The sequence below is a fragment of the Pinus tabuliformis genome, chromosome 1_1, assembly GCF_031772625.1.
Source record: "Pinus tabuliformis cultivar Carrire ecotype Pingquan chromosome 1_1, CPIR1, whole genome shotgun sequence".
Taxonomy (NCBI): domain Eukaryota; kingdom Viridiplantae; phylum Streptophyta; class Pinopsida; order Pinales; family Pinaceae; genus Pinus; species Pinus tabuliformis.
Window position 1 is genome coordinate 900,194,119 of NC_142297.1, and position 247,852 is coordinate 900,441,970.

The following is a 247,852-nucleotide window of genomic DNA, read 5'->3' on the forward strand; positions in this document are numbered from 1 at the left end:
TTGTTGCCCCCATTTCTATGTTCGCTTTTGCATCCCTTTTCCAACACTCATCATATTTTCTGCATTGATGATATTCCTTATGGCATTGACAATTATGAACAATTGATGACAATGTCAATAATATTGACAATGATGAAAATGAAGATGATGGCGATGACATGAATTGTGATTATGATGATAAAGACGATAGTGGTTACAATGACAATGATGATGATGGCAATGATTATGATGATGACGATGCTAATGACGTTGGCGAATCTTCCCAATTTTAGATGTTGTCATTGTCATAATCATAAGCATTATCTTTGGTGTCATGATCATCATTTTCATCTAGGTCATCATCAAAAACAATAATGGCATGAATGATGATGATGCATGATTACAACAATGTCGATAGAAATTACATTAATGATGATGATGGGGATGATAAAAATGACAATGACGATAATAATGGTGGTGATGATGATCATCATCAATCATCTGTCAAAAATAGAGTTGTTATTTCTCTTACGTATATCAATGTGTCCTAAACAACCCTTTTCTAGCACTGATCACATTTTTTGGGTTGATGATATTTCTTACAACATCTACAATTATGAACAATTGCAAACAATGTCCATAATGATGATGATGATGGCATGAATGGTGATTATGATGATAATGTAATGATGGCAATAACAATGACAAGGATGATGGTGATGATGATGACAATGATTATGATAATGAGAATGACCTTACAATCTTATGGATTCGTGAACAATTACTAGTTTCAATACCATCTTCTGGATACGTATTACTATCATACTTTTTAAATTTTCTGTCTCTCTTGAGGTATCTTACTATAATGGTGTTGTCAACACTAGAAAGATATCTTGTTGTAATGGTGGTTCTAATGTTAGCACTAGCAAAGTTTAGTAGGGAGGATGCTACTACAAGAGGAATTCCTTCTAAGTGACTATGGCATTCAAAATGAGGCTTTATGGGCTGCTTGTTAACACATGTTCTCATGCTCATATAAAATTAATGTGAAAAGTTGCTTTAATTGGTTCCCATGCATAATTGATATTGATAATGGGGTGGTATAAAATTGTAATGGGCATATCCGTTAGTTAGTTATGATGGGTCAACAACATTGAAACCATCCAAGTGACATTTCACCTTGGAACAATCGTCGCTCGTGCGAAAACACGAAGTTTATGTAAATGAAAGTTGTGATTGTAGTGGAATTAAAACCATCGAGAAATATCAAAGAAGACGTTGCCTACCAGTTTTGAAAGACAACCAAGGCATTGAACAACTATTTGCGTTAGGATGTAGTGAGGGAATCGAAGGAAATTTGGCAGCCCTAAGTTGCCATTACTATTGCCAATCACACATTCAATAGTAACCATAAAAGGTAGCCACATATAAACAGAACCTCGAGGTGTTGACAGTCAGAATCTATTGTAATAGCTTTGACGTATATATAGTTTTGTGTTTAGATGAGAATGAAGTGGGCTTCATCCAGGGTTCGGCTCAATCCTCGTCCATTCCATGCAGTGGTGTTTAATTCGCCAAGCAAGAGAATATTACGTGAGTGTTCAGAGTTAAATCAACAGAAATCAAGGACGTGTGATTGTCAAATTATTGCTCCTCCCTTATGATTGAGCGCTTGATGCGATGGTCATTATCCTTGGGTGATACTTTTATTCCCCATTTTCTATTGAAAAAGTAGCGTTTTTCTGTTCGATTATGATAGGATTGGATGAACGCCGGTTTGGGTGGATGTAGACCCATGTTTTTTTGTGGTGATCTTCAAATGTCTTGAGGATAAGAAAAAAATCCTTGACCAAGGTCCATGCTTTTGGGGATGAGTTGGTCTTCTAGTGAAGCCATGGTTTCCCAACTTCAATCCTCTCACTATGTTGCCGATGACTACTCTAGTATGGGTAAGATTCCCAATTTTCCCATTCACTTTACCCATCTAGATCTCTTAGAAAAAGTGGGCAATTTTATTGGAAGATTCGTCAAAGTAGACAGGGAAAGACTTTTGAAAGGCATTTTCACCTATGTTTGCATATGTGTTTAGGTAGATCCCAATGAAGTTTTGCGAGATAAAATTGAGCTCAAGTGGATGGGAATTGTGTATTCCCAACCCCTGGACTATGAAAATACAACTTTTCGATATAGGAATTACCAACAAGATAGACACCTTCAAACTGTCTGTCCCTTTCCAATAGGGGCTTCCTCCTTACAGTCATCTAAGAACTCTAGCTGCAGTTGGAGGGATCTTAAGGAAAGAGAGGGATCCAAAATGTAACACCCCTCCCTTGTGTGTCAAACTTTGCAAACCTAAGCTGAGAAAAGCTAGGTATGATGTGTAATATAAAAAGTAAATACATTATTAATAAATTAATCACTTGGAAAAGCGAGACACCAAGAGATGAGATTCTTGCCAAATCACATTGGTGAATGGGAAAGGATAATTCTTTCATGGTAAAGCTTCTCGATTTAATTCTAGATAAGTTGGATGGATTGGAGATAAATATCCATTGAGAAAAACATAAAAGTTGTGCGGGAGAGAAAGGCAATCTTCTATGAGGAAAATCCTCATGGGAGAGAAAGGTGAGCTTTTATGAGATAAGCCTACGCAAATGGATAAAAAGATCCATAAAAGCGAGACACCGCTAATGGAAACCATATCATGAAAGAAGGTATTAAATACCCATTGCATAGATCAATTGGAGGCGGTTGATCCATGGCAAGAACCTTGACTCGGTGGTGAACTGAAGAGTCATTTCTAGGTTGGGTAGCGGTGCTCTGTTTTCCAAGTGTCGTTCTCTCTTTTGATCTAGTTTGACTCACTTGCGTGGATTGTTCTGTATGTTGGTTTCTTACCCTCTATGTTATAAATTCCTTAGCATATGAGAGAATTTGCTTGAGTTTTAAATGCACTGCATGTGGCATTAATGAGATGATTTTATGGATGCACATAAATGAAATTCTAATTACAGTCACAGTATGTGGATCTTATGTAGAATTGGTGTTAACCTGTCTTTTGTTAAGATAGTGAATAATCGTGCTTGAGCCGCTATGCAAATTTGTTAACTATAGAAATGAGGTGGATTCAATCCACTTATGTGTGGTCATAAATAGTATTTCAATTGCCTTACATGTTCAACAACTGCCTCCAAATGCTGTACGACTACCTCGAAGTACCAAATAAAACAATCATGAGATGTTGGAAATATTTATCATGGATATACTACCATAGGAGTACTATCACATGGAGTCTTATGCCCAAACATTCCCTAGTCTCAACCTGTCCTTATATATGCATGTTTAGGAGCTCTTGTCCCAGCTCGTCGGCAGGGTCTGTATTCGCCAATAAAGAGTAGAACGAGGTAAGGGCGAACTAGCTATCCCCTGAACCATTCCCCCGACCAACCAATTGTTAGGCTCACAACCCGGCTAGGCAAGGTCAAGTTTAGGAACAACCTAGCTAGGCGAAGTGAGAGAGTACCGTAGTTAAGCGCTGCAGGGTCAAAGAGAGAAGGTGAAGGGTTGGATGCCTCACCGATCAATGCGCTAAAGTAGGGGTTGGGTGCTTTGTCAAGCCCCCCCCGCTTCTTATTCACCAGTGTCGTGTCGAGAGCAAGGAACATTCTGGCAAATTCAATATTAAGCATCAATCTGTGATGAAACAGGGGATTCCTCTATAATCGGCTATGGGCTTATCTAGAAGGGCACCTCCTAGCCTTATGACTGGCATCTACACCTCCTTCCTTCCATATGCTAAGGTCAATGGTGAAGTGGGTCTAATCTCTTGCTATGGAACTTCATGCATGGACAAGGAATCAATATCTACCTACTATGCCAAGGGGACTATTAGAAGGGTACTAAATAGGACTAAAGACTATTGGCTATTGGAATGGCTAAGTTATACTAGATCTAGATCTTTATCTCGGTAGAGAAGAGAGTAAAGAAGTGAAACGTAGAGATGCGAGTATCATATGTCTAGACGAGTATAATATGTATAGAGCTCGAAGAGAATGAAATTCTCTGAGAGCTAGCCATGGCTCAAAGAGCCTCTTTTTAGTTGTTGAATTTAATGTCGACTGCTTTCTCCTTTCCCTTATTTCCTCTCTCTTATTCTTTTTTCTTTTCTCCTTTCTCTTATTCCCCTGTCCTTTCCCCCCTCTCCCTACCCGTACCCCACCCTCGCCCGGACGACCCTCAAGCGTGCCTTCCCCTATCCTCGCCCTATGATCGCTTACCGCTTATCTTTTTTCTTGAACTCGTACCTTTGATGGCTCCTCCGGAGAGCGTTCCGTTCTCCTGCGGTGCCGCCCCTTACCTCTTTCAGAGTAAGATAGACTTCTTTCTTCAAACAAGTAACAGTTGTTCGAAAAAAAAGAACAACCAACAACACCCAAAGTACTCATACCGACTTTCTCTCCTACCGAACCGAAGCAAAGCGTAGGTAACCGACTTTCTTTCTCTCGATACGGCAACCGAAGCGAAGCGTAGGTAACCGACTTTCTTTCTCTCCTACCGAAGGTAACTACCAAAGGTAGGCATTCATCTACCGAAGGGGGGACGACAAGTAACTGACTTTCTTTCTCTCGATACGACAACACAACTACCAAAGGTAGGCATTCTTTCGGGCATCTTTCCAACTCTTGCTCTTACCTCTCTTTCCAAAGGAAGGAAGGGGGGTGTGGGGGGAAGGAAGGATCAGCTTCCTTCCCACCGCCAATGAAGGAAGGGGGTTGTAAGGAAAATATTATTAGTGCCAAATGAAAATTTATGTTAGGGACGCTTTCACATAGTTAGTTTTGTAATTATTATAAACATCACATACATAACAACCACACATAAAAAAAGTATGTAATATATAAGAACAAAACTAATGAAGTTGTTAGTACTAAAATGAGGCATATACTATCACATGTAATCTTAGATATACTTAGTGTGAAACACCATGACATCAATGTCTGAGCAATTTGTAAATGTGCAACAAGGGCTCAATAGGGGGCTAATATTTATTTGATAGTCACGTTCTTGGCTTTGTTGCTTCATTTGAAGGAAGGAGGACACTATTGAATTATTTCAATTACATGGTTCACACCTTCCAAGTATTAGTTAACTTGCCTAAAAAGGTTCCTAACACAAGTGATCAATGCAAATATCACCCATAGGCTACTTTTGTTCACAAAACTTAACTCTCCCACTTTATTTTTGTAAAGACCCACTAATTCAAGTGTAGCCATGGTAGTTGATGCACAACCTCATGTGCACCAAAAAACATCCCATAACCAACCTCCTCGAACCAAGCTTACCCTTCCACTCCTAACACCAAAATGTGCAACACTTATCATAGGGTCCAAGGGGTATTGTCCTTGGTGGCCTCTCATCACTATTGATAACTAGGGTTGAAATGTCACACCCCATGCTTGTGAAACATCTACATCATTTGGCACATTGAATTCCATCCATGCGCACCAAGTTCTAATATGCATGCATGCTTATCCTATATCTGCTTATATTTAGGAATGCCAACCATGACATAACCATTACAATATCTTTCTTCTTATTCTTCTTCTTCTTATTACTATAGAAAAAAAGGACCCTTTTGTTATTCACGAGGAAGAAAAAAAGCACAAACATTGACAAAAACATTGTAACTTCTGTCATTACAATGGGTTGCCAGAAGACAAGGCATCACGACCCAGAAGAAGAGAAAAAGAAGTTGTTGTAAAACCAGGGTTTTACAATTTTTTTTTCTTCTGCAAATTATAAGACTGACTAGAAATGACAATAGCATGCAACCAAAAATTGTAGAAAGTGTATTATACAACCACGAAGAGGGCCCTACTATGAGAAAAACGAAGACAGTGACTAGAAATGACATTAGCCTGTAACCAAAAATTCCCGAAAGTGTATTATACAACCATGAAGAGGCCCCTGTCAAGAGAAAAAGAAAGACATTGTATTTGAGGCTAATTGAAAGCTGAATGTAGACTCACTTGAAATTTATAGTAAGCTAGTTGATAACTAATTGAAAATTTGACTTAAAGCTGATCCATATTAGTATATGGGCATCGAATGAGAACTTTGAACTGGGTTGCCAACTAATTCATCATAATATATGTAACCTGTCTCCAGACAAATAATTCTTCTTTAGAGAGAATCTACAGTTGTATTTAGCTCCCTATGGATGTGATGGAAATTGATTTCCTAGAAGTGGTTCTTTAACTCCACAATTTTGCTTTTCCAGGAGGATAAACTTATAACTTCCAACTATGCTTTACTGTCATTTTTTTTTGGCTCCATTACAATATTTGTATGTCAACAACATGGCACACTACAACCAAGAAGATGAACAATTACATCATTAAGAGTTACAAAACCATCTTGCCATCGAATAACCAACATTAATTAAACAACCATTTAACAACATAATAGCAATTACACTATATATATATATCACATTACACGTATAAATACCGCATTTCAATAGAAGTTAGATGAATTGCGCTAGTCCCAAAGTTTTGCTTTGACTTGAAATTAAACTCTTCTTCACTTTGTGATTTTTGTGTTATCCACTAGCATAGACCCATCTTAAATATAGATATAATATGAGCGGAGAGGGATCCAATTTCTTCATTGGCAATTATTTTTTATGAGCAAACATTATTTAAATGTTTTGTATTTTTTTTTTTAATTTTTTTTTTTTTTAATTTATTTTGGCCGACACTAGCAAAATTTCAACTTTGATGATGGACAAACATCGCTGTAACCATACTAGGCTGTAGAGTGAGCTTGGCATATTCATATTATTTTCATCCTCAACATTGAGGATTGTGTAAAGCTCAGTGGAAGATGCCCCTTGGAATGATGGACAAACATGGCTGTAACCATACTAGGCTGTAGAGTGAGCTTGGCATATTCATATTATTTTCATCCTCAACATCGAGGATTGTGTAAAGCTCAGTGGAAGATGCCCCTTAGAATAGTTTTGATGCCCCCAAAATGACTTCCATTCTCAACCCCTCCCCATGACATTTGAACTTAAGACCTCGTAACAACTAAACCCCATACAAACCAACTACCCTACAACTTATCATGGATCAACCACAACAATACTTATTATAATAATTTAAAACCAATATTTCTAATTACTTTTCCATATTTATCTCATTTACAAACCCCTCAACCCCATCCCATTATTATTACAATAAACACAATAATATATCACCGAGGAAAGAGTTCAAAATTGCGAAAACAAAAAACGCACAACAACCTCTGGTCCCAACATGACAACATGAATGAAGTAGGCCTCTCATGTTGGAGATGATTTAGGGGTTATTCCATGGCCTTCTCTCCCTTTGAAACCCCCCAACCATCCCTGTAATAATTTATTATATTATCTTTAACGATGCTACTTTTACTCTCAATCTTTAACAGCTATCGGCCTTCCCTCTTCAAAACCCTTATATAGAGTGTTTTCTCTCCATCGACCTCAAAAACCCTTATATAGAGTGTTTTCTCTCCGTCGACCTCAAAAACCCTTATATAGAGTGTTTTCTCTCCGTCGAAGCATTTTTGCACAGTTAAATCCTTTGTCCAAAATCCTCGGGGTTTCGCATTCGTGTCTGATATTGGGCGAGTTTCTGGCATATTTTGGATCCATCGATTTCATTCGAGCCCTCCCTCTGTGCACTATCTGGTATTGGGATGGCTGGAACTCAGGAGGATCCTGTTCTTACACGGGCAGTAGATGACGATTCGAGAGAGAACGAGGATGATGCTGGAAAGGAAGAGGACACTGGAGCTCAGGTTGCACCCATTGTTAAGCTTGAGGAGGTTACTGTCACCACGGGCGAAGAAGAGGAGGATGTCCTTCTTGACATGTAAATTTCTTAATCCATGGCTATTTCATGATTTTGTTTTCTCAGTTGAAAGTTGTTTTCATGGCCTCTTCGGTGGCCCTTTTCCTGTGCACATAAATGGGACCTTGACAATAAGGAAGATGCATTTGGGCAGTTATTTACTTCTAATTTTTCTCCTTTTTAGTAAGATCTGTTTTTATCGGGTTCTCGATGTTTTGTTCGCCTGTTGATGATGATCGGATTTGTCATTTCAATGGGGTGCTGAAGAAACTCTATGGTAGATGCATTTAGCGGGCTATGGTTTGTTTTATCGGGTAATTAGGGTTTTGCTTTTCTGTGTATTTTGTGAGTTTCTTGTTGTTTTGATGTCCCATTGATATTTTGATCAGCATTTTTTGATCTCATTATGGTCTGTAATAATTGTTTTCCTATGTTGATAGGCTGCCGATGAAGATTTTTTCGGGGATGCATTTGATGGTTTATTTGTTATCATTGGGGGTTTTGTATTTTGACGAGTCTTTTTATATTTTGTTGAACTATAGGCCATCCTTTTTTCAATGTCTTTGAAGAATCTATGATGGTTTCTCTGTTATTCTGGTTTAGTGGGGGGTGTGATGGTCATTTGTTATTGTTAAGCATACGGGGTTTCGTATTTTTTGGTTTTTGGATTAGCCATTGAATACTGAATTGGGCCTATTTGATAATCTGTCTTTTGGTTATTGGCATTAGGGTGATTTGTCTTTTTATGTTGTGAGGTGGTATGATTCAGGCATATGTCTATTTAATTTACATCCTGTCAGGCTTTTATTTTCTTGGTTGATGAATCCTTTGTATTATGCTTTGTACTACGTCGGGATCTTTTGTGCAAGTATTATTTAGTCATTCACAAGGACATGGTAGACTGTGGAAGTGTTTTGAGATTTAAAGCTTTATTTAAATTTGGTGAGAATGGTCATCGCAACAATTACACATGGAAGGGGAAATGTTCACATTCCTGCAGTTCACCGCATGCAGTTATCTAAATCAGACAAGGGAGAGTCATTGCTATAAACGAACCAGTTGTTTGGTTAATCTAAAAGATGGCAATTGCAAAAGTATAGAGCATAGCAGAGAGACTAAATCTTGATGGTTTTGATCCCATTTCCTTTGCATTTTTTATGCAATTTGTGGTAGATGAGCTTGGTGAGGAAGGTGTGTTATGAAGTTGTTCTAATAGGAAGTCAGTTTCGGTATTTAATGTGTTTGAGAGTACAATGTATGTGTCATAAGTTCAGTTGTTTCCTGCATAACCAGCAGTTCCAGGTTGGTCTGCATTGTGTTTTGTTGAAGTGATTGACAGTGTCAAGTTGTGGAGCATGTTATTAGATCCATGGATTGGAACTTACTAGCTAAGCTACTCTGATCAAAATCATTGTTAGGTAACATTTGATCTCAAAGGCAACCATCATCCATTCGATTACGCTATTATTCAGATATCAAAAGCTAATTAAATACATCTTATAAATGGAGAGCTTAAGATAACAATAACATAGTTAATGTCCTGACATTTGATTGAGTGTAACTAAAACAATATCTTTGAGTTTATATCAACATGACTGTTTTTGAGAGTACAACTAAAAGTGACACAACTTGAACATAAAAAACTCTCATTTATGACACATACAGGTACCATTTAGCCAGGAATTGTTTCACTTTAGTCCAAGCAATGTAACTAGGATGCAATGCTTATTGGGGAACCAATTTCTAGTTTGATTTCTTTGTTTGCAAACATGCAGAAGGCTAGCACATTTAGTTACCTGGATGCAAAGGCATATAAACAGTATCTCTTGTCTGTTCTCATAGTTCCTGTTCTACTCCTCCATTACAGCGGTATTTTGTACAATCATATAGGTTTTACATGCCCACCACTTTCATTTAAATGAAGATATTTGTTATTACTTATTAGTAATTCCCATAGCATCATTTAATTTTTATTATCTCATCACCGACTATTGGAAATAGGTTTAAACTTTACTATATTTTATCCATATCAAAATGACGTATTCTCAAAATTCTGTCAGTGATGGAAAAGGGATACAAGCCACCCGTGATGTTCTTCTGATCCTCTTTTTAAACATGTTTTATATTCTATTTTTTATTGTATGTTACTGGAAATAGGCTCCAAATTCTACCATTACAAAAATTTAATTAGGAAAGTGGAGGTCAACAAGAAGAACAAGCGGTCTCTATAATGTCTTCATGGTTTGCATATGTGCCAATAAGGTCTGGTCGAAGCCATCCAAAGATCTCAGAACTTTGTTTATATTTCTTTTGGAGTTTTGGTTGCCTATTCACAGATTGGTATTTTGTGCAAGAAGTTGTTTTACCTGCGTGCATGTTGGAGGGTCGATCCTTTATCTAAGAGAGGGTGGGTAAGCCATTTGAAGTTTTGTATCTCAATTTTCTTGCTAGTCGATATGCAAGTTCTTTAACTTTCCTTTTAAGCTATTTACAAATTGAGGCATTTGGTTTTCTGGGAAAGGATGAGGTTGTTTTGATTATGCCCAAGCACAAAGACTGAAATTGTGGGGATAGGGGATCCCTAATTTTACTGTAAATTTGTCCTTTTGTTATTCATGTTGCCAGGAGACAGGGGAGTTCCTAACATTGCTGCAGAACTGCGGAGTATAGTTGGAAACTTGCAAATACGAGCACATTTTTTCCATGCTGTAGAATTTAAAGTTTATAGAAGCAATGAAGGTCCAGACAAATGAGTCTATACTTGATGGAATTATTTATTTTTCACTTTACAAATGCTGGAACGGAGTTGCAAGACAATGAGTCACATCTTTTTGCCAACATGGCTAAGGTGTTAAACAAAACAAATGCCATGTAGATGGTTTGAGACAGAGAAGCAAAGACAGGGTTTCTTACAAAATGTCTATTACCTTTATCTGTGGTTGAGCAATAAATTTCTGTTGCTGAGACAAGCAATCATGACAGCAGACAACTTAGAAACAATGGAATGACAAGACTTCAAAGATGGTGTACAGTTACCCAGTAATGTAGACAAACCAATTCACAGTTGCTCGATAGTTTAAATTATACTCTAGTTCATGTCCATGCAATTCTATAATGCCTGCATTCTCATCAAGGCACACAGAGATTAGACTAATGGTTCTTATAGATGCAACCAACTGTAACTCAGAAAAGTGGTTGTATTTCATTTGAAGAGTTCCCTAGGACACTAGGCCAGCCAATACTGAATAGAGTGGTCTAAGTGGGTGGTGCACATCCTCCAAGCTACACTGGAATGTGGCTACTTAAAATGACAAGCCAACTTTTTGGACCCTGGGGTCTGGATCTCATTATTTCAAAATAATAATGATGTTTGACCACAACTCAATTGGGTACAGATATGTAAAGTGTGAGGGATGTTGGAGTCAAAGCCAGATTTGGAATGAACTTCAGAAGGATCTCTAAGAAGAGTTATTTTCATGTGTAAATGTTAAAATAATCACATGGTGGGAAAGGCAAGGTAATATTACAGAGATAATTTTGCATGAATCCTTCTTTGGGTGATTCATGTTTGTGGAAACCATCCAGTCAAAATACAGGTTAGCTTGAAATACATTCCAAAGAGGACAAGCCCTAAACTGTTTTGGACTGATTTCCCTTCTCCTGATCCCCGCAAGTACAAGTTCATATAGACAGAGAAGGCAAAGCATTAGCATGCGGTGTAGATCATACTTGGACTTTATAGGTAATTGGTGAATCATACTTTGAACCTCAAGTAAGGCAATAGAGTATGGCCATCAACAAAATTCCCATGGAGAGGAAATTCAAATGGTCAAACACTTAATGTCCATCGCTATTGTTCATGTGGCCAGAACTCACTTGGTCCTGGCTCAGTAATATGTTGTTCCATCCTCTCATCACATCTATCATCATTCATAGAATGTGATAAACAGTGAAATAGCAAAGGCTGTAGATGTCCTCCAGGGCCTGATATGCTTGAGAGTCGAGAGCTCCTACGTTGTGTCACTTGGAATATAAGAAACAATGATTAGTAGAGGCAGAGACAACACAGCATATGATCACCAATTCTAAAGTCAAGACTAAGGCCCAATCCTTCTTCTTGTAGAGTAGATAATAAGTGCAACTATGCAAATGATTCTGTTCTGTGAGTAAAGGTATAATATGAAAATACCTTATTTTAGCAGTGTGGACCTGTTACTCATGATTTCCTTGGGACAAAATGGTGTCTTAAAGATACATTTGGGTAAGAGTTGCTAGGCATTTGTTTTCACTGAATGGTTATGCATCACTTGATGTCATTACAACTTCATTGTAGTATTTCCTCATTAATACTGTAATCATCACCATGCTTGACATATAAAAGGCTACTAGCTGCCTACCTACTACAAGGTTATCGATCTGAACACTAGGATGGGGTCTCAACATGGAGATGGGAGACAAGATGATGCTAATTAACTCCTTAGGATTTCTTATGATAGTATGAAATCAGTATGCCTTGATGGAGCTAGCAGACTTGGCTAACAGACTTGGTATGAGTCATGGAGACGATTTAGATTGCAAACATTTAGATATACTGAGACAGTCTTTACAAGAAATGTTATCAGCAATGTCCAATACATGGAAGGATTCTTTACCTCATGGATATTGTGGGCTACTTTGAGACAGCAAATGCATCCTCAGATTTGGCTGCTGTAGATACATGCAGGTCTGCACTCTTGGAAGAATTTTCGGGCATGGTACAATGTATTAAAGCCAATGATTTCAGGGTCATTGAGGTAGAAAATTATAACAGTGAGGTTGCTTGGTCTGATCCACTGTGGGTGATTGAAGTGACAGATGCAAAGGAGGAGTCCTAATTCTGCCTTTGTTAGCATCCTTCATGGTAATGAACAGAACAGAGGTTACATTGTAAAGTTTGAGTCACAGGTGACTATGTATATATATTGGGGTCTTGTTTGTCAAAAGGAGGGTGGGCAGCTGACAGAGTCTTTCTGTAGGTGACTATATTCAGGGGTATTATTGATGAGATTGAGAAAGCCCATAGTGATGTGTTTAATATCCTTCTCCTGTTGTTAGATGATGAAAGGCTAAGACATCAAATATCAGGTACCAATACATTTTGTTGACACTTCTAAACACACAAGATTCTAATTAGGTAGTTTATGAATTACTGAAAAGGCAAGTGATGAAGGTTGCATGACAGACTTTTCGTATCAAGACGAGGAGTATATAATACGTCAGTATCGCATCGGATTAATCATATAGTTCAGCTACAGCTGAAGCGTGTACAAGATAGCCTAAAACAAAACAAAAAAATCAATTTTAAACTCACTCAGGATGCCTTTACCTTGCTTGGAAACTTGGCTTTGATCCCAACTTTGGTGCAAGGCCAGTGGGGAGGGTGATACAGCAGATGGTTGAGAATGAACTTGTGTTAGGTTTCCTTAGAGGAGAAACATGCATAGCCCATGCATCTGAATATGCCAACTCTGGCACCAAGTACACAGAGGGTCTCGCCATATGTGGAGGTATTTCCTGTAATATGTCACTTGTGAATGATTGCAGCTTGATCTGGGTGCTCCCTTATATGGTTGAGTACAAAATTTCAGATGAAGGTGCAGTTATGAAAAAACAGCTCAAAGGGATAAGGAAATTGATGATAAACACTTAAACATATATGTGCGCGTGTGTGTGACATGCTAGAGTGAAATGTTAATTGGACAGGTTGACCTTACATGGTATGGGGTTAATGCTGTCATAAGGAGGGCTGACCTGTGAAGTTTATTGGAGCTGGCAGTGGGCTGATTTTGCAGGGCTACATACCCACACATGTAGGATATGGGGTATTTTGTGTAGGATACATGCTGCCCTTACATTTAGGGGGGTTACTTGCACATTGAAACAGACCCTTCAGGATGATGCTTTGCAGTGTTGAAAATATCGGTATCTGCAAAATATTGGCGAGGGTCCCGAAAACATCTTTTTGGCAATATTGGCGAAAATGTTGGCAGACATAAAAAATGCATAAAATATTAATTTTTTTTTTCAGGTTTTTAAACATATAAAGCAATAACAACATGAAATAAACACATTGGCACATAAATATGAAGAAAGTAATATTTTGGTCTTCTGTCAACTGTTTTCGTTGACTTTCTATGATGTTTTGAACAGGCTGTTGATCATTTCTGGACTTTATGGGGATGTATGGGATGAGCATTCTTTTGTTATTAAATAGTTGATGATTTGTATTCTTACATGTTTGATGTTATTATTGAGCTTTTTTGTGGGATCCTTTTCGGTAATGTTAAGGAATATCTCCTGTGTTTTTAATAGGTCGTTGGTAATTTATCTTTGAATGCATTTGATATGGTGGGATATTGCGGACGTTACTTGTAATGGATGTCATGGGCTCTTAAAATGATCCTAATGCAGTTTCATTGTTTATTAATATTCCCATTCTTTTTTATATGTTTGACCCTGCAGGAAGGCGAAGCTGTACAGGTTTGACAAGGATGGGAATCAATGGAAGGAGCGTGGTGTAGGAACAGTAAAGTTTCTTAAGCACAAGGATACTACAAAGGTTCGGATGGTCATGAGGCAATCCAAGACATTGAAAATATGTGCAAACCATTTAAGTATGTAAATTTGTTTGTTTGTTTTTTTTTTTTGTAATTTCCCCCCTGAGATTGTAATAGCTTATCTTACGTCCAAGTTTTAAGAGGCTTTCTGTGCCGAGAATTTGTGTTGATCCTTATTATCTGGATTATGTTTTTTTTTTTTTTTTTTGCCTTGCAGTTCATTCCCCAATGTCACTTCAGGAGCACGCAGGTAGTGATAAAACTTGGGTCTGGCATGCAACTGATTTCTCAGATGGGGAACTGAAGGAAGAACTCTTCTGCATTCGTCTTGGCTCTGTAGACAGTGAGCACTGTTCTTAGACTCTTCTAATCCTTGTTATGATCTTTTCTTTCTGTCTTGTATTTTTCTTTGATAAAATCAATGTTTGAGTACCTATATTCTTGGATCATTTCATTGAAGGGTTGATTTTGCATATGTTCTTAGGATGCTTTTGTGCAGATTATAGTGGGTTGGTAAGGGATCCCCCTCCCCAAACACCCTATCAGCATAGTTAAGACTTGAGTTTAGGGTGGCTTTAATTATCTCTGGTAATAGCAAATGATACAGAGGATTGTGCATAACCCACCCCCTTTTTGATTCCAATAAGCAGAGGTGGTCACTATGGTAATCCGATTTCAATTTGTAGTTAGAAAATGGGGTCACAACTTTCCATATTTTTTGTTTTGTTTTGTCTTTTTACATCAAACAATAGTATATTTATTAGAACCATAGTCAACTAAACAAACAGGAAACAATTTATTTGACAGGTGGAAGAAGTGATAGGCTTAGAGCAATTGAATTGTAGGCCATGCTTCTTGACAAATTGATGAACAGATGTCTCCTTACTTGAGATTTAGGTTGGCACCATGGCACCATATTGTCCATCATTATACACTAATCTTGTCATTATCTTCGTCACTGTGAATGACTGGCCTGTTCCCTGCAAATAGATCTGGGCATAGAGGAGCCAATCCAAGAACAGTAATCTCTAGCACAAGACAATATTAATGATCTAAATACCTAATCCTGAAGCTTGAGTTTGATTTTTCTCTACTGGTTCTGAATCTCTGATTGAGAATCTCCCACTCGTCATTATCAAACCTTCTCCTTCATCATTGGCATCAGCTGCACTGCTGAGGTACTTTGGTTGGTTGTCATTGGACTTGAGAGCTTGAAGTTTCAAATGATTATAGTAACAGACAGCCAGAAAAGCCAGTCCACACCCACTCAAGTTTATGACTGTAACCTTTTCATTTATTACAGACAAAGATTATGTTATGAGCAGCCAGTCCTTGACAAGACCAGCAACATTCATAGTCAAGGCTGAAGTCTTTCCTATCAGAAGAAACACTGCAAGATTAAGAGCCAAGGCACAAGCAGAAATGTCATGTAATCCAAATCAAAGGAAGAGACCCTGATTATCAGAAATGGGTATTCTACTAAGGCCCAGGGGGTGCTGAGAAAAACAAGGCAACAAGGAGCAACAAAGATGTGATGGGATTCAACTTAATCCCTTTTGATGTTCGTGGAATTTGTATGAGAACCAATTGGGTAGTCTCACATGCAACTGCACTTAACTGGAGAATCACCTCCCATGCATTCATCTTGGCCTCCCCATATCCTGAAATAGTAACTCCAATGGATATGGCCAACATATTGGTCTCGGGCTCACCTTTATAAGATTCTTTCTTTAGGGAAACCACAATCAAATACACAGCAATGGGAATTAGAGCTTTCAGCATTTGAAATAATGATACTGAGAGGAAAACATAGGCAGAATTTGAAAACCAGAGACCCAAAGAATACACTTATCAATACTATGGGTTCAACGAGCTTGAAGACTCTTACAATAGCAACAGCCAATGTTGAGTAGAAGCCCATGTGAATCATGGTGGGACTGATCACACTAAAGTTGTCAAGCAATGGCAACTCCAATGGATATGGCTAACATATTGGCCATGGCCTCGCCTTTAGAAGATTCTTTCTTTAGGGGGACTGCAATCGAATGCATATCAAATGGGCACAAGAGCTTTCAACATTTGAAATATCGATACTTTGAGAGACATGCACCAAGGGCTGCATCATTTAGGATTTGTACTCAGTTTAGGTGTCATATTCAAGGGGAAGTTGTTATGCTTTCCACCACTTCATAGATTGTTAGAGTGATGAAACAAAAGAGGCTCCCTCTTGAGGCTAGATTATGTCATTCATATCAGTTGTGTTGTTGATGTCCTAGCTCAGCCAGGTCTTGCCAAAACTCTATTGAGGTTCAAAATTTATTATAAACTGAAATGTCTTCACAAGAATTGACCTCATAAAATGCCATAATCACAAGATATGCCATACATGGCTGTGATTATGGCTCGCAAGACCCTTATGAGGCTCGCAACATCACTTATGATTATGCACTCTACAATTCTGTGACCAGCTGAATGTCAAGCAATTGAATCGCGATTTAAATCCTATTTTGTCAGCAATAAGTACTATACTTTGTCTTTATTTAGTGTAGAGAACCAAGCACTTATTCTGCTCATCTATAGAAGGGACAATGGTTGTTTGCCTATGAGGTATAAGGAAATCCTATCAGGAATACCCTAGGTGCCCTTCCTTCGGTACATCTGGTAGTTAGCTAAAAGTGGTTTTTCATGACTCCAGTTCTATTTTCAGTGGGCGGCTTGGCACCATTTTTAGAAAGGAGGTGCAAAGGAGCTGCCTAACTTAATTTGGGTGATTTTAAAATTCCTCTTTGTTAAATTTGGAAAACTTGAAGTTTGGGAAATGTTTATTTTGTATTTTTGACAAAGTTGACCCCGTTGATTAGTTTGCAACTTTACATGTGAGATGGAACTTTATTATTGAACAAGAAAGCTGATTTGGAATTCTTATTTGTTGAGACAAATTAGTTAGTAATGGAATTCTAGCTGATTGCATGAGTTTTTGTTTACTTATGAAGAGATCAAGCCACTTATTGCAATGGTTTAGTGGAAGCCATATTTATGGTTGTTATCGGGCAATTTTGCAGCATTTTCCTCACTTCAGCCACTCAACAACAGTTAGATTTTGCATGAATAGGCCACCCACCTTTGGGAATTTGGGGAGCTATAAGAGAACACTGAATGGCATTATTTTCTAGAGTTTTCTCAGTGAGCAGTCAACGTTCTCTTCCATCCTTCCTTTCTCTCATTGCTGCCTACATCTCTGTGCAGTGCATACTATTGCAATCATTCTCATATTTTATCTCCATGATGCAAACAATCTTTTGACTAATACACTGATGGAGTTTGACCATGCAGTTTCTTTACAGCTCTCCAAATTCGATGGTTGAACAGTGTTGTATGTTGCAGTAGTGTGAATGACCTAAGTGCCTGTACTTTGAAGATTTTTTATCACTTAAAAGTGCACAACCATCTTTTCTTCTTTCATATTTGGTGGTCGTGGACTGGGATTTTGCATATTATTTGATCTTATAAGTTTCTTGTGTCCTTGGATGCTTACACATATATCAATGAAAACTACTTTCTGTGCTGATCACTCATATTGACCAAGCATATGCTTCCAAGTGCTGAAAGTGCATGAACACGAGGGACACCCTCCTGACTGGAGAAATGACAGTCCAAACAGAGGAGTAATTAGCTGTGACCTTAGGCTAATTAGTAATTTCTCATAGCTGTTTCTTAGTTTTGCACAAATCAGATCAGAGAGAGAACACTTCCCAATACATAGTATTAAAAATTATAAGATGAAGTTTGAATTTAACAAAGTCAAAGGATGAACCGAAGTCTTGGATAGCTAACGCAGATCTGACACCTTCATGAGACAGAAATCAGAATGCATGGACAGAGACTACTAGGAGCTTTCCAGAATATTTCCAATCTAGCTCATGCATGGACGAGCACAAATTCTCTTCAACAAGAGAATGTGCAAGTTAATTAATCTTCAGTAAGTTGACTACATGTGGATGAGATATAGTGAATTATCTACAAGTTGAAAGGTTCTTTAGCAAATGTATGCTAAAAACATGTGGATCTGGATTAGCTTAATCTCCAAGCTAGGTTACAACTGAATGTACATCATGGGGGGTAAACATGCAAGGGTCACTTGATTGTCAACAGCCATATACAAGGAATTCATATCACCCACCTGAGAATCGGGCAAACTGAAAATCACTGATATGTCGATGTTGCATAAGGAGAACACATATTGCCCTATTTCAAGCTAGAGGCCCCATTATAGTCAAGGTTTGCATTTTCAAGACTACAGGGATTGCAATTTTCATTCACAATAAAATTTGTCCCATTTTCTTACCAGAATATGCATCGAGAAGAGAGGCTGAACCGGTGCCCCTTATTCCATGCCTAATCATCAAGCCCAAAATAACACATGCTTTTCTTGGTGGGAAACATCACTTGTGGATGACAATTTAGCAGAAGCATGAAAAACCATGTGAATGGGATTATCGTGCACCCAGATAACTAAAAAACAAATAAGTCTATCAAGGATTGTGCAGACGGAACTTGGAAGTAGTCGGAAAAATCCTTGTTAGGACTCGAAAGGCCCCAAACATCTAAAAAGGTTGTGAAGGCTTTAGGGAACAAAGCATGATGCTACAATTCCAACACCAGAAGTCAATAAAACGTTTTTTTCTCTTTTACAATGTCATGAAGATCGTAACCTCGAATACTAGAAGAGGTAAGCCAGAAAATAAGGGTAGAGCTCTATAAAAAGAAGCTAATATTTGACAAGCCTGACATTGTGTTTGTCTAATAAACAAAGTTGTCAAGTGAAACAATTGAAATGGTATATTTGAAAAAACACAAAAGATAGAAGAAAACAATGGGCAGAGTATATGGCCTTCTGATATGGTGGGATCAATACAAATTTTGTACAAGTATATGTAGGGAGATTATGGGTAAGCTAAGACTTCTCCGAGCATTGGAACTTGTAATTTTATGTAACCAATGTCTATGGAACTAATTTAGCTGTTTCAAAACCTATCTATTGGAAACTCTTGTAATAAGAAATGAAGAACTATTGCAATCACCCTGTAGAGGCTTTAATAACACCTGGTATTCTGGTTAGTGATTTTATTGGACCTCATGTGCATATTCTACATGCACAGGATGGACTATTCATATGTTACAGGGTATTATTCTTATTATTTAGGGTGCACATCTTCAAGTGCTCAAGAACGATTACTAGAACAGTCAGTTAATTCTGCAATTTAAAGGATGAAAAAGGAGGTTATAGGAGTCTAGTTTTGGTTCTCATCCACAATGTCACACTAGTCTGCCTGGGCATGGTTCTCATGGTGTAATAGTGACTTGAGGAGTCATAATACCACAGATCACTAAACACGAACAGCTAAGGTAGCCCAAGGACAATAGCCATCTTTACACATTAATTAACAGGTTTACATTAATTATCCTAGGGGGTTTTAATACTTCCAAATGCTTAAAAAACAGTTAGCAGAGCATTCACATTACACATTCCAGCAATCTTTTCTATAAACCAACCAAATGCAGTCAGGAGAGCCCTCCTTTTAAACTATACAACCTTATTGTTAGTATGATCAACATAATTTTAATATATAGTGTGACAAACCGTATGTGAGAGGCAGGTGGAAAACTTTTCTCGCAATTGACTAAGCGACGTCCTGCGAGCCAGACTTGAGACGAAAACCCTCGTCAGAAGTATATGCTTGGCTCTTTTCCAAACAAATAAAGAGTCAATGAGGTTTTGTGTAATCACTTCTGGTATCGTATTGGGTTATTGTTAGAAGCGATAATTGGATTCGGATTCTCATCGAGTGAGTTGTTCTGCTTTCTCAATTTGAGAGGGTTTGTTTGGAGGGAAAAACGAAAGAGGACATACAAGAATAGTGAGGGGAAAGATGCAGAGGAAGAGGATTGAGAACATCGCCAGCAGGCAGGTTACATTTTCCAAACGTAGGTGGATTGCTGAAGAAAGCTTACGAGCTCTCGGTGCTCTGCACTGCAGAAGTTGAACTTGTGATTTTCTCCCCAGCAGGAAAGCTCTATGAACTGTTTTTTAGTGCAAATCCTACTATTTTGATTCTAATAATCATGGCAATGCAAACCTCATGAGATTCTTACTAATAACCCCGGTGTTGCAAGCCCTAGTAAGCTCGATGTTGAAAAACTTAGTGTAAAACCTCCAAATCGCTGGTTTTGTTGTAGTGCTTATTGGAGAGTATATAAAAAATTTCACACCTTTTTATGAGATATGGGAGGAAAACATGTTAAAGATTTTTAATAAATATAAAATTTCCAAAATGATGCTAGTGACGTGTGATTCTTTTTTCATTGTTTGTGATTATGAAAAATGAAACTCAATGTTTTTTCATTAGTGCACACATATTTCATTATATAATTGCATATAGAAAAATCATTCCAGAGCCGATAACAATAAAAGTGAAGAATTTATGGTCCAACGTTATATTTAAGGGAGATGTTTAAGGATGACGTTTGAATTTTGTTTTTCATTTTAAGACATTTGGAGCAAATATTAGGAAGGACTTTGAGAAAGGATTGTCCTTGATTTTCGAAAATGGAGTTGTTCCTTTCCAGCCATATGCCCCAAGTGACCATCAAAGGGAGAGCTCATATGTTTTTTGGATGTTTTCTTTATAGCCATTTTTTTACACATATCCATAGAGTCCCCATGCCATTGATGTGAATTACTTGTTTGGTTTTTTTTAACCAAAATTTTTAACCAAACAAGAAAAATTAAAAAAATACCTCAAGATCAAAGACTGAAACAAAGACCTATTGACATACCTTTTAAAGTATGGAAAGAACTTGTAAAATCATATGAGAAGTTGGATGCACAAAGAAAAGCCGGCAATGAGAGCATTCAGGTATTGAATTTTTCATTAAACATTATTTAGAATGTATTAATACTTATAAGTATCTTAGACATGTATTTGTGTGAAAATAAATTGAATTGGTTTATGTTTAAGGACAAGGCATCCAAGGCGAGGTTAACCAAGACAAAAGTCACTCATCGTAGTGGCCAGAAAGGTTTAAAAGCACTGATAACAACCTTTGTAAGTATATTAAACATGTGATATTTTTTTAATAAATTTTGTACTAGAAGAAAGTCATTGTTATCTAATTTCTCCCTATTTACTGATTGATAGGAACTAAAATATGGAATACCTTCAAATCATTTGGAAAAGGAGGTGCTGCAGCAAAAGAGATGGGTTGAATTTGTTGTTTGGATGGACTCTATGGTATGTAATCTTAGTTGGATTTCCAATATACTTTTAAACCATATTTTCATTTTATTTTTTAGTACTATTAGATATTATATCTTACCTCATTTTATGGTTAACATTGTATAACAAAAACATGCGTTGTGTTATGTAATTAATACTAACATGTAATATTGATTTTTTTTGTCAGGATTGCCAAGACGATGATCCAAATTATGTTCAACATATATGAGGAGATGATGAGGATGAGGATGAGGATGATGGTGGTGAAGGAGGAGATGATGATGATAGTTGCGGTGTTGGTGATGATGTGGATCAGAGTAATGAGGATGGTCAAGATGATCATGAGGATGATCTTGGTGGTGGTAGCTAGGCATGCACATGCATTGTTTTTTATGAAGAAATTATTGTGTAGAATGACATTGTTATGTTTAGATGGGTGTTGTGAATTTACCCTATATCAATGAGACATTTTGATTTTGTAATCATACGATGAGTTTGATTTATGTATGTTGTTAATTTATCGTAGAATAACGATATTCATGAAATATTTTGATTTGTTAATCATATTTGAATTTTACTTGTTTTGATTAAAAATAATACTGATTTTATTAGTATTATGTTGCTATTTTATACATGTTTTGAAAATTGTTAATGACACATTGTTATTTTTTTGGATGGATGTTGTCAATTTCTCTTAAATTTCTTTACAAATGATTTTGAATTGTGATATCTGCTTTAATGATATTTAGAAACTATCATATATTTCACTATGAATCTATAAAGGGGGTCATATATGTAAAGAAAAATATACTCTATATAAGAAGTCAAATGCGGATGTAACCATGGATGCAAAATTGAAAGTAAAATTGGATGTTAAACTAGGAATTAATACAAAATGCAAACAATTGACATACAAAGTGTTTTAAATTAGAAGTGAAAAATTGTGCAATAGTTGACACAAGGAAGGGAACAAAACATGGCATACAAAAGGATATCAAATTGGGCAAAAACAAGGACACATAAATGGGCACCAAATTAGATGCAAAAAAAGACAACAACTAGATGTAAAATAAGATGCAAAGTTGAGCGTTAAAAAGAAGCAAAAAACGTTACAAATTAATATGCCAAATGATGATGCAAATAATGGTGTAAATTTGGGATGCAAACTTGGGTGCAAAAAAGGAAAAAAAAAAAGATGTAAGAAAAGACATAAAACAAGATGCAAAATGGGGCTGAAAAATGGTGAAACCAAGGATGCCATATTGGATGTAAAAAATGATTCCTAATCACATGCAAATTTAGGCTCGAACTCAGACACAAAATTATATGCAAATGTGGACACAAAATGAGGCAAAAAAAGATGCAAATTTGGATGGTGAAAACGATGTAAAACTAGACACCAAAAAAATGCAAAATTGGATGAAAAAGTCGGTGTAAATAATGGTGCAACATTGGACACAAGTAGACACAAAAAAATGGTGCAAAAAGGGGCATAAAATAGCTTAAAATTGGGTGCAAAACTTGGTGCAAAAACAAATACAAAAGTAGACGTAAAAAATGACTCTAAATTGAATGTACCATTAGACACAAAATAAGATGCAAAGGTGGACACAACACATGACTCAACATAAGATGCAAATATAAATGCAAATTTGGATGCTCAAAATGATGTAACATTAGATGCAAGAGATGGTGTTAAAAATGATGCAAAATTGGATGAAACAAATGACGCAAAATATGGTGCAAAATGAGATGGGAAAAATGGAGACAAATCAAACGTAAATGTGGATGTAAAAAATGGTCCAAAAAAAGATGCAAAAATGGGCACAAAAATGGATGCAAATTTTGGTGCTAAATCAAATTCAACACATGGTGCAAAGATAGGCACCAAAGCTGGTGCAAAAATAGAAGCAAAAACTAGTGTAAGACTAGATACAAAACCTGGCGTAAGACTAGATGCAAAAACTGACACAAAATGGATGCATAAAAAGACGTTAAATTGGATTCAAAATACAGTGTAAACTTGATGCAAATGATGGTGCAAAAATGGAAGCAAAGAATGACACAAAATAGGAAGCAAAAGAGAATGAAAAATAGATGCAAAAAATGACACAAAACTAGAAGCAAAACCTGTCATAAAATAAGATGCAAATCTTGGTTCAAAATTTGACGCAAAAAATGATGCATAGTTTGGTGTAAAAAATGATGCAAAATCTAGCGTGAAAAAGGATGCAAAATCAGGTGCAAAAAAGGACGCTTTAAAAATTGTACAATAGAGCCAGATTTAGCGCCAGGTTGCTCATCACAATTACAAAAAAAATGCACTAAAATCTGGCGCTAAATCTGGCACAAATCACTGGTTTTGTTGTAGTGGAAGTACTCAAGTCAGTGAAGCAACGATTATGTCAGAGAAAGAAGAAGAAGGTACTCGCCTATGGCATCAGTGATTGGGTCACATGAGTGAGAAAGGTCTTAAGGTACTGATGAAACATAAATCACTTCCTGATTTGAAATCCTTGAAGTTGGATTTCTGTAAACATTGTGTGTATGGAAAATAATGTAAACAAAGATTTAAAATTGGAAATCATAATAGTAAAAAAAATTTAGATTATATTCATTCTGATCTGTGGGGTCCATCTCCTGTTGTATCATATGGAAGTGCTCTATATTTTTTAACATTTATTGATGATTTCTCCCATAAAGTTTGGGTCTTTGTGCCGAAAAAGAAAGTTGATGTATTCAATGTCTTTAAACAATTTAAAGCAATGGTAGAAAAAAGAACAAGCAAATCAATTAAATGTTTAAGAACTGACAATGGTGGTGAATTTACTTCAATAGAATTTGAACAATACTGTAAGGATGAAGGAATTGTTAGACATAAAATTGTTATTTATACTCCTCAGCAAAATGGTGTTGTTGAACGTATGAATCAGACTCTTATGGAAATAGCCAGAAGCATGATCAACAATGCTAACCTACAAAAGGAGTTGTGGGCAAAAGCAATGTCCACTCCTTGTTACTTAGTTAACAAATCACCTTTAGTAGCAATTAATTGTAAAATTCCTGAAGAAGTTTGGTCAGGTCAGTCTTGTGATTATTCACATTTAAGGATATTTGGTTGTGACGCTTATGCTCTTATTCATAAAAATCAGCGTTCAAAATTAGATCCAAAACCGAAATGTTATGTCTTTGTTGGGTATGACTATGCAGTGAAAGGATACAGGTTGTGGGATCCTACATCACGGAAGATAGTCATTAGCAGAGATGTAACATTTGATAAATCTTTTCTTTTAAATCAAATGTTGAAAGAATTGAACAAGAACAGGTATTGCCAAATCAACAAATTCAGTTGAAGGCTAGACCTTTCTGTGAAAGTCAAAAGGAAGAAGAGACTTCTGGAGGAAAAGGTGTTGAAGATACAAAGGACGTTGTTGAAGTTTCTGAACCAGTTCAGCAACCAATCACTCTAAGAAGGTCTACAAGGGAAAGAAAAACTCCCAAAAGGTATGAAGATTCTGCTTCATCTTTTGTTTTGATTATTGAATGTGGGAAACCTTCTTGTTATCAGGAAGCAGTAGATGATACAGATAGCGAAAAATGGAAAACAGTTATGGAAGAAAAAATGGATTCCTTAGCCAAGAACAATACCTGGGATCTTGTAGAAATTCCTGAAGGGAGAAGTGTTGTTGGATGCAAATGGGTCTTCAATCTGAAACGAAAAGTTGATGGAAGTATCGAAAGGTATAAGGCGGGACTGGTAACAAAAGAGTATTCTCAAGTTGAAGGTATCGAATTTCATGAGATTTTTTCACCAGTTGTAAAACTTGTTTCTATTCGTATTGTGTTGGCACTAACTACATTACTTAACCTTGAGTTAGAATAATTAGATGTTAAAACAACTTTTCTACATGGTGATTTGGATGAAGAGTTATATATGGAACAACCAGAAGGTTTTGTACAAGGTCGCGGCAGAAGATTAGTTTGCAAGCTCAGGAAATCATTGTATGGTCCAAGGCAGTCTCCCAGGCAATGGTACAAGAAGTTTGATTCCTTCATGGTGAGCCAGAACTTTATTAGAAGTGAGTATGATCATTGTGTATACTTCAAGAGTTTCAGTGGCATATTCATTATCTTAGTTTTGTATGTTGACGATATGATTATTGCAGCAAAAGCATGGAAGAGATCAACAGGTTAAAGGCTCAGCGCTCTAGGATGTTTTATATGAAGGATCTTGGAGCAACAAAACATATCTTGGGCATGGAGATACACAGAGACAGGAAAAATGGTAAGCTTTGGTTATCATAGCAGAAGTATGTGGAAAGAGTACTTGAAAAGTTCTATATGAACAATGTGAAACCTGTTAATGTTCCATTAGCTTCCCATTTTAAGCTTTCTTCGGTTTTGAATCCTAGAACTGATGAAGAAAAGTAGTATATGTCTCATGTACCATATGCAAATGATGTAGGCAACTTATTGTATGCGATGGTATCTACAAGACTTGACATTTCACATGCAGTTGGAGTTGTTAGTAGGTTCATGGCAAATCCAGGTGAAGAACATTGGCAAGTAGTGAAATGGGTGCTTCGATATCTAAGATGCACAAGTGACCATTGCATCATCTTTAATGGTAGTGAAGGATCAGTCTGCGGATATGTAGATGCTGATTATGTAGGTGATTTGGACAAAAGGAGATCTACTACAGGTTATGTCTTTACTCTTGCAGGTGGAACAATTAGTTGGATGTCAAAGCTTCAAGAAATAGTTGCGTTGTCCACTACCGAAGCAGAATATATAGCTACTTTAGATGCCAATAAAGAAGCAATCTGGTTAAAGGGTCTACTTGATGAGATTGGAAGGACGCAGGAGAAAGTGAATGTACTCTGTGACAGTGAGAGTGTTATTCACTTGGCTACAAATCCAACTTATCACAGCAAGACCAAGCACATTGATGTAAGGTATCATTTTCTGAGACATGTGATTGATGGCGGAAAAGTAGCTCTCAAGAAGGTCCATACACGGGAGAATTGTGTAGACATATTCACGAAGCCAGTTATAGTAGAGACGTTGCAATGGTGTTTAGTTTCTCTTGGCTTGTAGAAGAGATGGTGAATGGGCATGGGCAAGGGATTAGGAAAATTTGTTGTCAAGGTGGAGTTTGTTGGAATTTAACAACTAATTGTAAATATGAGTAAAATAGTATTTACTGCCAAGTTGGTTTTATAACGAAAAACTATTATGTAATGGAAGAGCCTCCTATAAAATGATGAATGGCCGAAATGTTGTAATGAGGAGAATTATTATTAGTTTAATAAAAAATCCAATCCCTTGCCACATGGATGTTTCCTTCACACCTTATCAAGGTTTTACCACGTAAAAATTTTGTGTTCACTTGTTTGTATTCAGTTTCATTTCTTTCTTGTTTTATTAATTGCTCAAATCTACAGAAATGTGAAAACCATTAAATTTGAGGAATAAGTCTATTTTGAAATTCCAACCTAGAAAGGAAGAAAACCAACAATGAAAAATCCATGTTTTTAATCCTGAAGCCCACTAATCCTGAGGGGACCGCTTGAGTGCTAAGATCGTTTTCTTTACCTCGCTATCAAACGAATTCCAGATGGAGTATGAAAGAATTCCCTTGCCTTTGAAAACCTATCGTTTATTTCTAATTTTTATTGGAAAAGAAAATCATGTTATATATTCCTTTAGGATTTTTTTCCTATTATATTTATATATATGATTTTGTTTCCAGCAATGTTATATATAATTTTGTTTCTAGCAATGCAATGTTAAGCTTTCTGGTCATGATTTATAAAATGTTACATTTATAAACTTGGAAAAAGAAGTGGGTGCCACTAATAATGTTTTTTTCAAATTTCTTTCTTGTCATAGTTTTTAAAATTTTACATTATAAAGTGGAAAAAAAAGTGGGTTTCATACTTTTTTCAAATTTTAGTAGTTGGTTTTAAGGTTTTTGTTTAAGGGATGTCAGTTTAAAGGGCACAATTTCTAAAAGTTTCAATTTCTTTTTTAGAAAAAGGGGTGCTACTTAGAGTATCACTTTCTTTTTTATTTAAGGCTTGAGTTTAAGGTGTAGGTTGCAATGAGACTCTAGTTGTGGTTGGGAATTCTGTAAAGATTTATATTCTCACAAGAAGAATGAGCACTTATATATAAATCTATAATTTATGGAGAAGATAAAATATAATTCAATCAATGAACACTCACGGGTGGTTGGGAGTGTTTATTATTAACTTTTTCCCCTAGGTGCTAATCGCGGTTGATACACGGAAAAATTTGTTGTCTCGTGACGCAACTATGATGCAACATATTGTAATTGATGTTGATATATATGAGCTTCTTCCAAAAAAGTCCCACCCCTCTCAAGAAAAAAAAAAAAAAAAAATCAATCACTGTGCAACTAATTTTCGCAAGGGGCCCAGGAAGTGAATTTCGGCTACGAGAAAACAGAGCAAATTTTTAAAAATCCATGATCTGGGTTTTTTTGGAAAGGGAGCCAAATTGACTCCAAAGTAGGAAGTGTCAAAAAAATTCAAAGCAGTTTTAGGTATTTCGCAAGTTCTTTCAATGCTAATTTTTGCAAAAATGTACTGCAAACTAGGATGACTCCTTATGTTGTAATTCAGTTTATATTTCATTCTCGGATGAGACTTGAAGGTATTTATTATGGCAAGGTAAACAAACATGTTATTGAGGTTGTATACAAAATGTATTGGATTCAGTATCATATCCATACATCCCAGAAAACTGTGGTAGCATTGGTTAATGGACTTGCAATTAGAGGAGGTGCAAGTCTAATGATAACATTCACTTTTTATGTTAATTTCAGAACAACGACAAGGGAATAATCTTCAATGCCACCCCCTTTACAATCTGATTGGTTGTGCGTTTTTATGGGTGGGACACTATGGTCTAGACAAATGTTATGCTATCCCCACAATTAATTATGGATATATTGAAGCATATCTCGGACCATTCAGACCCATTACTAAGATTTTTATTTTTCACATGGGCAAAATAACTACAAAAAAGAAGTTGCCAGCTGCCATTGGATGTGAGAAAATTATTGTGGAATTTTTTCTAAGAAGGAAAGAGACATCAATCAGTTTCGATGCAGATCAAGCGTTGCAGTGAACATCACCGATTAATTAATTGTTATTACATGTTCCAAGGGTTGATATTATGGAAGAAAGGTTATTCGAAGAGCATTCTACCTTGTTGAATTTTCAAAGCAATACATATAGAGGAAACTATTTTCAATGTGTTCGCCAATACGTTGAAAATTAACCTTTCGCGCCATTTAACAAACGCTGAGAGACACTATTGTTAGTGGTTTCAAAACCCTTATTTTATTCGACGTGAGCGTGTGTCGACAAGAAACTAGACAAAGAATTCATGCTTATTTGATAATTAAGTTTTTTCAGCTGCCAATCAAGGTTTTGAGCATGAGTAGGCTTTAGGGTGCCGGTGCAGTTGCGTCGTTGATTATTGATGTTTTGTTTCAGAAACCATATGGCATCATAATTACAACCTTGTGCCAAGTTAGGGCGCCCTTGACTTTGACATTGGATGGTCCTGCTTTGAGAAAGAAATTCCAAATCTCATGGAGTCGAGTAGCGCTCAACCGAAAACAAAGATGTAACAGATGCCAATCTTGAGATCATAAGTCTGAAATTTAGAAGAGAGCTTCAACGCAGAGTCAAAGATGGAATTTATAACTTGTTATCAATGATATCTACAAAGGTATACAACTTGGGAGAGCTTGCAAGTGTAAAACAGATTGACGACCCAGAAAATTCATGCTTGAGATCAATGAAACCCCCACATCAAAATATGCACGAGGTTTATGCCAAAGCGTGTCCCCTGAAGCGGTGTAGTCAAAACTGCTCATCTATCGATCAACGAGTGACATCTAATCACGGGGCACCCTCCTCATCTCAAGAAACCACTAAGGGTGGTCCGGGGTGGAAAATGGTTTTCCAAAACCGTTATTGGGGCTCACATTCATCTTTGATTTGACAGTGCATTATTTATGAAGTGGTATTGTGAAATCTCAAAGGGATTGGGGTTTTGTTTTCGAAAATTATATATATTAAAATTACATTTTTGTAATTAAATCATTTCATAACTTTTTTAAAATGCTTTGTTTAAAGAAGTAGAGGATTTGGCCGGAAAGTTATGGGAATTCCAGTCATATATAGAGAAACTCTGGCAAGGATTTTTGTAAATCCAAGTTATAGTTGTTAAACTTCAAAATTTTAAGTGTCCTAGACATTTTCGATGGTGCTGAATCCATTTCCACCATCAAAAACATGATTCAAACACTGCCTATACAAGATTTTTTGAATTTGTATTGCCTGGATTCCGGCCACTTTTGGCTGTCCGGGCAATTCCGACTCCTTTTAGAAAGGAAGACAAAGTTTATAACGTTGCAAACCTTGTTTTGTAACTAATTCAAGAATTAGTTTGAAATTAATTTTGGGACAATTAACCCATTAGGTTTAGGGGAATAAAAATCTGAAAAATAAAAATAAAAAATTCATTCAAGGTAAAGGGTTGGAGGTTTGGAGCAGGAGGGTCATGATCATTTTTGTAATGAAGAAAACTCTTTGAAATTGAATGATAAAAGACCATTTTGATTCCAGTTTTTGGGTAATTGTAGAAATGTTTCTTTGTTGTATTTTCATTTTTACATTAATGTTTTTCCTCTGTCAGCATGAGTGTAATGAAGTTGTTGGCTTCTTTTAATTAGAATATTTATTAATGCTTTGTCAATAGCAAAGAGTACCTACAAATCTTAATTAAAGAAACCTTAAAGGGTGCTCCACCATGCTGGAAATTCACCCATGATTCTTTCCTTTTTCATTGTTCATTCTACAGAGCTTAAGCCTAGATTCTTAATTTCCTGAGCCATAAAGTTTTGTCCCCTTTTCTTTCTTCCAACACGCTTTCTAATATAAAACCCTGACATTTTCATCTATCTTGGCCAATTTGGTTTTAAAGATAGATTTCAGAACTAGAAGGTTTGTTGCAAATCATCATGGTCTGTCCCTCCAGACACAAATTTTAACAACTCCCATCAATCTTGAGATGTCCTGGGCATTGGCTCCCTTGCAGCCAGGAACTGTCTTCGAGGTAACAACACAAGCTACCACTGGAAGGAAGCTTTCACTCCCTCTCTGAAGGCTCCAACCCTCACCTCTTTTGTGGACCATATTTCATAATATTTCATAAGAGATCCACCTGATCCAAAACATCAAACCTTTAAGCCATTTTTCATCAAATTTCCAGACTAGACTCATTACCATCATTTATGCCCAATAACAAATAACAATACTGAAACCAAACACTATCAAATCAGTTAATCACTGAACAAACTGAATCACCAAATCAATCAATGAACTAACTTATTTTCAAATAACCAAACCAGCTTATATAATTATATACCCATTCATCATAGTACTAGACCACACGCTATTCATTACTGAAACCAAATCATGTCACTGCAAACAATGATCAATCATATGTCAGAATGTATACACTATTGTTGTGAGTCATACTCGCGTATTTACGCACTTTCCCTGAAGAATACCTACATACATATCTCAATACACTAAAAACTAAATCTACACCATTGAATCAATCACTCAATCACCTGAAACCATCACATATTACTCAACCAAATACATAACCAGATGTTGAATCAATTCACTTAATTATTGAACTAACTAAATCAATCATTGAATTTCAATCAACCAATTTAACTAGTGCAACTAGATCAAACTAAACCAGAACAGATCAGAAACTTCAATGCACAACCACTTATCAATATACTAAGCCATACACTATTACCCATCACTGAAACTAATTATTGCCACTGCAAGCTTTGATCAACAACATGTTAAAATATATACGCTACTGTTCTGAAGAATATCCACGTATATACACACTTTCCCTTAAGCAATCCTGTGTACAGATCTCAAAAGATTGAACCTTGAATCTGAATCATTGCACTATTGAAAAAATCATTGAAACACATACTAAACTCATCACAAGTTTCTGAATTACATATAGAGCAACATCATCTTTAGTCAATGTATCATTCCATAAACCACTCAACTCAACCATAACTGTCACGCATAGATTATCATGAAAGAGACATCATTGACAGATAGTAGCAAACATAACAAAACAAATCATCCATAATCATCAGCTCATACTGCAAAACCCTAGCTGATATGGTACTAAAAAATATGCTCAAAAATGAAAGTTTTCGGAATGGCTCAAAAATTTGACGAATGGATAGAGCTCATCATTCTAAATTTGTTACAACTTGTTTCGCAGAAAATGGGCGTTGTATGCTCCCATAAATGAGTTCTGATCGATTTCCTAAAAAGGGAAATTTTGGCAAAAAATGTGCAGGCTACCCAGTCAGCAGTCTGTAAAGCTCACTGGGCATGTTGACTGTGCAAGTGTGACTAGACTTCAACGAGCCAATGGCAGCTTTCCACGTGACATGTTCTAGGCACTGACTGGATTGTATATGATTGGTTGAATGTGTGTGATGTGGACCAACCAGAGGCCGCCACGTGGCCCAGCCAGAGGTTACCACGTGGCACCTCGGTGGCCACTAAAAATTGTGTGGGCGGATCGCACTGTAATCCATGGGAATCGAACCCACAACCTCTTCCAAGCAAATCACATGCCTTACAAACCAACCATCATTTTTCTTGTTTATCAGTGGCAGAGACATTGTATTTAAGTTATAATGGTGCCGCGTTTGGGCATGGGGGTTGAGCTAGGGCCTAGCCCTTGGCCACCCCCGCGCCACGAGACCGTGAGCAGGGGGCGGGGGCTAGACCCTAGCCCGCATCGTGGCACTAACTGTAACCACCGGCGTTGCAACCGTGCCATGCAACCACCTGAAATGGTGGCATCTAATATAACTAGCGACATCACGCAACTGCCGACAGTTAGCATATGAATGCAGCTCCGCCTTGACCTCCATCGCCAATCTTAACCACCGAGCCTAACCATACCAACAACTCTAACGCGCATGTAAACGCGCCCGGAAACCACCCACTTGACCACCAACGGAAAGGGGCTAGCCCCAAGGGCCAGCCATAGGGCTTATGGGTGCCCATGTGACGAGGAGCGCGCTGAAATTCGAGGGCCGCAATGGCCAACTTATTGGTCCTACAATTTCGCCTACCGAGCGGGAATCGTGCTAGTTTTGGAGGGCAGTTTCTGCATTCGGGGCGCCCATGTTGGGTTTGGGTTGAATTGTGGAGAGTTTAGTAGCAGAATTGGGGAAAAGGAGGAAAGTGGCATAACTTTTTGAGTTTTTGGTCTTTTTGGGAGTAGAAAGAGGCTAGACATGGGTTTTTGATAGCTCTGAAGCTGTTGAAGTAGGTTTTGAGGCCATTTGAGCACTGTAACTCATTGTAATCACCATTTTATGAGCATAATGAAAGAAGGCCAAGCATTGAATGCTGGACTAGGAGACATAGCCCAGGAGGGGTGAAATCCTTCATGACTTGTTGTTTTGTGGTTATTGTTATGGTTTTATTATTTGCTATTTTCTACAATTTATGAGTTAAATTCATGTTTAAATGTGTTAAATAATTTAACTTAAGCACCATAAAAACTCATTTCATTAACTTGTGATTTACATAATCCTCAAATAGTTTCATATACAGATAAAGTTAGGTATCAAAGCTTAGGTTTTATTTATTGTTGTGAGGATTTAATTGTTTGCAAGTGTTCTGATGCTTACAAGGTTGAAGCTCAAGAGAGGAGAAGGAAAGCTTGTGGGTGCAGGTTCTCAAGTTGGGACAAGGACAAGGAGAGCACATTTGCCACAATCTCCACCACAAAGTTCACCTCAAGTTGTATCTGAAGCTTCAATAAGCATGTATCATAAAAGAGGAGCTGATAATATGTCAGAGGATGAGAAACCTTTTATAAAATCATTCTTTGACATGACCCACATGGTGAAAGTTCTCTATGAAGAGAGAAATTCAACATTGCTGGGTGAGAGCTCCAAGCCTTCAAAAGGGGAGGGTTCTTCTGGAGGAAAAGGAGGAGATGATGAAAAGCCTTCAAAAGGGAATGGTGACAAACCACCATCTTCTCCACCATCATCTTCACCTTCGTCCTCACCTTCATCATCATCCTTTTCCACAACAACCCTTACACAAGAGGCTAGTAGCGAAAGCCCCTCAAAGAAGGAAGATGGCCAAGTCTACACCTTTTGTCCACATGATGATGAGGATAAGGTTCTATTAGCGGCAATGTCCAAGGAGATGAAAGAAGAAAGACCAAGAGTCTAAGAAGACACCTCAAGAATTAGGAAAGAGTTTAAGAGCATCTTTGTCCCTCAGACGAAAGATGAGGAAAATGGTAAGCAATTGCATGTTGTTTCTTTACATGCAAATGTTGATTTAAGCTCTTTTGTAGCCTTCAAGAAGCATAGCAAAGGCATAGGAACAAAGCTCTTATCCAAGATGGTTTACAAGGTAGGAAGCCTTGGAGTGAACAATCAGGGCATTATCCATCCAATTGAGGCAAAGGAGAGACCTTGATATGAAGGTTTGGGCTATGTTGAAAAGGGAGAATGGTCTTCCAGTGATAGCTCTTGGGTATCATGTTCTTTTGTCATAAGAGAGGACATGACGAGGCAAATTGTTGGGATTTTCATCTGGAATTGGTACCATCTTGGTTTCTAAAGCAAAAGGAGGACATGAAATGCAAGACCTCTCCAAAGAGAGATGAGCAAGCTGAAGAAGAGACTAAGATAAGTTCTTCTCACCATTCAAGTTCCTCGCGTAAGAAGCATGGTTCAAAGGATAACAAGGGAACGTTGAAGCCTCACTCAAATAGTTTCTTTGATTTTGAGCGACATGATCAATTGAATAAAGTTTTATGGAATATCGTTTCATGCACTTTATGTCATTCACTTAACTATAGTGTGAAGAAGTGTCAGCAAAGGAAAGAGTTGATTGAATGTGGGAATAAAACAGGGAAGAAAAACTCTCTTCTAAGTTTGAAGACAATGTCATCAAGAAATAAGCACAAAAATTTCTACACCCATTGTAATATCAGTGGGCATTGGGTTGATAAGTGTTGGAAATTGCATCTGCAACTTCATCCTAAGAAGGGCAAACAAGACAAGGCAAGACAAGCTAAGCATCATCATGTTGACAGTGTTCAAGGTGAGAAGAAATTCAAGTTGATTAAGTTTCCTTTGATTGGAGACTAAGGAGGGAATATGTTTGTTCCTTCAAGAACAGTTTGATGTTTTGCAAATTTTGGGAAATTGCAACAAGATGGTATCTACAATTGCAAGACAGGGTCTCCAGAATCAAGGAAAAATATCAATTTTCATGAAAAGCTCAAATTGCTAAATTTAGACAAATTCCAATGGATTGAGACTAGAAGGGTGAGGGGGTTTTACCCTCATCTAATTTTTCAGTAATGAAATATATTTTGGGGTCCAAAAGCTTCCAGTGGGTAGGAATGACCTGTTGCTAAAAAATATGCTAAAAAATGAATGTTGTCAAAATGGATCGAAAATGGAACGCCTAGATAGAGCTCGTCATCCTAAATCTGATGCAAATCATTTCACAGAAAACGGGCATCGTATGCTCCATAAATGAGTTCTGATCGATTTCCCAAACAAGAAAATTTTGGCAAAAAAATGTGCAGGTTGCCCAATCAACAGTTTGTACAGCTGACTAGGCCTGCTGATTGTGTAACTACGACTGGACTTCAATAAGCCAATGGAAACTTGCCACATGGCATGTTCTAAGCACTGACTAGGTTGTATATGATTGGTTGAATGTGTGTGACGTGGACCAACCAGAGGCTACCATGTGGTCTAGTCAAAGGTTGCCATGTGGCACCTTGGTGGCCACTAAAAATTGTGTGGCAAGACCGGATTGTAATCTTTGGGAATCGAACACATGACCTCCTCCAAACAAATTGTATGCCTTACCAACCAACCACCATGTTGCTTGTTTATCGATGGCAGAGACATTGTATTTAAGTTATAATGGTGGTGTGTTTAGGCATGGGGGTTAAGCTAGGGCCTAGCCCTGGCCATCACCGCAGGCATGGGTGTCGGGGGCTAGACCCTAGCCTGCACCGTGGCACTAATCCTAACCACTAGCGTCGCAACTGTGCCATGTAACCACCCAAAAGGATGGCATCTAATATAACCGCCGGCGTCACCACAATCACTGGCAGTTAGCATATGAACATAGCTACGCCTTGACAGCCATCACCAAACTTAACTGCTGATCCTAACCAGACTTCCATCTCTAACCACACATGTAAACACGCTCAGAAACCGCCCACTTGACTGCCAGCGAAAAGGGGCTAGCCCTAGGGGCCAGTGCCAGGGCTTATGGGTGCCCATGTGACTAGGAGCGCACTGAAATTCGGGGGCCGTAATGGCCAACTTATCGGTCCTACAATTTCACCCTCCGAGCGGGAATCATGCCAGGTTTGAAGGGCAGTTTCCACGCTCGAGGCGCCCGTGCTGGGTTTGGGCCGAATTGTGGGGATTTTAGCAGCAGAATTGGGGAAAAGGTGGAAAGAGGCATAACTTTCTCAGTTTTTGGTATTTTTGGGAGCAAAAAGAGGCATAACTTTCTTAGTTTTTGGTCTTTTTGGGAGCAGAAGAGGCTAGACAGGGGTTTTTGATAGCTCTAAAGTTGTTGGAGCAGGTTTTGAAGCCATTTGAGCATTGTAACTCATTGTAATCACCATTTTATGAGCATAGTGAAAGAGGACCAAACATTGGAAGCTGGACTAGGAGACGTAGCCCAAGGGGGGTGAACTCGTTCATCACTTGTTGTTTTCTGGTTACTGTTATGGCTTTATTCTCTGCTATTTTCTACAATTTATGAGTTAAATTCATGTTTAAATGTGTTAAAGAATTTAACTTAAGCACCATAAAAATTCATTTCATTAACTTGTAATTTACATAATCCTCAAGCAGTTTCATATACAGATCACTAGCAGATGTACGCGACCTTTATAAGACACTTCCACATATGTACGCGCTTTTCAAGAAGCATACCTGCGTATATATATGTTCATACTGCAAAATCGATACGCGACTACCCAGAAGCATATCCATGTATGTACGCGATCTTTCTGAAGAAAACTTGTGTACATATATGTAACTGCTAAATCATGCCTTCGCTGCACAACAAAGCATGAATCAAACCCAAATCTTGACATACAGTATAAAAGACACACATCATAACATTATCATCACATATATATCAACCAATAAGCAGATTATTCAATGTGTAGTCATCATCACACTCCCAGGTGCACACTTATTTCAGATCAAACAGCTCAGCAAAAACCCATATCATACCCCCTTAGCACTTTTATCTCCATCTAATTATATAGCTTAGGCCTTAGCCAACACCTTAGACAAATTTCGTAGTTATGCCGATGGTATTCTCTTACGGGATCAAATTTCTGTTGCCGAGCTCATTACTATTGAAAATACCATAGTGCAAAAAATGTACACGTCTTTTCTTCACCATACCTACGTATGTACGTAACTTTTCTCCACAGAACCTGTGTATACTTCCTCAAACTTCATCTTTATCATTTCTCTATCTCTGAACTTATATTCCTTTGCCCAATCTTTCTATCAATATGCATCCTGCTACCATCACGTTGACATCCTTATCAAGTAGGTTGCTATCTAGGGCAACACATTAGTCATAATCCCAACATAAAAAAGATGTTTTATTCACATATTTAATAAGAATGAATGATTAACTATTAAAACTATGAAAAAGTTCTCATAATTTCAATAATTATTAAATCAATATTAAATGGTAGATTTCTGATTAAATAGTTACTCATAAATCTGATTTAAACACTTGAGCAAATGAGACAATTAACAATAGATCTATGAAGATAATGAATTAGATAGCTAATTCAATAGACATTCGGCCTCACATCAAACAAGAATGCACAATATGAGAAATCTTTACACAGACATGTCATTACACAAATGAAATTTACTTTTAAATAAAAATTCAAATTACAAAGTTATCAAACTTAGTCTCTTTCTCTATTCCATGAACTGATCTCTAGCAATCTTCCATAGATCATAAGCTCTACCACTAAAAAAAAGAGCTACAATACAGCAAAATTTTCCCCAATACAAAGTCCAGATTTGAAAAAGAAAATCTCCATTAACCTAGATCTGAGCTTTTCTCTCAATCTACAGCTCAAAATCCCCTTGCAAAAGTGTTGATATATCCTAAGTTGTAGAGGAGAGGAACCCCTTCCTCATTCTCAAGACTATTATTTAATAATTTATAAAAATCCCAAAAAAAGAGATTTGTTGGGAGTGGTTCTTCAAATCCTAAATTTGAGCCATAAATTTTTCATTCTTCTCTTTGTTGGTCTCTTTCCATTGCCTCAAAATGCTTCAGTTTCAACTTCTCTCACTGATCTCCTGGTACAAACCAGTGAAAACCAAAATAAAATAAATTAAATTGCATACTAGAAATGAAAATAATAAACTCTAAAAAAATTGCTAAATTAAAATAAATAAAATTCAAAGAAATCTCCATGCTACGATTGCTTCAAATGGATTTGATTAGCATTTGAGTATTGTTGGGAAATGAATTAATGTTAGAAATTTTCCCAAGTCATATTAGAAAAAACCAATTTTTGTTGTAAATTCTTTACTTAAAATTTTGCTAAAATTTTGGGTTATTAAAATGATTAAATTTGCTCAACTTAATATTCTCATATTGTTCTTCTTGGTCTTAGCTTTCTAACGAGATACCTTGGATCTCATTTGATTAAGTAAAACTCAACTTTTGAACCTCCAAAATTGAAATGTAAATATTACCAAAGTTATAGAAAATATATTCCTTGACTAAAAAATTATATTTATTTAAAATTTAAAATTTAAATTAAATTAATAAATCTTAATTACCCACGGAGCTTTGGATTGATGGTGAATGGGTGCACTGTTAAGGCACTCCTTGCAAGAGGTCACTAGGTCAAATCCTCCGTGGGTGCTTACCTACAAAAATAAATAAATAAATAAATCTTAATTAACTATATAATTAAAATTAAATATTAACTAATTAATTATTAATATACAAATTAAATTAAATTAACCTTTACAAATTAAAATGATTAAAATATAATTAATTAAATTATTTAATTAAAATGATTAAAAAATCATTTTAATAAAATATTAACTGAAGTGGCTTTTTAGCTCCATTAAATGGGCTATGGCATGATTACTTAGTGGGAGACATAAGGTGAATGTAAGGGAGAGATATCGGAAAGTAAAGTTGGGGAGGGGATGAGGAAATGAAAGTGAGGGTATAAGGTTTTGAGATGCCGAGGAGTGGGGAACCGGAGGTATAAGGAGCTTGAAACAAATTAAAATGGGGAGCCGAGATCTCAACGTGGAGTGGGGAGCGGACACCACATTATATATTATTTTATTAAAAAAACAATTGTATATAATTCAAAACAAAACGCTATGTTGGAGTAATTTATTGGGGTAAACAGGTTTGGAGTATGCTTTATAACTGTTTTTGTTTGGCTAAGAGTTCGTCTTCTTTGGACATAAGGAAATAAGTTAATGGCCTAAGGCTCAAAGGCATCTGGCAAGAGTGAAATCTTGCCCCCTTACAGACCACCAATGAATTATTCCAGATGGCATGGTTTTCCTTGAATAACGGTGATGAGTCAGCCTACATTCACAGATAGTAGCCAGAGATGGTTGTCTTCACTGCTGGTTTGACAACTGAGTTATGATAGGATTTCCCACCCTTTGAAAAAACTTATCAGTAAAATAAAATCCTGTAATTAAAAAAAAAAAAGTTCCAAGAAATAAAGAAATCCAAGATATATATATATATATATATATATAAATTTCATTATGTATGGTTTTTTATATATTTCTATTATAAAATTTTAAACCATACATTATGTGTTTGTACTTGATGGTTTTATAGGATAATTGGTGAATTAAAAATTAATAAAAAAAAACTATGATTAATTACAATTTTAAAAGTAACATTTTAAATTATATTTACACAAGCCAAAAAATAATAATACATTTTGTACATTTTTAGCCTTGGCGGTAAAATAATCGAACTTTGGATAAGCACCATTTGTAAATCGTGAGTCCAAATAAGATGAAACAAGAATCGATGGAAATCTAGCGAGAAACCGAATGCAATGAAGCAATCAAAATGCAAATCTAAAGAATACGAAAATCTCACAATTACAATTACATTTTACCTAGAAGGGTCTTATAAACATGATGCTGACTCCTTTGATTCATGACAAATAAATCCTAAGACCTAACAAACCCTATAAGCATGAAGAACATGCTTTTACCTAGAAGACCATCAATAATGAGCATGAATTTACCCATGCTTTAATAATAATAACTCTTTCTTTTCTTCTCTTGTTTGTTACCTAGGATACATATTGAAATGAGTACAACAACAATTATGAAGACCGAAACCAGTTACATTTCCAACACCATATAGCACGCGGTCTTCAAAAAGAAGTACAGGATTTGAATGCACATAATATAGATTCAACCATATGCACCAACCATTCATAATCCACGATATAGTTGATGTATCAAACAACTAAGACCAGCGCACATTTAAACTCTGTTATAAGTATTGAACAATAACATAGGTATCCAACGCAGAGGAACGACCATCATTCAAGAATCAACGCATAGGAGGAGACAAAGTTTGTAATTAATGAATCGACCAACGAGATAGAGGATAATGGCAGGGAATCACAAGAGTTACATGTAGAAAAAGGATAAATTTGGACTTGGAGCTCTGATACCATGTTAGTCCAGGTTTGAGTAACTCCATGAATGTATATTGCATTAAGAGAAAATTATGAATATATACAATGAGGGGGATACTATTGGAATTCATATTCCAATGTCTCTATGTCTTATTTATTTTCCTATTTACATTATTTAAAAGAATTTCCTAATCACAAATATTAGGTGTCAACATATAGCTTAGCATTCATGCCTTGTTTAACTATTCTTTCAATAAAAATAACCTTGATTGATCAACAATCAATGATGAGCTCACATCTTACTTTTGTCCTTTTTTTATATGCATGGAAAAGTTGGTGAATGTGGGAGATATTGTAGGTGTTTAGGTGTTCTCATTTAGTATTACTTTTTACATGTAGATGTTTGTTATCTATTTTAATTCTTAAGGTATGTCAAGGTATAATAATAGTGTATATCACATTGAACATCATTCTTTTGAAGTTCATGAGATCATTTGAATGTGCTTGCATTCACTAACAATGTTTCATTTGCACATGATTGCTCAAGTCTAATGGTTGTTGTAGCTGTGCTTCGAAGTTCATTTGGTAGAAGAGAGAAAGTTTAAAGGCATGTGGATCAATGGGATTTCTTATGTGTTAATCAATGTAATGTTCTCAAACATTTTCTTTCTAGCAAAGTCATTAACAAAATCTATTGGCCCATATTGGATTTTCCTTGATGGTAATTTTCCAATGATTTTCATATTTTCTCATGAATAGTTTAACTCAATGGCATGCTAATCATATGTACGAGGTAGTGAAAATAGGTTTTTGCTTCAAAAACTCAAATGCATGGCGAGTCATGAACTTATTTGATGGATTTATCTAACTAACCTTATTGTTAGGATGACATAAATTATGCTAATCTAGTGGCTTTTTATTTGAATTTGAATAAGAGTTGGAATTAATATCCATTGAGGATTCTTGTGTGTTGGAATTTCTAAGTCTAACTTTTATAAATCCTTCATGTACTTCTCTAATTTATTTCTGCCTACTTGTTCTGATTAATTAACAAGTTATTTACCATGTAAATATTGAAAATAAATACAAGTACATGCTCATCACATTACAGATCATCAACTGAAGGAAACAAAACAAGCACACAAGTGACACTGTTGTTTTTGGACCAATGTCCCCAGAAAAACCCAATGCGGGAAAACCAATGCAACTATCTGAGGGTTTTATTATTATGCAGTTTCTACATACAATCTGGGTGCCAAAACCGGCTCACCCAACAGAGAATAATCTCGGCAGTAGTACCTCTCTACTCAAAAGCAGATATTCCGGTTGAAACCTCGGATAAACACTCCGACAGCTCCCAGCTCCAATTTGCCCCACGAAAACCCCAACGTCTGCCTCTAGGGACTGCGTCAGCTCTTTCTGGCCCAACATCAGCCCAACGTCACCCCAATAACCCCTGTGTCAACATCTGGAGGCACTGCGTCAACCTCTAGAGCCTCTGCGTCACCCATACTGGCTCTCTAAGGCACTGCGCAGCTCCTTGCTGCCTCTACGTGGGCCCTAGTTGGCTCTGCGTGGCCTCTGGTTGGCTCTATGTCCCTCTCTCTTGGCTTCTGCGCTAATTCTCCCGGTACCCTCTCTGCCTCTCTGCTTCTGTATTCACTGCCCCTCGTTGCTGATCACTAATTTTATATCTCTTAGCAAACCCCGCTTTAGATAATAGAATGACTGATTACTCTGGTGTATTCTCCAAGTGACCCTTAAGCCTCCCTATATATTTTTCTCGTTGACAAATCAACGGTCGAGATTAAGCCTCTAATCAACGACTAAGATTAACTCTGGCTTGATCCATGACTTTTGGACCTTTCTAACACAGTTTTATATTAATACACATTAATATTTTATTTTCCCTTAATTTTAGACTTAGGGACTCCATTAAAAATATTAATTATTTTAATATCTCCCAAACTGTTTAGAATCTGCCCAAACCATTTTTGCGTATTGGATATCTCATGTGCTTTAGCCTCTCCACCAATTTTCGTGGCTAGAGCACATCTGATGCTACCCCAAATCAACATTGTTTGTCCTATGAATATGATTTTGGAGTCACTTCAAAGCACTTATGTCTTGAGAGTGATTTCATGTTAAGTAGGTAATTTTGAAGCCATTTGTCTCTTAATGCAACAATGGGAGCCATGGTTGACAATGAGGAAGTTAGAATTAATGAATGTTGTTTAATGAATATCACAATAATAGATTTTCTTGACCATGCATTATTGCTCTAGTTGAGTATGTAGTTCCTTCCAAATCAAAACACATGGAAAATATGAACTAATGAAGAAGGGTACCTAAGGAAATCGGAGATATTTTATTTTCATGAAGAGAAAAAAATGCTAAAATGAGTCAATTTGCAAGGAAAGGTCATTGGAAATAAAGTGATGATGGTGAGTACATGCTAATGTTTCTATGAGGTTCATGTTTGTTCTCATTTCTGATGGAAATTGGTGGTGATGAACCATGGTTATGTATGAATAATTTTTATTAATAATAGATCTAATGTTGTTCATTGGATTATGCATGGTGAAGTGTAGATTCTTGAGGTAGTCTACTACATAGCTTGAAGGTTGAGAGTACATGCATAACAAAGAAGGGTGAGTGAAAAGGGAAAATCGAGGATATGTGGACGATGGAAGTTCATGTAATGTTATGTCTAGATCATAATTGTTATAGCCTCTATTTGTTATAGACTCATCTGAATTATAAAGCATTTAAAATTTAAAGACATGTTAACATGTGTTAGTTATTTCGTAGATGGATATTGAGAATATCTCGGCTAGTGCTTTGCAATGAGTTAGAGCATGATGATTAATTTAGATCAAAGATAATATGGCTAGGATGATGTGGCAACATAGAGTTTCCAAGGCTATTAAATCAACACTTTATATAAAGACTGCACTTTGGCATACAAGGCTTGTTTATGCAAAATTTCATGATCCAACCAAATGATGTTTTGGAACCTTGGAAGAGGATACACTAAAATTTATGGCTTGTGATCATGAAGGAACTAAAATAAAACAATTTCAAGATTTAAATACATGAAAATGTTGACAAATTTTCATGTTAATGAGTTGTTTTCACTTCATGTTTTTATAAGGGTATCAAAGGAATGGGAAAATATTTTAGCTAACCAAGCATTGGAAATATTTTGATGTCATTGATGAATTCTTGCAAATGAAATATAGTTATGATGTCAAAGGAAGGAGTTACACATTTATGACGCTGAAAAACCAAGATATTGTTTTTAATTATGGGAATTGCGTAATTAATTTCTTGTAGAATTCCTTCACAATTACCTTTAATGTTTAAATGTTGATAATGATGACTAGTACCTTGTACTTTATTTGTGGCATCACACATATTAAAGTTGTGGTTTCCCTGGTGACAAGAATGAGAGTTCCCTCAGATAACTTCGAGTAAGGATACTATTTTGAGGAGACAAATGATAGAAAAGGCATGCAAAGCTTCCTCCCAAAGAGTTTTTATTGGTTCCTTTCTAATATTAAATGAATTTTTGGCATGAAATTATATACCAAGCTTGGAAGTGATGCACCTAGTATAGGAGCTTCCCATGCACAAGATAAGATCTCTCACATCAAGGCTAGCAATCAAAGCTTTGTTGTTTTAACCATTAGCATTTCTAACATAATTTTCCCAATAATTCATCAATTAGTAAATGATTATTTGAATTAATAGTGTTACTATGTACTATTAAATGTTTCCTTTGGTTTAAAATACTATTTTTGGAAAACAACTTGGCTCAAGTGGATCACTCACCTTGAAAGTCACCTGAATTTTCTAACTCAACAAAAATGAATCATGGACCTTGATAGTTAGCCAACCTCTCCAACCCAATGATTTGCTAGGAAATATTTTAACGTAGTGATTTAATCATTACCTCCAACCCAACAATTTGGCATTGTGATTTCTTTCCTTTATTGATGATATAATTTCCCAAAGAAAAAAATGCTTGGTTAGGATGTTGTTATGTTGAGTTGGATCAATGCTTCCTCTATGACTACCTCTAGAGCGTAGATTGCATTGTTCATTGTTTTTTTCACTCAAAGCATCTATTTTCAATTCTCTTGGTTGTAGGGTGAATATTTTATTGTTTTTCTACTGTTTTTGTAAGTTACAATGTCTCTAGGATTGTTTCATCTAGTAGGAAACCTGATTCACTCACCCAGAAAATGATGTATGGACCATAAGTAGCTTGTACTCTAAAAAAAATACATTCAAGCAATTGTTTAATACATGTTTATGGCACATTAAGAGGGGTTTATTTACATTTTATTACTATCTTGCAATTCATGTGTATTCAAGAGCTATATTAGTCACCAAAATAGAGTAATCTCATTCACAAGGCTAGTGCATTGACTCTTTTGATGTTTGAGAAGCTCACTTTAATTAAAAAATAGTTTAAAAATTAATGCTATCACTAAAAATACAAAGAATGCGTAGAAATCAATAATGATAAAAGAATAAGAAAAAACATGAAAACGTAGTATATTATAGAAGACCTAAGGGTAAATTTGGTGTGATAAAAGGAAAGAAACATAATAAATTAAACTAAAAATTATATCTTTAACAATGAATTATATCGAAAACCAATAATTATGCCGAAGACGTTTTTATTGAGAGATTCAACAAAGTAACATTGTAGAGATTTGTAAACCAACACTGTAGAGATCTGCTCCACATGACATTTTTAAGTCAACCCTCCACCCTTTGTTTAAGGTCATTAACGTTCCCTTTACACCCTAAAGTGCAAATGATGGCTTATAAACCATATATGTGTTTATAATTGCTTTTGTCCGATGAAACTCTCATTAAAGTGACTTTCAACAAATGCCTTCCAAAAAATGGTTGAATTAGGAAATTCATCCACATAAATGCTTTTTATTTAAATAGAATATGATGCCTTCGGATATACATATTTAAGATTTCACAAAAACATTCCCATTTTGTGGCAAACAATTTTGATAATGAAAATCCATAAACATCTAAACCCTTCACACTATCAGAAATTTTTGTGGACTTGAAAGGAATTCATATAAAGCTAAAGCACTTAGATTTCAAATTTTTTATAACTCGGATCATATTTAACCTTCATTTCCAAGAGGTACATTTCCTACTTAAGTATCGTAACATCATCGTGTTGATGCATTCACATGTATAATTCAGAATTCTAAAAAAATCAAATTACAATGGAATGCCCTTGAATGAATTTCCTCAAACCTTTGGATATTAGTTATAGTTATAGTTAGAGATAGAGAAGGTAATTTCTTTTTTATTTTTTTAAATGTGGTTTATGGATCTTAGAGATAAATGATCATTATATTTATGGAATATTTGTATTAGGAAGATTTATCTAAAGGGATCACTTCTTGTGAATGTCCGTGAATGAATTTCTTCAAACTTTTAGATATTTGTTTTAGTTTGGATATTAGTTATAGTTAGAGAAGGTGATTTTTGTACCAGGAAGATCCATCTAAAGGGATCGCTTCTTTCTGAGTCAACCACAGAGAGTGTCGAGAGAATTGAACTCGTAACCTCTCAATAGGAAAGGTGTTTTAACGATAGGGACTTGACCAATTGAACTAATACTCGAGGTTAGAAAGTGATTTTCCATATCTACTATCAATTGAAGTATTTCAATTGATTAATAAATGTAATTTATACACCTCGTTTGTTTGGATATGCATGGTTGTTATAGTCGAAGGCTTAATTCAAATTATGGATTCAAAAGATTAGGCTCTTCGGATATGATTAGATAAAGAGTTGATTAAATAGAAATAGTAAGTAATATTATTTAAATAGAATGATTGATTTTAAGTAATTATTTGACAATAAGAAAATTTATATCTTTTTTTAATGATTAAATTGAAAGTTAAAATGGACGTTGTTAAATGTATTCATATACATATTGATAATGATGTAAAGTTTTGAAATAGTCACTTGTGAATGGAATTAATGACATATATCAATCTCAATTCCAAATCTATCATGCAAAGAGAGTGACCATATATCCATCTTAACTCCATATCTGTCATGCAAAGAGAGTGACCAAATCTTAGGAGCAAACTTTTCTTCAAGAGTTGCACTCTAAAAAAGGTTTTCACATCCACGGATTTCATCCTTATCAAAACATGATAGATCAAAAATTAAGATGGATCTAGAGATTTTATGGGAAAAATTCTATTTATATAGGTGCAAACTAACAAATAGAAGAATGATTTTTTGGCCTCAATCCAACAATACAATTTTTAGTAAGATCGTGATTTCTTATTATTTGAAATGTATTTTGAGTGAGTAAATAGGTTCAACACCCTAAAAAGCCCCTATGACACTTGATCTTTACAGATTAAACAACATAAACTTATGATTTTTTAAATTTTCTATTTGATTTTGAACAAAATTAACCAGAAAAAACATTCATAACAGGACCATTTCATCTATTAGTTCATATATATGTATAAGTGGACATTATAATATTAACTTCCTATATATGTGTGTTATTTCTATATTAATCATGTGATTAAATACTAAAAGAATTAAGTAGTTCTAGATATATTTTATTTTAAATGGATATCATATTTATGGTTCACATTAACTTTGTTTGGTTATATATATTTATAGTGTCCTCTGGTGTCGTTAAGTAGTAAAAGAGTTATACAAATTAAATATGATATACAAAGCATTTTTTATAAATATATTAGTAATTCTTTTTTCAATTGCTTTGTCTATTTATTTATAGATAAAATTAATATAAAATATTTAAAAATAAGCATCGAAATCATTTATTTATGATTAATATCAAAATATTTCATATATATAAATTCTATGCGTAAAAGTTTATAATGGTCGTGAAAACAAATATTATTATATAATATTAATAATTTTAAATATTATTTTATATAATTAAATAAAATAAAAAATATTAACATCATAATAATTTGTGAAAATATATTTTAGTTTTAATTTAAAAATATTTAAAAGCCCAAAAATCTCCCTGCAACCAAAAAAACAATAACAAAGTCACGATGAATTGAATTAATCCCTGTAATTAATATTTTAAAAAGCTTTATGAAACTCTCAAATTTTTAAATGATTTCAATAATGTATTAGTACCTGCGCACATATTATTTTAATTGGTAAAATAATTATTTATTTAACATTTGTCCACGTTCTGACATATTATAGATTGAAAGAAAATCCCTACATGTGAAAGGAACGGAGCCCCAGTTTGCTATGCGTCGGGTGACGGAGGCAAGAGATGCATGGCGGTGGATTTGGCAAAGGCAGGTACACTGTAATCACAGAGCAAACTGAATAAACGCAAACACAGATTTCTAGGTATTTCCCAATAAGTTTGTAAATTGATAAAAGATAAATATGAATAAAAAATTGACAAAAACATAGAAAAATAAAATATCAAAGTTACACTTTAGTAAATAGATCAATATTGGTTATTTTTTATTAAATTAATTCAAAATCAACCTAAACTTAATGCGAAATACTGGTTATTTTTTATTAAATTAATTCAAAATCAACCTAAACTCAATGCGTAATACCTGTTGGGACAGTTATAATAAAGAAAAGTTGCAAATTAATGTTAATTTTCAAGTGAGAGATGTAATTGTTCAAAAAATTGCAAATTAATATTAAAAGTATAATAAAGAAAAGTTGTAAATTAATGTTAATTTTTAAGTGAGAGATGTAATTATTCAAAAATTTGTAAATTAATATTAATTTCTATTAAAAAAATTAAAATATTTTATAAATTACATGTTCTAATTCATTACATCATAGGTTTAGAGTCATTATATTAAATCAATTTCATCATATTACTTATGGAAATAATCATTCATCTTGACCACCCAAGATAAATCCAATTCACAATTTTTTTTTTGGTAAATTTAGATAATTTATATTAATTTTTGAGAACAACAAAAAGATTACATACCTATTTTTCTTTACTATTGCTTTGCCACTTGAGAAAATAGACTATTAATAAAAATTCAAATATTTTGTATTATTTATCATTGAAGCACCCAGACTTATCATTTAAACTATAAAGACATATAAAATTATTGCATCTGTAATCCATTGTCATGGACAAAGCATATTTGATACTAGAATGATAAAATAGAACGTGAGCCAAGAAGTTGGCTTGCTTGATCATTTCATGTAGTGGGAGAGTCCAATGGGATCGGTGGAGGAGAGTGGTTGTTGTCATGAGACGGGGAGTAGATGATGTTTGCTTGTTTTTTGGCTAGGATAAAAACTTTGCAGTCTAGCCTTTCTATTTTCTCCAACATTCTGCCATGCAAACCGAAATCTCTTGTTGTGTGTCAACTAATGAGTGTTTTGGTATCACAATAAAGATTAACCACTTGCATTTAATATTTTTGTTGGGATTGGTAGAGGTTCGTACTTTAGGAATATAGTTGCTAGTCTCCCTTTCAATATGCTTATTAAGGATGAACCTTCGCTCTTGTTGAAATTCTTCTTCCACTTCTTCCATGGTGTGCCTGATTACTTCATGAGTGGCATTGACATAACGAGCCATATCCCATCTTGCAAACGTTTGGGCTCAAGAACGTGAGGAATAGAATGAAAAAGGAGAATCCCAGGAAAGTTTGCATCTAGCCATCAAAGGCCAGAGATGAGTTAACAAAGTAAAAAAAATGGAGAGTAAGGTTTGAGGTAAAGGAATAGAATGAAAAAGGAGAATCCCAGGAGAGCCAAAGAGCTTTAAGGGGAAGACACATAAGGGGAAGGGGGTTCAGAGGCAAGGGGTTGGGGGAGGAACAAAGAAAGATGAGAGAATGGAACCAAAGAGGGATTTGCAAGTGGGGGTAGACAGCAAAAGAGGAAAAGAAATAGATGGCTAGAAGCTAAGTAGAGGAAGAACTAGAAGCACCTAAACAAAACCTGGAATTGTTGGTGAGTTTATGGTTGGCACAATAGCCAGGCTCCTATTAAACACAACTTGAAATTTATCATTGGAGGAGAGAAATTCATTGTAAAACCAATGGTTATCATGGTTACTTAGAGACTAGAGTTGCAAATAGTTTCTTGTCCAAGCCTTTCCTCAAAGGCGTTAAACCCACATGACACTTTTATAATTCCACCAATTTGAAATATGCTTGTTTCTATGGAGATCATTGTTAATAGAGACTCTCCATGCTAGTTTCCTAAAATTCAACTATCACCCAAACCATATAATTTGTAGCTGCGAAAACCATTGCCATGAAAAGCAGTAAAAAAGCAAAAGAAGCAAGCCACAATGAATTGAATTGCTAATAGGTAGTCTCTTGTGTCATAGTTCCCACCAATTGTGAACCCAGTTTAAATTGTTCTCTCTTCTCCTTAGCATTTTCCCCCATCTATTTTCATAATTCTTCCACTCGTTGGTGGATTCCAATTGCATCATACTCAGGGCACGTTTGAAAGTCGTTCTCTAATGCAAGCGTACTTTCATGGTGACAAACTCATTTCAATTCATCATGAAAACTCGCTCACATGACTAAACCTTTCCCTTCACCTCCCAAATGTACTGCCAAATGCATGCAACAATCCATATGGGCCACATACAATGACCTTCATTAACGACACTAGCTCTCGTCCCCATGCACCACACATTATATCCGTTTAAGGATCCTCCATGGGTAAATTCAATTGGCAAAATTGATAAAATTGTAATTTTTAATGTAAAAATAGATCTCATCCCCATGCATTGACACATTATGTCCTTTTAAGGACCCTCCATAGATAAATTCAATTGGCAAAATTGATAAAATTGTAATTTTTAATGTAAAAATAGATTTAAGACTGGTGACATAAAATTGATTTTTACCACTATTGCTATAACCTCTAAGCATAGCCACACTACCCCACACATAAAACTAGTCAAACAATGCTTTAATAATATACTTTATCACTAACTAACCTACACCTAAAAACTATTAAAAATTAAAAATTATATTTTTATTACAAAAAAAAATCCTAATAAATTTTTAAAATAAAATAACCAATATCCTACTTGATAGAAAAAAACAAAATAAAAGCAGAACGCTTTGTAACACCTTCTTGAGATATTTAAAAGTCAATGAACCAAAAAGGAGGGATGTATAATAAAGGACAATTAAAATATCCTACTTGATAGGAAAAAAAACAAGATAAAAGTAGACTGCTTTGGAACACCTTCACGAGATATTTAAGAGTCAATGACCCCAAAAGGAGGAATGTATTATAAAAGACAATGTTCATTGGGTTGTGATGATTTAAGTTTAAAATATATTGGATAGGTTGTCGGAATCATGCTTTAAGTTTAAAATATGTTGGGTCGCTTTTGTGGTTAGAATTAGCCCACTAACGACCAACAGGATATTATTGATTCGAATTTTTTAATTAATGATTTAGTTATTAATTTTAAAATACAGCATATGGGTTTTTAATATTAAAATATTTAATTAATTTTTTAAATATAAATTGTGTGGTAATTAGATATTATTAATATTATTTATGATTTAATTAAAATCTTAAAGATATGAAATGTGCTAATTAAATATTATTAATAATTTTATTTATATGTTATAATTAAAGAAAATGTTAATGATGTTTTTTTATGAATATATATTTTAAATAAAATAAATTTAAAATTTCAACAATTTTAATAAAAAAAAAATTTCCCCGGATGCGGGTGCTAGATAAGATGGGACAGGCGTGGACGGATGGCCACATGCCGGCCACTGGCCATCACGTGGCAGACGTCGAAAACGCAAGTAAGGGACGCAGCTGGTATAAGGTGAAGCTGCAGAGAATAGTTAATGCCCGGCACGGCAATTCGGCTCAGGCGGAGGTTGCAGTTATGGCGGGTGAGCTCCAAGGCAAAGCAGGTGAGGTTATAAGTGATGTTGCAGCGTATGGTCAGAGAATGTTGGTGGCTCCTCCTTCAAGCAGGTCTCTGCAACTCCGGTTGCCCTGCCTCTCCGTCTCCGCCGGGATATCCTCTCTGTCTGTCTGGCTCATTCCACAGTCGGTTCCGGTAGCTGGGTGTTTGGATTACCCCGTGGTCTGTTGGAATTTCCTCCCCTTGCCCCCTGTGAGAATGGTGAGACCTCGACAGCGTCTGCTTAGCCATCGAGGCACTTCCAGAGGGGGAACCTCTCGCAGTCACGAGGCGGATAATGTTGTCCATTGCTGCCATTGCAATATTGCTCGCTCCACTGGAGCTAATCCCCTCCACTCCAGTCAATTCATGGATGCAGGGGCTTCGAGCTCGGCTGCCTTGCCTGCCTTCGGCTCTGCTATCTTCAATTTTAGCAGTTCCATGAATAACCCGCGGATTAGTGCGCATGTCTCGGTCCTGTTCATTGAAAATGCCCAGGAAGACAATGATTCCCTGGATGAGCATGGGCAGAGGAAAACTGATAACAAGATGCACGAAGCACAGGTTCCTGAAGCTGATCCGGAGCAGGAGGTTAAAGGTCCTGCCTCAGACCTGGAAAATGCATCGCAAAGCAAGCACGATCAGAGGGAGGGGACCGGCGAAGAGGAAGATACTTTTCCCACTGCTGCTGAAAGGGAAGCCTACGGTTGGTGCCGGGTAGAGGAAGTGCAAATGGACGATTGATGACGCCCGAGCACAAGGTTCTTTTGGCTCTTCTGTCTGGTCTTCTGGTCTCTTTTGCTGTCTGTTTTGGCTTAGTTCTAGCATCAATTCTTCTGGTCTCTTTCGCTGTCTGTTTTGCTGTCTATGTTTCTGAAACTTTGTTAATGGGATGGGTAAGGTTAGTCTCCCCTGCGTGGGATAAAATGGTTGGTGCCCCTGCGTGGGCTTGCTCTTTTGGACAGTCTCGCTTATATGTTTGGCGCCCCTGCGTGGGCTAGTTTCCTAGTTGGCCTCAACTGCTCTCGGGTGACATACCCAGAGCCTGGTTCTTTCTTGATTTATCATGGTGTAATTTTTGACTCCTGTACATAATATAATAGTATAGTTTTTTTTTTTTTTTCTATGTTAAGACTAAACTAAGTACCCACGGGGAATTGAACCGGTGACCTATCGCAAGGAGTGCCTTAACAGCGCACCCATTCACCGTCAATCCAAAGCCCCGTGGGCATAATAGTATAGTTTTTTACCGAGAAAAAAAAAAAAGAAAAAAAAGAAAAAAAAAAAATATATATATATATATATATATATATATATATATATATAAATTAATAGTTAATATTTACTCTTAAATTATAAATTTAATATTAAAATAGTTTTGTGTTTAATATTGTACTTCTAATTTATTTAAAAATAAAAATAAAACATATGAATTATATTACTGAAATAAATTGGAAGTGAGATGAGTTTATTAACAATAAAATTTAATAAAAATAAAACATATGAATTATATTACTGAAATAAATTGAAAATGAGATGAGCTCATTAACAATAAAATCTAATGAAAATGAATCATATAAATTGATTTATAAAACTTCTCTATCTTAATTTATAATGTAGAAGTGTGAAAGTGCAATCATTCCATAAATTGATGTATATATCTATATATATATATATATATATATATATATATATACTTTTGTAATAAAATAGAGGTGAGGTGAGCTCACCAACAACAAAATTCAATGAATGTGAAGTAATATAGATTGACTTACAAAATTATTTTATTTTTAGTGAGATGTGGAAGTATGGAAGTGTAATCTTTTCATATATATATATATATATATATATATATAAAAGTATATATACACTTCTACAATATAAAATAGTTAATTTATGTGATATTTAGTTTTATAAAATTTTAGATTCAGATTTTATGGATAAAAATTGAAAATACTTATAAATTTTATGCAATCTTCATAACAATTTCTTATTATTATAGAATTATCTTTCTATTTACCTTTTTCAATTTAACCTATAAACTATGTCACCTAAATTCAAACCTCTTCTCTCTATACATATTAAAAAACATAAATTTCACCTACCTCAAGAAAAAACCAACTTGAATCACCACCATCAAGGAAAAAAACAACTGAAGTCACCATCTTTATTATTAATGAAAAACGTTCCATACCTTAATACTTTAATGACAAAAAAAAATATTTCCTGCACCTGCGACCAGGGATATCCTTTATTATTAAAAAATAAGAGTAATCCAAAATCTCATGCAAAGCATGGATTGAATAAGAAAAATGAGACCCCGTATTAGATAACAAAGCAAACACAACGATATTTGTGGAATCCACAAATGAAAGCAACCTGTTGATTTAAAAACACAATTCAAAGATTCTCATACAAAGCCGTTACGGGCATCGACGCAAGCGCGCGTCGGCCATATCTATGAAAATCAAGATTCCTGTAGCGGTTCCGCACGTCTTCTACTACTACTCTGAATTCTTAGACCTGGGAACAATATTTCGCCATGTCTGTTGAAGATAATATTTATTTATTTTTATTGAGTGAATTTTATTAACCGTAAAAATAAAGGTTTGAATGGTTGATTATAAAATGTCAGGTCGGTTTCGGAAGGAATCTCAAACTAGACCAACCATAGCCAAAAATATATATATTTTTAGGGAGGAGAGAAGCATTTGAGAGCTAAAGGATACCTAAGTCACTAAACTGACACTAAAATATTAGCCTAACTGGTGTTGTACAAAAGTAGTTGTAAAATATGAGGTTTAACGGTAAGTTTCCGAGGTGTAACCCGCGAGATGAGGGTTCAAATCTCATTGAGTATATATATGCCTTGTTGTGTCTTGGCTAGAAGAGTAAGTGACCCCATAGCGGACGTCTCAGCTCTTAACCTAGGTATTAGAGTCATATCATCATCAGACTGAGGGGTCAAAATCAAAGTGTGCCACCATGATAGGAGTTGTTGCCTTTGCTTAATGTATTTCTACTACGGGAGGAATACTAAGGTGTTGCTCCATTTTCTCCATCTCTTATCAAGATCTCTCAAGTGCTTTGGCAGGTAATCAAGAATTGAAGAATGTCTAGATGAGATTTTTGGCAACATTTTTCTATTACTGGAGGAATACTAAAGTGGTGCTCCATCTTCTCCATCTCTGGTCAAGATCTCTCAAGTGCTTCATCTTCTCCATCTCTGGTCAAGATCTCTCGAGTGCTTGTACAGTTAATCCAGAATTAAAAAATGTCTATACAACCCAACAGAGTTCGTCCCAACAAAAATTTCATTTTCCAATATCCATCGTCTGCATGTATGGATTAAACCGACCCCTTATATAACATATAACCGGTGTCACGGATCCAATCTACCCACTCAGTTAGAACTTCGGCATGTGAAAAGGAGGTTCTATAAGAAAAAGCCTTCCCTTATGATTTGATAAATTCTTTCTGTACATGGGCAGGAGTGAGCTCCCAATAACGAGTAATAGAATCCTCAATTCAATGATGGAGACGAGTATGTCCCCTGTGGGCACTGCTCCTAATAATAAGCCTGGGCAACATGTAAGCCTTGGCGAAGATAGAAACAAGAAGTAGATCTTCTCTTGCCCCAAACTCGAACCACAATTTTCGCACATTACCCAAATGAGATGTGAGTCCCATAATCGGCGTTTCTCTTAACACTAGAGTCCTCCAAACCAGGGGTAAAATCCCATTCACTTGATGGCGCTTCAGAGCATCCAATTATCCCAGGGCCATTCTCGACCCAATGCCATGCATTCCCTATTCCTCTGCCTACACTGTAATTTATGGTTGAGCCTTGTTTCCCCCTCCTGTTGTTGTGAGCACTGTAAGTTACCTGGAGATTTAACAACGCCAAGACCATTATAACCACATCCCTCTCCAAACAGACCATCGTGTTGGGCTTTCTTTCTAAGCCAGCTTCTAAGATGTCGTGTTCAGGGAAAAGTTTGGCAGGCCATTCCAGGCTGGCGCCATAGGATGGGAAGACTCCAGGCAAATCAGAAATTATGTTCCTCGTTTGTCTGACATGCAACGGAATAAGAACTTGGATATCATAGATAAGGGTAGCAACCTGTTCCAACTGTTGGACACCTAATCCTAAATGGGTTAGTGTGGAAGCCGAATAGACCAAAGCAGTCCAAGAGACCTTGGGATCTGAAACCCAAGAGTCACATATTGTACTATAAATGTATATCTCATGTTAATAAAAAATGTATTGCATGTTTTATCTTTCATATCTCTCTTGCTGTCCATGTGTGTTTAACATGGTATCAGAGCAGGCGTATTCCTGCCCTGCAAATTAATTTGAGCCATTTGTTTTATGGCCTCTCTATGCAGTTTATTTCTGCCATAAATTTCATGAATATTTTCTCATGAATATTTATTCAGCTCAATTTTAGCTGCAACCTGATTACACTGCTGCTAGTGTCTGCTCTCCATATAGAAGCGCCTCCATACCCCTGACAATGCCTGCGCTGCTACTCCATATAATTAGCCGCTACACTGCATGCGCTCTGTCCTGAGATAACCTGGCCAACGCTACACATCTGTCCTTGTAACTCCTGGTCTGCTCCACTGCTCCCCATATAATTCAATAACTGATTACCTGCTTCTGTCTGACATTCATGGGAACGTTTGCGCTACCCTTATACGTTGGCGTGCTCCTTATTCTGCCTATATTCTGCCTTTCATAAAAGCGTTGCTTCTCCTGGTTCTGGCAATCTAATAACGCTCCTCTCTCATACCTGCAATTTAGGGTAATAGTCTTCACTGCTATGGTCAATCATTTGCGCATCTTTGCCATCATTTTCTGTGCATTTTATTCTACCGTTGAAGAATCGATTCATTGCATTGAGGCGATTTTCGCTATGTTGAATGGTGTGGCCACTGGAAAACGATGTGGTTTTACATTGTCTTGAATCTGTTGTGGAATACACTGTGGTTTTACAATGTTTTGAGTCTGCGTACCTCCACTTCGCCAATTCCATCCTGCACATTGTAGCCAGCACGCATGCCATTTTCTGAATCTGGTGGTATGAATCCCCTTCGCTACGCCTCCACCCAACGGCTCTGTTGGTATACTATAACGCCTTACCACCATATCTCTGCTCGGTCATATCTCTGAGTAGCCATACCACCATATCTCTGCTTGGTTGGTATACTATAATGCCATACCATCATATCTCTGTGCGCCATTGGTGATGTTGCTCAAGTATGATATTATGCGTTCAATGGTCACCGAGTGGTAGTTACGGAGCCGATGCTCGCCTCTGAGAACGCAAAAATTGATGAAGCCTTCCGTAATGTCTAATGGATGTTAACATGGTATCCTCATGTCGTGAGTTCGATTAGCGACAGGGTATCCTCACCCCTGGCTACAGAGGAAACTTGCAGCCTCTATTCCGTGCTATTTCTCCTCCACGAAGACGTCGGCACTCGAGCTCTCAATTGCATTCCAGGTCACCTTCAGGTTCCCGCTCAAGGTCTGCTGATTTATCCGCAAGCGACTGAAGACCAGATAGCCAGGCTGTCGACGACATAAAATCTTTGGAATCACGTTTATGCAGTTAAGTCTTGTGTAAAGTAAATTGATTACCACAATTTGGCTGCTTTTAAAAGCTCAGACATGGTATCTGGTTCCGTTGCCCACATTCCAGTTGACATACTTAAATGCTGTGTTGAATGGTAGCGCAGCGGAGGTGTGATATGAACGCTTGAATTTACTGTGCGGTGTTACATTGAACGCTTCCTCTGCTTTTCTCTGATCTCCCATGCGGTGGTAGACTGGTGTATTGTGTGATTATTGAATGTGTGGAGCGCTCCTTTGTTTCTGTTCTCGTATGCTTGTTACCATTTTTGAAATATCTGCGTTTGCATACCTGAGATTGATGGGGTGAGAGAGGCACCATAGTTCACATGCCACTCTGCATTATTGCATACGCTGTATATGGAGGGACCGACTAGTTTTGAGGTATGTTTAAAATTTTTGAAGGCAGTATGGAATTGTTGGAAGTCAAAATGCTGTGAAAAAAAAAAAACCTGCAATTTGAAGGGACAATAGAAAACCCCTCACTCTAAGAAGAATTTGCACTGACAACAATGGGTCTACAATCACACTAGATTATTACATAAAGGAGGCGGCAAGCATGTGCAGTTTGTAGCTTCTCGAACAAGAACTTGTGTAGCGGACCTGCAAATAGTCATTGAGGTAATCAACAATTGTTTATGCATCGAAACTTGGCCTGAATCACATGAAAGCGTAGCGGTTTAAAGCTTGAAGCCGTTGAAGTTGTAGAGACCCACATCAATTTGGAAGCCTTGAATGGTGCACTGGCACTATTTCATTATGTTGTGAGTTGTTTTGAATTGAAGACTACCTTAATACTAGTGTTGAATGGACCGAATGACCCTCATATGCATTGGTCAAAAGCGCAGTGGAGAAGCAATGTAACGGTTTTTCTGGATGCAATCGATCATTAAAGTTCTGCTGGAGAGCAAACAGCGTTTTGATAATCCAGAAATGACATGCCAAAAGGTCTTCCTCCAATGCTTCCCTCTTCAAACACTTCAGAATCCTCTGTCAGCACCTTAAACTAAGTGAAGTCACTGCACGGCAGAGACTGTCACCAGCATTCTGAACATTTTCCTTTTTGTCATCCATAGCTCGAAAAGCTGTGATCCAGACTCTCTCTAGCTAATTCCAGGCGATTTGAATCATTATCAAAAGCATGTGTTGACACCTCTTCTGGATCTGGAATCAAAACTTTGGGTCAACTTTCAGCAGAAACACATAAATATCAACCTAGAGCTGATAGAGCAGAAAAAGCAGTGCTACCAATTTCTGCCAGTGGTTGATGTGCATCTCTAGCCTCTTGCTCAGGTTCATTGATAGACTCAAATTCCTTCTGCTCTGCAATTATTGACTCCTTATGGTATTCAGCATTCAGTTCTTTTTCTAGAAGTGATACCCTCTTTCTAATAAACTCAAGGAGCCTCTTTTGTATATCTCTTAATTGGGCAAGAAGACTCTCTGAAGATCCAGCTTGAGGCAGCTGGCTTCTCTTCTCAGTTGCCAATGTTGCAGTTGCTGCTGCCCCAGTTGTGGAACTGTATTTAAAACTCATTATAGTTTCTATTCCTTGATTCATTTGCTGCACATTTACAAAGGATTTTTCTGTGTCTTTGTACTGTGAGTGGGCGTCACTTTTACTCATTGGGTCATAGTTGTAATCAGTGTTTTAAAGGGGTGTAATTTTGACAATGAAGAATATGCCTCGAATTACTGAAATATTAGAGTTCTTAAAAACTCTGATATATTCCTCTAATCATGAAACATTCCAAATCAGCAAAGGCTCTCTCTCAGAAATTCAAACATGTCTACAATATGCACAAGAGAAGATCGATTTTTTGCAGCTTGAATCACAGCTACAGCAAGAAGAGCTACATCAAAATAGACACCATTCTGAACCTGTTTTTGTTCAGAACATTGAGACAACCACCCATCAGCAGCATGTTAATAATGTTATAGTTCATTCAAATAAAGTAGCAGTTGTACATGCAGATGCAGAAACTCAATCTGCACTTCCCAAGCCCATCATCAGACCTTGGGAACAGCTTGTCCACAACAAGCACAGAACTGGTCTTGGATATGACAAGGACTTGTCCTTTCATATTCCAGACTACGCCAAGCCCATTCAGTTTCAGAGTGTTGGATTTATTCATGACAGTTCACCTGCTCCTCATGACAGTTCACCTAGAGCTGTTCCAGATTCTACTCCTCTTCCACCGCAACAACAACAACAACAACAACAGATCGTAAAATGCCAACACTGTGACCGAGTTGGCCATTTGAAAGATCACTGTTTTGATCTTCATCCATGTAAGCACTGTCATAAAACCAGCCATTCTTCACACAGATGCTTCAGAAACAAACGTCCTGCAAGAACAAAGATTCATCTTGGATGGATCGCTTCTTGGCAATGGGCATCAACAGCCAAGAAGATATTCCAAACACATGTCAGAACTTGTTCCAGAATATTGAACAGTCTTGCAGTCGAGTTTTCTCCATCATCTCACCTTGTATCTGACAGGGGGGGAATGATGGTCATCTACAAGCTTCAAAGTCACATCAAGCGAGCCTGAGCCACAACCTGCCACACCAGTTTCAGAGTTGTAGCCAGAGACAAAGATGCCTGAGCATGCCTTCAGTTGGAAATCTGGGACACTTCCTCTAGCAGAAGACTTCAGCTTCTTGCCAGTTTCGGAAGCATTCCAGGAACAAAATTGAGAACACTTCCTCTAGCAGAAGACTCCAGCTTCTTGCCAGTTTTGGAAGAGTTCAAGGAATTGCATTAAGCATTCCAGAGTTGTTGGTTATCCTTAAACCATCACAGGTTGAGACTTCCCTTTTCAGGTTGAAGTTTTACCTTTTATGCGGGGTGAGACCTCCCTTTTATGGTTGAAGGTTTCCCTCTTTAAAACAATAGGATCACTTCCTCTAGCAGAAAACTTCAGTTTCTTGCCAGTTTTGGAAGAGTTCCGGGAACTGCACTAAGCGTTCTGGTGTTGGTGGTCATCCTTAAACCACCGCCCTTTATACCAACATTTCAGAGAGCACATTCAGCCTAGTGCTGCCATGCATTTTTTGCACATTTTGTATTACAGCTCTCTTCTTGGACTCATACATAACCCTTCGGATTAAGGGGGGGAATGTTGGACACCTAATCCTAAATGGGTTAGTGTGGAAGCCGAATAGACCAAAGCAGTCCAAGAGACCTTGGGATCTGAAACCCAAGAGTCACATATTGTACTATAAATGTATATCTCATGTTAATAAAAAATGTATTGCATGTTTTATCTTTCATATCTCTCTTGCTGTCCATGTGTGTTTAACACCAACAGGGATTAGTCTCCAGCTCGATGATATCTCTTGGATTCTAGGACTAGCCTGGAGCCTACATAGCATGTTTATGATTACTTGTGAATCATCTTCCATGAAGAGCTTAGTGTAACCTTGGATTGGAGTTCAATCTTCCATGAAGAGCTTAGTGTAACCTTGGATTGGAGTTCAATCTTCCATGAAGAGCTTAGTGTAACCTTGGATTTGAGTGAACTCCAAGCCCATTCACAAGCCCAATAATTCTGCTATGTTATTGTTGTTGATGTCGATTATTCCTAAATACATGTAAACTGGCACTACTGCATGATCTCTGATTCTTCCTCCATGCCCTGATGGACTTGGATTACCTTTGGCTGCGTTGTCGAAGTTCAATTTTAAGAAGGAGCCCGTCAGTTGACTGATTTGGACATAGAAGTAGGAGGAGGGGCTCGGAGGAAGGGCTCAATGGATGGACAGTATGGAATTTGACGGGTAAATTGATTTTAGTTGAAATAAAAATTGGAAACAAAAAAGTGTGAAAACTGTGATATTTGAAGAATAAGTCTATTTAGTGTATGTTTCGCTGCTCTGTAGCTCCGTATCTCTTTGTATCTCTTCGCAGCTCCAGCTATTGTATCTGCTCGCTTCAGCGAATATGTTAAAATGTAGCTTCGCAGCTGCGGCTGTTGTATCTACCTGCTTCAACGAATATATGTGTAAATGTTTTTTCAGCGAAGATGCTCTTCCCCCTGAAAAGTCAAATTTGAAATTCCAACATGTAAAGGGCAAAAACCAACCATGAAAAATCCATGTTTTTAATCCTGAAGCCCTCCAATCCTCAGGGGACCGCTTGAGTGCTATCAAACGAACATCAGATAGAGTATGAAAGAATTGCCTGGCCTTTGAAAACCTATCGTTTATTTCTAATTTTTATTGGAAAAGAAAATCATGTTATATATTCCTTTGGATTTTTTTCCTATTATATTTATATATATGATTTTGTTTACGGCAATGTTATATATAATTTTGTTTCCAGCACTGTTAAGCTTTCTGGTCATGATTTCTAAAATGTTACATTTATAAACTTGAGAGAAAAAAGTGGCTGCCACTAATAATTCTTTTTTCAAATTTCTTTCTTTTCATGGTTTTTAAAATTTTACATTATAAATTGGAAAAAAAGGGTGGGTGTCACTGATAATACTTTTTTCAAATTTTAGTAGTTGGTTTTAAGATTTTTGTTTAAGGGATGTCCGTTTAAAAGCCATAATTTCGAAAAGTTTTGAATTTCTTTTTTAGAAAAAGGGGTGCTACTTAGAGTATCACTTTCTTTTTTATTTTAAGGCTCGAGTTTAAGGTGTAGGTTGCAATGAGACTTTAGTTGTTGTTAGGAATTCTGCAAAGATTTATATTCTTACAAAGAAGAATGAGCACTTATATATAAATCTGTAATTTATGGAGAAGATGAAAGGTGGTTCGGAGTGTTCATTATTAGCTTTTTCACTCGGGTTCGAATCATGGTTATACACGGAAAAAGTTTCTGTCTCATGACTAACTATGATACAACATATTATAATTGATGTTGATATATATGAGCTTTTTCCTAAAAAGTCCCGCCCCTTTGAAATAAAAATCAATTAATATGCAACTAATTCGAATCATGGTTGATACACGGAAAAAGTTGATGTCTCATGACTAACTATGACACAACATATTATAATTGATGTTGATATATATGAGCTTTTTCCAGAAAAGTCCCGCCCCTTTGAAATAAAAATCAATTACTATGCAACTAATTTTCATAGGTGGCCCAGGGAGTGAATTTCGGCTATGAGAAAATAGAGCAAATTTTTAGAAATCCACGATCTGGTTTTTTTTGCAGAGGGAGCCAAATTGACTCCAAAGTAGGCAATTTCAAAAAATTCAAAGCAGTTTTAGGTATTTCGCAAGTTCTTTCAATGCTAGTTTTTGCAAAAACGTACTGCAAACTAGGATGACTCCTTATGTCGTAATTCGATTTGTATTTCGTTCTCGGATGAGACTTGAAGGTATTTATTATGGCAAGGTAGACAACCATGTTATCGAGGTTGTATACAAAATGTATTGGCTTCAGTATCATATCCATACATCCCGGAAAAGTGTGGTAGCATTGGTTAATGGACTTGCAATTGGAGGAGGTGCAAGTCTAATAATATCACTTACTTTTTATGTTAATTTCATAACAACGCCAAGGGAATAATCTTCAATGCCAGCCCCTTTACCATCTGATTGGTTGTGCATTTTTATGGGTGGGACACTATCGCCTAGACGAATGTTATGCTATCCCCACAATTAATTATGGATATGTTGAAGCATATATCGGACCATTCAGACCCAGTACTAAGATATTTATTTTTCACATGGGCAAAATAACTACAAAAAAGAAGTTGCCAGCTGCCATTGGATGTGAGAAAATTATTGTGGAATTTTTTCTTAGAAGGAAAGAGACATCAATCAGTTTCAAGAATGGCTTTGGAGGCAAATCAAGCGTTGCAGTGAACATGACCGATCAATTAATTGTTATTACATGTTCCAAGGGTTGATATTATGGAAGAAAGGTTATTCGAAGAGCATTCTACCTTGTCGAATTTTCAAAGCAATACATATAGGGGAAACTATTTTCAATGTGTTCACCAATACGTTGAAAATTAAACCTTTCGCACCATTTAGCATTGTATTTAAGTTATAATGGTGGTGCATTTGGGCATGGGGTCGAGTTAGGGCCTAGCCCTCGGCCACCGCAGCGCCACGAGACCGCAAGTAGGGGGTCGGGGGCTAGACCCTAGCTTGCACCGTGACACTAATTGTAACCACCGGTGTTGCAACCGTGTCATGCAACCACCCGAAACGGTGGCATCTAATATAATCGATGACATCACCGCAATCGCCAACAGTTAGCATATGAACGCAGCCTCGCCTTGACTTCCATTGCCAATCTTAATTGCCGAGCCTAACCAGACCAACAACTTTTACACACATGTAAACGCGCCCATAAACCACCCACTTGACTGCCAGCGGAAAGGGGCTAGCCCCAGGTCTTATGTGTGCCCATGTGACCATGAGCACGCCGAAATTCGGGGGTCGTAATGGCCAACTTATTGGTCCTACAATTTCGCCTACCAAGCGGGAATTGTGCCAGTTTTGGAGGGAAGTTTTTGCATTCGAGGTGCCCATGTTGGGTTTGGGTCGAATTGTGGGGAGTTTAGCAGCAAAATTGGGGAAAAGGAGGAAAGAGGCATAACTTTTTTAGTTTTTGGTCTTTTTGGGAGCAGAAAGAGGCTAGACATGGGTTTTTGATAGCTTTGAAGCTGTTGGAGTAGGTTTTGAGGTCATTTCAGCACTGCAACTCATTGTAATCACCGTTTTATGAGCATAATGAAAGAGGGCCAAGCATTGAAAGTTGGACCAGGAGACGTAGCCTAGGAGGGGTGAACTCCTTCATCACTTGTTGTTTTGTGGTTATTGTTATGGCTTTACTCTCTATTATTTTCTAAAAGTTATGAGTTAAATTCATGTTTAAATGTTGTTGAAGAGAGATTCCATACAGGTTGGAAGAGTATTTTTAATTAATGGAAAAACCTGTGAGCAATTTTTGAAACCGACGTTTCGGACTATCTAGGTGAGTCCATCATCAGGGTAATGAGATCTGTATTTTGAGAAGAGAGAGTCAAGAAATGAGAACCTATTAATAGAAGGATTGGATAGGATTCTGGCAGAATCCTATCCAATCCTTCTATTAATAGGTTCTCATTTCTTGACTCTCTCTTCTCAAAATACAGATCTCATTACCCTGATGATGGACTCACCTAGCTAGTCCGAAACATCGGTTTCAAAAATTGCTCACAGGTTTTTCCATTAATTAAAAATGTTTAAATGTGTTAAATAATTTAACTTAAGCACCATAAAAACTCATTTCATTAACTTGCAATTTACATAATCCTCAAGCAGTTTCATATACAGATAAAGTTGGGTATTAGAGCTTAGGTTTTATTTATTGTTGTGAGGATTTAATTGTTTGCAAGTGTTATGATGCTTACAAGGTTGAAGCTCAAGAGAGGAGAAGGAAAGCTTGTGGCTGCAGGTTCTCAAGTTGAGACAAAGACAAGGAGAGCACATTTGCCATAATCTCCACCACAAATTTCACCTCAATTTGTATCTGAAGCTTCAGTAAGCATGTCTCATGAAAGAGGAGCTGATAATATGTCAGAGGATGAGAAGCCTTTTAGAAAATCATTCTTTGACAAGACCCACATGGTTAAAGTTCTCTATGAAGAGAGAAATTCAAGATTGCAGGGTGAGAGCTCCAAGCCTTCAAAAGGAGAGGGTCCTTCTGGAGGAAAAGGAGGAGATGATGACAAGCCTTCCAAAGGTAATGGTGACAAACCACCATCTTCTCCACCATCATCTTCACCTTTGTCCTCACCTTCATCATCATCCTTTTCCACAACAACCCTTACACAAGAGGCTAGTAGAGAAATCCCCTCAGAGAAGGAAGATGGCCAAGTCTGCACCTTTTGTCCACGTGATGATGAGGATAAGGTTCTATTAGCGACAACGTCTAAGAAGCTAAAAGAAGAAATAGCAAGAGTCCAAGAAGACACCTCAAGAATTAGGAAAGAGTTTAAGAGCATCTTTGTCCCTTAGACGAAAGATGAGGAAAATGGTAAGCATTTGCATGCCATTTCTTTACATGAAAATGTTGATTTAAGCTCTTTTGTAGCCTTTCAGAAGCATAACAAAGGCATAGGAACGAAGATCTTATCCAAGATGGTTTACAAGGTAGGAATCCTAGGAGGGAATAATCAGGGCATTATCCATCCAATTGAGGCAAAGGAGAGACCTCGATATGAAGGTTTGGGCTATGTTGAAAAGGGAGAATGGTCTTCCAGTGATAGCTCTTGGGTATCATGTTCTTTTTGTCATAAGAGAGGACATGATGAGGCAAATTGTTGGGATTTGCATCTGGAATTGGTACCATCTTGGTTTCTAAAGCAAAAGGAGGACATGAAATGAAAGACCTCTCCAAAGAGAGATGAGCAAGCTGAAGAAGAAACTAAGATAACTTCTTCTCACCATTCAAGTTCCTCGCGTAAGAAGCATGGTTCAAAGGATAACAAGGGAACGCATAAGCCTCACCCAAATAGTTTCTTTGATTTTGATCCAATGATCAATTGAATAAAGTTTTATGGAATATGGTTTCATGCACTTTCTGTCATTCAGCTAACCATAGTGTGAAGAAGTGTCAACAAAGAAAAGAGTTGATTGAATGTGGGAATGAAACAGGGAAGAAAAACTCTCTTCTAAGTTTGAAGACAATGTCATCAAGCAATAAGCACAAAAATTTCTACACCCATTGTAATATCAGTGGGCATTAGGTCAAGAAGTGTTGGAAATTCCATCTGCAACTTCATCCTAAGAAGGGCAAGCAAGACAAGGCAAGACAAGCTAAACATCGTCGTGTCGACAGTGTTCGAGGTGTGAAGAAATTCAAGTTGATTAAGTTTCCTTTGATTGACGACTAAGGAGGGAATATGTTTGTTCCTTCAAGAACAATTTGATGTTCTACAAATTTTGGGAGATTGCATCAAGACGGTATCTACAAAAGCAAGATAGGGTCTCTAGAATCAAGGAAAAATATCAATTTTCATTAAAAGCTCAAATTGTTGAATTCAGGCAAATTCCAGTGGATTGAGACTGGAAGGGTGAGGGGGTTGTACCTCATCTAATTGTTCAGTAATGAAAGATATTTTGGGGTCCAAAAGCTTCCAATGGGTAGGAATGATCTGGTGCTCAAAAATATGCTCGAAAATGAAAGTTGCCAGAATGGCTCGAAAATGGAACTCCTGGATAGAGCTCGTCATCCTAAATCTGATGCAAATCGTTTCATAGAAAACAGACATCGTGTACTCCATAAATGAGTTCTGATCGATTTCTTAAACATGCAAATTTTTGCAAAAAAATGTGTAGGCTACCCAGTCAACAGTTTGTACAACTGATTGGGCTTGCTGACTATGCAACTGTGACTGGACTTCAACAAGCCAATGGAAACCCACATGGCATGTTCTAGGTGATGACTGGGTTGTATATGATTGGTTGAATGTGTGTGACGTGGACCAACCAGAGGCTGCCACATGGTCTAGCCAAAGGTTGCCACATGGCACCTCGGTGGCCACTAAAAATTGTGTGGGAAGACCAGACTATAATATGTGGGAATCAAACCCACGACCTCCTCCAAACAAACCGCATGCCTTACCAACCAACCACCATGTTACTTGTTTAACGATGGCAAAGACATTGTATTTAAGTTGGTGGTGCGTTTGGGCATGGGGGTCAAGCTAGGGCCTAGCCCCTGGCCACCATCGCGAGCAGGGGTGTCGGGGGCTAGACCCTAGCCTGCACCGTGGCACTAATCCTAACCACCGACGCCGTGCAACTGTGCGATGTAACCACCCAAAATGATGGCATCTAATATAACCGCCGACATCACCGTAATCACCGGTAGTTAGCATATGAACACAGCTTCGCCTTGACAGCCATCACCAAACTTAACTGTCGAGCCTAACCAGACCGCCAGCTCTAACCGCGCATGTAAACGTGCCCGGAAATTGCCCACTTGACCACCAGCAGAAAGGGGCTAGCCCCAGGGGCCAGCGTCAAGGCTTATGGGTGACCATGTGACCAAGAGCACGCCGAAATTTGGGGGCCGTAATGGCCAACTTATTAGTCCTACAATTTCACCCTCCAAGTGGGAATCATGCTAGGTTTGGAGGGCTGTTTCCGTGTTCAGGGCGCCCGTGCTGGGTTTGGGCCGAATTGCGGGGATTTTAGCAGCAAAATTGGGGAAAAGGTGGAAAGAGGCATAACATTCTCAGATTTTGGTCTTTTTGGGAGCAGAAAGAGGCATAACTTTCTCAGTTTTTGGTCTTTTTGGGTGTAGAAAGAGGCTAGACAGGGGTTTTTGATAGCTCTGAAGTTGTTGGAGCAGATTTTGAAGCCATTTGAGCATTTTAACTCATTGTAATCAACATTTTATGAGCATAATGAAAGAGGACCAAGCATTGGAAGCTAGACTTGGAGACGTAGCCCAAGACGGGTGAACTCCTTCATCACTTGTTATTTTCAGGTTACTATTATGGCTTTATTCTCTGCTATTTTCTGCAATTTATGAGTTAAAATCATGTTTAAATGTGTTAAAGAATTTAACTTAAGCACCATAAAAACTCATTTCACTAACTTGCAATTTACATAATCCTCAAGCAGTTTCATATATAGATCACTAGCAAATGTACACGACCTTTATAAGACACTTCCATGTATGTACGCGCCTTTCAAGAAGCATACCTGTGTATAGATATGTTCATACTGCAGAATCGATATGCAACTACCCAGAAGCATATCCATGTATGTACGCGATCTTTCTAAAGAAAACTTGCATACATATATGTAACTGTTAAATCATACCTTCGATGCACAAAAGAACATGAATCAAACCCAAATCTTGACATACACTGTAAAAGACACATCATAACATCATCATCACATATATATCAACCAATAAGCAGATTATTCAATGTGTAGTCATCATCACACTCCCAGATGCACACTTATTTCAAATCAAACAATTCAGCAATAACCCATGTCATACCCCCTTAGCACTTTTATCTCCATTTAATTATATAGTTTAGGCCTTAGCCAATACCTTAGACAAATTTCGTAGTTATGCCGATGGTATTCTCTATTGGGATCAAATGTTTGTTGCCGTGCTCATTACTATGTGTCAATACCATGGTAAAGACCCATGCTATTGAAAATACCATAGAGCAAAAAATGTATGCGACTTTTCTTCACCATACCTACGTATGTATGCAACTTTTCTCCACAGAACCCGTGTATACTTCCTCAAACTTCATCTTTATCATTTCTTTATCTCTGAATTTGTATTCCTTTGTCCAATCTTTCTATCAATATGCATCCTGTTACCATCACGTTGACATCTTTATTAAGTAGGTTGCTATCAAGGGCAACACATTAGTCATAATGCCAACATAAAAAAGATGTTTTATTCACATATTTAATAACAATTAATGATTAACTATCAAAATTACGTAAAAGTTCTCATAATTTCAATAATTATTAAATCGATATTAAATGGCAGATTTCTGATTAAATAGTTACTCAGAAATTTGATTTAAATGCTTGAGAAAATGAGACAATTAACAATAGATCTATGAAGATAATGAATTAGATATCTAATCCAATAGACATTCATCCTCACATCAAACAAGAATGCACAATATGAGAAAGCTTTACACAGACATGTCATTACACAAATGAAATTTGCTTTTAAATAAAAATATTCAAATTACAAACTTATTAGACTTGGTCGCTTTTTCTATTCCATGAACTGATCTCTAGCAATCTTTCACAGATCATAAGCTCTGCCACTAAAAGAAAGAGCTACAATAGTGCAAGTTTTGCCCCCAATACAAAGTCCACATTTGAAAAAGAAAATCTCCATTAACCTAAATCTGAGCTTTTCTCTCAATCTACAACTCAAAATCCCCTACAAAAGTGTTGATATATCCTAAGTTGTAGAGAAGAGGAATCCCTTCCCCATTCTTAAGATTATTATTTAATAATTTATAAAAATTCCCAAAAAATGAGAGTTGTTAGGAGTGGTTCTTCAAATCCTAAATTAGAGTTGTAAATTTTTCATTCTTCTCTTTGTTGATCTCTTTTCATTGCTCCAAAGTGTTTCAGTTTCAACTTCTCCCACTGATCTCCTGCTACAAACCAGTCAAAACCAAAATAAATTAAATTAAATTGCATACTAGAAATGAGAATAATAAACTCTAAAAAATTGCTAAATTAAAATAAATAAAATTCAAAGAAATCTCCACGCTACGATTGCTTCAAATGCATTTGATTAGACTTTGAGTATTGTTGGGGAATGAATTAATGTTAGAAATTTTCCCAAGCCAACGAAATTTTCCCAAGTCATATTAGAAAAAACCAACTTTTGTTGTAAATTCTTTACTTAATGTTTTGCTAAATTTTAGGGTTATTAAAATGATTAAATTTTCTCAACTTAATATTTCCATATTGTTCTTCTTGGTCTTAGCTTTCTAACGAGATATCTTGGGCCTCATTTGATTAAGTAAAACTCAACTTATAAACCTCCAAAACTGAAGTGTCAATATTACCAGAATTATAGAAAATACATTCCTCGACTAAAAAATTACATTTAATTAAAAATTCTAAATTAAATTAAATTAATAAATCTTAATTAACTATATAATTAAAACTAAATATTAATTAGTTAATTATTAATATACAAATTAAATTAAATTAATATTTACAAATTAAAATATAATTAACTAAATTATTTAATTAAAATAATTAAAAATTCATTTTAATAAAATATTAACTGAAGTGGCCTTTTAGCTCCATTAAATGGGCTATGGCTTGATTACGTAGTGGGAGACACAAGGTGGATGTAAGGGAGAGATATCGGAAAGTAAAGTTGTGGAGGAGATGAGGAAATGAAGCTGAGGGTATAAGGTTTTGAGATGCCGAGGAGTGGGGAAAGGGAGGCATAAGGAGCTTGAAACAAATTAAAATGGGGACCCGCGATCTCAATTTGGAGTGGGGAGCGGACACCACATTATATATTATTTTATTAAAAAGATTTATATATAATTCAAAACAAAAAACCAAGTGGGAGTAATTTATTGGGGTAAATGGGTTTGGAGTAGGTCTTATAGTTGTTTTTGTTTGGTTAAGAGTTTGTCTTTTTTGGATATAAGGAAATAAGTTAATGGCCTAAGACTCAGAGGCATCTGGTAAGAGTGAAATCCTGCCCCCTTACGGACCACCAATGAATTATTCCAGATGGCGTGGTTTCCCTTGAATAACGGTGATGAGTCAGCGTACATTCATAGATAGCAGCCAGAGATGGTTGTCTTCACTGCTGGTTTGACAACTGCGTTATGATAGGTTTTCCCACCTTTTGAAAAAACTTATCAGTGAAATGAAATCTCGTAATTTTTTTTTTTAAGTTCCAAGAAATAAAGAAATCCGAGATTTATTTATTTATTTTATGTATGGTTTTTGTATATATTTTTATTATAAAGTTTTAAACCATACATTATGTGCTTGTACATGGTTTTGTAGGATAATTGGTGAATTAAAAATTAATAAAAAATTAACTATGATTAATTACAATTTAAAAAGTCACATTTTAAATTATATTTACACAAGCCAAAAAATAATAATACATTTTGTACATTTTTAGCCTTGGCAGTAAAAATCATCGAACTTTGGATAAGCACCATTTGTAAATCGTGAGTCCAAATAAGATGAAACAAGAATCGATGGAAATCTAGCGAGAAACTGAATGCAATGAAGCAATCAAAATGCAAATCTATAGAAAATGAAAATCTCACAATTACAACTACATTTTACCCAGAAGGGTCTTATAAACATGATGTTGACTCCTTTGACTCATGACAATAAATCCTAAGACCTAACAAACCCTATAAGCATGAAGAACATGCTTTTACCTAGAGGACCATCAATAATGAGCATGAATTTACCCATGCTTTAATAATAATAACTCTTTCTTTTCTTCTCTTGTTTGTTACCTAGGATACATATTGAAATGGGTACAACAACAATTATGAAGACCGAAACCAGTTACATTTCCAACACCATATACCACGCGGTCTTCAAAAAGAAGTTAACGCATAGCAGCATGGAACAGATACACAAGATTTGAATGCACATAATATAGATTCAACCATATGCACCAACCATTCATAATCCACGGTATAGTTGTTGTATCAAACAACTAAGACCAACGCACATTTGAACTCTGTTGTAAGTATTGAACAATAACATAAGTATCCAACGCAGAGGAACGACCATCATTCAAGAATCAACGCATAGGAGGAGACAAAGTTTGTAATTAATGAATTGACCAGCGAGATAGAGGATAATGGCAGGGAATCACAGGGGTTACATGCAGAAAAAGGATAAATTTGGACCTGGAGCTCTGATACCATGTTAGTCCAGGTTTGAGTAACTCCACGAATGTATATTGCATTAAGATAAAATTATGAATATATACAACGAGAGGGATACTATTGGAATTCGTATTCCAATGTCTCTATGTCTTATTTATTTTCCTATTTACATTATTTAAAAGAAATTCCTAATCACAAATATTAGGTGTCAACACATAGCTTAGCATTCACGCCTTGTTTAACTATTCTTTCAATGAAAATAACCTTGATTGATCAACAATCAAAGATGAGTTCACGTCTTACTTTTGTCCTTTTGTTATACACATGGAAAAGTTGATGAATGTGGAAGATATTGTAAGCGTTTAGGCGTTCTCATTTAGTATTACTTTTTACATGTAGATGTTTGCTATCTATTTTAATTCTTAAGGTATGTCAAGGTATAATAATAGTGTATAGCACATTGAACATCATTCTTCTGAAGTTCATGAGATCATTTGAATGTGCTTGCATTCGCTAACAATGTTTCATTTGCACATGATTTCTCAAGTGTAATGGTTGTTGCAGTTGTGCTTCGAAGTTCATTTGGTAGAAGAGAGAAAGTTTAAAGGCATGTGGATCAATGGGATTTCTTATGTGTTAATCAATATAATGTTCTCAAACATTTTCTTTTTGGAAAAGGCATTAACAAAATCTATTGTCCCATATTGGATTTTCCTTGATGGTAATTGTCCAATGCTTTTCATATTTTCTCATGAATAGTTTAACTCAATGGCATGCTAATCATATGTATGAGGTAGTGAAAATAGGTTTTTGCTTCAAAAACTCAAATGCATGGCAAGCCATGAACTTATTTGATGGATTTATCTAACTAACCTTATTGTTAGGATGACATAAATTATGCTAATCTAGTGGATTTTTATTTGAATTTGAATAAGAGTTTGAATTAATATCCATTGAGGATTCTTCTGTGTTGGAATTTGTAAGTCTAACTGTTAGAAATCCTTCATGTACTTCTCTGATTTATTTCTGCCTACTTGTTCTGATTAATTAACAAGTTATTTACCATGTAAATACTGAAAATAAATACAAGTACATGCTCAACACATTACAGTCATCAACTGAAGAAAACAAAACCACACAAGTGACATTGTTGTTTTTGGACCAATGTCCTCGGAAAAACCCAATGCGGGAAAACCGGTGCAGCTATCTGAGGGTTTTATTATTATGCAGTTTATGAATACAATCTGGGTGCCAAAACCAGCTCACCCAACAGAGAATAATCTCAGCAGTAGTACCTCTCTACTCGAAAGCAGATATTCTGGCTGAAACCCCGGATAAACACTCCGACAGCTCCCAGCTCTAATCTGCCCCACGAAAACCCCAACGTCTACCTCTATAGATAGCGTCAGCCCAACATCACACCAATAACCCCTGTGTCAACATCTGGAGGCACTGCGTCAGCCTCTAGAGCCTCTGCATTACCCACGTTGGCTCTCTGAGGCACTGTGCAGCTCTTGGCTGCCTCTACGTGGGCCCTAGCTGACTCTGCGTGGCCTTTGGCTGGCTCTGCATCCCTCTTTCCTAACTTCTGCACTGATTCTCCCGGTACCCTCTCTGCCTCTCTGCTTTTATATTCACTGCCCCTCGCTACTGATCACTGATTCTATATCTCTTAGCAAACCCCGCTCTAGAGAATAGAATGACTTATCACTCTGGTGTATACTCCAAGTGACCCTCAAGCCTCCTTATATACTTTTTTCATTGACAAATCAACGGTCGAGATTAAGTCCCTAATCAACGGCTAAGATGAACTTTGGCTTGATCCATGACTTTTGGACTTTTCTAACACAGTTTTATATTAATACACATTAATATTTTATTTTCCCTAAGTTTAGACTTAGGGACTCCATTAAATATATTAATTATGTTAATATCTCCAAAACTGTTTAGAATTTTCCCAAACCATTTCTGGGTATTGGATATCTCATGTGCTTTAGCCTCTCCACCAATTTTCGTGGTTAGAGCACGTCCGATGCTACCCCAAATCAACATTGTTTGTCCTATGAATATGAATTTGGAGTCACTTCAAAGCACTTATGTCTTGAGAGTGATTTCATGTTAAGTAGGTAATTTGGAAGCCAATTGTCTCTTAATGCAACAATGGGAGCCATGGTTGACAATGAGGAAGTTAGAATTAATGAATGTTGTTTAATGAATAGCACAATAATAGATTTTCTTGACCATGCATTATTGCTCTAGTTGAGTATGTGGTTCCTTCCAAATCAAAACACATGGAAAATATGAACTAATGAAGAAGGGTACCTAAGGAAATCGGTGATATTTTATTTTCATGAAGAGAAAAAATGCTAAAATGAGTCAATTTGCAAGGAAAGGTCATTGGGAATAAAGTGATGATGGTGAGTACATGCTAATGTTTCTATGAGGTTCATGTTTGTTCTCATATATGATGGAAATTGGTGGTGATGAACCGTGGTTATGTATGAATAATTTTTATTAATAATAGATCTAATGTTGTTCATTGGATTATGCATGGTGAAGTGTAGATTCTTGAGGTAGTCTACTACATAGCTTGAAGGTTGAGAGTACATGCATAACAAAGAAGGGTGAGTGAAAAGGGAAGATCGAGGATATGTGGATGATGGAAGTTCATGTAATGTTATGTCTAGATCATAATTGTTATAGCCTCTATTTGTTATAGATGATCACTCATCTGAATTATAAAGCATTTAAAATTTAAAGACATGTTAACATGTGTTAGTTATTTCCTAGATGGATATTGAGAATATCTTGGCTAGTGCTTTGCAATGAGTTAGAGCATGATGATTAATTTAGATCAAAGATAATATGGCTAGGATGATGTGGCAACATAGAGTTTCCAAGGCTATTAAATCAACACTTTGTATACAGACTGCACTTTGGCATACAAGGCTTGTTTATGCAAAATTTCATGATCCAACCAAATGATGTTTTGGAACCTTGGAAGAAGATAAACTAAAATTTTATGGCTTGTGATCATGAAGGAACTGAAAGAAAACAACTTCAAGATTTAAATACATGAAAATGTGACAAATTTTCATGTTAATGAGTTGTTTTCACTTCATGTTTTTAAAAGGGTATCAAAGGAATGGAAAAACATTTTAGCTAACCAAGCATTGGAAATATTTTGATGTCATCGATGAATTCTTTCAAATGAAATATAGTTATGATGTCAAAGGAAGGAGTTACACATTTATGACGCTGAAAAACCAAGATATTGTTTTTAATTATAGGAATTGCGTAATTAATTTCTTGTAGAATTCCTTCACAATTAGATTTAATGTTTAAAGGTTGATAATGATGACTAGTACTTTGTACTTTATTTGTGGCATCACACATATTAAAGTTGTGGTTTCCCTGGTAACAAGAGTGAGAGTTCCCTCAGATAACTTCGAGTAACGATACTATTTTGAGGAGACAAATGATACTATTTTGAGGAGACAAATGATAGAAAAGGCATGCAAAACTTCCTCCCAAAGAGTTTTTATTGGTTCCTTTCTAATATTAAATGAATTTTTGGCATGACATTGTATACCAAGCTTGGAAGTGATTCACCTAGTATGGGAGCTTCACATGCACAAGATAAGATCTCTCACATCAAGGCTAGCAATCAAAGCTTTATTGTTTTAACCATTAGCATTTCTAATGTAATTTTCCCAATAGTTCATCAATTAGCAAATGATTATTTGAATTAATAGTGTTACTATGTACTATTAAATGTTTCCTTTGGTTTAAAATACTATTTTTGGAAAACAACTTGGCTCAAGTGGATCACTCACCTTGAAAGTCACCTGAATTTTCTAACTCAACAAAAATGAATCATGGACCTTGATAGTTAGCCAACCTCTCCAACCCAATGATTTGCTAGGAAATCTTCTAACGTAGTGATTTAATCATTTCCTCCAACACAACAATTTGGCATTGTGATTTCTTTCCTTTATTGATGATATAATTTCCCAAAGAAAAAAATGCTTGGTTAGGATGTTGTCATGTTGAGTTAGATCAATGATTCCTCTATGACTACCTCTAGAGAGTAGATTGCATTGTTCATTGTTTTTTATTCACTCAAAGCATGTATTTTCAATTCTCTTAGTTGTGGGGTGAAGATTTTATTATTTTTATACTGTTTTTGTTAGTTACAATCTCTCTAGGATTGTTTCATCTTGTAGGAAACCTGATTCACTCACCCAGAAAATGATATAAGTAGCTTGTCCTCTAAAAGAAATGCATTCAAGCAATTGTTTAATACATGTTAATGGCACATTAAGAGGGGTTTATTTAAATTTTATTACTATCTTGTAATTCATGTGTATTCAAGAGCAATATTAGTCACCAAAATAGAGTAATCTCATTCACAAGGCTAGTGCATTGACTCTTTTGATGTTCGAGAAGCTCAAACTTAATTAAAAAATAGTTTAAAAATTAATGTTATCACTAAAAATACAAAGAATGCATAGAAATCAATAATGATAAAAGAATAAGAAAAAACATGAAAACGTAGTATATTATAGAAGACCTAAGGGTAAATTTGTTGTGATAAAAGGAAAGAAAAATAATAAATTAAACTAAAAATTATATATTTAACAATGAATTATATCGAAAACCAATAATTACGTTGAAGGCGTTTTTATTGAGAGGTTCGACAAACTAACGCTGTAGAGATTTGTAAACCATCACTGTAGAAATCTCCTCCACATGACATTTTTAAATAAGCACTCCACCCTTTGTTTAACGCTGACGTTCCCTTTACACCCTAAAATGCAAATATGGGTCTATAATTGCTTTTGTCGAATGGAACTCTCATTAAAGTGACTTTCAACAAATGACTTCCAAAAAAAATGGTTGAATTAGGAAATGCAACCAAATAAATGCTTTTTATTTAAATAGAATATGATGCCTTCGGATATACATATTTAAGATTTCACAAAAACATTCCGATTTTGTGGCAAACATTTTTGATAATGAAAATCCATAAACATCTAAACCTCTAAACCCTTCACACTATTAGAAATTTCTGCGGACTTGAAAGGAATTCATATAAAGCTAAAGCACTTAGATTTCAATTTTTTTATAACTCGGATCATATTTAACCTTCATTTCCAAGAGGTGCTTTTCCTATTGAAGTATCGTAACATCATCGTGTTGATGCATTCCCATGTATAATTCAGAATTCTAAAAAAATCAAATTACAATGGAATGCCCTTGAATGAATTTCCTCAAACCTTTGGATATTTGTTTTAGTTTGGATATTAATTATAGCTATGAAGGTGATTTTTTATTTTTTATGTGGTTCATGGATCTTAGAGAATGAATTTCTTCACACTTTTGGATATTTGTTTTAGTTTGGATATTAGTTACAGTTATGAAGGTGATTTTTTATTTTTTTATGTGGTTTATGGATCTTAGAGATAGGTGACCACTACGTTTATGGAAGATTCGTACTAGGAAGATCCATCTAAAGGGACCACTTCTTGCGAATGCTTGTGAATGAATTTCCTCAAACCTTTGGATATTTGTTTTAGTTTGAATATTAGTTATAGTTAGAGAACGTGATTTTTTATTTTTTTATGTGGTTTATGGATCTTAGAGATAGGTGACCACTACGTTTATGGAATATTTGTACCAGGGAGATCCATCTAAAGGGATCGCTTCTTGCTGAGTCAACCACGAAGCCTAACCCTGAGAGTGTCGAGAGAATTGAACTTGTAACATCTCCATAGGAAAGGTGTTTTAACGATGGGGACTCGACCAATTGAACTAATACTCGAGGTTAGAAAGTGATTTTCCATATATACTATAAATTGAAGTATTTCAATTGTTTAATAAATGTAATTTATACACCTCGTTTGTTTGGATATGCATGGTTGTTATAATCGAAGGCTTAATTCAAATTATGGATTCAAAAGATTAGGCTATCAGGATATGATTGGATAAAGAGTTAATTAAATAGAAATAGTAAGTAATATTATTTAAATAGAATGATTGATTTTAAGTAATTATTTGACAATAAGAAAATTTATATCTTTTTCTAATGATTAAATTGAAAGTTAAAATGGACGTTGTTAAATGTATTCATATACATATTGATAATGATGTAAAGTTTTGAAATAGTCACTTGTGATTGGAATTAATGACATATATCCATCTTAATTCCAAATCTATCATGCAAAGAGAGTGACCAAATCTCAGGAGCAAACTTTTCTTCAAGAGTTGCACTCTAAAAAAGGTTTGCACATCCAGGGATTTCATCCTTCTCAAAACATGATAGATCAAAACTTAAGATGGATATAGAGATTTTATGGGAAAAATTCTATATATATATATATATAGGTGCAAACTAACTAACAAAAGAATTGTGTTTTAGGGTCAATCCAACAATACAATTTTTAATAAGATCGTGATTTCTTATTATTTAAAATGTATTTTGAGTGCATAAACGGGTCTAACACCCTAAAAATCCCCTATCTTTACATATTAAACAACTCAAACTTATGATTTTTTAGAATTTCTATCTGATTTTGAACGAAATTAATATATATATATATATGTGTGTGTGTGTGTGTGTGTGTGTGTGTGTTATTTCTATGTTAATCATGTGATTAAATACTAAAAGAATTAAGCATTTCTTTTAGTTCCAGATACATCTTATTTTAAATGGACATTATAATGTTTTATTTATGGTTCACATTAACTTTGTTTGGTTTATATATATTTATAGTGTCAATTTCTTAATCGTGTGGTTAAGTAGTAAAAGAATTATATGCATCTAGTATGATATACAAAGCATTTTCTATAAATATATTAGTAATTCTTTTTTCTTACTTTGTCTATTTATTTATAGATAAAATTAATATAAAATATTTAAAAATAAACATCGAAATCATTTATTTATGATTAATATCAAAATATTTCATATATATAAATTCTATTTGTAAAAGTTTATAATAGTAATGAAAAAAAAATATAATTATATAATATTAATAATTTTAAATATTATTTTTTATATAATTAAATAAAATAAAAATATTAAAAATCATAATAATTTGTAAAAATATATTTTAGTTTTAATTTAAAAAATTTAAAATTACTGACTAACCTCAGATATAATCATTTATGCAGATACGCTGGCAGCTAGTTTTTGGGATAATCTATTTAGCGAGGGGTTTGTCAAGAAGCTGGGAGCATTTATTTTGAAGCTTGACAGAAAAAGCTAGAGGTTTGTCGAGAAGCTGGGAGCATTTATTTTGAAGCTTCACAAAAAAAGGACCGAATACATCAAGCTGAAGAAGCAATCTGTCCCATAAACTATCTTTAACCCCATAAGTATTAAAATATTTTCTTTCTTTTTCTTGCTTTCCTCTATATTATTAATATGTAGACGTGGCTGAATTCCTCTTAGAAATTTGAGTTTTGGTTCGTGAAACAAAGCCCAAAAATCTCCCAACAACCAAAAAAAACATTAACAAAGTCACGATGAATTGAATTAATCCACGTAATTAATATTTTAAAAAGCTTTATGAAACTCTCAAATTTTTAAATGATTTCAATAATGTATTAGCATGAAACTCTCGAATTTTTAAATGATAATTAAATGATTTCAATAATGTATTAGTACCTGCGCACATATTATTTTAATTGATTTTATTTAACATTTGACCATGTTCTGATATATTATAGATTGAAAGAAGACGTGCAAAATTTTAACGTGCAAATCCCTACATGTGAAAGGAGCGGAGCCCCAGTTTGCTATGCGTCCGGTGACAGAGGAAAGAAATGCATGGCGGTGGATTTGGCAAAGGCAGGTACACTGTAATCACAGAGCAAACTGAACCTATTTTGAATGTGACAAACGCAAACACAGATTTTTAGGTATTTCCCAATAAGTTTGTAAATTTATAAGAGATAAATATGAATAAAAAATGACAAAAACATAGAAAAATAAAATATCAAAGTTACACTTTAGTAAATAGATAAATATTTGTTATTTTTTATTAAATTAATTCAAAATTAACCTAAATTCAATGCGTAATATCTGTTGGGACAGGTATAATAAAGAAAAATTGCAAATTAATGTTAATTTTCAAGTGCGAGGTGTAATTGTCCAAAAAAATTGCAAATTAATATTAAAAGTATAATAGAGAAAAGTTGTAAATTAATGTTAATTTTTAAGTGAGAGATGTAATTGTCTAAAAATTTGTAAGATAATATTAATTTCTATTAAATTTTATGAATTACATGTTCGGATTCATTATATCATAGGTTCAGAGTCATTACATCAAATAAATCTTATCATATTACTTGTGGAAATTGAATTTTGGTGGGAGGATCCTAATCATTCATCTTGACCACCCAAGATAAATCCAATTGACAATTTTTTTTGTAAATTTAGATCATTTATATTAATTTTTGAGAGCAACAAAAAGATTACATGCCATTTTTATTTTACTATTGCTTTGCCACTTGGGAAAATAGACTATTAATAAAAATTCAAATATTTTGTATTATTTATCATTGAAGCGTCCCGATTATCATTTAAACTATAAAGACATAAAATTATTGCATCTATAATCGACTATCATAAACAAAGCATATTTGATACTAGAAATATAAAATAGAACGTGAGCTAAGAAGTTGGCTAGCTTGATCATTTCATGTAGTGGGAGAGTCCAATGGGATCGGTGGAGGAGAGTCATTGTTGTCATGAGAGGGGGAGAAGATGATTTGCTTGTGTTTTGGCTAGTACAAAAACTTTGCAGTCTAGCCTTTCTATTTTCTCCAACATTCTGCCATGTAGACCGAGATCTCTTGTTGTGCGTCAGCTAATGAGTGTTTTGGTATCACAATAAAGATTAACCACTTGCATTCAATATTTTTGTTGGGATTGGTAGAGGTTCGTACTTTAGGAATCTAGTTGCTTGTCTCCCTTTCAATATGCTTACTAAGGATGAACCTTCTCTCTAGTTGAAATTCTTCTTCTAGTTTTGCCATGGTGTGCCCGATTACTTCACGAGTGGCATTGACATAACGAGCCATATCCCATCTTGCAAACGTTTGGGCTCAAGAACGTGAGGAATGTGGTGGAGGGGAGTTTGAGCTCATAAAGGAGTTTGCTCTACCCCTTTTACCTCCTTTGCGCCCTGTTGAAAGTTTGCATCTAGCCATCAAAGGCCAGAGATGAGTTAACAAAGTAAAAAAATGGAGAGTAAGGTTTGAGGTAAAGGAATAGAAAGAAAAAGGAGAATCCCAGGAGAGCCAAAGAGCTTTAAGGGGAAGACACATAAGGGGAAGCGAGTTCAGAGGCAAGGGGTCGGGGGAGGAACAAAGAAAGACGAGAGAATGGAACCAAAGAGGGATTTGCAAGTGGGGGTAGACAGCAAAAGAGGAAAAGAAATAGATGGCTAGAAGCTAAGCAGAGGAAGAACTAGAAGCACCAAAACAAAACCTGGAATTGTTGGTGAGTTTATGGTTGGCACAATAGCCAGGCCCCCATTAAACACAACTTGAAATTTATCATTGGAGGAGAGAAATTCATTGTAAAACTAATGGTTATCAGGGTTACTTAGAACTAGAGTTGCAAATAGTTTCTTGTCCAAGCCTTTCCTCAAAGGCGTTGAACCCACATGACACTTTTATAATTCCACCAATTTAAAATATGCTTATTTCTATGGAGATCATTGTTAAGAGAGACTCTCCATGCTAGTTTCCTAAAATTCAACTACCACCCAAACCATATAATTTGTAGCGTCCAAAACCATTGCCATGAAAAGCAGTAAAAAAGCAAAAGAAGCAAGCCACAATGAATTGAATTGTTAATAGGTAGTCTATTATGTCATAGTTCCCACCAATTGTGAACCCAGTTTAAATTGTTCTCTCTTCTCCTTAGCATTTCCCCCCATCTATTTTCATAATTCTTACACTCGATGGTGGATTCCAATTGCATCATACTCAGGGCAGGTTTGAAAGTCGTTCTCTAATGCAAGCGTACTTTCATGGTGACAAACTCATTTCAATTCATCATGAAAACTCGCTCACATGACTAAACCTTTCCCTTCACCACCCAAATGTACTACCAAATGCATGCAACAATCCATATGGGCCGCATACAATGACCTTCATTAATGACACTAGCTCTCATCCCCATGCACCACACATTATATCCTTTTAAGGACCCTCCATGGGTGAATTCAATTGGAAAAATTGATAAAATTGTAATTTTTAATGTAAAAATAGATCTCATCCCCATGCACTGACACATTATGTCCTTTTAAGCACCATCCATGGGTAAATTCAATTGACAAAATTGATAAAATTGTAATTTTTAATGTAAAAATAGATTTAGGACTCGTGACATAAAATTGATTTCTACCACTATCCCTATAACCTCTAAGCATAGCCACATTGCCCAACACATAAAACTAGTCTAACAATACTTTAATAATATACTTTATCCCTAACTAATCTACACCTAACCATATACTTTATCTTTATCACTAACTAATATGCACCTAAAAATTATAAAAATTAAAAATTATATTTTTATTACCCAAAAAAATATCCTGATAAATTTTTAAAATAAAATAACTAATATCCTACTTGATAGAAAAAAACAAAATAAAAATAGAACGCTTTGTAACACCTTCTCGAGATATTTAAAAGTCAATGAACCAAAAAGGAGGAATATTAAGATATCCTACTTGCTAGGAAAAAAACAAAATAAAAGTAGACTGCTTTGGAACACCTTCGCCAGATATTTAAAAGTCAATAACCCATAAAGGAGGAATGTATAATAAATGTTAATTGGGTTGTCAGAATGATGATTTAAGTTTAAAATATATTGGATGGAGTAGTCTTTAACGCGACTTTTTGAAAGTTTTTCTGGCTATTTTTTCCGGTGAAAATCCGGCAGTAATTTATTGGAATCCAAGTTTGATAGCTAATTTCTGCACAATGAAACCGTCCCAGGGGTTTTTCAGGGTGCTGAATCCGAATATGCAGTTAAAAAACCATTTTAACTGCAACAAATCATGATTTCATCTCAATTTCTTCGGCCAGATTCCGTCACCGGAATCTCAAAAAGTCGCATTATAGACAACTCCTATATTGGATAGGTTGTCCGAATCATGCTTTAAGTTTAAAATATGTTGGGTGGCTTTTGTGGTTAGAATGAGCCCACTAAGGACCAACACGATATTATTGATTCGATTTTTTTATTAATGGTTTAGTTATTAATTTTAAAATACAGCATATGGGTTTTTTATATTAAAATATTTAATTAATTTTTTAAATATAAATTGTATGGTAATTAGATATTATTAATATTATTTATGATTTACATAAAATTTAAAAGATATGAAATGTGCTAATTAAATATTATTATCAATTATATATATATATATATATATATATATATGTTATAATTAATTAAAGAAAATGTTAATGATGTTTTTTTATGAATATATTTTTTAAATAAAATAAATTTAAATTTTCAACCATTTTAATAATTTTTTTTAATAAATTAATAGTTAATATTTATTCTTAAATTATAAATTTAATATTAAAATAATTTTGTGTTTAATATTGTACTTATAATTTATTTTTAAACATTAATAAAAATAAAACATATAAGTTATAATACTGAAATAAATTGGAAGTGAGATGAGTTCATTAATAAAAAAATTCAATAAAAAATTAATAAAAATAAAACATATGAATTATATTACTGAAATAAATTGAAAGTGAGATGAGCTCATTAACAATAAGATTCAATGAAAATATAGAACTTTTCTATCTTAATTTAAAATATAGAAGTATGAAAATGCAATCATTCCATAAATTGATGTATATATATATATAGTAAAATAGAGGTGAGGTGAGCTCATCAACAACAAAATTCAATGAATGTGAAGTAATATAGATTGACTTACAAAATTATTTTATTTTAACTGAGATGTGGAAGTATGGAAGTGCAATCTTTTCATATATTGATGTATATAAGTACATATACATTTTTACAATATAAAATAGTTAATTTATGTGGTGTTTAGTTTTTATAAAATTTTAGATTCAGATTTTATGGATAAAAATTGAAAATACTTATAAATTTTATGCAATCTTCATAACAATTTCTTATTATTATAGAATTATCTTTCTATTTAACTTTTTCAATTTAACATATAAACTATGTCACCTAAATTCAAACCTCTTCTCTCTACACATATTAAAAAACATAAATTTCAACCACCCTGAAGAAAAAATCAACTTGAATCACCACCAACAAAGAAAAAACGTTTCATACCTTAATACTTTAATGACAAAAAAGAATATTTCTTGCACCTAACTAGGGATATCCCTTATTATTAAAAAATAAGAGTAATCCAAAACCTTATGCAAAGCATGGATTGAATAAGAAAAACGAGACCCTATATTAAATACCAAATCAAACACAGCGATATTCATTGACTCCACAATTGAAAGCAATTGAAAGGCTCCCATAGTTTGCTAGCAAATCAGAAATTATGTTCCTCGTTTGTCTGACATGCAGTGGAATAAGAACTTGGATATCATAGATAAGGGTTGCAACCTGTTCTAACAGGGATTAGTCTCCAGCTCGATGATATCTTTTGGATTCTAGGACTAGCCTGGAGCCTACTTAGCATGTTTTTGATTACTTGTGAATCATCTTCCATGAAGAGCTTAGTGTAACCTTGGATTTGAGTGAACTCCAAGCCCATTCACAAGCCCATTAATTCTGCTACATTATTGTTGATGATGCCGATTATTCCTAGATAGATGTAAACTGGCACTCCTGCATGATCTCTGATTATTCCTCCTTGCCCTGCTGGACTTGGATTACCTTTGGCTGCATTGTCGAAGTTCAATTTTAAGAAGGAGCCGGTCAGTCGACTGATTTGGACATAAAAATAGGAGGGGCTCAGGGAAAGGGCTCAATGGAAGGTACAGGATGAAATTTGATGGGTAAATTGTTTATTATGGTGTGATTTGCTTGTCAAATATGATTTAAAATTTTATAAGGTCGTCGAAGTGTTTTTTTGAAATTGTGAAAACTAACCAAGAGACACCAAAATCATCAAATTTAATAATAAGTAAGTCTGTTTTGAAATCTCAAAACTTGGAAAAAAAACCAACAATGAAAAATCCATCTTTTTGATCCTGAAGCCTGCCAATCCTGAGGGGAACACTTGAGTGCTAAGATCGTTTCTTTTACCGGGCTATCAAACGAATTCCAGATGGAGTATGAAAGAATTGCCTGGCCTTTGAAATCGTTTATTTCTAATTTTTATGGGAAAAGATAATCATGTTATATATTCTTTTGGTATTTTTTTCTATTATATTTATATATATGATTTTGCTTCGAGCAATGTTAAACTTTATGGTCATGGTTTCTAAAATGTTACATTTATAAACTTGAATAAACAGTGGGTGTAATAATTCTATTTATATATATGATTCTGTTTCCATCTATGTTAAGCTTTATGGTCATGGTTTCTAAACTGTTACAATTATAAATTTGAATAAAAAGTGGGTGTAATAATGCATTTTTCAATTTTTTTTTCCTTGTTCACGGTTTCTAAAATGTTAGATTTATAAATTTGAAAAAAAACTGGGTCTATTAATAATGTTTTTTTTTTCAAATTTTAATATTAATAATGTTTTTTTTCAAATTTTAGTAGTTGGTTTTAAGGTTTTTGTTCAAGGGATGTTAGTTTAAAGGCCATAATTTCTAAAAGATTGTAATTTCATACTTAGAAAAATGGGTGTTATTTGGAGCATTACTTTTTTATTTGAGGGTTGAGTTTAAGGTTTAGGTTGCAATAGTATTAATTGTCAATTTTGAAGGTTTTAAAGAAGTTCTAGTTTTAACCTTGAAAATAAAAATCAGTATTGTTGTTAGCACCATTTTTTTATCTGAAAGTTGACTTTAAGGTTTTTGTTTTGATGGAGCTCTCAAAAACACTTTAAAAGAAATCTTCCAAAAGAAATAATTAAAACCAAAAACATATTTAAGATTTCACCAAAACATTTACTTTGTGGAAAATATTTTTATTAATAAAAAATCATAAAACAAATAAAAATATTTGATTTAAATTATTACAAATATTTAGAAGGTGTGAATTGAAGGAATCATATATCCCTTCACATTATTAGAAATTTGTGGTTCTTTGAATGTAGGCTTATGTGATTCATTACCATATACCAAGTCTCTTCTGAATAAATCATATACAAGTTTTAAAGTCAATGTGTTTTGAACCACTTACTGTGATTCATCATCAGTAAAATCATTTATAAGTTTTAAAGTCAATGTGTTTTGAGCCACTTAATGTAATTCATCATTAGTACAAAGATGGATAGTTGGATTCAAAGAACCAATAAATACAAATAATTCCCCACAAAAAACGATTAAAATTAAAAATGGAAATAATAATGAAAAAATCAATAAAACTAAAAATTAAGACCATTAAAATTAAAAATAAAAATAATAATGAAAAATCCATAAAACTCAATTAAGAATAAAGAATTAATAATATAAATTAATAATTCACTAGTAATATAATAATTTATTGTAAATATATGAATAAATAAATATAACGAGGAGAAAACAAAATATTTTGAAAATTATAAGAAAAATTCTATAAAATTAAAAACTATTAGTAATAATAGAAACAAAATACTTCACAAAAAATAATTCATTTATAATACCAAATAAATAAAAATATAAAAAATAAAATAAACCAAAGAAAGGAACTAAAACTACTAAATAAAAAGGGTTTAGTTTAACTTATAAACAAAATGACCTTTTCTAGAACAATTTTCTGATTAGTTTTTATCAAAATACCGCAAAGATTTTAAAAAACTTGATTTTTAAGTAATTTAATTTGTAAAATTTGAGCACCCCAAGTTTTTCATGGTATTGAATCCATTCGTGCATTCAAAAATGTATTTTAAATAACAAAAAATCACAAACCTGTTTGAGATTGTATCACCCGATTCTAACGAAAAGGTCATTTTGGCTATAAGTTAGACTACGCAAATAAAAAGGCTTTATATTTAAAAAGAATAAAAATTAAATAAATCAATATATCTTAAATAACCAAATAATAAATAAAAAATAAATAATGGAAAGAAAGAAAATAAAAACTAAAAGCTAGAAAAATAATGTAACATTATTATAATTAATATGAGTGGAGGGGAAAAAACAAACTAAATATATTATTATTATTATTATTATTATTATTATTATTATTATTACTAATAAAAAGGAAAATAGGGAAAAATAATAACACTGAAGGAAGGAAAAAATATAATATAAATTGGAACCGACTAAAAAGGCATAAAAGAAAAAGACCAATCAAATCTCTTCACAATGAAAAGAAGACGGTTAAGAAAAACGAAGGAAAATAAAGTCAACTAAGGGAGAAAATGAAGAACGAAATCTATGAATAAAGAGGTGGGATCCCTTCCATCCATCATCCCTCTTTAGCATCTTAGACCTTTTTCCAATTTCTATGGCCTCCTTAAACTTATAGTGATGGAAATGATCAATCTTGACAATGACCTATGAATCCTCTATACGAATGTAATGCTTTGTCTTCTCAGTATGCTCAACCAAAGTTGAGGAGCGAGTCCAACAATCTTTTTATGTCAGATGCGTGCTCTTGAATTCTTTGATTAATGGAACAACTAATTTCTCCAAATGTAGGGGATCCCACAGGAACATGAGACCAAATACACACCTTTCATGTTTCTAGGTTCCATAGAGTCTTTGACTTATCTTAGGGAGCTACAAATCATGTTCAGGGGTCTAAAGGTGGAAGAAACATTGTGTTTCCTAAGAATATGAGCAATCTTGTCGGTAGTCCCTTGGATAAAGGGAAACTGGATACTAGAAACCAACTCCCTAGGTTCTTTCCTTATCTTTAGACCTTTGCTCGCCTTTAAAAAAGCCTTGATACCTTGGGATTTGTTATATCCATTCTTCTCGAAAACATTAAGGAGATGGGTTTTCTCACCCTCCATGTGACTCTCATCTGAAACCTGCAAAGCATGAGTAGTTAATGTATTTAGAACTCCCAACTTTTGGGCTAGATAGTGATGGGAGTCAGCATGAAGATATTGCTCAGTGTGAGTTTTCTTATGAAAAACTTAGTGAGAGAAAGAACCATCAACTTTCTTAGAGATAAGAATGTCAAGGAAGGGTAGGCTACCGTTAACTTCAGATTCCATGGTGAATTTGATGGATCTTGATTGATTGTTAAGATGTTGCAGAAACAAATCTAACTTATCACGACCATGAGGCCATAAGATGAAGGTATCATCAACAAACATTTTCTAAAGCTTTGGCTAAAATTTAGCTAAGGCTAAAGCCCTAGATTCAAAATTCCCAAAAATATTTGGACATTTAATAAAGTTAAAACACTTATATTTATCAAAATTTTATATCTCATCGATTTAACCTTCATTTCCAAGATGTAATTTGTTGGAAACTTGACTAAACTTGGGGGGAAGGGGGGAAGAGTGGATGAATCAGTTTAGTACATTCATGGACCTTAAATTTCTTTTCTTTTAACTAATTAAATGAGCAATTTAATACATTATGAACAACATATTTAATATGTGAACAACAAGAAATATGTGGACCAAAACATCATATCAACACATAAAAGCATCACATATGAACACCAGAAATAAGTGAAAACCCATAAAGGGAGAAAACTACTATTTTTTTATTATTGCAATGAAAAGGCAAGCTCCTACTTCCTTATTACATCGGATTTTCTGTAGGCTCCAACCTATTGGAGGTTGCTACCTCAATTTTTCTGCAAGCTACAACTTACAAGGAGGCTCCAACTCCCATATATTTTCTGCAAGTTTCAACCCATAATAGGCTCCACCTCAATAGGCTACAACATGTTCTTTATCAAGCTACATCTTGAAAGGAGACTACAATCCACTAATGAATACATAAAATAACATGTTGGTTTACCTAGTCTATAACTCTGGATACCTCCATTTATGTCTTAACTCCTTCCTCTCCTCAAATTTGCTTCACATTTGCTTTCTATGTGTACCAGGTAATTATTGAGCAGTTCTATAATAAACTCTAACATTCTCTCATTCTTTAACCACTACTGCCTTCCAAAATCACATATTTTATAAAGTTAGTTTGTTGGTTGTTTATATTCCACATAAGAATATGAAGTGAATAGGCTTGACTATTTTCCTTCCACTCATTTGTTTTCAAACTCTTCATATTTTGAATATTAGAAAACAAATAATTGCTCTCCAAAATGTTATTTCCATCCACTTGTAATGATTAAATACACCAATATAATTCCAACATACGCAAACAAGTAACTCATTATAACATCATAAAACATTCACTTTCCAATGCGAGCAATATGCACACAACATATGAAAGAAATGCATCACTTTCCAAGGCCATATATTTGTTCTGCAACATATTGTATCACTACTTCTTCATATCATTTCCTCAACAACCTTGAGTCTTGCCTTGTCTGTCATGGAGTCTTGTCTTTGCCTAGCATCACAACAATCGCCTCAAACAAACCAGTCTTCAATTCATATTTACACAAAACATATGCAATCATCAATCTTCATCACAACATATATGTAAGCATAACTCAATGCACCTATTTTCACAATTGTGCATGCACCAACTATGCCATGGTATTTGTTGCTCCTTTGTTCTTCCAAGCCATCAAAACATAGTAGACATACCTTACTTCTCCTATTGTTCCTTGGCATTTCTCCTTTCTTATTCATATCACCTTCATCTTTTGTTGCTCCTTCTGTTAATCAATCTTTGGCTCAACAACATAATTTCATGCACACGTAATTCCATGTTCATTTGTCGCTCCTTGTTACTCCTTTTCCTTTGTTGCTCATTTGCCATCAATGACAACAATACAATCAATCTCCCCCTTTGGTATTGATGGAAAGACTGTGATCTTCCCCCTTTTGTCCTAAGAATCATCTTTTTATTGTTCCAGAAGTATGCTTACCTCCCCCTTTGACATCAAGGAAAAGGGGTACAAGGTGAGCTCTATATCTATTTATGATGGTGAAGACCACATGCTCCATATGTATTTGTTTTAAATTTCTTTTCATGCACTTCTCTTGAGAATATGAGCAGTTCTTTAGTACTAATGCATTTAAATAAAAATCAAAGTCAATGTGAAACTCACCATCAACTCCATCATATTCAGAAATGTTTAAATGAGATTTCACAACTATGCCAACATCAAGTATCGTTCTTCATATGTCATATTTCAAATCACATCCAGCTAATGAGCCACCAAAATGTATGTCATATTTCAAATCACATCCAGCTAATGAGCCACCAAAATGAGGATTGAACATTTGCTTATGAATTTCTAAGTTATATTTCAAGCCAGCGAAAAAAGGATAATCTTATTGATGTCAATGACAATCCTCCAACATGATGAATATTTGGGTATTTCAAGAATGGATATGAAACCAAAACGTTTTAGTCTGCCCACCTTTTTTTGGTTTAAAGTTTCAAGGTAGAGCTCAAGAATAGGCTCAACCATCTAAGCCATATAGTTTCTAGTTTCTAAGCGGACCTTCGGAACAAGCTTAACCCATGAAAGTGTTGCAAATACAATGAACAAAGTCTCTTGCATGGAAAGCCATAGCTTCCACGCTAAATTTAAAAGAGCCATATTCAGTAGTTGCATGAGCCATATTCAGTTGTTGCATCATATTCAGTAGTTGCATTCTCTTTCAATATTTTTTTTATTTAAAGATGGTAATGGAACATTAGGCATATGTTGCATAATGTTTGGAGGTCACTCAAAAGCCTTTTCCCAATTTATTGCTTGTGATTCTTTTCTAAGAGCTTTTCAATAACAAGCTGATATTGTTCATAGCCTGCTATAGAAGCAATGCCAATGTTACAGTGACATCGTTGTGATAAAAGAGCATATGTTGATATGAAAGTACAAGAAGTGGTTCTCAATAAAAAAAAATTGCTTTCTTTTCGGTAGATTGGTCAAATGGAAATGGTTGTCTACCATCCATATTATACTTAAAGCGGCATTGGGCCATATGATAATATAAAACGGCATTCCATACCATGTCACCTCCATATTATAACCATATATCCCAACAGGTATACTCCATATACTAATAGTGTGGTGATTGCATGTAATAACAGTGATTGCATAATCCCATATATTAAAGCACTTGCAACAATAATAAGCCAATGCACTGCACATAATCTCCAACAATAATATGCCAACACATTGTATTAACGTTGTTGTAATGACGTATCTGGAACCTCACTGGCAGGTTCTCTTGAGTCTGCAAGTGTCTTATCATTCCTTTCCCTGAGAAACTACCTGAACGACATAAAATTGTTTCGAAGGTTGTCGTACTCTTTGTCAGTCTGAATTGAAAGTTCCTAGATAGAGTTGAAACAAAAGCACGAGATGGTTATGTTCGCAGTATAGCTAGTTCCATAAAATTTGCATTCTATAATTCCAAAATTCCGATCGACGCCAGCACTGTTACAATACGTAGGTATCAACTTTAGTTGGACTGAGATTTTTTCGATCCATGAGGAAATTATCAAGAAAAATAGACCAAATGATGGTATGATTCCAACCTTGAAGCATTTGACGGTTGAAACTGAAGAAGCGGCTTGTTTTCCTATGAAAAGGAAGTCCACTCGGAGGGTATAAAGTGTCTATGATTTACACAGCGCCATTATACTCCCATAGACGAGCAAATTCCACAAGAGAGCATTTCCAAACTCAGAACCGACTATCCACTATCCGACTATCTGACCAAATTTTGCGATGCGATACTGTCTACTTTGAACAACAGATTTCATGAGCAGATCCACATGCCTTCCATGCCAATAATATCGGTTTTCTTTAAAAGTCTCGGTTGTGAAGTATCTTCTCATCCTTTAATTATCATACATCTCTTCCTTGGTGCAGGTGTAGGTTAGAAGTTGAGTTTTCGAAAGCAATATACCAAGCAAGAAAGTAATACACTGCCAATGTTATATAAAAAGCAATGTTAATAATGTGAATAGCAACTTTCTGTATAGCGAATGTTTAGCAGCCGTATAGATCCATTTTAAATATTGATCTAATGTGAGTATCTAATTTTTTTAAGTGTAAATTTTTGTATGAGTCACATTATTTAAATGTTTTGTATAATTTCTTTTAGATTTTTAAATTTTTTTATTGTGGCTGATATAAGAAAATTTTCAACTTTGATGACGGACAACCTTACACATCATACACATCATACTGGGGTTGTAGAATGAGTCACTAGGCTCAACTACTTGCCTCAATAAATGCTCCAATATAGATCGATCAAGAATAAACACTCCAAATATATTAACGCAACCATGACATGGATCTCCATGATATGAACACTCCATGTAAAGTCTAAAATGTTGTTGGCAATGTAATGTAATAACAAATCACAACTTATCCATGCTCTCTACACCATATGTACTAAAGTTGTCATATAACTAGTATAGATCCATCTTAAATACAGATTTAACATGAGCTGTGGATCTCCATGATATGAACACTCGATGTAAAGTCTAAAATGTTGTTGGCAATGTAATGTAATAACAACTCACAACGTATCCATGCTCTCCGCACCATATGTACTAAACTTGTCATATAACCAGTATAGATCCATCTTAAATACGGATCTAACATGAGCTGAGAGGGATCCAATTTCTTCACGTGCAAATTTTTTATGAATTGATATTATTTAAATATTTTATATAATTATTTATTTATTTTTTAATTTGTATTTAGGCTAACATGGACAAGATTTCAACTTTGATGACTGACAAACATAGTTACACATCACAATGGACTGTAGAATGAGCCTCTCGGCTCAATAAAGAACACATATGAGCCATGCTTTAATGCATTATTGAAATAATGTTGTAGAATTCATTGTTGAACCTCGTTGGAATATACCATTAGTTTGGATTCGCTGAAGTATGTTAGGGCATGCTTTAAAGAACACATTGCATTGCATTAATTTATCCAACACTGCTCTTATATGAAGAATGTTGCTCTTATATGGTTGGTATTGCATTGTATATAGAAGAAAGCATTGTATTCCATTATATATGAAGAACACACCGATATATGAAGAAAACATTTTTTTTTTTTCTCTTCAGTATGAAAAAAGTTGTATATTCATATTCCAATAATATATGCAAAACATCATATACAGATACCAACATACTTCAGTAGATACAGTACATTCTAGATTCGAGTCCATTTTAACTCAACAAACAAGGAGAAAGCCATCATTTTCTGGTTTATGTCTCAAATGCATAGTGGGTTGAACATATAATACAGTACATACATAGAAAAATGATCTAATATATCATGAGTCTAGTTTCCTAGTAATATGGGAGAAAGATATACAAAATACAAAACACAAAAAATAGGTCTTTGTCAACATAAATAACTTCTGATGATAATCTACCAGCATTAGCATATGTATGTTTCCAGTGAATGTAGTAGTTATCCAAGTAGTGGAAACACCCCAACGTCCATGATGTTTTCCTCCAGCTTGATCTCAATGTGCATCCCATCCAGCTCTACCAGTAACCCCCTCTTAGAAAGTTTATTCACATTTTGATTGAAGTCCCTTCCAATGTGCTCAATCGTTGAGTCCTTAAAAGATGCCCAAAGTTGTTCAATTTGATATAGCCAACCATGGAGCGAGGGTTGATAAATTTTTGCACATCCCATGACATAGTCAATGATAATCTTAGAGTCCCCAAAAATGTGAATTGTAGGGATGTTTAGATATTTAGTGAACCAGAGAAGTCCCCATAGTGCCATGGCTTCTGCCCTCGTATTTGTGTCGCTGCCAGCACCCCAGTGAACCCAAAATGCCTATTCCTGAGATAAAGCAATCGAGAAACCACATCCGCATCTATTCCTTTGTGATGCTCCATCAAAGAAGCCAATTGGGTAGACCATCCTCGGGCCAGTTGGTTTATGGTTGAATTTCTTAGGCCCCAAGCCCTATTGTGTACCAATAGAGAAACATTTTATAATGCGCTCCAACACCTACATAACATTTTCTCTAATTTTTTTGAAAATGATATTGTTTCTCCATCTCCGGATCTCCCAGAAGAGAATAGGGGGGATAATACGCCATGTTGTATTTTGACTGCTCCACCACCTCAAGAAGTCAAAGATACATTCATATTGATTATACGGGAAACCAATATTACCAGCAATATTGTGCCACAGCTGAACAGTCTTACGACATTTTAAAAATATGTGGAGATTGCTCTCCTCCGCTTCCCTACAAAGAACACATATCCTCGACCCATTCCAATTCCTCTTTTGGAGGTTATCCCACGTTAGATTTTTATTCTTCCAAACCAGCCAAAGGAAAAGAATAATCTTAATGGGGATTTTGGATTTCCAGAAATTAAAGAACCAAATTACCTTAGAGTGTGGAATCTCCAGACGGCAGAGGGTGGAATATATATCAGCCACCATAACTCCCCCTCCTTCATTTTTAGGAAATCTTGTCCCTATCAACTTCTGGACATACTCCAACAAGCTGCATGCCATTTCTAATCAGATCCCATTCCTTCACCATCTGCCCATCCAAACCCAATTCCCATGCCCTTTTCTAGATAAGACATCGATCTTGCCATGCCAATATGACCTGATGCCAGAAAAAGATGTCGCGTCTATTTAGCAATGTATAAAACCATCAGATATATTATGGGTTGCTTCAATCCCCAGAATTTGATCCAAACCAATGATAATGTGGTGGCCAGAACCCAATTTCCAGGCAAGTTGTTGTAGAAAACAATGGCGAATTTTAGTGAAGCTGAGCCAAATTGTTGAGCCCGATGTGATCCTGATACATCCTTTGTGCATCTAGACAGTAAAATTGAGATCCTTCAAATACTTGTGTCTAATGATCATGCCCCAGGTGCCATCCCCAAATATCCCTCTCCACAATGATTTAAGTAATAATGCCCAGCCGAATCTCCTCAAATTCAGAATTCCCCAGCCACCCATACGCTTTGGAAGTGTGAGGTGGTCCAGCTTAACAAGATGGTATTTGTTCTTATTTTTCATACCGGACTAGATGAATTTTGCCATGATCCCATTGAGTCTTTTAATAATGGAGAGAGGCAGATGATATAAGTGTGCCCAGTACACTCCCATCTGCGTGATCACTGCATGGGTCAAAGTGATGCGGCCCCCCATAGATAAGCATCTGAATTCCCAGTTGGTTTTTTTTTTTATAGAATCGATCCACTAGCCACATCCAGTCGTTGATCAGATAACTACAAGGCTTGATATGAAATCCAAGATATTTCATACCCCCCGATAGTAATTCTGAAGCCACATCAAATAGTCTTTGAATGTATGCAATAACCTCCATATCACATGTGCCATGGAATACGATGGACTTCTGAAGATTTATGAGAAAACTAGAAGCATTTCCAAACTTAGCAAATATATTAAAAAGGTGAAGCCATGCAAACCTGTTGAGAATCCCCATGATGAGCACATCGTCAACAAAGAAACTATGCGAATATAGATGTCCCTCCCCATATGCAGGGCTTGAAACTCACCCTCAGCCACAAATTTTTGTATATGAAGACTCAGGCCATCCATAGCCAAAATGAATAATAGAGGAGATAGTGAACAACCTTGTCTCACCCCCCTCCCAGCCTTGAAGAATTCCGTAGGATAACCATTTATAACAACAACATAATGGACATTTGTAACACATGCCATTATCCATTCAGTAGACTTGGCTTGTATTCCAATTTTGTGAAGAACCAGCCTCAGGTAGCCCCAATCAAGACAATCAAATGCCTTTTGTAAACCAACCTTCATAATTGCAACATTTAGTTTTTTTAGTATGGATCGACTGCATACATTCCTGGGCTATCGTCATTGCATCGTGTATCTGTCTATTTTGCATGAAGCCAAGCTATTGAGGAGATATATAATTAGACAGAGTATGCCTCATCATGTTAACAATGGTTTTTGAGATAATCTTGTAAATAAGATTACAAAGAAAAATAAATCTCTAATCCGAGAAGGTAGAAGAGGGAGTCCTTTTTGAAATAAGAACGATATATGTAGAATTGATATACGGGTGGATAAAGAGATATACGAAGAAAACATTGTATACTTCAATGTATGAGTGTATATATGCATGGAGGAACCGATGTATATGTTGGACGAACGGATTGTATGTATGCATATGTGCCACTAAATATAACATATATATCAACATGTTGAACCCAATTATATGTTGAACGCAACATTAATATATTCCACATGTGCCAGCCCAAGTGATAATATGTGTCATACGTTTGCAAAACAATTCTATAATATGTGCCATCGTTGTATACATTGCCAATGAATTGATGTGATCAACCCAATGAATTGGGTTAACGTTGTTTCAATTTGGTAATAGTATTAATGCCAATTGAATTAACATTGTTCTCCACCAAATGTTCTCCATGAAAATTTATTAAGTTGTTCTTCAATTGTATTAACATTCTCTGCTATTGAGACATATTGTATGAATTGTATTGATTTTCTCTATTGGAAAATAGTAAGAAATGCTGGCAACGTATTAATGTTCTCCATGCAAAGACGGTCATATCATCTCTTTGTTGACCCAATAATTATGGGCTGAATTAGGGAAAAAAAATCAGTGTAAAGCAGGCAATATGTTGCAAACATATACATATATGATGACATAATGCACCAACTCATCCAACGAATTGGATTCATTCATTTTCCAGCATTTAGAATTCATTCAACCCATAGCTGGACAATAATGCACTGGAGTCAGGAAGTAACCCACACCGGCAATAACGTTTCTGTTGTCTGTGTGTCCTGCCACCTTTGCTATTTTTGTAGATCCTGTCACCTGCATTACCTTTGAAAAGGTAATGCATATTTGTAATGTGATTTGACTTTCAATGTTAGGGCACAAAACTCTAAAAATTTCTTATTGAGAGCACTTTTCTCAATGAAACAATAGTTGAGGCATCTCATGAAAATGCATTCAATCAGTAAACAACTAAAAACACTATAATATTATACGAGATAGAGATATCGGTCGTATTCACTTCTTGTGCACACTTACAAATCACTTTGATATGTTATTCACATAAAATATATACATATATGAGATCTTGAAATGGCTTATAAATCATCTTATGCATTTTATCTTTTTGAAGGTATGTTCAGTTATTTCTTGTTTCTTGTGTAATTTTTTTGGTGGAGATAATGTTGGTTTTGCCGATTCTGATTCTGCATATCCCCACCAACTGGTATGTTAGGTGATGGATGCTTCTAGTTTGTTGTAAGTTTGTGAGTTTGCCTAACATGTTTCAGAACCAACACTGTTATTGGAGCAGTTTTCATTGAAAAATGTGGCATCATTATTCGAATAGTTTGATTCCTGAAAATTAATATTTTTTTTGGCATTGTTCTTTGCATTGATATTCTAAATCAATTAGCTTGACATAATCAATTATCTCCATTTGGCATTGTTCATTGCAAAGAGAGAATTTTCTCTTCAATCTTTCTGATGGTTTGGAATCAATTGTCTCCTTTGGCATAGTTCTTCAATGTAAGCATGGACATTCTCTTGAAATTTTGGTATCTTATGCCTCAATTGCTTCTTGGCATTCTTCTTTGTGGGAAGCTCAGATACATCTTGTTTTAAGTTCTTTCTCTCTAATGCCCTTGTTAATGAGATTGATAGCATCAAGAACTATCAAAACACAATTGCATGTTTTTATTTTTATTTTTGTATTGAAAAATGGATTTTGTGGTAAACATAAAGAAGAGTCTAAACATAAAGAAGAGTCAAATGTACTTTCAAGTCTTCAGGAGAAGTCTTTCCTAGAAGCAATATTCTAGTCTGTATAGTTGGTGTTGTTGTTCAATATTTTTTACTCTAAACAAATATTGTAATAAGACAAGATCTCGACTTTGCATGTAATCTTTGTTCCATGAATATTCACAAAGAAACTTGCAATTCAAAGAGTCATTCAAGTATGTGCCTATTATTTCACTTGTGTGAACCCTGTAAGCAATTGTAACAAGTGAAATGTGCTCCACTAATCTCTATGAATATTTTATGTCTCTTGAGATTTTTCTTGTTGTAGATTGATAAAAGAAGATTTATGTCATGTTCTTCTTTAGTACCATTCTAAATTTCCTTTCGAATATATTGTGGAGATTGTGCTCCTTGTTCTTTGATTTTGGATTTCTTTAAACAATTCTTTCAAGACACTCTAAGGGTTGCTCTCCCCTTGAGATGTTGCTTCTTTAACATTGTTATAAACAATTTTCTTCATTTCTTTCATGAGCATTTCCCCCTAAGACTAGGCTGACTTCACTTTATCATTGAAATGACAGGTTGCTCTTTTTTCTTTCCATACTTGAGTGATCTGCCTTCTTTTGTCTACATTTCTCTTTGACTCATTGTTTGATTTGCTTGGAGTGGATTCCTTCTTCTGTCTAGATCTCTTTATGGTATACAACAACTTGTGATCTTTGGCCATGTGGTCAAGATTGCTACACAAATAACATTTTATATTGCAAAGAAATTGAACAAATGGTGTGTGCTTTCCTGAGTCATTTCTATTTTTCTTTACATACATTTTGCATTCAATAGCTTTATATCCAAATTCATTGCACAGATAACACTAGCCATACAAATGATTTATGTACCTTGTAAATGAATGTCTTCTCAATTTGCTTGCTTGAGGGAGCCTTCTCACTTGTTGATTAACTTGATTTTCTTTGTCTTACATTCTGTTGCAATGTGTCTAGGTTCATGACAAGAAACAAACTTGTTATCTTTCAAAGGAGCAAAGAATCTCCTTTGATATCTTCCAAATTTGGTCAATTTATCTCCGAGAGCAAATAAACTTTTTGCAAAGGACTATTTCTTCATTTCATTCTTTGGCTTTTGATATTGTTGCTTATTTTCATTTGCATCTTTATTAATTATGTTGTTGTTTGATTATTCTCCTATAGGTATTTTGAGGGTTGATACCTTATCCTTTATGGCTACATTTGATCTACTACACTTTTCTAAGTTCTTCATGGAGACAATCTCCTCTTCTAGCTTTTTACACAATATGTTCTTTTCATCTATTTCACTTCTTGTTGAACCAATTTCAGCTTCTAATGTTTCACACATTTTTTCTTCATCCTTCAGTCGATTGTTCATTGCCTCTTCTATTCTCCTTGTCTCTTCAAGTTGTGTCCTTAGGCTAATAATTTCCTCCTTGAATTCATGTTCTTTTTCATCATATATCTACAACAATTTATAATAATATTTGTTTTCATTTGCAAATATGTCTATTTTGTCCAATGTTAAGTCAAGCATAACTTGATGTTCATCTATATTTTCTTAATGAGAATCAGGTACAATTACATCAGCTGAGCAGGTTTTATTGAATGGATGGTTTCTCTTTGATTAGATTTTTTCTTCCTTCCCTTTTTCTTCTCCTTTTCAACAATGTTGCTACTAGTGTCTCCCTCACGCATGAGTTGGAACCTTTCCCAATTTTCTCTTGAAGATGTAAGATCTATCATTGTGTTAAGATCCTTATTGTGAAGGTTTTTATACATTACACATTTTGCTTGAGAATTCCATTATTGTTCTTGAATGGAGGGAGAGTCTTTGCAATATCCTTCACACACTAGCTTCTGTAGACAAGGGGGTCATAAGCTATCAGTTCTATTTTTACCTTATCTCTCCATTCATTAAAGTTTGTTGCGCTTCGCAAAGAAACACTTTGATAGTCTATGACTTAACCAAGTCTACCTTCAAGTTGCTAGACTTACATAGAAGGAACCAACTCTAATATCAATTGATGGAAACTTGAATAAACTGGTGGGGGAGAAGGGATGAATCAATTTAGTACCTTCATGGACCTTAAATTTCTTTTCTCTTAACTAATTAAATGAGAAATTTAATAAATTATGAACAACAAATTTAATATGTGAACAACAAGAAATATGTGGACCAATACATCATATCAACACATAAAATCATCACATATGAACACAAGAAACAAGTGGAAACCCATAAAGGGATAAAACCATGACTTCGTTATTGTTGTGATGCAAAGGAAAACTCCTACTCCCTTATTACATCTAATTTTTGTAGGCTCCAACTTATAGGAGGCTGCTACCTCCATTTTTCTGCAAGCTACAACTTACAAGGAAGCTCCAACTCCCATATAATTTCTATAAGATTCAACCCATAGGAGGCTTGTACCTCAGTAGGTTATAACTTATTCTTTATCAAGCTACAACTTGAAAGGAGACTATAATCCCCTAATGCATATAGAAAATAACATGCTAGTTTACCTGGTCTATAACTCTCATGTATGCCTCCATTTCTATCTTAGCTCCTTCCTCTCCTCAAATTTGCTTCACATCTTCTCTGTCTATACCAGGTAATTTAAAATGAGCAATTCTACAATCAACTCTAACATTCTCTCATTCTGTAATCACTACTTCCTTCCAAAATCACATCTTTATAAAGATAGGTTGTTGATTGTTTGTATTCCACATAAGAATATGAAGTGAACAGACTTGACTCTTTTCCTTCCACTCATTCATTTTTAAACTGTTCATATTTTTAATATTAGAACACAAATAAGTGCTCCACCAAATACTATTTTCAGCCACCTGTAATGATTAAATACACCAATATAATGCCAACATATGCGAGCAAGTAACACATTATAACATCATAAAACATTCGCATTCCAATGCAAGCAATATGCACACAACATATGAAAGTAATGCATCAATCTCTAAAGCCATATATATGCTCTGCAACATCTTGTACCACTACTTCTTCATGTCATTGCCTCAACATCCTTGAGTCTTTCCTTGTTTGTCATAGAGTCTTTCCTTTGTTGTCATGGAGTCTTTCCTTTGCCTATCATCACAAGAATCTCTTCAAACAAACCAGTCTTCAAATCAATGTTACATAAAACATATGCAAACATCAATCCTTGTCACAACATATATGTAAGCATACATTAATGCACCTATTTTCACAATTGTGCATGCACCAACTGTGTTATGGTATTTGATGCTCCTTTTTTCTACCAAGCCATCAAAACATAATAGACATGCCTTGTTTCTCATGTTATTCCTTGTTGTTGCTCCTTTGTTTCTCATATCACCTTCGTCTCTTGTTGTTCCTTTTGTCAATCAATCTTAGGCTCAACAACACAATGTCATGTTTCTCTGCTACTCCTTTACCTTTGTTGCTCATATCACCTTCATCTCTTGTTGCTCCTTTTGTCAATCAATCTTCGGATCAACAACACAATGCCATGTTTCTCTGCTACTCCTTTGCCTTTGTTACTCCTTTGATGCTCCTTTGACATCAATGACAACAATGTCATCATACTTTTCATATTTAATTATCGTAACATCATGATGTTAATGCTTTCCTTCATATAATTCAGAGTTCTAGAAAAGATCAAATTAGAGTGGAATGTTATTAAAGGAATTTCCTCCACCCTTTAGATCATTGTCTTACTTGGAGAAGGTGACAGATATTGAGTTAATTAAATAGTAATATTAAGTAATTCTTATTATTTCTTTTCATAAAGAAAAAATCGTAATTTTAAGTAATATTAAGTAATCTTATTTGTATATAATGAGTGATTTTAAGGAATTATTTGACAATAAGATGTATAATTTTTAATGATTAAATTTAAAGTTAAGATAAATTTTGTAAAATATATACATATACATATTGATGATGATCTAAAATTTTGCAATAGCCATTTGTGATTGGAACTAACATATATATATTTTAACTTCAAATCTATCTTGTACAGGGATCAAATCTCTCAAGGAACAATAGTTTCTTTAAGTTTTGCAATTTGAAAAATGTTTACACATGCAGGAATTTGGTCCTTCTCGGGATATGAGAGATGAAAACTTATGATGGGTCTAGGAATTTTATGGGAAGAATTGTGTGTGTGTGTGAGAAATTACACATCTCCTTCATACTAAGATGTAGAAAACACATCTTGGTTCAAGTGGCATAGATTCATCTTAATTTTAGAGATACAAAATTTCAACAATTAAATACTAAAAGAATTCAACATCTCCCTTAATTATGGAATTATCATGGGAGAGATCAAATCTCTAAGAGTATAAACATTTCCTATTTTTTTCAAAAATATATATATATATATATATATATATATATATATATATATATTGCTTGAAGGGAATATAATAATTTTTATTTATAATTCACATTAACCTTTTCTTGTTTATGTGTGTGTGTCAATTTCATGTTAATCATGAGGTTAAGTACTAAAATAATTATGCAGTTCTCTTTTAGTGTGATGTACAAAACTTTATATAAAAATATTTTAAGATAGAAATTGAAATCGTTTATATATATATTCAAGCGAGAGATGTAATTGTCCAAAAAATTGCAAACTAATATTAATTTCCAATAAAGAAGATTAAACATTTTATGAATTTGAATTTATTTTTTCTACCATTATCACAATATGTGCAATCTTTGTCCAAATCTAAGTTTTTAATTGTTAAAATTGTTTTTTTGTTTACATGGAAAATACCCTTATTTTTCTTACGAGGAATATACATGTTTTGGACCATTATATCATAAGCTCTAAGCCATTACATCAAAGCTCATCATGTTACTTGTGGGAATTGAAATTGGGTAGGGAAGATCCCAAAATAAATCTAATTGACAAAACCATATTTTTTTAATGCAAAAATATATTTAGCACCTTCAAATATTCTTAGTATTAAATTTTGTAATAATGATTTATTATGTCTATTTTGGAATGGACTTTCACATTTTAATTGAATTATCAATGATTTTTTTTAAGGGTGGTTCACGGACATTAGGTGGCTGCTACATCCATCCACGGGTAGATCACCCCTCAATGATTTTTTTTAAGGGTGGTTCACAGACATTAGGTGGTTGCTACATCCATCCACGGGTAGATCACCCTGAAAGGATCTACCTGTGGGCAGATCAACCCGAAAGGATCTACCCTCCGGCCAAACAAGAAAATCCTGACCCCAAGGGCGTTGAGGAGATTTGACCCCGTGACCTCCCAACTAGTGAGGTACTTATCAACGAGATAACCCTTGGAGCTATTTAATTATCAATGATTATTGGGTGATACTAAGGATTTAACCTCCATGGAATATAATAGAATATTCTTATAGTATGCCCAAATCAAAGGTTGAGATTTATCTCCATAGTAATTATGCTCTTTTTATCATTTTGATTAAATTGGTTAATTAAGAAAATGTCATATGAACAAAACATTTCATATGAAGTGAGTAACATTTTTTTTGGGCATGTGGTATTGATGAGCCATGGTATTGACCCATGATATTGTATCAAAATCTATTTACAAATTAAGAATCACCATTGGAAAGTAGGTGTAAATCTTCCTAGTTAAGAATATTGTTCCAAGTCTTTTTAAATGTATATATGTTTAACTTATATATTATTTTAGCATATATATGTTGACCATTAATATCATTATATATATAATTTTGTTAGTTTTTGTGAATTTTTAACATGTATCATGAAATAGGTGGATTAATTCATATTAGTATTTACCAACTATTTAATTTATATGGTTTCACTAGCTATTATTATTTTATATCCAACCAAATTAAAAATTAAAGCAACTACAATTATAATCTTTAAACATAATCACAATGACTCCACACAAAATTAATCAAAATATTTAATTAATTTACACCCAAAAAATTAGTGATAATTTATAATTATATTACCATTATTTAATCCATTATTGTAATAAAAAAATAAATTAAATTAACCAATACCCTACTTGATAGGAAAAAAAATAAAATAGGTTTTCCCTGTGTGAAGAGGGAAAAAACAAAATAAAAGTAGACTGCTTTGGAACGTGTTCACAAGATACTTAAAGTCAAAGACCAAAAGGAGCATAGTATAATAGAAGGCAATGTTATTTGGGTTATCAAAATGATTATTTAAGTTTAAAATTATTCGATAGGTTGTCGGAATCATGCTTTTAAGTCAAAAATATGTTTGGTGGTTTTTTGGGGGTTATTATGAGTCCACTATAAAAGACAAACTCAATATCATTGCTTGGATTTTTTTATTTGGGGAGTTAGAATGAGTCCATCGTAAAAGACAAACTCAATATCATTGCTTGGATTTTTTTATATGATTTAGTTATTAGTTTTAAAATACAACCGCTGGATTTTTTATATTAAAATATTTTATTATTTTTTAAATATGAATTGTGTGTTAACTAAATATTATTAATATAATATTATTTATGTTTTAATGTGAATTACGCTGACTATGAAAAAAAATAATGATAATTTTGAATGTGTTTTTCTAATAAACTTACATGTAAAATTCAATAGGTTAAGTAAAATTTAATATGTTAAAATTAATATTTATTTAATAAATTAATAATGGGGTTTTATTTGTAATTATAATTTTTTTTTTTCAAAATTGTTTTTATTAGATTTTTAACCCAATGTAGTGTATAGAGTTTATTTTGGTAGTTTTAGTTAGATTTTTTGAAATTGGGCACTGGAAAATATCCAAAAAGATAACTTATATATATTATTTCCGGGAGGCTTTCTAGCTTTAGCATATTTGAAGTTAACAAAATAGAAGTCATAGCTGACAACATCATATCATGGGGAGGGGTGAGTGGGGAGTACATGGGGAGCTGCGAAGAAATCGACTTGATCATGCACATGGAAATAGATATGTTCCACCCTCGCTTCCAAACTGCGAAAATGGTGATTTGTACGATGATGATGGCATCGGAGACTGTCTAACAACTCCAAAATTTCATTTTGGCTACATACTGAATGTCATTGAACTAAGCCATAATTTCATTTTTGTCTTCATACCTGTGGTCTCTGAGGATATCCATATTAATTTGGATGCGTCGGAGTTGCTCAGTTATAAATTCCATGATAACCGGAGCTACTACATGACCAGGCGAACGAGCTGGAGAGAGCGTCTCAGTATCCTCGATTCTCGGCTACACGAATTGGCCGAGGATGCACTAAGACCAGGCTTAGGATGCCTCCCCTAAAACTGTTGCCCACCCCTGTGGTGAGGGCAACCCTGTTAATAAGGCATGGAGAAGAGGACCGAGTCGACCAAATGGCAGAGGCAGAGCCCCCGAAGGAGCAGTAATAGAGCACCTGCAAAACCCAATGCAAGTACAAAAACCACCCCAAAGGAGAAGACTACATCAGGGCACTCCTCACTTGCCCTCTGAAGCAAGACAAACAAACAACTTCCCAAACCGGAAGGTCGAATGGTAAAAGTTGATTCCACCACCTTAACTACCCTCCACCACAGACAACACAACCACAATTAAACAAGAAAGAACACACGGGCCGCTCCCTAGTCACCCCAAAGTCGTCCTCACACCAAGAGACACCTAGGAGAAACCACGAAGAGTCTGCATCCTCGCACCCACCCAATACTAGATAGGCAATCTTCAGAACATACAGACAAGCAAAGAAGCTGAGGGACACAAATTTCTCACCACACTAAGAGATTTGAATGCCTTAAGAGAGGATTTTGCTGAGCGCGAGCCAATGACGAGCCAAATCTTGGAGCCGACTCAGTTTTGCGCCCGTTCGCGTGCCCAGGTCCCAAGGACAAAGAAAATGGTAAATTCCAAACCGCACCACAGAGCCTCTAAAGTCCACAATGCCTCTTAGCCAAGGTCGAAACCCCAGGGAGCCACCATGGATGCAAACCCACACACCTTGCTTGCCAAAATCCATCACTTGAGCTTTCGCATTGGACTGCGTTCCAAACCTACCTACAAATTTATCTACAGGGAAAGCAAGATATTCCCTCGTACTGACAGAATGAATACCCAAATTTCACATGATGTAGAATTAATATGTGTGTAGAGCCGAAACAGATCCCCAAAACCACTCATTTAACACATATGCTCACATTTAGTCACTAGATCCAAATTTTTTTAATTATAAACTTAACATTATAAACATATTTATATTTTTTCTCAAAATAATATATTTTTAAAAATAATAAAAATAAAATATATAAATTATATAACTAAAGTAAATTAGAAATGAGTAAGTTCATCGATAACAAAATTTAATGAAAATGAACCATAGAGATTGACTTACATAACTACTTTATCTTAACTTAACGTGTGAAAGTGCCTAAGTTGGTGCATATAAATATATATATATCCTTCTCTGTAAACCGAAAGTGAGATGAACTTATCAACAACAAAATTCAAAGAATATGAATCATATATATTGACAAAACTCCTTTATTTTAACTTAAATTGACTTACAAAACTCTTTTATTTTAAATTAAGGTGTGAAATTATGGAATTATAATCATTCCATAGATTGATGTATATAAACATATACACACTTTTTAAGTAAATTGGAGGTGAGCTGAGCTCATCAACAACGAAATTCAATGAAAATGAACTATGGAGGTTAGCTCATCAACAAATTTTTTTAATGAAAATGAACCATGAAAATTGGATTATAGAACTCCTCTATCTTAACATAAGATATAAAGTAGAAAATGCAATCATTCCATAGATTGATGTATATATACATACACTTCTCAATTTTATTTATATTGTATTTAGCCTTTATTAAATTTTGAATTGTAAGTATATTTTATTTAACATTTATTAAATTTTGAATTTAAATCTTATAAGAATGGAAAATAAGTATAAATTTCACACTATCTTAATAACAATATTTTATTATTATAAAGTACATTTTCCATCTAACAAATTTGACATCTCACCTAAATTCAACCTACTAAGTCACCATCCTAATTATTAATGAAACACATTTCATATAATGACAAGGCATATCCCTTATTATTAAAAAATTCGAGAAATCCAGAATCTTCTGCAAAGCATGGAGTGAATAAGAAAATGCGACCCCATATTAAATACCAAAGTCCAAGGCAAACACAGCGTTATTCGTTGATTCCACCGATGAAAGCCACTTGTGGAATTAAAGACTCAATTCAAAGATTCTCGCACAAAGGCGTTACAGGCATCGAGGCAAGCGCGCGTCCGCCGTATCTTTAAAAATCAAGATTACTGTAGCGGTCTTCTCTTCCGCACGTCAGGCGGGCGTGCCCCGCGCCTCAGCTGAATTCACAAGCGCACGTTCATCACACATCAAAAATCAAGATTCATGGACTGCTCCCCTCTTCTGCGCGTCAAGCTGGCGTACTACTCTGAATTCTTTGAGTGCTGGGCTAATTTATAGCCCCTTCCCGCTCAATCTCACTTGGAACAATATTTCGTCAGGAGACTCTTTGAGTGCTGGGCTAATTTATAGCCCCTTCCTGCTTAATCTCACTTGGAACAATATTTCGCCATGTCTCCTGACGGTAGTGCCGAGGCCCTATGGGTTCAAGCTGGCCAATCCACAGTTAATGGGATCGACCCTGCGGAGCGGCGCCTCAATGAGCTGGGATACAAGCAAGAGCTCAGAAGAGAAATGGTGCTCATCTATTTTCTTGCAATTTCACTTTCTTTTCTTGCAATTTCGCTTTCTTCTCTTTGTTTTCTTTTTCTTCTTCTTTTTTACCAGCATTGCGAAAATCTCAAATTTCCGAATCTTTTTTGTTTAACCAGCATTGCAAACACCTCAAATTTCTGATATAATGTTTTAATGGATTAAAGAAATAGTTTCTTTCGGAATTAAAGCTTCTGTGATTAGAATTAACTTGTCTTTTTGTTTAACCAGCATTGCAAACACCTCAAATTTCTGATATAATGTTTTAATGGATTAAAGAAATAGTTTTTTTCGAAATTAAAGCTTCTGTGATTAGAATTAACTTGTTTTTTTGTTTAACCAGCATTGCAAACACCTCAAATTTCTGATATAATGTTTTAATGGATTAAAGAAATAGTTTCTTTCGAAATTAAAGCTTAGAATTAACTTGTTCTTTTGTTTAACCACCACTGCAAACACCTCAAATTTCTGATATAATGTTTTAATGGATCGAAGAAATAGTTTCTTTTGAAATTAAAGCTTCTGTAATTAGAATTAACTTGAAATTCATCTATTAGATCCATCACAAAGAAATGATTTCTGTTTAATTTTGTGCCCAGACGTTGTTCAAGACACTGGCCATCGCTTTCTCGACGATCACACTGTTCACAGGGATAGTGCCGCTCTATGGGTCGAGTCTTCAGTATGGTGGACCTGCGCCTCTGGTTTGGGGATGGGTCGTGGTCGCGTTTTTCACGGCCTTCATTGCCATTGCCATGTCCGAGATCTGCTCCTCGTTTCCTGTGAGTGTTATTCTTCCACTGCCTTGCAAATGTCATAAATTCAATTCCATATATGCCTATTATATGCGTCCGTAAATTGCCAACTAGAGGTTATTAGTTCAATTTCCATAGCGTCATATTATCTGCGGTTGGAATTTGTGTTCAGTTCCCATAAGTTCAATTCCATGCCATAGTAATATAAAATAACAGTATATTTTTAAATTTGCCGACCAGAGATAGTGTCATATTATATACGTTTGGAATTTGTGTTCAGTTCCCATAAGTTCAATTCCATACCACATACCACATAGTAATATAAAATAAAAGTATATTTTTATTTTTTATTTTTTTAATTATAATTCAGTAGTTAATTCTTTTATAAAATCTTGAATTATAGTTGTTTAAAAAGTTTTTTTTAATATATAAAAGAATTCAGGACTTTGAAAAATCCTGTGAAATTCAAATATTGTATATCATACTATTAAAATATATAATGTTAAAAAATTTAAATTTTAAACAAAATTGTCCCAAATGGGGTGTCTTTTTCACAGAGGGGTGGGGACAGGCTGTCAATGCTTCATCGAGACACATGCTCGAAGGATATGGCAGCTTGCCCCTGAGTTGGTTTAATTTTGACGTCGATAAGACTTTTGATGCATGTTGCATAGCAGTGGCATTAACACTCTCCTCTCAACGATGCAACTCTCATCACATAACACCATTTGATCCACCATTACACATTGTTGCTCGCCCACTCCACTGGTCATGTTGCCTTGCAACATTGATGGCATTCCTCTATCGGGATCTGTCTCTCCATTTAGTTTGGGAACTAGTCTTCACACTCTCATTTCGCCTTGACTCTACTTGTTCTAGACCTCTCTCCTCTCTCGCCTCGTCCATCCTGATTCAGCTTCTTACGATCTCTAGGCTTATCATGCCAAGGTACGATAGTTCAAGATTATGTTTTTTTGGCCAGTTAATGGGAGGAAAGAAGGGACTTGCCTCATTTGAGGGAATAGTTTTCATTTGAGATACCTTAATATTTGAGGGATAGTCTTGAGGTGAAATTGAGGGATGGTCTTGGGAGTTCATAAGCTCTGGGGTGTAAGTGATTGAATGAATAAGATATGGAAAGGTTGGATCCAAGACTTATTTTGGATAAGGTTAATAGATCAAGGATGACAGACTTCTACGAAGAAGGAAACCTAAGGTTTGCTTTGAAATAGAGAGAAGAAAGGTTGGGTTGAAGCACAATGAGGTGCACCACTTGAGTTGTTGTTATGAACCAAACTCCAAAAAAGTGTAAGAATAAGGAATAAGTAACTCCATGCCTTAAGGATGATAACGAATAAAAGAATATTAATCCACTTCAAGGTGGAAACCTCTTTTTACAATATATCTAATGCACAAGACATGATGTTGATACAAATGGATGTCCTTTTATAAATAGGAGATAAAGTTAGTTTGACGTAACCTATCACCAAGTCATCCTAACCATAAATAATAAAATAATAATGAATTATTGTTAGGGCTTTAACATAGGGGCCATAGGGGCCTTAACATGGCCCCACTCTTTAAAAAGGATTTTCCCTTCAAATTTGTAATTCAAGGTGTTTCTTCATGAATTACTCATTTTCCTATATATTTAAAAAGGATTTTCCCTTCAAATTTGTAATTCAAGGTGTTTCTTCGTGAATTACTCATTTTCCTATATAGATTCTTTTAGATGAATATTCCTCCACTTGATTATGTACTCCATAATGGTTCTATTCTAAAGATATAGAGAACATCAATCTATATTTTTCTTTGGATCAAGAGTCAACTTCTCTTCATCATCTAATTCTAGAAGTTTTGTTTTCACTCACATAGTTTATCCCAAAACCTTTTTTATGCAAGATACATGAAAAACCTTATGAATCTGAAAAAGAGGAAAAGCAAATTCGTAGGGCCACTTATACAACCTTGTGAATAATTTTGTAGGGTCCATAAAATTTTGTAGTAATTTCTTATTCTTCTTTTGTTTGTGAGTAGATTACTTATAAGGTTTTAATCTCAAAAGTGCCTGTTATCACCCCAAGAAACTCACCTAGGTTGTATATCAGTGATGCTCGGGAACATTAAAAATTCAATAGTTTTGTTGGATAAAATGATGGATAAATGGAAGATGTGCAGCACCTCTAAGCCAGATGACCACTCCTACTATGACTATCCCCAGACATGGGTGAAGACCCCCAAACTACAAGGCTTTCAACCACCAACTACTCACAGTTTAAGGTAAAAGTGATGATGGAGAAGACTGATTGCACCAGCAGATGCACAGAGCTCTGTGATGGCTAGCTGCAATCAGTTAGAGGATCTGCACGACTATTATTCAATAGACAGTGAGGATGACAGCTCTCTGCTATATGAACAACAACAACCTGCAAACAATTTTCAATGAACTACTAAATTTTAACATAGAGGTGGGATGACAGCCCCTCAGATGCCAAACATTCACAGCACATTAACAAAATGCAAAGCAGGCAGAGCCTAGAACATAGAAGAAGTGAAAAGCGAGTAGGTGATAGCAAAAGAAGCTTGTATTAATGGAAATCAAGACCAGAAACTGCAGGTCTCATAGTATTAACAGTCTCCAGAAGTTAAAAGGCTACAATCAGCTCTCATTCATCAAACACTCATCAATCCATTACATCTCTGTTCTGGGTATATATAGAGTTTGTTTACAAAATTGCTCTGCTGGTTATGCGTGCAGGAATCAATAAATGAGGGCCAACAACATTTACATTCAGGAATGGGCCTTTGATACGAATCTGGCTGTGTTGTAAATGGATTTGCCTCCCTCTGGCTCTCTGCGGTCCTTCTTTGGGCAGGTGGAATGAAATATGGGTAAAACCCATAACCACTGAATGCTCTGATTTGATCGGCGGTGTCCTGCTCCTCCTCGGCCATACTGTTGATTAAATGTTGCTGCTGAATCATTGAATGGCTTTAATATGACTGCTCTGGCTTTTAAACAGAGTAATGTTGCCCAAACTATTCATTCCCGCCCATTAATGCTTCACTTGAACTTCAAAAGGTTCATTCATGGCTTAATCATTTATCGGGTCCGTCATTTGGGCTGCAATGCATACCTTAGGCTGGCCGATCCTTTGTTTCTTTATACTTGGGAATACACGAAGAAATGCTACAAAATCATAAAACAATGGCTCTGGCGGACCCGAAATATTATACCATTTTGCTTTGGAAACCCATCGGGTCCGGGCTTCATCGCATTGGCGCTTATAATGTAAAATGTCATGCATCCTTGGTTTCCCCGATTGCGATCAGCCGATCACGATATGGGCCGATACCACCGATCCCTCGCTTTTCCTCATATTTGAAAATACACTGAAATATTGGAAAGAACATGAAAAAATGCCTCTGCTGGACCCGATCATATATATATTTTGATTCACGGACCCTTTCGGGTCCGGACTTCATCGCAATAGGCACCCGCCAAGGCTCCCTTTGTATTTTCTTTATACAAAGAAAATACACAAAAAACATTGAAAACGATATGGGCGCGGACCTGAAAAAATATGAAATGGAGTGTTGTACATATATCGGGTCCGGCTTATCGGGTCGGAGGTATATGTATGCCAAAGGCCCTGCCCCTTTGAAAGCGCCGATGCGATATCGGCGACCACCGCGGACCCGATATAATATAAAATGCAGCGCTGTATGGCTGTCGGGTCCGGCCCATCGGCGATTGCACCTGCCCCTTTGTAAGTCCTCCATTGCGATACGCCGATGCGATATTGGCGATCGCTCATCGGCGAAGTCTCATGTCGCTACCACTGCCCGCCTCCTCCGATTGCGATATGCCGACGCGATCTGGACTGTTGATCGGCCAGATCCAACGGCTGAGATTGAAGCGGATCCTTAAGCCTATAATCTTGGTTTTTACATAGTTTTTGGGGTATTTCCGCCTCCCGATAGATTATTTCTGCCTTCCCAAGGGCTTTCCTTTGCGATAGCTTTGATCGGTGGAGGGCCATTAACCAAACTTTGAAGATTTGAACAGCATGCATGGATCCTTTTGGGCACAACCAAGCAAACCAAGCCTGTCTCCGACCATATGGAATCCTTGTTTTGTAGCAGAGCTAACACTGGCTCCTTCTGGGGATGAGATCCTCCCTGTGAGGTCTCAAGAACCTGCAGATCAATGCCTTCATACAAAATCAGCTTGAAAAACACTTGCCTAGTATCCATTGGGCATGGAGTCAACTAAGCATACAATAAAAACGGAACAAGAAACTATTTACAAACATAAAAGCCTGAAAATGTAAACTTCAAAATTTGCCCATTTGCTGGGCCACCAAAATTGTTTCTCCTGCTCTGCGCCTGGTTCATCATATATCAGCAGGACAGGATTTATTTGATCATCCACCTCAAACAGTTTAGGACACTTGAGCTTAATAGGTAGAGATGATCGGTGCTTCATTCCCTTTCTGTGTGTTTTCCTCCTTGGACGTTTTTCAGAGGAGCCTTTGTACACCTGCTGGATAATCATGGCTGCAGTGTACGAGTCTGTGTCTTCTGTGGTCTGCACGACTAATATGAATGAGGCACCATTGAATTCTTGTGCAGGAGACACAGAGACGACATTTGCCCCTGAATCTTTCTTTGAACAATCCTCATCCAAGGAGGATTCCCATGACTGAACATTTTCTTCCTCTGTCATCTGGCAAGCTGCCCTCTCATTCAGTGTGGAGGCCATCTGAGCAGACATTAGAATATCAAGACTGAGATGATCAGCTTCAGCCTTGAGCATTAAATTACTTGCTGCCTCAGTGTTCAAGGAACAACTTCGAGGGAATTCTACTTGAGCAGACAGAGAAACATAAGATGATGGGGAGCATTCTTCTCCCTTCTTGATTACTGGTGCGGGGACATCGGCAGGTTGCTCAAATTGCAGATCTGCGTAGTCATGGGAAGTTGAGCTGGCTTCGGGCTCAGACTCTTCGAGGACGGAAGGATCTGCTGCTAGCTGCCTCCGCTGATAAGCTTGTTGTTCTGCAGGTACAACAAACTGATAAGCAGCGCCTCTGGATAAAGCTTCTTCATAAGCAGCTCTGGTTAAGAAGGGGGCATTGCCCTTGTTTTCCAAACCATTGACCTCCTCCTCCTCATCAAACTGCTCTTCTTCTGAATGCTGCGCAGCTCTTAACCTGGAAATTTCAAAGGCCAATAGCTCTATCATCCTGGCCATTTCGTCGATCTCATGATCTGATGATGATGAGAGCCCATCCCTCTGCGAGTTTCCAGACTTAGTATTATCATAGAGCAGATCTTCCTTATTCCCCCAGTACTTTAAAAATACCTCATCTAGGGCCTCAATGTCTGCAATAGACCTAGGGGCTAGTTCATTGAACCATTTTTTAGCATCTCCCTCTAGGCTTTGGATAAACACCCTCATCCATACATCCTCTTCATAGATGTCCAGGTTATCAGCATAATTATAAAAAGACTCGAGGTGCTCTTCTGCTGATACTCCTTTTGTACCAGTAAACTTAGGCATGATTTCTTGATAATCTCCTGCAGGCATGGCATGTAATGGGACAGGCAAGACCAGGGGTCTATACCTAGCAGCAATGATTTTTTCTATTTTTGTGGGAGCTTGCTGGCTTGCCATGACTGAGGTATATGAAAGAATACTGGTAGGCTGAGAGGAAATAATCAATGAAAAGACATTTATTTTTATGCTGATAACCTAGATATCAATGAAAAGGTTGACAGAAACAGAGGAATACGATGGACAGCATGGAAATCTTCTTTCAACTGAGGTCCGAAAGGGAACTGAATGGGGAAGGAGCTGAATGAATCTCTGAAGGAAATACTTCAACAGCAGAGATACATAAACTTCTTTAAGGCTTACCTGACCCTGATGCTCCTTCTGCAATATTTTCTTCTGCTTAACGGTCTTCTCAGGATCAGGCACTGGCCAGCTAGTGATTTCTGAAGATTTCTCCGAGCATGCTTCACGAACTAGACCAGAACTTCAATGTGGAGTCGCCAAAGGATGGCCTTCCTCCAGTGGAGTCGCCAGACAGATGATTACAACCAAAGTCTGTGCTCAAACCTTGTCTGTCATCAAAGCTTGAAGCTGTGTCGTCTCCCAGGGAAGCTGAGCTTCAATTCTCCTCTCCCCGGCAATGGCGCCATTTAATGTTATCACCCCAAGAAACTCACCTAGGTTGTATATCAGTGATGCTCGGGAACATTAAAAATTCAACAGTTTTGTTGGATAAAATGATGGATAAATGGAAGATGTGCAGCACCTCTAAGCCAGATAACCACTCCTACTATGACTATCCCCAGACATGGGTAAAGACCCCCAAACTACAAGGCTTTCAACCACCAACTACTCACGGTTTAAGGTAAAAGTGATGATGGAGAAGACTGATTGCACCAGCAGATGCACAGAGCTCTGTGATGGCCAGCTGCAATCAGTTGGAGGATCTGCACGACTATTATTCAATAGACAGTGAGGATGACAGCTCTCTGCTATATGAACAACAACAACCTGCAAACAATTTTCAATGAACTACTAAATTTTAACATAGAGGTGGGATGACAGCCCCTCAGATGCCAAACATTCACAACACATTAACAAAATGCAAAGCAGGCAGAGCCTAGAACATAGAAGAAGTGAAAAGCGAGCAGGTGATAGCAAAAGAAGCTTGTATTAATGGAAATCAAGACCAGAAACTGCAGGTCTCATAGTGTTAACAGTCTCCAGAAGTTAAAAGGCTACAATCAGCTCTCATTCATCAAACACTCATCAATCAATTGCATCTCTGTTCTAGGTATATATAGAGTTTGTTTACAAAATTGCTCTGCTGTTTATGCGTGCAGGAATCAATAAATGAGGGCCAACAACATTTACATTCAGGAATGGGCCTTTGATACGAATCTAGTTGTGCTGTAAATGGATTTGCCTCCCTCTGGCTCTCTGTGGTCCTTTTTTGGGCAAGTGGAATGAAATATGGGTAAAACCCATAACCACTGAATGCTCTGATTTGATCGGCGGTGTCCTGCTCCTCCTCGGCCATACTGTTAATTAAATGCAGCTGCTGGATCATTTAATGGCTTTAATATGACTGCTCTGGCTTTTAAACAGAGTAATGTTGCCCAAACTATTCATTCCCACCCATTAATGCTTCACTTGAACTTCAAAAGGTTCATTCATGGCTTAATCATTTATCGAGTCTGTCATTTGGGCTACAATGCATACCTTAGGCTGGCCGATCCTTTGTTTCTTTATACTTGGGAATACACGAAGAAATGCTACAAAATCATAAAACAATGGCTCTGGTGGACCCGAAATATTATACCATTTTGCTTTGGAAACCCATTGGGTCCGGGCTTCATCACATTGGCGCTTATAATGTAAAATGTCATGCATCCTTGGTTTCCCCGATTGCGATCAGCCGATCGCGATATGGGCCGATACCACCGATCCCTCGCTTTTCCTCATATTTGAAAATACACTGAAATATTGGAAAGAACATGAAAAAATACCTCTGCTAGACCCGATCATATATATATTTTGATTCACGGGCCCTTTCGGGTCCGGACTTCATCGCAATAGGCACCCACCAAGGCTCCCTTTGTATTTTCTTTATACAAAGAAAATACACAAAAAACATTGAAAACGATATGGGCGCGGACTTGAAAAAATATGAAATGGAGTGTTGTACATATATCGGGTCCGGCTTATCGGGTCGGAGGTATATGTATGCCAAAGGCCCTGCCCCTTTGAAAGCGCCGATGCGATGTCGGTGATGAGCCCCAATTTTGGCACAATTTGGGCTCATTTTGGCCTATTCTACTTGCTCAAACCATTCATTTTTTTATTGCTTATGCATGCATTTCTTAGTTTATTCATGTTGTTTGTAGGAATAAGGGTAGGCACTTTATCTACGTGACTAATGCATTATGATTCCAGGTTTTGGCATTAAAAGGGAGCAAGAGACAACGAAAAAGGAGATAAAGAGACAATGAGGTGGCACTGCTGGTTTTTAGGAGAGGATGTCCACGGTCTTGGGACATTCCTCGTGATTCCCACCAAGAACTCCGAGCTCCAATCCATCTCCCCTCCGAGCTTAAGAAGCAGCCAGCTGTTCTACAGGAACAGCAGTTATAAACTGCTCTACAGGAACAGCAGTTATGACCGTCCTACAGGATCAGCAGTTAAACTCTAGTTGGACAGCCGAGCTCCTAAAATCAAGGACACTTGTTGGATCATCGTTTTTGTATAAGTATAGAGGCCTTAGCCTTGGATAGGTGGTTGAAACTCTCGTATTGCTATTGTAATTTTGGAGCACAGTTCAGTTTTCATTCCTTTTTGTAAGCCAATTTGGCATAACATCAGATTATGAATAAAGAAGGCAATTTGTGATCTAGTTCTGAGTTTCTTAAGGAGACTATAGCTCTCAGGTTAGGGCCCAACCTGAGAGCCATAGATCCCCTTTGCTGTAGTGTTGTTTCCATTTCATTTCAGCACTTTGAGCTTTTCATTTGCACATGCAATTCGAATTACAGGTTGTTAAGTTGGTCTTTTTCACGAGTTAGATAGGATTTTCTTATGGTGAGTTTGTTCACAGTTGTTTAGTGTAGCAGAGGATAGATATAGTCCATTGGAGCTCCAACAAAAAGGGTTGTTAAGGCTCACTGCCGTCTCATTTGGGATTGGGGTGCAGTCCATGACTAACCACCAAAAACACGCATTTCTTTATTTCATGATTGCTGCAAACACAGTCACGTTACGTTAGATGCTTCCTTGTCATTCACACCTGCACCACACTCCTTTACCACAGCTTCATGCACATTCTCCTTCGCGTTTTGGATTGTTGTTCATTGAATTTACAAGCACAGGTAGTTTAGGTTAATACATTTTCGGTTTGGTAACAGTCACAAGCATTCGTTTCACTTGCACTGCCCTCTCTCGTCCATTACTTCATTCTCCATCTTGATCACGCATGCATCACATCTCCTCGACCTTTACCCCGCTCTGTTATCTCCCAAAGCCTTCCACTCCTCACGTAACTTCATTTCCTAGCCTTTTGTTGACCTAGCCCTCTATCTTCCAACCTACTCCCTACACTCATTTCTCATCTCATTCCTCCACTTCTAGAGCCATCACCAGCCTCATTCCCACCTTGCACATCTCCCCCTACCATTCCATCACTCCTCCATCTCTTCAAACACTCACGGTAGGTCATCCTGTAGCAGTTTATAGACATCCTGTAGAAACCTCTAAGTATCCTGTAGGATCCCCTGCAGACATCTTGTAGGAGGCCACTCACTCGGTTGCTGAGCTTCTGAATGTGAGGAACCTCTGTGGATGGATGCTAAGGATCCCTAGGGACCTCTCCTAGCCTTCCCAACCTGTCCCACGTTCTCCTTCCTTCTCCATTCCATCTGCACAACCAAACCCTAATTAGCACACAATCACAATCATTCCACACACTTAAAGGAAAAATACAAAAACATGTCTTTTATGATGCAAGCAGCTTAGATCCATGCATTTTCACTTATTAGAGGTAACAGCAGCATTGGTAGAAGTTTCCTTCACATTCTTTGCATTATAGAGGTTAGACTAGTTAAATTAGGGTTTCCTAGGTTTACATGCTTTGATTTGCTTTCAGTTCATTTTTGTCAAGTAGATTAGTCTCCTTTGAGCTAGCTTTCGTCCATCATTGATAAAGCTCCTTCTGTGAGCCTATAGAAGTTGGCTTGAGCCCTAGCGGACTTGTGCCAGCTGACCAACTGACAGCTGCGACAAGAGCTAGTACTTGTGCATACAGCACCGTCGCTTCCAAGTTTGTACGAACTACCGGGTTGATAAAATGAGAGACAGGAAGCCCCAGGAGTTGTAGCATTATTGCTACATACTGGAGCTCACCATCTTTTTGGCGCCGTTGCCGGGGAAGCGTCAGAGTATTAGTAATTGTTGCTTTTCTTCTACTTTCGTACTCTTACTTCTGCTCAGTAGTTTATTTCATTTCCATTCTGCAAAAGTAGCTTAGCATTTCCTGCTTTCATAGACTAGTATTTCTCGCTTTCCTAGATTAGCATTTCCTGCTTTCATAGCTTAGTATTTCCTGCTTTCATAGCCTAGTATTTCTCGCTTTCATATATTAGCATTTCCTGCTTTCATAGACTAGTATTTCTCGCTTTCCTAGATTAGCTTTCTAATTCTGCAATTTCATTTGAGCAATATAGTTAGTTGTAGATCACTTTGTTTCAGTTTTGCAGGTACCAAAGAAAAAGCAAAAGCACTCAAAAAAAAAAAAAAAAGTCCTTTCCATTTCATGCCTCGTAGGAACCGAGATAGATCAGGCAAATTCCTACCTAACACCCCCACCACATCACTTAGTCACCCTTCACTCTTCGGTGGCGATAGTGATCCAGAGGAAACTATAGGTGAACATCCCGAGACATACCAAAATCCTATAGAAGAAGAAGAGTTAGAGACCACTCCATCTGAAGCTATGGCTGACAATAGAGAAGATGAGAGAATAGAAGGAGCTTTCCCCATCCAAGAGACCAATGGAGAGATGAAAATGAAAAACATTAGCCCCTCTGCTTTGCCTCACTTCCATGGACTGACCACTGAGGATCCTGATACCTTCCTATTTGAGTTTGCTGTCCTCTGTAGAACCTATGACTATACTGAAGATGAACAAAAGCTAAAACTTTTCCCTTCCACTCTCAAGGATGCAGCATTACGCTGGTTCATGGGTTTGCCTGGGAATAGTATCACCACATGGGCCCAGATGCAGCAAGCCTTCAACACCAAGTACCGGGATTATTGTAGGTCCAAGGAAACGAAAGGGGAAATCTTTCGGATGACCATGGGAAACGATGAGTCTTTAGAGGATTATGAGGAAAGGTTCCAACTTAGTTACAAGCGGGCCAGGTGCACACTTGACCCTGAATCCCTTAAGTTGGTTCTACTCCGAGGAGTACCTGAAGATCTCTTAGATACCCTTCACATGTTAGCTGGGGGGGACATTTACCAACTGCCTTATGAGGACATCAAAACTGTGTTTAGAAATCATTCTAGGGCAGCTAGGAAACGGGGTAGAGGAAATCTCCTCTCCACTGGTGTCCCTTTCTCCAAACATGAGTTTACAAACCAATTAGAAGATCTTAAGAGTGAGGTGAGACATACCATTGCCATGCAGCTGGACACATTCAGGATCCAGCAGAAGAAAGAAGAAGCTGAGAGAGCCCTGGCTGTCTTCTGCCCTAGGTGCACAAGAAGACATCCTAAGAACGAATGCCCATTGCATTCGGTTGAAGTGTGTTTTGTTTGTGAGGAGGACCATCCTACCAATCAGTGTCCCACCTTGCCTGGGTTTAAAGCCATGTACCAAGGGACTGAAGCCCCCACTGAACCTCTCTACTTCATCAACCAAAGGAGACCACAAGGATCTAGACCCTATCAGCAGGGAATGCAAGGGGCACCACAAGCCTATTACAACCCCAACCAATCGACTCCTATGCCTTCCTGGGGTCCCCCTGCTCATCCTTCTTGGTCCATGCCTCCTCCATGGTCTTATCCACCTCAGTATCCTACTCAACCCACTACTCACTCATATCACTCACATGCCCAGTCACAGCCTCAATGGAGTGCACCTCAGTCGGGGTGGAGGCCCCAGTACAACACTCCTCCCGCCATTCTGCCTCCACCTCCAGTTCAGCCACAACCATTACCTCCTGCTCCTCCAAGGCAACCTCAAATGCCTGCTCAACCGAACCCGAACCCCAACAATAGACAGGCTCAGCAGGTATATACTGGGGAGACCTCATGCCCTACCTATGCTGTGGAGATCCAGGAGATCAATCTTAGATCTGGAAAGACTCTTCCAGATCGCCAACCTCCTCCCCCAGAGGATGAGGAAGACCATCAGGAAAGTGAACCAAAGCCTATTCCACCCTTTCCTGAGAGACTTACAGCCACCACACAACCCAACCCGGAAGAAGATGAGCTTCTGGGAGAGCTCAAGCAGTTGTGTGTGAAGATACCCCTTCTCCAGGCCATCAAGGATGTGCCAATCTATAACAAGCTGGTTAAGGAGAGGTGTTTCAAACATCCAGGCAGACGGAAGAAAGATACTTCAACTATCAATGTCATAGGACAACTGTCTGACCTTATGCTAGGACAAGTCATCTGCCCAAAGTACTTAGATCCTGGAAGTCCTGTAGTAGATGTCCACATCAATGGCACCATCATACCCCACACCCTGATTGATCTGGGGGCTGCCATTAATGTAATGACCAGGGATACCATGCTCAAGCTCAATCTTCAAGGTTCCTTGAGGAAGACCTCGACAGTACTGCAATTAGCAGATCGCTCCACTGTGACTCCCGAGGGGATTGTGGAGGATGTCTTGGTCTCTATTGACTCTTGGGAGTATCCTGCAGACTTCCTGGTTCTGCAACCAAAGGCAAAGCTTACTGGATATCCCCTCATTTTGGGAAGGCCTTGGTTAGCCACTGCAGATGCCTATATTAGTTGTCGTGCCGGAAATATGACCATCAAAAATGGTCCTATGTCCAAGCGACTTGTCCTATACCCTCCTGCCCAACCCTCTTTGGAGCATGACTTACCACTCTGGTTGGAAGAAGGAGAAGAAGACGAGGTGTATTCAGCACCTCTGTGTACCATAGAAACCAATAGAAGAAATCCCCCAACCAAGGATGATTTGATCGAGAACTTGATCCAAAACCCACCTACCAGTGCACTACCTTTAGAAAAATTGGTGGATGATGCCCAAGCTAGCACCTTAGTGGATCTTTGTACAACCAACCCTGTCACTCCCAGAGTTAAGAGTGTGGAGTTCGGCCCTGAGAGAGCATTGAAAATCAGCTCCTCCCTATCTCCTTCTCAGGAAAAGGAGCTGTGCAACCTGTTGGCCAGCCACCTAGATGCTTTTGCTTGGAGCTATAAGGAGATGAAAGGAGTCCATCCCTCGGTCTGTACTCATCATATATACATCAAAGAGGACTGTAAACCGGTTAGGCAACCTTAGAGGAGAATGAATCCAGCCCTTAAAGACATTGTCAAGGAAGAATTGCAAAAACTGTTGGATGCCGGATTCATCTACCCCATCTCAGATAGTGAATGGGTGTCCCCTCTAGTGTTGGTTCCCAAGAAGAATGGGAAGTGGAGGATCTGTGTAGATTACCGTGAGCTGAACAAAGCTACCAAGAAAGACCATTTCCCTCTACCTTTCATAGATCAAGTGTTGGATGGACTGGCAGGAAAGAAGTTCTTCTCTTTCCTGGATGGGTTTAGCGGGTACAATCAAATCCAAATCAGCCTGGAAGACCAAGATAAGACCACCTTCACTTGCCCTTGGGGTACCTTTGCCTACCGAGTCCTTCCCTTTGGGCTATGCAATGCTTCTGCTACTTTCCAGAGAGATGTCCTAAGCATCTTCTCGGAGCTGGTCCATGATGCAGTGGAAATCTATATGGATGACTTTACTCCTTATGGGGCCAACTTCCAGGAAGCATTGTCCAATCTGAGGAAAGTCCTAACCAAATGCATTGAGATGAACCTGTCCCTCAGTCCCGAAAAATGTGAATTCCTGATGACTGAAGGGACCGTGCTAGGCCATACCATCTCTAGCCAAGGATTACAGGTGGATCCTAACAAAATTGCTCTCATCAAGAGGGTTCCACCTCCTCAAAAAGTAAGGGATGTCCGGAGTTTCTTGGGATTAGCAGGATACTACCGGAGATTCATTAAGGACTTCAGCAAGTTAGCCTCACCATTGTTTGGTATGTTGGCAAAAGATGTGGAGTTTAAGTGGACTGACGATTGTCAGAGGAGTTTGAATGAGTTAAAGGACAAGTTGGTGTCAGCACCAATCTTGAGAGGTCCAAACTGGGCCCTACCTTTCCACATCCACACTGATGCCTCGAACAAAGCCATAGGTGCAGCCTTAGGACAAGTTGAGCAAAAACTTCCATATGCCATTTACTTCGTTAGCAAAAACTTGTCCAAAGCAGAGCTGAATTACACTGTAACCGAGAAGGAGTTCTTAGCTGTGGTCCATGCACTGAACAAGTTCCGACATTATATTACTGGTTACCAGACTTTTGTACATACTGACCATGCTGCTATTAGATATTTGATGAATAAACCCGATGTGAATGCTCGTATTATTAGATGGTTACTTTTATTGCAGCAGTTTGATCTAACCATTGTTGATAAACCAGGTAGAGAGAATGTTGTTGCTGACTTTTTATCTAGATTGGATTTGTCTGCAGGTGAAGATGGGACGGTGGATGACCAGATGCCTGATGAGCATCTGTTTGCTATCTCAGTACTCTCTCCATGGTTGGCTGATATAGCGAACTACCTTGTTTCAGCTCAGTTCCCTCCGCACCTCTCTTCAAAAGAGAAGAGCAAAATCATCAAAAAAAGTGCCTCATTCACTTGGATCGGGGGCAACCTGTTCAAGCTTGGCCCTGATCAGATCTTAAGGCGTTGTGTAAGGGAAGAGGAAGTCTTTGACATCCTCCTCACCTGTCATGATGGGCCTTGTGGAGGACATTTTGCAGCAAAGAGAACTGCCTTCAAGATCCTGCAGGTAGGCTACTATTGGCCCACACTTCATCAAGATGTCAGAAGATATGTCAGCCAGTGTGACCAATGCCAAAGGATGGGGAAACCAACCCAAAGGGATGAGATGCCTCTCCAACCTCAAGTGACTCTTGAGCCATTTGAGAAGTGGGGCATGGACTTTGTGGGTCCAATCAATCCCTCTTCGAGGCAAAGGTCCTACATCATTGTGTGTACTGACTACTTGACAAAGTGGGCAGAGACTAAAGCAATCAAAGCAGCAACAGAAGAGAAGGTGGTCGAGTTCTTAAGAGAGAACATCTTCTACAAGTTTGGCTACCCAAGAGAGCTGGTGACCGATCAGGGGAGCCAGTTCACATCCAACTTGATTGAAGATCTTCTAGCTCATCACAAGATCAAGCACAGGACTTCCACCCCCTATCACCCTCAAGCAAATGGGCAGGTGGAAGTCACCAATAGAGCATTAGAAGGGATCTTGACCAAAGTGGTGAGCAGCAGCAGAAAGGACTGGGCAGATCGCCTGGTTGAGGCCACATGGGCTTACAACACCACCTGGAAGACCACCACCGGCTTCACACCTTATGAGCTGGTCTATGGGAAGAAAGCTTTGCTGTCCATTGAGTTTGAGTATAACACTTTGAGGATGGCAGCTCAGCTGGACCTAGATCTCAGCCATGCACAGCAAGAAAGGTTATTGCAGCTGAATGGACTGGATGAGCACCGCATGCAGGCCCTCCTTCACTCAGAAGTGGTTCAACTTCAGAGAAAGGTGTGGCATGATCAACATCTCCATGACAAGCAGTTCCAGCCGGGAGATTGGGCTTTGTTGTATGACTCCAGATTCAAAGATTTCAAGGGGAAGTTGAGAACCAGATGGCTAGGACCATATGTAGTGGAACAGTGCCATGACAATGGATCTGTCCTCATTCGAACCATTGATGAGGAAGCCATTCCCATGCTTGTCAATGGGCACCGATTGAAGATCTACAAAAGACCTCTCTCAAGACAAGAGTTTATCAGCACTATGGAGAAATCTGTTTTGGTCATAGAGAAGGGTTCTGCCTCCACTTTGGGCATACCCTGAAGAGAAAAAGAAAAAAAAAAAAAGAGAAAAAGAGAGAAAAAATAAAGATCCTTGGGTGAAAACCTCTCTGAGGCGCCCAAGGCAGGCAGTAGGGGTGAAAACCTCATTGAGGCGCTCCTATTGTCTTTCAAAAAAAAAAAAAAAAAAAGAAAGTTAAAAAAAAAAAAAAAAAAAAAAAGAGGATCCTTGAGTGAAAACCTCTTTGAGGCGCTCAGGGCAGGTAGCAAGGGTGAAAACCTCTTTGGGGCGCCCCTGCTATCTTTTCAAAAAAAAAAAAAAAGAGAGAAAAAAAACAATAAGCACAATAAAAGTTTTGCATGCAGATGTTCTATGGAGGAGAAGAAGCCTCTCCACTCCAAGCCAAGGGCCTTCATCATGCTGTCAAAGGATGTCATCAACACCTCCTCCAAGAATAACAATGCTTTTCAAGGTACGTGCAATTTTTATCATGATTTGGATCTTCTACAGGAAGATACAGTTTTCTACAGGAACAGACAGTCTTCCTACAGGAAGACGTGGATCTTCTACAGGAAAGTGCAAAATTTCTACAGGAAGCTCTGTGTTCTACAGGAAACTTCCTGTAGAAGGTTGCGACGGCCGAAATGTGTTTCAAGTGAAGATCTAGCGACTGAGGAGTGGATTGAACGCATGCATGCCACTGATGGCACCCCTGAACATTGCTATTATCTTGCTACACCATCCTCGTCGCCATGCAACCAAGATCCCTGCAGCAGCACAACAAAGCAATGAGTTCTCGTAAAAAAACATCTGTCAAAGAAAAACCAAGCACCGAGAGCCATACCACATCCACGTTATGCATCAGAAGCGTTGGGATCGTGATCAAGAAGCCAGAACCGCTAGCATGCAGCATGTACCCAAGGAGAAAGGACTGTGACAAGACCCCTCGCGGGGATCCTGTAACAGTTCAACCTGCGCGAGTGAATACCGTCCACAGCACCGCCATCCGAGATAAAACACGGGCGCATGAACGCGAAACCATCCACTCCAGCGTCAGCAACCGGTAGCCATGTGCCTCCGGGTCTGTGTAAGCCGCGTGCAGCAGGTAAATCCATCGTCCACAAACTGGAAATCATGTGCAGCCGCACGCAGGTAAGTGTTCTAATCCTTCTCTCCGTCAAATCGCATGGATATTACTTTGATTTGTTTTGCATGGCATAAAGGTGAATGTTTGAGCGGCCGTAAGGCCAGTTGACTGGCCACATCGGCTAATGAAAGGATAGTCAGATGATGAGGTGGCAGCCACGACAAAAGACACACGTAGCACGCACGTGAAGATTAGTCCCGTCAACCGTGAAACGAGTTTAACCGAAAAGGGCGGCGGCAGATCTGTGGGAATGAATGCGGCAGCAAGCGAATGTGCAGGCGGACGATGGGTGACGTCACCCAACGGTCCGGCGGGGACAGCTCACCCCCCGCGCCACGAGCTGCGCCGATTCAAAATCTAATCGGCTCGATTAAGCGTGTATATCCATCAACCTCACTTCAAAACTCGAGTAGCCCCTCTGATTACCTCTGCATGTTGATACGCCAAGCTCTCGACTACCTGAACGCTGGTAAGGCACCTCTCGACCGCTGTCCAACTATAGCTCCCCCCGAAGTCTGCGCACTGCTCCTACAGGAACAGTTTCTACAGGAACGCAGTCCTACAGGAAGCAGTATCTACAGAAAGCAGTCTCTACAGGAAGGTGAAGTCTTCACGTAAAAAAGGTGGCGGAAAAGAGGTAACCCTGAAACTCCTTCCGCAATTGGTTTTCAAAGGTGAAAAGGTCATTATTCACAGTCTGGTCATAAAAGATATTGGATTGTCGTGCCCATACTATCGCTTCTACAGGATAGAGGTATAATTAGACTGTGGTTCTGAGAATTCATTGCATGCTCTGTCTATAAGACCGAATTTCCTTTGTATCTACCGCCTTTGGTCAAAACCACTGTGTTCATCATGCCTGGTGGGTTTATTAGGCGAGAGCCCACTGATTCAAATACACTAAGAAGAAATCCGGCAGTGGTTGAGCTCTTCACTAGAGCACAATGGATGCCTTTTTGTGATAAACTACAGGGCTACGATGAGGAAGTGGCCGAGGAATTCTTGCAGGCCCTGAGGCCAAAATCCAAGGTGCTGGCCACAGTCAATTTCAGAGGCCTAAGCCTCAAGATAACCCCGCAGTCCATCAGTAGAATCACTGAGCTTCCTATGGGTCTGCCGTGGGATAAAGAAGAGCGGAAGCAGAGCCAGCAAGCAAAGAAGGAGTTCTTCCCACCTGAGGAAGAATTCTCTGAGGATAAAAACGGGGTGAGGAGGACCAGCCTGTCACCACCATGGAACGAAGTCAGTTTGCACATTATGAAATATATTACTTGTGAAGGCTGGTTCAGTATCGTGTATGCATATCACTTCCGGCTCCTCACTGAGTTAAGACACGGAATTGACCTTCCTGTAGAGCAAAAACTAAGCATCCCTTATTATCTCCTGCAGTCCCTAATGGAGTGTGCTACAAAGCTAAGACAGGGCATCCCTGATCAGATAGCCCATCATGGGTTAATAAAATTACTTGTGGAGGATGCACTGCACTCATATAAAGTTCCCCTCTCCTGGGAGTCGTTTAGGAATCTAACACGAGATGGGGACATTAAAATGTTGATCGAAGATAGTGGCTCCTCCAGCACTGAAGACGAGGAAGCGGTGGCTGAGGAAAAGAAGGCTGAAGAAAAAGCTGACTCCCCCATCCTGTCAGCACGAGAAAGAAGGTCAAAAAGCAGAAGAGACAAAGTTGGGGCAGGCCATGTCAGCCCAATTACCTCTTCAGCACTCACAAGCAAACAAAAGGATCAAACCCCTGCAGCAAAGCAAGTAAAAGTAAAGACACCTACCACTACAGGAAAGGAGAAGCGAGCTTCTACAGGAAGCCCAAAAGCAAAAACCAAGGCTTCTACAGGAAGCCCGATAACAGCTTCTACAGGAAGCACAAAAGTGCAAAAACAGGCTTCTACAGGAAGCCATGCAAAACCAAAATCTGAGAAGCAGAAGGTGGATGTTTTAGCCAGAGAGGCAGCGGCTGTATTAGCTGGCCTCAGTACGCCACCTAAGCCAAAAGGAAAGAGGAAGAGGGACCCTCCTCTCTACTTCAAAGCACGGAGAAGTGTTCGGATAAAAACAGGGAAGCCACAGCAGCAGTCCAGCAGCCCAATTGTCATTGAGGACACCCCTGCTTCGCCCAAAGAACAATCCCCCTCAAAGGTCACAGTTACCTACGAAAAGGGAAGCCCGAAGAAGAGCACATGGCAAGACCGAGTGGACCTGTTGGACGAGAAAACCAGGCTACAGGAAGCTGAAAACGTCCTACAGGATACCTTGGCTCGACTACAGGAAACCGAACAAAGAGAAGAAGGAGGACCCTCATCACCAAGGGCGGAGGAGGCAGAACTACCTGAAGAAACAGCAAGAGAACATATACCCGAACCTAGCCCTTCGCCCAATCTGAATTCATATTATACCTTCTTGGAGGCGGGCAAGGTCATCCCACAAAAATTTACTGTACCCCTATTCTTTGAATTAGAGAAAGAAAGAGTCCGCTCCCATACATGGATGCAAATTGCCAAATCAAAGGGGGTGGGGGACATAGGCCCTCTACAAGATCAGCTCAGGGAGGTCAGGAGCGAGTTCACCATGGCCAAACATGTGGCTAGTTGCCAGCAGGCACTTCTACAGGAAGAAAACCGAAAGTTAAGGTTGCAGCTACAAGAACTCAAGGCAGGGGCAGAAACATCCTCCAAGGGCATCACAAGTGAACAAGAAGGCAAGAAGGAGCTGACCACCAATCTTGAAGGGCCAAAGACACTTCTACAGGAAGAAGAACAGCAGATAAGAATTGAAGTGCAAGCCTTAAAGGAACAGCTGCAACAAAAGGAAACACAATTGGCTTGCATGGCCAGTTGGGCCATGGAGGCCCTGCAGTGCAGACATCCTGCAAAGTCTTATGGGTTGTACTTAAAGGATCAGTGGCTACAGTTCCAAATAAACACACTAGCACAAAGAGGTATTGAGCAAATCCATAACCCACAGCAATTTGCTGAAATATGCAATACTAGCTCAGCAGAGGACAAAGCCAAGCTAGCAGAATTCTACATCCACAATCTAGTTTTGCCTAATGAAGTCTCTTGGGATCCCAATATCGCCTTGGGCGATCTGCAGTTGATGGCTTTTGCTTCGTGGCTGAATCATGAGGATCAGAGAGCCACTGAAGAAAAATCGGTCATGAGCCGAGAAGTGAGTGAGCCACTGTACATTCGGGCAGAACCAGAGGATCCGGTTGCCCTCATCTCAGCCCGCCAACAGTTATCCAATGATCCCACAGCTTCCTTGATATTTATGGACCAGCAAGCCCAAGCAATAGCCCACTTTGAAGACATGGACAGATTATTGGGAGAAACTGCTGCCCAGGCTTGTGCACGTAGGTGGCATACCTTGGCACATAGTTTGAAGATCCGGGAATACCATACCCCGACCAGAATGAGGGAAGCATTGGCAAGAGTGGACCTTTACAAGAAATCCGTGCAAAGACTTCAGGCCAGCTGGATTGGCCTTAAACTCAGCCCTCCATTGCTGCTAGGATTGGTTGAAGGAAGTACAGGAAAGGATGACCAGGCACAATGGGAAAAAGTGGAAAACGCAGCAGGGTTTCATATCGACCAAGAAGACATCACCACAGAAGCTTGGGATGTAAGGGGAGCAGTGAAAGCCATGAAGGATGAGGATCTTGACTAAGTTGCTCAAGGATGAGCAAATGGTTCAGCTGGGGGTGATGATGAGCCCCAATTTTGGTACAATTTGGGCTCATTTTGGCCTATTCTACTTGCTCAAACCATTCATTTTTTTATTGCTTATGCATGCATTTCTTAGTTTATTCATGTTGTTTGTAGGAAGAAGGGTAGGCACTTTATCTACGTGACTAATGCATTATGATTCCAGGTTTTGGCATTAAAAGGGAGCAAGAGACAACGAAAAGGAGATAAAGAGACAATGAGGTGGCACTGCTGGTTTTTAGGAGAGGATGTCCACGGTCTTGGGACATTCCTCGTGATTCCCACCAAGAACTCCGAGCTCCAATCCATCTCCCCTCCGAGCTTAAGAAGCAGCCAGCTGTTCTACAGGAACAACAGTTATAAACTGCTCTACAGGAACAACAGTTATGACCGTCCTACAGGATCAGCAGTTAAACTCTAGTTGGACAGCCGAGCTCCTAAAATCAAGGACACTTGTTGGATCATCGTTTTTGTATAAGTATAGAGGCCTTAGCCTTGGATAGGTTGTTGAAACTCTCGTATTGCTATTGTAATTTTGGAGCACAGTTCAGTTTTCATTCCTTTTTGTAAGCCAATTTGGCATAACATCAGATTATGAATAAAGAAGGCAGTTTGTGATCTAGTTCTGAGTTTCTTAAGGAGACTATAGCTCTCAGGTTAGGGCCCAACCTGAGAGCCATAGATCCCCTTTGCTGTAGTGTTGTTTCCATTTCATTTCAGCACTTTGAGCTTTTCATTTGCACATGCAATTCGAATTACAGGTTGTTAAGTTGGTCTTTTTCACGAGTTAGATAGGATTTTCTTATGGTGAGTTTGTTCACAGTTGTTTAGTGTAGCAGAGGATAGATATAGTCCATTGGAGCTCCAACAAAAAGGGTTGTTAAGGCTCACTGCCGTCTCATTTGGGATTGGGGTGCAGTCCATGACTAACCACCAAAAACACGCATTTCTTTATTTCATGATTGCTGCAAACACAGTCACGTTACGTTAGATGCTTCCTTGTCATTCACACCTGCACCACACTCCTTTACCACAGCTTCATGCACATTCTCCTTCGCGTTTTGGATTGTTGTTCATTGAATTTACAAGCACAGGTAGTTTAGGTTAATACATTTTCGGTTTGGTAACAGTCACAAGCATTCGTTTCACTTGCACTGCCCTCTCTCGTCCATTACTTCATTCTCCATCTTGATCACGCATGCATCACATCTCCTCGACCTTTACCCCGCTCTGTTATCTCCCAAAGCCTTCCACTCCTCACGTAACTTCATTTCCTAGCCTTTTGTTGACCTAGCCCTCTATCTTCCAACCTACTCCCTACACTCATTTCTCATCTCATTCCTCCACTTCTAGAGCCATCACCAGCCTCATTCCCACCTTGCACATCTCCCCCTACCATTCCATCACTCCTCCATCTCTTCAAACACTCACGGTAGGTCATCCTGTAGCAGTTTATAGACATCCTGTAGAAACCTCTAAGTATCCTGTAGGATCCCCTGCAGACATCCTGTAGGAGGCCACTCACTCGGTTGCTGAGCTTCTGAATGTGAGGAACCTCTGTGGATGGATGCTAAGGATCCCTAGGGACCTCTCCTAGCCTTCCCAACCTGTCCCACGTTCTCCTTCCTTCTCCATTCCATCTGCACAACCAAACCCTAATTAGCACACAATCACAATCATTCCACACACTTAAAGGAAAAATACAAAAACATGTCTTTTATGATGCAAGCAGCTTAGATCCATGCATTTTCACTTATTAGAGGTAACAGCAGCATTGGTAGAAGTTTCCTTCACATTCTTTGCATTATAGAGGTTAGACTAGTTAAATTAGGGTTTCCTAGGTTTACATGCTTTGATTTGCTTTCAGTTCATTTTTGTCAAGTAGATTAGTCTCCTTTGAGCTAGCTTTCGTCCATCATTGATAAAGCTCCTTCTGTGAGCCTATAGAAGTTGGCTTGAGCCCTAGCGGACTTGTGCCAGCTGACCAACTGACAGCTGCGACAAGAGCTAGTACTTGTGCATACAGCACCGTCGCTTCCAAGTTTGTACGAACTACCGGGTTGATAAAATGAGAGACAGGAAGCCCCAGGAGTTGTAGCATTATTGCTACAATACTGGAGCTCACCAGTCGGTGACCACCGCGGACCCGATATAATATAAAATGCAGCGCTGTATGGTTGTCGGGTTCGGCCCATCGGCGATTGCACCTGCCCCTTTGTAAGTCCTCCATTGCGATACGCCGATGCGATATCGGCGATCGCTCATCGGCGAAGTCTCATGTCGCTGCCACTGCCCGCCTCCTCCGATTGCGATATGCCGACGCGATCTGGACCGTTGATCGGCCAGATCCAACGGCTGAGATTGAAGTGGATCCTTAAGCCTATAATCTTGGTTTTTACATAGTTTTTGGGGTATTTCCACCTCCCGATAGATTATTTCCGCCTTCCCAAGGGCTTTCCTTTGCGATAGCTTTGATCGATGGAGGGCCATTAACCAAACTTTGAAGATTTGAACAGCATGCATGGATCCTTTTGGGCACAACCAAGCAAACCAAGCCTGTCTCCGACCATATGGAATCCTTGTTTTGTAGCAGAGCTAACAGTACCCAATCACCCTCTTCAAATTGTCTTTCACTTCGATGGTGAGATGCTCATTGCTCCATCTTGTTTTGCACCATTTGATAATTTTCCTTAAGAAAGTTTCAAATTTTAGTTAGTCTTCTCCATATGTGACTCTAGTGCCTATGCTTTGGACTCATCTTGTGAAAAGTATGAGATAATAGGAACATGATATCCACAAAGGGATTTAAATGGGGGCATCTTAGTAGATATGTGATAAGTAGTAATATAACACCATTTTGCTAGAGAAAGTTGCTTCACCATTGAGATTTCTTATCTAAAGAATAATGATATAGATAATACTTTGAACAGTTGTTAATGATTGGTGTTGACCATCCATTTGTGGATGTTGAATTCATAGTTAGTGTTGTTTCACTCATTTTCTGTAATTATTTCCAAAAATTTCCTAAAAATTTTGGAGCTCTGTTAGTTACTATTACTTTAGAAAATCCATGAAGTTTGAATTTCCTTCATCAACATTTATGCCACTTAGTTTGTCGTATATGTACTTTGAATTCCATAAAAATGTGCATACTTTGTGAGATCCATGACCACAAAAATCACATCATACCCTCGATTTTTGGTAAATCTATAATGAAGTTCATTGATATATCTTCTCATATTTGATTAGGTATGTGTAAAGGTTGAAGTAACTATGGATCTTTTACTCTCTCTTATTCGTTTATTTGGAAAACCTAATATTCTCCTACAATTTTTTGAATAATTTTCTTCATTTCTTATCAAAATACTATTTTTTGATTGTTTGATATGTTTTAAGGAACCTTGAATGTCCTACCATGAGAGAGTCATGAGACTCCCTTAATATGTGTTGCTTCAACTTTGATTGAAGGCATCAAAATATTCTACCCTTGTACCAAATGATATATCTTTTCTATTGTCAATTTTCCATATAACTCATCCCTTCTATTATATATTGTATTTTATGTCAAGTACTACTACCATTTTCCCCTTCATGGTGAGCTTATAATTCTAATTACACAATAATGGTAGATGTAATGGAATATAAACTTGAGGTTTCTTTTATTCCAAAAATGGCATCTGCAACAATATTTTCCTTCCCCTTTTTGTAGATTATTTCAAAATCAAATCCTTGCATTTTTTGTTATCCATTTTCTTTCCTCTTCTAATAAGAACCTTTGCTCCAAAAGGTACCTTAGAATATCATGGTCTATCTTGATTTCAAAATGCCTCCTATTGTTGCTAATTTTTTATTGTATGTAAAATTGTTGCCAATTATTTTTCATATGTAGATTTCACCAAATCTTTTTCCTTGAATTGTTTGCTTTCATTATCCAATGGTCTCTATTATCGTGTTAAGTATTATTCCAATTCCTTATCTTGATGCATCACATTCAACTACGAATGTTTTACCAAAATCAAGTGTTTCCAACACTGGTGTAGAAGACATGGCATCCTGGCATCCTTTAAGAGTGAGAATGCCAAAGTAGCCTCTTCATTCCATACAAGTGAATTTTTCTTCCAGGGAAATGTGACTGGGCTTATAATGCATGCATAATTGAGCCAAGAGGCTCATTCTATAGCCCAGTGTGAGGGAGGTTTAATTTTGTCCATGCTCAACCTTGAGTTGACACATGTCTCTTAAAAAAAATTCTTTAAATGAAAAAAATTATCGACTATAATAAAAAAATGAAGATACATGTTTTACTCGACTCAAATATTTAGATGTCCATATGAAATATCATAATCTTATATCAATTTTATAGAGAAATTAAGTAACTAAAAAAAGAAAAAACTTATATTTTCACTTTTGAACGTGAAAAGTTGTATAAAAAAATGGAATACATAACTTAAATAAAGAAATTTAAAATATTTCAGTACATGATTTGAATAAAAATTTTAAATATGCATGTTTCACTAATTTATTTCAATCTCATATTCATGCGTATGCATATAGAAAGAATGTAAATAAAAAAGTATTTTAGTGTTGATCATAATAAAATATTTCGATGCAAGAAGAAATTAAAAGTAAAAAAATTCAACTAGAAGGAAATATGCAATTCATTTAATTATTACTATCAAATTAACATGCAGCATTTAAAAAATATTATTAATAATGAAAAATTCAATGTAAATCATAAATAAAATATGTTAATAGGAGGGTTAATTAATATTGAATTATATTTAAAAATATATTAATAATAGAAAAATCATTTTAATGTAGAAAACATAATCCATAAATAAAATATTTTAAGTAAAATATTTAAATGTGAATATATTATATATGATTAAAGAAAACTATATATACATTATATAAAACAATTGAAAAAAAAAATTATGGTTAAAACATTTTAAGTAATCTCACTATTTTACATTGTGGCTCTTTTTTATGTATATTTTTTGGTCAATTTTGTTTGAAATCGAGAAAAGATGTGTTCAAATTGCAAGTTTAAGTTGTGTAGTGTACACAATCCAAGTTTCCAAGTAAATTTTGAAGACATTGAATCCATTTTATAAATTCAAAAATACAATTTAAACAATTATATATATATATATATATATATATATATATATATATATATATATATATATATATATATATATATATATATATATATATATAGTTGGCTTCTAGAGGGATCAAATATGTTTCCACTCTAAAAGATGTTTGCACCTCAAGGGATTTTATCCCTCTCAGCTCTTGCTAGATCCGTGGTTAAAATGGATCTATACTGGTTCTTAAAAAAAAATCGAAAATATCTCATATGACCTAAAACTGCACTAGGAACCTTGACGTTCTTAGGAATAGGACATTTTGTAATAGCTTGTTTCTTTTCAGGGTCCACCTCAACCCCTTCCCTTAAAACAATATGGCCTGAACAATCTACTTCTCATTTCTCGAATAAAACACATTTGGATCTTTTTAGATACAATTGATTGTTCTCAAGAAATTGTAGGACTTTATCCACATGATTAATGTGGTCTTACGATGATTTTCTATAGATAAGTATATCATCAAAGAAAACCAATACAAAATTTCTAATATGGGGTTGAATTTTTTTTCATATGGCTTTGAAAACTAGGAGCATTAGTTGACCCAAAAGGCATGACCAAAAACTCATAGTGCCCTTCATGTGTTATAAATTTTATTTTGGGAATTCCTTTCCTTTTTTCTAATTTGGTGGTATCCCAATTTAAGATCTATCTTTGTAAAAAAGTCACTCCATGAAGCTCATTAATATTTTGAATAGGGAATTTTTCCTTAATGAAGATTTTGTTTTAGATCTCTAAAATCAGGACACATCCTGCAAGTATTATTTTTTTCTCACCATCGCTATTGGAGTTGAGAATGAAATCCTACTTGCTTGAATAATACCTTAATCCAACATTTCTTGTACCATTTTCTCAATCTCACCCCTTTACTAATGAGGATATCTTAAGGCCTTTTATTATGAGGAGTACCTCTAGGTATTACTTCAATATGATGTTTATGATCTCTAGACGATGTTTCCCTTTCAAGGTAAGTACTTTTAGAGACACACTCATTTGGGTGTGACGATGTTGCTTTGATGAGATCTCTTGTTGATTCCCTCAAATTCAAACTTGTGCTTTCACTTCTTTCATTAAAATACACACTAATCTATTTCATATAAACTCTACCGTGGTACATCAGCGCATGTGCCCTACACTTCAGATTATATGTGTTCTAGTAGATGGTACTTCAAAATGATATCTCTTTTAGTTGTTGATATAATGTCATGTGTGATTTATTTGCTTAGAAATGGTGTGGATAATTTCTATTGTCATGAAAGTACTAAGCATTAGATTTTAATAATAACACTATTAACTAAGTAAAGATTTTATTATTTTGCCTCATGTACCATGGAGAACATAATTTTCCTTACATAAGTGTGTCTTGACTTGGGCCAATTGGTAATATTGTACCCCATATCCTAACCATACATAACACTTTCCATTGTTTTCCTTACACTACACTTCATAAAAAATACTAGTCCCACTTATGTATGGCTTATTAAATGTCATCCAACAGGTCTAGTGAAGAAATTAAAGGAAACCAAAGGCCAAGCCTAAGTCAAATAAAGTTGAAAAAAGGATAGGAGGTGAAGAGTGTGAAAGGAAAACAAAAAATAATGAAGAAAAAGATATAACACTTCATTTAAAATTCCCCACTCCCCCGACTCCAACCCCCACTCCCCACAAAATCCCATACAAAACAAAGCATTTGTAAAGGAAAAAGTACTAAGTGATTCAAGAAAAATAAAAAAGAGGGTAAGGTATCATAGTGGTAATTCTAGGAAAAATATAGATTAGATCCAATAGAATCGGAATTGAATGCCATGTGACTTTGTTTCTTTATTGTGTATATGATTTATTTTCCTTTTCGTACTTAGAGTTTGGTTTCTTTGCTTGAACTAACCTCCCTTTGATGTGTGCAAGCTCCATTTGTCTTAGCTTGATGCTCCTCTAGTGTTCATTGATATTGGAGGACTTCAACACTATAGGTGAAGAAGACATTGCTAAGAATCTTCAAGACCCCATAGCCCAATAGTAAGGGGAATCTCTTCCTTGGTTCTCTTCCTTTGCTAAGAATCTTCAAGACCCCATAACCCAATAGTAAGTGGTATCTCTTCCTTAATTTAGTTTGGTAGATCAATGTACTCAAGTTTATATGCTATCCCATGCTCCAAATATTTCATTACTTGAGTCAATATACAAATCAACCTGCTTTTTATGGCTTGTCAACTTGTTTTTATGGTGCAAATTTGAGTATTCTATTTAAGGTCTTACACTAAATTTGCACACACATTCACTAGAATCATCAACTCACTCACTAATCCAAGGTGGGTTTTTTTGCCCCCTTTTTTCTAATCTAAAAGTAATTGTGGTTATATTTCTTTTTCAAAAGCATCTAGTGACTTGTGATTAAGCTCCTCATCTAGAATCATCAACTCACTCATTAATCCATGATGGTTTTTTCTTTTCTTTTCTTTTTTCCTAATCTAAAAGTAATTGTGATTATATTTCTTTTCCAAAAGCATCTAGTAACTTGTGATTAAGCTCCTCATCTAAATAACATTGAGGCATTTTTATGTTAATAACTCTCCAAGATAGTGAATCATACACTTAGTAATGGAACAACTTCTCTCCTAAATGATCGGATTTTTATAGCCCTTATTTTAGGATTGTTTTAACACTTTACAATAGAAAAATTTATTGTTGAAGTTTGGAATGGTGATTTTCTCTTATGTTTAAGCTTTTAAAGGCTTACATTTACCCACTATTGGGATAGTTTGTTTTTGTTTTGTTTTTTTGTTTTTTTTTTTTAATCATATACATTCAAAGGAGAAATATATACATGTCTCTATCATTCGTCTAACAATATTTACAAAATTGTGTAAGCAAAAACTAGGAGCCTCTTCTCTCCATTTATGTCGAACAATCTTTTATAGTATTTCAAACTCAGCAAAACTAGGAGAAACTTCTCCCCATTTATATCAACATTTTATGTTATGCTCATGAAAAAACTCTATAACAAAAAAAAAAAAAATATAGATGAACGTGTTGGAAGGATATATTTGTTTCCATTGATTCCACCTCTTCTCCATCATTGAATTCATATAGACCAGTTCAACCATCCATAAGGGAGAGAGCTTTCTTTGACAGGGCGTCAGCCTCACCATTTAATTCCTTGAGGATATGGCAAAAGGGAATCCACTCAAAAGAATATCTAGTTTGACGAATGTCACTGAGAAGAGGCTCAAGACCTATGTTATTCATCGTTTCCTTGTGATTTCCCCAATGGATGAGTAACATAGAATCACCCACAACCTAAAGGCTAGTCAAATTGTTTTTATGAGTCGGTGCTAATAGAAACCAAAGTGCAATGAACTTTGCACTATTATTTGATCCCCTACCAAGGGCATACATGCAATACATGAAATGTGTATGACTGAAAAAAGAAAACAACACTAACCATGAAACGAGTAGAATGGCCTTTGCTGGATAAATATCATTAAGGGGAGTCAAAATCCAATTAAGGAAGAATTAAATTTGTCTATTTTTGTTGTTTGATATCAAACTTATATTCCAAAGCCAGAGAAATGACTTTAGTTGCACAAGATTTAGGAGGGAGAAGCTTATCCTGAAAATATTGAGGGTTCTGGCTCTCCATATACAGGTTGTCAATAGATAAGGGATCCCACCAAAGATCTAACATGTTTATCAAACATCCATGACCTTAAACAATCCCCTAGGATTAACCCCACCCAACTAGATTTGGGTTTAAATTCTCGCCATATGTTGGAGATGACCCTAGATACATTGTTGTAATGAATAAATAGGTGAGCATGTGTTTCCTCTCGAGCCATCCAAAGAAGGCATCTATTCGTCCCAACCCAACCTCGCTTGATAAGCGAATCCCAAGTGAGTAATTTGTCATTGAGTACCAACCATGAAGTGGGTTTTTCCTTTAAAGGGGCATTGACTTTCCAAATTTCCTTCCACCACTAGAAATTTTGGCCATTGAAGTTATCTTCTGCCCAAGATTTGTATCCTAATTTGGTCATAAACATACTAGACTAAGGATTTTAAGTCCAATAGAGAGAATCTGAGACATTATCTCTCAGAGAGATGAAAATGGAGCAAAGCAAACCAATATACATGTCCCACGCATCCACTAAATCACCTATGAGTCCCATAGAATAGGTTGAATTCCATCTACTTCTACATTTGAATTGAGGGGTTTGAGCCTTAACATCTACTAAATGGTGAATGTTGGCCTTGATGAGTGCTTGAATAAGTGGATCTGAGAGTATATAATCATTATGGGCCCCACAACAAGGATCAATTCTAATCCTAATTTCATTACCATCCCTAACTCACCACGTGACCCATATTTCAACCGAAGGAAATGCTTTAACGGACACCTTCAAAACGATTGCTCCTTTAGAGGTTTTCTAGGGAGTCTAGACCATTTAGCTATAGACATTCCTGGGAAGTACTTTTCTTGAAGGAATTTGCACTGGAGACATCCTTCTTGAGAGATCCTCCATAGGTTCTTGCCTGCAAGAGATTTGGTGAAAAAATGCATGTATTTTATGCCCCATCCTTTGAGTTTCTTCGGGGTTTCAAATCTAGGCCATTTGACCAATGCTATACTTTTTAAAGTTCTATCACTAGACCATAGAAAGTGAAAGCTCACTTATATGATCAATGTAATAATACCTTTGGAACATAGTTACCAATCAAATGGGTACTGAACTGAGTTCTCACTTTTTAGAGGTAGCAAAAAATCATCTGATTTTGAAAAGTGTTGATTCATAATACACCTTTTTTTTAGAGTATATTTTGAGACTTCAAATTTTCTTATGTATTAAGTATGCACATTTTTTTTAATGTTAGTGATTTTTATGCCAATTTGAAAAGTGTTGATGCAACATCAACTTCCTCTTTTTTGGGTTTATTTTTGACACTTTAAATTTTTTGATATATTAAGTATGGATATTTTTTTTAAAGTGTTGGTGATTTTCATGCAGACTTTGAAAAGCACCTAAGATATTCGTTTTTTAAATGTTTTCCAAACTTGTGATTTTTTTTTTTTGCAATGTTTTTTTATAATGATTTTTTTTTTTTGAAAAAATTAAAAAAATAATAACACTAATATTTTAAGGTTAAGATTTTTTATATATTTATATATCCTTAATTAACGCTTCAGTACACATAATTGTCACTAAAAAATAATAATTTTAAACATTCGACAAAAAATATACATTTTGCATATAGATATAATTAAAAAAATATGTATTTTTAGACCTTTTCGCTAAAAATGACATGTTAAATAAAAGATTTTTATAAACAAATTGAATAATTTTTTTTTGGAAAAATAGCAACTTTTATGAATTTTATATCAAAAAATAATGACATTTGAAAATGTTTTTTTCCAAAAAAATGATTCAGATAAAATTTTAAGTAAAAATAACAAAAATTAAAACATATAACTAAAACAAAAACATATATATATAGAAAACAAAACAAAACAAAAAATATTTAAAAAATATTACAAATAATTAAAAACAACATTTAAAAAAAACCCACCCAACCAGCCCCACCTAGCCGCTCGAGGGGTTGTGGGCCAGGATGGAGGGGGGTTGCATGTGCGGCTCGCCCATTTTGGGAATCAGTCAAGCCTCGTGCAAGTGCCCAAGGGGTCGCAAGCTGGGTCGGGGGGTCTATGCAGTGCCCCCTCATGCCTATGCCCCTTGCGAACATCCGAGGGGTCGTGGATTTGGGTAGAGGGAGGGTGCAAGAAGCCTCTCCCCGTCCAGGCCCATGGCCCCTCAGGTACTGGCAGGGGGCCTTGTCGCGGGCCTGGGCGGGAGAGTGTGTACAACCCCCCTGCCCAGATCCATGACCCCTTAGACACTAGTAGGGGGCCTGACCAATTTTAGAATCGGCCAAGCCCCCTACCATCACGCGAGGGGTTGTAGGCCTAGGGGGGTGCGTGCAATCCCCCGCCCTAGCCTGCGGCCCCTCGGGCACTAAGAGCGGCCTTGGCCAATTCCCAGAATTGGTCAAGACATCGCCAACCCTTGAGGGACCACAAGTCAAGGCCTTATTTAATTTTAATTTTAATTTTTTTAATGTTTTTTATTAATTTAAATTTTTTTTAAATGATTTATTTATTTATTTATTTATTTTTTTTTTTTTAATATTGATTTTTCATTTTAAGTTTTATTGTTTTGATTTCTTATTATTAACTTTCTCTTTCTTTTTTTCTTTTTTTTAAATGATTATTTTAATGTTTTTTCTTTGTTTTTAATTATCTAATTTGGTTTTTTGTTTTTTGTTTTTTTGTTTTTTGGAAATATTTTCTTGTTTTTTCAAATTTTTTTATATTTTGTTATATTTTATATTTTGTTTTTAACTTTTTTGTTTAAATTTTTAATTAAGTTTTTCTTTTACATTTTTTATGATTACTTTTTATTTTTATTTTTTTATATTTGATTTTTTTTTGTCTTTTTATGTTTTAATATATTTTTTATTTACTTGTTATTATTTTTAAATCTTTTTGTTTGTTTGTTTTAGATTTAATTTTTTTAAATGTTTTAATTTTTGTTTTGTTTTGTATATTCTTTTTTGTTGATCAACATTGTTTTATTAGATTTTCATGAAAACAAAGATTATAGAAGATGTCTCAACGACTCCCTTTTCCTCATCACAACCAAACTTGTTGGAATAGAGGGCCAAAGGATGCCATAGATAGAGCTTTACAAACATTATTTATGCTTGGCATAGAAGCCATATAGTACTCGTATAAAGGAAAAAAAAAACAAAAGAGACCAGCAACAACATTTCATGGATGGGGATGAGGGAGCACGGGGGCGTGGGCTACAAAATAGCCATCATGTTCATGCATGTGAAAATCAATATGTTCCACATGAGCTTCCACGTTACGGAGGTGGTCATTTGTTCTGTGGTGGTTCCGACAAAGAGAATCCAGTTGTTCCAATATCTCATTCTGACTATATTGAATATCATTCATATATGCGACGAGTTCATTACAATCTTCATACATGTGGTCACGAATGATGTCGAAATTGAGTTGAATGTATCGAAGTTGCGCAGCGAAGGATTCCATTGTTGTGGGAGCCTCAATTTTTCCTAGAGAGCGATATGGGGAGAGCGCCACCTGACCCTCACGCTTTGTGCTGATTGAATGCCCCAAAGATCAGTTGTTGTGAGGAGCGAGCTACCCTTCATTAATGAAGTTTCCACCCCCACGACGAGGCCTCCCTTGCTAACGAGGCATTTTTCTAGTAGCAAGCGTGATGAGCAACCAGAACTAAGAGCACCCTAAAGTGTACCTGCAATGGAAAGAGCAATAACACCGGCTAGGGTAAAAGGACACCCGACAAGGCTGGGCAGGGACCAGAGACACCACCAAGGAGGAGACAAAGGGCTACCCAACAATTCGCCTAGAAAGGTTCAGACCAAATTTCCCCAAGCCCATAGGCGCCACCAAAGACTGCCCCAACAACCTGGATTGGGACCCCTGATACACCAGAGTCGAAGAGAAAGAAATGCAAACTACTACCAGACTAAAAAGAAGAAAAGGACAACCTTTTAACCAGGTAACAAATAAAGAGTGTAGGTACAGGAAAATCGAGATAGGGGAATCTACGTTGCTCAAACATAAGAGACCCAGAGGGTAAACTAAATTCGATAAACCCATAGTAGCCAAGGAACACTTGAAAACGCCAAGCCCCAGAGGCAGAGACAAAGCCACCCCAGGACTCCCCAAGATAGCACATGACGCACAGGATAGACCTTAGGGCCTGATTTAAATAGTAGAGCACAAATACGAATTCAAAGCCAATAAGAGATACCACCTTGAGCAATCAAAACCAAAGAAGGTGACTGAACCAGAATTTACAACCTCGGGTAGTGCCAAGATGCAAATTTCCTCCTAGGAAAGAGACAGGATCCCAGATACTCGTTTGAAGGCCAAACTCCTGCCAAGCTGGAGCAGATCGAACTTCCACTGTGTTGCATCACTAGAGCCAAAATCCTGGCGAGTTTCCATGGTTACTGTTGCCCACTTTTTCACCCTCCCTCTTGCCAACATACATCGCCCAAACTTCCAACAAAACCAAGAACTTTTCCACCCTGCTTAACATAACCAAATCACCATCCAAAAAGATCACTCAGAAGGAGTATGGGGTAGTGAAAAAAGTGATTAATGCAACATGTATGTCGTGTGGTGGAGGGGGAAAGCCCTGAGGACCAACTTGGCGTCGTTTGGTTACCCCCATAGGGGGAAGGAGAATCACGTTCAAGGAGATGATTGAGAGTTTGGAATTCCCCCGGGTCTAGGTCAGCTCAAAAATTTGTGCCGTGGAGGGGTAAAATCCTTGTGTTGGTTCAACGAGACTCTATTTTCCAACCAATCTGCTACTTTATTTCCAACACGCATGACATAACCTGTGTTAGAGTAGGAAAATCGGCCCAAGAGTCATTTAATGTGATCCACTTGGGACTCTAAGTGCCATCTTCGCACTATTTTTGAGGAGGGGGATCCATCAATGATATTTTGAGTCATTTGGATTGCCAACTTGGAATCACCAACAATGTGTATCTTCTAGTACCCTTGAGTTAGATTGAAAGTGAGACATTTTTCTAGGGCAGTCAGTTCTACCACATTATTAGTTGTGTTGCCACAGTATCCAGAATACAAACCAATGGGGGATCCTAGAGAATAGCGAAGCACACCCACAAACTCAATTGGGCCATATAGACAAAGAGGAGATGGGATCCACAGGGAGCAAAGAGGATTGCAGGGGATTCATGGCCTGAGACAGATTGAGAGAGGAGAGGATCGAGGCTTTAGGAGGGTCGGCTTTCCAATCATCCGAACCCCATTTCTTAGATAGAATAGTCTCCCTTAGGTTCTCTTTCCTATACTCTAGATAGAGGCGTTGGAAGGGGGGTGGTCATGGAAGATGTCTTGTTCCTTTCCTTCCAGATGTTCCAAAGAATGAAGCCCGGGGCTAAGCACCAAGATTTGTTAGCAATCAGGTTTTAATAACAGGTTCTTTTCCATTGTTCAATGGTTGCTAGGAGGTTGTCTTGGTTACGATTTGAAGAGCCAAATAGGGCTCCAGGCAGGTCCCAAACTTCTGCTGCGACTGAACATGAGTTCAAAAGATGGGATATCGTTTCCTCTTAATGTTTGCGTAAGTGGCATTGGGAAGGGCCTGAAAATCCTTTCTTAAGTAGTTGATCCCAAGTTAGAATAAGTAGGTGCCCTAGTAACCACATAAATTGGGCGACTTTTGGCCAGAGTTTCCCCTACCAAATGTGGCTCCATATTCTCTACTGCTGATTTTGATTGGCATTAACCTTGATGAGGTAGGCTTCTCTGATTGAAAACACGTCCTTAGTTGAATAACCCCATCTCAGTTTGTCTGGATCTGGGAAATAGAGATACATCGCTGTTGCAACTATTGAGATAGTGTCTGCCAACATACCTGTCAAGCCCACGAGTCGACAGTTGGCGTGTGACGAGTTGGGTGGGCGCGCTCTCGGTTAAACGCGATGAGCCGGGCGTGCGACGAGTCAATTGTGATGAAAGGTTGCAATGATCGGATGAGTTGGAGAAGTGTGACACACTGTGGCGGTCGGTTAAACGTGCCCGGGGCACGAGCGCGACGAGCCAACGAAGGTCGAAAAACCAAAATTCGGAAAAGTGTGCAAACTTATGATGGTGAACTTATATCGCACATGTGGACCCAGCGAGGTGGCGACATGGGTGAGCCAACGTGAGTTGGGGGCACATTTGGCTGAATGGGCAGGTCGGCCTGGTCAGGCCGACCCATGACCTAACCATGGAAGAACATATATATGAGTGGACACCATGGAGGAAGAAATCACAAGTTTAGAACTCCATAAGTGCGAACTTAAGGTGAGGGCGAACCAAAGGGTGGACGTGGAGAAGGTGCAGGCGGCTCTTGACTGCAACACTGAACTGAGGAGCCGAAGTCATAGAAACGATGCGCTGAGCGAGTTCTTGAACAAGCTGAACGAGTTCTTGAATGATGTGTTGAACGGGTTTCTGAACGGGTAGCTAAATGACATTTCTGAAAAGTTGGGTGAACGACCAGCGAGACGAGTTTCTGAACAGTGTGATGAACGACTGTTCTAAACGGAATCTTGAATGAAGTTCTGAATGGATTCCTGAACGAAGTTATGAACGAAATCTTGAACGAAGTCCTAAACGAAGGTTCTGAACGGACTCCTGAACGAATTCTTGAACGAGGTTCTGAACGACAGTTCTGAATGAGTTGTCGAATGGGTTTCTGAATGGGTTCTTGAACGGGTTTTTGAACGGGTTCTTGAACGAGTTTCTGAAAGGGTTCCTGAACGAGCTCCTGAACGAGTTTTTCTGAACAGTGCGATGGGCAATAGAACTGGTGGACACTCTGAACGGTGGTTCGGGCAAGGCTGCACGGTGCAGGCCAAGTTGCACATTTTGACAGAAATTGCTGAAGAGAAGTTGGGGTTCTCATATAAAGACTGCAATTTTATTTTATAAAATATTGTTATTATCATTGTGGGCGGACTCATATTTAGGGAGTTACCCCTCCCGTTAACTATCCACTGTGCATATGTGTAAATGGTAATAATGATGAAAGAATAATAATTGAATGTTTCTGTCGTGTTATGAAAGTTAATATTTAGAAAGTGAAAAATAAACTAAGTATGGAATGTTAAGCGTAGTCCACACTTGTGAGTATTGTTAAAAAGAAAACGAGTGGTGGTGCCGCAACCCCCTTCGTGCGATTGAAAGACTACCGCCAGGGTAGGGGCATGACAATACCTGAGGTTCCTCCACAATCCATTTGCGATCTATTTTCCAAGATCTCCATTCCTGCTAAGTGTTTTCCTCCATCCAATAATTAGCAACCCTTCCTATGCTTTATTGAGATAGGATATTCTTGAGCTCCAAAAGGGTAACATTTCGATCTAAATGCAACAATCACTGCCACAATTCTTTCCATAATATGGTGGTCATTCCATTCTTGATCTCCCAATTCAAGTGGTTGCATATAAGATGGTTGTTTCGGTTAGCTAAGTTTCATATTGCAGACCCAGAAGGAAAATAAGGATCCCACAGGAGCCTGCATTGAGACTTGACTTGACCATACTTCTGAGACCATATTCATTTCCATTATTTTGTGCCCCCTTGTATCCAATGCTACCATAGTTTTTCACCTAACACAACATTCAAATTCTCAGGATCTCGCAGGCCCAAACCTCCTTCTGCTTTGGGAAGACAAAGTTTGTCCCACACAACTAGAGACCATTTCTTTTCAAGGGTGGATCCTTGCCACAAGAATCTTCAGAAGATGGACTTTAGCTCATGGTAGACAGTCTTGGGAGAAGTTATAACCGAGAGTTAGTAGATCGAGATTTCTTAAAGGACAACTTTGAGGAGGGTTGCTTGCCCTGCCAAATTAAGGGCTCTGAAAGTCCAGTTGGATAATTTTTTCATAAGCTTGGTGCATATGTCTTTCCAGCGTGCAATACGGATAAGATTAGCCAATAACCGGACTACCGGGTATTTTGAAGGCAGGGAATCAATCGAGAAACTTAGAATACGAGCCAGAAAGAACTGCACAAGACGAGGAGTATCGAAAAAATAAATGTTTGATTTTTCCTTGTTGAGGATCATATCAGAAGCTGCTTGGAATTCAACCAATATCCCATCTATCACAGGAGTCTCCCAGACCATAGGCTCTCTAGACAGAAGATTATCATCTATGAATTGTTGGTGAGTCATGGATATATCCGTGCCTAGGAGGTGAAGGCCTTTAAGCTCATTGTTTCTCTTAGCTGTCGTGATCAGTCGACTCAAACCCTGTGCAACAATTATATATAAGAAGGCGGAGATTGGATCCCCTTGTCTAAGACCCTTGGAAGGACGAAAAGTGGATGAAGGGGAACCATTCAACAAGATTGAAAAGAAATGCGTTGATATCATAGAGTGAATCCAACTGATCCAATCCTCTGCAAACCCAAACGCTTTTCAGCACTTCAAGAAGGTAGGACCAACTGAGGCATTCACATGCTTTTGATAAATCTAGCTTAAGAAGCATCCCTTATCGCTTACGACTCATGAGAGAATGAATAACTTCATGAGAAGAAACTATACCATCCAAGATCATTGCTCGACAAACCCAGATTTCTCTAGGCTTATGATGTTATGCAGAATTGGTTTCAGTCAATAGACAAGGATTGCAGAGAGGCTCTTATAGATCATAGTACACAAAGCAATAGGTCGGAAGCCTCCTGGAGAATTTTCTTCCTTAGTTTTCAGGATAAGGGTGAGGAATGTTGCATTAAGGCCTGACCAATTTTGTTTTCATTTCCTAGACTCCTCTACAAGGTCTACAATTTCTAATCCTAGAAAGGGCCAGCAAGCTTTGAAGATTTCTGAAGTGAACCTATCAGGGCATGGTGCCTTATTAGAAAGAATTTCTTTGATCATTGTTTATACTTCTTCATATGTTATGGGTCTTATTAAAGCCTCGTTCTAATCCTCACTGACAAGATTGGGGATATGGCAAGTGATTCAAGCAATATCCTCTGCGCGATCTTGGTCTTCTTCAGTTAAAATGGAAGAGAAGAATGAGATTAGTTCTCGTTCCATATCTTGATGATTCTTGAGACATGTCCCATTTGCGGAGGTAAGAGATGTAATGTGGTTGTGATGTATATGGTTGATCGTAGATTGGTGAAAATTTTTGGAATTTCACTTTCCCTCTCAAAGCCATTGAATTCTAGATTTTTGTCACCATAGGGTCTCTTCTTGTTGTCTCCGCTCTTCTAATTGATTTATAAGGTAACCCTCCTCTGCAGCCAAGTCTTCAATACGCCCTTCATGCACAATTTTCATTAGAATTTTTGCCATTTTTTCCTCTAGCCGTCTCCTCTCCACAAATATATCCCCAAATTATTCTCTATTCTAGATTTTGATGCGAAGCTTCAAAGCCTTGAGATTCTACTGAAATGTTTGCATGCAGGAACCACTAAATTTTTCCACCCTTCCTCTAATTTTTCCACAAAGCTAGGATGACAAAGCTAGAAGCTTTCAAAGCTAAATGGCTGACTTTTGGGGGTAGAATGAGTGGACATGTTTAGGAAGATAGGATAGTGATATGAACAAAGAGAGGGCAGAATGGATGCTTCTAAAAGGTGATGTTTAAGAATCAAGTCTTCTGAAAGGAGAAACCGATCCAGTTGGCATGTCACTTGGTGCTGACCTCCTCTCCTATTATTCCAAGTATGTGTACCTACTTTAGTTGATATATCTACTAGATGAAGATGTTCTATCAAGTCATTGAAAGCCCAAGAGAAAGGGTCTAGGTGCCTGATCCCTCTGTATTTTTCATCTAGATGTTGGATCATATTGAAGTCACCCCCAATGATCCAAGGAGAAATAACAAAGTTGGTTCATAGCTAAGCAATTTTTTTGAGGAAATGGTCTTTGGTTTGTGGGGTAGATGGTCTATATATGGTCGTCAGGTCCATCGAGGTCTCAGATCCAAGAAGTTTAAAGTTGTCTAAGAGGGTACAATGCATGCCTATCCAATCCTTAAATATTACTTGATTGGGATCCCAGAGCACCGCTATGCCGCGCACCATACTTATTGCATCAATCATCATCACTTCATTGTTACAACAACAAAACTTGCTTGTCTCCATGAATTTGTCTGTCATCATTTTGGTCTCCCATAATAATACAATATTTTTTTTAACTTTGATAATTTTTTCTTTAAGAGGGTGGAGCTTACCTTTGTTATTTAAGGCCTGAACATTCCATGAGACGATTTTCATTAGGAGAGGGGGAGGGAGCGGGGAAAGTAATCCTTGCCCCATTTGACCGGAGTTGAGCAAAAGTTCACCCACTTCTCTAAGAGCTTCCCTCGTTGATTTTCTGTCTTTTTTCCCTTTGTCATGTACTGGTTGATCAGGAAGGTTGAGGGCCAAAATGCCCCCGTCTTTACTCAAGCCTAAAGGTGTGGGATCACCCTCCTGTTTCCCTAAGCGCACACTGCATTGACTGAAGATGTTACAAAAGTGGTCAAGCTTATTTACATGGATATCCTTGGCATCCACTTTAAGCCATACCCAGAAAATTTCATACATTTTGTGTTCCTCTGCCCTAAGTCTATTGTTTTTTTCGTCCACTTCTAGAACTTTGCTTGTTTGGATGATCTCCTTTATTTTTCAATCTTCTTCCATGGATTCTAGCAATTTCCTCTTGGGTGGATCTTTATTGATTTATGGGATGATTTTTTTATCCACTTCCATGGATTGTAGAGGTTGTTGTGGAGATGACATCGGTTCAGCTATCGTTGGCTCCAACATTGAATCGTACATGAATTTTCATCCCCTATAGGAGGGGGTTTCTCTTGCGCTAGGGAGGTCTATCTAGATCTCAGAGGTGACAGATTTTGACGGGAATTGGGGGGCGGAGGCTAAGTCTTGGACTAATTATTTCTCCTTCCTCCTACTTGTTGGAAACCATCTTCATCTCTCTTTTTGGTTGCATGTTGAGCTTCCTCTGCAATAATGAGGGGACAATCCTTGAAAAAGTGACCTTTTTCATGGCATCGGCGACATTTGAAGGGAACATGCTCATAATCCAATGGATGGGTCCAGATGGAGTTGTCAAAGACCAGATCTATTGATTCTGGGAGGGCTTGAGAGATATTCATGTGAGCACAAATGCAGGAATATGAGGCATGTTGCCTTCACTTGGTGATCTTCGAGACTTTCACAAATTTACCAATTACATTTCCAATCCCTTCTAAGATATCAGGTTCCCAAAAGTATTCCGGGAGCGAGAACAACCGACCCAGACAAGGGTTGCCTGAAATTATTCTTTTTCCAGGTTGTAGCATTCTTCCCAGTAATGCAGGAAGAGCCCAACATTGTTCATGAAGTATGGTCCATTCTCAAAAACTCGTTTCCTATCCTCCATATCTACAAATATTACCGTAAAGAAACCCTTGGCTCTGAGGCATAGTTCGATCTGCTCTTGAGGGGCCCATTTGTTTTGGATCCACTAAATAATGTCTTGTTATCGGGGCCAAATGCCCAAGAATTTGCAGATCAAGGCATGATCTTTCATGTACTGATGAGATTTATCCAAACGATTGTTGGGAATCACAAACTTAGGGGTTTTTTCAGCTTTTGGGAGGCAACAATTGTGACCACGCGCCTACCATTGTGCCTCCATTACAGGGGTCTCGGTAGCCACAATTGGATTGGCTTTGGATCCTACTTGGCTCAATTGGGCAAAAGATGTGTGGTTCACATCATTGCGGAAGGAGGGAACACCCCCCCACCCCCCAATCGCGGAAGGAGGGAACCCCCCCCCCCCCAATCGCGGAAGGAGGGAACCCACCCCGCCCCCGCTCCCCCACCCAAGCAAGGGGCTACTCATAAGGCCACCACCTCTTGTATTCTAAAGGGCAATCAGATACGCGGGAGAGGATTAGCCTTGACATGACCTATTGACTAGAGGCAACCAATGAATGGTCTACAGAAATCTGACGAACAACTGACAAACCCTAGGTTGCAAAGCTCCTGCACCTAATTACATGAATATTTTTCATTTTTTAATTTATTATTTTGTTTCTTTTTGCGAGGTCCATGTCGATCCTCGACTAACAACTTGACCCCATTATGTTTTAATTTTATAGTTGATTTTAAATTTTTCGTTATAATGGATCAAGTTTGCCCCCACAATGTGCCAATTTCATGGTTGATTTTTAAGTTTTCATTGCAATGGGTCGAGTTCACCTACACTACATGTCAATTTGATGATTGATTTTAAAATTTTTGTTACAATGTGTCAAGTTGTCTTAGCCTAAGATTTTAAAATAGCTATACTTTTAGCATTTAAAAAAGAAATTACCCTTGGTATAATGACTATTTCATTCAAGTGTTCATTTAAAAAAAAAAAATTAGTCATATAATTTTTCCATAATGTCATGGTAGAAATATGTTGAAAACTTAAGGTTTTTTGTAGTCATGATCTTTGGTTTTAATTCCATGGTTGAAAAAATATCAAAATTTTAAGTTTTTTTTTAGCATGATATTTTCTTTAATTCTATAGTTAAAAACAATTATAATTATTTTATCTTTAACACCATTGCTGAAAAATGTTGGATTTTCAAGGTTTTTCAGAGACATGATATTTTATCTTTAATGCCATGCCTAAAAATCATTCAAATTTTAAGGTTTTTCGAAGTCATGATATTTTATCTTTAACACCATTGTCAAAAGATGTTGAAAATACCCGAAAAAAAGAGGACATTATTCCAGCATCAACACTTTTCATTTTCAGGGTGTTTTTTGCACACAAAAAGACTTTTATTGGCTTTTATTGTCATTTTAAAAAATGTTGAAAATTTACATCGGGAAAAAAAATGTTGATGCTGCATCAACACTTTCTAGTATCAACTTCAATAGGATAAGACGACCACCTCAATATAAGAAACAAGTGGCCCAATTAGAGATTCTATATTCCACTTTTCTCACCATCCATAACCAATCAGTGTTCCTGTATTTATTTCGCTTGAGAAAAAATCCCATATATTTTAATCCTTATCCAATTGCTTGTGAGGAAAGGGAAAATTTTGTCTCAACTAAATATATAGGTCTGCAGAAATACCATTGGAAATCAAGCATGATCTGTGTGCATTAATTACTATCCTAATAGCCGAAAAAAAATAAGTCTAGTGAGCTCTTGAGAGATGTAAGTTCTTTACAATAACCAAGGATACTACACAAAACATCATCCACAGATAGTAGGTGAGAGACATAAACAAATTTAGAAATTTTATTACTTTGGAATAGACCCCTTGATCTAAATTCTACAATTAACCTACTCAAAGCCTCAACGAAAATAAGGAAAAGGAGAGGAGACGAGGGGCATCCTTGTTAAAGCCCATGAGGTGCTCAGAAGAATCTATAGGGATCCCCATTAATAATCATTGCAAATGAGAATGATTGAATACACCCTATCTAGTTGACCATATTGATTGTTAATCTCATTTCAATGAGTATCATCCTAAGAAAAGTCCAATCCACCCTATCAAATGCTTTGGAGAGTTGAAATTTAAGTATAGATTAGATTCCTTGACTGAGTGTAACACTTATTGAGCAACAACGACCACATCATGAATGTTCCTGTTATTGAGGAAGTTGAATTGTTCCTTTGAAACCAAAGAAATGAGAAATGGCTTTAGCCTCTAAAAAAACAATCTTGTATATCTTCTTGTAGATACATCGCAGCATGCTATTGGTTGATAGTCGAAAAAGGAGGACCCATCCTGTGATTTTGGAATAAGAAAAAGAAAAGTAGCATTGAAGGCTCTTAGGAATTTTCCAAATTCTTGGGATTCTTTGATTATTTTAACAAGTCCTCCTTTATAAAGTCATAAAATCCCAAATAAAATTCCACTAGGAAAATATTAGGCCCCAACCTTTTAAAATTTTGCATGGAGTGTAGAGTAGCCACCACCTCTTGTTTTGAGATGTCTTCTGATAAAAATGTATTCATTTCTTTAATGAGAACATGGGGAAATTTAGATGCCACCTATAATAGTTCTTGAATGGGGAATTCCTGTGGAGCCTCAAAAAGAAAATGAAATAAGTGAACCCATTCTTCTACTTTATCTAAGGAGTGTAGAGAGTTACCATTCAAATCCTTAATTTTATAAATAATGTTTTCTTACTTTCTTGGATTAGCATATGGATGAAAACTTTTGGTGTTACTATCACCTGTTTGAAGCCATATTTCCCTACTTTTTAATCTTTAGTGTTCCTCTTCCTAAAGAAGGCGAAAGTGACGTTCAACTTCTAGATATCTTGCCTTGGAAATATAATCCAAGGGGGATTGCCCCCCTTCACAAGGCATGTATAATTCTTCAAGCTACTTTTCCACTTCGACTAATCTAGCATGAAACTTGGCATAGTACTCCTTTTACCATACTTTAGATACCTGCTTAATAGTTGCTAGGTTATTAGAAAATTGACTCATGAAGGAGGACGAATCCAATCGAATCAGGTGTCTCCATTGTTTTGTGACTAGAGAAAAATAATCTTCTTCATCCAACCAGGAGGGATTGAATCTAAAAGGGACGAATTTTAGACCACCAGAGGGAGAGAGATGAAGGAGAATATGCCTTTGGTTTGAGAGACAACTAACTACCACTATATATTTGAAAGAAAAACCTGAGCTCAACAAACTTTCTGAAACTAAGAATCTATCCAATCAATTTGAAACTTCACTTCCCCCTGAGTGACCATTCATCCATGTAGGAAATAATTTGATCAGGCTTAATGTCCATAAGGTCGTTCCTGATCAAATAATCCGTGAAGAAATTGCACTTAGGATTCAATATGGGGTTGTGCCCCCAAACTTCCCTTAGATATAGCGTGAAGTTGAGATCTCCTTCAACTATGGAGAATGGGTCTCCCAATGCACCTGCAAGAGCCAAATATTCCCAGAATTGAACAGGGCCAAAATATGGTCCATATATATTTAAAATAGAAATAGGGGAGATGCAATCTCTAAACTCCAACTTCATCAGAATAGTAGAAGGAAGAATTAAAGAGGGGATGGCCTTACATGTCGGATTCCACCCAGAAATTAGTCCCCTTGAATGTCCAACAACATTTACATGGTCGGACTAGTTTTTTAGGAAAACCCCTATAATCTACTTGGATTTTAACCTAGAGCACATAGTTTCTTGAATCAAAATAATGTCAGTAATATGTCACTCAATACTGAGATCTTTAAGTCTTAAGTCTATCTATTATATTAGTACACCTATACCAATGTTGTATCTTTTGGTTAGACTTAGTGATTTGTTTAGCTAAACACTAAGTTATGTTTCACTCTTTTCATTTTCTTTTTCTTTCAATATTGATATAGGAGTATATTTATTATCTCCACATTATATTCACACGGGATTTACCATTTAGTCCAATTGACCTAATTTTGTGATCATTTGTTGGACATTTAATAAAATTATCTTATCTTATCTCCATCCAAAAGCACAAGCCAATATTCTCTAAGCCATGTTCATTATTCAATGGACTTTTAAGTTAGAAACTAAGATACTTGTGCCCAAGTTTGGTGGGAATATCAATGACAATAAAATTGATTCTCAAATACAAGTCCATAGACCTATTTTAAGATAGTAAAATTTGACAAAGACTAATAAAGCTTTGGTTGCTAAAGTGCACACAAAGGACCAAGTTTTCACATAGTGGAAATCCCACACCCAACATATCTTGCGAACAACAAACCATCAATCAAAAATTGACACGCCTTCAAAGATGTTGTCTACAAGGAGTTATACCCCTTGGGATACAAGGATGCATGTTGATTAAGTTCCTCTAGCTTCCATAAATCCTTGGATAAACCATTTACTAGTTCATGTATATCTTCAAAGAAATCCATCAAGATAAGGAAACTGAAGTTGGAGACACTCTTTGTATTAAGCTCATTTATTGTTTATTGCCTTATATAAGGAAAAAATTGGAACTATTTTTAGTTATCTCTCTAGATCACACCTTCTAGCTTGCTTCAAATATAGAATTCAATCTATCCAGGACTAATGCTATAATCTAGAAAAAAACATTCTATCTCTTTTAAGCCTTTTTCCACTCTTAAGGGGCATACCAACAAAAATTAAAAAAACATGGGTTATTCCAACTTCACCTATACAATTGGAACACAAAAGAAGAATAAGTGGCAGTCCTACCATAAAAAGCATGAAAATTTTGATAATGAGTGTAGTGTTCTTTGGGTTAAGATTAGAAAGAAAGCTCAATCCTTCCTACCTTAACAACAATAACACTTTAGAGATACAAACATAGAGATCACTACTCCATCATCCACAAATTTGCATCTAACGTTGGTGGCCATGTAGTACATAGGATATGATGAAGAAGTTATGCTAACTCAAAATAATCAAATAAAAAATAGATTAACTTTTGTCATCATGGATAATAGTAGCCTGAAAAACACAGTTCCCTAATGGTTGGTAGAATAGGTTAATCTAAGTTGTACCAACTTAGATGGGTCAAAGAGAATTCCATCACATTTTCCATATGCCCCTTTTGTGACATAGTGGATTGTGATGTCACCCCACTAAGTTGTTCTAACATGATTCTAGGTAGACAATACCATTTTTCTAGAAGGGCTCAATATGATGGATACTTCAACACATATAGACTCCATAAGGAGGATTGGGCCTTGGCATAAGATGTGGAGCTATGTTGTGGAGGAGCACCAAGCACTAGGAGGAAGGGAACTTGGCTCTAGGATCATTAGGATCACGTGCCACATTCGAGGAGGTTCAATGTTTGCCTTGCAACAGTCTTGATTGGAGGAAAAACCACTTGAATTTTTATGTGATCCTGGTATAAACATGTGAAGGAGCGTTGGAATTTAGGAGCCTTACTTGGAGGTATGTATCCTTGTGATGAGGAGTGCTTGACACAAGTAGCCTTAGCTTAGAGATTTTACCTCTTAGGATGGGGAATAGAACCACCTTGTGACATGTGTACACCTAAGAGAGGAGTATTCCTTATGTGGACCTACACTAGTGGCTTAGATTACACTATTTGTAGGTTTAGTCCACTTTCTATTGCTGGCCCTTCCTATTGGCCATCCACACATATCTTGTCGATATACTTGTCTTATATTTCTTGTGCTTGTTTAATGTGTTTTTTCCCCAAATCTCCACCTTACGTGGTAAATCCCTAAAATGCAAGTGTAGCTTTAGGGGAACAAAGAGGAGTTATCCTTTGTCACTAAAACAATGCTCTCTCTCTCTCTCTCTAAAAAATATTAGGCATAGTCGTGACAAGAATAGAATTGGCGGAAAAGGCTTGAGTCATTCTAAAAACATTGTATTCATCTCAAGATGTGAATTTATCATATATGAATTTGACCACTCTAGATATAGATCTTACTAACAATTGATCAATGGATCACAACAACACCTCATCAAAGATAAGGATTAACAACTCATATCAATGTGGTCTTGGAATTTTTAATTATTTGGGGACTCATGTTCTAACATTTCCCTCCTTAGTCACAAGTTTGAATAATTGTACCAATAATTTGTATCACCTTCAATATGAAATTGCTGAACAACTTCATAATGAAGGTGTTGAATTGCTTCAATGAAGATATGTTTGAAAAAACACAAATATGTTGAAGTGAATAGTTGTTACGTCCGAACATTTCTAATGAATTATTGAAATGATTGTTGATTTCCTATTGAGGAGACTAGTTGCTATGTCGGAATTCTCAAAGTTGATTAAATTTTGATTGTGATAGGACTTGAAACTTGAAGCCTAACTATCACCATTTCTATGTGATTTCCCCCCTTGTAAGGTACAAGCTGAGAAGTTTGTTGAAGGGATCCAAGCTTGAGCTTTTGATTATTCTTCAATGATTCATGGTTGAAGGCACTGAGCTTTGCATTCTTTATGTGGTGGTTTCATTGGTTGACCACCAACCATCTTCACTTGATTTGGTAGTTTTTGGTTGACCATTGACTATTTTGACTTGAACAAATTGGTGGTTTTTCTTTACCACTAACCATATTCACTGCCCCACCAAGATGAAAGAGAGTATTTTCATCAATGTGCTCTTCCATAGGGCATAAAGTTTTCAGGAAATCAACCCATACAGAAAACTACCTCCATGCTGATTCCCACCATCATCCAGCGCAAAAATTTGGTGTTCTTAACACTCTTGCTATCAGAGCCCTTCGAATTTCTGACGCCGATCATCTGAATGAAGAAAAGAAGCATTTAATCTCAACCTTCAAGAGTATAGGCTACAAAGAAAATGAGATTAAAAGAGCAATTCAGAAAGCCGAGAAAAGGATGTTATCTCATGAACCTAAGGCCCAAGATCAACGTGAGAGTGGTAAGGTTTTTCTACCTTACATTCATGGGGTTACAGATAAGATTGCGAAAATCCTAAGAAGGAAAAACATAAGCACACAATTCTCTGCTCCTGGAACTATTAGGCAAGGTATGAGATCTGTCAAGGATGATATTGATAGACATCAACTTAAAGGGGTCTATAAAATTGATTGCTCATGTGGAAAAAGCTACATTGGTGAAACAGGTCGCTCTCTGCAGACCAGACTCAAAGAACATGGAGCTGATATTAAGAATGAAAGATCTCGTACTTCCGCCCTTGCAGAGCACTCCTCAAAGACTAAGCACCATGTCTGCTTGGAGAGCGCCTCGATTATCGCCAGGGAAGAACAACACCATAGACGAAAGATCAGAGAAGCCCTTGAAATTATCAAGCACCCGCATAATCTCAACAGAGACAATGGTATGGAGATTAGTGGAAGCTGGCTTCCCCTAATCAGAAAAATCTAACTCATTTTATTAATTTAAATATAATAATAATTATAATAATAATAATAATATAATAATAATAATAATAATAATATTACTAATAAGATTAATAATAATAATAATAATAATATAATAATAATAATTATTATTAATATTATTTCTAATTATTATTAATAATAATAATTAATGATAATAATTATAATAATTACAATTAATATTAATAATATATAATAGGAAATATTAATGATCAAACTTTATTATAAAAATTAAATATTAATACAATATTCTAAGATTAATATTTTTAACATTAATATCATTAATTCTAATTATTATTAAATTATAATTCTAATTATTATTATTATTATTTATTATATTAATAAAAATAATAATAATAATTAATAATATAAGTAATATTAATAATAACTATAATATTAATAATGCTATGATTTTAGCAATAACTATCATATTAAGGAATTTAGACTTCTGTGATCCATAACATTGTTTAGATAATCTTCGGCAAAATCACATAACCAATCTTTTGTCGACGCGTTTCGAACCAACTAGTGTGGTTCATCGTCAGGACGATGAACCACACTAGTTGGTTCGAAACGCGTCGACAAAAGATTGGTTGTGATTTTGCCGAAGATTATCTAAACAACTATCATATTATAAGTAATATTAATAATATTATTAATATTATTAATAACTATAATAATAATAATAATATTTAAGTATGGGGGATTTACGCAGTGCATTATATTAGATATCATTTTTGGGATTCAACTGCGTTAAGTAAGTCATTCAAACGTATGACCATTTCCATGAGAGGTAGTCGTAACTGACTAATTTCTCATGATTTTTGAATAGTTCACTTAGCACTCATTGCATCGGGTGATGCTCACAGGGGTGAAGAAGTGGGATTGAAACTAGTGAAATGTGGAGAACGAATCACATAGCATCAATCATCACTTCCGGGGCTTGCACCCGGTAACCAGGACTTCCTAGGAGGTCACCCATCCCAGAACTCCTCTGGCTCAAGCGCGCTTAACTGTGGAGTTTTTCCACAATCAAGCCCACTTAGCTTGCTACCCCATTTGCAAAACCTTAGCAAGTATTGTGCCTCATGAACCATTCAAGTAGAGATCCCTTGACTCTTTTTGAATTTAAGTATGGGGGATTTACGCAGTGCATTATATTAGATATCATTTTTGGGATTCAACTGCGTTAAGTAAGTCATTCAAACGTATGACCATTTCCATGAGAGGTAGTCGTAACTGACTAATTTCTCATGATTTTTGAATAGTTCACTTAGCACTCATTGCATCGGGTGATGCTCACAGGGGTGAAGAAGTGGGATTGAAACTAGTGAAATGTGGAGAACGAATCACATAGCATCAATCATCACTTCCGGGGCTTGCACCCGGTAACCAGGACTTCCCAGGAGGTCACCCATCCCAGAACTCCTCTGGCTCAAGCGCGCTTAACTGTGGAGTTTTTCCACAATCAAGCCCACTTAGCTTGCTACCCCATTTGCAAAACCTTAGCAAGTATTGTGCCTCATGAACCATTCAAGTAGAGATCCCTTGACTCTTTTTGAATTTAAGTATGGGGGATTTACGCAGTGCATTATATTAGATATCATTTTTGGGATTCAACTGCGTTAAGTAAGTCATTCAAACGTATGACCATTTCCATGAGAGGTAGTCGTAACTAACTAATTTCTCATGATTTTTGAATAATAATATTGTTATTAATAATAATAATAATAATAATAAATATTATAATAATAATAGTAATATAATAATAATAATTAATAATAATAATAATAAGCTCTCAGCTAAGCTCTTCTTCTATCAAGCATTCAAGTTGTCCTGATGATGGATCCCAGTTGGGATTCGAAATGTTGGAATAAAAAGTTTCTTACTGTGGATTCTCCGGAAACTAAATCGAAAGCCTTTTTCTTTTTCCATTTCTTATTTTTATGTGTCTTTACCTCTGTCTTGACTAGAAAGTAAGACTTACGCAACTTATTTACTTGTTGATTCCATTTACAATAATATATACATCCATAATGAATTGTCTTCTTAACCTGCTTATGTTTTTGACAATTTTCACATAAATAATTTGTCTTCCCACAATGAAGGCAAGAATGGAGATCAAAATACTCCATATGACCAACTCTTTGACAATGTTGGCACTTATTACCAAGATTTTGAACATCTTCAAGAAATCCTATGCTCACAAACTAAACTAGTTTGGAGTAATTTGGAATATGCAAGTTGTTTCCTTTGTCATATCCCAAGCCATGTCAATTTCTATTGAATAATAATTCTTCCCAAGGTCTAACAAAGCCATGTCAATTTCTATTGAATAATAATTCTTCCCAAGGTCTAACAAACATCTTGGAAATTTCTTGTTGTTGATATTTTTTTATTATTATTTACATTTGTTGTTGTTTCTACTACCATTATGTGCTTATTCTTGTACTCATCTTCAATAATTGTTTCCTTCATCAATTGATTGTAAGATGCCATTTCTATCGTATCTTGTTAAAATTGGCAACTAGGGCCAAACTCCATGTGTGTCATTTTATTAATGGAAGCTGATATTTTTCTTGGATCCCTCTCATCGAGAGGTGTAGGATTGATCTAAAGATCATCCGATTCCGATAAGTATTCATGGAGATATGAATTTATTTGTGTTATGGGACAATTCGTCAAGGTCGGCTAGCAACCAAATAAACTCCACTTGTACTCAACGTTTTAGTATAAATAGAGGTGGCCTTCAAGTCATTTTCAACACACTTGGGATCTCTTCCTATCTACTTGTCTTTGGGTTTTAGTAGGAGGAGAGATCCTAAGGGATAACGCTGCCCTAATCTAGAGGGTAGAAGCTGGAACTACCGGGAACTGTTAGAACTGCTGGAACTGCCGGGAATAACCAGAATTGCCAGGATTGCTGGAACTGCCAGGAATAGCCGGAATTTCCAGAACTGCCGGGAATAGCCGGAATTGCCGAAATTTCCGGAACTGTCGGGAATAGCCAGATCTGTTGGGAAAGGTCGGAACTGCTGAGAATAGTTGGAATTTTCGGAACTGCCGAGAACCACTGGAACTGCCCGGAATAGCCGGAATTGTCGAAACTGTCGGGAACTACCAGGAATAGTCGTAATTGCCGAAACTGTCGAAACTGTCGGGAATAGCCGGAACTACCAGGAACAACTAGAATTGCCAGGAACAACCGAAACTGCCAGAACAGTTGGGAAAGCTCACTCAGAGGGTAGAAATCGGAACTGCCGGGAATAGCCGGAACTGCTGGGAATAGTCGGAACTGCTAGGAATAGCCGGAATTGCAGGAACTGTCAGGAATAGTCGGAATTGCCGGAACTGCCGGAATTGCCGGGAACAGCCGAAATTGCCGAAACTGCCGAAATAGCCTAAGCATCTGTCTCCGAAGGAGAGTAGCATGCAATGGATAACTAACTAACATTGGGACAGTTGTATGGTACTTAGCAGCGAATACACCAAGCATGCAATCTTACAGCTAGCATGCAAGGGACAGCTAGCATGCAACAACAAGCATGCAAAGGACAACAAGCATGCTAGGGACAATAAGCAAGCTAGGGACAACAAGCAAGCAAGATGCAGCCAGCACATAGGTCAGTATGACAACATGGTGCAGCAATGGCACATAATGAAGTACAATGATGGGTACAGTCATGATTAATGAAGCACGATGAGATGCAACATAGTGATGATGGGTATAGCATGGTGTAGCACGGTGAGGTGCAGCATGATGATGAAATGCAGCGCAACGATAGGTGAAGGAGTCACCTTGGAGAATCCTTCTTAGAGGTGATCTATGCTCTTATCTATATAAGTCAAAGTGTTGACTTTCGTTGTAAACGTACTATCTCTCTCTCTCTCTACTGAACTATTGAAGAACATATAAGAAGAATTGATCAAGGGTTTCCCCACATTGGGGCTTGTCCCTGGCTAGCGCCACATCTTGTGTCCTCTTGTCTTGGCTTGCCTTCTGCGATTTACATTTATGTTCTATCTACAGTTTACTTTAATGCTGATGTGATTGCTAATTTGGAAAAGATATTGAGCTAACTATGAAAATTGAAATAAATTGCTCTAAGCATAGAACATACCTAAAATTAACATGGTATCGAAGTTGAGGTGAAGACAATGCCCAAGCAAGAGTGAAAGAGCAATCACCGAAGATAGTTGGGAAAGGACAAAAGGATCAGTGGATTCCTCATCCCTCTTTAAATTCACCGAGTGTGAAGTCGAAGCAAAGAATATTATCAACATGGCACAACGGAAGTTTCTGATGGCCTACCTAAAGATCACTTCATTGAGAAATCCGGATCTAGGGGTGGAAGGAAAGGCAGATGCCTTGGTTGCAATAAGTTCAGCCATTATGCGAAGGAGTGTCCGATTGGCAGAGACACATCTCTTGATGAAGATAACAATCATTCCAAGGACATCATCAATGATCAAAGGAATGACAGGTAATGCAGGTCATCAAGGAAATGGCTGACTCTTAAAAAAAAAAGGCAAGGAACCCCAAGTATGAAGAATCAAATGTTGTTTTTGATAAGATAATGAAGCATTATCTTGTATTGGCCCTCTCCTTCAGATTTTTTGGGAATCTGGCTTATTGATTGTAGTACTTCAAGGCACCTCATCGGATAGAAGGGTGCTCTCTAGAATTTGGTAGAGACGGAAACAACCATGGGATTATACTTGGAGTCAATGCCACCTATCCCAGAAAGGGTGTAGGGAATGTTACCCCTCAATTGAATGAGGGTAACTCGATTCATTTACAGAATCTCTTTTATGTACCTGATTGCAAGAAGAACCTGGTGTCCATCTCGGAAATGGAAGTCAAAGGTTTCAGGGTGGCATTCATCGATGGAAAGGTACGTGTTAAAAAATATAATTTTCAAAGATGCTTTTTCTCATGGGTTTAGGGTTGGAAATTTGTATCAAGTTGCAGGATGGTCCATTGGGGATCATGTTAATTGACATATCGCACTTATAACACCGAAGGTCTACCTATGGGGCCCTACCTGATGTGAGTCAGATGGTGATAGGGATGCCTGAATTCAAGAAGAGCATGAAGGTACATGTATGAGATGTACCGAAGGAAAATCTTATAAGGGGACCATTCCCCTCATGTAGTAGGTCCATAGGTTTGCAACAACCCGAGGAGTTTGAGATTCATGATCGAGAATCTCATGTATATAGGTGGAAGAAATCCCTCTATGGCTTGAAGAAAAACACCCCAGGCGTAGTATGCGAGGATTGATAGCTGTCTGATGAAGCTGAGATTGACTAGGAGTGAAACCGATCCAAACCATTACCCGAAGGTTGTGGATAATAGACCTCTCATACCGGCACCTTATGAGGACGACCTATTTCTGACAAGTGCAAACCCTCTCATTTGCAGAAGTAAGAGGGAGTTGGATTCCGGATGTGGAATGATAAACTGCAAGCCTGTGACTACCTCGAGGATCTTAACTTTCAGAAATTATATGGTGATGATGTCGAACCAGATTTGGGAAATGCCTCTGAGTTTCACAAACTCATTTGCATTGATGTTCTTGGTGAACTTCTGTCCGACATATGTTTTGCAGTTAGCATGGTGAGCTCATATTTGGTTGAGCCTCACTGGATTGGTGCTAAGAATCTTCTGAGATATCTTCGGGGCACAATCTCTCATGGATTGAGATACACTGCCGGAAATATGAAGTTGCATGATTATTCGAATGTTGACTGGGTAGGCAGTGTGGAGGATCACTAGAGCACTTCTCAGCGTTGGTTCTCTTTGGGTTTTGCTTCGATATCATGGATAAGTAGGAAGCAAAAGTTGGTTGCTATAAGCACCGCTGAGATCGAATACATAGCTACGAGTATGATCTCGTATGAAGCTGCCTAGTTGTGGAAGCTCTTCATTGAGTTGTTTGTACACATGATGAATACCACTGTGATTCTCTGTGACAACTAGAGGGGGGATTCGATTATTGAGGAATCTCGTATTCGATGATTGCTCCAGCAGATAGACATCAGATACTCCCTTATCTGGTATATGGTAAGTCGATGAGCGAGGAGGCTCCATCACATTGAGACTGATGTACAGGACGTAGACATTTTGTCAAAGCCCCAGGGAAAGGTCAAATCTGTGACTTTCCCGAACGACTTGGAGTCGTTGAGAGACCTTCTTATAAGGGTCCTGCATGTTACATGCATTGAGCTCTGGGAGCTCTGGGGGGCTTGGGGTACTGGAGAAACATACGACCACAGGGCGATTCACCCTCCCCTAGTGGTGCGCTATGTACAGGATGATAGGTTCAACCTTCCCCTGTGATACCCCGTGGCGACTGTGAAATAGGATGATTAGTTCTCCTGTGGGCCGAAATTATTATTTCTCCCGTGGCAACTATGAAACATGATGATTAGTTCTCTTATGGGACGGAGTGATTAGTTATCCTGTGGCAATTATGAAACAGGATGATTAATTCTCCTGTGGAAATTGTGAAACAAGATGATTAGTTCTCCTGTGGGCTAGGATGATTAGTTCTCTCGTGGCAACTGTGAAACATGATGATTAGTTCTCCTGTGGATCGGGATGATTAGTTCTCCCGTGGCAACTGTGAAACAGGATGATTAGTTCTCCTATGGACCGGGATGATTAGTTCTCCCGTGGCAACTATGAAACAGGATGATTAGTTCTCCTGTGGGCAGGGATGATTAGTTCTCCCATGGCGACTTTGGGGCAGGATGATTCGTTCTCATGTGGACAGGATGATTAGTTCTCTTGTTGAGGCATCCTACCCATGCAGTTTGGGAGTCATGGGAAGTACCTCTCATCTGATCAATAAGTAGGGAAATGGGGTTAGGGACCATGGTAGTACTATCGATGGACGCATCGATGTATCTATTGTACTCCCTATGCTAGGATGACCTCCATTGATCTGGGACCAATATGCGTGGTTTGAGACACTCTCTTGTGATATTGATCTGGGATCAATAAAACTGACTTCAGGTCAGTAGAGAATGATATGAGACATTCTTGATCAATTCTTCTTCTTCATGGTTCAACAAAGCAGAGCAGTGCAGGACACTGATGGCAGAGATAGTACTGTCAAACATATGGATCAGCGGATGGAGTTCTCCCTAGTTGAGAGGGAGTGTTAAAATTGGAAACTAGGGCCAAACTCCATGTGGGTCATCTTATTAATGGAAGTTGATATTTTTCTTGGATCCCTCTCATCGAGAGGTGTAGGATTGATCTAAATATAATCCAATTCCAATAAGTATTCATAGAGATATGAATTTATTTGTGTTATGGGACAATTTGTCAAGGTCAGCGAGCAACCAAATAAAGCCCACTTGTGCTCAATGTTTTAGTCTAAATAGAGGTGGCCTTCAAGTCATTTTCAACACACTTGGGATCTCTTCCTCTCTACTTGTCTTTGGGTTTTAGTAGGAAGAGAGATCATAAGGGATAACGCTGCCCTAATCTAGAGGGCAGAAGCCAGAACTGCTGGAACTGTCGGGAACTACCGGGAATAGCCGGAATTGCTGGAATTGCCAGAACTGCCGGGAATAGCCAGAATTGCCGAAATTGCCGCAATTGTCAGGAATATCCAGAACTGTCAGGAATATCCAGAACTGTCAGGAAAGGCCAGAACTTTCGGAACTGACGGGAATAGTTGGAACTATCGGAACTGCCAGAACTGCGGGGAACTATCAGAACTACTGGGAATAGCCAGAATTGTCGGAACTGCTGGAACTGTTGGGAATTGTCGGGAATAGTCGGAATAGCTAGAATTGTCGGAACTGTCGGAACTGCCGGGAATAGCTAGAACTGCCAAGAACAGCCGGGAGAGCTGACGCAGAGGGCAGAAGTTAAAACTGTCAGGAACTGTCGGAACTATCGGGAAAAGCCGAAACTACCAGGAATAGCCGGAATTACCGGAACTGCCGGGAATAGCCGGAATTGCCGGAATTGCCGGGAACAACCGAAATTGCCGAAACAACCTGAGAATTTGTCTCCGAAGGAGAGCAGCATGCAAGGGACAACTAACTAACATTGGGATAGTTGTATGGTACTTAGCAGCAAATACACCAAGCATGCAATGTTACAGCTAGCATGGAAGGGACAACTAGCATGCAACAACAAGCATGCAAAGGACAACAAGCATGCTAGGGATAACAAGCAAGCTAGGGACAACAAGCAAGCAAGATGCAGCCAGCACATAGGTCAGTATGACAACATGGTGCAGCAATGGCACATAATGCAGTATAGTGATGGGTACAGTCATGATTAATCAAGCATGATGAGATGTAGCATAGTGATGATGGGTACAACATGGTGCAGCACGGTGAGGTGGAGCATGATGACGAAAAGCAACACAATGATAGGCGAAGGAGTCACCTTGGAGAATCAGTTGAAGCAGCATGTCTTCAACTGATCTCATGTATCATCTTCTTAGAGATGATCTATGCTCTTATCTAGATAAGTCAAAGTGTTGACTTCTGTTGTAAATGTACTATCTCTCTCTCTCTGCTGAACTATTGAAGAACATATAAGAAGAATTGATCAAGGGTTTCCCCACATTGGGGTTTGTCCCTGGCTAGCGCCACATCTTGTATCCTCTTGTCTTGGCTTGTCTTTTGCAAATTATGTTTATGTTCTATTTGTAGTTTACTTTAATGCTGATGTGATTCCTAATTTGGAAAAGACATTGAGCTAACTGTAAAAATTGAAATAAATTGCTCTAAGCATAGAACATACCTAAAATTAACATATCTTCTATTTTCAATCATCAAATCTTCTATTTCACAATTAACATCAACCATCTATATTATGTCTTGTGAGTCACAAGTCACATCAAACTTTTACATGACCACATCCGTTAATTTGGAAGCCCAGTGAAAAATTACAACCATTGTATTAAATTCCTCTTTGCGAGAGGACCAAAATTGACTTTTGAAGCACTCAATTCGGATAAGGGAAAGTGGATTTTTGAAGTCAAGCCCACAAGTTCAAAATTGTCAAGGTCGACATTGGGTCTAATAACACCTCTCAAGGACATGATAGCACCCCTCAAGTTGCATATAAATACAAGTGACCTCAACTTCATTTGGCACCTCATCAACTCAACACATCTCTTCTCTCTCCTCATTTCATTGGTTCGTACAGCTCAGAATTGCAGGGAATCTTTCACACAGCGAAGGAAAAGTGTCACTTTCAGGTTGGCCGAATTTCAGATCTATTTCAAGGCATTGACCAACGTTGACCAAGGGTGTTTTGACCATTTCTTACTAAAATTTCTCTTGGGAAATTTTTGTTTGGGCAAGCCGAGTTTTTGGGCACACAAACTGAGGCATTTTGTTGACTTTGACTGTGTTGACTTCATACCTGCAACTAGGGTTTTGCAGCTACCTTTTACCGAGTTTGAGAAGGAATTTTGGGACTATTTTCAAGGCATTTGACCACTTGATCAGGCTACACTCTTTGATTGTTGACTGAGCTGTTAAGGGACTGTTTTGACCTTTGACTATTGACTAGTTAGGGCACACATTGTTGCTATTGACTGTTGTTGACTTGGACAGATTTGCTCAAGAGTTGACTTTTGTTAACTCTCTCTCTTGTCTCTATTTTGAATAAAATTGTTTGGCATATTGACTTGGCTGGATTTAAATATTGCATTTTGGATATTGGTTGGTCAAAGCTTGACTTTGACTCTTGGATGATATACTCTCTCTGCTGAACAATTGAAGACAATTTAATGGAATATTTGCAAAGGGTTTTCCCCCTTGTGGTTTTTTTCCTTGGTCATTGACTAAATATTATGTCTCTTGTCTCTTGGTTGTCTTTCATTATGCATTTGTATAATTGTTCTATATATTATTGCTCCACTGTCATTGGCTAATTGAAGAAGTGAAATTGTAATTTGGATGCTATTGAAAATTGTTGAAGTAATAGTTGCAACATAGAACAATTCTCAATGAAAAATTAACATGGTATCAGAGGTGAGGTGAAGACAAGCCCATGGGACATAGAGCAAGAGCATCCATCTTCTAGCAGTGGAATTTTGGTCTAGTAGAAAATGTCTACCTCATACTTCAAGGATAATGAAAAGATAGTTGATGCATTTGGATTTGCAGCTTGGAAGACCAGGATCAATGTCACCTTTGAGGAGTATGATGTCATGGAATATGTGGAAGTAAAGATTTCAGCACCTCCGGAAAATGCTCCCCAAGTTGTGAAATCCATGTACAAGAAAGGTGAGAGTAAAGCTAAGAAGATCATTATTGATTCCTTAAGAGATCATCTACTTGTTTATATTTCTTCATTGAAGACACCCAAGGAAAAGTACGGTAATATTGTGAGAATGTATGAATTGAACAATTTGAGCCACGTTATGGATTTGAAAAATCAACTCAAGGAATCTAAGATGCACAAGGGAGAGACTATACAATCATTCTTCATGAGAATCACTAAAATCAGGGATCAACTTTGGACTGCTCAAGAAATTGTACTTGATAGGGAATTAGTGATGACTAACCTTAGTGGTGCTCCTTCATCATGGGACATGTTCATTACTTCTATCAACAATGGAGAAAGGATCCATAATTTTGATGAGCTATTTTCTCTATGCAATAAAGAGGAAATGTTGATGATATCTAGGGGGGGAATTCAAAGGCTAAATGAAGGAGAGCCTACTGCCTTTATTGCTCAAGGGAAGAAGAAGAACAAGAAGAAAGGAAATGGAAATCCATATAATGCAAGAAGACCTCATCAAGCCAACCGAGACTCCAAGGACTTAGGAAGACGAGATAGATATGTTGAATGCTACAATTGTTGTAAAAAAGGACACTATGATTGAGATTGCCCCAAGATAAGAGATGCTCCAAGAAGAAACACTTCAAGGTTCTACAACAATAACCATGGCTACAACAACAACAGGTCATATGATAGAATAGATGATAGAAGAGATGGAAGAAGGAATGATAGAAGAAGAAGAGACTCTCCCAATGATCATGAAGAAAGTTATTGTCCACAAAAGAGGTTAAGAAATTACAAGTATGAAAGTAATGCTACTAATCAATCTGAATATATCCTTATTTCTTCTCTTTCTAGTTCCTCTCCTCCAAATGCTTGGGATAGCTGGTTGGTTGATAGTGGGGCCTCTCATCATTTCTTTGGGTATAATGAAGTTCTCTCTAACTTGGTAGAGATGGAGTCAAGTTTAAAGATCATTTCTGGAGATAACTCCACTCACCCTATCAAAGACTTTAGGTCTATCAAATTTCACTTGGAATCTAGGGAATTTATGTATGTGTCGAGATTGAAGAAGAATTTGGTATCCATATCTACTTTGGAAGACAAAGGAATAAGGGTTGCATTCATCAAGGGAAAAGTACTTACTTGGCTTGTTGGATCCCCTATGAGAGATGATTTCACATTGGGATCTAGATTTGAAGGACTCTATAGAGTCATTTGTAGACCTATTCTAGCAATGGTCCATGATACAAATCATCAAAGTGAGTTGTGGCATCGAAGGTTGGCCCATCTTCACTATGAAGCTCTTCCAAAATTGAAGAAGTTGGTTTCTGGGATTCCTAATGTTCAAGCCCAACATGATGGAGTATGTCCAGGGTGTGCCAGTGGAAAGAAGACAAGGGGACCATTCCCCTCTAGCAAGAACAAGACAAAAGACATCCTCCATCTCATTCATTCTAATATATGTGGTCTGATGCCCGTACACTCTCTTGGTGGCCATCTCTATTACATTATCTTCATCGACAATATCTCAAGAAAGACATGGATATATTATTTGAAGCATAAGGATGAGGCCTTTGTCATGTTCAAGCAATTATTTTTTCACTTGACATGCTCGCTTGTACTCGCTCCCTCGATTATTTGTTTATGTGCCACTCACACTTGATTTTATGTCACATTAGGGTGTTGAGTGTTACCAATTATGCATCCTAAAGTGTGATTACAATGATTAAGTTTTGACCTCCTTATTCAATTTCAGGTAAGTCACAATTGATTTTTGACTTGAAAAACATTATATTGAATTGAAAGGGTTTGACACTTTACCCTTTGTGCCTTATTACTCCCTGTGCATTGTGAAAACCTACACTTAAGTGCCAAACTAGACACAAAATAGAGTATCACATGTCCAAAATCACACACAATGAAAATGTCCTTAGATCCCCTTATTCAATTTTAGGACAAGTCTACGGCAAGGAGCACAAAATTGATTTTATTATGATATATTTTTTACAATGATAATGACCACATATAAGAAGAAACATTTAATGATTTTCATATTTCAATTTAGACTATTGGGAACCTACTAAAATCCAAAGTTTTTCCTATATGAAATATCACCAACCTCCCTTTACAAAAATAAAACCATTTTTATTTTCAATTAAAATATCACTGAACTCATATTGATGGGCATGATCAAAAATTTATAAAGTAACCCTTTCACCCATATATTTACCTTCAAAAATTATAATTTAAAACATAAACACATGAACAACATAGCATTTTCCAACCTATTCATTTTTCTTTGGTAATAATCATGATATCATGTTAAGAATTAGGTCAACGCTCCTCTAGTACAACTAGGGTATTCCTAGAAGGTGTATGATAAATCTTAGAAATGATGGATGGATGGATGGATGGGGACTATTACCTTTCCAACTTAGGAAAATGGATCCAATAAAGAAAACTAAGAGGGATGAAAAATTTAGATGAGTAGGGATTGTTTGAAGTGTTACTTTTACATGCAAAATCCCCCCTATGGATGCTTGATTAGATTGCAAGAAAGTAATAAATTGTAGGCCCTTAGAAAGGTACTAAGACAACAAGGGAAGATAAAGGTACTTATGCACATGCTAACACAATAAGGAGGGAGAAAGGTAATTTTTCACATGCTAAGATAGTAAAGAGAGATCCTACATCAAGCTGAAAACACCATGTACTATTTCAAAGAAGTGACATCAATAATGACTCAACTTTAATGTAAAAAGAATAAGAGGATTAAATAGGAAGCACTTCATCCAACCTCCTCCTCCAATGCAAAAATTTCCCCACTTCAGAACCCTTATTGCAGTAGAATTAGAAGTAATTTCCATCAATATTAAATCCACAATATGGAAGAAAATTGAGGCTACACATGTATAGAAAACTTTACATTCGCATTGCCTTCACAAGATATTCAACTAGGCTTCAAATGTATTCCTATTAATCCAACCATGATAAGAAAAATGGAGAGAACAAATCCTTATATATGTTTTAGCTCAACTCCTTTACAATAAAATATTAATATTGGTTTCTATATTCATTAATTACTACAAGGAAAATACTAAATTATTACATAAGAGAGTAGTCCATAAATAAAATAGTAAATCCACATGAATGGCATGCCACATGTATTCTCCTTCATGCAAACACTTCATGCAATATGTCACTTGTCCCTTTCTCCTTTTGGAACGCACTTAAAAAATAGTCCTCAACAATCACTCCCAATAAAATATTAATATATGTTAAATCAAAGGAAGTGGGGAGCTCTTCAAGAAAAGGAGTCATTCCTCCTTCAGATGGTGAAAAGATGTGAAGTGCCCTCATAATACTAGGGCAATCACCAAGAAGGAACTTGATCAACAAAATAGTATAATAAACTCCTAGAAAAGGTGCACCCTTGAGATGTAGAAGATGGTTATTAGACCACATTAAACAAGCGAAAATTAAAAGAATTAGTCCATGAAGGTTGCACCCTTGAAAAGTGTGCCAATAGTTGCTTCCTTCCTTGATCTAGGGTCACAAACAATAAAATCATCCTCCAAAAGGTGGTCTCCCTAGATAAATGTGCAACAAGTAGTTATGATTCCTTCGATCTAGGGCCATCCAAATATTAAAATACTCTTCTCTGGGTGGATTCCCTAGAAAGATGTGTAATGTTAGTTGTGGCTTCTTAATAAATGTGTGAGATGCCAGGAACAAAGCGGGGCACTCCACTAGATCAAGAAGTCAACACTGTAGAGATAATATAAACATGCCAAATATATCCATGAAAGCTAGGGTGTTCCTCCCAATGAGCCAATGAAGCCTTTGAGAATGGAAAGCAACGATAATGTGTAATAAATGATCCTAGGTTGTTACAAGTTCTTCCATGGTGGAGAGACCTTGAAATGTGTGCTAATTGTATCGATCTATGTGCAAATGACCAACTCTCCTCAAAACAAGGGAAAAAAGAGTGACACACTCCCCAAATAAAGTCAAATACCAAGTTTAATACTATTAATCTCTTTGACCCATGAGCCGTAAGTGGGATGACCTAGGAGGATATGCATTAAGGGTGATGCTCTTTCAATAAAATAATCAAAACCAAGGGTCATAATGTGGAACCATGTGCCAAAATAACCAATGGTATCTCAAAAACCATGGGTCAAGAAGCAGAGTGTTCTAGGAAATGTTCTCATAGCATATATCCATGTCAAAAGTCACTAAAACTCCTATAAAACCTCAAAGCATGCCTAAAATAACAATGGAAACTAGAGTGCATTGGATAAATGTGTCAAGGCATGTGGTTTTGACCACACTTGACCACTAGAAAGCCACAAAGAAGGGATGTGCTCTACAAAATTGTGCACATGTGGATTGCTCCTTAAGAAAACATCTCATCCATCAATGTAAACCATCATAAATCTCAAGGTGCACAACTCAACTAATGTCATGTCAAAACCTTAGGAAACCCTAAGTTGAAGGGTGTTCCTCTCCCAAAAAGTGTAAGAAACTTGTGAATGCATATAATGTTAAACAAAACCCTCATCAAATATGGAACTCTTCCAAATCCACATATGTTGGATGATATGGCATGCCTAGAAATATGTGAAAATGCATGAATTTATGTGAGTCAAGCCTCCAAAGGTACCACATACACTTACAATCCTCCAAATATGAAATGAAGATCCAAAAAGGTGATTGTCCATAAAAACATATGCATGAAAGTAACAATGTGTTGGCTCCAAAGGCAACATCCTCCAATTGCGACTTTCTTGGGCAGGATCTTTAAAACTACGACAAGCCTTATGTTATATGATGGGCAGCATGATGCAAGAGTTCAAATGCTTAGGTGAAGACTTGGTGTGCTAGGGTTTGTGGGAGATAAGCCCTAGAAGCAACTTGGAGCACTTAATGTTAGTAGAGATTGTGTGATGCAAGTTTGTGAATCCCCTTGAATATTTGTGCGATGAAAGTGGAAGATCCAAATGTGGACTTGTTGATGTGATGCTAGCTTGAAGTGCAAATTTTTTCCCCTCATATACACATGAGTGACAATTACACTTTTAAGGGTAACTTGCATGGAATTTTATTGGCTTGAGGATGGTTGAGCCTTGTGGGCCTTCTTTATGGACATGAAGTTGATGAACTTGGTGGTATCCTTGGTTGCTTTCATGGTGATCATATGCTCCTTGGTGTTAATTTTTTATGACATCATTATTTGACGATTATTGCCTTGGTTGAGTGGGAGTTGCATTCTTCATGATCACTTTTTGATGTTTTATATGGTGATGATATCTTCCTTGGTGCTACATGCTACATGGATTATCTCATTAGATAATTGAGCTTTATGGTTCCATGCATAATTATATAGAGGATGTTATTATGATGGTGCTAATGTTTGTTTTCTAGTATTATCCATTAGAATGGGAGTGGTTTATTTAATGATAAACATTTTCTACAGGGAACACCCCATTTTAGGCATTTTAACCATTATACAAGGAAACAAAGTTGAAAATATACACCCCTTCAAATCACAACAGAGACACGTACAAAATAAATCATTTATTATTCATGGTTTCTAAATGGAGTGAAAAGTATTTAATACGCCCTTTCATTATTATTCACGATCCCAAGCATAATACTAAACCATTGTCCAAAAAAGTGAGTGGAAAGTGATATCATTGACTTGCATAGACCTTGGTTTTAATTATTGGAAAGAAAGAGGGATACCTCCCTAACATAAGTTTGGGACATGGTAAAGAAAATTTCCAAATATTAAGATGTCAATCACATAAAGGTTGAACAACAATGTGTCCATGAGGTGTCATGAAGGGCTTTCCCTTTATTTGGTTTATACAATTCCACTAAATGTTATACAATGGGGCCATCATATCACATGAAAGAAATTTTCCATGTTTTTCTTCATTTAGCCACCATCATACCAATGTTAACTTGTGTTCACATGGGGCTACTTTCTCCTAGTTCTGATGTATCATCCCTTTCCTTTTGTGTTAGATGCATGGATCCACCATGGATTTTCTAGACACTCTAATGCTCCTCCTAAACTTGGCATCCCCAAGTCAAATCCATGCCTCCATATAAGCATCCAAGCTACTACTCCATGCTTTTTAGGGTTCAATGTTCCTCTAATGCAGGGCATTCTCTAAGCAAGCAACCTCCTCCATGTGGTCAACATGTAGAATGTCACCAAGTAGTCTAAAGATCTCCATTTTTCTAAAGAAAAACACCATGCAAACATTCAACTAAGGTCAACTTCATTGAGTAAGCCCCCTCTACTGTGAAAATCCATCATGGAATAGCTAGGGGTTGATATTACACCATGTACTCTGAATATCATGAAACACACCTAAACACAGTGTAAACACTTTTGAAGTAATCTCGAAATCTAACATATTTATATTGTAATTTACATTTCCAAATCAACCATGAGGTTGAAAGTTCAATAGATCTAGGGAACATTAAGTAAAAGAGGTGAAATTTTCTAGCATGTTTTAAAGTGTAGATTTTCAAATTTTCCATACGTTTGGCATCCATCATGTGATAAACTTCAACTAGCTCATACTATATAGGCCACTTCACTGGGAGGAATCAGTTCCAACCACATGTTTGAATGCCACTCTTCGAAACTTTTAGAGTACTCTTCATGAAAATACCCCTCTTGATGTACACACCAAATCCATAATCCATTATTGTAGGTCCACACTTGTTTTTTCTATGGCTTGCAGTTTCTTATTGCAGGACAATCTTTGTGAGAATGCAACCATTTGCAGTTTTGCAATTGTGTGTCTATGATTGTGTAAAGCTCCCAGGTAAAGAACTTTTGCAAATCTAGCCTCCACAAAGTAAAGATAACCATCGATGGATCATATTCATGTGGTAGAATAGACTTGGGATTGAATATATTATGACAACATTGGATGGACATGGCTACTAGTTGGCGTGTGATTTCAACCTTATAGGATATAATTACTCTTATTTTTCTTTATGCTCTTGAATCTAGTCTAACTGCATCAAATTCTACAACCACATCAAATAAAAGTCAATGAGAATAAGTTCTCTTATTGGAATTCGCTTTGCATGGGAGATTTCCACTGTATAGGATTGTGGGAGGATAGATTGTTGACAAGAAAATAAGCATGTTGTTAGATATTGTCAATTCCAATTCTTTAAGAGAAGCCTTCCCTTGGATGCATTTCCTTAGCTAAGGCATTAACAATATACTCGATCCAACCTTAGGCAAGGGGTAGATTATGCAGTGGTTAAATTTGATAAGGTTTTCATATATATATATATATATATATATATATATATATATATATATATATATATATATATATATTGTTCAGAAGGGTGTTAGATCACTTTCTAGTTATTTTGTAACTCTTGTTCAAAACTAAGTTTTCCAAAAGAAAAACCATATGTTTTGTTTCCTCTTGGATTTTCACACAAGATAAGTCCAATCTTCCACACACAATTCTTAGGGAAAGTTACAAGTACCACCCAATATGACCTCAGTGGCCACTTCTTTCACTTTAGGTCAACTCTCCTTCAACAGAAGGGGGGATTCCCTAAGATCAAATCACTAGTGTCTCGCTAGCATAGATGTAAAAAGAAAATCTATAATTTGTGAGTTTGATGATATTCTTTAAATAAAGGGTGAGAATACAAGTAACACAAAGTGCCTAGTCTTTTCGGCAAATGGAGTCAAAGCATTTCTTAATGAATAAGCTACATAGTAGTGAATACATGCCGCCTAGTTTAAAAATAGCTAAATTAAAGTAAAATACTATGAAGATTTGGAAAAATGGAAGCCTATATAAGTGCATGCAGAAACTGGAAATTAAAACTAGAAGAAAAAGAGGTAAAATTAGAAAATAAGAGATTAGAAAAAAAAAAGGGAGGGTTATATTTAATTATACAAAGTCAAGTTATGCAATTTGTAAATTCTAAAGATTTTTATAACAAATTGTTAATTATTTTCCCTTCATTAATATACCCCATTTTATGAATTTTCTTTTAATACAAATTTTGGTGATGAGCTATCATGCATTGGTGGATAGCAACCAATAAGGACTATTCTAGCAGCCAATGATGACTATTCAATTGTTAGCTTATGATTGGTTTTCCCACTGTGAAAAACAAAGAGAAAACTTCACATAAACCAATGTGGATTTGGAATTCGTAGATATTTAGCCTAAATCTTAAAGATGGATAGTTTGTATAAGATTTTACATATTATAAACTTGGATCAGTTTACCAAGTTAACAACATACATTTTGTTTAGATTCCATATCAGCGTTCTAACAATTTCTTTTTTGGTCTCTTTAAAAATTCTAAAATGTAATTTAAAAATGAGAAAAAAAACCTAAATTATACTCTAAACAAAAAGGTCTTTTAAGCCAATATTGTGTCAAATTTGAAGCAACACCATTATGGTGACTTTAATCAACAAATTTTACTCAACTTTGAAACTAATAAACAATGAGAAGTTGTCGAATACAAACCAGATTGGTTGACGTGTGCAAATTTAGGAAATGTTATGGAGTTCTTACAGAGGAACTTTTCCATTGGGAAAAGTTTGACAAACATAAATATTTCGAGGGGATGTCAAATATAGCTAAATTAAAGTAAATGTGTTGTTTTGATGTTGGCAACCAATTGATAATTACTAGGATGACCCTCCAGCATGTGAATTCAAGGGTTTAGATTAGATCTACTATATATGATTCTCTTATTCTTGGCATAAGACATGGTTATGACACTAAGCAAAAATATGATATGCATGGATATGGTATTCTTCTACTACGCTTGCTTAGATATGATTCCCTTGTTACTTGTAATTATCATATACATTTTAAAAATGTTTATGTATATAAAAAGTTGTTGGGTTTGTTTTGTAGGCCGTAATCTTTTCTTATATTTTATATAAATTTAAGTTAAAATATAAAATATAAATTAAAAATATATCAAATTAAACATTTTAAATTATTAAATGTTTAATTAATAAATATATAATTTAAAAAATAATTAAAAATATATTAAAATTTTATATAAAAATACATTAATTTTTATTAAAATATAAATTTAATCATTTTTATTAAAAAATGAAAATTAATTAAATATTTAACTTATAACCATGTAATTTCAATATAACATTTAAATTAAACTAATTATATATATATATGAAATTAGATAATATTTTGAATTAAAATTTTGTATTAGATATTATATATAAGATTACAATTATATATTTTTGGTATATCTATCATTTTTCTACGTAAAATTTAAGTAATGATTAAAATAGGGAATTAGTTTATTTGTATATAATTTTTTTTTATTAAAAATACATGTTCATATACAAAAATATTTAAAACTAAAAAGTTGTTATTCTTAAAAATATAAAGAAATAAATTAATTACTTAAAATTTAATATATAAAAATATTTTTAAAATAAAATTTTATCATATAACATATCACTTTTACTGAAATACATCTAATTCGACAACGAGGGTTTGGTGTCAGACAGCGAACTCGAACTATGGTCTAGGGTTTCAATGTTTTCCGACAATGGCAGCTTGCCCATTGGCTTGGACTAACTCCGCTTAACCGTTTTGTGCATCGTTTGGGCTACTCCTTTCTAACCAGGTGACCACCTCCGTTCCGAACCATTTGGTCCATTTTTTACTTTCTGCGACGCCCTGCTTTGTGACCCAAGATTTGTCAGTTGTGGTCTTGGGACGGTTATTCAACATACTGTCGATTATCATGGAGGACGACATTGTTGATTATTCTGAGGACCCCTCCCCACTAGACCCCCACTGGACTATTTTCCCCTCGCATTTGTCGGTTACCTCCTCGAATGTTTCGTTGGACATACCCTCTACCCTAGCTGGGTCTTCTAGGGTTTACTCTGTCCCAGAATATCCTGCTTTCACCGTTCCGACTCAACAGACTCTCCATAACTCTGGGTCGTCTTCCTCCACCTTGTTGTTTTCTGGCTGTCCTGATGTGATGGACTTCCCACCTGGTAACGACCTCCCTCCGTTATCCCTGGCCTCTCTACAATTCATATCAGCCTGCCTCGACTCACCTGCCCCCCCTCCCCTATATACTTTGCATCCTCCATCTACCTCTTCACCTGCCTCTTCCCACATCCCCCCACCTCAGGCATCTCAATCCTTTTCGGCCCTTCCCTTGGACCCTGCGGTCCCCTTCCCCCCTCCTCCCACTCACAACCCTCCCACTTCCGGATGCTTTGTTGATTCATCTTCTCCCCAACCTGGTTTGACTGGGAATACTGGCTCGAAGGCCGTAGCGAATCTGCCTCTATCTCAACAGGTAAGAACACCCCCTATTCGGTTGGGACACCCTGCAAAATGATTCAAAGGTGTTAAGGCAGGCAACAAAAAGATATCCCTCACTTTTGGGGTTGATATATAGATGGGGGAGGTTCTAGATACCTACGATAGGGTTTTTGTTGGACGTGTGCAGCATTACGCTTACTCGACAACGCATTTGAAGCAGTGGGTGTTGGAGATTTGGGGACAGATCCTCACAGAACTGTCGTCAGTGGTAACCCTCTCTCGGGGATGGTTCACATTGTGATTTCAGAGGCCTGAGTTTATCCCATGGGTCTTATCAAAACACTGGCACATTGAATTGGCTCTGATGCTCCTTAAGCGTTGGAGCCCCCTTTCGATCATGGGCATGAACATCTTGGGGTTGGACCTATCTGGGTCAGATTACCTGGTCTCCCTCTACATTTCTGGTTGGAAGACATCTTCAAACGGATTGGGAATGCACTTGGAAGGTATATGGACTTCGATAAATCCTACATGCTGACGGGGAATATGTCCATGGCACACATTCTGGTCTTCCTTGATACCAGAGAAGGACTGGAGGAAAGTATGCAGTTGCATTGGAGGGACACTTGTAGGATACATATATTGGACTATGAGGGAGTTCCATACCGATGCAGGAGATGTCACAAAATTGGACATCTCTATAAGGATTTCCCCCTTCTTGCATCCAGCTCGGCTTCAGTTGCTCGGTCTGAACATGCTCCTACAAATCTGAATTCTGATCGACGAGGGAAGGCACCTGTTAATCATATGTATGAACAACCGATGGACACCCAGGCTGCCCGTGGCACATGCACTCGCAAGGATAAGTTTCATCCCCCATCCCCACGTATCACTAGATCGCATGCGGCTGCGGTTGCGACTGCCTCTAATGCGGGTACTATCTCTAACCCTCCTCCTCTCCATTTGATATCATCTATTTGTTCTCCTAGCTTATCATTTTGTAATGTTGGCTCTATGCATTGTCCCTCTATTGTTTTCACTTTGCACCCCATTGCACATATTTACTCCCCCACCCCTCCTACCATCTCTGGGATTGTGGATACCCTCTCCCCTTCTAAGCCATCCAATGACTCTATTTCGGGACATGGTTATTTCCTTCGGTCATTATCTTGTATTCCCTCGGGGGACGGTAGTGGTCTTGGCATTACACCCCATCTTCCTCCAACCAAGACAGCCCAGGGTCGACAATCTAACATCTCCAAATCCATCCTTCACGCTGGACTAGAAGTGGCATCTGGGCGAAAAATACCTATTGATCAAGTCCTTAGAGCATTGACCTCCCCCCCTGGTTCCCCATGAAGTGGCTCTCTTACAATTGTAGGGGGTTGGCTAGCCCTACAAAGAAATTAGCTTCTGTCGTTTAATGGTATTGGAATTGGTGGATATTATATTCTTACAGGAGACCCTTGCGATTGGTATACAAAGTGTTCCCATCCTTGAGGCAATGTTACTTGGATGGTATTTCACTGCAATGGATGCTCGTGGGCGATATGGTGGCTTATTATTGGGGATTGACCTCAGATCCATAAGACTAATAAACTCCTAGGGGGGGTGGGCTTCATCGGTGTGGATATTTACTCAGCAGAGCTTGGTAGAGAGCTGAGGATTATCAATGTCTACGGACCCTGCAACAATAGGCTCAATTTCTGGCAGAAGGTACTCGACTTTGAACACTTCCATGCTGAGAACATTATTATTGGCGGGGATCTTAATTTTTCTCTGGGAAATGCTGAGTCTTGGGGCATGAATGCTCAACTGGACTCACTATCAGATGGGATATCACACCTTCTGGAGGATCACCTACTGATCGATATCCCGTTGCCCTGCTTAAAACCCACTTGGATAAATCGAAGGACTGAGGATGCAACATTAACCAGAAGATTGGATCGGTTTCCGGTTAAGGAGGCACTTCTGGATCAATTACCCCTTTACCGACAATGGGTGGGATCTGGGGGGTTATTGGATCATCATCCCATATATCTGGAGATCGCTGGCGGTATTAGAAAACCTAATGCACCCTTCAATTTCAACTCAACCTGGCTTAATGATGATATCTATATTTAGTTGATTACACAGACTTGGAATACCATCGAAACCCAGCAGGGTCTAACTGCCTTCGAGATATTTGCAAATAAAATGGAAATCATCAAACATAAATCTATTATATGGGCAAAGGATAAAAGGACCAAAGATGTGTTGATTCTGAGAGACATTGAACTGGAGATTGAATGATTGAATGGACCTGAGAGTCGAGGATTCACCTGTGTTGATGCTAAAGAGCATTTGATTCGGCTAGAGATCAAGCGGAATCGGATCTTGAAAGACAGGGCGGAAACCTGGCGACTCAGAAGTAGGGCCATCTGGTTAAAGGAGGGAGATGAGAATACAAAGTTCTATCATCGTGTTGCAAATGGGTGTAGGGTCATTAACACCATCTGGCATCTCAAGGATGAGCATGGTACACAAGCAAAGACCTTCCATGAACTGGCCAATCTTGGCATGTCCCATTTCGGACGTTTATTCAAAGCTCCCCCTGATGCAAATCTTGCTGAAATAATCAGGGTAGCTGGTCTATTCCCCAGATATGTTGATCAGGATGTCGGTGATGATCTACTTAATCCAGTATCCATGGGGGAGGTAGAGGCTACTATTAAGTGGTTTAAGAAGGATAAGAGCCCTGGACCAGATGGCTAGTCAATTGAATTTTATATTGCATTCTTTGACATGATTGGACAGGAGTTAATTCAGGTCATCGAAGAATGTCAGACTAGTGGGCGAATGTATGATGCTTTCAACTCAACATTTATCGCTCTCATCCCCAAGTCGGATGATCCACAGAGCTTTGATGATTATAGACCCATTTCGCTGTGTAACTGTATATACAAGATTATTGCTAAGATCATTGCAAATCGGCTCAAGCCCATCCTATCAGAGCATATATCTTCGGAGCAAATTTTCATTCCTTGACCATCGTCAAATACATGAAGCAGTGGGCACAGCACAAGAAGCACTTCACTCTATCAAATCAAAGAACCTCAAAGGGATGATACTTAAAATTGATTTGGAAAAATCTTTTGATCACACTTGTTGGCTATACATTTGAATGCTTCTTACCCACCTCAGCTTTCCTCTACTATTCATTCAATGGATTATGTGTTGCATTACCAATGTATCTTATAGTGTTTTGATCAATGGATTTGCATCCTCTTTCTTTCATGCAGAACAAGGATTGAGACAAGGTTTCCCTCTTTCCCCCTACTATTCCTATTGATCATGGAAGGTATGAGTCGACTCATCATGGCGGATCGATTGCAGGGTAGACAGAAGGGCATCAAGATTACAAACAACTGTATACTCACACACCTCCTATTTGTGGATGACATACTTATATTTCTGAATGGATCTCTTGGGGACTCTATAGCATTTGTTGCCGCATTCTGTTTATTCTGTCACACTACTAGGATGCAATGCAACAATAAAAAATCCACTCTATCTACTTTTGGGTGCAGCCAGAATGAGATCCATCCTTCACCTCCTAGCAGATTGAGGAGGGACTCAAATACCTAGGATTCATGTTAAAACCATCAAACTATCGGATCGCTGATTGGGTCTGGTTGGTTGCCAAGATAGAAAGAAGATTAAATATATGGCATCATAGGTGGTTGTCTAGAGCAGGAAGACTGACTCTCATCAAATCTGCCTTGGAGGCCACTCCTGTCTACTGGATGTCTTTAGCCTAGATACCAAAGGCCATCATTCAAAGAATCCAACAGTTATGTTGCAGATTCCTTTGGAGGGGTAAACAAGTCGGACACACCTTTACTTGGGTTCGCTGGGACATGATTACACTTCCAAAGAAATGGGGCGGATGGGGACTCAAGAACCTTGATTACTTTGTCAGTGCTCTGGCGGCCAAAATGGGTTGGAACATCCTATCATACAAGAATCTTTGGACAAAGGTTATCTACCATAAATACATTTCTCCATTACATTTTCTTGATTGGATCAGGCTACCAACATAGGAAAGGAACAACAAATCTGTTGTCTGGCGGGCGGTACTTAATACATTGAAGCATGCTAGGGATGGACTGACCTATAGAATTGGAAATGGCCGCTCTATTCGGATTGGAATGGACCCCTGGATTGGCTGTGGGAAATCGCATACGCTCCCACCTAGGCTTATCCAACATTTTTCGAATTCAAGACACACCAATTTGGCACATATTGTTGACCATGAGTACGCTAATATGTTTCGGCAGGCATGGAAGAACACCATCACACTGAATATACCACCATGATGGGTGGACAATTGGAAAAACTATACAACAACTTTGATGGAATTTCATGTCCGGATCACCGAGTGGGAGGATGAACTAAATTGGTCCCATGCTCCGAATGGGAAATATTCCCCAAAATATGGATACTTTTATATGAATGCCAAACACAGACCCATTGTATCATAATGGTGGTGGTTTGTTCTATGGAAACTAAAGGCGACCCCTAGGACTAAACTATTCATGTGGTGCATCCTTTGAAAGAAGGCTCCTACTGCTGACATCCTTCAAAAGTGAATATTTCATGGTCCAAGCTAGTGTGTATTGTGTAGACAAGACTTGGAAACATGTGATCACTTATTCCTCATATGTAGGACCACTATTTCCATCTGGTCTAAGATTATTATACAACTACAGATTCAAAATAATTGGATTGGCATGGACACCCGGGAAGCATGGCAACGATGGTAGACTTCAGCACAAACAAATAAGTGTATGCCGGTATTGGTTTGCTGGTATATATGACTTCAATGGAACAAGATTATTTTTACTGATACAGAGCCATGCTGGGACAATATCATTGCATCATTCATTTCCGATTACCTAAGCCTTCCAGAGGAGACCCGTGAACCCACAATGCACAACAACATACCTGAGATCATTAATTATGACATGCCATGGGCTTATTTTGATGGTTCGACACAACAACATGGATGTGGGGGTGGAATTATCCTTCATATAAATCATACACATTCCTACAGGATTCAATTGGGCTTAGGGGGGGACTAACAACTTTGTTGAACTTATATCCCTCCAACACTTACTACATTTTGCACTAGTCAAAGGCTGTCGAAATTTGCAGATTTTTGGTGACTCGCAGATCATTATTAAATGGTTTAATCAAACAAACTGTTTGTCACACTCACACACTTCGACACATTCTGGATGATGCTTTGAGACTGAGATCATATTTTGACATATCTTCTTGTCAACATATCTACAGGGAATGAAACAACATTTCCGATTTCCTTTCCAAGGAAGCCACGCAGCTGCCAAGGGGCATCTGGTTGATACAAGAGAAACAGGACTTGGAAGTTTTCAACTATTACCACCGCCCATTCATGGATGGGCAATTTTGATGGGGTCGTGGACCCCATTTTTATGAGTATTTTATGACTAAATTTTGTTGTATATATTTTGAATTATAGCACTTTATGTCTATAATATTACTGAACTTTCATATGTAATTATTCATAGCAGTCTCCCTTCGATGGGATCAACATATTTTTTGAAAAACAATATTGATTGTGGCTAGACCACAAATATCTCATATGCTACTCAGCATCTTCAGCATGTAATTTTCCTTATTTATAATGAAAATTATGATTTTTCCGTGCGAAAAAACATATCACTTTTACACAAAATAACAAAGCATTTTTATTAATAAGTAATATTTAATAGTTAATATCTAAATTATAATAATTTAACAATTTCAATTAAAAATAAAAATATAATAATTACACAATAGAAAAATATAATAGTTACCAAAAGAATATTCTTAAAATAAACAAACCTCGTCATTCATTCAATGAGGAAAAATTACAATGGCATGACAAAATATTTGTATAAAAAATATGGAATATTTAAAAAAAGGGAAAAACACATATATATATATAATTTATATTGATTTGTACAATATATTAAAAGATCCAACTTCATCCTCGATGGGGGTGACGAAATCTGAGAAGAGTTAGACATGTGTGCCATGAAGGTGAACATCTGGTGGTTGGTAAGGAGGACAATCCACTTGTCCTTCCATTACATTTGTTGTATAGGGAAGTTAACGGTGCAACATGTGAAGGTTCACTCTGTCTCTACGAGATCGAGAACGGGCGAGGGAGGTTGGTTTATGGTGCATGTCACGCTCTAGGATTTTTATTATGTTGTGTTCATTCGATGGGTGGATGTTCGTGGTTTGAGCTCTGGTAGTCCAACAGGTGTCTTTGGCTCTTGGCTTGTCTGGGTATGCTGGTGATTCTGCCGCTGACGTCGCCTCATTTGCCTTCGGCTCACAAAAGCGATAAGTTCCTCTCCTTGCGTCTGGTTTATCGTTGTCTTCCAAAGTCTAGGTGAACTCTGCATGGTAATAGAGACGGTCTGCGACCCTTTTCTTGTGCTGATAATTAGCTCTTTTCTTGGTTGTCTTCTAAGCTTGAGAGGGCGCCTGAGTCCAATATCAATTTGATATCTTTTGGGTACTCCTGTTTGTGTGGTTATTATGTGGATGCCTACGTCCTATGGTTGGATGAGAAGAAATTGGGTTTGGTGATGGGATATTTGTCTGAAGTAGTCTGCGTTGACGAGATTTCAACTTGGGTTTGTGATTAGTTTGTTTGTGTTTGGGTGTCCAATCCTTTTGTCTGTGTCTCTACTCTTAGGTGCTTCCTCTGGTAAAGGCATCAACAAGTTCATTGTCTGGTGGGTGTGTTCTTTAGCTATGATTTCTTCTGTAATTCCCTGAGTTAGTGAAAGAAGGTCGATAGCCCCATATGGTAGCAGGTTGTTGGATTATTTACGGCCGATTGTAGCTCCGGAGAGGTTCAAGGTTTGTCGGGAGGTGTTGCGGTTCATGGGGCATCGGTTAGTGTTGTTGTTCAGTGGTGTTCCTAGATTAGAAGCGTATCCCTGGGCCATGCGACCTATACCTCTCAATTCCCACTCCAAACCCCTGCAGAGGGGAGCTTTGGCTAGCCAGGGTGGTATCCGTTCTGAGCCGAAGGTGGAGGTGGAGGGCTAGGTGGCCGAGTGTTCAGTGCGGGGTGGTAAATCTATTAGAAGTGTGGGTCGGGCGGCCTTGGGGACTTGTGGGGGAAAAGGAGGTGCTAAAGCCACTCGGGGTGGTCATGCAGCCAGAAATCGCAAGAAGGGCAGTGGGTCACACGAGGTTGGAGTTGGTGGGCAAGGCCGACAACACCGGTCTGGAAGTACAAGGGTTGATGGACGACAATAGTGTTCCATGGCATGTCGAGACTTGGTTCAAATGGTTCTGGATCGCATGGAAATGTACGATAAGGCCAGGAAGGAAGAACACGAGGTTGTTATTGCCACGCTCAACCAATTGCATTACTTTCAATGCCATGTCAGGGAAAGGATCGTGGTGGTTTGGCGTGGTCAGAATTTGCTATCTAAAAAGGTGGAAAAGCTGGAAACATGGATGGCACACTTCGAGCAACATGTTCAATGCCCTTATCGTCCCCCTCCTCCTCCAGGGACTAAGCCAGACAACCCTGCGTCTATTACTTCTGATGATTGACCATGGTTACAGGTGTTTTGCTAGTCTTGTTTGTCTTTTGGTGCTTTTGGCCTGTTAACTTGTGGATTGTTCCTTTAGTTTTGTTTATGTTTATTTGCCATATGCTACTAGCTCTAGTTAACAAACTTGATCTGGGTGAGACTACTTGCTTTTTGATATCTATGTACTCAACTTTTGATGAATGAATAGAACCTTGATTCACCATAAAAAAAAATAAAAAAAATAAAAAGAAGATCCAACTTCAAATAATAAAAAATCATGTAAACATTAAAAAGATTATCAATGAGATTTACAAGGTATTGTCAGGCCGCTTAAAAATCTACATGAAGACACTTTGTGATAGAGTTGTGTTAAGATGGGACATTGGATTCATATAATGTAATTGGAATAGATAAATAAATAAAAAGATTAAAGTGGAAGAATAGCAAAACCAAAGTGAGTTATAACCCTCTTAAACTTGGTTATTCAAATTGCAAATTTTGTAGGAATTCTTGGAATGGACAAAACTCAATTAAACTCATCTTGTGTGGCAGAACGCATGGTAGAACAAAAAAAGCTATCATCTAAGTGTAATAAGTAACCAACGCAACCTCAAAATATTAATTTATATGTTTTTTTTAATCAATTTATTATAACAATTTAAATAGAAAAACAATTTTAATTTTTTCCTTAAAACAATGAAGCTTGTCCAAAAAGCTACCCAATTTTATAATTATTTTTACATATTATCTAAATTACAATTACAATAGAACATAATGTACTCATAACAACTATTATTGTGGGAAAATGTTACTCCCTAAATTAAAAATATATAATTACTATATATTTCCCTTTTTTAGACTATCACATACTTTAGTGGTGAAATAGGCGGAACCAAATATTTTCTTCCAATATAGTTTGGTCCACAAACTTAAACCCCTTTTGAACGTATTTATTTCTTTCTCAATTCTATAGTCAAAGGTTAGTTTCCAAATACGAATGTTGCCATATCCTTGTAGAGAATATTATGCGCTCGAAGAAAATTGCGAACTCATTGGATATGGGATATGTCACACCATTGTTGATTTCAACATGGTGGGTTTTACATTAATAGTCGATTCATGGACCATTGGGAAATTAAATGCCTTGATGTTTGTGCTTAGAGTGTTAACATTAAAAGTATAAAAATTAAATGATCAATCGACTAAATCTTGTATGTCCTTGACACGCAGTTTCAGTAATTACTCTCCCAACCCGGATCCTGTTAAGAAAGCTACTCCAGGTTTGTTGAGTTGTTTTCCTACCTTAGGGCTAATATATATATATATAATCAACTCAAAATTCCATATTCCATTCTTTGTGATCACTGCAATGCGTACTGCACAAGTTCCAGAATTGTTATAGAGTTGTCTAATCAATGATTGTAGAAAAGAATTTTAGGCCACCCTATTGTTGATCCACGCAGCCATAAGTTAAAAAGACATTTAGTTACATAGCCTCAAAACATGACCGCGATGTGTTTGAAGAGGGTGATAATGGAATTTAAATGGTGAATTAATGTCAACGTATACAACCAAATATTTGAATGTGCAATTGATTAAAAATGTAATCATTGCAAAATAAGGGGTGAACCAATCAAATTTCAAATAAATATATTAAAATATTATTAAAAATAATAATAAAATTTAATCTCTAATGTTAAACTAAGGAGAAAGGTGCAATTTTTTTTTGTCAAAGAAAACAAATAGTTGGCCAAGCAAAAAACTGAAATCAGGTATAATAAGCTCATAATGCAAAAGAGAAATCACCAAGATAGATTATATACAAACATCATCGATTAACTCAACCACATTGATGCACATAACTATATGATAAGCTCATTAAGATGTTCTATCATCTACTAAGTCAAAACTAACCAACATAGGATGCAATCCATAAAGCAAAGAGACTAGCAATAATTATCAAATGAGAGTAAACAACAATGTTAATCTTTATTAACAAATTGATTACATCAAGAGACAAGAAGAGCATGAATACCCCTTAGAGACATCCTTCTCTAGTACTCTAACATGCAAAAGAAATGTGTAATGGATATGAAGATAGAAACATTTACTAGCAAAATTTGATATGGCATCCCTAGCATTAATGTGATCTACACTATGAAAAAAGATAGCATAGTTCACCCAAGCTTTTCCTTTCTCTAACCTACAAATTTAAAATACCCTTGGCATTCTAAGAGAGATCTCTTGCCCTTGAACTTTTAATTCGCCAAATGAGAGGAATCTTTCTTTTGTATAGTTTCTCATAAATTAATTTATGAGAAAATATTATTGATGAGACTCTAGAAAGTTTTAGATCCATCTTTCCTCCAAGAAATAATATTTAAATAAAAGAGAATGGTTTAGAGATTCCATTGCGATTAGGGCACTTCCCCTAATACGTGATTAACCATGTCAAAATATGCCAAGCATATTAATTCCACCGAAGTGCTCTTCACAAATAATAATCAATTACTTGTTTAGGAGCTATTCAAGAGTTTTTGTGGTGGAATGCTCCCTCAAAAGTTGTTTTATTGTTTGAATAAGTAATAAAATAAAGGTCTTATATAATGTTCTATGCAAGGAGCTACTCAAATTAGTGCTTGATTCACCATGTGTCATCCCTTTTCTTTAGAGTGCTCCTTTAGATAATCACTCAACTACCCTCATAAAATAATAATAGATTTCAAGTCAAAGAGTGTGTTCTTCAAGGTAGGGAAATACTCCTTGGGATGATAAAAGAATATCATGACTCTTCCTTAGAGCTAGGGTGTTCCTTGAAAATATTCTTCAAGTTGAGAGCTTGATAAAAAGCTAGTGTTTCAGGTGGAAAATTCAATTTCACCATAAATCCCTCAATATTGGTTGTATTTTCTATTATGACCAAAATTATGGAATGTCGCAGCCATTCTGCACTTACCAACGCTGATATAGGGGGCAATCTAGGTACTTTGTCAAATGATGGTGAGCACCACTAACAAACTCCTTACGAAGTGGATGTTATGGACATATATGCCTCCACAATGAGGGTCTCATAGAACAATGTGCAAATATGGTCAAAACTTAGGAACCCACTAGTTGATGGGTGTTTCATCCAAAAACATGCAAGGTCAAGTCTGAGTACATGCCAAGTGTAACCTCCTCCCTTAGTGTGCCCTTCTATAAGCTCATCTTCCTATGGTGTACATAACAATAAAGCACCAAGTCAATGGAGCACTCCTCAAGATGTTGTCCCACCTTTCCCAAAAAGATGCCAAGTGCCATTGATGTGACACATGGTGCTCTTCTAAAAGCTTCAATGGTGTGAAATGCCTCCAAATATGTAGCTTATACCCTAGGATATGTCAAATTCCTTCAAAGTAAAATTCAATGTGGAAACATGCTTCATCATATGTAGAAGCCACACCAAAAGGTGAACCACTGCCACGTTTGCAACACCACCTTCAAATATGTGAACTTAACCATAGAACATGCTTCAAAAGACATAAGCACTATAACATGTTAAAGAAAAATGAAAACATGTAGATCTCAATCTCTCCCAATGTTCGTGAACAAGATTATGTTAGCATTCACGACTCGTACCAAGCTCTGAAAGTTAACATCCTCTTTATAGTATCATGTATGGTTGAGAAGAATGCCTCGAAAATTGCAAAATGAGTATTGCATTTTCTAGTGGTAATGGGCTTGTTAGCAATCTTCAGCAATGGTGGAATAGGGAAAAATGGATTGTTGACTATCTCTCATCTTCTTAAGAGAAATGAAGCCTAAGCTTTCTTAATATAAAGAATAAGCCTGAGGAATTCTTAACAATTCTACCATCTAAAGCTAAAGTTTTGAGAGATATATTCTTAAAATATTAAAAGATTGAGAGTATAGCTATAGTCTTCGAATGAGGGATGGTTGATCAACTAAGATTTAGGGAGAGATTAGCAAATGTGGAACTAGAATTTTTTTATTTTAAAGATAGAGAAAAAAAATTAAGCATGGTAACTAGAAAATGGTTTAAGCTTGGGAGATTAATTTTTTCAAGGTTTGTTAAAAAGAAGAGAGCTTAGTCCTACATATTTGTAAAAATAACAATAGGTAGAAATTGCTAAAGTCTCTTTTCTAAGAATAGATCACATCTTACTATGATTCTATTTTCTACGAAGAAATCAGACCTTATTAAATCTTTTTGGATGACTCATGAGCATAATGGCAAGTGGGAATTTGCATCCACATTGATCTTGTCAAAACTTTTAGCCCTCTTGAATGTGGGGAGTGAACAATTGAACAATATGATGAAGAAGCTTCTTTATGGTGAAGTGGTGGAAAGGATAGTTTAATATAAAAACAAATAACACCTAGGCCCATATGACCTCTAGATAGAGTCTTTCAATTTAATCGTTGATGGAGTAATTCCTTTGATTAAGTAAATGATTAAGGAGATCCAAGTTGTAAGGAGAAGAGTTCATGCTTCCATTAATGCATCTTAATTCTAGAAAGAAATTCCTTAGATGATTTAGCAACCTAGTGTCCAATATCTACCAATAGTATTACAAAAAAACTTTCAATGAAAAGGTCAACTTCATTGATGGATAGGCCAATTTCGAGAAACTAGATATTATTTTGTTCAATATTATGGACGATGTCATAGAGGTGAGAGAATCTACCGAGTTAGACATAGTAAAGAGCCAACCATGTTCTCGAAAATTGATATAGAAAAAGCTTATGACAAGTTAGAATAACCAACTTAAAAGTGAATAAAGTATATTAGCATAACCTTCCATTCATAACAAGCTTAAGTTAATAAAGTATTTTGGCATAGCCTTCTATGCAAAGCAAGATTAAGTTAAAGTACTTTGACATAGCCTCTGTGCATAGCAAGCTTCTCCCATGTACAAATGTAGTTGTCTCGGTGAATGGTGCCTTAATAACCTTCCTTCCCACCTTAAGGGGTTTTCGTTGAAGTGGTTGTTAAAGTTTTAGTAGATGATGCGTTGTCAAGCCTTATATTATCGTTGAAAGGAATAGGATTAATAAGGGGTGATTAAATAATTCTTCACGATACAATTAGTCAAAATTTGTTTGTATATAAAAAATTCTGATGGGTATAATTGTTTTTGGAAGAAGTAAAAGTGTGAAAACAGGTTGTTGACTCTTCTTTTGGCATACAGAAAAGTGAGGTGTATTCTCTAATCCAACATATAAAATGTATAGTGCCCTGATCACTTGATATAAATTATTATAATATGATATTTAAAAAAATTAAAACACATAACAGATCAATATAGATTAGATATAATAATAATAATCAAAAATTATAATCAAAATTCAGATAATCAAAAAAATTGTAATATAAATCTAGATATTCATGTATATTATATCTAGATATTCACGTCAAAACAGCTAAATTTCCTCTAATAATCTAATATTATATGTGTGGGCATTCAGTTTCCTCAATTTCTCAAATTTTCTGAGCACATTTCCAGATTGAATTATATGTGTGGGCATGCAGTTTCCTCAATTTCTCAAATTTTCTAATAACATTTCCAGATTGAACTCATGATCGTTGAGTTGGATATGCCTCCACCAATATTTTCATCAAAGCTCTTAGATCTTTCTTTGTGGAATATTATTGTACTGTCTATTAGGATATATGAAATCTTTTGAAGTATTCATCTTTAAAACATTCATAGAAAGCATGGATGCGCATGTCAAGAAATGGTAGAGGTTTTATTTGAATTCTACTTTTGATATTATGGGCGCTATCTTTTCAAGCTAATGTCATATGAATATAAACTGAGAGTGTATTGGTTGTCATGCCTGACAAGACCACTGGCTCCTTGTATTTCTGGGCTGCTCATCTGGCTGGGCCTAGGTGGGGTCCATTTGCATCTTGGTGTTGTGCCTGGCTGGAAACCATTGGTCTGATTTCAGGCATTGGAACTCAGGTATGCTGTGCAACTCCGTTGAGCTCCATATCAATGAAAAGGTTGAATAACGTTACATCTCCAAGAATATTTACTATTAGTGCCATGCATGCTGTGGGATGATTTTCCTTTCTAACAGGCAGACGGTCTTTTGTCCCATAAGCAGGCGCAACTCTTTTATTTTGATATTGTTTCCAGCTTCTTCTTCATCATAATAAAAAATATAATCTTGCTAAACAATAACTACATACTCACCTTTTCTGTAAAGTATCTATGCCTTCTTACCACCAGTAATTTTTTATGACGGAGATTCTCTGGAGTATTCTTATACTATTATCTTTCCTGGGACTATCAGTAGAGCATACTTTTCTTTTGTTTGGGGATCAATGTTATTAATGTCCCAGAGCATCTGCTGGTACAATTTTAGAGCATAGGGACATGGCACTCGTCTAAGGACACTGCTGTATTTGCTTGTTCGGAACTTCATAATGTTGAGCACAGTGACCTTGAAGCCAGAACTTATTGCTGCATCTCGGCCGTATTAGAATGTCCTTGAGTCTCACACAAAGCAAAAATGTTTCTGCGTGGCCAATAATTCATTCAGTGGACGCATCAGATTTTATAGTTTCTGTTTCTGTTGTTTATCTTTCCGTGCTAGTATTTTTAATTATCAAAAGAAAATCCAGATGAACGTCATTCGATTTCTACATGTGCATCATTTATTTAACAACTCCTAGAACTCTTATATTACTAAGAATTCTGGCACAACAACATGCCCAATAATCCCATGCAACGTTACAGTCCTATTTGATAGAACTGATCATCTAACAAGCATATATGCTCCTGAGTTTGTTTGTTTGTTTAAACAGAAATGATTATATTTGATTTATTTGTATTATGAAAGTGCCGTAGTTTCACCGTACAGCATGCAGATACATATAATTTAATCAACATAATTGTCATAAATAAGTTCAATACTTGAACTTTGACATTTTTTATTTTGTCACCAGCTAATACCCTGGTATTAGCCCCCAAAAAAGACGGACCAAGACTGTTCAGGGTATGTATCTTTCCTGAATTCAACCAAAAAACCAAAAAACTCAATACTTCCTTGGGAAGGAGTACAAACATCTCAAACCAAAAGTTTTATCTCTTATTTGTATGACCAGAATATCTAGTATAAACAAAATGTTTGGTAGGCATAGTACTTTTTTTTTAAACCATGGTGAATCGGTATCTCATTAGAGTAATCTGGGCGAGACCCGGGATCAAACTTGCCAGTATAACACCAAAAGTATATCCATCTCCCTACAAGCAGAATATACCAGGAATATATGACTTAGCAAGAACCGAGGCATCTCGTATTGACCACAAACGAAGATCTACAAAGTATAATGAGAAGGACATGTCCTACATCAAATGGTCCTTAAAGTATTCAAGGATGTGAAAAGCACCAGCAAGGAGGGATTTTTTAGATAGTTTATCAGCTTGTCCACTTAACTCTATGTAGATATCTACAAATGAGGACCATTCCAGGCTCTTGATATGTACTTTGATTTGGCTGAGGATAGGCTGAAGCCTAACATTTTGAATTTGTGCCTTATTATTGACCTAGTTTATAACAATCTTCGAATCTCACATTCTAAGTTACATGGTTCAGGTTTGACAAAAATTAAGATCTATTTGGGTTTGAATTTCCCAATAAAATTCAGATAAGGATTGACAATATACGTTTTTCATATATTTCGTCTAACTTATAGATGAAATGACATTTTTCACTGGAATCAGAAGATACAATTTCAAGCAAGGTTGTGATTTTTTATTATTTAAATTACATTTTTGAATGCATAAATGGATTCAACACCCTGAAAAACCCTTGGGACACTCAAATTCTACAGATTAAATTGTTGAGAAATCTAGGGCAGCAACAGATAATTGGTTTCTCTACTTATGATAATTGCTTGTGATAGACTTTTTATTTCTTGATTATGATCTTCTCTTCTTGAGTTATTATTGTATTCTTTTCATCAAGACAATTACCAAATCATGAACAGTAAAAGACAAGAGACACAGTATATAGGCTTATCAACCAGGGAAAAAACCTCTCACTCTTTGAGAGGAAAACTCAAACGAGATTCTTCTTATAGATCTTCAATTGACGAACATCAAGACCATGACAAAGACCCTTGCCATTAGAGTATGCCCAAGACCAAGTCACTAGCCTCCTCTCCAATGTTTCTCTTCCTCTTCTCCTTCTCAGCTTCCTTCAGAATCTCGGTCTCTTCTTGTAGGTTTGCAACCCTACCACAGAAACCCTAGATCAGATTTGTTCCTTGAATAGTCTCTTCAAGAGGGAGACTCCTTCTCTATCTTACTCGGCTTGCTTCAACAAAGATTTCTACCCAAACAAGAATACTTCTAGGTGACCGCAATCTTCGTTCTTCCCTTGCCTATTTCGGACCTGCAACCTTCGCACATGTGGGGATATACTATGCCCAAAATAGTCCTTAATGATGTCTCTTTTCTTCTCTAGGCTTCCTTTGCTTTTCGCTGGCTTAGAGGCTTCTTCTAAGATGTATTGTGCACTTCTTTTTGGAGACTTGCTTCACCGAATTGCTTGCCTCCAAATGAGGCCGAGCACTGCTATATATACTTGTTTTCCCATGTCCTTTAGGCCGACATGATCTCATGAGTAGGCCAACTTTACCTTTCTAAAATTCCTCCTTCATTGTAGGCCGACTAGATGAGGGCTAGTGACGAGGTCTTGGAGGATGAATTTACATAGACAAGGACTCTTTACAATGTGTAATGTGTCCTCATTACATGATAATGGCTCTTTAGACTTTTATGACTAGATGACAAAATTCTTAAGGGCTCTCAATGGGAGCCTATACTAAAAATAAAATCTCTTGCTCATGAAACCCATGATGCAAGCATTACAATAATTTTATTTTTCTTCTTTACATCTCTTACATAAAATCACAATTACATGTCATTATGAAGACTGAACCTAGTTACATTTTTCAATGCTCCCTCTTAACTAGGGAGGTATTCATAATGGTACTTGGTCATTCTCAATCTAAAGAATTTCTCATATCAACCAACATTGTTACATAACAAGGCCTTGACTAACAGCTTTATCTCTCCACAAGATCTTAGCTCAATGCTGGCAAGAGCAATGATTTATAGACACTCTCATCATTGTCTCTCTCGGAACATACCCCACTCGGGTTCTCTAAGGGTGTGTTCCATCAAGACTATTCTTATCTTGGACTCCCCAGTCCTCAAAGAATATCGGTCCTCTATGACTACTCTTATCTTGGATGCCCTATCTCATCCTCAAAGAGCATCAGATGCCAAATGATTACCCAATCCTCCATTCTGTCTTCCCAGGTGAAGACCAGAATGATGTGTCTATCTCTCCCTCTCAATTAGGGAGGACATATCTATTCCAATAAAGGAATGTACTCATTCCTACAGAAGGAATGTACCTAAGCTCCCTCTTGGCTTAGGAAATTCCAAGTTTCTTCCAAGCAAGAAACTTCTTTCCAGGCTCCCTCATAATTAGGGAACTATAGCAATGCCTCAAGTGGAGATGATGGGACAACCAACTACTTGAAAAACTCCTTCCTTCGATGTCATGAATTTCTTTGTCATGGAGTCTTCATCTTTTGGGACTTCTTCATAGGGCACAAACCATCCATCACTTAATCCATGAGTTAGTCATGTCATCATTCCTCTCATCAGAAAGTGATCTATCAATCTACATATGGCATTGCTTCATGTTTTGCTACCTTCATCATGCTTTCTTCTTCGGAAGGATTTTGCATCCTTCTACATGGTTCTCTTGCATAAGCCCATCTAGATACTGGTTCACAAATAAGAAATGAACACTTTAAATCATAATTACCTTTGTGATAGTCTTTCATCATGACATATTCCTATAGGCATCAGCATCTAGCATATATGTTGACACATCTCCTAAAGATATGTATTGTCATGGGTCTCCATCTTGTCCAGAATTTCATTAGAGTCTTCATATCTTTTTGGGAGATAGTCAAATCTTCTTGGTCTTTGGATGTTGACTACCTTTACCATTGTTGCTAATTCCACAATCTCTTCCATTATTTCTTCACATATTTCATTCCTAGGAATTTCCAATTAGAGTTCCTCAATTATAGTCAGCCACCTCATACTTCATATGAGGACATATTATGTTGATTTCATCTAGTGTGACATGTGCCTTCCCGCATCCTTTCATAGGAGGAGATTCCTTTCCTTTGATCATGCTTCTCAAGATAGAGCAGTGATCCATGTTACCTACAACCATACAACATGACTTTATAATATCAAATACAAGCATACATACCTCATTTACCTTTAGGTCATCTAGGCTTCTTTCAGCAGCTTCATTGATTGAAAAGAGCTTCAACCCCTTGATCTGCGTCATTTCTTATGTCATCATACAATCATCCCAACACTTGCTTCCTCTCTAGATTGGTGAACCTTCCGATGAGGATTCCATCAGAGAATCTTGAGGATCTTGCATATCCCTATCCAACAGATGTTTCCTTTTGACTGATGTATGATGAGACTTGTCCTAGATGACTTTCCCCTTTTTCCCATAAGTGTTACTTGAGTTTTCAATGAGGTTCCCAAGAGCTATATCCTTCATAGTTGACTATCAGACATCCTTCATGTTTCCTATGGTGATGTCACGAGCCCTTACTTCTAATGCTTTTCCTCTTCCTTGGACTTTCTTCTTTTAGTTTCCTTGTTATTTCCCTTCTTAAGCTTAGGACACTCTTTCTTGTAATGCTCATAGCATTGAATCTTAGCTATGTTCTCCTTTCCTTTCAACGAATGTCTGAATACCTTTTGCCTTCAACCCGTCTTTCTCTATCTTGCATATTTTAGTTTTTGGTAGAATTGGAAGTGCTCTAGCCTTGAAAATTGGTGGAGATGCTAAGGCACATAAGTTCTAAAGAACCCAGAAACCGTTTGGTGAAATTCCACCTGGATTGTATTTTATTAAAATAATTGATATTTTTAATGGAGTTCATAAATCTAAACTTAGGGAAATTAAAATATTAATGGGTATTAATCAAAATATGGGTGAGAATGATTTAGAAGGCAGATCAAGTCATGTTTTAATCTTAGCAATTGATTAGAGACTTAATCTCGGTCATTGAAGACTCAACAAGAAAAGTATAAAATGGAGGCTTGGAGTTCATTTGGAGATACACACAAAGAGATTGAGGAAATCGATTTTATGAGGTGAGAAGTTCTCGGGATGAAAATCGATTAGGGAGATCTTGCAGCTGAGGGGTAGAAAGAATCTGGGAGAAGGAACTTCTGGAGAATACTGACAGAGAGGCGAAGAGAGGTTGCAGAGAGGCAACGCAATAGCCGGGAGGAGTTGATGTGAGGCCAGTCTAGGCCCACGCAATCCTGACACAGAGCCAGAAGGGCCAACGCAGAGCAGAAAAGTTGCTTGTCACATAGAATCCAGAACTGTCAGAACAGCCGGAACTACCGGGAACTGTCGGAACTACCGGGAACTGTCAGAACTGTCGGGAACTGTCGGAACAGACGTGAGAGCTGACGCAGAGGGCAGAGAAGGTGACGCAGTGCCAACACAGAAATAGTTGGGGTTAGCCAGTCTTGTGCCGGATTAGCCGGAATTCTGCCGGGTGAAGCAAGGTAAAACTCACTCAAATTTCCCGCCAGTATTTTTTCTGTAAAGGATTGCTAGATGAGCATCCTAGAGTTGTATTTAGATATTTCCCCTACATAATAATAAACCCTCAGAACTGTTGCACCGGTTTTCCTGCATTGGGTTTTTCCGGGGACTATTGTGTCCAAAAATAAGTGTGTCCTATGTATCTTGTTCCTTGCTTTGTTTTCTATTTCATGAGATCAAATATTTAATTAGTGTAGGCTGCAGAAGTAATTTGTTTCAGTATTCTGAAGAATAACTTGATGAATGTAATTTAAAAATCAAGTAGGTGAAGTAGATTCAGATTTGCTGCAGTGAGGGTTCCTTAGAGGATTAGGAATTTTCACAACATATAAACCACAAATTGTTGAATGGGATAGCCTTCTTATCCTCATATACATTTGTTACCTTGTTCATCAGTCACTGCATTTAGAACAAAGGAGATTATTTCCTTATCTGAAATCATCTTTCTCAGATCTTGCAGTTGAGATCTTATGAAGACATCCCTTCATCCTTTGATACCTTCAATTTGTGTAGATCAGGTCTAAGTGATATGACCTTTCTTATCACATCTTTAGATAATTATTTTACCAGCTTATCATATATCTCTGTCATGTCTCCAATTCTACTATATAGGGAATAAAGGGACCTTTGACTGATTTCATAAGAATCCCTTGAGCCTTTTGATCCCTTTCCATGTATTCATAGGAGACTTTTCCATTGATATGATCAATGACTTCACTTTCTTCGAGGACTATGTCTATCCTCCTTTTTCCATGCAAGGAAGTTCGATGACCCAACTAGCTTATAGATCTCCTTGCAAAATGAAGTCGTTTCATCAGATTTAGATTATAGAATAAAAGATACTTACTTGACGAGTGAAGATGAAATCTTCAACTTGATCTCTTTGATGGTGGTTGACGAAGGTGTATTAGTGCCCATTTGGATGATCTTCTTCCAAATGAAATCCCTTCTTCAATAAAACGAGATTTCCCCTTTTATGATTACAATGCCTTTCAACTAGCTCCCTTGTTGATGGTGATTGATGAGGATGCCTTGATGCTTCCTTGTATGATCTTCTTTAAGGATAAGGAGAGGATCCTTGCTTCAATGAGAGGGACCTTGTCTTATAGCCTTTTGAAGATGATGACAATGCCTTTAGCCTTCTTTGGATAACTAGCCTTCAAGATACTTCGACCTTTTCAGTGGTGAATGAGTGTAGATCTAGAAATGTTTCGACTTTCTCCAAGATGATGTGATCTTTGTCCTCAAAGTGCTTCTCTCAGATGTCTATACTTTGGGCTACCTTGCTTTGTAGGTCTCTTCAACTTTATGAGGGCCTTTGTGGTCTTTTTGATGAAGACAAGAGGATAGACTTCTTCTTCGATCTAGCGTTCGATGTAGATCTTGTCTTCGTTTTGATATCCTTCAACTTGCTTTTATGTCTTTCTCGAGTTTTGATCCTTGAGTGTCTCCTTGATTGGATGCCCCTCCTTGACTTTAGCACCTTAGCTCTGATACCATGTTGAGAAATTTTTGACAATTCTGAACCCACCAACATGTCAGGGGATCTCCTCGATAAGAAGTCCCAACTAGACCTCAAACTGTTTGGAGTAGGAGTCCCAGCAGTGGGTAGTAAAGCAATGCCTTGATTGCAATAGCGCGCAGAGGTAAGTGTGATATCTTTGTCGGAAGCAAGTGTGTGACCTTGTAGCGAGTCAAGTGAGATGCATGGAGGTTCTAACACACAGAGGGGAAAAGGAAGTGTATCCCTTAGAAGCCTGTAATAGTACGCAGCCTGAAAGGAACACACGAGCGGAATGACATCACAAGCTGGAAAGAAAAATAGTCCACAATCCAAAGTGACAGTTAAACCAACAACACGTCTGCAACAAGATTCATACAATTGCATAAAAAATAGTTCATACATAAATGTGTAAATTAAATAACATACATTGCTAAAGCAACCAGAATAGTCCAACTACAATAACAACATATGCATGAAAACGTGTTGGCTTTGTTATGTATTATATTAAGTGAAAGTTCCATCTGTACATACACCATCGACAACCACTCGCCCCAATATTGGAACATTACAAGCAACACCACCCACTCCTCCAAAAAGATGTACTCATTTTGCACTATGGAGAAGCCAAGGCTCATCTAAATACTCTCCAACCCTTCTATGAGCAATGCCTAGCCAAAATCTTGGCTCCCAAAAGCCTATTCTATGAGTTATGAGGTTATATTTATAACAAAGGGTGGGGTGGCCCTTGACATTCCCCTTTGTGACTCTTGGACTACCCTCATGACTCTTCACATTACATAGTGACTGTTCACATTCCACTAGTGAGACTTGGAATTTCACTTACAACATGTTTACAATAATATACATTTTCCACATGTACCCATCTGAGACAAAATAGGCTAGATACAGCCTAACAAGACAACACAATATGGCTCTGAGGTTTGGGGAAAGACCAACTTGGCAACACCCACTTGATGCTTCTTGGTCATGTACTAATGCCAAGCTTGGTGCTGTGTTGTGATGTCCCAAAACTGCTTGATGTTGTCTTGTTGAAAGCGGACTCTTGCCTCCATGGCATCTGGGCATGTGGTCTTGGAACCTGTGTCCGTCTCATCTTGAAGTATGCGCTGCACTGTCCTAAGTGTGGCTGGACCACCGATGTACTTCTGCATGTTGTCCGCGCTCAGCTGCAAGTCATCACTACTGGCCTTACACATCAACTCCTCGATGTACCTGTCGACCTCTAACTGGACTGGTTCTCATGCTTAGCTTTGGTGAGGGAACCTGCATATGTTCACTCTCTTCCTCAATTCCTCGATGTTCTAACTTATCAACCTGTATGGGTGCTGTTTTCTCTGTCATTGTGCCTTGCCTTTGTTCTTCTTCCCGTTTCTGCTTCTCAGCTCCTGCTCTTCCTTCAACTCTTGTTCTGCTTGTTGCGATCTCAGTTCTGCTATCTGCAAGCTTTGCTCTTCGCTCTATTGTTTGTGTCTTCTGCTTCCTTTTGCTTCTACTGTCAAAGCTACCTACATGAAGATTGAACGCACTCGCTTTGCATGTTTGTTCTCCCTCTGTTATGTCAACAACTTCCTCTCTCCCTATTCCTGTACTGGATTGTTGCCTTCTACCACTGTTGTTGGTCTTGCTGCCATGTTAGTGTTGAGCATCTGCATATATTGGCAAGTAAATCGGCGCTTGCTCAACTGCTTCCCTGGTACTGCTTTCAGCGGTCGCTCTTGAAGCAACTCTCTTTGGTGTTATGGTACAATGACAGCTGGAGAGAAGCGCTTTGCAAGTGTGGTACCTGTGGGACAAAAAAGACACTCATGGAAAGCAAACATTAGCTCTTAAAAATCCAACTTCGCAACATGATCAAGTAGCAATCAGGGCATTTGATGAGAGGTTTTACGCAATTTTGACTGACAAGGGTGACTGGCTAACTGTTGGAACTGCTCACTACGCAGTCCTAGCAGTCAGCGTGGAAGCTTGATGACTGGAACTGCGCAATGTGTAATTTAGTCTGGGACAAGACCTGGGAAAGACTGTGCATTGCGCAATCTCAATGACCAAGCTAGGAGACTGGTTCTAGGAACTGCGTAGTGCACAATTTGAGCTAGCCCTAAGACAGCCTGTGCGCGATTCCAGAAGCCAAAGCAGAGGCCTTGAGCTGCCAAATTGCATAGTGCATGTCAGTGAATGTGAGATCCGGACAAGGGGGAGCCCAAATCTGTCCATGGGGAGTGTGCAAACAGACAGATCTAAAAAATGATGCAAGGATGAGTGTAGATCTGGTTAAGTGTAAATGTATGCATGTGAAACAAGTGCAGCAATTGATTCAACTGAAGGAACACGAAGCATGTGAAGGGAGTCATCGCAATGGCGACCCTTAGAGCAAAACTAGGTCATGCATATGACGCTTAAAAAAGGCAATGCAAAACTTGAAACAACACTTCTACAAGCTAAAACAAGTTAAAACGTGAGCAGTCGTTCAACAAAACGAGTGAAATAGCATTCGCACAAGCTAAATAGGCAAAAGCGACAGAAAAAGCAGAAAAAGGCAATAAAAGCAAAACTCACCCTGAAAGCAATGACAATGCTCCGAAGGCTCCTTGATCTCCTAGGGAAGCTACAGCTGGATGATCAAATGCATAAGTGAGATCTAGAGGCATCCATTACATTGATTTGAGCAAATGGAGTTCATGACGTGTATGCTTGAGATCAAGGAAAACAACGACACTTAGCAGAAAGTTCTAAAGATAGCAATGTGTCACCTTCGGGAAACTGATGAAAGATCCCTACTTCTGAGGGATGCTTTTCCTCTTAGCTTCTTGCTTTTTCGGGGCACTTTCATGCACTGTTCGGAAAGATTGCATAGTTCGGGAGGGAACCAGGCAACCTACTGGCACATGCATCAGACAAGAGCTAAGGAATGCTTCTGCGCAATTCTTGGGTTGAGTGGATCTAGCTGCCTCTCATGCTCTGCACAGTTTCCCAGCTGAAGACAAGCTGTCAGCTAGGTCTACGCAATTTTAGAGCCTAAGCTCACTATCGAGATGTTCTGTGCAATTCTAGAGAGCAAGGTTGACTGTCAAACTACTTTGCGCAATTCTGGAGAGCAAGGCTGACTGTCGGGTTGCTTTGCGCAAATCTTGAGAGAAAGGCGGGATGCCCTTTAAGACTGCGCAGTTCATCAAGACAGCACAAAAACCAGATGCAAACCAAGTCACGAGGGGTCAGCTTGTGATTAGTTAGCAATGCAAGTAAGCGAACACAAGCTGCAAAGCAAAAGATAAACTTAGATGAAAACACAAGTACTTGAGTAGTGCAAGACAAACTACTAAGATTTCGAGGAGGGAGGCTCCAAAACAAAGCAAAGGCAAGGGTGGTTGTAGCCACTAGAACATTGGCGACACACAGGTAGAACTCCAGCTCTCTGTATGGACCTTGTCTCATTTAAAGCGAGTCTAACTCCTCCGGAAGTATTATTCAATTCTTTGATCATCATGGCCTCCTCAGTAGCTTGAGTTAAAGATATAGTCCCTGTCGTTCTCTTGATCGGTCAACACACATACCAAGCCAAGCCAACTGAGTTGTTTCGATTGAGGATGAGGGGTATATTGATGCACAAGTAATATAAATGTTAGAGTTTTAGTTTCATCTCTGGTGTTGCTTCGCTACCAGTAGGCCTAGACATTACCCCGGTAGAGTCACTTCAGGAACACAAGCATCGCTCCGCTGCCAGCGAGCCTGGACAGTACCTCGGCGAAGTTACTTGCTTCACCTCTCTGCGCAGGAAGCCTTTCTCTTCTTTCACCTTTATTTTATTTTTCATTTTTCATTTTTAGAGAATTGTGCATAGGCACTTATTTATTTCATGAGGCAGAAGAGGGATCCCAACTTATTGAGAGCAGAAGAGGTTGTCCCTTTAGAGAAGTATGTTATATATACCTCTGACATACTTGTTAAGGTTTTCCCCCTCACCTTACTCTACTTGACTAAGCTGACAAGGGTTAACCGAATATAGAAAAACTGATTAGAGTAGGCGGTACTAGTTAAAAGTGCAAGTGTTGTGTTTTCACCAAGACTTCACGCTGAACATAACGTATTTTCCATCAGGGTATCATCGAATGAAGACAACAAGCTCTTCATAAAGAGAGAGGACAACAGATAACCAAATGTTGATAGTTGTACAAGTCCTCTTGTACTTCACCTTGCTTGTCTCAAGAGCCAAACACGATTTCATGTGAAGCTAAACCTATGGGTGCATAACAAGCAAACAAAACAAACAAGCAAAGGAAAAAAGTAAACGAAAGAAAAACAAGTAAGCAAAGCAAAACATGCAAGCAAATCAAACAAGAAAGCAAACACTACTACTCCTAAACTAAACAGTGCATGGGCCTACTCACGTAAAGTGATATTTCCAATGCAGCCACCAGCGCATTGGTTGACCCATGTTGGTGAAGGCATAGTCGACCAAAAAGATATACAAGTAAACCAGCGCACAAAAAAGATAAGACAATGAAGACCAACACGCTCGAAGTTTAAAAGCATCCATAGAAAAGAAAAGAGTAAATGCGCAAGACAAACATTCTGCAGACATACCATGGTGTTGCAACACACTGTGCGCAGACGATGAGCATGTACACTCTTTTGACCGTGAAAAACAAGCAAACATGAAAAAGGAAGACAACTTTCGCTTAGCAAGAGTGCTCGTTGTGTATGATTCCTCCAATGCATGAGCGATGGGATCATGTGATTGTGGTGGAGGATGTAAAATCTGTGGATGAGATTGATCTTCAATGCAAACAGGAGAGTGATGAGGAGCCTGGGGTGTTTCAACAGATTTTTGATTGGAAGCGGAATTGACCTCAAGATAGTGAGGACCTAACATAACCATAAACTCGCACTGAAGTGCCTCGACAGCTTGAGGGTTCCACTTTACTAGCGGGTAGATCATTAAAGACCGATGGCTTAGAAAGATCAACAGCAAGTGAATCAGCATCGTGATCGAATAAAGGAGTAAAGAGATCACGACAACCACGATCAGAAAACTCAAGATGTTCCTCGGCATCCTCATGATCTAACGAATCATAGAGAGGGGTTGAAGAGAAACATAATTTTTCACCCTTTGAACTTCTAGAAAGAAAAGATGACAAATTGGGTGGATTCAAAAAGAAAGATGTGTCCCCTCCGCAATGTAATGACAAACTAACATCTGGTGTGTTCTGTGAATGATTGGAAGTAAAAACATTCGGGGATGGATTTTCACAAGACAAATCAGAAATGGCAGAATCACAAAAGATGTCAGGAAACAGCGGATGAGGTGCAGACGGAAGGAGGTCATCCTTCACCACAGGTTCTTCTTCAAATTCCCACACATACTCATCATAAATGACAACGCAAGTTGGCTGCTCAACACCAACTCCGTCGACAACTTGATCCTCGTGAACAACGAATGTGGAGTCCGGAACGGGAGAACACAACACAGTACAATCCAGAGGATCAACAGAACAAGAGGATGAAGGTTGAGAGAACAAGTTCATGTGACAACCAACAAGCTTGCAAGCCAAATCTGCATACATATCCAGAGCAAGTGGGGTGGGAGGATGTGACAGTTCAACAGATGGGTTCACAACTTCTCCCACCTCGCACTATGGAGCTAGAGTTGTTTGATGAGAAGCAAACAGAGGGTCACCTGTGACAACAACCTTGTCCATCTTGGGTTTAGCAGCTCTAACACTGAGGTATGCTGGGAGGGGTTCGAATGATTCTAACACATGAGGATTTTCAGATATGTGAAGAAGATACTAAAATCTTTCATTGAGAAATTTCCAATCAATTTCATCTTCTGGGATTTGAAAAGCGATATTTTGGAAGCACTCCCAAAATTGCAAAAGAGATTCATCAGGTGCTTTCCATAATTCCAGAATTTGTTTATTGAGTGCTTTGCGATCATAATGATAGAAAGCACGAGCCAACTCTCTGATCATCTTATCATAAGAGTGTATGGAGGTTGCGAGCAAGGTGACACACCATTGCAGTGCATGCCCTCTGAGCGTGTAGGCGAACAGCGAGTAGGCGACGTCATCCAAGAGGACTTCATTCCTTTCACGGAAACCCATGAAGGCAACTCCGTGACTAAGCAAGGATGCTCTACCTTCACCATCATATGTGTTACGTGACAAGTCATTGAAGAGACCCTCCGACACTTCAAAACCACGTCCATGAGACAAACATGTCGGAGAATTAACTATAATGTAAGTAATGAAAGATGTGCAGAGATTCAAAATGACTTTGAGGACTCAGCTTGTCATCTGGCCCTCCTTCTAGCACCAAAAATGTTGACGGTGCTGGACCCACCAACATGTCAGGGGATCTCCCTGATAAGAAGTCCCAACTAGACCTCAGACTGTTTGGAGTAGGAGTCTCAGAAGTAGATAGTAAAGCAATGCCTGGACTGTGATAGTGCGCAAAGTTAAGTGTGATATCTTTGTCGAAGAAAGTGTGTGACCTTGCAGCAAGTCAAGTGAGATGCATGGGGATTCTAACACACAGAGGGGAAAAGGAAGTGTATCCCTTAGAAGCCTGTAATAGTACGCAGCCTGAAAGGAACACACAAGCAGAATGACATCACAAGCTGGAAAGTAGAATAGTCCACAATCCAAAGTGACGGGTTAAACCAACAACACATCTGCAACAAGATTCATACAATTACATACAAAATAGTTCATACACAAATGCGTAAGTTAAATAACATACATTGCTAAAGCAACTAGAATAGTCCAACTACAATAACAACATATGCATGAAACATGTTGGCTCTGTTATGTGTTATATTAAGTGAAAGTTCCATCCATACCCCATTGACAATGACTAGCCCCAATAGTGGAACATTACAGTCAACACCGCCTGCTCCTCCAAAGAGATGTACTCACTCTGCACTGTGGAGAAGCCAATGCTCGTCACAATACTCTCCAACCCTTCTCTAAGCAATGCCTAGCCAAAAGCTTGGCTCCCAAAAGCCTGTTCTATGAGTTATGAGGTTCTATTTATAACAAAGGGTGGGGTGACCCTTGACATTCCCCCTTTGTGACTCTTGGGCTACCCTCATGACTCTTCACATTACATAGTGACTGTTCACATTCCACTAGTGAGACTTGGAATTTCACTTACAACATGTTTATAACAATATCCATTTTCCACAAGTACCCATCTAAGACAAAATAGGCTAGAGACAGCCTAACAAGACAACACATTATGACTCCGAGGTTTGGGGAAATACCAACTCCGCAACACCCACTTAATGCTTCTCATGCCAAGCTTGGTGTTGTGTTGTGATGTCCCAAAACTACTTGATGTTGTCTTGCTGAAAGCGGACTCTTACCTCCATGGCATCCGGGCATGTGGTCTTGGAACCTATGTCCGTCTCATCTTGAAGTATGTGTTGCACTGTCCTGAGTGTGGCTGGACCACCGATGTACTTCTGCATGTTGTCCGCGCTCAGCTGCAAGTCATCACTGGTGGCCTTGCGCATCAACTGCTCCATGTACCTGTCGACCTATGACCGGACTTGGTTCTCATGCTTAGCTTTGGTGAGGGAACCTACATCTGTTCACTCTCTTCCTTAGTTGTTGGATGTTCTAACTTATCAACCTGTATGGGCATTGTTTGCTCTGTCATTGCGCCTTGCCTTTGTTCTTCTTCCCATTTCTGCTTCTCAGCTCCTGTTCTTCCTTCGACTCTTGTTCTGCTTGCTGCGATCTCAGTTCTGCTACCCGCAAGCTCTGCTCTTTGCTCTGTTGTCTGTGTCCTTTGCTTCCTTTTGCTTCTATTGTCAAAGTTGCCCGAATGAAGATTGAACGCGCTTTCACTCTACAACTTCATTGTCCCTCTGTTATGTCAGCAACTTCCTCTTTCCCTATTCCTGTACTAGATTTTTTCCTTTTGCCACTGCTGCTAATCTTGCTGCCATGTTAGTGTTGAGCATCTGCATATATTGGTAAGTATATCGGCGCTTGCTCAACTGCTTCCCTGGTACTGCTTTTAGCGGTCACTCCTGAAGCAACTCTCTTTGATGCTATGGTACAATGATTGTTGGAGAGAAGCGCTTCGCGAGTGTGGTACCTATGAGACGGAAAAGACACTCATGGCAAGCAAACATTAGCTCTTACAAATCCAACTTCACAACATGATCAAGTAGCAATCAGGGCATATGATGAGAGGAATTGCGCAGTTTTGACTGACAGGGGTGACTGACTGACTGTTGGAACTGTGCACTGTGCAGTCCCAGTAGTCAGTGTGGAAGCTTGATGACTGGAACTGTGAAATGCGTAGTTCAGTCTGGGACAGGGCTTGTGAGAGATTGTGTATTACGCAGTCTCAGTGACCAAGCTGGGAGACTGGCTCCTAGAACTGCGCAGTGCACAGTTAGAGCCAGCCCAGGACATGCTCTGTGCAATTCTAGAAGCCAAGGCAGAGGCCTTGAGCTGCTAGATTGCGCATTGCATGCAAGTGAATGTGAGATCCGGGTAGGGGGAGCCTAGATTTGTCCATGGGAAGTGTGCAAATAGGAAAATCTGAAAGATGATGCAACGATGAGTGCAGATCTAGTTAAGTGTAGATGTATGCATGTGAAACAAGTGCAGCAATCAATTAAACTGAACGAACACGAAGCATGTAAAGGAGTCACCACAATGGCGACCCTTAGACCCTTAGAGAAAAAATTGCGTCATGCATGCTACGCTTAAGAAAGGCAATGCAAAACTTGAAACAACACTTCTACAAGCTAAAACAAGTTAAAACACCAACGGTCGTTCAACAAAACGAGTGAAACAACATTCTCACAAGCTAAACAGGCAAAATCGTCAAAAAAAGCAGCAAAAGGCAATAAAAGAAAAACTCACCTCGAAAAGCGACGACAATGCTCAAAAGGCTCCTTGATCTCCTGGAGAAGCTAGAGCTAGATGATCAAATGCATAAGTGAGCTCTAGAGGCATCCATTACACTGATTTGAGCAAATGGAGTTCATGACTTGTATGTTTGAGATCAAGGGCAACAACAACACTTAGCAAAAAGTTTTAAAGATAGCAATGTGTCACCTTCGAGAAACTGATGAAAGATCCGTACTTCCAAGGGGTGCTTGTGGTGTAGATAAATTCTCAGTGCGGACACAAATAATTCCTCTAACCCGAGAGAGCGGGTCTAGCCACAGACAAACAATCTATGGAAAATCTCCTTAAGCTAGAATCAATTAAGAGGGCCTACCTCTTAGAACACTATTCCGCTTGGTGATGATCCTGCTTCCTCACTCCAGCTATCTTCCGTTTCCTTCCTTCGAATACCTGAAACAAGCAAACAACAACAACAACAACAAACATGATAGCATACAATATTGTATTTAGCCTACTTAATAGGTCAAGGAACATTAAGCCATAAAGATGTAAAATGACACTTCATGTAGGAAATCAATCAATAGTTGCATTTATAAAAATCAGAAAGAGATTACAACCGGTGCCTTGACGTTGTTGGTCTCCTCTGACGTATCTGAGTTCCCACACTTTTGCTAGCACTTCATGGATAGCCCCAACAATAAAAGTTTTAAGGCCTCTTTCCCTCTCGTCTCAAACCAAACCAAAATCACACTATTCTCCTTCAAACATACACTAGAAAGTTACAAGCTATAAATGACTTGCTGATTATTCCAACTTGCTCCAAAACTCCAATGAGCTTTTGCTTGGAAAAAAGAGAGGTTTATATAGCTTAGATGGATGGGATATGGTTCCTTTCATCATTGGAAAAGGTCTTATATCTTGAGGTTGTTCCATCCTAATAGGGGAAAGGAGCCCAAACTGACTTCCTTGGCTCTATCTGGCCCAACCATCTACCAGACTTCTGTTACGAAGCTTCTAGACATGGAAGCTTCAGCTCCTTATTTAAAAAACCTTCCAAAAGAGGATCGACGCAACTGGAAAAGGGCTTAGTCGATCCGAATGGCGCGAGGGCTAGTTTTAACCTCTGTAAATCGGTGCGAGGAGAAAACTAGTCAGTAGCGTCGGTCTTGTAAACTGGGATAGAAGGAAGATTCTTGGGAAATGATGTAAAGGGGAATTATTCTGCTCATGAAGAGGGGCATACTGGGAGTTTCTTCATGATGGGAAAGCATGTCGGGTACATTGTAGAGGTCCTCCAAAATCGTAGACAGGGAGTATAGGGACAATGACAAAATGTTGTGTAATGGTGCTTTTCCTCTTAGCTTCTTGCTTTTTCGGGGCACTCCATGCATTTCCCGGAAAGATTGTGCAATTCTGGAGGGAATCAGGCAACATGCCGGCACATGCATTGGACAACAACTAAGGGAATGCTTTTGTGCAATTCCTGGGTTGATTCTGTGCAGTTTTAGAGCCTAAGCTCACTGTCGAGATGTTTTACGCAATTCTGGAAAGTGAGATTGACTATCGGGCTGCTCTGCACAATTTTGGAAAGCAAAGCTGACCGTCGGCCTACTTTGTGCAATTCTTGATAGCAAAGCAGGTTGCCCTCTAGGACTACGCAGTTCGTCAAGACAGCACAAGAACCGGATGCAAACCAAGTCATGGGGGGTTAGCTTGTGGTTAGTCAACAAAGCAAGTAAGTGAACACAAGCTGCAAAGTGAAAGATAAACTTAAATGAAAACACAAGTACCTGAGCATTACAAGACAAGCTGCTAATATTTTGAAGAGGGAGGCTCCAAAACAAAGCGAAGGCAAAATTTTGGAGGGTGGTTGTAGCTGTTACAACAGAGATCTAGAGCAACAGAAGATAGTTGATTTCTCTACTTATGATAATTGCTTGTGATAGACTTTTTATTTCTTCATTACGATCTTCTCTTCTTGAGTTATTATTGTGTTCTTTTTGTCAAGACAATTACCAAATCATGAACAGTAAAAGGCAAGAGACACATTATATAGGCTTGTCAGCCAAGGATAAAACTTCTCTTTGAGAGGAAAACCCAAACAAAATTCTTCTTATAGATCTTCAATTGACGAACACTAAGACCATGACAAAGACCCTGGACACTAGATTCCACCCAAGACCAAGTCACTGTGAAAATTTCTCAACCAAAATCCGTACTACAGCAACTGATAATATTTCTTCTATTTGTTAAATTAATCAACCAAATTATTTGCAGTTTCCTATGGTAAAAATTGAAACATATACACTGCAACGTTCAATTCATTAAATATTATGCAGAAACAAGAGACTGGGCAAGAAAGAAAATACAACACAAATGACACCGTTGTTTTTGGACAAATGTCCCTGGAAAAACCCAATTTGAGAAAACCGATGCAGCAAATCTGAGGGTTTGTTATTATTAAACAGTAGCAAATTCTGAATACATCTCTGAATACCTCACGGGTTATTCAGTTACAGAGAGAAATACTGGCAGAAATATTTGTAAGATTACCTCACACAATCACTGAGAAAAATCCCAGCTGATCCGGTCACTGGATGAGGTGCCTTTGGTAGGCCCTGCACTGCATTTGCACAGTGCCTACATCAACCACTCTAGACACTGTGTCACACATCCATCTGATCGATTTGATGCCCAGAGTCACTGTTCTCAGCCTCTCGGTCTCACACCCCTACTCCCAGCTTCTGAAACTGACTCTGCCCAACAAAATCTCGGACTCTCTTTCACCCTCTGCGCTGACTCTGCGTGGCCCTACGTCAGCCTCTACGTGAGAGTTGTTAAATCACTCTCTGCCTCTCTCTGTTGATGATTCTTTGGCTGAGAAAATCTCTCTCTCTGGATGTTATCCCTGCCCCTCAATTGCAAGAAATCTCCTCGATCAGAACTTCCTCATGAGAACTTCTCAATTCAGAAATTCTATCTCTTGATCTCCCAATGTGTTTACCAAATGACCCTCAAGCCTCCTTAAATTATCTTCTCATTGACATTCAACGACCCATATTAGAAGCTAATCAATGGCTAAGATCATTTTTGCTTGATCCTCGTCTTCTTCTAGAAGTTACACCCACAGTTAGATTAATACCCATTAATTATTTTAATTTTCTAAGTTTAGACTTAGGGACCCATTAAAAATAATTAATTATTTTAATAAAACTGTCTTCGAGTGGAATTTCCTAAAACGCTTTCTGGGTTCTATCCTAGGATGTTCTCATTGCTCAATCTTATGCTTTTATTTGGATATTGATTCGCCAAGAGGCCTTTCTCCTCTGTTTTAAATCAGACTTGGTTCTATTAATTTAGTTCGCTAACTAGAATTCTTCATTACTTCCATGGTTTGGGTATGCAACGATTTTGCAGGGCATCAACTCATGAAAACTTCAATATTCTAATATCCTCTAGCATTTTCAGAATAATTAGCAAGGGGTTTCGTCTTTCATTAGAGGGTATGAGTCTCATTGTGAATACCCCATATCTTTCAGGATTTATTGATTATGTACCCAGGTATAGGGAATCTTTCCAGAATCAGTTAGACGTTGGGACTTTCTTTTCTCTACGAGCATTTAGCAAGCAAGATTTATTTTTATTTTTTATTTTTGAACTAGATTCCTCTTATGATGACGAGGCTAACATGCCTAGATTGAGCATGAAAACTATTCAATTCAGATGTTTGGCTGAGCATTTGCTAATGGCATTTATCTATTCCACTAAAGTTGCCAACTATTATTGTATGTGTTGTTGTACATCCACAAGTGCAAGCACAACCACTGGCATGTCTTGGTAGTACTTAAACCCCAGTGGGGACTATATTAGCTACACTACAGTGAGGACTATATTAGCCTGAATATGGAAGGCACCACAAGTGGTCCTTTTTCACAGGTCAAGTTATCTTAGGGAGGTGAACCATTAATCACAACCACTAAAACTCCATGACGGGTGTTCTCCTCCATCAAAATGACCTAAGACTTATGTCAGGCCTAACCACTTATTTGTTCCTCCATGGGATTTGAACCTTGGTGGGTAGACTGACAAGCAAGGCCATTGTCCTTAGGCCTAAACAATAACCTGACGGGCAAGGTGAAAGAACTTAAATTTGTTGTTTTCCCCAGATGTTTCTCATTTTGAGAAAAAACAGGCCTTCTACTAGGATAACATTCATTATATGATCCTTGGCCTACTGAGTATCTCTACAAATTCAGTGCAATGTAGTTATCTTATAGTCCTATATGTCGATCCATAGCCATTATAAGCTGCTGGTCTAGGAAGTTGATAATCCAACCTGCTATTCCTATTGCCGGTCACCATTAGGCTTGTTGTCACATAGAATGTCTAGGCATCGCGACAACGACTCAGATCAAGGGCTGTCACACTAATCTCCAATCACTCCGTTTGAGTTGTCTCCCAATAGTAGACTAAGGGGGTTAGACCCTATGGAAATGGAAAAAGGAAAGATTAGTTGGGAACCAACCAACCTGAGAGATACAACTAAGCAACCAATACTTGTTTTAGATTGCGCAAGATTTTAAGGATTCAAAATGATTTGAAGAAAGTGATACTAGTGCCTTGTGGAGTCAACTATCTTGCGAAGAAAATAAGGTTCAAGTAAAAGATGGAAAACTGCTGCTGAAAAGACTCGACTGTCTTATATGAAAAATTTAAAACTATGTGAAACATAGGGACTCGGTTAATTTTAGTTAAATGAGGGCCTAAAATTATTTCTGAAATGTGTTAAATGTTACTTAACTTAAGGCTAAGAAAGGTGGTGATTTAACTGTGGAAGCAGGTACTTATATCAACACTGCAAAATATAAAATCTGCACAAATAAACACTGAAATGCACAATGGACTGAAATGTAGAATGCTGGAATAAAACATCTTTAAATTTAAAAATTCATTTGTAAGAAATACTCAATCAAGATCATTAGTTGCATAAGTAAAACTAGATTAGTCATACTTGCATAAGCATGTAAAAAACAAATGAACTTCAGAAATTAAACTAAATGTTTTAAACTCAAATTACATTAATGAAATATCACTCTAGTAATCTACTCTTATATCAAATGTTAAAACCAACAATATATTCTAAAGCAGCGGTCATGTAACCATGCAATATTCAGAAATTTCTATGTATAACAATAGAAAATTTTAAATGACAAACTGATAACTACAATTTAGAAAATTTATAAGTTTAATTCTTTCCGATCTATTGATGTATTTGATCTAAAAAACTTAGAAATGAACTACTGAACAACAGTGAAACAATTTTCAGAAATTTATTTGCAAAAGTTACTGAAGCTATCTTCTATTTCTGCAATTATACAATAGTAAAAATTTAAATTAAATCTGCTGCTAAATTTAGAAAATTTATGAGTTTAATTCTTTTTGACTATTTATTTATTTGATCTAAAAAACTCAGAAAATTATGAAAAGAAACAGTGAAAATATATATTCAGAAAATAGCATGCAAAAGTTTCTAAAAGTAATTATTTTGTTGAAATGTAATGCAGTGAAAGATGCAAACTAATTTGCTACTAAATTTCAGATAACCAAATTTTATGCCAGTGTTAATCTTGCTTTCAATTAGATCAATGAAAGAGGTAAGGGTTTAGAGGATGTGCATCAATCAACCCCTAGGGGCTTGAAGATGGGTTGCCCATGTCACTGAAAATTCTCCAATGCAAATGGCAAACTCATAATTTTTTGTTAAAATTTGTTAAAATTTTTAGGAAAACTTATGGAGAAAATTTAGTGAAGAAAGGGAGGCTGAAAGGAGAATGATGGGAGGCTGTAAGGAGATGGGAGATGGCCAACGCTGGGCCTCAAGGCCCTAAAAAGATTTGCCCATGATCTTCTTGCAATTTTTCTTCAACCTACAAACAAAATGGAGATGCCCTCCGAGGCTTAGATCTCTCTCCAAAATCCACAAAAAACACCTGCAATTTTTAGATTTTTTCCTACATAAATAAAAGACAGAAAACCCCAAAGCATGTATATACAAAAATATGAAATACCCAGAACCCCAATGAACTATAAATTTGTTATTTACAAATCTACAATAATATTCTACAGATCTAATAGATTTGCAGATCAAAGTCTTCTACTAGCCAGATTCAAACAGATTTTGCACAATATTTAGAAATAAATTTGAAATGTTAAAGAGACACAAGTGCAAGAAAAACCTTGTAAGTAAGATATTTTATAAAATGACTTAAGAAATTAAAAAGACAGTGGACTCTTTTAGATTCTGCAAACTAAGAGTCAGTTGGTCCAGCTGAGGATTTCTTCAAACACCGAAATCTTGAATGATAACTTCTGCACACTTAAATCTGATTGTTAAATTAATAGAGATTTAAAAATGATCATAAAATCATCAAGAAATAGAGATATCTGCTACTTCTATCAAATCAAAATAATATTCTAAAAACCCATAAATCTGTGCAAGATACCTGTACACATATCAATTTTCAAACGCTATTAACCAACAAATGAAAATAAAAGCAGCAAAATATTAAGAACAATATTACCACATAAATATGAAAGAGGAATACCATGATCTAAAACCCCAAAGTCTTTGCGTTTTATTAACCAGAAAAAGTTACAAGAGCTTTCTTAGAGCAAGTTTACGATTTAGAAATCAGATCCAAATAATGGTGAGAGGCCTCTCATTTATAGAAAAATTCTCTAACGGCTAGTTGGCTTGATCCCCATCAAAGCAATCTCAACTGTTGATGAAGATCAAATGATCTTTTAATCATCACCGTTGAAATAAAGTTACTTTTGAGGAAATTCGAATTTCACTTTTAATTAATAAAAAATTATTATTTTGAGTTAATTGCTGCAAAAAGTTGACTTTGACTTAACTACTATGGCCCAAAGGTTTAAAATATCTTGAAATTTTCAATATTCCCTTGGTCGGGGACCTCCAAAAATTAAAAACTTTAAAACCTATGAATTTTAAATGTTGGAGAATTTAATTTTTCTTAGGACCTAATATAATTAAATTTCTGGCTTTAGCATTTTAATTTATTGTAGCCAGAAATTTTAATTAATTGACTCATGAGGGGATTATTAATTTTTCCAACCGTCCAATATTTAGCCATGGTGTCTAACTATGAGGGACCGTGCACTAAATATTTTCTACATGAAATATTACATTTCTAACCCATGAAGGGGGAACACCCATTCGTTATAGACCCTCAATAATTACCCATTTCTGCGACACAAAATATAATCTAGTAGACTAAGTGACTTGTAATAAAATAATCTAACCAAATAGTTAGAATTATTCCCAAATCACTTTTACAGAGAATCAATAAATAATATTAAGACTCATTTAAAATCCTGATGACAAAATCCACCCTAGCTTTGGGGTGAGGTTGGAGGGAAAAACTCTGCCAATCATTCGTGTTTAGAAACACACATGAATCAGTGAGACTAAAAACCTCTTAGGATAGAAATCATCATCAAAAAAATAAATTTACTTGGTTGTTACATACATTTGTCTTACTAGGATCATTTACATTACAAAATGCATAATGGGTTTACAAAACTCCAGTGTACATATAGTTGATAATGATGAATCTGTGGATCATCTGAGTGCTCGGACATGATGGAAATCCATGCGCGAAAAAATGTATAGCTATGGGGTAGTTGACATGGAGTGGTCAACATCTGACTCTACTTAGGGACATGTTGCTTCATCGAAGGAATGTGAGAATCCAGAATTTGCACCCAAAGGAAACATAGAATGACATAAGAAGCATCCATCCAAATATAATCCAAAAATCATCATATAACATTATATAAAATAGAAGCTCTGTAACAATTCTACAAACATGAAATGTAAACTTAATCTAAGAACATAAATAAAATGCTAAAATGACAAGGTGTAAGGTTAGAGATACAATACAAAGGATGCCCTTGTGGCATCAGATGTGTTCAATATAGTGCATACTGAGCATCTGCCAACTTTCAAGCAAATCAATGGGTTGTTTCTCTGATGTGCCATGCCCAATCCTGCATATCGAAGGACTTTGACTTATTCCAATGTTGTGTTGTTCTCAGCCATCAGTTGTATCAAACCTCTTCCTTCTCTTCTTCCACTTTGTACATTTGCTTTCGTTAGGTTGATATGTTGATGATGATGTGGTCAGCGCACAATTTCCTTCTTGATCCAAAAAATGCTCATATGGAAAATTTGGAATGTTCAAGACTTTTGTGACCTGCACTTCTTTATTTTCATGAACCTGATCTGTTATGACTGGTGGATCAACCTCGCAAGCATCAACTTGATTCTTATCAATTTCCCTTTTATCTAGGTCACCTTCAATTAGCCACTTTTCAATGGAACAAATGACCTCCTCATAATAAAATGGAGCTTGTTGCAGCGGACAAGGAAGCTTATGATTTGTTGACATTTCCATGTTTTTTCATCCTCTGACCCATGCTAAAATTCATGTATTTGTATCTTTTCCATTACTTGCAACTTATTCTGAAGAGTGATCTTTTCAATTGTTATGGCATCCATCTGGTTAGAGTGTTCAACCTTCATAGCACTGACTTCCTTGGCATGGTTTTCCTCCATGGTCAATAACTTATTCTGAAGACATATCTGACCAACTTCCATATCTTTTATTACTTTGTCATTATCTGCTTTTATGGTCATCAAGTAATTTTGCATAGAGCTTATTTCTCTGTCATGATTAGCTTTCATGGTTTCCATTTCCTTAGCATGTTTTTCTCTCATGATAAGCAAACAATTTTGCATGGAAGTCCTTTCTTTGTCATGATCTGCTTCCATGGCTTCTATCCTATTTTGAAGATTGATCTGGTTAACTTCAATGTTCTGAATCATTTGTGTATAATTGAGTTGTATGTCCTTAATCGTCTGAGGATGTTCATGATCTTCTATAGGCAAATGATATTCCTTACCAACAACATTAATTTGATTGCTCGTCCCTGCCATTCTACTATCTATGATTCTTTTGACAACATGGCAAGTAGCCTCTTCATGAAGAGCATCACAGGCCCTACAATAAGGTGGAGCCTCATCCAGAAGATTGGCAGACTCAAGTGGATTTGGTGGTCTTTGCTCATTAGATGGGCCTTTCTTATGCCAGGTATTATTATTATTTCTAGGTTGGAAACTCTGTGCTTGAGATCTTTCCATTTGGACCAACCTAGCCTACATGGCACTCATTTCCTTAGCATTATTAGATATTAACTTTGTTTGATTAAGTTCCATGCTTTCAAGTTTCTGCATCAATATTTGCATAGGGTCATCATCAGATTCATTGGATTCTTTTGATTTACTTAGACCCTCATCAAACCCTAAAATTTCAATCTTCCCATATGCTTTCGTATCCTTTTCAATTTCCTCAGCTAAAACCTAGGCAGCCATACAATCATTAGTTTTAGCTCGCCTCAACTCATAAGAAGTATGAGCATCAAAGGCATCAACATAAAAATCCAAAAGAGACCTGGCAGGAGGTTTATATTCTTGAAGTAATTTTTTAATAATACCATTAAACCTCTTATTAAATTCCTCTACTGTTTCATTTTCTTTCTTCTCTATGACACTGATAGCTTTAACCAAATGTCTTTATTCTCTTATGTCTCCATGCTTATCCTTAAAGGCATTAATAATCAATTGCAATGAATTAAACAAATTGTCAAGCTTTTCTAAAAACCAATCCAAAGCATCTTCCTCTAAAGAAAGAACAAAGAGGCTCATTTTCATATCATCATGATTATAGTCAGCACCTCTAGCATATTTACCCAACCAAGAGCTAAAAGATTTTAGATGAGACGTAGCATTAACCGCATTATTTCCTTGGAAAAAAAGGCAACTTGTCAAGGCCATTGTTAGGAAGGTCATTTGGATAACCTTGAATGTTAGCAAAATTACAAGGGGCATACAAGTCCATGATGTCTTGCTCAAAGGGAAAAGGAGGGGCCAAATGGATGCTAAAGAGAGAGATCCTTGCTCAAGAAAATCAATAGATCCACAAGAAGCGAGCTTCTAGCAAAAATTCTTGAAAAAAATGAAAGAAGTGGAGTCGCCACTTGAACATGAATCTAGCTCCAATATTCAAAAAAAAAAAATCAAAAGGTTAGTCAGGGAGAAGCAGCTGGATATCAGGGAGGGCTTCTTGTCTGAGAAATAATGGATGAATAAGTAGATTCCCCACCCAAACAAGAAACCAACCGAAATGTCCAGGTGCTGAAGGTGCATATAGAGAAGATGAAAGGATTAGTGAGAGGAAAAAGATAAAGCAATGAAAAGATGAAGAGATGAAATGGTGCTAGAAAACGTGGCGTTGATGGGATAAGAAATGATGAAATATTAAATGATTAGAAAAATATCGTGAGGACTAAGGATAGAAAAACTCTGTCCCCAACAATGACGACAGAAAATGTTGTCGCACAGAATGTCTAGGCACCGCAACAATGGTCCATATCGGGGGCTGTCACACTGATCCCAAATCACTTGGTTTGAGTTGTCTCCCAAAAGCAAACTAAAGGGATAGACCATATGGAAATGGAAAAATGAAAGATTAGTTGGGAACCAACCAACCTGGGAAACACAACTAAGAAATTAATACTTGTTTTAGATTGCGCAAGATTTTAAGGATTCAAAATGGTTTGAAGAAGGTGATACCAATGCCTTGTGTAGTCGACTATCTTGCAAAAAAAATAAGGTTCAAGTAAAGGATGGGAACCGCTGCTGAAAAAACTCAACTCTCTTATGAAAATGCAAAATTTAAAACTATGTGAAATGCAGGGATTTGGTTAATTTTAGTTAAATGAGAGCCTAAAATTATTTCTAAAATATGTCTCAAAATGTTACTTAACTTAGGCTCAGAAAGGTGATGATCTAAATGTGAAGGCAGGTACTTATACCAACACTGCAAAATGTAAAATCTGCACAAATAATTACTGAAATGCACAATGGACTGAAATGCAAAATGCTAGAATAAAACACCTTTAAATTTAAAAATTCATTTGTATGAAATACTCAATCAAGATCATTAGATGCATAAATAAAACTAGATTAGTCATACTTGCATAAGCATGTAAAAAACAAATGAACTTCATAAATTAAACTAAATGTTTTAAACTCAAATCACATTAATGAAATGTCACTCTAATAATCTGCTCTTACATCAAAAGTTAAAACCAACAGTATATTCTAAAACAAAAGTCATGTAACCATGCAATATTCAGAAATTTTTATGTATAACAATAGAAAATTTTTGTTAAACACACATGGACAACAAGAGAGATATGAAAGATAAAACATGACAATACAATTTTTATTAACAACTGATATACATTTATAGTACATTGTTGTGACCGTTGGGTTTCACATCCCAAGGTCTCTTGGACTCTTTTGTCCATTCGGCTTCCACACTAACCCATTGAGGATTAGGTGTCCAACATTCCCCCCCTTAATCTGAAGGGTTATGTATGAGTCCAAGAAGAGAGCTGTAATACAAAATGTGCAAATATGCATGGCAGCACTAGGCTGAATGTGCTCTATGAAATGTTGGTATAAAGGGCGGTGGTTTAAGGATGACCACCAACACTGGAACGTTTAGTGCAGTTCCCAGAACTCTTCCAAAACTGGCAAGAAGCTAAAGTCTCCTGCTAGAGGAAGTGTTCCTATTGTTTTGAAGAGGGAAACCTTCAACCATGAAAGGGAGGTCTCACCCCGCATAAAAGGGAGAACTTCAACCTGAAAAGGGAAGTCTCAACTTGTGATGGTTTAAGGATGACCAACAACTCTGGAATGCTTAATGCAATTCCTGGAACTCTTCCAAAACTGGCAAGAAGCTGGAGTCTTCTGCTAGAGGAAGTGTTCTCAATTTTGTTCCTGGAATTCTTCCAAAACTGGCAAGAAGTTGAAGTCTTCTGCTAGAGGAAGTGTCCCAGATTGCCAACTAAAGGCATGCTCAGGGGCATCTTTGTCTCTGGCTACAACTCTGAATCTGGTGTGACAGGTTGTGGCTCAGGCTCGCTTGATGTGACTTTGAAGCTTGTAGATGACCATCATTTCCCCCCCTGTCAGATACAAGGTGAGAAGATGGAGAAAACTCAACTGCAAGACTGTTCAATACTCTGGAACAAGTTCTAACATGCGTTTGGAATATCTTCTTGGCTGTTGATGCCCATTGCCAAGAAGCGATCCATCCAAGATGAATCTTTGTTCTTGCAGGACGTTTGTTTCTGAAGCATCTGTGTGAAGAATGGGTGGCTTTATGACAATGCTTACATGGATGAAAATCAAAACAATGATCTTTCAAATGGCCAACTCGGTCACAGTGTTGGCATTTCACAATCTGTTGTTGTTGTTGCTGTTGTTGTTGCTGTTGTTGTTGTGGAAGAGGAGTAGAATCTGGAACAGCTAGATGTGAACTGTCATGAATGAATCCAGCGCTTTGAAACTGAATGGGCTTTGAGTAGTATGGAATATGAAAGGACAAGTCCTTGTCATATCCAAGACCGGTTCTGTGCTTGTTGTGGACAAGCTGTTCCCAAGGTCTGATGATGGGCTTGGGAAGTGCAGACTGAGTTTTTGCATCTGCATTTACAACTGCTGCTTTATTTGAATGAATTGTAACATTATTGACTTGCTGCTGATGGGTGGTTGTCTCAATGTTCTGAACAAAAACAGGTTCAGAATGATGTCTATTTTGATGTAGCTCTTCTTGCTGTAGCTGTGATTCAAGCTGCAAAAAATCAATCTTTTCCTGTGAATTTTGTAGACAGACCTGAATATCTGTGAGAGAAACTTTGTTGACTTTTAATGTATCATGAGTAGTAGACGACATTAGAGTTTTGAGGAACTCTAATACTTCACTGATTCTAGCCATTTTTTTTTCTTCAATGTCAGATTTACACCTTACAACTACTACTCAGTGCAGAAAAGTAATACCTACTCACAGTACACAGCAATATCCTTTATACATGTGCAGCAAATGATCAGAGTTCAACCAGCAAGCACCGATTACAATCCATTACATGAAAATAAGAGTTTACTCATGACCAGCATTATGTTCTGACAAAACAACCGACAAAACTTTTCTCCATAAAAGATTACAATCAGCCCACCAAACTCTTTATGCAGCAGTTGAAGCAAGGAATTAATGCACTATAATGAATTTTAAATACAAAGCCACACTGGGGCAGCAGCAACTGCAAACTTGCTTGAATCCTTCAAATACTCCTTCACTTTCTCGGCCAGTGGAAAAGAATAGTCAAGTTCAATAGCGACTGTAACCATTCATGATAACATGTGGAACAACTACAATTGTGGGATTACAGATTCCCAGAGAAAGAATTGTACATAATCTCATAATCTTATGTGGAACAATGCAGATATATAAACTAAGTCAACATTGCAATTTCAAGGGTTTCATAGTAGCACATGCATATGAACATGCATCTCGGCCTATGCTCAATCAGTATCTCAATGTCTGGCAAATTTCTACCACTAGCAATCTCAATTAATATGTGGAAGCTTACCTTTCAATTCCTGGCAAATTCACATTTTATCATTTGCATGCGGAAGCTTATCAAACACCTGTTCACATATTTCATGGTTCATGAAAACTCAATAAAAATCAATCACTGTATGTGAAGTTTCCTTCATCCTCATTCATATTTTAACTATCAATCCCATCAACTTCGAATGCTCTCATAATTTAGATTCATTACCACAATTACATTCACATATGCTGGATTCAATCAAAAGCTTGGCATTTCACTCACTCTGGGCCATTATCCATATGGTTTCCATTTCACATTAAATTGCACAAAGTTTTGTCTCAACCAAACCTCAATACAATAGCCCTTTTAATTCTGGTTTTAAGCCCAAAATCTTCTTCTTGAATCATTTCCACAATCATTTATATATGGGTTTCAGTATCTGATTTCATATACTCAGAAGTCAATGAGACAATGCCCCATCATTTAATTTTAACATTATTTTAAATGAACCAATATCAAATATATAAGTGCGCCCTTCCCATTCATACAAAGAAACAAAGCTTAATTACAAAGGCCAAGAATATTTGCATTAAAAATGCACTTATGCATGCTGTAATCCATTTGTCACTTCCACTCATGCAAGATCGCATATTCAGTGCTACAAAGCTTGCTGCCGCTAAGCCAGCAAGAGCAATAACAGTCCATCTTAAAAACTCAGTTGGGAAGATTAACAGAATCGAAGCTGGAATGAAGATAAACAGAGAATATCCATAAAGACACCACAGCTGCACCAAGGGTGTTGATATGCCCAAGTAACGGAGGAGGAAATAAAATCCGAGGGGTACCAAACAGATGTATCCATAAATCAAGCACGCAGCCCAGCTCATATAATTAATGTCATAATGCCAGTCAATTTTATCTTCACTCTTTATGGAAGACAAATAGGAAGCATAATTTCCCAGTGCCGTTACCGCAAATACAAGAGTTGTGGAAATCCAAAGAGGCCCATACCTGGTTGCTTAGCTTAATTTGCAGCCCGTCTATCTCTTCAAACTCGGCTTACATTGCAGGAAATAGAGAGTGGGTTTACAATGTGTAGATATGCCATTTTTATTCTCATCTACCAGTCACAATGAACATGGAATGTCTTCAAGCTAAATGGAGAAAAAATAATGGACTGTACAACCGCCTGGACGCAAATATTAACCATTTTCAACCGATGTACCAACGTTTATTCTTTTCTTTTGAAGAACTATTACTATGCATGCTCAGAAACAATCCATTCTTCCAGAGTCACACCAGAAACCATATTCGACAAAGACGACAAGTGTTTTGCGTAATTGTAGAGAGACCGCTAGAATAGAATTTGGCGCTGCAAATCAAAATGTTCCCTGAGCAACGCAGATCCGATGCAACTAGACAGAGTGTGGGGCAAATGAAACACTTACGATTACTCAAAAGGATCGAAGTGAAAAATATGCAATCACATGAGAGTGGTGCAGCAAGGGAACATGCACGCGCGTTAGATTTTGAACGTGATCTAGGCTACACCATACAGACAGGAGCTAGAGCACAGGTGTGTTCGCTGCAGGAGTTGGAAAGGAAAAATGGTAAGAGTACTCAGGAGCGTACATGAATGCCAAAATAAAGACCTGCGGGCTGACAGAAAATGTTTGAATTTGTAGACTTAGGGATGAGGGATAAAGGCCAGTTTTCAGAAATAAAACGCATATGACAGACAAGACCAGCGAAAAAATGACAGACAAGACAGCACTAAAATTACCATGAAACGCTTATGGACAGAGAGCGCAGGTCTAATTTCAAGGGTCAGGACTGTAAAAGACAGAGGTCGCAGGTAACGCAGAAGAGAGCGCCGGTATGGCAGACAGACATGTCGGAACAGCTTGGACAGCGCTGGCAGTGTCAGGTAGAGGAACGTTTCATTGTTCAAGTGAATATGGCAGACAGGGCGCAGGTCTGTATAGAGGAATATGGCAGAAATAAACTGCACAGAAAGGCCATAAAACAAATGGCTCAAATTAATTATGCAGGGCAGGAATACGCCTGCTCTGATACCATGTTAAACACACATAGACAGCAAGAGAGATATGAAAAATAAAACATGACAATACAATTTTTATTAACAACTGATATACATTTATAGTACATTGTTGTGACCGTTGGGTTTCACATCCCAAGGTCTCTTGGACTCCTTTTGTCCATTCGGCTTCCACACTAACCCATTGAGGATGAGGTGTCCAACAATTTTAAATGAAAAATTGTTAACTACAATTGTGAAAATTTCCGAGTTTAATTCTTTCTGATCTATTGATGTATTTGATCTAAAAAACTTAGAAATAAGCTACTAAACAACAGTAAAACAATTTTCAGAAATTTGTTTGCAAAAGTTACTAAAGCTAACTTCTATTTCTGCAATTATACAACAGTAAAAATGTAAATTAAATCTGCTGCTAAATTTAGAAAATTTCCGAGCTTAATTCTTTTTGATCTATTGATGTATTTGATCTACAAAACTCAGAAAATTACTAAAAAGAAACAGTGAAATAATATTCAGAAAATAGCATGCAAAAGTTTTTGAAAGTAATTATATTTATGAAATGTAATGCAGTGAAAAATGCAAACTATTTTGCTGCTAAATTTCAGATAACCAAAATTTTATGCCAGTATTAATCTTGCTTTCAATTAGATCAACGAAAGAGGCAAGGGTTTAGAGGATGTGCATCATTCAACCCCTAGGAGCTTGAAGACACTTGAAGATGGGTTGCCCAGGTTACTAAAAATTTTCCAATGCAAATGCCAAACTCAAAATTAATTTTTTTAGGGAAATTTATGGAGAAAATTTAGTGATGAAAGAGGGTGAAGAAAGGGAGGCTAAAAGAAGAATGATGGGAGGCCATAAGGAGGTGGGAGATGGCCAGCGCAGAGCCTCAAGGCCCTAATTTTTTTTCCCACGATCTTCTTGCAATTTTTCTTCAACCTACAAACAAAATGGAGATGCCCTCCGAGGCTTAGATCTCTCTCCGGAATCCACAAAAATCACTTACAATTTTCAGATTTTTTTTCCTCCACAAATAAAAGATATAAAACCCCAAAACATGTATATACAAAAATATGAAATACCCATAACCCCAATGAATTAAAAATTTACTATTTACAAATCGATAGTAATATTCTACAGATCTAGTATATTTACAGATCAAAGTCCTCTATTAGCCAGATTTAAACAAATTTTGCACAATATTTAGAAATAAATTTGAAATTTTAAAGAGGCACAAGTCCAAGAAAAACCTTATAAGTAAGATATTCTATAAAATGACTTCAGAAATTAAAAAAACAATGGGCTTTTTTAGATTCTGCAAATTGAGAGTTGGTCCAATTGAAGACTTCCCCAGACTTCCAAATCTTGAATGATAACTTTTGCACACTTAGATTTTATTGTTAGATTAATAGAGATTAAAAAATGATCATAAAATCATTAAGAAATAGAGATCCCTGCTACTCTTATCAAATCAAAATGATATTCTAAAAACTCGGAAATCCGTGCAAAATACCTGTACATAGATCTATCCTCAAAGGCTATTAATCAACAAATGCAAATAAAAACAACAAAGTATTAAGAACAATATTACCACATAAATTTGAAATAGGAACACCACGATTTGAAACCTCAAAGTCTTTGCGTTTTATTAACCAAAAAAAGTTACAAGAGCTTTCTTAGAGCAAGTACACGATTCAAAAATTGGATCCAAATAATAGAGAAAGACCTCTCATTTATAGAAAAATTCTCCAACGGCTAGTTGGCTTGTTCCCCATCAAAGTAATCTCAACCATTGATGAAGATCAAATGATCTTTTTAATCATCACCATTGAAATAAACTTACTTTTTAAGGAAATTCAAATTTCACTTTTAATTTCCTCTTAATTAACTCAAAAATGATTATTTTGAGTTAATTGCTGCAAAAGGTTGATTTTGACTTAACTACTATGGCCCAAGGGTTCAAAATATCTTGAAATTTTCAATATTCCCTTGGCTGGGGACTTCAAAAAAAAAAACTTTTAAAGCCCACAAATTTTAAATGTTGGAGAATTTAATTTTTCTTAGGACTTAAATTAATTAAATTTCTGGCTCTAGCATTTTAATTTATTTTAGCCAGAAACTTTAATTAATTGACTCATGAGGGGATTATTAATTTTTCCAACCCCCTAATATTTAGCCATGGTGTCTAACTATGAGGGACCATGCACTAAATATTTTTTACATGAAATATTACATTTCTAACCCATGCAGGGGGGACACTCGTTCGTTATAGACCCTCAATAAATTACCCATTTTTGCGACACAAAATATGATTTAGTAGACTAAGTGACTTATAATAAAATAATCTAACCAAATAGTTAGAATTATTCCCAAATCACTTTTACAGAGACTCGATAAATAACACTATGACTCATTTAAAATCCTGACGACAAAATCCACCCTAGCTTTGGAGTGAGGTTGGAGGGAAAAAACTCTGTTGATCATCCATGTTTAGAAACACACATGAATCGGTGAGACTAAAAGTTTGCTCCTTGTATATTGGGATGGACTTGATGCTGGTATATGTTAGTTAGCAAAACACAACTTTGTTGTATTTTTGAATTTATTTCTATTGAAGAAGCCCAAAATATTTAGAATTCTAGTAGACAAGAGCTAGATCAACTATTTGACTTTGCTCTTATGTGTCAAAGATGTCCCTATTGTACATGTGTTATCATCCTTAGTACCCTGTTCACATAAAATATATGAATTGGCTTTGGAGATGCGAGGGTGGTTTCAAAGGTTCTCAAGTACAACCCTCGACATTAGCAACAATTCCTCTGCCTACACTTTGGTGAGGATGCCACCTCATTCATGATAGTTTTGAACTTCATTTTTGCCTTTAGCTCTACTCACACCCAAGCATGAACTAGCTTTTCAACCTGGAAGCAAAAATTTATATTCCGCTGAGACATTTTGATATTGTCAAGGAATCCAATCTAGGCTTTTCTTCACATAAGTATTATCCTTAAAGGTTATGTCATACTTATAAAAGATTTAATTGATCTGGAGTTACGTTAGGCCCTTGTCAGGGCAAAACCTCCCAACTGTTCTCTTTCTCCACTGTCCAACATTCTTCCCCTAGATGAAATATTCATGACTAAGCCTACATTGCTTGATGAGAACATAGGTGTGACGGATGGACTTGGCCATATTGTATTTGAAAATGAGAGTCTAAAAGTGGCACTCATGTCTCTTCTATCAAACCCTTTGTTGTTTGCAAGCCAGACCCTTCATATTCCCCGTTCGAGTTAGTAGGGTAAAATCTATGTTTATGTTTATGGTGCATTTAATGTATCTCTGATTGATTTACTGTGTTAGTGTGGTGACTAAATTCCTGGTTCAAAGGAGCTTATTTCCTGTATAGAGCTCGCATTCTTGTTTAAACCATTTTGTTGATGAGTCACACCAGTATGTGTTAGTTTTTGGTAGCATCAGATGTGCTCTAGCCATGAAAATTGGTGGAGAGGCTAAGGCACATGAGTTCTAAAGAACCTAGAAACCGTTTGGTGAAATTCCATCCGGATTGTATTTTACTAAAAATTAATATTTTTAATGGAGTTCCTAAGTCTAAACTTAGGAAAATTAAAATACTAATGGGTATTAATCAAAATATGGGTGAGAATGATCTAGAAGGCGAATCAAGCCATGTTTTAATCTCAGCCACTGATTAGAGACTTAATCTCGGTCATTGAAGTCTCAACAAGAAAAGTATAAGGAGGCTTGGGGTTCATTTAGAAACACACACGAAGAGAACGAATTGATCTGGAGCTAGTTTTCTGGGGCTAGGAAGCTGAGAAATTCGATCTAGGTGATTAGTTGCAGCAAAGGGGCAGGGATACTTCAAGAATACTGACAGAGAGGTAGAGAGAAGCTAGTGGAGGCAGTGCAACAGCCAGGAGGACTGACGCCTGACCAATCTGGGCCCACATAGGCCTGACGCAAAGCTAGAAGGGCCAGCCCAAAAGCAGTAGCTGCCCTCCACACAGAAAGACGGAACCGTCGGGGAACTGCCGAAACAGCCGGGAAAGCTGACACAGTGGACAGAAGAGATAGCGCAGGGATGGCACAGAGCCTGAAAGGCTGATGTAGGGCCTACGCAGGGCCAGCGTAGAAGTAGCCGGGGTTAGCCAGTGTTGTTGCCAGATCAGCCGAAATCTGCCATGTAAAGTGAGGTAAAACTCCCTCAGTTTTTCCGCCATTGTATTTTCTTTGTCACTGGTTTGCCGAGAGGGCTACCAGCATTTGTATCTAGAATTACTGCTTAATAACAAAAAACCCTTAGAGTTGCTGCACCGATTTTCCCACATTGGGTTTTTCTGGGGAATATTTTGTTCAAAAATAACTGCGTCCTATGTATCTTATTCTTAGCTCAGTGTTTTGTTTCATGTAATCAAATTTAAAGTAGTGTAGGTTGGATAAGTACTTTGCTTCAGTATTCAGAGAATAACTTGATACTATATATTAAAATCAAGTAGGTGAAGTAGATTCAGATTTGTTGCAGTAGGGGTTCCTTGAGGATTACGAATTTTCACATGGTATCAGAGGATTGATGTTGAAACAGGAAGAGCAGATCTAGCGCGGAGCAGAGAGGCCAAAAGCTACACTTGGCAGCAATTCGAATCCCCTTTAAGTGATTACGCAGTCCTTGCCCGGAAGGAGAGACTTTGAGGAAATCTCTCTCTGAGAGAGTCAACAGAGAGGTACGATTTCCAGCTCATGAGTTTGCAGAGGCAGAGGAGTGACGCAGAGCCTCAGCGCAGTGCTTGAAGGACGCAGTTTTTGTCGGGGTAGAAATTCGTCGAAAAAGAGTGAAGACACATAGAAGGGGAATTTTCTCCTCAGAGAACTTTTTGCCAAAAAGTTCGAATTTCTCACTTGCTGGGCAGTTGAGCAATGACTAGAGGAGTCAGTTTGACAATTGGGTGAGATGGCATCGCATGGGCTCAGAGATTAGGATAGGTTGGAAGGAGCTTCCAACTATGTCATATGGAAGACCAGAATCTTAGTTGTTCTAGAGGAGTACGATCTTGAAGCCTATGTCAAGAGTGTTGTGGTTGTTCTTGCTGACAATGATCAAAAGAAGAAGTACAAGGCCGAGCAGGGGAAGGCGAAGAGGTTCATACTCGATGGAGTTCGAGATCATGTGGTCTCACACTTGCAGGGCAAAGATACAGCCCGAGAGATGTGGGAAGCTTTGTCTTCACTGTATGAAGGCTCTTCTGAACAATGGAAGATGTACTTAGAACAAAAGTTGCAGTGGACATTGATGCAGAAGGGAGAAGGAGTTAACTCCTATCTTCAACGTCTTTAGGACACCAGAGACTAGCTTGCTGCAGTGGGGTCTACTCCTCAGTCTACCGCGATGGTAAGGACGGCCCTGAATGGAGTCTCGGATGAATGGCAAGTCTTCGTCCAAAGTATATTGGGCAGGGAAAGACTACCTTCATGGGAGGAGATGTGGGCATCTCTTCAACAGGAGGAATTAAGGAGAGACCTAGTTAAGGTCAACCTTAATGGTAGCAATGTGAGTGGCATGAAGATCAAGGAGGAGGGGGAGAATGCGGCTCTAGCATCAAAGGGACAGCAAAAGCAGAAGCGGAAGAAGGACATTTCGAAGGTGAATGTTTCAAATGTGGCAAGATGGGCCACTTTGCATCCCAGTGTCCTTTGAAGCAAAAGGATAAAGATGAGAAACATGATCCTAAGGCTGCTCCAAAAAAGATTGACGAAGATGATTTTGTCATGAGTGCCCACGCATCTCCAGGAGGGAAATGAGGCGATATTGAACTGTAGTTGGGAGGACTACATGTGGGCAGGATCATTGAGGAGTCTACCTCTTGGATCAATTCCTTGCTACGGGAGCCTGAGATTCAGAAGTAGAGAGATGGACTTAGTGTCAGATGATGTAGTGGAATTTTGGAGACAGATGCAATAGTTGGAGACCAAAGACTGATCAGCGCAGAGCAAGGTTAGCAGCAGTGCAGTTGGCACAGTGCAGAAGTCAGCAATAGTGCAGAAGATTCAGAGGGTCAGAGACTAGAGCAGTCAGATTCCAACATTCATGGTATTATGCTGAACACAGTTAAGTTCAGTTAATTTTGGATGTTTTTCAATTGCTTCTCTCAGCAACTGAGTTACAATACAAATGCAATGTTGGCAGTGGCAGTGCTAGCAACATAGCAGATGCAACATTTGAGAGGGAGTTATAGTACAGATGCAACAGTGGTAGTGGCAGTGTCATGGGTAGCAGTACAGTTGCAACAGCAGCAAAGTGTTGGTGGCAGCAACAGTGTGGAAAGGAGGTGCTTTAGAGACAGAGCAACATGCAGTTGGACATTGTTGCTAGAGCACTTTCCTCGCTAAGAGAGAGTGCTAGTTTTTGGTAGCATTGGATGTGCTCTAGCCATGAAAATTGGTGGAGAGGCTAAGGCACATGAGTTTTAAAGAACACAGAAACCGTTTGTTGAAATTCCACACGGATTGTATTTTATTAAAATAATTAATATTTTTAATGGGGTTCCTAAGTCTAAACTTAGAAAAATTAAAATATTAATGGGTATTAATCAAAATATGGGTGAGAATGATCTAGAAGGCAGATCAAGTCATGTTTTAATCTTAGCCGTTGATTAGAGACTTAATCTCAGTCGTTGAAGTCTCAACGAGAAAAGTATAAGAAGGAGGCTTAGGGTTCATTTAGAAACACACACGGAGAGAACGAATTGATCTAGAGTTCGATTTCTGGGGCTAGGAAGTTGAGAAATTCGAACTAGGTGATCAGTTGCAGTAAAGGGGCAAGGACAGTTCAAGAACACTGACAGAGAGGTGGAGAGAAGCTAGTGGAGGCAGCACAACGGCCATGAGGACTGACGTTGGGCCAATCTGGGCCCACGCAGGCTTAACGCGGAGCCAGAAGGGCCAGTGCAGAAGCAATAGCTGACTCCACGCAGAAAGCCGGAACTATCGGGGAACTGCCGGAACAACCGGGAAAGCTGATGCAGTGGGCAGAAGAGACAGCGCAGGAATGACGCGGAGCTTGAAAGGCTGACGCAAAGCCTGAAAAGCTGATGCAGGGCCAACGCAGAAGTAGTTGGGGTTAGCCAGTTTTGTTGTCGGATCAGCCGAAATCTGTCGGGGGAAGTGAGGTAAAACTCACTTAGTTTTTCCGCCATTGTATTTTTTGTCACTGGTTTGTCGGGAGGGCTACCAACATTTGTATTCAGAATTACTGCTTAATAACAGAAAACCCTGAGAGTTGCTGCACCAATTTTCCCACATTGGGTTTTTCCGAGGACTATTTTGTCCAAAAATAACTGTGTCCTATGTATTTTTTTCTTTGCTAAGTTTTCTGTTTCATGTAATCAAATTTAAAGTGATGTAGGCTGCAGAAGTAATTTGCTTCAGTGTTCAGAGAATAACTTGATAATGTATATTAAAATCAAGTAGGTGAAGTAGAGATTCAGATTCGCTGCAATAGGGGTTCCTTGAGGATTAGGAATTTTCACAATATGTACCATTCTTAGTAACCCAATCAATTTGTCACCCATGAATTAAGCTTAGTATTTCATATAAGTTGTGTGTTGGGTTAAGCCAATGTCGAGCAGACCATGTGTCAAAAAATTGCACTATGATTTTGATAGTCTAGTGAAGCAACAACTAGGTGGAAAGGTATGAGTTGAGTTATGACATGGTATGTGTAGGTGAGTTGATCTAAGTGTCACTTTCACTATGTTTCTCTCACCTCTCTTCCAATTCCATCTCTCACCTTCTCCATTCCTATTCCTCGAATCCCATGTAGATAAAAGCGTCAAGGGAGGAAAGCTTGCAAGTATCTATGTTTTGAAATCACGAATCAAAGGAGGAATTCTGATGGTGAGGATATGGGTTTCCAAAAATAAAAATAAAAACCTAGAGTATCAATTTCTCATAAGTCTTGGTCACATTTGAACATAGCTCTGTCATCCACTTGCAACACACTAGGAAACAAGTAAGTGCGCAGTCTCGGTGGATTGAAATTGATGAGTGTGTCGGTGACAGAAACACTTCCTCAACACGTTAATGCATTTCTTCTTTCCAATAGGGGATTCCATGCAAGATTTGTTAGCTGGTGGCAGAGTGCCTTGAGCCACTAAAATTCCTAGTATTTTAGGGGTTATGTGTTTTAATGCTCCTTACCTACTTTAAGTTTAACCATTATCTCACTGTCATGTCTTGAATATCCCAATGTATCATGAGGGTATATACATATATATCAATATCCTAAAACCTACATTGTTGCATCTTCACTTGCCACTGCTTGTTGCTCAACATGTAGACATTAGGCATTGTTTTGCTGCTTTTGGCTGTGTTGAACCCCATTTTTTCCTGAGATTTGTTTACACAAAAGGATATATACATCATGTTGGATGTGTCAATGGGGTAGAGTCAGATTCACATCCAAGTATCAAGATAACAAGAACATTTATAACTGCAGCAAGACAAGATAGTATTCAAGAGGAAGAATTTGTTTTTCATATAAACACTAGATAGACCAACTTAACTACATCTGAAAGTTAGATAAATCATTTATTTAAATTAAAGTATAAACTTCATTCGAGGTGGTGTAAAACAACTAGCAGCAACCCAGTCCTGAAGACCACATGAAGAGAAAATGTCAATTGGCCATTCAACTTGGTTTATTCATTTTATCCAACAATTAGCAAACATATTAACATATACAAAGTTCAAACTTCAAATTTTCAACAAACAAAGAGTCCTCTCTTCCATATTATTAATGTTGAAATGTTGTTTATAGTGGTGCAAAAAGAGAGGCTACTGCCTAGTTCCAAACTTACCCCAACAAACCAATGATTTTTCCAAAACATAATATTTTTGGTTCGGGGTTTCTATCAAACACTTTGCAGACATTCTTAAGAAACTTCAAGGCAACAAAACTTTAACCATTAAGAGACCACCATTTTATAATGAGCTTGTTGCCCCTCCTTGGGAGTTCAAAAATCCATTTAAATACCCATGCAGATAATCACATTTCAGTGTGGCTCTATTTTTGACAAGAGAAAAAAGCAATGGTAGAAGAGACCATCCTTCAGTGCCTATGGTTTTATGATATACATGCATCTATTTTCCAACAAACAAGTAAACAAAGCAAAAGAGAGCGAATAAAAAGGATGTCCAATGCCGAGAAATACCTATGAATCTTTGATCATTGGAACTTGGAACTCTGACTAGATTTGTGCTACAGAGGAATACCCTATTACTCTTTCGCAGTTGCAAAAATGGTTCTTTGGTAGTTCCCCAGTTAGATGAGATGAAAACACTAGTAGGAAAACCTGCCATTATGATTGCTGACCTAGAAAAATGGCATTGCAACAACCTCCAGGCTCCATTATGTTTTATTTATTGTTGCAACCACTGCTCCTGACTCTTGAGTCCTACTAATGTCGCCTACTTAGTAGCATACTCTAGACTCTATACCTAGAGAACAAGACGGACTGGCGGTCTGTTGAAAATTTGCAAGGAGGCTAGGACACATGTATTCCAGAATACCCAAAAATCGTTTTGGGAAATTCCACCCGGAGACGGTTTTATTAAAATAATTAATTATTTTTAATGGATGCCTAAGTCTAAACTTAGGAATTAAAATAATTAAAGAGTGTTAATAAAACTGGGTGTGAATCTTCTAGAAAAAGACGCAGATCAAGTCAATATGATCTGAGCCATTGATTAGAATTTAATCTGGGTCGTTGATTACTCAACGATATAAGGACTTTGATGGACATTTGGAAGATACAACGAGTGAGATCAAGAGATTGATTTCTCAAGAGAGCAGCGAGCAGTTGCTAGAGAATCGATTGAGGAGATTTCTTGCAGTGAGAGTAGGGATAGTTTCCGAAGGGAAGTTTTCCTAGGCCGGAGAGTATAAGGCAGAGAGTGCAGAAAGACGTCCAGAGAGGCTGATGCAGGGCCACGTAGAGCTACATTGTGGCAACACAAAACTTCAGAGGGAGATCGAAATTTTGCTAATGAACAGTCAAGATTTAGTGCCAGAGTCGAGGTGTGAGACCGGGAAGCCAAAGAATTGAAGTTTCCAACCAGTAGAAGATTAGAAGGAGGTCCAGCGCAGTCCTAGCTGCAATGATGCAAAACTACGCAGAGGCAGCACAAAGGCTCATCTCCAGCGCAGATCAGTGTCGATTCTTCTAGCGACAGGGTGAGATCAACTCACTATTTTTTTGCCCAATTTCTCTCTGTATCGGATAGCCAATTGGCATCCAACAAATTGTATTCAGAAAACTACTACTTAATAATACAAACCCTCAACTACTGCACCGGTTTTCCTGAATTGAGTTTTTCCAGGGACATTTGTCCAAAAATAACGGTGTCATGTGTTATGTATTTCTTTCTTGCTCAGTTTCTTATCTCTGCATTTAATTGAATTGGTGAAGGTTGCAATGTATTAGTTTCAGTATTTGTTGTAGGATGCAGTAAATAATTTGTTCTGTAATTTAACAAATAGAAGAAACTTAATCAATTGCTGCAGTAGAAATTTGGGTCTCCAAATTTTCACATGAGTGAATTGATGTGTTGTTCGGCACCTCCGCAATGGTCTCAAGGATACTGGTTGGCCTCCCAAAGGGGTGGGCTGAGGGGACAACGAAGGTCTCATTGTTCTACTATCTGAAATACTCTGAAACTTAGCTTGTCACTTGTTGCTCCGATCAGTTGGATTGACCTGAAAGTATGATTTGATCGTCCAAATTGTCCTCGAGTGAGGTTGGGGGTATGTAGGATTTGAGATATGTGTTTGAATCTCTCTGATGAAAAGGGTTAGGCAGGATACCAGAAGAAGGTAGAGAGGGATCCTCATGAATCTCTATAGAGGTAGTGGTAGCACCCTCTGATCTCGTAGTATAGGGGGCACCTAAAAATGAGGTGTTGCTTTGTCTCTAGCTCCTGAAGGTGACACACCTGGCAGATCCTATCAAATCTTGGTATATGGTGGTCAGTATTCACTTGGAGTTGATGAGAACCAACTTGAAGCTGGCCCAAAGGGATCCTGAGTGAGTGCATCCAATGTTTGCACGTGTATGGGGGGTAGACGATGATGCCATCTTGTAACTCTAGGAAATGCTCAAGGTAGAAGGACATCTTCGGGCCCAGGCCCATCCGGGGGGGGGGGGGGAGTCCACATGACCTGGATGTACAATTTGTAGATATCCTCTCTAATGGACTAATTCGGTACTTGTCTGGGGCACACGAGATGGCTCAAGCAACAAGAGAGAATCTGAAGGGGGGAAGATGCTATGGGTAGATGGCCAATGTCTGGAGAAATCGAGAAACATATGAGAACCAACCTCGTGTCCAACCTAAGGGATGAGTCGAAGTGAGGGCCACCAAGGAACAAAGTGCAAGGTAGCGGTATTGGTCTCTCTCAACAGTTGAATCTCTGAAAGATTTGACTTTCTGGAGGAAAGAAACCAAGAAAAAGATGACATCAAGGCGGAAGGGATGGGCACCAAACTCTACCTGAATAATGGGCTATAGGACTATGTGTTTTCATCGGATGATATGCCTAAGAAGCAAGGTTTGGACTCTCTCCATATGGGCCTAATCTGTCTATACCAAGCTTGGCCCCCAGATCTCAGAGCCATAGAGGATCGTGGGTCCAGTAATAGCGTCCATGACGTAGAGTTTAGATGAGGTGTCCTAAAACTGACTCTGGAAGCATTGTCTCTCGAAGAAAAAAATTATTATGAAAATAAATTCAAAGGAGATTTTTCATCATCAAGATCTAGCCTCTTAATTATACAATACAGATGGATATTGATTGGTGTTTCTTGTCAAATGTAAAATGGTAGAAACTATTGCCATTGTGGATGTGGATTGCATTTAACCAGGAAAAGTAAAATTATATGCCTAACATCTCTGTAGCCAATGTGATTCACGATCCCTCACCTACACCTTTTAGTACAAATTTTGTGTGCATGTTTTGTGGTAGGATAAAACAATTGAGCATGTCATTTGGAGATGATCGTCTGCCAAGAATTTTTTGGCATGGTTTCAAGGAAAATTTAAGTATTTTTTTACTCTGCTTTCTTGGAAAGGTCCTCTTACCCATGTATATGTGAAATTTCCTTAATTGAAACAACTGGATTTAATTTTCTATCTACTAGAGATTATTTGTCTTCAAAAATTTAACTATAGAAAATAATGATTAAATCACTACTGCAATTTTCATAAATAATAAAAGGAGCTGAGAAATGATGCATACATACAAAATAATTGACACCGATATTTTTGGACAATTTGTCCCTAGAAAACCCAATTCTGCAGATGAGGGTTTTATTATTAATTCTTCGGCAAAATTGAGAAATACAATCAGCTTGCCTCTCACTAGAAAAGCTCCAACATACAATATCTCCACTGGAAAAATCGATCTGGAAACCCAAGTTTCCTTTTGCAAAAACAAATCGGCCTCCAAAGTGCAATTCACACTCCCTGCCTGCTACACGCACTAGCTATTTTGGAAATGTGTATGACCCTATCTGGAACTTGCATTGCCTCTAGAAATTAGTTCCAGCAATGATCTTTGCCTCTTGCAATTCACTTGAGCAACTTGCACCTCCTCTGACACCTGTCTCCAGCAACTAGGAAAACTTCCCTCCGGAAACTATCCCTAACCCTCACTACAAGAAATCTCCTGGATCGATTCTCTAGCAACTGTTGCGGTGCCCCCTCTAAGAAATCTGATCTCTTGATCTCTCTCCGATGTATTTTCCAAATGCCCATCGAAGTCCTCCTTATAATCCTCTAGTTGAGTAATCAACGGCCCAGATTAGATTCTAATCAACGACTCAAATTATTTGGACTCGATCTCTGTCTTCTTCTAGAAGTTTCACCCTCAGTTTGATTAATACCCTTTAATTATTTTAATTTCCTAAGTTTAGACTTAGGCATCCATTTAAAATAATTAATTATTTTAATAAAAATGTCTCCGGGTGGAATTTCCCAAAACGATTTCTGGGTATTGTGGAATAGATGTGTCCTAGTCTCCCTGCAAATTTTGAGGCTTAGACCACATCCGATGCTACCATAAATCAACAACTCGCAGCCAGAGCATTAGAGGGATTAGTTCCATATGGTTCCCAAGAAGGGTGCACACCCCCCCCCGGACGAACTCCTCCCTAGACCCAGCAAAACAACGATAGACTTATCCAAAGCTTCTTTCCTTTGCCCTCGAATGCTAGGAGTATCCATCACTCCTACATCCCCCCAAGATCGTGCAGCCAGACACCTTGTTGGATCCAGAGAACTCCGATAAAGAGTCAATGTCACTATCGCTCCCCACATCGTCAGCTATTAGACTTGGGCAGTCTTGACATCATCGACCTCTAGCCTTGTGCGAAAATTCCGAAAACCGGAACCCATTGCAGGAACTAGAAATTATTCTCCTAATTGTTATTTTAATTTAACAATTTATTTATTGTTTTCTACAGAAAGTACTGAATAACTCACACTACAACCTACACAAATAAAATCGCGGAAGAATAAACGCTGGAAGAAATGCTAGCACACACACATAAAAATAACACGGTTATTTTTGGACAAAAGTCCCCAGAAAACCCCCAACTTGGGAAAATCGGTGTAGCAGCTGATGGTTTTAATATTAAGCAGCAGTGAAATATTTTGAGTACAAATGGATGCCGAAATTGGCAATCCTACAGAGAAAAACTGGCAAGAAAAATAAGTGACGAAATTGCCTCACTCCACAGGGAAATTTGGGCTCTTACCTCAGCTCAAATTGAGTCATCCAAACTAGCTTTGTGCGGTTACTACGTCACCCTAGCGCAGTGACTTCTACACTCAGTTCGAACAAGCTACTCCTCAAGCCGTTTGGTCTATTGCTGTCTGGGAAAATGTCTCTCCTGCCCTTTGGAACCTCTGTCCAGCTTCTGGGACTGAAACTTGACTTTCCCCAGCAGATACGAAATTACCTCTAGAGGCCACTGCGTCAGCCTCACTGTGGCTCACTTGCCTCTCTACAAATGCACTCACTGGATCTGGAATCCTTCCTCCAACTTTACTGTCTCTGCCCCTCTCTCACTGCTTCGATCTCACTAGCTCTGTCTTTGAAAAATCGATCTGCTTATGAAATCAAACTGTTCAAGTTTCTTCTCCAAGTGCCCATCGACTTCTTATAATCATCTGTTGGGACTCCAATGGCCAAGATTAAATCTTAATCGATGGCTAGTATTAACTTGAAGTCGATCCATGTGAGTTTCTAGATCATTCACGTCTTGACTTAATTAATATTGATTAATTAACCATATTCCCTAAGTTTAGACTTAGGAAATATTTAAAAACTGGCTAATAGTCTAATTAAGTCATTTCTAGGTGGAATTTCCAGAAACGATTTATGGGTTTTGGAGGTCTCCTGTATTCTAGCCTCTCCACAAAATTTCGTGGCTAGAACACATACAAAAACTAACACTACCTCTTAGTGAGGAATGTGTTCTAGTGCTCTACTGCACATCTTGTAGCAGCACCCTGTCTTTACATCATCTCCTGTCACACTGCTGATGTCTGGTTGTTTTTGCCCACCAACTACTGCACAACTCTGATATACATTGCATCTATGCTGCTGCTGACCCTGATAAACTATTGCCAACACTGCATCTGCACTGCAACTCCCTCTCATCTGTTGTTGTTGCAACTGCAACAACTGCAACTGAAAAGAATCCTAAATACTAAATCAATTGTGATCAGTATGATGCATCTGTCTCCCAAGTCCTGATTGCTACTAGCTACTGCACTATCTACAGAAGACTCTACGCTACTGTTGACTCCGCATTGTGCCAACTACAATGCTGCCAACCCTGCACTGCGCTCCCCAGCATCTGAATGTTGCTAGACTGCAACTGTCACTTGGCCTCTGACTGCATCTACTGCCATTGATCCATCCTGCTACTAAATGTTGTGGGTCCCCATGAAAGGTATTGATCCAGGAGATCGACTTCTCAAGGATCCTGCCCATCTGTAGCACTCTGGGGCTACAAAACCAAGTCTCCCCACCTCACTCCTTGGAGGTATATCAGCGAACATAGCGAAGTCTTCCTCCATCTTACTACACTCCCCAGCATCTGACTGCTGCTAGACTGCAACTGTCACTTGGCCTCTGACTGCATCTACTGCCACTGATCCATCCTGCTACTGAATATTGTGGGCCCCCGTGACAAGGTATTGATCTAGGAGGTGCACTTCTCAATGATCCTGCCCATCTATAGCACTCTGGGTCTACAAAACCAAGTCTCCCCACCTCACTCCTAGAGGTATATTAGCGAACATAACGAAGTCTTCCTCCATCTTAGAGGATAGCCTATCGATCTCTACAGAAGTTGCTTGTTGGTCCTTCTTCTCCTCCTTGTCCTTCTTCCTAAGAGGACACTAGGTACTATAGTGACCAAGCTCACCACATCTAAAGCACTTGACCTTAAATAGGTCCTTCTTCTTCTTTCTTTGCTTCCCCTGTCCTTGACTAGGACCCTTAGATGCGAGGGCCACATTCTCCTCCTCCTTCACCTGCTTCGATCCGCTACTGCCACTAATGGAGCTCTTCAATAGAGCTCGTCTCAACTCCTCCTGTTGCAAATCGGCCCACATCTTGTCCCACCTTGGCAAGGTATCTGTGCCCAGTATACTTTGGACGAATACCTACCACTCCTTTGAGACAACACTGTTTAGTGCCAACCACACTATCTCTATGGGTTGAGGCGCTACCACAACAACTAACAACTGGTCTTGGACCTCGTGAATCCTAGTGAGGAAGGAGTATATGCCTTCCCCCTTTTACATCTGGATGAGCCTCAGCTTCTCCTCTAAGTACATCTTCCGCTGCTCAAAAGTTCCCTAGTACAAGGTGGAAAGTGTATCCCACATCTCTTTGGTTGTTCCCTTGGCCGCTATATGTGATACAACATGATCCCGGACACCATCTAGGATCAATCTCTTTGGTCGTGTCATCTCCTTTTTGTACTCCTTCAGTTGATCTACATCCTGGGGTACTACTACCACTGCATCAATATAAAGTTTCAGGCCATATTCATCTAGAAGGAAGGACATCCTTGCCTTCCAGATGACATAGTTGGAAGCTCCATCCACCCTATCCTAATCTCGAAGTGCAGTCGTGGCCATCTCAACAAATGTCCAAAATCTCCTCTTCCCCTCTGCTCAGTGGTTGTTCAACTATTCGCACTTCCTTCTGGAATGAGAAAATCTACCCACAACGACTGCTAATCTACAAGGAAAATCGAACTTCTTGAGACTAGTATTTCCCTGAGGAAAATTTTCCCTCAGTGTGTGCTCTTCTTCCTTCCACCCGACACTAGCTCTTCTCTAGCGAACTACTGCATCTAGCTAGATATCTGCTCTACGAAAATACTGGGTTGCTCCCTCTGCCTCTAGAATCACTCGATTTGGAGAGATCGAGTTTTTTGTCCCTCACTCAGAAAAATCGAATCTCCTCAAGTAACTCGGCCTCTCGGCAAAGTGACTGCGCTGCCTCTGGAGTTTCGATCTGTTGCTCACACTAAACAGTGAAACTCCTTCTATCTTCACTACTAAGCACTCCAATTGATCAACTGCGCTCTGATACCATATGAAAATTCCGAAAACCAGAACCTATCACAGCAACTGGAAATTATTCTCCTAATTGTTATTTTAATTTAACAATTTATTTATTGTTTGCTACAACAAATACTGAATAACTCACATTGCAACCTACACAAATAAAATTGCGGAAGAATAAATGTTGGAAGAAATGCTAGCACACACATAAAAATAACACAGTTATTTTTGGACAAAAGTCCCCAAAAAAACCCAACTTGGGAAAACTGGTGCAGCAGCTGAGGGTTTTAATATTAAGCAGCATTGAAATATTTTGAGTACAACTGGATGGCGAAATTCGGGCTCTGACCTCAGCTCAAATTGAGTCATCCAAACTGGCTCTGCGCAGCTACTGCGTCACCCTAGCGCTGTCACTTCTGCACTCAGTTTGAACCAGCTTCTCCTCAAGCCGTCTGGTCTGCTATTGTCTGGGAAAATGTCTCTCCTGCCCTTCGAAACCTCTGTCCAGCTTCTGGCATTGAAACTCGGCTTTCCCCAGCAGATACGAAATTGCCTCTAGAGGCTACTATGCTGCTCTACGTCAGTCTCACAGTGGCTCACTTGCCTCTCTACAAATGCACTCACCGGATCTGGAATCCTTCCTCTAGCTTCACTGTCTCTGCCCCTCTCTCACTGCTTCGATCTCACTAGTTATCTCTCCGACAACTGACTGTTGATACTTTGGAAGTCGATCTGCTTATGAAATCAAACTGCTCAAGTGTCTTCTCCAAGTGCCCATCGACTTCTTCTTATAATCCTCTGTTGAGTCTCCAACGGCCAAGATTAAATCTTAATCGATGGTTAGGATAAAATTGAAATCGATCTGTGTGAGTTTCTAAATCATTCATGCCTTGACTTAATAAATACTGATTAATTAACCATATTCCTTAAGTTTAGACTTAGGAAATATTTAAAAACTAGCTAATAATATAATTAAGTCATTTCTAGGCGGAATTTCCAAAAACGATTTTTGGGTTTTGGATATCTCCTGTATTCTAGCCTCTCCACAAAATTTCGTGGCTAGAACACATCCGATAATACAAAAACTAACACCCTGGACTTATTCACTTAGTCTTCTACATCACCAAGGATCTTTGATCCAATTATATACATGTTTTTGAGGTTGTCCTATTATTTTGTCATTTACTTCATAAAATCCTAGATTTCGCTTTGGCATTTTCAAGGAGTTGCGTTTGCACTCCCACATTGTATTCATATTGGATGTATGCTTCAGTCCCATTGACCTACTTTTGTTGTCATTCGTTGGACATTAAGAAAATTATCTTATCTTATAGAACGTTATTTTCAGATAAATATAAACTTACTAAATTAGTCGATTCATTACAATGTGGGTGGATGGTAGTAATGCCATGTAATCATTTGTCATCTCATGACATATGATAAAGCAGATGTACCAGTGACCTCGCCATATGATTTTGCGGAACCAGATAATCACTATCAACATTTGAATAACATTTTAACAAAATTGATTAACCAGCACTAGAAAAAGCAGCCCACGACTATAACTGATCTAAATCCCATTGGAATTTCCAAAAACTGAATAGCTGGCATGTTACAGACTTATTCCAAAGTTACAAGAAAATCTAAGAAACCTCTCTCACAAAATCATATTCCCTCCGAACCATTAGGACATTTGTGCAACAACTTCTGAAGTATTCAAAATCCTGAACCATTTTAGAAACCATCAAAATCATCTTGATAAACCTTGAATGTGACATAGAAGCCCTCAAATTTGTACCAGATTCTGTCCCAACCATCTCAAACCATGAAACCCTTATCATAGACTTTACACAGACATAATCGGTAACACCAGAGTTACCATGATTTCATCTCAACCTGCTGTTCTTTTCTTACAAGCATTATGTTTCTGCAATTTATAAAAAGGTCTTTACTAATAAAAGAGATCTATTAAGAAAAGAAATTTATTGAATTAAACAACTGTTTTTAAGGAACATGAAAGACTAGATGTAATTATGGGGCATAGGAGTCTATATGAACTGTAGCAACAGAGATTAAATGTGGTGGAAATGACTGGGTTTTCACTTGTTTGTCAGGCTTTCGCTGGATCACAAGTCATGCAGAGTATTATCTTATTGAGCACTGGGACACATCGAGGTGGAGGTTATATGGCTACACGTGGAGTCTTTCTGGCCATGTACATAGGGCTTACAGTTATATGGGCATTTCTAAACACATTTTCTTTGAATGTGATTGCTTTCCTCGATATCATCTCAATTTGGTGGCAGGTATTGGATCATTTTCATTGGTATCTTATTGATAAATTGAGTGACAATGATAAGATTGTCACGTAAATTTTATTTGAGACGTTGATGTTAGATAAGGTTTCTCGAGTCTTTATTTGTTCGAAAAACTTAACTGAAGTAAATATGAAATTTGCTTCTCCATTATGTAGTAAGTTTGTTTTTTTCTTCCCAACTTGATGATTGTAGTGATTTTCATGGGTTTAAAAGTCTGGACAATTTGACAAATTGTTTTTGATGTTCGGATTGATGGACATGCCTTGATTTTCTATCGATAAAACATAAAAAATATTTTGCCAAAGCAACCATTCCATGCTTTGGATAAACCATGTTCCATCAGACGTGTCTGCTCTTCCAGTTGTATGGCATTGCTTTATGCAAACATTGATTCCTCAAATATGCATTTTCATATTCCTTCTGGTATTGATTGGCATGTAGGTCATTGGAGGAGCAGTTCTTATTGTGATGCTTCCATTAGTTGCAAACAGTACTCAATCTGCATCATATGTATTCTCACACTTTGAGACATCTCCTGGTTTGACCGGAATACATAGCAAGGCATATGCTATAATTCTTTCTTTCATTGTCAGTCAGTATTCTCTATATGGTTATGATGTTGCAGCACATCTGACAGAAGAAACAAAAGGTGCAGAAATCAATGGTCCAATTGCCATACTCTTGAGTCTAGGAATTATATCAGTTTTTGGATGGGCCGTCATTTTAGCTCTTACTTTTAGCATTCAGGTAAATGTGGTTATAGGACATTAGACAATGGTACATTCCAAGTTATTAGTAAATTCCAAGATTCTCATCTCAATATATTGTACATTATTTTATGATATTTTTACAATATTTGACAAGTTGGCAAACGTTCCAATCTTAGGTTTGAGTATTTGGTCTTCTTACTCGTAACAGGACTTCACACACCTATATGATCAACAAAATGAAACAGCTGGCAGCTTTGTACCCGCACAGATTCTATATGATGCGTTTCATGGGCGGTATCAAAGTTCCAGCGGTGCAATAGTTCTGCTCTTTGTTATTTGGGGTTCTTTCTTCTTTGCTGGCCTTTCAGTCACAACAAGTGCTGCACGAGTGGTATATAACTTATCTTCAATAGTAACTTTCTTTCTGTTAGGAAAATGATTTGTTTTTGCTTAAGATACATATGCCTAACTTAATACTGTTAGGTTTGGGAATCATTCCATAGGTTTGTATTGCATGTGCACCCCGTTCCTGATAGTATTATTTTTTATAGAATTTATGACTCTGACAGAGGATTTTGCATCCTTTTTCTTGTGGTGCCTATCCTTGGGGAACTGAAAATTGTGAAGAGCGTAAAATAAAAAGTCTAGAATACCTGACTAGCAATGATTGCAGATTTATGCTTTTTCTCGAGATGGAGGCATTCCCTTTGCAAGGATTTGGCGTAAAGTACATCCAAAGTACCAGGTTCCTGCAAATGCTGTATGGTTGTGTGCAATTTTATGCATACTGCTAGGCCTTCCCATCTTGAAGATAGACACGTTATTCACAGCTATCACTTCAATCAGTACCATAGGCTGGGTTGGTGGGTATGCTGTTCCTATATTTGCCAGAATGATTATGCCAAAGGAGAATTTTAAGCCGGGGCCTTTCTACCTGGGGCGTGCTAGCCGCCCTATATGTCTGATAGCATTCTTGTGGATATGTTACACCTGTTCAGCGTTCCTGTTGCCAACAGCATATCCACTTACATGGAATACACTTAATTATGCACCTATTGCAATAGGTGCAGCATTGGGAGTGATAACGCTTTGGTGGCTGGTAGATGCAAGAAAGTGGTTCAAAGGTCCTGTAAGGAACATTGTGATGCAACAAGACAAAGTTTAGCAAAGGCTAAGGAGTAAGGCTAATATAATTATTGCTTTCAAAGCTAATTTAATTCAAGCAACTTATGGTTTTCGTTTTTTTGCATTTCAAAAGCCTGTGATCATGTGATTATCTTAACACTAGCCATAAGGCTCTTCATATGGTCTTGTATTCATATTTTGTTCATCAATAATATTCCAAACATTCAGTTCGAGCTTTTGCTAGTGGCAGAAGATGTTTCAGCTCAACCTATGCCTGTCTGGAAGAATTATAGGAGTTATTATGGTTCCAAGCTTGTCGATATTGGATGATTTATTCTATCCTGTCATTGTATTTATCAGTTTATGTTCATAAAGCTCCATTCTTGTGTATTATTCCCTCGTTGTGACAGAGATTCCGGACCGCTTGTAGAAAAGTTATTATCATTACAAAATCTGTTGCAGAATTTGAAAAATCTGAATTTATTTTAAAAGAACGCAGCAGCACACATCATTGTCATCTCGAGATTGATTCAATTCTGAAGGCACTTCTCAAGAGAGCAAAGAGCCTTAATAGACATAGACTCTATTTATATAATTGCAGGATAGGCAGTTTCCCCGAAATGCAAATCACTTCTTTACTAGTAACCTCCTCTTGTAGAACGTTTTAGTATTTAATGGCATCAATGATGCTATCATCCTAAGTTCTAACATAATGATGACATCAGCTTGCTGACTCATTAGTACTGTTGACTCAGAATCACGCACGGCAACTTATGCCACTTAAATCTACATAAAAAATAATCATCGCACTCAGCAGCAGTGCCCTCCTCCCCCACACGAAACCAACAATGATTATTTTGATTCTTTTATAGCTATACACTCTAATCTTCTCAATTTTTTTCTGTAAAATGACCTGTGGTACTTAGATCTAAATACAAAATAATCATCAGATTCAGCGGCAATGCGACCCTCCCACACACAAAACCAATAATGACTATTTTGATTCTTTCACAGCTATACACTCTAAACTTCTCATTTTTTTCTGGAAAAAGACCTATGGTAAATATATAAGAATAGTTATCCTCAGTATTATAATAGAAGATGAAGTGGCGGTGTATTTTAAAGTTTAATGTGCTCTTTCCTCGCGTGAAAAAATGGGTTGTTTGTAAGTTCAATGCTACTCTGGTTGTCACAAATATAAAGTTGTAGCCTCCTTCCAGGGGTCTTTTAACCAAATAGCGTTTTTTCTTTGACAAATACGTCTTTATTACATATAAAATTTACATAGCAGCTGAAAATGGGATAATCATAATGAAAAACTAAGGGTATTGCACTGAAAAATCATATCCTTTTTCTAAGAGCAACTAAGGCAGCAAGAAACTCGGAATAAGCTACAGCACTAAATTCTTTGACATCTTTAAAAATATAAAGTTGTAGCCTCCTTCCAAGGGTTTAACCAAATAGAAATTTTCTTTTCTAGAATAAAATACGTCTTTATTACATAGAAATTTTACATAGCAGCTGAAAGGGGAAAACTAAAAAGAAAAAGTGAAGGGTATTGCAATGTAATATCATACCCTTTTTCTAAGAGCAGCTAAGGCAGCAAGAACCAAATTCTTTGGCATATTTAGTAAGAGGCAGTTTTTCGCTTGTTAATTGGGCTTATCTCAGGTAGTTGGGAAGAATGATTGTTATCTTCTCCACTCAAGTTCAACTTCTATAAGGGACAGGATGAACTTTGCATAATGGCATCAACCCTTCTTGTTGAGTCTGAATAGTCCCTCAAAACCAAAAACCAAAACATACATAATTCCTCGTATGGGATAAAAGATATTTCTGATAGAGAAAAACAAAAGAAGAGGAGGAAATCTTTAGCAAACAGTCATATACATACCTTTTCTTGTTAAGAGTGACCCAAGAAAAATTTGACAAACTGACCTCATAATGCCAAGAGTGATGAAAGAAATTGACGAACTGACCTCATTAAAAAAACATACTTGCATTTGCAGCTTCCAGACAGTAAACAGAGCTGAAATCCAAATGCAGTCCCCAAACTCCGAGGATGTGAGACAAGCCATGGACCTCGAGTCCCCAAGGAGCACGGCATGCCAATGAAGTTGTCAATGAAGCAGAATCAAATGATGGTCTACCTCCAGCATGATTTCGCAAAGCCACAATCCCATAAAAGATGCTTCAAGGTCTTTGATTCTCACAACCTGCTTTTGGAAAAGCGAGCTTTGGAAGGCAGCCCTTGATAAACAACTAACCACGTAAAGACCCAAAAATTTTGTAGCTCAAACACAGAGACCATAGAATTTATAATCCGCAGATCCAAAACGTCAGTCAGAAGAAACCCATCTAACATTGAGGGCATGAGATAAAGGGTGTTTCAGATGAAGAGAGTAGAGCTTCCCAGAGTCGTAATGTTGAAGAGGTTTCCCAATCTCTTCAAAATGGCCCATGCATGTCCATATTTAACTTGTATAGATCTTCAACTGAGAGCAGACTAGTGATCTTTGGAAACCGACCTATCCAATGAAAGGAAAGAGTTCTGGAAGGACTGGAAGCATTGGAGAGTGGTTGATTTCTTCTTGCTATAGTATAAAAGCATCTTGATCCAAGTCGGAAAATAAAACGTGTATCGTAGACTTCCTTTGATCTAACTCCTCAAACCTTCAACGATCATCTTGCTTCTTTCATTCCTGTGCACACTCTAAACTTTTAAAATGTTCTTTAGAAAGACCTTTGGTAAATATATCCTCGCGATCATTGCCTGTATTGCATAAAAAACCAACTTCTCTACGCTGAATCTTCCTCTCCTCAATGAATTGGTAGTATACGTCAATGCGTTTGGTCCTTGCATGAAAGAATGGGTTCTTTGAAAGCTCAATGCTACTTCTAAGGTTGTCACAAAGACAATTTTGGGATTCTTTTGATGTTTCTCATGTCTTCCTAGAGGTTTTTTATCAAATAGTTTCACATACTGTAGTTATGGTAGCTTCAGACTCTGTTTCACTGGACAACAAATTAATAGTTGCTTGCTTATCATGAAAACATCCTGATCCAAGTCAGAAAATAAAACAAGCAGATGATTTCCTTTGGTTTGCATCTGCTGTCCAATCCAAACAAAAAATCCTCTTAAGATTACCACGATTAGTTTTTTGGTACTCAATATCCTCTTAAGATTACCAGGATTAGTTCTTTGATACTCAATATCATAAAGCAATGTACCAATAATATTCCTTGCGCTGCCTTCCAGTGTGTTATGTTTGGACCTGCCATAAAAGAACTAACCTCACTGATTAAATAACTAATACTTGGCCTTCTTGTGGTTCAATGAATCAAATTACCCATTAGTTGTCTATAAAAAAATAAAATAGGCATTCGTTCTCCCAGATTTATCATTTGTGTATAGTTTTTTGTCATGTTCAAGTTTGCATCAAGTATCTTCAACTGCCTTCAGTTGTTCATTTGTGCTTTGGGACATAAAAATGTTATCTATTTGACTTTATACTTTGATGCCCAATCTGAGCTCATGTCCATTGCAGATTCTAGAATCCAATAGGCATGGAGAAAAGTCAACAGTTTGCTTTATTACCTTCAAATACATAGGATGCACAGAATCTGCAATTGATGTTAGGATTAGACACAATACCAAAGAAATAATGATAATAGTTGCCTCAAAATCTAGCGAGTTTTGTGAGAGGGCTTACAAACAAAAACTAGACCAAGGGACAACAATGAGGTGGAGGCCCACTATCACCATAGCACTCCACCTTCTACTCTTTAGTGTGAAAATTTCAAAACTGAAATCCTATTGCAGCGACTTGTATTAATTCTTCTAACTGATAAATTAATTATTCAATTTATTGCTACGGAAACATCAAATCAACCACACTGCAACCTTCACAAATAAAATTATGTGGAAAATAAATAGTGCTGGAATCTGAGAAAATACTAGCACACACACATAAAAATGACACCGTTATTTTTGGACAAATGTCCCGAGAAAAACCCAACTTGGGAAAACTGGTGCGGCAGATGATAGTGGGTGATTTCAATGCTAGGACTGCAAGTGAGCAAGCTAGCATTCTTTGTTGTAAAGATGATTGTGACCCTATTTGGCTTACAGAAGAAAATAATCATCAGTGGGAAAGAATTTCAGAGGACAAGGGCTGCAATCTCGTTGGTGAACAATTGCTTACTCTATGTGGGGCCTTTGATTTAGTCATTTGTAATGGCTTGACTAGATGGGCAAACTCTGGTAATTTCACTTGCAGTACTTACAATGGAGCAAGTGTGGTAGATTATGTAATTTTGCTCGCATGGTTTGTGTGAGAAAATGGAAGAAGTTTTGATTGGAGATCAGTTGTGGGACTTGAAATCAGACCACAAGCCAATTTATCTATGTTTCTCTTGGATTGGAAAGAAACAATTAGAGTCAAAAATTCAGCATGTCCAACAAAATCTCCCACAGGGCAGAATTCTTTTGACCCCAGAAAATTGTAATACCTTCAAAATGACGCTAGAGAGGCTCTTCGGGAAGGAGAAAATTACAATTCACAACACTCATAGTCATGAATTAACACACTTAATTCAATGTGCACTTGCAAAGTGCAAAAGAGCAAAAATTAAGAAGTCTGAAACAAATTTCTTTCCGGTTAATGCTTGGTTTGACGAGGAATGCAAAAAGGCAAGGAGAATGTGGAAAGAGTCAAACAAGGATAACATAAAGCTCAAAGCTTACAAGCAATTATTAAGCAAGAAAAAGGCCAATTTCATGGCTTTAAGGAGGGAAGAACTAATATTCCTTGGGAAAAATAATCCCAAATTATTTTGGAAGGAACTCCAACCGAAAAAGAATGCAAAT

General features: G+C 37.4%; 2 protein-coding genes across 2 annotated transcripts; both read left to right on the top strand.

Annotated features, from left to right (window-relative positions):
• Positions 1–7,544: 7,544 nt before the first annotated feature.
• LOC149217316 (ran-binding protein 1 homolog c-like) lies at positions 7,545–22,059 on the top strand. The gene is made up of 7 exons (XM_089392974.1): positions 7,545–7,895; positions 14,376–14,527; positions 14,688–14,813; positions 21,317–21,387; positions 21,490–21,576; positions 21,670–21,762; positions 21,935–22,059. The coding sequence occupies exons 1-7, from the start codon at positions 7,720–7,722 to the stop codon at positions 21,974–21,976; spliced, it is 747 nt and encodes a 248-aa protein (XP_089249100.1). The 5' UTR covers positions 7,545–7,719; the 3' UTR covers positions 21,977–22,059.
• Positions 22,060–107,102: 85,043 nt separating this feature from the next.
• Positions 107,103–243,312, top strand: LOC149217317 (amino-acid permease BAT1 homolog). The gene is made up of 7 exons (XM_089392975.1): positions 107,103–107,274; positions 107,889–108,071; positions 190,324–190,443; positions 240,944–241,135; positions 241,589–241,894; positions 242,066–242,248; positions 242,531–243,312. The coding sequence occupies exons 1-7, from the start codon at positions 107,149–107,151 to the stop codon at positions 243,020–243,022; spliced, it is 1,602 nt and encodes a 533-aa protein (XP_089249101.1). The 5' UTR covers positions 107,103–107,148; the 3' UTR covers positions 243,023–243,312.
• Positions 243,313–247,852: the final 4,540 nt, after the last annotated feature.

Coding starts and splice junctions, on each gene's coding strand:
- LOC149217316 (XM_089392974.1), top strand. CDS start 7,720: ATGGCTGGAACTCAGGAGGATCCTGTTCTTACACGGGCAGTAGATGAC. Junction 7,896..14,375: donor GAGGATGTCCTTCTTGACAT/GTAAATTTCTTA, acceptor TTGACCCTGCAG/GAAGGCGAAGCTGTACAGGT. Junction 14,528..14,687: donor AATATGTGCAAACCATTTAA/GTATGTAAATTT, acceptor TTTGCCTTGCAG/TTCATTCCCCAATGTCACTT.
- LOC149217317 (XM_089392975.1), top strand. CDS start 107,149: ATGTCTCCTGACGGTAGTGCCGAGGCCCTATGGGTTCAAGCTGGCCAA. Junction 241,136..241,588: donor TCATCTCAATTTGGTGGCAG/GTATTGGATCAT, acceptor ATTGGCATGTAG/GTCATTGGAGGAGCAGTTCT. Junction 241,895..242,065: donor CTCTTACTTTTAGCATTCAG/GTAAATGTGGTT, acceptor TACTCGTAACAG/GACTTCACACACCTATATGA.